Source organism: Ischnura elegans, chromosome 2 (assembly GCF_921293095.1).
Source record: "Ischnura elegans chromosome 2, ioIscEleg1.1, whole genome shotgun sequence".
In the NCBI taxonomy this organism is placed as follows: Eukaryota; Metazoa; Arthropoda; class Insecta; order Odonata; family Coenagrionidae; genus Ischnura; species Ischnura elegans.
In genome coordinates, this window is record NC_060247.1 from 137,420,656 (window position 1) to 137,709,013 (window position 288,358).

The window sequence follows — 288,358 nt, forward strand, 5'->3', positions numbered from 1 at the left end:
ATTTTCAGCTCACTGCGATACATGCTATGAAAATTCCAGCGAAGTTACTCTTAAAACCACCGATTCCGAGGTCATATTGTTAAAGTGGATGTTTTCATACTCGTTATTGATATGTTGTGGAATCCTGGCCGGTGATTTAATTTGCAAACAAGACCAATTCATTTTTATATATATTTATTCATGAACCGACCGGGTTTATTTTTCTTGGGATGGAAAGTCGAGCATCTCATCAATAGATACACGGTAGGAAGAAAACACAAAGGAAGCACTTTCTGTGCTACGGCTATGCTCTGCGATATCGAAATACGCCGGCATAACCGATGAATAGGATCAATCATATAATTATCCCAATCGTGTTTCTTATGTGGAACTCCCGATACCACGCATACCACCGGATCGTAGGTGTGTTTTCTATAACTTGGAGAGATTGTTTTTTATCGATGTAGTTTTGCCAAAGGCTTTAATTTGCTCCGAGGTGCAAGAGTAATGTGGTGGTATTATTTACGGGAAATACCAGCCAGTAATGAAACGTCAACCGACAATTTCCTTTGCAAAACAGCCTCCCTCTCTAGTCAATTTTATTTTTTGCTAGATTTTATCTTAACCGGGATTTTCCTAGAATTGATTGCGAAACAATGACCAGTACTTACTGTGATTCAAATTACCAGTAACACTTCTCTGATTAGCAATTGTACGTCCATTATGTAAAGCGATTGTTTTTAAGTGACGTTGTTTAGTTCAAGTAATGACGAGGTTCTTTTTGCATATTCTCTATTAAGAATAAGACCTATGATTTCAAACTCCAGTGTCCAGATCTTACTATCGGCATCAAACTGATGTGCCGCTGTGCTTTGCATATTTATATCTAGACTTCAGTGCATGCCATAATAGTGAAAGATATGTCATTTTAAAGAAAATTTCAAAAATCTATACACGCGAGTGCATTAAATGACTCCGCGTACCATAAAATTAGTCGTTTTGTCAACTTCATGAACTTTGCAATTCAACCCAGGGAGAACTACCTCGTCTACAACATTTATCTTCCACAATAAGTTTCAAATATTAATGTAAATTAATAAAATGGTTTTTACGTATTTTTAGGACGCACATTTTGTTGTAAAATACCTACAGTTTACCCTGAAAGAAAAAATAAAATTGATAGAAACACTTCTTAATTTATTTGGAATTTTTCTATGATCCAAAAATATTTATATTTGTGAATGTTAATAACTTCTATTAATGTAATGTTGCCAAACGGGGCTGCGCGGAGCTATTGTCGGTTACCAGGAAGCAAAGTTTCGCGCGAAAGACGTGGCAACGCAGCATTCGTTCGCTGCGGCGAATTTTTTCAATGCCCATACATAATCTACACTGCATAAAAATCATGTATTTTCGGATCATAAAAAAATTCCAAAAAAATTAAGAAGTGTCTCTATCCATTTAATTTTTTCTTTCGAGATAAACTGTAGGTATTTTACAACAAAATATGCGTCCTAAAATACGCAGAAACCATTTTATTAATTTACGTTAATGTTTGAAACTTATTGTGTAATATGAATGTTACAGACGTAGTAGTATTCCCTGGATTGAGTTACAAAGTTCATGAAGTTGAGGAGACGGCTAATTCAATGGTGCGCGGAGTCATTTATTGCACTCGCATGTCTTGAGTTTTGAATTTTTCATAAAACAAAAAATAAATCAGTGCTATATAAAATGCTAGATACATGCTACTTCCGGTTTGCACCGGAAGTGATTCTTAAATTACATATAACCTAAAAAAAAACAATAAAAACTTGAGGAGTTGACTGATAGTTTGTTTACTTAATACGGCTCCGCGATAAAGAAGATAGTGAACCGGAAGTCAAATTTTGATAAAATATGACCTATGTAACTATCGCTAATGTAATAATTGCTACAAAAATTTGTTCATTCAAATCGGCGGAACTCTTTGGTCGCTACAGAGGAAAAATCATACATACATCCCCAGGGCACAGAGTAGATATCTCTGTGCCCAGGGGCTGTAAACAATGCACTCTTGTTCCATTGGTCGGGCAGTCGCGTAAAAATGCAAATCACGAGGGTCAAACTTCCGAAAGATTGGTCCGGTAGAGACAAAAATTATTTTTAACCAGCCATCTTGACTAGTCGGCTGTTAGATTGCCAACTGTATCCATGACATAGTTTCATTGTTTCTGTTGGTTGTTGTAAACAAGTTTCATTTGATTATAAAAATGGATAAAAGTGAGTTTCAAGCGGCGATTAAACACTGGTATCAAAAAGGTTTAACGCCGAAAAAATTAAATTTGAGATGGATGAAGATCATTGCACATCTGTTTGTATGTGTTTGTACGCAATTGGGAGTTTGATTTGATACAGGGCCGTTCAGCAAGAAAAGATGAATATTTTCTGGACGCCCTGTCTGAGTGAAGAACCCTCGAAATGATTGGCTAAGTCTATGATTGGCTTATTTCAAGTGATCGACGAATAAATGTGTTTTTGCTTTGTATTCGGATATGAAAAACTTCATCAGTTTAACCCTCATTACTTCAATTGATACCAATGAAAAAATGACTTCATCGGTGTGAGAATGAAACTATGAAATAGGATTTGAATGAGACCGTGAAAGCCTTTTCTTCCATGCAACCCTAATCACCAAGTTGATACTAAATATTTACATGGAATTTCGTAGCCAATTGAAATAATACGCAGAAATTTAATGTTCAGTCACAGGAGAAAATTATTAATAGTATTAAATAAAATGGTGGTTCGGATCAGAGGCACAGCTAGGAATTAAAGAGGGGTGGGGGGAGTTTAGGTGCAACAGATACTGGGGAGTGTGGGGGTATGGAATACCCACCAGGATATAGACAGTTACTTATACCACTTATTTCACTTACTTAAAATAAGTGGTATAAGTAACTGTCTATATCCAGGAAATAATGGAATACCACATAGTTAACCAAGAGTTAGTGAATTTTGCCCACCAGGATAAGCGGTATGTGCGAGATTAATAAATTACGGAATTTTAAGATAGATAATTCAAAATTATGAGTTTTACGGCTTTCTGAGGGATATTATATTAATCCTTACACTATTCTACTTGTAATATCAATCCAATTAAGTAAAATGGATTAAACTTAAATATTTCTCTGAGCTCTGGGGGGGGGGGGTTTAACCCTCAAAACCCCCCTCGCTGCGCCACTGGTACGGATACCTACAAACAGTCGCATTATGACCATATACTCGTATTCGTATCATGATAAAATCACAAATTAGTAGCATAATGTACGAAGAGATCTCTGTGGGAAAATGTTGAGGGTTTTGTTCGCATTCGGAAAGAAACCATTGCAGGAAAAAAGCATTTGCATCCGCGAGGAATGACAATGAAAAGTTGTGAATGCGATAGTTAACGTCTTATCGAATGTATAATTTGGGAAGCAGACCCTACTTTAGTTTATAAACCCTCAAATAATCGCCCTGCCAGTCAGAGATGGGAGTGGCGACTCTTGAAAACCCATTTAGAAGCCCAGTGGATGACGTCACTTCCGGTGGTCGCCCGGAGAATCCTCCATTTCGCAATATTCGTAGCACCTACACTGTAGATCCTACAGGTCCCCGACTAACGACCGCTCGATGTTACTACCAAAATTATTACGAAAAACCAGCTTTGAAATATCTCTAAAATATCTTCTTTATGATGCCACGAAAACCGCACTCAGCGGCTGTTTTTTCGAAATTTTGTTCTAATGTATTAGTAATACGCTAAGCTACGCTGTTTTGGTAACTGTGTACAGTTATTTCTCGATGTTCAGCTTAAGCTGGTAATCGGTGTTTTGGTGTTTATGTTATTCGGCGTTAATGTGTTATGTGGTTAATTGTGTAAATTTTGTTTTAACGTATTGGGTGTGTGATGGCTCCTTTTGATCTGTTGTATTTAAAGTGTGCGTTATTGTCATAATTCCATAGTAGTGTCAGTAGCGTGTTTTGTGTTCTGTTCAGAGAGTGTTCAAAGGATTTGGCTATGTCGTGTAGGCATTGTGTGATTGTTTTAATTTTGAGATTTTCGTTTAAGTACTGATTGCGGACGAACCAGGGGGCGCCCGAGATGGTCCATGGAGCCTTGTTTTGTATAACTGTTAGTTTTTATTAGTAAAAATGCTCTGGAAATATTTATATTGAAGGATCGTGTTCAAAAAGTGCGATCAATTAGAAGAGCGAATTTACGTAATGCGGAACGTAAACGTTTTTGGCTCTACTTAGAAAAAAAAACCTGTGTTATCATTTCCAACTTACACCGATCCGAGCTGCTATGAAATTACCGGGTCGCATCGCGTTCGTAAGTGAGGGTTGCAGGGGCGCAGCTAGGAATTAAGGCTAGGGGGGTTTTGGGCGCAACAAATACTTATGGTTGTGGGGGTATTGCATAACCGGGCAAGCAGGAGTTGCGGGGGCCCTCCGCCAGAAAAAATTAAGATAAATGGTTCAAAATTGCGAGTTTAACGGCTTTCTGAGGGGTATTTGATTAATCCTAACACTATTATATAAGTAATACTGATCCAAATAAGTAAAATGGATGAAAATTAAAAATTTCACTGAGCGCTGGGGGGGGGGGGGGATTATCCCCCAAACCCCCCCTCGCTGCGCCACTGGATAAGTAGTTGTCCTGGGTCACGAGGCTTCACGTAGAGATCACGGCGTAGCGTCCGCCATCACGTTGCAATCGACCCTGGATGAGTGCGCGGTGCCGTTGGAGCGCCTTTGCTCCTCAAAGGGCATTTCTCCGTTCGGAATGACGTCATTCCCACGTCAACCTTCGTGTCGAGAATAGAGCGAATGTGCTATTCGGACGGACATTAGAAGTCTTTGAGGGGGAATTTGCCAGCGCGTCATGAAAGAATTACCCGTGCAGAAGAAAACACTCACTTCGCTGGAAAATCTCATTTTCATAAATGCAGCAGGGAGAGAAAGAACCGAGAACGTTCGACACTCGATATTTAAAAAACTTGGCCTCTCCTCCGGCAGTGCAAATACTTAGTTATTTCCATACTCAAACGTTTCCGAACAACGAAATAAAAAGCCAAGCATGTATTCTTGTTGTTAAACGAACTGGAAAGAATCTAAGAGGCTACCTTTTTATTGGAACTTAACCAAATATGCATTCGAACGAATTTGCACAACGTAGCAACAGTTAAAACAGAATTTTTTATTCCACATTAATTCCTAAGACATGCGCAAAAGGTACTAGTATTTTTTTCTCAATAACCTTTGAACTCAGTGCACAGTCAATGGGTCAGAAAGTTTACAATTTCTTTCTTTGTAAAGTATTTTTCATTATATTGGCTACTTATTGTGATGTACTTCTTCAGTTGTAGTCGTAAAAAACACATTCTTTCAAAACCGAAGTTACGAAAGTATATATCTAGGTAATTATATTAAATAAGTACATCCTTGTAGTTACTGAGGTCAAATTTCACACTTTTTCCATGATAATTGAGTTAAAGTTTCGAGCAATAACCGAGACATATTTTTGCAACAACTTGCAATGCTTTACACATATCGTTCCACCACTTAATTCAAAACAATGGAATACAGGTTGCTATGCACCGCAATGCATCATGGGAGCACTTGAGGCCATTTTGAAGCCCATCCAAGCATGGCCGACGACCATATTTGAAATGCGCGGAATTCGAATTTGAGTAGATTAGAGCATTTTGAGGCTGTCGCATGGAAACGGAATAATTTCTCTTCCAAGTGGCAATCTCATCCGAATCACATGATAAGAATAACGTAATAGTACTTAGCACTTTTCCACATACAACCCGAGTTCAAATCGGGGCGGCGGCATAGAATTTCCAGAACTGCCCAATCCCTACTTGAATATTGTGTGTAGTACACTAAAAGTGCAACACTCAGTCCGTCAGATGGGACGTTAAGCCATTGACCCCTTGGCGCCTTTCGATAAGAACATGCTAATGTCGACGCCGGGTTTCTCTCCAGCCTTTCTTCCTTCCCTATCCTGGTTACACGATACATTAACATGTACGAGTTAATATCTAAATGCATGAATGCGTGAATGAACACGGAAATGCACCGTGTAACCACCCAACTTGTGCGAACGCATGGACGGAAAATAGAACCTGTTCTAATTTGGTTCATGCGTTCCTACATTTTCTGTTCCGGTCCAAAAAAGTCATTCATGCAAACAGACATTGTCTCGTGCGTGTTAATGTGGGTACCGTGTGCCTTATTCCTTTCGTTGCAGATGTCCTCAGCTGTCGGTCGCCTCCCCCAAATACCACATCTTAACAGAAAATTTTCAAAGGTGCACCGAGCATTAAAATGGAGGGCAAATCTAGGGGTCACTGAGATGAAGGCCAAGTGCGCAATGTCTTACGTGGGGGCGTTCCTTTGTCAAAGCGATCCACCCGTGAGTGACAAAAGTGATCGAAATTCAGGCCCCACGGTGTGCAACTTCAATAGGGTGGTTTCCTTCATCAAAGAAAACGGAAGGCATTGATTGCGATTCGTTACCCAACATTAGTGTATATACAAATTATTTGGTTTTAGAAGTCCCAGTTTAGACGAATGGCAATGGTCAATTTTTACCGAATTTGAAAAAGGCCAGATTGGGGCCCATACGATGCCACTCCACGTGATGTCACAGGGAGTCTATACGAGTAGATAGGAGTTTTACATCGTCTGAGATTACCAATGAATGCATGAGGCACAGAGCTCAGGGAAACATGTCTTAGTAATTAATAAAAAAAACATGTCTTAATCACCTATTAAAACTGCCTGCGGTCAAAAAGTTTCCTTCGTTTGATAAGGTATTAATAATCCTTATTTAACCCAAGCGCTACCTGCTAGCATCCTGTATCGTATCAGCGCTCAAAGCCTCGCCCCAAGGTCACCTCACAAGGCGACAGCGGGAACGTGAATGACGTCACACGGTCTTAAGTATCCCATCATTCATACTTAGCCATCGCGTTTTTGCGCGCTTGAAATTTTTCACTTTTCATTTAATCGCTAAAAATAGATATCGTCATTAAAAAATCTGAAAGCGTGAAATACGTACTCCAGGAGTAATAATCTTTCGATTTAGGCAATAAAAATAATAATATGAAACCACCCTATTCCAATACTCGAGAATCACTCCACCAGCGCTTGGGAGAGAGGGCAGCTGCTGTGATTCTCTCAAACAATTCTCAATGATGCTTTTTTTTACCACCAACGTGAGGTCTAACCTTCGAAAGGATGCCTTTCTATTTATTAATGGTCATCTCATTCTTCTAACAGGATACGCAACGCTCCCATGCACTTCTTGGCTGCAAACTAAACGCAAGGACTTTTCATTTCCCACTTCTCTTTCTTGTTTTTGCGTGACGCGAATTCGATTCCCGAAGAGCAACACTTGCAGACCCAAACACTTCCACACCAAACACCACGCTCCTGAATGTGCTCGGACGATGGGAGAACGACTTAATCACTTGAATGGAGCACGGAAATCTAATTGCTACCACGAAACTAACACTTTCCAGTGGTATTACTCATTGACTAGTTTCAAAGGAGGCAATATTATGGTTCAAAGTTTGGACAAACGAGGAAATTTCAACGAACTCGTGTGCTATGGATCAGAGAGCCATTTTATAAAGCGGTTAATATGTTCCATTCAACTCTCCGGCAGAAAATTACCCTCATTCTCCCTCTTCCCACTGTTTTACCTCACATTTAGACGCTTGCCTTACACTCAATCAATTATAACGCATTTATACCTACGGAAACCATAGCGAATCGCACTCAACCCGGTCGAAAAGAGCGTACTCAAGTCTCCAAATCGTACGGTTAGAAAAGACGTAGACAAAAGTCATTTTTTTTAAATTATGACTTTCGTCGGACCTTATGACATATTTTTCATGACTTTTGTCGGACCTTAATTAAAATAATGAGTTCCTCAGATAATGCTCCTCTTAGACGATCTGCAAGATATCTGTTCTTAATAGCTCAAGTAATCTAAGCCCATCACGTAACTGAGGATTAAATTTATCAACCGATTAAGTTATGAGAAGGTCCCAAGAGGAGTAGGAGATAATAGGAGCCTCGTTAAAACCTTGATAACCAGACAAAACAACCTAATCGGTCGTATATTGAGACAACACGGCCTGATGAAGACTATCGTCGAGGGCCAATTGGATGGCAATAATGGGGAAAGGATGAAAGCGAGTAAAATATGTGGAACAGGTAATTTAAGGATGAGGAAGAGAAAATATACTTGGGTTTGGAAAGATAAGATGATAATGAGATTGGGTGGAGGGCCGCATCAAGCCAATTTTAGGATTGTTGGCCTTATTTAAGTATACCGGGACTGCCCACGGTGATAACTTTTACGGAGTCTCCCGCAATGCACAAATTAGCCAGTTAACGAGGCGTCATTCTCCTCTGTGGAAATTTGTGGACCATTTCCACAGAGGAGAATGACGCCTCGGTAGCTTAACTGGCTAAAGCACTCGGCCGGAAATCGAGGGATCCGGGTTCGAATCCCGGTGAAGGCGAATGATTTTTCCTCTGTGGATTTTTCGCACGATTGTTGGCCTGTTATGAACGCACGTATTGTCCGAGTCTCTAGCGGCTCCCAGCCCAATTCATGCAAGGGCTGTTCTCTGAGAGTAAACACAACGACGGCTCTTAAAAAGGCAAAAGGCAATACACCCACAACTAAAAAGCCCGCACTTAGCTTTACAAACAAAGAATATTTTATACACGGCCATGATCCGGCTGCTCCTAACATGCGGATACCCTGCATGGGACTCAATAAAAAACACTCACTTACGCAAACTCACAGTTATACCGAACAAGACGCTAAGGACAATCACGAGCGGCCCCTGGTTCGTCCGCATCACTTACATTCACGAAAACCAAAAAATTAAAGCACTAACACAATGCCAACACGACATCTCGAAATCCTTTGAAAACTCGCAAAACAGAACACACAGTACCCTATTACAACCACTTGGAACTACAAAGTAAACCCAAACTTCAAATACAATAGACCGAAAAAGGCAATTATTCATCAAACACAATAATACACGCAAAATAGTCAAATGACACAATAACGCCAGGTACACTTAACGACAAAAAGCCGATTACTAGCAGGAGCTCTATATCGAGAAAATAATTAACCGCTAGTCACAGTTAGCTTAAGAGCGAAGCTTAGCTCACTCACAGCAGACGAATCCGAATTTCTTCAGGGCTCTTCCAGAAATATTTCATATATGCTTAACTCACATATGCGATTTGAAGTTATCGTAACTCGTAGATATTGGACTTCATTTGAAGTGTTTATTTTGGCACTGTTAGCATCATATGGGAATGGGAATAGCTGGACTTCCTACGCAATAACTGTACTGCCGTGCATTTATTAGGATTTAGTTTCAATCGGCTCTCCTTGACGCCTCAGCAATCCGAATCGGGTTGAAATCCGAATACTGAGGTGATAAGTAAATAAAAACTCATTTAAAATTACTACCGAGCAATAAGAATCACATTTACTCCCTTTCCATTGACGTAGGTACACAGTTTGCAAGTTATGTATTAGTTGGCAATTAAATTATTTATTTGTCACGTGATTACAGAAAAGTCTCTCGCGGTCAACCGGTAGGGAGCCATCCATAGGTGGATCTATGGGGGGGGGGGGTACGGGGGCACGTGCCCCCCTCCTCCCCCCAGAACCTTAAAAAATATGGAAAATTTTAATAAAGTCCCATTATCATTGCGTTCGTTTTGTACTACGAGGTAACCTTGTGCCCCCCCCCCCCCCCCCCCACCAGAAAGAAATCCTGGATCCGCCCCTGGAGCCATCGAATCAGAGCAAAGAATGAATTATCTCTTTTCACTGGGCAAGTTCAAGGCGTTTAGTAAGTAAGAAATTGGCTGGAAGGGGGGTCAAAAAGTTATTCAATGTACAAAATAGATACAACATAGTTAACTAGAAAACAAAAGAAGACTCATACTAATCAACCACTAAATCTACATCAGCATACTAATCAACACAGCACCTACCAGATTTGTCTAAAGCATCGATTCTGAAACTGGGAGTCGCGACCCCCAGGGGGGGTCACAGGCCACTCGGAAAGGGGTCGCGAGATGTATACATAGTCATATGGTGAAATATGCACTTAAAGTTAGACAACTATTTTTAGGGGGTCGCGGCTAAAACGTGTGGTCTAAAATGGGTCGCAGAAAGGCAAAGATTGGGAACCGCTGCTCTAAAGAAAACCTTCCGCGCAGATCTCAAGTACGCAAGCAGTTAGGCTGGCGAAGTTTTTACTTCACTTTCCATTGACCAAACTCTGAGGTTCCAATAAAATAAACCAAAAGTACGAAAGAAAAAAATCACAAAAACACGCTCACACACAAATTTGCTCTGAGGAAAAAACTTTGACTAACGTTTCAAGCAGGAACCCAACGTGTGTTATTTTGTTTTCTATTCAAATGAAGTTGTCTTTCTCGCTCTGATCTTGTTCCTTGACCTGCCTTCCAGCCAATTCCCTTCCTACGCAATCCATCAACTCATCGAAGGAAAGAGAGGGGTATTCACTCCTTTCGAATTGTGCACGTCCGTAGAACGATCATTGACTGATTTACGAGACACCTTGGAATTAGCTGCACATCTAACCAACTGGAAATGTAAGAGAGAGATATGAGCCGAAAAATCATTATTCCACATTTCGATAAATGTTTTTCCAGATGCTGCTGGACCAAGACTGAGTTTGGTAAAACCAAACGCTAGTCCCCAAATTCATTTATCTGCAAACGCACGTCAATTTCTTTAAAGTTTTGACGTAATTCGAAGGTTAAGTGTCGGTCTATTTACTCTTCGTTTCCGGAAGAAAAACATTATGTGAGACACTGTGGCAGTGAAAGAGTGCGGTCTGGAAAAAACCCGAGACGTGTAATACGATTCGCGTGGCCGTGAAAAAATATGACGATCTCCGTGCGCAAGCGTCGATCGGTCGGATTTCCGGTGCGGATACAAGGATGCAGCAGCGGAGAAGATGGAGGGAGGAGAAACAAAGGAACGGACTGGATAAATCTTTCTTGGGTTTCCGCGCGGATGAGAAAATCTCAGAAAAGCAGAAGCCTTGAGAATGAGTGTCAAAACGTCGGCGCTCTTAGCTTCTGTTACCCGCGCAGAAACCCGAGAAAAGTTCATTCATTCTCATCGCCAGGAAAGTGTTACATCATACTCGACGATAGGACTGAAACTTCACACTTTCAATGCCTTGACGACCGCAACCTAGACAATAACTGGAACAAAATTGATTGGGGGAGTGTACACAGAGAGGACACGCATTTCAGGGATGCGCCTAAGTATCTGGATCGCTACGTAGGAATCGGAACTTGCATTACCAAGTGTAACTAGATAATTCAAAAGTTAAGAACGAGGGATATTCAGAAGAAAACCTTTTAGAAGCAAGCTCCACAGAACGGCGGGAAGTAGTACGATTTATTTAGTAGTTAGCAGTAGCGTTCCTTGAAGTTGAGCCGTAGAAGACAGCAATAGCCGTGACAAGATGGCTGTTCCGCTAACTACATGCTCCACGTTGTAGCACCTCTCTGCTAATGCGTTTTGTGAGTAATGAAGTAACGAGAGGAACATAAATAAATCGCAGAATTACAGTGCAGTACTGTGATTCGCGTAGTTGTGTAGCAAGTTCAAAAGCGGCCAACTAGAAACGAAAGGGTAGAGCACGGAATGGCGCTACAGCTCATCACCGCAACCATGGCCCTTATATACGGACCATGACCGCAACCAATGAAATCCCACCGTCAATATTCTGCCGGGAAAGTCAATGATCGCTCTTACTTTATGGGACGAAAAGGTGACAATCTCATAGCGACAGTAACTAGTCATGCTCAAAAATCGTCTTCGCCCTGCAATCAGGAGTAAAGGACGAGACCTCGTGGCTGCCGGTGCATTCCCACATCCCGACCTCATCCTTCCACACTTCAGACCATCCACGGTGTCACATTTTAATTTCTGACTCATCAACTTAATTCACTCTTTAACACACCAGGTGATCAGTAATGACCAATAGGTGATCAGTAACGGGACGAAAGCATTTGCGAAGTGATGCTGCGGTGGAAACAGTGGAGCAGGAGTTCTTCTACATCTACATCTACATAATACCCTGCGAGCCACCTCTAGGGTGTTTGGCAGGGGGTGATCAATCACCAGCATGCAGCATGCAATTGGACTCCCACATGCACATCACACGGTCCAAAACGTCACGCATACTAACAAATTATACCATCATATGCTGTTAGAAATTAAAATAAAATTAAGAAACATGCAATAAGTTTTACATAGGTTAGTTGGCTACACTACAAGTCATGCAATCTATTTATGAGTTATATCGCTGCCGTTATAATCTCTTATTGATCGTGGAAAAAATGACATTCTGTACCTGTCTGTTCTACAATCTATCTCTCTTATTTTATTTATATGAACTGATCTTCCGTAGTATGCTGGCGTCCGTAAGATATGGTTAACTTCGTTAGAAAGGACACTGCTCTTGAATTTGTCTAAAAGGTTTAGTCTATTTTTCAATCTACGGTCTGACAGAGATTCCCATCCGAGTTTATCTAAGAGGTCAGTAACACTAACAAGACTATCGTAACGACCTTTCACATACCTGGCAGCTCTTCTTTGCACGTGTTCTAACTCTGTTATTAAGCCTTTTTCAGGAGGGTCCCAAACACTGGCAGCGTATTCCAAATGTTGTCTAACGGGGGAAAAGTAGCTAATTTCTCTCACTTTGTCGTCACACTTTCCTAATATTCTTTTAACAAAACCCATTTTACGATTAGCTTGACCGGTTATTTCTCGGATATGTTAATTCCACGATAGATCATTATTGAGTCTAACCCCTAGATATTTCACGGATTCAACAGTCTCTAATTGGGTACCCCGAATTGTATAGCTACGTTGTAGGGAGTTGTTCTTCTTCCAGAAATTCATTACGACGCATTTTTTCAAATTTAATTCTAACTGCCAAGCATCTTTTTCGAGTTGCTGCGGACACGCCCAAAATAATTCTCCCAACGGGCTATATCTATGGGCTTCCAAAGCGTTGGAATCGAACGCACGAAGATCTCGCAGAAAAATCGTACGCAAAATTTGTTCTTAGTTGTCACAAAAACATTATTTCACTCTTAGCCTATGGGTACTCGCGCGGGATACAGTGGTATGCCAGACATTTAGTTAATTTTGGGTTTTCGCCACGTGTGGTCAGATTTGAGTGGGAGGGAGTCTCAATACGTGAAAAAAATGCGATGAGGTAAAAATATTGCATATGAGGTAATTTAAAAAATTACATTGGGCTAGAGCTATACCCCGCGCATGTATTCGTGATTCAGTATTCAGCGCGAGTCCCGCAGGATTGAGGTTTTAATTTCAGTCACCCTCGTACATATTGAGTACAAAGTTCTACCGCTAGGAGTCGAGAGTATAGTTAATCGTCAGGGGAAGCGGATAAGCCTATATAACAATCACGAGTAGTCGCTACTCAGTACTCGTTACTGAAATGCGCCGGTAATCAGTAATTGTTATCGACGCTGGAAAGTAATCCTTCTTCCCACCTTCAATACATTCCAGGGAAGTTTTGGCTGAACGCGAGAGACCGTATCTCTAAGCGTTTTGGGGCATCAAGGGGAGAACGTTTGGATTCGTAAATAATGACGGAATAATTCGGTCGTTTCAGAGATGCCAACCACCGTTCGTTCACCTTTCACTTTCGTGAGTCAGTTGACTCAATGACTCAGTCGAATGGTCCATCAACGGTCACCACCTTATGTCAATCACAACGTGCAAGGCCATCATCTACCTATAGTTGCTGGGCGGAACTTCTCTGGAACATTTCCTTTTAAAAATTCTAACGCCCCCCGCCACACGCCTATTGAGGTGGCTTGCGAAGTACTATGTAGTTGGGATGAAGAAACATTTTATGCGCCCTTTCTGAACTGGAAAGATACACAGATTATAAAAAGATACTAAACGCAGGTGAACAGTGAAATTACGAATTCGGTGCTCCTGCCTTCGGATACGGCATTTGTTAAAATGTATGCATGATTATATGCAATGGTATGATTCAAATGCACCGACCCAAGAGTAATAAATCACATCCCTAAGGCTTCTATTCTTTTCCAATCATCTTGACAGTATGATGAGGAAAGCATTTGCACTGGAAATTTGAGATAGAATGTTTCAATAAGTGATAATTGTTCCCATCGAGATAATACCATCATGGAATGGATGACATTCGATGAGTCTGCCTTGAAAAGTACGGGAAGCCGAGGATGTTGGACGGATTCATTCTTTGAATCCTCAAATTCGCGAAAGAGTAGGCCTTGACATAGATGTATGTATTAGGGCACCGCCTTTGCTAAACGGCGGATAATATGGATGGCCTAACGGTCATAAATTACCCAAAAATATTGCCAAAGACTGAAAACGTCTTCGCATGCGCTCAAGGTGAAGCGTAGGTGTCTTCGATGGAGGGGAGTGCGACTCTTGTTCTCAGACCGACCGATATCAAAGGCCAAGACAGCGATCACCCCACGACCCCTTTCCTTTCGATAGACCAATTTCATTTTCTCTCCGTCTTTAAATATTGAAATGAAATGTATTTTTTCCACGATTAATTATCGTGGAAAAGTGCAACTAGCTTTCATTTCAATGTGTCGAAATGCCACTGCATCACCCCTTAATCTGTTGTACTTTCTTTCCGTCCTTGGCCACACGTCGATTGTTAAATCTTCACGTCTATAAAGAACGCATTAGAATCAGTTGTGTGTCAAGGACCACACTTGGATACGTCCGGAGAAGAATGGGGAAGAAAAATGCATAAAACAATAAAAGTAAGAGAATTGGAGTACTTGGGACATATCATTAGAGTAAAAAGATACAATATTTAGTCCACAAGGGAAGGATGGAGAACGAGGAGAAGAAGACCCGTTCTGGTCGGACAGTGCAAAATTATGCCTCGGGTGCTCTAAGCTCTAGACCTGTGCTAGTCAGTCTCATCAAGGCAATAGAAGAGGCAACCTTCTAAGAGGCCGTGGATGAGAATACAGCACAGAGTATGGGAATCATCTCGCTCGCTCAGTCCTTCACTCGCTATTTATTAATAAAAGCATTCGGAATCGGGGGATAAGTCACAATGAAAATATACCTTCCACATTCAGCCACGATATGGAATTTGCATGAGACGCCCGACAGCTGAGGTCATTGGCGCCATGAGGGAAGGGAAGCACTGCCTGCTCTTAACAATAGGAGCCGAGGGGACAGCAGCTTAGCGACCAATCCGACGGAGTGTGTCCTCCACAATGAACTCAAGCAGGGATCGGACGCTCTATGAAAATTCTCCTCTACCACCGGGAATCAAACCCGCGCCCACGGTGTACGAAGCAACCACACAATCCCTAATTCAGCCATTCTGTTTAAAAAACGCGTAATTCACTGTCACTTTTCGCAAGCTGATTGCGTCTCCAGAGATCTGGTTGATAAACTCTTCTAGGGAGAACTGCTCAATGAGAGAAAAAATGTCTCCTAAGAGGGTGAGCATCTTCTAACCACGCGAGGACGAGGCGCAACCTCCAGGAGACGCGGCGGACGCGGAAACAATTGGAATTAGCTCGTTGCGTCATCAACTCGTCCGCAACAGGGTCAAGGTTGTCGATTTGTCACCGCGAAATGGTCGAAAAGTGGGCGGCGAATTGAAATATTTAAAAAATTAATCATTTTTTTAAGTCCATCGCATTCGACAACAAAAACATACGGTGAAAATAATTTAGCCCATTGACAGTGGATATCCTAACAAATGTGACCTTTGGAGCGTGAAGGGTGATAAGTGGCAAGGTGTTTCATAGGGTAAATCAGCCACCGTCTCCATTATAAGTCTGATCTCATAATTGTGATTATGAAAGCATTCAAACGTTTGATATAGGTTTCCATGGAGTATTTACGAAGTATTCTGGCACTTCATGGACTCCACTCTTCAATTCACAATGAAAATTCACTACTCCCTCTCTCATTCCATCAAAAAATCCTATTCTCTTCCTTCCCCTCCTTCGTTTACCCAACATTCCATTCTATTTAACACTGTTTTCAACATCCCCTCCCCGCTAAGTACTCGCTCTATCCATACATTTTGTCTCTTCCGTATCTCATCCAGAAGCTGCCTCTCCCCACCCACCATGTCCAGCACTTCGTCGTTCCTCCTCCTCTCCGTCCACTAAACCCTCTCCATTCACCCACATCTCGAACGCCTCCGGTTTTCTCTCGTCCTCCTTCCTAAGTGCCCATTATTCCGCATCGTGAAGCGCTTCGCTTCAGAACATTGCTAGCCCATGTGAATATCTCATTATAACCATCACAATTTCATCATATTTACCAAGTAAAAGAAATTCTTGAAGCTCGTAAAAAGGCTAGTTTAGGATATAATTTACACAAAATGATGAACATTTTTAATCGAAGCTATTATTTAACCACATCCAGTGATACCACACATGTTTAATCCCCAAACTTACGAAGGTGTGAGATCAACGCTTGCTGCACGAAACAGACAAGAGATTTTAGCGACAGAAAAATGTTTTTTTTCTTATCTTGCTCACGGTTCCTTTCTCCGTAGCCAAGGACAGAGTGAATATTAATGAGTAAACAAAAATTAGGGATGAGAAGTTTAGCGTCGCAATCGGAAGTTGACCAATTCCTCCCTTGACAACCGATGAAGCAATCTAAGCGCAAGGCGATATCAATGGCCACTTTCGTCCAGAGTGAATGAAATGTCTCAGACGACAGATTCAGGAAAGGATGCGTTGCATAACCTCCAGTTCCAGATTGGATGCGTCGCTTAGTGATGGCGAAATGTAAACATTGCTGCCTCCATTCGGCCAAAACAAAAACTTAAGGAAAATAATCCACGTGTTTTAATTCGAAAATCGCTGGATTCCAACCATTAATAAATATGTATACATTGATTACCCATTTTACTGCATTTAAAGTCCACATTTATATATATATGGGTAAGAAGAAGTTAAATTTATTCATGATGCTCTCGTGTAAGTCACCTTCAAACGTGTTTATATCCTCGAAATCGTCATAAAGTAAAAGTAATTAAGGATGATCATACCGCTGAGAATACAAGTGGAGACATGAGGAAACAAATCAGAAGGAAAAATTCATGATGGAAGAGATGCAGGCAAGCATTAAGAGAATGGCTGGGAATTGAGGTAGGAGCCTTGATTCAAGGGATTGGGATTTATGGGTAAATTAGGACACAGTCCTAATAGTTCCATAGCTATATCGATGCTTTCCTTTGGGTGCCTCGCCATGAGTCAACGCAATTGCCTTTTGTTACTTCTCTCCGGTCGCTGCATGCTACAGAGCCTATTTCTCCTGATCACTCGCTGAATTCCCAGAGATTTTTTCTCCAGGAAATCGAATTTCCCTGCATATTGCATGTTTTCCTGGTATTCCAATCTGAATAAATAAGAATGCATCGTCACGCCTTTCGCATTGTCTTTGTCACGCTGTCGCTAACAAACATAATATATTTTATGATATTTCTTGGAGTTTAGGTCAATGTAAAACAAATTATAGCCAACGTTTCGATTTATTTAAAATCATCCTCAGGGCTATGAAAGAGAAAACATGAACAATATAAAATACAAAATTCATGTTTTCTCTTTCATAGCCCTGAGGATGATTTTAAATAAATCGAAACGTTGGCTATAACTTGTTTTACAATGACCTAAGCTCCAAGAAATATCATAAAATGTATTGAACAAGGTCAAGAATAGAAGAGGAAAAATAATAACAAACATAATAATCCATGCAACGGCGCCGCGGTGACGTCTATGCACGTTTAAAACCAGGGATGGAGGGTGAAAGGAAACGAAAATGTTTCGTTTCGAGTCGGAGGGGAACGAAAATACGAGGCATGAGTTTAGTTCCGTTCCTGCACGAAATTAAAATCACCAAGGAGTTTAGTTTCGACCCGGGACGAAACTTTACTCCCAGGAACGAAACTAAACTAATCGAAACTCCACTTCTCGTAGTTAAGTTTCGATCCCAGAAGTTGAGTGGAGGGGGATGAGAGGGAATAGTTTCGACCCAATACGCTTGGCATACGTGTAGAGTGGTTAAAATATTGAGCTTAAAAATCGAATGGCCATTTTGCGTTCATCGTTCTCCTGTTAGTTGCAAAAATATGAGCGCCCCATGCATCTAATGGCGGTAGGCCATACCTCTACTTCATCCAACTTCATACTTGGCGCGTGGGTGGAAACTAAACTTTTCAAAGGTGAAGCACGTGGTCCTTCCGGTGCGAAACATTATCTACGTTTCGTTTCGTCCCAGAGTTTTACTTTTGTTTCGACCCGAAGTAGTTTTGACTCCGATTACGTTTCGACCATTTGAGTTTAGCTCCCCGAAGTTTAAATCCATTTCCTTTCGTTTCTACATTTCGCTCCTGAGAACGAAATTATTGAAATTTTACTAATTTTGGCTTTCGTATAGTTTCCCTTGCCATCTCTGGTTAAACACGCCTTCAAAACGATTCTAAAACATTGTATCTTAAATGATTCATGCAAAATTACAAAAATTGTATGAGCCATTTGCCCACATTTTAAATGCATACAATATTCCACAAAACTGTGCGCAGGCATCATTACTATTAAGATATTACGTTTAGTTGATAAATCGTTCACTATTTAACAGTGACCCTTGCAAGTACTTCGTCTACATGATACCCCGCAAGCCGCTTCAACAGACGCGTGGCAGGGGTCGCTAGGACACCAGACGTAAACAATTACAAAAGAAATGCGCGTCCGCCTCGCATTCTTTGAAGTTGGAAGGAAAATGAATTCTGATTCCTATCCGTTCAGCAAATTATCTGTCTAAATTTGTCGTGAGTCTCGGACCTGGGATAAATTGGATTGGATGGAAACCCAGCACCAGTGTCAGTGAAACTCTCATTGCTAGGACCCATTAGGTTAACGATAAGTACTGTCTCAATATTTGAGAAAGAGTACCTACTCACATGTAATCTCCTGGATGATGGGAGTATTATAGAATCATGGAATTTTCCCTGGAGTTTTCCCTGGAGAAAAGTTTTTCCACGGAAGTTTCTCTCCCGAAAAACAAATCCTTCAACGCAACCGCGAGGAAATCCAGTTCTTTGAGCATTGAGCCAATCCCATCGCGACTAATTAATGTATTTGATTATAAATGTGTACACAATCGCAAAATAGAGAAACTTATATGAAAATAATTCACCACTTCCCTTTGGCTCATCTTGGTCGTCTTTGAGTCCATAGCACTGAATAGAAATCTAGGAATCATTCACTGCAATTTTATTTTCCCAAACCATTTTAGCACTTATTGTGAGTGCCATTTCAAAGGGACAATATCATTAGGGTTGGTCCCTTGAGAATGGAACACGCAATCGCTGAAACCGTTTTGACAAATGAAATAACCGCGGAAAAGTACTAAGTCTATGTGTTCGGTGAACGACACCGTTAAAGAGCAAATAAGAGATAAATAATCAGTTCTCCACGAAATGATTTTTCGCCCAAAAGAAAGAAATTCTATCACTTTAGTCACGAATTTGGTGTTGCATTTAGTCGCTGGGTATTTATCAAGGAAATAATAAAAACGGACACTTCGCGGAGGCTCTTAAGTATGGTTTGACTCATTGAAGCAAAGTACTATATGCAGAACTGAATAGGCAGTTTCGGAGAAATGTTACCCTCGAATAGCATAAAAAATATTATCAGTCTTGTGCACTGCGTTACAAGAGGTGGATGAAAAATAAACGGACTAAACACCGGAGGGCGTTCTTCCCTCGGACTGTCGTGTGCTTACAATTTTCTAGACTCGGTATTTAAGAAATCCTGGCCTGAAAAGTGTGATGAAATCCCTCAGTAATTCAAGGCTTATTTGAACATAAACATATTTTATCACGGAAGAAATATATGCATTTTAATTGAAAATATTTCTCCTCCATCTTTTTTTCCAATTTAGGATGGGCACCTCACATTTTCCTTATTTAATGTACTTCTAATGAATACGCCTCAAAGAATTAAATTTTTCACACTTTTCGAACCATTTATACCACGAAAATTAACAAAAAAAGGATAAAAAGGCAATTTTAATTCATTGGCCTTTGTCTACTGGTTATGGAATTGCGTGCCTTGAAAAGCAAACACAAAACTTTTCAATCGATAAATAATTTACATTATTGTAAGTCCTGACAACAAAAGGTAACTAGGCGAGTGAGAAAGTCTCTGACGAAAGCCAATTCGTGGCATTTTTCATAAATGCTTTAAAGTATAGATCAATAAAATTAAATTAAAAAGCATATAAAAGGTTTCGCATTCGCGCCTTCTGCAAAAGTTCCTCGGAGTAAAAAAAAATACCTTCCATTGCTGATTAACCTCGGCCTTCGAGATGACTAGCGACCCAGAGTCACATATGACGCAAGCAACCTTTTTCAAGATCTTCTCGATGCGATGGTTGGCAGGATGACTGGCAATGTGGAAACACGCAGGATAGGTTTTTGGTCCCCAATAAGCACCGAGCCTGTCTGAGCCTTCGAAAGGTTATTGAATTCCCCCGGTGGGTCCATGCGTGACATTGTCTCTTACCCTCTCGATACACCAGGCACGACAACACCCATGAATTAGTACATTTCGAATTCACAGTGCAATTGCAGTAGCAAAAAACGGCATTACTACACTATTATTAGCGTTCATAGTAGTGTACCAGGGGCATTGCCAATTCACTTGAAGATAGCAGAGGCAAAAAAAAAGAAATGACGAATGCGAAAGAGAGAAATAATGATTCTGAAACTGTATTATAGTCACCGCCATTAAAGCAACGTCCATTTGCTCTTCGGAACCAGGTCTCAAAGACTGTTTTGGTCGGCATTTCTAATTTTCCAAGTTTCCGATGCATAGATTGCCACCACGCCCAAACAATTATTTTCTCATCGTGCCTCCGTGTTGGATGAGATGAGTGGCCTTCTATCCATGAATGCCATCTTAGCTGGAGCTGTGAGGCGCTATTAGTCAGCTGTGCTTCTTCCCTCACATGACGGTGGATCATTACTTCCAAATGCATAAGTCCCGATTTCAAGAGAAGCAGTCGCAATCACGATGCGTGAATATGATTTCGTGAGTGGCGCAAAAGACGGAGGACATGGCTGTGGATAGAAAAAACTACACGAGCGGAACGTCAATTCAGAAGGAAGCGAATCGTTGGGGATTGTGAATTTCAATTAAGCGAATTCGGCAGTGCTGAGTCACCGCCTACACGCGCGTCGCAGCTTCCGCAAAAACACACGCGCGACATTCCAGGCGCTAGCGAGAAACCAAATCTCCCGAGACAGTGCTGTTGTTCTTCTTCGTGGGTGCCCAAGGGCGAACGTAGGTGGGGCGGTCGAGGGAGGAAAAGGGGAATTCCGCTGCGACGGCCTTTGTCACTCTCCGCGGAATCTGCAGGAACGAAAGAAACACCCTCAGGATGGACTGGATGGACTGCGCCTAAACCACAAATATTCTATTACTATACAAGGTTTTCCATACGAGTGGTAGACAAAAGCCGCCACTCGGGTCGCTAATTGCATAGCAATCCGAATTTCACGGGAAATTTAATTGTAGTTTGGGTCGTTAACATAAATTTATATTACTGATGATATAATCTATCGAATCCATAACTTTTCAATGTTAATCGTGGTGACAAGCGTGCTCTTTGGAAAATATTGAGAATAAATTCACACTGCACTAATCGCCGTGCTGCGGAAGTTATTGAAAACGGATTCAAATGTGCGCAGAGTGGCAAACTCTGTGAATGAAGCCTCTCCTGCAAATGATACTGGCCCTACGAAATGTGGTGCTATTCGTCTATTTGGTCCTATTGACATGTCAGCAGCTATTGGAGTCGATGAAAAATCTAAAGCTTGCGTTGGGAGAGAGGTTCATTTGTAAAGCTACGTGACTGTAAAATATTGAGCCTGTTTACTTTTTTTAAATCTAAAATACAAGTGAGGGAAGCCGTACGCGCGGTGGTATTAGCACCATAAACAGTAGTTAAACGGCAAAAAAAATAAATAAAATGAATAATTGAAAGCATAACTTGTTGGAATTTGGTCTTAGACGTGAATGAAAAATTCATTCAGCATATTATACTCTATAAAAACTCAGCTCACGACCCAGGTTGTACAGCATTAATATTCAAGGTGGTGAGGTCAATCAAGTTGTTTGTGGAGTGGAACATGCTGACTGAATTTTTTGGCCATGTGTGCAGCTACGCATCACTGAACTCTACAATGTCGAAATTCGCCTGAAAAAAATCCAATTGCTTACATTTTAACTTCGTATCGAGTTGATCTCAAGACAATCATATTCAAGGCGGAAGATAGAAATTTGGGGACAAGAGGAAATAAAAATTCTTATTATTTTTTATAAAATATTTCTAAATTGAAACTTAAATTTGCATAAATAACTCAGTGAACACGAAAGGTTGAGTCAGAGTTTAATTAGAAGGAACTTTCATCTCATTTACAAATGAATAATCATAATCTATACCTAATACTTAAACACTGCATGCATCCGCTGTACTAATAATCTATCTTAGTTAATCTATACAATTGGAGGGAGAATCTGAATGATTGGCCTCTGTACTCAGCTGCAATCGTATCGTAGAAGCTGCCAAGCAGGATGAGGGCTGAATAAAGATGACCACTTACAACACCAATACTTCTAAAGATGTAGACGAAACAGAGCATTTCACACGGAAGATGGGGTGGAAGAGGGTGTGAGATCCCCTCTTGCTCGAGGACTTAGCAGCGGAACGCGTGGGCGGGACAATGCTATGAGCGGAATCCTGCGAAGTGTAGAAAGCGAGGTTTATAGGAAAAATAGCGCAAAATACATTCAACTCTTTAAGAAAAATAGTGCATTGACTATGGGTCGTTCGTAGCCAAAATAACCAGCACTAAACGAGATTTATCATCCGACTAACATCGGACAGCAAACTGACCACCAAGCAATGTTGTAACTGTTTATGATCTTCTTTTTGATTCTAAATATTTTTCCAGAGCTAATTTATTCAATATTCATTTTATTCTTCATCGCTAGATGTCTTTTTCGTAATATGCGGATTTTGTTTCGATAGAAGGTAAAAAATACGGAATAAAAGACCTGAGACAAATTACTACAAACATCCCACATTGATTCAAAATTGACCGAACTATAAGATGATTTTTGGGTCGCTTTACCCTTGTTTTGTGCTAATAGGGTAGTTTCCTTCATCAAAGAAAACGAAAGGCATTGATTGCGATTCGTTACCCACCATTAGTGTATTCATAATACACAAATTATTTGGTTTTTGAAATACCGGTTTAGACGAATGGCAAGGGTCAAATTTTATCCTCATTTGAAAAAGGCCAGATTGGCGCCCATGCGATTCCACTCCACATGACGTCACAGGGACCTAGTTTCTACACGAGAGGATAGGAGTTATACATCGTCTGAGGTTACCAATGCATGCATGAGGCACAGAGCTCAGGGAAACATGTCTTAATAAACACTTATTGAAACTGGCTAAGGTCGGAAAGTTTTCCTCGTTTGATAAGGTATTAATAAACCTTTTTTAAGCCAAGCGCTACCATCCAGCAAGGTACTCAGCTATCCGCTAGCATCCTGCGACGTATCAGCGCTAAGCCTCGCCTCAAGGTCACCTCACCGGGCGGGAGGGGGAACCAGAAATACGACGTACGGAGATATTTCCCGGCATTCATACTTAAGCGTCGCGTTTTCGCGCGCTTGAAAATTTTCACTTTTCATTTAATCGCGAAAAATAGATGTTGTCATTTAAAAATCTAAAAGCGTGAAATACGTACTCCAGGAGTAATAATCTTTCGATTAAAGCAATAAAAAAATAATAGGAAACCACCCTATTATTGCTATACAAACCACTCGGAGAACTCCCTGAGATTAAACCCGTAATTTTTTCGATAGACGACTCGTGTTTCCATGAGAAGGCGCCGCACCCACTCTATCGATCCCTAGTATATATCGCTTTAAGAAAAAAGCTCGAAGGTTAGAGTCAGAGGCTAGAGCATCGATGTTTCTCTCGATTGTTGGTGGTCAGTGGAGGGAGGGAGGTCGGAAGGTTATGGAGCGACGTGTAGTGGGGAGATCGTTCCACGGCCGCTTCCTCCTCCTTGCCCCCACTCCAATCCGCCTCCCGCCGCTGCCTATAAGGGCTGCAGCGCCACCAAGGTCTCCCCAGGACTCGATAGACGCTCACCGCCGCCGGAGGAAGTATCTCTGGGTATTAGTGAGGTTCGGCGTTTGTTACCGTCCCATACGAACAGTGGAAAAGGGAGTGTCGTCCATTGTGTGTCGCTTTGTCTGAAGGAGACCATGAGGTTATTTCCACTGTGGTCCTCGCCCGCGGACCCCTTGGGTTCCGTGTGGCGTTGGGCCTCTGCGCGGGTGCGGCATCCACAACCATCGCAGCCGGTCATCGTCCGTCGAACGTCGCTCGGGGGACGCAGGGTGTCGCTGGTGACGCGGGTGCCGGAGGACGAGAGGGAGCAGGAGAAGCGGCGCGCGGATCGGCGGCGCCGCAGCGAGCAGCTTGAGCGCGGCCCATTGGAGGCAGCCGCTCTGGGTGCGGAGACTAGACGGAAGCGAAGGCGCGGTGAGCATTCGGAGACTTCAACGCGTGTGTGGAGACTTTAACGCTCGTCGTAGAGGTAGGGAAGCGGTGTTGGGAGCGCGGTTAGTGGATTTGGTGCGGTGCGGTGGATCCCCTTGACACGGATTTGATAAAATATCGAGCAGCACTAGGCGAGGAGGTCAGAGGAGCGGCGATGTTGGGTGATGGTTCTCGGCGGGGTTTCCACACTGACGTGCGTCACCAAGAATCCTTCCGTCTCCTATAGCTACGCACTCGCGCCGTGGGCGTCCGAAACATGTTCCAACCGCAGTGACTGCGGAGAAAATAAAAACTTTGTGTGTTTCCACTGAACTCAGCGAGTGCCAGCCGTTGGTCGTTATCGAGGTGACAAGGTTTGGTTCGCGAGTGCCTTATTATAGTTTAGGAGTGACTTGATTATGCTTATGGGCTACCTGCGTCTTGATTTTAAATAGAGGACTCTTCATCTCCTTTACCGGGGATATCTTCAGGGCCTCAGAAATCTCCGGCAAGGGATAAGAGACGTAAGCTTCTTTATCGTCAATACGCGGGCCTACCTTGAAAGCATTATCAAGTTATGCTTGGACGGCGAAAGTTTTAACAATTTGACGTACGAAGTGGTTGAAAAATTTGTTTTGAGGTTGATGGATGTCTTGTAATGCAGGATTTGATCAATAATAGCTAATAATATTACGTCTAGTAAGCTGTACTTATTTCACCAATTAAGAATATTGCCTGAAAACTATTTTATCAATTCCACATCGCGAGTATCTACATGTATTCACGTCAAAAATTAAACAACTGATATATTTCCAAAAAGAATAATTCATCCGTAAAACGAACTAGGTTTCAGCTCCTCGTGTCATTATCTAAGAATTATAAGGGTGGAACAAGGAAGGCACCTAGATAATGACACTCGGTGCTATAAACATTGCACAGCGATAATTTATTCTGTGGAAATTTACCAGTGTTTTCTATTATATGTGTGGAAAAGTTTTGCTAAGTTATGCTCGATCAAGTTTCAAATACAAAGGTGTATATTTCTGCACCGCCTTTATAAAGCTCAAGTGATTCAAATTTTGTATCTCAGAAATTCTTCTCGGGTGGCCAACCGGGTGAATGGCTCAATCCGCAACCGTTTCGGCAGCTCACTTTGCCACCGTATTCGGGGGGAGAGGAATATTTATATTTTTATGATACATTATTCTAGTAAATTGCTTTTTGCATTAGCAAATATAATCATTGCGTAAAAACCTCACTCATAACTCCTGAAGAAGGTAGCAGAGTGAGTTGCCGAAATGTTGGAGATGGAGTTATTCACCCAGTTGACAACCGAGGAAAATCTCCGCAAACCATTCACCGAGAAACCCTCAAATCTTCCGCCAGCACTTGTCACTTCGGTAACGACTGCCGAGGATTAATAGCCAAGTGGGATGAATTTAGTTTGTGGGATCGGACAACGCTTTTATTTTCTCAGCGAAATGAATAGGTAACATTAATTTGATGCCAAGGGGGAAAATATCCCGACGTAGTTAACACCGCCACTGCCGGTCTGCAAGAGAATTGTTTGTTTTAGGATGGCGTACCTTTATTATTATAAGAAAAATTTCTTTTTAGAGAATTAGAAAGTATTAGAGAAATTAATCTTCTTCATTTCATCTTACTAGTCCGAGATTTGAATGGAGAGTTAATTGTAAAGCCTTGCCCAAGTGCTGGATATGTGAGTAAGTGTGAAGAAGAAAGATAAAAAAGTTAATATGCGAGGAATGTTTAGCAAGAGTGTTAAATCGAGAGTATCAAATAGGGATTGTCTCATGCGCCATAATTCACGTCGATTGATCGAAATGCACTCAGGTCAGGGAAGCTGCGGTCACCATTTCTTCAAAAGTAGAACACGACGCGGCATGTTTGAATGTCCGTCTGCCCACGCCATCGCAAAAGGGACGATTCTCTTGCAGACCGGAGAGTGACGGCACAAACTATGCTGGAATTCTCATTTCCCTGACATTAATACGGGTCACAAAATTTCCCAAACAAATACAGATACGCTAAGCTAGGATGGAGAGGATAGGCTCCGAAAATTAATTCAATCTTCAAGTGCACGGCATTAAGTAATACATAACACTATAGAAAGCCAAAATTTGTCCAAGAGAAATAAAAGGCGCGCCACAATTTGTGGTAATCCCCTTTTTCCCCAATAGGTCACTCACAGTGACTCAGGCCTCTTCCGTAAAATCCCGACAGGATTCCAACCGCGCCCTGAACCTCGCGACGTGATACGGGATTGTGGCCATGGAAACGTTAAGAGAAAAAGAGGAAAATGGGCTCGTCAAAGAAGTCTCCTTGGTGCGGGTGCTGGCCACACGCCCTTTCCTCCGAATTGCGCGTTACAAAATATTCATGAAACATTCTTTCCCAGGAGAGAGTGATATGAAGAATTTCGCGACACAGAACCGCCAAGTATGAGTCGCTCCCTCCGAGTGAAACGAAAACTTCGCCAATGGGAAAGTGAGCCAATGGTCGCTTACGGAGATAGTCTTTTTTACACTGTCACCTTGGAAACCTTGGAAATGTTTTACTGCATAGAAATCTTCCAACTGTGGTTCATTGAGACAAAAAATAATATTAAAGGGTGCAAACGTCTTTGACGAGACGGATTAACCAGTTCATCATTTAATTGCTCAGGCTAAAAATGAAAATCAGCCTTCCGATATTCAACGAATTAGCGATTGGAAATGTTGCAATATTAACTATTCCTTGGAGCGAAAATATTCTATTTAATATTAAATTCGAAATTCTCGATATAAAAAAGTACACTAAGCCGAAGTATTTGTCTTTCAAATTACTAACAATTTAGTTTTTCAAGATTTCTTGAATTGAATACTTAGTCCAGATTGCTGTAATATAAGGTACGACATATTTTTTCTATTTTATCAACACGATTCGATGCCATAAATATTTAAGCGAGAGAATATGGGCACATTTTATACAAGAATAGAATTACATAAGATTATTATACCGATTTATGGAGCATTTCAACGAAAAAATTGAATGCAAATAAACCTTTGGTTGAGATACGCGTTTTTCTAGAGGGAAACAGTGCAACCACTGCACTCCATAAATAACTCGTGGCGCTTTGCTCTCCTACACCATTTCACTCCTTAACTGGTATTGAAAACACCTCGACAGTTTGCCAGTGGCATGCCATAGTTTAGAAGCCCAAGCTGTCTCATGTTGACCGTTATCTGCAAATAAAACCAAAGGCTTAGGGCAAGGAAGGGAGGCAATCAATTCCGACGACTTTCAGATCGAACCACCTCCTGGTTTATTTTGAAAGGCCGTTTTTTTGTGTTCGAGACTACCCGATCGTTATGCAACGAAACAATGAGACACCAAAATTTTTATTCAACATATCTACCCTCGTGAGTTAGTTTACCATACTTTATTCCGACAAATCAACTCTCACGATCATATAGCAATTAAATTCTGACAATCACTTGAAATATATTCGCAAGTTTATTCTCTACTCTGACATAATACTTATAAATACGACCACGAACGTTTCATCTGATAAAATACCGTGGATTAGAGATAAATAATAATAGCTTCACAGGTCGATTTCAGAAACTCGATCAGCCCGTATCTACGATAGCATCACTCAATTTTGTAAGTATCCATTGGGAATTTAATATCAAAAATAATTTAATTGTAAAAAAATTAAAAAAACGTAATGAACTAAAATGAAAAATACATTAACTTTACACATGTCATCTCTGAGAGACATACGAGTTTTCCACCAGATCAATTGCTGCATTACTTTGGAAGTTTCGATGGTCAAGTCGCCCATCATCATCGAGGCTTCACGATCGTCTTCCTGGTTTATTGCCACAATTTCTTTCTTAATCTGGTCTTTTAAGCCCAAATGATGATGGATTACACGACCACCGGAACGTCGGTAGTAATTCAGCAGTTCAGCAGGAAAACTCGTACAGCACCCATAAAATTTTGCCATCGTGTATAATTGTCCTTACATCCCATTAATTTTCTGCAAGATAAACACAATTAAGCACCTTTCTATTGTTTTTGGCCATTGAAACAATGTCCTGCTACATAAATGATATAGTTTTAAAATATCTACATGCAACTGGTTAATAAGACTTAAACGCCATTAGTATCCAAATTTAAAACGGAGTTACAAAAGAAGTATATCAAAAATAATGAATATTGTGCTTTTATGTAAAAATCGTCCTAGACGGTGTTAATCGTACCGAATTCTTTAGCATAATCAATAAATTGACAACAGAACTACGGTGCGATGTAGGTTTAATAATTTAAATGTGATTGAAAGGCAATTTAAGAGTTGAATTGCTATAATATATATTTTCTTTAATTTTGTGTATTTAATTGAGCTGAAGCGCGTACGAGGTGACTTTATAGTGCGCAAACGTGTATGCATAGCCCTGTTCATTCTCAATGATTTAAACTTCGGAATCCATCGAAGGGAGGCATAAATTCATGATGATTCAACATCCTTAGCATTTTTAAAACCAGGAATTCCCGAACCATCAACAGATGAATGAAATTTTCTTACGGCGCAGTTACGCAACTGAATTATGTGTCCGTGCGTGCGTACGGGCCCCGCAAGCACGCACCACCTCAGTCACTCGAGGAGAGGATTCGTTTCCGCCTGAAACAAAACCGGTCGGTCGGAAGACGGAAAAGTGAAAGTTGAACACGGCGAAAACACAACAGGTCCTGACCATGAAAGCAAATTGATTTCTACACCTATCTTTCCATAGATCGTTCGTTGCTTAAGTGGCCACCAATTTGACGCCGAAAGTTCCTGATGTAATTTTTTATGGCGATGTTAATTGGATTCATTTTCGGAACTTAAGTACTATGGATCGCAAACGTTTCACAACAAATCGAGTGTCGCCACCTACTCCCTTTGACAAATTTCGACTTTCTCAATTGCTGCGTATCATTTTAGGTACAGACATATTAGAAAGCCACAAAGAGAGCATAATGTGAAAACCTCACTATGCTTATTAAGCCATATAGAAACGATAAATAAGAGAGACATTTTGCCAAACGGATATATATGGGAAGCCATTTTACTTCCAAAAATATTAATGCCTTCAATAAATGCTGCGTGGGACTCACTGGTCAAATATTTTCAAAACACTCCTTTTATTTTTTGGCGTCCGAACACCCCCTGCCATACGCCTATGAATGCGGATGACACGATAGTAAGACCACCAAGGGGGAGACAGAGAGGCGAAATAAGGGTAGTCTATGAATCACTGGCATTCCGATAATTTACTATTTCCCGATAAATATATATTCGCGTAATTGCTTTTGACGTATTTCAAGGCTTAACACGCAATTTTTAACGCAATTAGATATAATTCAATATTAGGTATGGCTTAAAAATCTTTAAATTGACTTTAATACGAATGATGCCACCAATGATCATACTCATTCAATTCCATGAGGGAAATTTTAAGGGACTCTGAGACAGAGAAAACAAATCGCCAATCTTCAAACCACTGCAAAGAGGAGTCCCCGGTTCCATCTGCGGAAGCTTGATCCATGTTGTCCCATTTTGATTGATTTTCAAAAAAGCCCGCGACGATGACACCGTTTTTTCTCAACATGTGCAATATAATATTTGCATCCGCACAAATAACATTGAAAATTTATCATTTTGATTGGTTATATCATTTATATGCCCTAATTATGCATTGTTTTAGTGTACAATTAGGAAAATCACTCAGCCGACAACGATGCGAGCGGTGGCTTTTAAAAACTTATTTAAATCCGCGGTGGGTTGAGATAATTTACAATTAGAGAATCCTCTTCCATTGTAATATTCAAACGTGATTGGAGTCCCGAAACAGAGTCGAAGGTGAACATACTATTTTCTGTTTGGCACGTACAATCCGTGGAGAAGCATCCGGATTACGAGCAACCCCTCAGCACACACCATAATAATAACACTCTCTCCTTCTCTCTCTCCTTGCAGTCAACGTGTACCTTCTGATCGCGGGAGTCGTCAGTTTGACTTTCGCCGCTCTCCTTTGGGGCCTGCAACCCTACGACATTATCTTCAAAATGGTAAGTGTACCCTCTCATTAATAACAATAATAATTTTGGTTTCGTCTCGATCTGAACCCATGCCCTTAAATTGGACTTGCCACTACGGTTCACGATAAGGCCTACTATTGCCGCAAAAAAAGATAGAACACTGAATTTTCAGCATTTGTATGAAATTCTTCCGAATTTCCATAGGGTCGTGTAATATGTATAGGTCTAATCATACTTCATAAAACTACTACAATGAATCTTTAAATAGCGTTTTAAACGTAAACTATTAGCTTCTAATGTCGAAAGAGTGAATAAAAACACGCGAAAAAATATGAAAACGGTGAAACGGTCGTCAAATTCACGAGAAAAATGCACAAACGCACCCCGCGGCGATGCACACCACCAAAATGGCGATTTTCGATTTTGTGGTTTATTTTAAGTGAGAGCAACAACATAAACATTTCCTTACTTGAAGAGGTAGGAAATATTTTTTCGCTTAGCATACTTAACGTCGATATTCATGTACTTTTCTACGGCTCTGAAATCGAAATCTACCTTTCGAGCATTTTAAAAATCAAATAATGGGTACATTTTTATTTTAAAAGTTATTTACGATTTGAAAATGTCGTTCTCTCTACAAAAAAAAACAAATGAAGTGAGCCAATCAAATATATTGCCCGTGGCGAGATGAAATAGACGACTGTTTCGCCGTCTTCATAGTTTTTCGCGTGTTAATGATGTTCACTCTTTCGATCGTAGAAGCTAAATGTTTCCGTTTAAACACTATTTAATCGTTCATGATTGTAGCTGCATGAAGTATGATTAAACCTATATCATACACGACCCCATGGACCTTCGGTAGAATTTCATACTAATGCTTAAAGCTCAACGTTCTGCGCCGATTAACTGAAAACAACTTAATTTGACCTTGGGAAGGCAATTGCGGTAATTGATTAATGCTATCATGTTTTTCGAGTATCCACCCCGTTTTTTGCTGTCTGATGACGACATTTTTTCGGTAATTCCCGCCAGTATCTAAAGGCCAGAAGTGAAATTGTTAATCAATCGTTACACCCGGTGAACTGAATATGCTGCTAGGATTTCCAGCGAAACTATAGTTATCAGGCAACAAACTACTCCCGGGAAACGTATAGCAATATAATATGACACAATTTGGCGTAACTATGGATTTGGAAGCTCAAACTGAATTTCTGCGATCCAAAAAATAATTAAACTATATCCAGAAACACTCAGGAGATAGCCACACGGCTACGAACTGTGGCTTGACAGAAGCAACACGCGATGAAACGTCTTAGGCTATGTCTGTGGGTTCGCAAAAATTTTTAAATGGCGTATCTTGAATGTAATTGTACAATAGTCAGCGGAGACGCGATCGCATCTCTCTTTAAATTGACCGAAAGTAGTATTTAATGTTTAGTAGTAACATAATTTTGCTATTCGAGAACAGCAAAAAATTGTCCTCCAATTTTGATTTCAGGATTAATGGGCAGTTTGCGCAGCAATTGAAGGAATATTTCGTAATCTGGTCTGGTTCTTGATGAGTTGAGTTGCTGTGGATGAGTTGAGTATATAGGGATATGTTATATATATGAGTTGAGTATATAGGGATATGAGTTATAAGGATAGCATCCTTAGAGATCCTCATCCATCCAAAGAGATCCTTACTCTCAATCGGTCATTTTTGGCCGCGTATTACTCGGATAAAGTTATCCATCATCTAGAAAATTTCAGAGCATGTAAAGTAGACCATAGTCACCATAAGCCTCATAAATCATAGATAATATACATCTCAATCTGAAGATTTTATCTCAGTAATACCTCTAATGCAAATACTTCATCTTCGAGAAACAGCCATATGTTGACCAAAGTCTAAAATGCATATTCGAAAATTTCATCGCGATAGCATTGATTTTAAGCCCATCACCTTTCAATATTCTCCCCCTCCCTTATAACCACCCCTTCACCATCATCCCTCCCCTCACCCACCATGTCCAACACTTCGTTGGGCCTTTTCCCTTCCGCCCATCTGACCTTGTCCGTCCTCCTCCTCGCCCAAATCTCAAACATTTTCTGTCTTCCCTAATCCTTTTTCCTCGTCGTAAGCGAACATTGCTCTTCGATAACCTTTTCTGCTGTGCACAAGAGTGTGACTGCAATGCCCGCGCGGTCGAATTCTTTGCCTCTTCAAATCATTCAAGCCCGCACACAACACATTTCAGCTCTTTTCAACTTACCGCTTCTAGATTCTGGAATTCCAGACCAAATAACGTCCAATCATAGCATACCCGTCAGTTCTTTCGTCCCTTTAAAGAAAGATTGTCACCCGGATTTAACTTTGTTTACCAATTTCATTTTTGGTGTCGTCAAAACATTACTTTCTTGTGTATGTCAGTCTTGTTTTCTTTTGAACATTAAAAATTATATTTTTTGTTTCATTGATTTTGCTTTTATGATATTTTTTGTGAGCAGAATATCATAATGCAAGCTCTTTTCTTTGCTTCTGTGGGTTACCTCAGGGCATAGATTAATTCATTCACGGAGCATTAGCCTCCTCACATCAGGCATAATTTAGAATGCAGCATTAACAGAGACGTATTTTTCTACTGTAACACTGATTAGTCGTTCAGATGAATCCATGAAAGAGAAAAGACGTTCCTTTCAAAATTACCTTGGTAAAAAGTTTAATTGCGATATATATGAACCAATGTGATGAAACGGCAAAAATAAGGTGAAATACTTACCTGCAATTTCCCATGTTTACTGTTGGCACACAAAGTACACTGGAGTGCGCGAAATTGCCAAGCATTAATACGTGTTTTCTATGTTTTTTTGCCTCATGTAAACCATCCGCAGATAAAAATAATTAAAAATCTTCAAGAATCTAAAGTATTACCCTGAATGAGTAAAGTTGAATGTATGATTTATACAAATAGGGTATGTATATTATGTATATGTTATGTTATGTATTTATGTATATAGGCTATAAACTCATTCTTCAGAGGATCCTGTGCTTAAATTACGCCGGCGCGGAGAAATTTGTTTCGGATCGAGGCATTAACAAATGCATGCTCTTATTGAAGTCGAATCACGTCATATTTTATGACATTAGCCCTGCTCTGCGCCATATCCAATGTAAACTGGCTGATTGTGGTGACTGCCACTGGACTCACCGCCATACATATAAAACATATGCAGCAAATACGTGCACTTATTCGGCGAGACCATTCAATTGTTACGTTCAAGTGATCGCCGCCTTGATAATGACGGTCACCTGTCTTCGCGCGGGTCGATGTCTCTCCGGTCAAAAATGCGGATCAACCGTTATTCTTTGTCCGTCGAGAGAGAAGTGAAATCTGAGTGCGAATCGTTGAATGGTCGTGTGGTAATGTGTGTTTGGTTCATTTTCAGAAAGCGACGCTGAGGGAGGGGGGAGAGACGTTTGGCATTTGGAAGAAGCCGCCCGTGGAACTCTACCTCAGGGTATTCTTGTTCAACGTCACGAACAAGGACGAATTCCTGAGGGGGGAGGAGAAACTGCACGTCCAGGAGGTTGGACCGTACGTGTACAGGTGAGATTGGAATTGAGATGTGACATAATTCTTACATTAACGTCCGCCCGATTGATGAAAAGATAGTAATTTAGTTTGTTTTCTTAGTGAGTCGACAGATTTCGACTCATTTATCACCACTTTCAGTCTATATAGGGTGGCGTGAAATTTCTACACGTTATAATTTTAAATTTATAAACTACTGTCTGCGTATTTTATAACTTAACCAAAGTGTTTATTTGTTATAAAATAGAACTTAATTGGGAAAGTACTTAGCGGGAAGTGGGCTAGCATTGCTTTTAAGGCTCGTTGACCTCGTATTTATCCCGAAACAAATGTAACAGAATATAATATTTCTCACAATCCGTCACTATGGGGAGTTGCAGTCCAAATACTTTTTCTCCTTTCAGAAATTAAAGGTTGAGCATTTTCCGGGGTTTTCTATCGCAAAATCGAGGGAATTCTCCCAGCCCAGAATACTAAAGGACCGTAATAATTAGAAGGCGGAACACTGCCGTCTGTTACTCTGGCGCCCTCTTTTTTTAAAGGCTGTTATCCGAATACCCCTGCCATACGCTTTATAAGCCGGCTTGAAGGGCAGAAGGTTGATAGATACCTACGGATTTCCTTAAAGGTTTCTCAGAAAGTTCTAAGCACCAACTTAAAGGCGGTGTCAACATAAGTATTTTTTGTCCAACAGTTCGAAGATTCTGAGGTAGCTTTTATAAAAGGTACCCCTTTAGCACTTAATTTTGACACTTGCTCTTAAGTTCTTTTCAATTGATATCATTGTTATCCAATAGTACAATGTGGCGACTGCGTTTGTTTGCTGTTTGTTTTGCTCCCCTCACTTTAACACTAAGTGATAGTCCATACCTACTAATATCTTTCGCCAAATATAACCGAGAAACTCGACTACATCAAAGGCTATCCAGTCAAATATGTCGAAGGACTAATATAAACGCAATTCCGCCCACAGGCCCCTCCTATTGGCGTCACACAACTCAAAGATCGCCCAAAGTGGGTGGAGACCGCCGCCTCAAAGTTACCGAGCCTGCCCCGGGGAGAAAAACATTATTTTCGAGGCCACGCAAAAATTGGGAAATGTATTAGACTTGTCGATGAGGGAAAGAGGCGTTAGAGGCTGAGAGAAGGCCTTGCGTTTCATTGAATTTTGCGCGGTCGTCAGAGGCCAATTCCGCAAAGAGGTCGGAGGGGCGTATTTTGGACGTGGAGTGGTTTTGACCGACATTTGAGACCTTCCGATTTGATTTTGCGGACAGATTGGTCATGAAGAGTCAGCAAACTGCATGCTCATCAGCTGTTGGAATCGCTGAAACCCTTGAAATGGAATGAATTAAGTAAGAAAGCATAATCTAAAATGCTTTTTTATTCACTTTTGGAAATCGTGTGCTGTAATTTATAAAATGGAGTGAAAAGCTATCAATTTCCTGTACCGGGGAAGTTTCGAAGAAAATAATGAACAGTTACGATTAGATTGAATCTTATTACGATTGGATTGTTTCGAAACTATGATCTTGAGTTAATTATTAATCAGAAGGTAGGAAAATAACCAATTGTAATTGACTTAGAAATCATTATAACAATCACGTAACTATTTGCGTTGAATATGAACAGAAGATCATTTCTGTTACAAAGAAAGCGTAAAAAGAATTGCTTTATGGTATTTTAAAATTTAATTTCCCTTAAAAATTAATATCGCTAATTTCATGCAGCATTCAACTTTTGTGACACTAAAATGTAAGCATGCATATACATATAGCCGTGGGTGTTTTACATTACTACGATAAAGGTGTCTCCCCTCGGGCAGTAGATGTGAGTCACCCGTCGCGCATTGAAAACGGGTTTACAAAAGTCACCACTCACGTCGCTCACTCCACAGCGATCCGGATTTCATCGGGGAAATAAGCTGAAATTTTAAGCGCCATTTATTTTCGTTATGATAGGACATATGAGATTCATAATTTTCAATAGTATTCCCGGCCAGTACAAATACTCCATTAAAAATCATATTTTATAAATGCGCTCATGTCCACGCTGCGGGCATTTTTGGAATAGATTAAAAACTAGAATCACAACTATGGCATAAGTGCCTGCTCGCTCCAGTCTCCATACATTCCGCACATCGCCCTACGCAGTTCGCGGGCGACAGGAAATCCCGCCTTCGTTCAGTGACGTCGTCTCCGAAAGCGAGAAGCGAATGAAGTCACTCCCCCTTCCATAACTCACTCGCCGACCTTGAACTGCTTCGCCATAAAAATCGCCGCAGTCGACGGTTTTCTCCGATCCAGCCGAATGTATCAATGGAGGAGAGAATGATCATCGTGAAAATAGTGGGGCCGGGGAAAGTCCGGCACGTGTACGCCAACCGCGTAACGTCGCGTCGTGGGCTTCCGGCAGAATGAACGCAATGGATCACACACAATCGGAGAAAGGTCTCGGCTCATCATGTCCATGTTACCTCGCACCTCCCGCCGATGGCGGACGCAGGAAAAACTTAAGGGGGAGCACAAAAGATATCTTGCGTTACCTTCACTTTTATCGTAATAAAAACATGATCAAGTCACGAGCAAAGTTGAGAGATTAAGCTGAAGATGAAGTGAATGAACTGAGATGGGAGAAGAAGGAGGAAAGGGAATTGTGGATCAAACAGATTTGAGGTTTAGATGGAAGAAAGAGATAGGAGGGATGCGAATTAAGGAAGTAGCGTGGGAATAAGAGGGCTGCAGTGTATCAAGCTTATGGTTGTCATGATAGGAATGAATGGATGAGCCGATTGACGCATCGTAGAACGCAGAGAAAAAATATTTTGGGGCCAAGACACGTCGTCCGTAATTTGAGCGTCACCCGCCAATGGCTGGCTGTGACTTCTGCAGCTCGATTCTGTAAATGTGATATGGCCGTCACAAGCGGACTTCGTCAATGTATTCACGGCTTTGACGCTGGAGCGATTCTGAAACTTTTTAATGACGTCACTCTCACTGCCGCGTCCGTGAAAGTATTCACGCCCAAGAGGGCCCGTGGCTTCGTCGCGGCAATGCGCTCTAATTATTCATTGTGAATTTACGCTGTGATTGATAATTAATAGCACATTATTCATTAATTACGATGGCGGCTATTTTATATTGGCACTTCCCATAAAAAATATGTATTAAAAACACATAAAAGAAATGCGTAAAGTTAAATTTACATCCGCGTACTATTTAAATTGATTGGTCTTTATTGCGATTGAAGTTAGTGAGAATTTAAAATTTGCGCTGAGGGTTTGGCAATTATCTTATATTTGTGCATCTGCTAGAATGTACAGGTCAAATACTCACAACTTAATGTTCATAATAATTTGGAGTAGAACCAATGGTAAAAGTATTGTGCGGTATTGAATGTTAACAGATTTGTTTAATATTTGTTTCGTAAGTTCAAGCCTTCGATTTGCTTTTATAAAGGAGAATGGAGGCTCTTTACATAGCTCCGCTACTGTTGCATGAGCATCAATGTCGACCGAGGCAATAGATGCACATACTTCGGCGGCAGATACGCGATATCAACAATCCCTTCGAGATGCGGGAAGAGGATTTAAGAGGCTTGTCCCGCGTATCTCGAGGATTGGCGATGGATACTGTCACTGAGCTCACACCACGATTAATTCGTAGACGTTTAGGTGGCTTGCCGGGCATGATTTAGTACGTTAAGGTAAACATTAATCATCCATTCCATCTCTTCCATGCATTATTGCTGCCGTTCAGTAACACGACCAACATGATTCTTTTTTCTGTTGACATAATAGAAATACTAAGACATGTAAACATCTCGTCCTCCAGCAGAAACTGTTAATAATCAACTCGTATTCGCGCCAGAAACATTTTCACCAGTATAAATCGTGAATAGTGGCATGTGCTTGCACAATCAGACATAAATATATGCACCATAGCCTATTTAAAATTATGTACTGAAATGATGAGAACAGCTCAAACGCATACGAGAATGAACCATTATTAAATAATAAAATAACACTTGTTCTCATTCCGCGTAAGCATTTGCTCCATATTATGAGAATTGAGTAAAGAAGTATTATTTGCTTTGGGAGTGAATATTTCGCGGCATTGTATATGTTTCTCTATGGTAACTGAAGTTGCAGTTGGCCACTGAAGTAAGTTTGTGTCGGAGATTCTGATTCGTTCCTCGCATCCGCACAGCTACCAACATAATATACTGAAGTGATCGTTCGCAATCCGTCAAATATCTCACGACACAGGCTTGCAGGATCGCTTGAACGTCTTTCACGGTGAGAGGCGTGAGAACTCCACTGTGGTTCGAAGCACGCGAAGCACAGATATCACATTTACAGAATCGAGCTGCTGGCGTAGGTGAATATAGGAAAGCGTCATCAAGTAGACAACAAATATAAAAAACATGAAATGTAAGAGAATTTTGCATTAAAGATTTCAATTTACTTAGGGTCCATTTATCGTTGCGGCTAAATCATATTTGACTCCCAATAATTCGGCTGAAGCCTCGAGGTAAATGGGTACACTGTAAATATTAAATTAAAATTCCATTTCAACGAAAGAAATTTGAAATCGCTCAAATTTTTATTAGCTTAATGGATGAAGCGCTTCTCAAAATTGAATGAAAATTGGAGTGAATAATTTAGTCTTCACTCGGGCCGGCTTTAAGGGGAAGAGCTGTGGATATCATCCACTCAACCTCGAGCGCAATTTATAACTCACGTTTTCACGCATGAATGCGATTTAGGATTCAGCGAGAAAGAAGCTACGCTGATGGTTTATCGAGGAAAATAATGAAACCGTCTGATGCACTATGTCATCAGGTCTACTGCCATGGCTTCGAGGATACACCTTCCTCCACGACTCAAAATAATAAGTAATTGGATCGTAAGTTGTGAAATCCATTAGTTGTGAAATCCATAAGTAGTGAAATGACAGTACCTACCATGTCTATTTTTTTATATGGCAAAGCCTGGCAGATTTTCTCCTGACAGTGTGAATATATTTACCTCATTGTATAAGAATAAAAAACTAATCGAGAGAACATTTATCATTCTTTAACAATGAAAGCTCCCGAAAAAGAGAAAGGATTAAGTCCATCGGATTGCGCGAGAAGTACGCGTCGATTCAAAAAAAGGTAAAATGCGGGTCTCAATGCAAACAATCTCTACCACAATCAGTTAATTATTAATTTTTTTAATAAGCCCATTGCATCCTTTCGTAATTTACATGACAAAAATTACCATTCTATCTCAATTTCTCGCTATTCACCTCCAGTTCTTTTATACTATTTGAAATTTAAAGCTTCAACAAGAAGCACTGTAATAACGCAACCAACAACATTATAATGCATTTTTACTTCAATTACAAGATAAATTTATCGAAAACAATTTAAATTGTGAAATGATAGTACCTAACAGGACTACTTTTTATCAAGTAAATCCTGGCAGATTTTTTCCTGCTTTCCTGAATATCTTTACCTCATTGTAAAAACACTGATCGAGAGAAGATTTATCATCCTTTAACTATAAAAGTTCCCTTTCTGCAATCCGACTGTAAATGGCATTACATTCAAACTCACGCCGAATTACTAATTTCTTTCATAATCGCTGTTAAATCTTTGTTATTAGTACAACTGTTCGTCAAAACTGTGTTGCTATAAGTTTCAGAGAAAAATGTGATAATTTTCATATAAAAATTTTATTTCAAAAAAACACGAATTGCAAAAGAAAATTATTCGAAGGAATTATAAACCTCCGTGAATGAAATCCCTGCGTCAAAACAGACGGCGCTCTCCGTTTTATTTGAATGGGCTTTAAAAAACGAAAAAATTAACCGCGACACTAAAAGCAATGATTACTTAATGTACTGCGAAATCGGGGTCCGGGGGACCAGTTGCGAAAAATTAGATTATTACATAAACCATTTCCTGGAAAAACATGCATACATTCGCTTCTTTGCTGATCTGTGAAACGTTTCTATTGATATCGGTCTGGCCAACATTCTCTTTTATATCTTTAAATAGATCGTTGATATTGTGACGCAGTATACTTCAGTTTCTTCTAATAATGGCAGCATTCATTTTTATTTAATTATGCATACATATTCCTTAGTATTGCAAGATATCACCTCGAGGTCCTGAATATCAATGCGAGTTATAACATGATATCCAAAGGAAATGTAGACTTTATGTCACATATTCACATTTTTACAACGACAATCGATGAAATACGACTGGAGACACACATTTTTGAACTCTAAATCAAAATGATAATTTTCACCGTGGAAGAGACACAATGCTAATTCTCCTCAGTCATTCAAATTCATTATACGGCTCAGCGCCATTTCAAATGGCTGTCGATGCCCGGCTCGCTTGATATTTGAATAATTTTGGAGTATTTCTATGTACCGTGTTTCTTAATTATTGCTAACAACTTCCTTAATGGCACACATGAAAAATGTCTCATAAAATTGCAATGAATTCTTTCTCCTGTGGTCTCACCTGAAATAAACGCACCGAACTTTCGTGATAATGCGACGATGGAGCGAAATTCACTAAAAATTCGCAAAATATATTTGTTTCGCAAAAATTCTCCTTTCCACTCTTCCACTCGCGAAATGTTAACCTGACCCTGAAAATAAAACAGCGGATTAGTGTGAATTAGGGTCTTTTCTTAAACACGATCGTCCACGATTCAAAATTTAAAAAACGTCACTGTTACAAGCACGCAATTAATGTTTTTTTCATGATCTACGGCATTATTTACGGCTGGCCGAGAAATAGCGGAGATCGTGCTAATTACGTACGAAAAACGGCAAATGACGAAAAGAGGGCGGAGAAGGTGAACTGACACACGCTGCCACGGTATTTGAACCTTTTAATAAGACAATATCCTTTCAGAATTGCTTTAAGAGTTAATTTTTTTAATCGATGAAAACGATATTATGGCAATGCGGTATAAATTGAATACCTATTTTGTTATACATACCAAATATACCGGAAATAATATGCCAAATATATTTTAAGCCAATTTTTAATAAGAGAATATTTTATTTTTATGACGAAATACAAATCATATAACGAAATTATAGACCGAAATTGACGGATTTAATTGACGAAATTTTAGGATTTCAATCACATTATATCTTTTCCTCTATCCAGATCATATCATATGAGTAATTTCACATTTACTGTTTTGAATATTTCACTCAAGGTTTCAAAAGCGCCAAAATACACATGGATGGACACACAGAATTCCCATGCCGACAGAGTCCACCCAGGCAGCTGAAAGAGTTTGTTTGCCCCCGGCTTAGACGATCGCAATCGAAACAAAACCGACAAGGCGCAAGGAAAGAAAGAGGTCAGTGCCACACGCGTCCATTCGTCAAAGCATCGAAGACAGTTGAACATCGCCTCTTCGACCGAAAAACGCAAAGACCTCGAGCGAAAAAAAAAACATTTCTATTGGATTAATTTTTTCACAGGCATATAAGGTATTGGCATCTTCTCCGCCTTCCGCACGGGCCGCGCTTAGTTCGCGATGTATTCTTTTGAGCGATTCCTCCTATCGATGAAAGGTTTCCCCGATCGAGTAATAGGATCTGACCTCTAATGGCGTCACCAACTCATGATAAGTGGGTACTTTCGCATTTTCTCATTTTAAAATCACGAAATAATGGCTGCACGATGATGATTCCTTTTTCGGCATAACTTATAAAAGTCTTACATTGACCCAAGTCTTAAATCCTTAGCGATTTCGTATCAGAGTGAACTACCCCAACAATGTCGCTGGGAAAGACAAATTTTTCATTGGCAGTCAATGACGTATGCACACCACTGCATTTACAAGAGTTAATTTTCTGGAGTGGATGAAAACCGAATTCATTGGGTTGGTCCTTCATGCCGATTCAAAATCTTAACGGTCAAAACAGAAGTTCGACTTTTAACAAGAATAGATAATTAATTTATGCTTATGTAACACGCATTGAGAATAAGACACACTTGGATCATAGCCCTTCGCCGTCTTTTCGACCGAAAAATCCCGAAGCCTCGAACGAAAATAAATGCCTCCACTGTTTAGTAATAGAATAGCATGGTATGTCCTTCCATGTAATGACTGAACGTAGCTGAGCTTGAAGAATATTCCTGAAGTGTCCGGACTGGCAAGATCCATTGTGGATACCGAGGTCGCGCTCTGCATTGGGACAATGTTTGCAACCGCTAATGGTACAATTGCTTACAATCGATTAAATAGTGACTGTGCAAGAGGAATAGCACCCCTCCACCTCCCCCGAACTGAGTTCACATATACCTACTTATTTATATATATGCCACTGCATCCGATATTAGTGACGATGGTGACTTTTCACTCCTAGGTTTCATCTATGAAACAACACTTTGAGGAGTTTTGTAGTTTTGACTGAATCTATTGGCGTGTGCACGGCAAAGAAAACTTATTATTTTGATAATTTGCCTATGATTTTGCAAAGAATACGTTTGTCACTGAGTCGATCGTCGTGATACGCTCCCAACTTTCTTCATGAAAGGTCACCAAGACGTACTGATCGAACAATGATAGATTTGATGGAAGGGAAGCACAGGTTTAAATGAAAATAAAATGTCCCCCATTTATCCGGTATCCAATAAAAAAGCCGAATTTCATTCATCGTCAATAGGGTTCTGGTTTACTCACTCCCGCAAGAAGAACCGTTCATTGAGGAGAAGGAAGTGCTCACGAGAGTGTACGTAATGATGAAAAACGCGAGGACCATACCCAAGCCCAATGATAAGCCGAGAAGCGATCAGCGACCCGCTAAGCATTAATTCGTACATCACCAACGTATCTGCGATAGTGTTATGGCCGTCTTTTTTTGACGCGATTAGCTCAAGAAGAAGTCGACGGAAGTAAAATAGAATGAAAGATATGCACCTTGGAATATTTATATGGAAAAGGTAATCAGAATCAAGGATTGAAGAACACTGAAGTACGAAGCGACGAAAAATACGTATTGCATTGGGCATTAATCAATCAGAGCTTGCTGAAAACGATTTGAACTTGAGTTCAACGATTGGCGGGCAAATAGAGGCGACGTGTGCGTGGCAGCAATGACCTACAGCTCGAGTGGTTACGAGCCGCCCGCCCTTGGATCACTTTCTCCTCGATCACAGAGCAGAAGGCGACCGCGTCCATTGAAGAGGATCAAATCGATCGGAATGAATGCACTCTCGTGTGAACACAATTAACGGCCTCACCTCGGCACCCAAAACATCAACTCATTTCAAGAATTCAGTTGATGGCCGGGAGAGATTAATTTATGACCGACAAAATGAAGCCATTCTCTGGTGCGTTTAAAATGTATAAAAAATGCTGAATTGGCGATATCATGACGCCATTAGAGATCCTATCTATTGATTCGATTAGGAAGGACCGCTGATTGAGGAAGACAGGTGTTGTGGTGCCACTACGAACCACCTGACGCTTATGCTCAATACGGAGGTGTAGCTGTGGAAAGAATCTCTAAGACGTCATCAACTTATCCGCATTAGGATCGAGGCCATTGATGTTTCCGCGGTCGGTTAAGGCCCTACGCAGTTGGCCGGAGAAGCGTACTGATCCAAATACCTACAGATACGGGGCTCTTTACTCTAATGCAATCAACGACAACTTCAAAAAAACGGCGAAAAAACCTGTTGTAATACTTGTTTTTGCAATGATGGCTTTACAATGGTCATAATTACGCTAGCTTATGTCCCCAAGGGACAGCCGCAAAATAACTTTGTTCTGAAATTAAATTTTGACACATAATTATTTTCAAATACACCAACGGATGAAGTTCGCCATGAAAACATATTTGACTTAGCCGGGATTCGAACCCGGATCTCCCGATTGTCGATCAGGTGCGTTAACCAGTCCCACCTGACCGGCAATCGGGAGATCTGGGTTCGAATCCCGGCTAAGTCAAATATGTTTTCATGGCGAACTTCATCCGTTGGTGTGATAAACTTTGCACCCGTGCGCGTGACTGCGTACGAAGCCACTTGTTCCTGCAGCGCTTTGCTAATTATTTTCTTTAGTTAGTAATATCGCACATTGGCTTTGAGTACACTACCCTTATGGCTGCCTCAATTTTAAAAATATTTCCTTATCTTATAAAATAGAATATGGGTATATTTTCAGCAGAATATCAAGTATTCAAGTTTGCCGCGTATAACAGCGAGAGATGGAATGGTTAGCTCATCATGACTGAAAATTCTTCAGAAAAGCGATGGAACAATCTCCTCCAAAATCAGCTCTAATACTGTCTTAGTAATAATCCATGCAAAATTTGTTCATGGAACTGGCTTCGACCATTAATGCTTCATCGTCAACGGAAGCTCCAAACTTTTCGGGCATACGAATGTATGTAAAAGTTTACAAGATGGGGCGAAATGCGATGGAGGCAGTGCAGCCAAACTGTTTGGGGGGAGTAGAGCCACGCCGAGCCATCGTGCAGCTTGGGAAATCGTTCAAAATAATCTAAAAAATTGAGTCGAACTTTCGGCTTTTAACTTTTTAATATTATTTTTTACTTAGCTGGACTTAGTTACCAAAGAAATTGAAGCGAAAATGTAAGGTACTTGCAAGATAGCTGAGTATTTTATTATACGGTTACTAAGGTGATTTCAAAAATTTCGCTTCGTTGTAATTTTGATGCACTCATCCCTGAATACGGTCGAAGGAAAGAGTGAAACTTAAGTGATAATAATTGACCAATGATTACAATGATAAGTTCAAACCTCGATTACTCATCCTCACCAGCTGTAAAGGCCGTTTTACACGGTACACGGAATTGCGCAATCTGACGAACGTACGAAGGTGCAATCAAAACTGCGTCGTGTAAAGCGGTCAATTGCTAGAACACATGCGAGAATTCGAGACGGCAAAATAGCCCCTGTTCTAATTTCGTTCATGCATACGCGCAATTCCACGCCATTTTATAAATTAATGCAGCTCCAACCTGCGCAATTCCGTGCCCCGTGTAAAACGGCCTTGAAGAAAAATGGGAGCAAAAACTGCTGCATAGTTTAAAGCCAAAGCATTAGGAAGAAGCCAAAGCCAAGAGAATTATTTCTATGATTATTATTACGAGCAGTGACTGGGAGAAAAACACACAATAAGATGTGCAACAAATGAAGGGGCCGACCCGTGATCAATTCCCTTCATCTGACTCCGGTTAGACCACCTGAGGTCATAAGATCGAAGGATTACGGAAATCAAAAGGAGGAATATCCCAAGGTCACGGCAATCGGCCATCCACTCAAAAGTCATTTATCCACTGACCACTGAGCCACTTATGTCAAGATGGGAAGACATGACGACCAGCACCTATTGTATGTTTGCTCAGTCGGAAGTGATTGCTCTAGGACAGTAGGTAGGAAATTGAAAGCCAACGGATCTCAAGGGTCATGCAGCAACTTGGCTAATTACGTCTCCGCGGAGACAGAAAAAGGGCGTAGGCCCATAGTAATCCTTGTTGAGGTGAGGTCCATCCTTCGCATTTCAACTCGCCGTGTGACGGGTCGAGCCAACCTGACAATGACCCCTTTTTCCGGAAGCAGAGGAAAGTGCATCCCGGCATGCACTTGCAACCGCCGCGTGGGATGAGATGCGAGGATGCTGAAACACACCTCCATCCTTTCAAGGCCTTCGGAAATTATATTCTATTGCCTTGCATATCATATGATAGAAAGTTCAAGACTCGAAGGCTATGTACTACCCGTAGATTGATTCCACCAGCGACCCATTTAACGATTCTATTACTCCAAAGTAGGGAACGATGGCGTTTAAATTTTGTACAGCGGCGTGGCTTATTAGCCCGAATATAACACTTACATTATTGAAATTAAAACAGCTGAAGACATTTCAAATATAAAAAATAAATTTCGGAGTATGTTATAAGCTGTATCGTCCAGGAAATATTAGTAATGCATCGCTATGGCAACTTGTTACTTTTTACGTTGTGATGAAGGCGCAATTGAAGTGATATTTATTATTATTATTTAAGGTGGGAATAAATCACCTCTCCATATCAGAAAGGCGATCCGAATTACAGGCGGGAATAAGCTTTATTTGGGGCTCTTAAAAGATTTCTACATCCGTGATTGTATGATATATCAACTTATTTACTTTTCAGTGGTATTTCTGGAGGGGCAAATACTCCATTGCTGATATTGGTAATGTGCGGCCGACTTTCCACTCATTACCTCGCCAATGATTTTTTTAACCGATTCATAAAGCCTGAATTACGCCATTTCGTCCTTTAGACTGTTTTAAGCGATCATTTAGCGCGACGGCTCCAAGGATGGAAATCACATCCTTTTTTTTTCATTTCTCGGCCCGCCCCTTTCTCCGTCGCTGAGACCAGGGACGCAGCGAGGAATTAGAGCTGGGGGGAGGGGGGTAGTTTAGGTGCAACGAATACCGGGGTGTGTGTGGGTGTGGAATACCCACATAGTGAGTTTTACGGCTTTCTGAGGGATATTTTATTAATCCTTACACTATTCTATTAGTAATATCAATGCAATTAAGTGAAATGGATTAAACTAAAAAATTTCTCTGAGCTCTCGGGGTGGGGGGGGGGGGGGTTTATCCCCCCCCTCGCTGCGCCACTGGCTGAGACTGTCTTTCATAAAATCATCCGAAGCACGGCCACGAAACAGCGATTGAAACGCCACGTTTGGCTTTTAATCGAACGACAGTTTTAAAAGGCGGGGAGTGACGGAATAGGCGATGGGAAAAGGGATAATTCAAGAAATGATGGGGCGATTACTCATTTTGTCCCTGATAATTAACCTATCCTTAGAGCTAAAGGCGATCGCGTGGTTAAGACGCGACATGGATATGGGATGGGCCGGGCCGTGAGCCTGCATGCATGCAGTCTGCCCGCAATATGTAGGTGCAAACGCGTCAATGATTTTCGTTGATTTTCAGAGAGGTCATCGAACACACGGCCATCCGGTTCAACGGCAACGGGACCATCACTTCCATTCCCCGCCACCCGCTGATTCTGGTGCCCGAGATGACCAATGGCAGTCCGTCGGACATCGTCCACGTGCCAAACATCGCCCTGCTCGTAAGTTGATAGAGGCCATCATCCATTTCAGGGGCGCAGCTAAGAATTAAGGCTAAGGGGGGTTTTAGGCGCAACTAATACTTTGGGGTGTGGGGGTATTGCACACCCGCAAGGGTAATAGTGTAATTCAAGATCCCAGTACTACATTATAATCCAAATTACAGATCAATCGGATCATGTGACCTGAGAAGAGATTCCTAAGTCTCGTGATTTCCCTCGCAATCTTCGAGGACTGTCCACAGATGCGCATCTACTTGAAAGGGGTAGTAGCATCATCCAATTGTTTTGAGTTGAATGCTTCAATATTTCTAGCTGGGAAAAAACATTGGCCCTATCATCAACAATTATTCAAAAGGAGTTTGATCTGTGCAACTGTCGTCACACGTCTCATGAGTCACGCTGCGCGCATTACGGGGTGCGCCGAAAAATCATTTTTTCTAGATTAAAGTTACAATATGCGCGTAAGACGCCTTTTTATGTCTCACCGCAAATTCAGCTTCCAAAAGGCAAAATGTGAACTCATTCCACTCGAAGCATTTGGGTAGGCTGCACTCGGCACTTGTTTATAATTCTCACCCCTCTCAAAGCCATGATAATTCTTTAAATAATCTTTCAACTTCGTGAAAATATTACTGAAAGTTCTACTCATCATTGGTTGTTGCCAAATAGGATTATTTGCAGTGATTTCTTCTCCATAGTTTTTTTTTCTCGAAATTAATCCTGAATTTCCAAACAATTATAAACTTTTTGAGATCAGACGACAGCGGTTCACATTATCTGAAAAAATTGAAAAATTTTCCGATCTGTCATAAGTTGAAAATTTTCCGGCACAAGGAAAATCTGATCCCGAAAAGAAGTCATTTTTCTGCCCACCATTGCGCGTAATGCGTGACAATCATGCCATGATCCTCCGTTGCTACCGTAAACAGCGTGACGTCAGTGTTTCGTGTTGACGTTTGGACCAGAGGTGCCGACTTACAAAAAATATTGGGGGGGCCCAAACCGGGGATCTTTCCCCGGGAAATTTTATAAGAAGCGAATTTTAAGTTTTTTAAGCATTTTAGAAGAGTCATATGATCAACATTAGAACCCTGATAACTCGAGTCTCGATATCTGGACACTAGGGGAAAATCGACAAGCCAGTCACATTTTTTCCTCACACCCACAACGAAGTTTTGAGGGGGCTCGGGCCCCCTCAGGCCCCTTGGAGTCGGCGCCACTGGTTTGGACCAACGGCCAAAGTGATGATGGGACCAAATGAGCATAAGTATCTGTTAATGTGCAGATGAATGAAGGTAAAGCGCACGCAGAATGTAACCGATATGCGTGTTATATTTGCAGAGCATGGCGAATGTGTTGGAGGGATCGTCGTACTTCACGCGCACCGGCTTCAACTTGATCGTCCGCCAGACGGGATCGGAGCCGATAGTGCAGATGACGGCCGAGGAATTCATGTTTGGATACCAGGACCCGCTCGTGGGACTCGGCAACACGCTGCTCCCATCCTGGATCCACTTCGACAAACTGGGACTCATCGACAGGGTAAGCAAGCATCTTATCACACCACTCTAACGATAGTTTCCCACGAGGCGCAAGCTAATGCGATCGTGCCAAAGTAGGTACCTTTCGAAATTCATCGTATAAAGCCGTGAGCTGCAATGGAGAATGTGCAAATGCAAGCACGCGATGAATTAGCCCTCTCCTGCAAATTATGAAACGATTCTACTCCTGATTGAGCGAGATAGGTAGCTTCAAAATGCAGTGTCGCGCAAAACAGACTTCGCTCAGTGAAACAAACTTAAAACATGCTATACCTCAGTGAAAAAAAATCAGAGGTCTGAATCTGGAAATACCCATCCACAAATTAAGGTAATGCTGTGGGCAAATATTGGGATTAATAAGCAAAGGGTTCATCTTTCTTGAGATATTCTGCCACTAAAGACGGATGGAGAATATTGCGAAGGCCTGCTCCCCCCTCACAAATCGGCCTTCACCGTTCAATTATAATGTTGATATAAGGGCCAATCCCATCCATTCATCCCATCCTCCTCCAACGCCTATTTCCTCTCTCTCTCTTCCTTACCTCACGGTCTAACACTGTTTTTTACATCCCTTCCCCGGTAAGTACTCGTTCCGTAAAAACAGTCTCTCTCTCTCTCTCTATTCCATTCGTACCTTAAACAATGCCTTGTTTTCAGTTCTTGAAAATGAATATTTGGCGAAGAGAGGGGTGTCCTCAGGTTGAGCCTAGGAATTGTATTCCGGCGTAATGAGATGAGAATTTGCCACCATGACAAAATATGCATCTAGAAAAAAATATTTATGCGAGCCCCGCCATAAATACTACGTGGACCACATACCGTTTTACGAGATGAGACATTTTAGGGCGAAATATTACTCCAGCAATCTCGCGTTTAGGCGTTATTTTATGAAAAACGGAACATCTACAGTGCCTACCTTCCGGAATGCAATATATTCCTACACGGGGTCTGTAAATCTCTACCACAGGAATATCCATTGTACCTTGGATATTTTTCTGTATCATGCAAAACTTGTTAATACACTTCAAATAAGGGCCATGCACCATCGAGAATATTCGCAATGTGCATATTTAATAATGGCAAATGACGAGAGGCATTGTGGATCGCCTCCAAAACAAACGATTGTCGTATATGTCGTTGGTCACTCCAGCTACCATGATTCGCAAATGACGCTCTCAAAGTGGACAACTGTAGCAAGAGGTACTTTCGTGGCTTGTAGGTCGTACTTTCCAAGCTTCCCCTGTCACCGAAGCTTCATAGACGGGCGAGACCCGTAATCATTGCGGCCGAGGACACAGTGAAATGAATCTGATGACATTTTAATATTCGATGAAAATCTCTTCAGGGCCAAAGAACCCCGCTATCCCATCGAAAGAGCTGAGTAACGACTGGCGCTAATTAATTATTGAGTTGTCTTTATTGTGATATTACAATATCATCCGACTCATTTGATAACTATTAATCGCACGTTCAGTTCAATTGCACATGCGTATTTTTTTAATCCATTAGGCCGACAAGGCTGAAACTATGATTTTGCACGCCCTAGAGAATGTGCTAGCCTTGCACGGGTTTAATAATATACGAATCATCATCGACAGTCAACGATAGGTTTGCCGTAGCTCTCTACTCAATTCTCTTATCCGCGTAGATTTTGACACTGGCACAATTCTTCTGTTTTACTTTACCTATACTTCTATAAATATAAATAAGATCATACAGTGTTATACCACCTTTTACTGACGATATTTATAGTCTGCTTGGGCAATTAAGAATGGATATGTTTATGATTGACACGGAGAGCATCGTAGTGCTCCTCTACATTTCCAAGACCGACAGAAGCGATAAATTAATAGACACATTTAGCCGAATGAATCACTGCGCGAATCCGTGTTTCCCCGCACGATAGAAGACTTTAATAAATGCTGGGAGTGATTTCGTTAGAGCAATTCTTTTATATGGGCCAACGGCTGGTGTCCCAACACACCCTGCCACACGCCTCTTGAGGCGGCTTGAGGTGCAGTTTGTAATTGACAATGTACCCCGTTTGCCAAGGTGCGTACATTAGGCCTCTTCCAGCCACCTTGGCGTTTGCTGTGTTTGCCGTGAGCGAGAGGTCCGCCATATTGTTTTACCTCGAATGTAGCCGAAATACACGGAGTCGATTACGATAAATATGGCTACGAAAACTCAGTACTTACTCTAACGATAGTGACACAATTCCTTTTCAACTCATGCAAAGAAACTTCGTTAATTATGAAAACATCCCATTATTCTGTATCCTAAGGCTGCCCAAACTCTCAAGAGGCACGTTACAATTATGTAGGCCATTAATATGATGGATATTTATTACATCTGGCATGCAATAATACAGTGGCGTAACCATTGGGGGGATGAGGGGATAGATCCCCCCCAAAGCTTCAGATAAATAAAAAAAAAATATTGCCTAGTTTTGAAATATAAGAACTGCATCTGCTTCAATTAAAATTTTTAGCGCCAACATTATTTAAAATGTAATTTTAGGCATGTCATTTTTCAAAAATTTTCCCGCCCCAGGCCATCTCATCCCTCCCCCCACCCCAGGGTAACTCTGCCCCCCCCCCCCCCCAAGCATATTCCTAGTTACGCCACTACGATAATAAATAAGTATATTTTTAGACTACTCATCCAAATAACTTTATTTGCATATGCGTTGAAAAGAAATTTTTGTACTGTTATGGGATAAAGTTATGAGTTTTCGCAGTCATATTTACCATTAGACTGTGTATTTCGGCTTTAACCGTGGTAGAACAACATGGCGGACCACTGGCTTCACCTGCCAACGGAACGGAGTGTATATAACGCCATCTACAGAAGCCTCATGTTCTTCCGTAGCCTACGTTTTTCATATTGTATATAACGTAGGCTACGGTTCATCACTTCTCTTCATTAGGCTGACTGTTGTCTCGTCTTGCTCCTTAGGTTTTTAAAATACTTCTTTCCGACTCATACCGTAATCGAGGGATCTTTTTTTTTATCTTTCAACCGGGTCGAAGTCAGTTATTTCTAAAAGTAAAACCATTCTATGTTTCACATTTTAGTCTCAAATTGCGTATTTTAAAAGTTTCCTTAAATTGCAGCAACAACGAGTTAACGAATACAAAGGTAATAGTTTCAGTTTTATTTTCATGAATGAATGGTCACGTGCATACGAAGCGTGTTCAGTGAGTATTCAGGGCTGATAGCAAATGTCTCGACGCCGATAAATGCAATCTTGCGCCATGCGCCACTGATTCTTGACCTCAAACAATTTATGGAACAGACGGAGATAAGAAGGATGAGCAAGAAACGTTAGCCACTAATCACACAAATATGTCTTATTTACATCCGTTTCCATTGACGACAGCTCGAAGCTCCTTCGTTATCATTCCTATTTTGGGTCCTCAGTCACCAATAATATCACACAATTTCGGTCGATTGCAATAGAAAGTGGAAAATGAAGAGGTGCGCATCCTTCCTTTTCTCGACTCGCCACTCGCCACTAAAATTCACCGCCCACAACGCAAAAGTTGATGATGTCATGAGTCCACGCTGAGCGGTTCACCACTTCTCGAACATATATACTTCGCGTGCTTCTTTCCTGAGTATACTCTTTTGCGTGATCCCCAACTTCCACGTGGGGTTCTCTTTGAACGAGTTTGATCGCTGAAACTCTGTTGACGTCACAAACTTTTTTCTTTACACTTAATGGAGAGGTTGAATTAAGAAGTTTATTTCCTCCTATATAATTTATATTTCTCTACCATCATTCTCAGAATTCAATGAATGAATTGCGGTTTCTGATCTGATCTTACGACGCAATCTCCAGAATACATCTATGACTACAAAATACCCCGCGAGCTACCTCTAGGGTGCTTGGCATGGGGTGATCTATCACCAGCATGCAGCATGCAATCGGACTCCCACATGCACACCACACGGTCCAAAGAACGTCACGCAAACTAACAATTTATAATACCATATGTTGTTGGAAATAATAATAAAATTAAGAAACATGCATTAAGTTTTACATAGGTTAGTAGGCTACACTACAGGTCATCTAATCTATTTGTGAGTTTTAACGCTGCCGTTATAATCTCTTATTGATCGTGGAAAAAATGACATTCTGAATCTGTCTGTTCCACAGTCTATCCCTCTAATTTTATTCCTATGATCCGATCTTCCGTAGTAAGTTGGCGTCCGTAAGATATGGTTAACTCCGTTCGAAAAGACACTGCTCTTGAGTTTGTCTAAAAGGTTTCGTCTATTTTCAATCTACGGTCTGACAGATATTCCCATTCGAGTTTATCTAAATGGTCAGTTACACTAACAAGACTATCGTAATGACCTTTCACGTACCTGGCAGCTCTTATTTGCACGCGTTCTAACTCTGTTATTAAACCTATTTCATGAGGGTTCCAAACACTGGCAGCATATTATAAATGGGGTCTAACGAGGGAGAAGTAGCTAATTTCTTTCATTTCGTCGTCGCACTTTCCTAATATTCTTTTAACAAAACCCATTTTACGATTAGCTTGAGATTACCGGTTATTTCCCGAATATGTATATTCCACGATAGATCATTATTGAGTCTAACTCCTAGATATTTCACGGATTCAAGTGTCTTCAATTAGGTACCCCGAATTACATATATATGTTGTAGGGAGTTATTTTTCTTCCAGAAATTCATTACGACGCATTTTTCCAAATTTAATTCTAACTGCCATGCATCGCACCACGCAATAGCGAATGATGGTCGCGTGGTACGTGTTTTTTCCAAGTTGCGCATGGTCTTTTTACGTCTAACCGACTTAAACGGATTCCTTAAACAACTTCATCGAATGGAGTTCCATACCTGATTTGCGTCCGTCACTCGTGCAATCGACGGCAGTTGAATCGTTTTCACGGAAAGAACGGATGTCATCAAAAATCATTACTCAATTCCATCCTTCAGAAAATTGAAGGGTTTGAAATTCAAAAAGTCAACGTATAAAATACTCAAAACTAATGGCAAAATAATTAAGCTCCTTCTTCATCTTTTATTATGCTCCCAAATGTGGAACGTATAGAGAACCGTATTATTCCGTTTTTCGCTCAGTCGCTACTAATCGTGTTATTCTCCGCTAAACCGCCCTTCCGCAGACAAGTTGATGAGATCACACGCTGCTTCCCCGAACGCATCACCGCTTTAAGGTTCGCACATCGGTCTCACGTTGCTTGATGACGTCACAAACTCATACCATGCGTTTTACCGATGGCTTCTAGCCTTCCCTTTCTCCTCCTTATGCATGTACTTCGTGCGATTCGTTGTCAGCACATGCTTTCCTGCTAGCGATTCTTTCCCTCAGTGAAATGCTCTTCCTGATAGAGTGAAAAATATAGCAGAACTCTAATGACGTCACCAACTCAAGAAAATATGGGGACATCTTTCGAGTTTCTTTTTATTTGAACCTATGACAAAAGAGCGTGGGCGAGGAGGATTTTTCCCAATTCTTGATCATCTCTCGATCAAATGAGTACTTTTGAAGAAATCGCGATTTGGGGTAATTTTCCACGTTTTAGTCCAGTGGTTATTTCATCGATGCTTTAAAACGACAGGGATGATATATCACTGGGTACTTGAGTCGTCCTTGACGTCAGCGCTCGTCCATTGCCGTGTTTACCGTGTTAGTTGCCATAAAGCTCAAGGGCGTCGCCACAATAAGTATACGTTTGTTCTCGTGCGCTGATTGGCTGCTCTGCTGCTGTGTACGTGTTCAGTGATTGCAAACGCAACGGCAATAAATGATGGGAATAGGGACGGTGATCCCTATAATTTCTTCCATCCCTGAAAATGATGACCTCATCACTTGAGCTATCATTTCCGCCATCCCTGAACTTGTACGTGAAGCGGTACTCAAACAACATAAACTACTTTTATAAAACAACTTTCTTCCCACGAAATAAAAGCACTAAAATAATTTAATGTGAGCCTGACAAGATCTCTGAATAAATTGCATCATATACAACGAAAAAATTTGGGCGCATGTAATTTCATTATGTTTTATACACAATTCTATACTCTCGAAATTCCTTTAAAAAGTTATCAGTTTTTACCGCAACACATTCTTCGTTGCCAATGAATCAATTTATTCAGAGCTCTTATCAGGCTCAGAGTTAAATTATTTTTTCTTTTTATTTCGCGAGAAAAACGTTGTTTTAAAATAATTTTCAATGCTTAAAATTTTCAGCTTGATGGCTAAACGGAGAGTGCATTTCAAGATTTGACCCGGCCATGACGACAAACAAACAAACACAATCGACTTTATAAAAACGTTGTTGTTCTGATGTATGTTGTGAATCAGGCTCACGTGAACCACGCCATTTATGGCGGTCAAGGAATAAGTTTAAAATAATTTCAAAATAGTGCTGTTGCGGATTCCCTCGTTTCCTTCGCGCGACGGGAGAAAGATGGATCGCTCACTGCTCGTGTTTAGTGGAGTGAGGGGCTCATGTCTCACGGTGAGCACGCAAGGTGAATGAGCCGCAAGGTTACCTGCCCTTCCAACGTCAACTTCCGTCTATCATATTGCCCAGGTGACCGTGCGAGCATTCGTATGGGCTTTTTATTGAAATGTGTTCAACATCTCGCTTTCTTTCTTTCTTCCTTCTGCCACACGCGACACATTTCCACTGTAGACGCTCACACCGCAGGCGCTATTGCTCTGCGATACGTCTACGCACTGACCCGCAAGCCGCCTCGAAAGGCGTGTGGCGGGGAGTGTTACAAATAAAAAGGAAATGCGCCCGCGAAGTTCCGCCAAGCATTTGCTTTCGCAAGTCGTTTCTTTTTTGTTGAGGGGAAAAACGAATTCCCATATTTAACCGTTTGGCTGGGGTGGAGAAAAATTGTGTCACGAAATTTTAACCCTGGATAGATGATGCCAGCGGCAACCAAAATTACCAATGATCGAAAACAGACCATTTTTAAAACTACAGAATCTTTTCGTAAAGCGCTCGTATTGGCAGCGAGTTCGCCCTGTTATCGGATGCTCTGGACAATAGGGAAGTTTCCTTAATCAAAGAAAACCAAAGTCATAGATTGCGAATCGTTACCCACCATTAGTGTATTCATAATATACAAATTATTTGGTTTTAGAAATCCCACTTTAGACAAATGGCAAGGCTCAATTTTATCCTCATTTGAATAAGGCCAGATTGGCGCCCATGCGATGACACTCCACGTGACGTCACAGGGACCTAGTTTCTATACGAGTAGATATGAGTTTTACATCGTCTGAGATTACCAATGCATTCATAAGGCACAGAGCTCAGGGAAACATGTATTAAAAATCACCTATTAAAACTGCATATGGTCGGAAAGTTTCCTTCGTTTGATAAGGTATTAATAATCCTTATTTAAGCCAAGTGCTACCAGCTAGCATGGTGCTCTGCTACCTGCCAGCATCCTGCGTCGTATCAGCGCTCAAAACCTTGCCCCAAGGTCACCTCACTTGCGGCAGCGGGAACCAGAACGACGTCACACGGAGTTTTCCCGGCATTCATACTTAGCCGTCGCGTTTTCACGTGATTGAAAACTTTCACTTTTTATTTAATCGCGAAAAATAGATATCGTCATTTAAAAATCTAAAAGCGTGAAATACGTACTCCAGGAGTACTAATCTTTCGATTTAGGTAATAAAAAAATAATAGGAAACCAACCTATTCATGATTTCGAATTCTTTGACTGCCGCAGATCGCGATGTATTCAATATCCGACAGTCAGAGGCGATGTTTGATCCTGGGAAAATTCCTCAAGGACGCGGAACTCAATAAAATGGTATGGTGGTCGCTATCTGTGCACCCAGTACGAGGTCTGTGGAATGAGAAGTCAGTGCAGGCCCTCAACACGTGGAAGACTTCCGTTTATTGTTCTAAGAAAAAGTTTATTGTAAGTGTAGTGCATTTTGGGGTGGAAAACCCACCGCATAGAACCTATAAAATAATTCATTTATCGATTCACAATCTCATACGAATCTCATAAGAGATGAGGAAAAATTCACCGTTGCGTGATTTCCTTGCAAGTTGAATGATTTACTTGAAAGGTGGGAAATTACAGGGGCCGTGGAGGCTAATTATTGGCTTGCTTTGAGGATTGGAGCTGGAGGTATTCATTCGTTTAGGGTTCCATAGCTAAGACGCGCAAGTCGAATGTCGCCATTGGTTCGATACCCGAAAGACCGCGTTGATGTTTAGAAAAAAGGCGATGAATATGCGTAAGCGAAGTTATAATAACAATTGATTACAGTTTTGATTGCTAATGATGAGAGTAATTGGCTTGCTCCATCCTGTTCATCAAAGGAACAGCGGCTTACACTCATATTTCTATTTTTCCTCTTCTTCAATGATTGCGACATTTAAATTTACATGACTGCGTTACTTGGTAATAAATGATAATGTCCCTTGATTCGCGTTCAATTAGCGTGACACACGATTATAAGAAAAGCCAAGATGACATTCATTGCCTGGAGCATCATCTGCAGCCGAGCGAAGTCTTTCTTTCTTCCATAAATTATTGCAATTAAAGCCAGCACGTCTCAAGGTGATAGTGGAGGGCATGGGATGGAAAGATATTCCTATATCCAGTGATTATGAGTGTGAAAAGAATGTATTTTCTAGAAAAATATTCAATTCGATCAAATGAAGCAATAAACCCTTTACCACAAAACTTTGGCTTGAATTGTACGACGAGGGATAAATGATTGAGGTGAAGGGGTATTTATCTGGAAAAAATATTCAATTTCGTCACTCGCGCACCTTAAGCAGACAAATCAAAAGAATCGCAGCGAACTCTGAAACTTCAACGCCTAATCTAAAATGGGTCGTGAGCCGTAAGAAATTGCTTAAGGCAGCTTGCTTTCGCGACTAGCGGAATCTCAGAATCAAGTTCAACCATTTGTGTTTTCATGATTGAGAGAAAGACTGTATGGAAATGTAGATAGTACTCTGCAGGCTCATTTTCTGCGTTTTACAACCATTATGTGTACGAAAACTGTTGAAATAAACTGTAATTAAAATTGTAATTAGCAAAAATTCAGTGCCTCCGTTTATCTCAAATGTGAAGCCGTGCGACAAAATGACGGCTTAGACAAAATCATGCGAATCCGGAGATCTTGTCCCGCAATAGTGTGACATTTCTTAGTGCACCACTCCCCCGAAATCTCTAACAAGACGCTCCTAAGATCCCAGTCGTACTTAAGACGCCTTCTGATTGGTTACACCAAAGCTGAATGGATGGACTTTTCTTTCTTACGGATTACGTCCCCCGTAGAAATGTGTGCTGTGATAATAAACGGAACAGATCACGGCATTTCGCGAAAGAATTATCCCTCGTGAATAGAATGAGATTCGAAAAGTCCATTGAGATGTCCAGAGAATTATCAGTTAGTATTTACAAGGACATTACAATGAGCATCATTCCCTCGTCAGTCCTGCTCCGATTCCTCGATGACAATGCTGAATTCCAATTTCACCCGAGTTATTTCTATGACGCTTGGGGATTACACTTAAACGTAGAAAACCGGTTATGCTGCTCATTTATATCATTCGTAGAGTGTGGAAAAGTACCAAGATTGTTGATTCCTGCGCGTAACTATAACGACATCCAAACCATCTATTGATGACGCTCAAATTTCTCTTCGATTTACCGCTGCCAATGGCATTGAGTCGAAGAAAACGTGACCGAGGTACGTAAAGCACAAAACAAGACTATCATTCCTTTGTCCCATAAGCAAAATGTCACTGCAAGAGTCGAGAGCAGCCTCCACAGCCCGTCAGTCGTGACATAACAAATGAAACCAGTTTCCCGTCTCAGGAAAAAGCGTCGTCATCCAACGTTGCGCAAAAGACAATAGATGCACTTGCGATGCACTGGATCGATTGGAAAATTAAATGGACATAAACCCATCTACATCTACATAATACCCTGCGAGCCACCACTAGGGTGTTTGAAAGGGGGTGATCAATCACCAGCATGCAATTGGACTCCAACATGCACACCACACAGTACAAAAAACGTCACGCATACTAACAAATTATACTAATATATGCTGTTAGAAATAATAATAAAATTAAGAAACATGCATTAAGTTTTACATAGGTTAGAAGGCTACCCTACAAGTCATGCAATCTATTTATGAGTTCTATCGCTGCCATTATAATCTCTTATCGATCGTGAAAAAAAATCTGAATCCGTCTGTTCTACAGTATATCTCTCTTATTTTACTTATATGATCTGATCTTCCGTAGTATATTGGCGTCCGTAAGATAAGGTTAACTTCGTCAGAAAAGTCACTTCTTTTGAATTTATCTAAAAGGTTTAGTCTATTTTTAAATCTACGGTCCGACAGAGATTCCCATCCGAGTTTATCTAAGTGGTCAGTTACACTAACAAGACTATCGTAACGACCTTTCACATACCTGGCAGCTCTTCTTTGCACGTGTTCTAACTCTGTTGTTAAGCCTTTTTCATGAGGGTCCCAAAGCCCATCAAAATTCAATTTAAATGTTCGCCTCCCAGTTTTAGTGAGTGATGGCATTCCATTTAACGAGTCAGATTGCGTCCATTTGACTGCGGTTTCGACTGTGTTTCACTGTCATCGACTACAAAGCTGTACGCAGTGTAACCCGAGCAATAGAAAATCAATTAAAACGGATATCCGATATGGTCTAACTTTTCTGCCTCCCCCAAATTGTACCACGGAGGAAAAATACACCCCGACAATTTTTTTCCGCCACAATTGGTCTACGGGAAAATAGTATGCCTCTCAGATAGCATGCTAGTCTTAGGCCAAATTCTACCCTAGTAAAATTGATTTCGTCTTTAGCGATTAATTGCTGCATGAGCGTATCTTTGTGCAAATCAGCATATCCAATGGGAAAAATGAATGCTACTTATTCAACGGCGTATTCTGGAGCATTATACCCAGGGTGAGTGTTTACTCTGGACACCACACCGTTCCTGTCCCTTATTTCTGCGTGAAATTCGGATCGCTAGAGCACCAGAGGCGCGAGTGGCGATTTCGTGAACCGATTTGAAATGCGCGGTGCGTGAAAATATAATCCTCTGTTGAAATATCCGCGCATAGCAGTATCTTTTGCGCTTCGAGCGAAGTTTTTCGATTCACTGACAACTAACCTTAGAAACCCAAGTACGACAAATGGAACAGTTATTAAATCAGCATGATATTATGTGCCAGCATCCTGGTAGGAACTACATATTCACTGCGGAAGACGCTTGCAACAGCAAAGCTGCCCGTTCATAGACTGCGACAGTACAACGATGAAAAGAAAGAGAAATGCGACGTCTCTGCATTTCCCTCCTCGTGAATCGATTTATTCATTGGAATTATTATTAATTATGTATATATTCTGCCGATTACGGTAGGTTCGCATGGAACATTTGCAAATTAATCTGGCCCTAACCCTCTAATTCACGATATTGTCTATTCCCTATCATTTCATTAATGAACCCCTATTCTCTCCCTCCCCCCCTCCCTCGTTTACCTGACATTCCACCCTCCAACACTGTTTTCAACACTCCCTGCCCGCTAACAATAAGTTCCCTCCCTTCCATCCATACCTTTTGTCTCCTCAGTATTTCATCTAGAAGTTTCCTCTCTTCACCCACCACGCCGAGCACTTCGTCGTTCCTCCTCCTCTCTGTCCATTTCGCCTTCTCCATTCTTCGCCACACCCACATCTCGAATGCCTCCATTCTTCTCTCGTCCTCCCTCCTAACTGTCCATGTTTCCACAACGTAAAGCGCTACACTCCAGACAAACCTCTTCACTAGCCTTTTATTTAAAATATTAAACAACGATCCTCACATTGGCTCCTTACTTATCATGTATTTTTTTTCATCGGCCAATCCTCTTGCCGATACTTCGAAAAATATATTTTTTGCATTTTGCATTTCACAGGTATTTTCAAGAGATATTCAGGATAATGTTCATGAAATACATTTCATAACATTAGGAAGAAACGGTAAATCAAACTATACAAAAATTTACGATGAAAACTTTAGCAAATAACTAAATACTTATGTGAGGTAATTTTTTTTCCATGTTGTTATGCGCAGCATTCCTTTAAAAAAATAAATAAACAAAACACACTCTTGGATGTAGGAATGAAGATGCAAAAATAAAAACGTTTGCAAGATTAGTTGGTTTGAATTAAGATCCGACCTATCTCCAAAAAAATCACAAGATCATTTTTTATTTTAACGGAAAAATTCCCAATAAAAAATAGCGAAGCCCAACCAAACGATATAGTTGGAATTAGCCGATGAGATTCATCAGGCACACCACGTGACTGATAACGTATATCTCTTCAATCTAACATAAGTCACATTCGCAGAAACTCGCGCGCTTGGTTTTGCGTTCACCCACTCCGGGCCTGTGCCTGTGTATTCGGGCGTATATTTCTAATGATCACTATTTCCTTTCTCTTGGGTTGCAGATGTATGACTATGGCGACGACACCGTGACGACGTTCACGGGCGAGATCGACCTGAGGACCACGGGTCTAATGGAGCGCTACAACGGGCTCACGACGATGCCGCAGTGGGAGTCTGCGCCGTGCAACACGGTCACTTACGCGCACGACGGCTCCAAATACCCCAACTTCATCTCCAGGAACGAGACGATGACGCTCTACAGGAAGCCATTCTGCCGCGGAGTGCACCAGGTGAGCGGACGACCATCACCGAATACGACACCATCTACATAATACCCTGCGAGCCACCTCTAAGGTGCTTGGCAGGGGGTGATCAATCACCAGCATGCAATGGACTCCCACATTCAAATCCACACAGTACAAAAGAACGTCACGCATACTAACAAATTATACTACCATATGTTGTTGGAAATAATAATAAAATTAAGACACATGTATTAAGTTTTACATAGGTTAGTAGGCTACACAACAAGTCATCTATTATCTTTATGAGTTTTATCGCTGGCGTTCTAATCTCTTATTAATCGTGGAAAAAAAGACATTCTGAATTTGTCTGTTCTACAGTCTATCCCTCTAATTTTATTCTTATGATCCGATCTTCCGTAGTATGTTGGCGTCCGCAAGATATGTTTAACTTCGTTCGAAAAGACACTGCTCTTGAGTTTGTCTAAAAGGTTTCGTCTATTTTCAATCTACGGTCTGACAGATATTCCCATTCGAGTTTATCTAAATGGTTGGTTACACTAACAAGACTATCGTAACGACCTTTCACGTACCTGGCAGCTCTTCTTTGCAAGCGTTCTAACTCTGTTATTAAGCCTTTTTCGTGAGGGTCCCAAACACTGGCAGCGTATTCCATGTGCACTCGACGAGATCATATGGGAGACGAACCTGAAATACATCAATAGGTGCACAGCCATTCCGCTCCATTAATGAAAGGTATCTGCAGGCCCCACTTAACATCTTTGATCACGACGCTACAGAACTAGACCATGTACCTACTACATGCGACACGTTTTGATACCAATTTTCAAGTGTGTCCTCAACACTCGAAAATTATGCCTAAGGATAAAGACGAGTCGTGCAGTTAGTATCGTGAATAGTTTTTACTCTACGTGGAAACTGCATTACCTCTTCAATTCATGATGGAACGGTTCCAACGCACCTCAACTAAAACAGTTAGTTTTATTAATTTCCTTGCTTGAGTTTGCATTTTTCGAAACGCTTTTAAAGAATAGGCATTCATCACGGCTGTAACTCACTTTGGAAACTGTCAGAGTTACTTAATATTCAAAATATAATCCCCATGGTTAGAAAATTTTATATTTCATTTTCCACAAAATACAGAAGTCATGTGATGTTCGTTCCACTCGTATCCACCATTTAGTGGATTCCTTAGAATATTCAGAGCTGCGCACGGCGCCATGGCACGGCGCCTCGGCAGGCTGGCTTTGCTTTCTTCGGTCTATCTAATGCTCCGTTCTCACTACGCTCTTTTTACCCTTGTCAAGCCCGACCATGGTTACAAAACGAGGTGTGAACGCAAGTTACCGTTAACTGTGGTTGGGATTCTGACCACCGTTTCCCGACCATGGTTGGCGGTAGTTTATGCGTGTGTGAATGCGAGTTAGTTAAAAGCTGGTTAGAAAAAGAAGAAGGCGAAGCAGCAACGAAGTGAGATAGGAGGAAAGAAAACAGAAAATAAAGCATTCGAAGAGAAGACGGCCGTTATTGTTGAACTATATTCGTCAGAATTGATTAAAGGAAAGTGCTCTAGATACACGCCACAATTTGTTGAATGTTAATAATTGATGTAATATATGCGATATGCTACAGTTCGTAGTGAATTAGCCATTTGCTCGTACTGTATTTTTACAGACGTATTGAATTATCTCTATAAATATTTTGCTATAAATAATATAAAATGTGAAAACTACCCTATTAAAAATCTGATGGTCACAATTATTTAAATATTTTGGTAAGCGTTCTTTGGCCCAGTTTATACAAGATTTCTTCTTTCCATCCTTGAACAAAGTTTCTATTTCATACCAATATAAAATATCAGGCTAGGTGCTAGTCACATAACACTAGGAAATAAAATTAGAAACGTCGGTTGATTGTTAAATAGTACAAAAAATTACCACGTTCTCTCTCTTATTTCACAGGACTAATTTCTACGATATTCAAGTCACATTCTTACAAGTTAATTCGTCAACCATTGAATTGAAGTAAAATAAATTTTTAATTTATGGTATGGCATCAGATTGTATCATGTCTTTTGTCAAAATCAGAAAACAATAAGTGCTTGGGCTGCACTGCAGTGACAAGTGTGTCTCAATCCCAAATCACTAGGGTGCCTAAATTGAGGCTTAGGGCTCAAGATTATTAGGTCCTCTTTTCATCTCCTCCATCAATGATGAGTCAACACTTCCATTTCTAGGGCAAATAGTAGTATATGTTGTTGATAGCAACCAAATTATTACTAATAGTTACTTTAATTCGGATGCAATAGAACAGTAGAAAAATGCGAACCACGCTATCGATGAAATGATTAGTTGGACGAACACATCTGAATTAACTTATACGCAGCAAGAATGGTGCAAGGAACAATGCTAAAAGACGCTGAAATGCAATTATTTCTTTCTTAATCAGCTCATAATATGCGTATACGTTGAAAATCTTTGTAATTAACACAGGAGCTTTTTCCTACACATCCTCTATTTCCTTCCAATGGGTTATTCGCTCTTGTCAATTCATTTTTCACTTGGACTTTTTTTATCATTCATCAGATTTCGCCAGTGTCTAACCATTATATGTGGGAATGCACGCTGGTTCTGACATTATCTTTACGCTGGTTAAGAATGATGATAGTGTGAACGGGACATAACGAATTAGAAAGTTTTTCAAGCGAATAGTTCAAACGGCAATCGCGTGGTGACAGACTGAAAGCCATTTCCCCGATGTTCATTGGCATTCCTTAATTTGATTTTATTCCTTCAATGCTCCCCAATTTCTCCCGCTGGTGGCGCCATCCTGATGAGAGAACAGGTACTTCACATACAAGAAACGGGAAGGAATTAATTGCCGCGAATAAATTGTCTCCCTTATGTAATAGCGTGGGAAGGCAAATTTGGCGATGTTTGGTGGATGTGAGTGAGGTATAACTCGTCCCATAATTCTTCTAATCCCGCGTGAGATACTTCGAAATGAGTAGTGTAAGAATAAATAGGTAGCGTAATCTGTGCGTGATAACAAAAACGCAATTCCCTTCATTATTATTTTGTAAATAAGACTGAAGAACATAACTTTGATAATTTTATTAGTATAATCTAATTACATAATTTTAAGAAAGTGGAGGATGAACACCATGCAGTCCCCTTGACTACCACCGTCAACAAAGGGTAATCCGTCCGAGAATATACGCCACAGTCACGTGAGCAACCCCCGCCCCCCCAATCGTAGCTCTTATTCCCAGTGACGTCACCCGTCCTCCACGCAACGGTCCTATCTTCCCAGTTCGAATCCTTATCGTCAAAAAATTGCAAGAAGGGAGGAGGATGAGGTGTTCGCTTGGAAATCTAGTTTTCGCTGAAAAAGGCAAGCGTGCGTGGCCGGTGGGAAAGTCGAGGCCGTGGCGGCGCATGCGTAAATGGCTCAAATGGCGCGCAGCACCACTTTCGATACCGCAATTGACGCTGGCGTAATCGAACACAGGAAGACATCGACCATCACACCTTTGCATTGGGAGAGAGAGAGAGAGAATGTGGGATGATGCTCCGAAATCAGATCTCCATATCGATGGCCAAGTTCTAACAACACGTATCTCAAAATTTGGCCGGTCTGAGACAGGTATCTTAAATAAAGTGAAATGACTTAGTAAAAATAAAATCCAAGCAAAAAACAACTCTTTACTTGAAAACATGTGCTTCTTTTTCAGTTTTATGAATTTATGATTTATAATTTCAGTGTACAATCAAAAATATAATTCGTTTCTTTTGCTGCCCTGAAAATATGCCATTTTCGAGATACGTGCTGTTAAAACTTAGCCATCGATGTATCCATCCTCTCCTCTCCGATCTCGTTGTAAATCCATTATCTACATCTACATAATACCCTGCGAGCTACCTCTTTTGGCAGGGGGTGAAAAATCACCAACATGCAGCTTGCAAGAGGACCACCACATGCACACCACACGGTCATAGAAATATTACGCACACTAGAAAAATATACATGCTTATTCATAAAAAAAATTGCCAATGGTTAGTAATTCCTAGAGCAAATACATGCAAGGTCAGAACTATGAAAAAACATGCAATGAGTGATCCTAGCGAGCGACGCCATTAATCCTATCAATTGAGACAACGTTGCTATCCTTAATAGTAGGAGGGAAGAATGACATTTTAAATCTCTCTGTTTTGCAGTCTATTTATTTTATTTTATTCTCATGATCACGTCCACTATAGTATGATGGTAAACGAAGGATATGCTTCACGTCGTCTGAGAAAATGTAATCTTCGAGTTCCCTAAGTAAGTTAAGCCTATACTTCGACCTACGCTCCTGTAAAGATTCCCATCCTAACTCGTGTAACATACTGGAAACGCTGCACTTTTTGTCATTACAACTCATCACAAATCTGGCTGCCCTGCGCTGTACTCGATTGATTTCAGGTATTAGTCCTGCATATGATGCCGTAGAGAAGCGGGCCTATCGTCCGTCGCGCCGAGGACTGGACTCAAAATTGCGACGTGGAAGGGAGAATTCGTCGAATTTCAAGGAACGGCCGATCGAACAAGAGCTCTCATCACATTTGTCCGACGCGCACCTACTCCTCTTTATTTTTCCAACCAACGGCTGGTGTCCTCACAACCCCCGCCACACGCCTATTTTGGCGGGCAGCGAGGGGGAGGTTTTTTTTGTTCACTCTTCCTCCATCCTTTCAGTGGCGCAGCGAGGGGGAGGGTTTTGGGGGATAACCCCCCCCACCCCCCCGAGCTCAGAGAAATTTTTAATTTTTATCCATTTTACTTAATTGGATCGGTATTACAAATATAATAGTGTAAGGATGAATAAAATATCGCTCAGAAAGCCGTAAAATACAGAATTTTGAACCATTTATCTTAAAATTCCGCAATTTATAAATCTCGCACCTACCGCTTATCCTGGTGGGTATTCCATACCCCCACACACCCCGGTATTAGTTGCACCTAAACCTCCCCCTGCCTTATTTCCTAGCTGCACCCCTGCATCCTTTGATGCTTTCCTCAATCATCCCTTTCCTTCACCATCATACCTCCACTTCCCACTTCACTCATTCTCCGCGCGCACATTCACTTCTCTTTACCTCCAAACGGCCATCACCTCATCAACTCTCCTTCTCTTTACCACTAAAGCAACTATGTATTTCCACGCAAACGCAATTCTTTCCCTCGTATTCTTGCTGCTAAAAGCGTTTTCTAACGACCTACGGCTCCATTAGTTAGGTTGTTCTTACACACACACGTACATGTACACGTATTCATAAAACACACCTACAACACGAATACATGTCTGTTTGTGCCTAATACCACGCTATATTTATTACTACACCTTTAATCCGATCACCAAGAAAGTTAACAGATTTATGTATTGCTGTAAGGAAAAGGTTTTGAAGCTTTATAATTCGATAATACCGGCTTCACGCTTATCGTTGGATGAGGTGCAGCGGTGTCATATTTTTCATTTCTTAAGAGTACACTCAAGGTGAGGAGTTGGTGATTTTTAATTTGATGGATAAATGAAGTTTCTGGTTCTTTCAATTAATTTCCATTTACTCGTCACTTTTACCTGAGAATCATTATCTTTCTTAGCTGAAAAATAACTCATATTTCTTTACAACCAGTGACAATAATAGTGAATTGAGAATATTTTCATGCAGGCTTCCGCAGACTGTAAGCGGTGATTTTTTTCCGGGTTTCCTTCCGCGTCGATCCATTTTCCTGGAGGTGGAAAATATGGTCCAGGGAAATGCATCAACGCGGATGAAAACCCAGAAGGACCACTGTCTACAATAAATGGTGAACTTGAATGCCAAAGTTAACGCCACTTTGATTCGAACAGTGTTGAGTAATGGAAGTTTGTGTGAATAACTGTTTCTCTTCCGATTACTTATTTTACACATATTGTGAGGACAATAAATATAAACTACGCCATCCGGGCTTCGCTAGTTTATTAGGAAAGCTAGGGAAAGTTGGGAAGGTTTCCAGCAGACCAGATAAAGACATAAAGTGTTATTAATCGACATTCCGTATTAGGCCACAGAACTCTCTGAATAGCATCAGATGACTGGAATGCTTTCTACATAAGGACTGCGTTATCTCCCATTTGATTTTAACCGCTTTGACATGCCCCTGGTCTTCTGGGGTCTAGCAATCCTTTAAGTTATGCGTGAGCGAATCAAGGAAAGCGTTGATTTCACCGGAAGACACGGACCTCAGCACTTAGGCAACATTCATACGAGGCAACACTGATGTCGCCTCTCAACGAGGCACATAACTGCCACAGGGAAATAATTTCTCAGTGGTAATCAGCAATTCCGGTTATAACCCTTCGATAGTCTCGTTCGAATTTGATAACGTATACTTTAGGAAGGCTAGAATAGTTTCTAGTTGATTATATACGTTAAACATTTATAACTATTGCATTCAAGATGCTAATAAATATATTAATGAAAATATTAATGTATGTATTATAAAATAATGAATATTTGTGACTGTTATGTTGAGATAGTTTGTTAGGAGCACCAGCAGTGATTTCAAAAAAATATTGTAGTTTTTACAACTCATCGCATTGGAGTGATTTTATCTGAATAGTAAAAAAAGATATTTCTGATTGCCCTTTATGCATTCCTACACCGATCACCCTATCACCATGGAAGTTCACGCAATAATGAAGGAACAAGTCTTTATACCATCCGTTCTGTTATAACTGGCCTCAGGGACCATGTAGGGCCCTCCCTTGAAGTCCTCACGCCAAGCATTGGGTTCGTCTACATAATAACCTGCGAGCCACCTCTTCGTATTTGGCGAGGAGTGGGCCCTGCAAAGGCAACACTCTTGCCAACGGATGCAAAAGTGAATCCATGCAAGGTTAGAACGAAGGGAAAAATATAAATAAAACATTCAATAAGTCCTCTTCCCTAGTGACGCATTTATTTTATGGATCGAGACAGCGTGGCTGGTCCTGATATTACAAAGAAAGAATGACATTTTAAATCTCTTTTTTCTGCAGTCTATTTCCTTCACTTCTTTTTCGTGATCGCGTCCAATGAAGTTCGACGGTTGGCAAAGGATATTTTTTTACGTCTTCTGCGAAAAACTATACTCTTTAGCCTATACTTTGATCTACGCTCCCGAAAAAAATGCCCATCCTAACTAGTTAAACATACTGGAAACGCTGCACTTTTTTATCATAACAACTCATCAGGAATCTGGCCGCCCTGCGCTATACTCTATTGATTTCAGCTATCAGTCCTACTTCATAAGGGTTCCACACGCTAGCAGCATATTTCGCCTCACCATTGTACAGTCAGGTAGCCTATCTCTTTCATCTTTCGATGGCATTAACCGAGAATTCCTATTTCATGATCCCGCATACTTCGCGTTAGTTAGTGTTTACCCACGAGAGATCCCGAGTGATGGTGACTCCTAAGTACGTACTTCACGAAGTCGGTATTCCATAGTTGAATCCTTTTAGCGGTATAACTCCTTGTTGAAGACATATACTTATCCCAAAAATTCATCACCATATAATTTTCAAGATTAAATTATAATACTCAAGTACTGCACCATTCATTTATGACAGCGAGGTCCTTTCTGATGTTTATCTATCGCAATGGGCATAACATTTCTATATAAACAACTACATCATCTGCGAAGCGGCTGATTTATCTCGTGACCACAATGGTATTGTCATTAATGCTCAGAAGGAACAAAAGAGGATACTTATTCATAACAATTCCTTGGGGTATGCTTGAGGTAACTGGAATAGTATCCTAGCCAACTCCAACCAGAACTCTGTTCGCGATCCTTCAGGAAATCCTTGATCCAGCCTATAAAGTACTTATCTATAACGTATGTTTCCAACTTTTGAATATTTTTCGTGATCGCGTCCAATGAAGTTCGACGGTTGGCAAAGGATATTTTTTTACGTCTTCTGCGAAAAACTATACTCTTTAGCCTATACTTTGATCTACGCTCCCGAAAAAAATGCCCATCCTAACTAGTTAAACATACTGGAAACGCTGCACTTTTTTATCATAACAACTCATCAGGAATCTGGCCGCCCTGCGCTATACTCTATTGATTTCAGCTATCAGTCCTACTTCATAAGGGTTCCATCCATCCATCAGTGTTGCCTAATGATTACTTTTGCTGATCTGGGAAAGTAAAGATAGCTTATTTCCGAGACTAATCGTGGGAATGTCCATTAGTGAATTTCGTATTGAATTTAACGCTATTCTCATTCCTGGCGGTCGAGACGAGACTGTCATTTCTCCACCGACAGCAGTGATGGCATGCGGATGGAAGTCATTGCAAACGAGACAAACTATCTGCGTACGAAGCATAGGGACGGTTGATTGACGGTTGGCCTAGAGAAGCTGCCGAATAACGATGATGATGATTCACGATGACTCTGGATGAGGTGTCCTTAAAACAAAATTGATAGCAAAGTATTATCTTCTCATGAATAGTCGTTCACATCGCGATGTTCTCAAATTACTGGGGAGGTCTGATTCCTCGAGAAAAAAGTCGATTCAAAAGAGCATTCTTCCTATCCTCATACGAAATGAAAACGGAGGCGAACTAATCTACTACAAGCAATATTGCCTCTTCCAAGACGATTAATATGGATAATGAGCGTCTATAAAGCAAGCGGAAAGGTCTTTGCACCAAGCAGTGATAGCTGACGGGCAGCCGTGACCGTGAAGGAGGCGAAAGATTTATAATATCGTGATAATGAGCAAAATTTTAAAAGGGGGTTCAAATGCATCTAAATATCAATCTTTCGGCAAAACGCTGGTAGAGATTTTACCTCAAAATTTTATCACTTTAAGTAATTATGCGAGATAAAAGACGACGCTGCAAAAAAAACAGGCGATTTGCCGGCTCTTAAATTTAGGTCCACAACCGGCACGCCGGTATCGGCGACATTCGGAACCTCCGATCTCGCGATTTCCGGCCGAGTACTTATGCCATTAAAGTTAAAGAACTCGGCCGCAAAGCGAGGGATCCGAGTTCGAAACCAGGTCGGGGCGAATGATTTTTCCTCTCAGGAATTCCGCAAACAGATTGTTTCGAGAGGGATTTGGCCCCTTTTACAATGGACTGCATGCTGCTGAAGTAATATTAACTGCCGCTAACAAATAATCCTGGAGTCGGCCTCGATGGTGGTGGGGATAAATCATCGCCTACCAAACTAAAGGTCTTGGCTTCGAATCCGCCCCTGGATCGGTTGTACCTACTATGCAGGACATTAGTTGATTTTTTGAACTCCCGATGCAAGGGCCTCATAATGCTGTTTTCGGGGGTAAGGGAAAAAAAAAATAATCATATGGAGGTAGAATGAATGGCTGATGAATAAACGCCGATGAGATGATCAGGTCATGAACTTTGTGATTAAATGGAATTTTATCTGCCAATTAAAGAAATTAAAGTCAAACGAAGTCCAGTTGTAATTATCCTTTTTACTCTAACAGCCTCAACAAAATTTAGCGACATTATGCTAAATATCCTCACTGACATTGGAAGATGTATAATGCAGGAAGAGGTTCATAGTTATTTCAGTTATCATTCGTCTTTCCGTCGAGGTGAGGGGCTCTGCGCTATTCGATATGCTATATTTTCTCCTTGCATGCAAACTATAAGCAGGACTGCAAGTACCGCTGGGCGTCACTTTAAAAATATGCGATTACAATACAAGATATTTTTGCCGTAGAAGTAAGCATTGAAAATTTCCACTTTAGAAAATAGTGCCATTTTTGCTGTATAAATTTTCCAGGGTTATTATCGCAGGAGCCAAGGAAAAGTAGTCAGTCATTAACACTCCTTTGCTAAAAACTATATCCTTGGCTATGCTAACTATTGCTTGGATCCAGAAGTTACGCTCATGCATTCATATATTGCTTTTTCGGCAAAAATTCTTTCTTGTAGCTAGATAATTGATTTATCGTTAAGTTATTATTGAATTATTTTTCAAATAAATACTTATCAAAAAAGTAGAATTTGCTTAATCTTAACAGAAGTACATATTTGTGGGGATAAAGCTACACTAAATACTAATTAAGGACGTGTATCTGTATTTCGAGACTTTCTAGAGTCTCGTGGAAGTGGTATCGCCTACACGAGACGAGACGAGATCGAGTATCGCGGCAACACTATTAACAAGTAACCATTCCTCTTCCAATTAGAGTTTTTCTTACATTCTGCGGGAAGTAAATATACTCTAACAGAAAACATCAGCTGGATTTTGCTAAGCAATAATAAAAATGGTGTCAGGAGTGACACGTGAGTAAATCTCTCCGCGAAGGGCCGCTTGTAGAAATTTCCATTGAGTGCACGTGAAACGCCCTCACCAACCACTTCATGGAAATGCGAGGAGAAAACGCAATTTACATATTTCAAGGCGGGAGAGAGACACAATTAGTGTCTCGAAATCAAACTGAAGAGAGAAAAAACTAGATAGGCAAGCTCCGCTTAGGACGGCAGCCTTAGGCAGGCAGTTAGATTACATAACTCTGCGTTTCCGCCTGTATTCTCCGCCGCGGAGCACACGATGCAAGTACGGCCCCTCCCCCGTATCAACAACAGATGAATATCATCAGCCGAAGGGAAAAACATGGGCAGACAAACTGCCCCGAGCGGACTCCACTCGCAAAGGCATCGTCCGAAGGCGCGTTGACCAGCAGCAGGTCGTAAAGCTGCCGTTTAATCGTGGTTGGCGCTACTGGTGCGGACGGAAAAAAAGGAAGCGTGAAGAGAAGAGGGACATAATCATTTCGATTGATCGAAAATGGATATGGGAAGCAGCTGCAGCGTTGCAAATGATTTTCAAGAACTATAAGTGAAGCTATTAGCAGTGTTAAGGCACATATTGCCACTGGTAATTTATGTTCAGACGAGTTATAAAACTTGGGCACACGAGGGCAGCACTCATTCACCTCGTTTGTGTGAATAGGGTGGTCTCCTTCACCAAAGAAAACGAAAGGCATTGATTGCGATTCCTTACCCACCATTAGTGTATTCATAATATACAAATTATTTGGTTTTAGAAATACCGGTTTAGACGAATGGCAATGGTCAATTTTAACCTAATTTGATAAAGGCTAGATTGGCGCCCATGCGATGCAACTTCACATGACGTCACAGGGACCTAGTTTCTATGCGAGTAGATACGAGTTTTACATCGTCTGAGATTACCAGTGCATGCATGAGACACAGAGATCAGGGAAATATCTCTTAATAATCACACATTAAAAATACCTAAGTTCGGAAAGTTTCCTTTGTTTGATAGGGGAATAATAATCCTTATCAAAGCCAAGCGCTGCCTGCTAGCAGGGCACTCAACTACCTGCTAGCATCCTGCGTCGTATCAGCGCTCAAGCCTCGCCCCAAGTTCACCTCACACGCCGACAGCTGGAACCAGAAATGCGTCACACGGACTTTTCCCATCATTCCTCCTTAGCCGTCGTGTTTCCGCGCGCCTGAATTTTTTCACTTTTCGTTTAATCGCGTAAAATAGATATCGTCATTCGAAAATACCAGAACGTGAAATTCGTACTCCAGGAGTAATAATCTTTCGATTTAGGCAATAAAAAAATAATAGGAAACCACCTTATTCACGCTGGAACCCTAGGTCGAATGAATAAGGTATTATCATCTTGCGCTATTCCCATTACAAGGTTCAAGGGTCCATGACATGGATGACGAACGGATGTCGACCAACAATTTTTTATGATTGCCGATTGTATGAAAGAGTTTAGAAGTAAAGAGTCCCGCGTATAGGGATGTTCCACTAGGGATTGATTCCTGCGTCAAGTGTTAAAAAGGCGACGTTTCGCCCACGATGCTAGAGACCTCCTCCTCAGCGGTTAATTATCTGCCTCTATTGCGCATTGGAGTGGGAGGGGGGGGGGCTTTCTGGAAGTTCCCTTCTTTTCTGGAGAGCACCCACTGGAAGTCAGAAATACTGGTAATCTTGCATTTCGTCTCTGTTGATGTAGTCGGCGTTCTCCCTTCCTTTTCATCAGCGCCTCCCTTAATAAGTATAATCGGCTTTTGAAATATTTCCTTTGGGATGTCGGATTTCTGCATTCCTCATGCGGACGTGGTGGTCCATGTCGCTGTGATCGACGACTGCTCATATCCTAAATTGGCCAACAAAGGCCCCTTCGCCCTCTTCCCCATAGTTCTCCCCGTTTCTCCCTCTTATGCCTATTTTCACAATGTGACATTGACAATGTCACAGATCCGGAAGTATACTAATATTTCATTCTGATACTTGGCGCGGCAACCCAAAAGAAACATCGCTGCAAATCCATGGACCGCGAACATTTTAACCAACTGACCAAAGAGATCCATATCTCTCCGCGTTACCGGCAGTCGCCTACATCTCGAACTATCAGTTGCGAAAAATAGACAGATACTTTGATGATGTCACCAACTCGTTCCGAGCGGGCCGCCGACCCTCTGCTTTAGTCCTCTGCCCTGAGCTTGGACCCTGCGTGGTTGTTATGAACACTCTTGTCAGCGATTTTATCTCCCTACGAAACGATCACATTCTACGAAAGAAAAATAAATACCTACGTTATGAAGAGGTGATGGCAACTTTCGCGTCTTCTCATTTAAATCTTTTAAAGAGAGAGAATGGCTGAATGCGGAATATTTGAGCAAGTATTTTGGAGCACCGGGTAAACAGTTTATGTAATCGCATATTGGATTGGCCTTCTGATATCCCGAGGGTTCGCCGTTTATAGAGGAATCATTTTTTTGAGTAAGCCTAAATAACGATTTGGTTCCCCCGATCGGTTTCAAACTTCATTTTAATTTGAACTTAAAATAGAGGAGCGTAGGATGAAGATCGTGATGCCATCGAGAGCGAGAAATCGTTTGGACGAGTTCCGAGATCGAGGCTATGCACGAATTGTCTTTCCTCACTTCGTTCCCTTTTCATCGCTGCAGCCATCTGCTCCGTGCTTCTGCATTCTCAAGTGTTGCTCCACCGATAGTTTTTCCTTTTACCTGTTTTCAGCAATGACATGCGGCTAAAAAAGTGCGCCTACTATATCCCTTTTTTTACTATATCCATCCATTTGAAACTACTCAATTATGAAAATTTTGCAACATCTGAACAAGTTCATCGAAACATCTGTTTTTATTTCCATTCATCACATAATTATTTTTTTAAATCAAGTCTCCCACAAAAAATATATGGAAATAAAATAACTAAGATTTATAAATTAAAAAAATGAAAGTGGGTGAGCGTCCACAATTTCCTGTGAAAGTGAAGAATTTCCCTGGGAAGCAAAAGTTTGAAGCACATATAGTTTGATTTTTTTGCGTGAAAAAATGCCTTCCAGTAGTGATCTGTAGACAGTCCAGCACTACGCACCCACCGTTAAAAATTCACGTAAAATGTGACATGATTCCCCACCGCCCCTGATAGCTAAATTATGTATCGAATAAATATTTTTAAATTCTTTTATGCTACATACGATATAAGGCACTGTGGCTGAAATATTTTGGGTAACACAAGCCAATTACTATGGTCAGCAACTGCGCTGCAATTTTTGCGATATTCATTCGGGGTAGTATGATTTTTGTCATCTTTGCGATGAAAGCAGCGTTTATTTCAATTTACAGTGTCAGGAATTACATTTTTTAATCATTTTATATTAAATTTAAATGCCTATTAACTATTCCACAAAATATGGTTTAAAGGCGCACCTGATGATACGACTCATGGTGAAATGTGCTGTGCTGAATTTAAAACACAAATTGCATAGCACCAAATACACATGTAAAATGATTATGATTTATTGTTTTGAAAGTAGAATAAATAACTGCTAATATTTTACTGTTCAGCCAAAATGCGCACTCACGCAAGTACAACTGGGTAAGCTTTAGGGGTTGAATGGCGGATGTAGCCTTGGTCACGTCTCATCTCGCATTTCGACATTCTGTATGTATTTGGGATTGGTTGGATGTGTGAGTGGGGGCGAGAGTCGGAGGAGAGGGAAGAGGCGAATCTGGTTTTGCACTGGAGGATAGAATCACGAATACTGGGGGGGGGGGGGGGGACTCGACGGGAGTCATGTGGCCACCGAAAAAATCTTCATTATAATGAAACAGCTGCTTATTATTCGATCGCCGGTATAATGGCAGTGCTCACAGATTAAATGGCTTAGGCGTTTTTTCTACTTATTTTTCGTCAACGACCGGAATAAAAGCGCACCCAAGGGCTTTTAGAAAGGGGGAATTACAAGGGGGACAACGGTGGGCAACTACAAACACTCACGCCCTTGATAGGGGTCGAACCCGTGACCTTCGTTTAAGCAGGCGGGGACTTTACCCCTCAACAACCGCGTCATATCCGATTTTCAAAAATATAACGAAAATATAGAAGTATTCCTGCCCCACGAAGGGGAACCTTTTTAATAATACACAATTAAGTCAATTTTTGCCGATCTATGCCATAGACGATGCTAAATACTTTGAAATAGCGTTTAACCGAGTTCTATGTCACTGAGGGAGACTTTTCGTATTTTTTAAATGAATTCTGTATTATTTCCAACTACGTGTGTAATTTCATATGGTAAATAAATACGACGCGTCATATATATGCTTAACGATCGTCAGTATCATCTTCGACCAGAAATTTTCCAACAATCATCGGATGAATTGCCTGTCTACGGAAATAATTCTCTTCTTTGTTTGGTTCTACCCGGTTTCAAATAACATATCCTCAATTTTTATGAGCACAAATTTCCCCCAGTCCTTTTTATACCTACATCTATTTTCTCTTCTATCATTCTATTTTCGGCATTCAATCATTAGCTTCCGCAACTATTTTATTATTATGAATTGGGATACCACCCCCGTAAGCCGTGGCGCGCAGAGGGTTGGAAGATTGTCGGCAGTCGTGTTGTGGATCGCCGTCGCTCGCCTCAGCAAATCGAGGGCTGAAACGTTTGGAAGGAATATCGGGGGGGGGGGGGGGGAGGCGGAATACGGGGGTATCCACACGCACGCGTTGTCAGAGCGCTTCGACGAAAGGAAAGGATTGGCGGGGCGTGTTTAAATGGGGCACGACGACGCTTTCCATCCAACATATTTCTCCTCGGAATGGAAACAATTTTTCGCAGCGGAAATGGGTCGTCGTCGATTGCATTCCATCACTCAAAATGGAGGAAAAACATGGAGAGGGTGGGTGGGGGGAGGGGGCGCTTTCTCTGTTGTGGTCGTTGCGTGTTTTGAGGGGGGTAGGAATATTCATTTCTCCTCAAAGAGGATTGACAGCGGAGACGAAACATCTGCCCCATGGGAATTGATTTTTTTATCGAACTGGAAGGCTTCTAAATCTGCATTCTACCCTTCAAGCCGATTCAATACGTGCAAGGATACCAACCTATTGCACAAAAATGATTCAAAAGGGTATGCGCATTGAAGTGATTCTACTATGATCTGAACCCTAACTGGAATTTACTGAAGTCCTTTATTGTTCGGGGGAAACAGGAAATCCTTCACCTATCCGTTCAGCAAAATATCGCTCTTAATTTATCGTTTCTGTCGCACAAGGAAATATAGTGATGTACTATAGAGATATTCTCCATGTGTCTATTGCAATAGAAATCTCAGCCGAGAACGTAGCCTTCGAATGTTGAGTATACATTCGCCTGGAGGTTTCTTATCTCTCTCCAGTGAGTTAACTGGAACTTCTCCGGTGCGCGGACATTTACCCCCGGCCATAAGTGGAGGAGGGGACCCATCTCCCCCCCCCCCCGACACGCTCAGATTTATGGTTCGAGAGAGCAGGAGCGGCGGCAGCCTGTGGTGGCATATTCCGCGTTCACATTCAACCCTCGCTCCAGACATGTTTCAAATAAAAGTGACGCTCGATTGTTATAACTGATGACCATATGGGGCAAATCGGTTGGAGAGCACATGATCCTCGTTGCATTGGACTTTTGAGTATTATCAGGCTTCAATTGCTTGAGCTATTAAGAAGATAGACCTGTGAGGGAGAAAACCATCATAGGATCACAAAACCTTGCTATGTCCGATAACACAAGTGGCACATTGACTGATAGTTATAGAATTTCGTTTTTCCGCTGAATAGTTGAGGCCTTTCATTGCTTTTAGTTGAATCATATTTATTTATTTATTGCCACATCACCGAAAAGAGCGCTATTTAGCCTTTACATCGGGGTTTTCATAACATTTAAAAATGAAATCTACACGTACATCTATGCCCAGGATCAGGGCAGCCTACTACGTGGGACTCGAACCCGTGAACTTCGGTTTAGCAGGCGAGGACTTTACCCCACCGCTTCCGAAACCAGCAAACTCAGAAGTCTAAGCACTACTAAGCACTCCTCCTTTTTTCTATTACTAAACGGCTGGTGTCCTGACTCCCCGTGCCACACGCCTATCGAAGCTGTTCACAGGGTAGAATGTAGATGTAATATTCGATGAATCCATTTTTCGTCTATAGAAGAGATACCTGACCTTGCGAGAAGTCCCCGAATAAGTTACCCGTCATGGCAGAGTCGCTAGAAAAATGTGTACAGAACCAAGGGCAGTACTTTGAAGAATTTAAAGCAGTGTTTCCCAAAATTTTTCGAGCCACTGCCCCCTTGGATCCATAAACCTATACTCAACGCCCCCCTAATCGGTATCTTTAAAATAATAATCAGAATCATATACTAATTAACCAAATAAGGAACATTGTAATAATTAAATTAAAAACAATGACTAATTAAATGACTAATAAATAATTAAGTTCTCTGTGTCGTGAAGTTGTACAAACGATAGACCAAATGAAACTAAACCCCTTCAAACGTTTCCCTTGTGCAAGAATGGCTTGGAAATATTTTTCAACTGTTCTTACTTTAAAATGTAAGAAAACACATGGTTTAAAATACTTCCATACGCGGGAAACAAAGTAAACTTTAGAAGCGAAGCTTGAAAACGAAGACAAAAGGAAGGCTACGGAACATTCGCATTTGTCACATTGTCAGGACCCTCCGGCGCCCCCCTGCCGCCCCCTTGGCACTTTTCACCCCCATAGACTACAGCAACGCCCCCCAGGGGGGCGGTAGCGCCCACTTTGGGAACCACTGATTTAAAGTGTATGTGCAAATCTGTACAATAATTACCTTTTAACAAAATAACTGCATTACTTTCGGAACGCACCCTGTCCTTGCCTCGGCTGGATTGACAGGATCGCACAATAGGTGGCAGGAGCATGTCAACGCCATTTCCACTGGAGAAATATTTCCACGAAAGATTTTCGGCCCCAGCACATTCAGCAATTTTCCCGTAACGCACTTGTTGCACCACTAGCGCCGAAAACGAGACCACCCGACGGACGGCAGAGGCTATTCGCGCGATATGATCCTCAGGCAGCCACGGCGATTAGCACACACACACACACACACAGTTGAGTTGAACGGACGTGTTTTTGACGCTCCCGCTTCTACTGCGTTTTTCTGTGTTTCTGCGTATTTTCTCTTATTTAGAGTGATACCATTTTGCGTGTGAGTTTTATTCCTATCCAGTGATACTTTCGAGTGCTCTCAAACTTTTGTAGTTTCTCAGTTATCAGTGATTCTCTTTTTACCGGCACCGGCCTCTTTCCTGGCCGGTGTTGGTTGCCGTTGTTCCCGAGGACTGCTCCCCCTTCGCCGGGGTGAGAGTCCGATTTTACGATGCAGTCCAGCCGTGAGCGCGTCCCCTGCTCACCATCGCGGGATTCCGCCGCACTCGTGCCTGCAGATCATTCTTCAGAAATGAACGTCTCCCAGGATCTATTTAGTCAAGCGTTCTCTCCAGAAGTGTCACTGATTACTGCCTCTCAAGTGCTCCCTAGTGCTACGCTCTCCACTATTGGTCAATGCGATCGTTCATTGCGACCCGAGGTTGCACCCGTGAAGCCCTTCCCTGATATAGCAGGAAGGCAACATCCACTTGTGCCTTACTCTCCCTCACCATTATCGTTAGCCATGTGTCCAGCATCACGTGCATTGACGAATGAACCTTTCACCCCAGAGTCAGCAAGTATTCTCAAACGAGAAAGAGGATCACTTAGGATTCGTTCCTTAACTGATATTTCTACCATGTCTCATAGTACTTCAAATATTCGGCAAAACAAGTCTTGGAATGACCTGTTTCGTTACAACTCCCTGCCTGAACGTGCTCTCTCGTTTTCGGAACTCGCAAGTTTCTCCTTTCCATCCTCCGCGTCCATTTCTTCACCAAGACCTACTCAATCACCCCAGTTGACTCCATATTCCTCAGCCTTTAGCACCTCCTCTTCTCCCACTCCGTCAACCTCTGATGCCGCGAATATTCGCGCTCGAGTAAACAGACACGCACCACTCCCTGAGGCCCACCCTCCTTCCTCTCCCCACCCACCCCTCTCCCCCACTCGCCCTCTGGTCGTCAACACGCCTGATATCCCTGTCCCAAGCTCCGCGGCCTTGCTTACCCGTCATCCCTCCCCCACTCTTCCTCCAAAGACCGCAGCTGTTAGTGGGCTCACCTTCGCCTCCGTTACGGCACGAACCACCCCGCTAGCGGCTCATTCCGCCGGACAATTAAACGCTGCTGCCCCTTTTGTTTTCAAAACGAAACGCGTGGCGTTCAAAACTGCAGGGCCTACGCGTAAAAGAGGCATCATCTTCCAAGCCCTTCCCAATACTCCGACGAAAGAATATGTTTACGCTCTCGCCGACCTGCTTGGTGGCGGTCATACTATCACCCATGCTACACGCCTCCCGTTTGAAAGGGTGTGCTTATACCTTCAATCCGACGAATTAGTGGAAGATTTTATGCGGAATCATGGTGGAGTCACTATTAGAGATATGTACTCTCCAGCCCGACGAATGACATCAAAAGTCGACAGATTGGTGATTTCCCACATTCCCCCAGAATTTCCAGACGGGGATCTTATTGAAATCCTAAGTCAGGCGATGCGTATTGTGAGCCCTATCCGTACGCTTTCTTTCGGCATCTCTCAAGATGGTTTTTCCCACATTGGAAGCTGGAGGAGGCAAGTGTATGTTGTCCTGAGGGAAGGAGTAACTCTCCCGGACTCGATCCTCATTGAAACGGGCAATAATACCGCACACCGCATCTATCTTGCTATAGATGACATGCGATGTTATCAATGCGGAAAAGAAGGCCACAAAGCGTCTACTTGTAGCACCAGATTACATCGAGCTGATCTCCTTGGTCAAGACAGCATAGCTCCTGACGTCACTCCCTCCTCCTCAGGATCAACTCACTCACATCCTCAGGAGACTGAAGTTATATCAGTGCCTTCATCCGCTGCTCTTCCTCAAACAGATTTCCCGTCTCCCTCTTCCCCTCCTCCCCTTCCTCCTCCGCTCCCTTCTTCACTCTCTTCCCCACTACCCCCACCTCCCACTGAAACTCAATTTTTGCCGCCGCCTCCACCTCCTCCTTTCGACTCTCCCTCCTTTCACTCTCCTGATCAACCTCCCACTGCTGACATTCTGAATGATTTTCCGCTAATATCCCAAAACACCCCTACGACTGATGGTGGATCCTCACCAACGCCAGGAACAGTTTCACCTCAAGATGACAAAATTATTACTGGTGCTAAACGGAAAACTTTCGCACGTGACACCTCCGCAAACACGTCCCCCCCTGCTTCCCCTACGAAAAAGAAAGGCTTTGCAGACATTCAGTCTTCGCAAAAGAATGTCATATCCCCATACTCCTCTCAGTTTCTAGCTAAAGTGAGTGAGATCCTTGAAGAGGAATCACCACCCGTCATCCCGGTTAATATTGTGAAGGACTTTTTGATTAAGGCTTACTGCCACAATGACCAACTATCTGTGGCTAAAAGCATGACGGACGATCTTCCGAATTTGGTTCTTGCCCTGAAAAGTATTCTTTCCGCCACCACCAAAAGAACCTACCGCGCACGCTTGCAACGACTTTTATCTGTGCTCACAGCTAAATAACTCCTAAGTGTGCCCTTTTTCGACTGTGATGTTATGCCACTACGTGTCTTACGTTTTTAAGCTTTTTTATTTACGTATGCGTATACGTATGAATGTGTATTTATATATTTATTTATTTAAACTATCTTTTCAACAAGTCATATTTACGGAATTAGAATGTCAGCACTTACATTCATGACCATAAATACACGGTCAATTCGTAGCCAGTACAAATGGGCCCAGCTCACACTCTATGTGCAACAGCATCACCCAGACTTTATTTTGCTGCAAGAAACCAACACCATCTCTCCTCCAATGGATTCCCTTGCGCAATATGCTTTTTATTTTTCTGAAATCACGACCATCAATACGGGAACTGCAATTGCATACAAAAAGAATCTAGCAGTACAAGTACTTGCGGCTGAGGTCATAGTTCCCGGGTATGCTAATGCCATCATCTTACGTGTTTCGCAGCCCAGCCCTTTAACTCTCCTTCTCGTATCGTTCTACGGGCCTCACGAGCAAGATCATGCCATTTTCGTGACTCTGGAGGTGCATAATTTCATCGGAGCGGCATCAACGCAATATGGAAACTCAGGTCTTACAGTGGTTGTGGGCGGTGATTTTAACACCACGTTATCACCGCTGTTTGATAGAAGTTTAGGCACTGAGCGTTGCTCTAGATATGCTGCCACTCTTCAGCGTCTAGTACTAGACAACGACCTAATTGACTCTTGGTCGAATCACCATGGCAATAAACCAGGTTTTACACATTTTAGCCGTAGAGGCGAAGGTTCTCGAATTGATCGTATATACTTATCCGATCATTGTGCTGCTGAAATTTCTAGCGTAGAGTGTATTGCTTCTTTCTCTGACCACCGTGCCTTGCTGGTTCGTCTGCGCACTGAAGTGCGACGAAATAGGGCGCCCTACTGGCGATTTGACAATTCACTTTTGTCTAGTCCCTCTTATTGTGAGAGAGTCAGGATTTTAATACGCGCTGTATTGGATGACGACGCAGAAAAAGACCCAATTCATCTATGGGAAACCATTAAAGAGGAAATTCGTGAGCATGGTATGGTTTATCAACGCTTACTGCGTCATTCCTTGCAAACATCCATTCTTGACGGACAGTTTGAGAGGGACGCCAGAGCCATGGTTGCCAAAGTTGGCTGGGAGACAATACTCTCAAACGATGCACCGGCTGCCGTTCACTTGTCTAAATGGGCTGATAAGGTTCGATCAAAACCCCTTCTTTCCTTAATTGTTGACGGAAGGGTCATTAAAGATCCTTGCACCCTAGCTACTCATGTGAAAAAGCATTTTTCGGAAATTTACGCTCCTTCTCGGAATAATAATTCCAACATTACTGATTTCGAAGATATCCTCTCCTCCTTAAATCAGTTGGACTCAGAAGATCGGGAGAATTTAGATCGTTCGATTACTGCTACTGAAATTTTCGACGCCTTGAAAAAAATTAATAAAAATAAAACACCCGGGATGGATGGGATTACGGCGGAATTTTACCTACACTTCTGGAATGACTTAAGAGGACCTTTTCGACGAATGTTAATAGCCAGCCTTGAGCGTGGTTACTTGCCACGCACGTCGTCCACGGTCATTATATCTCTTATGCCAAAGGGTAAAAACATTGACTCTCTCGACAACTGGAGACCTCTCTCGATTACCAATACAGATTACAAAATTGTAGCAAAAGTGCTTGCCACTCGCCTATCTAGAGTGATCAGCAGTGTGGTGTCTCCAGAGCAGAGCTATTGTGTTCCTGACAGGACAATTTTTGACTCGATATCTGTCATACGTGACATGGTTCACTTTCATAATGAGAGAAACCTACCCCTCGCAGTAGTCTCGCTCGATCAGAGCAAAGCATTCGACTTTGTCGATCACCATTTTCTCTTCAGTGTTTTACAAAAGATGGACTTTGGCGACATATTTTCTGGTATGGTGCGAACTTTGTACTCACATTCTGTGTGCCACGTGAGAGTGGCGAATGGATTGACTGCTCCTATTCCATTTCAGCGAGGAATACGGCAAGGCTGCCCACTTTCGGGACTACTTTACAGCATTGCTTTTGAGCCAATGCTTCGCCGTTTAAAAAATGTTATTGCTGGAGTAACTCTGCACAGTCACATTCAAATGGGCCTTACATTTAAAACAAGTGTTTACGCAGATGACATTAACATTTTCATTAATTCTGAGGAGGATTTCCCCCGTGTACTTCCAGCCTTTGAATCCTACTCGCGATGCACAGGAGCCAAACTCAATGTCAATAAAAGTAGTGGCCTTTGGGCGGGTTCGTGGAGAACACGTACTGACTCTCCACTACCTATACGGTGGACTAATTCCGGTAATAAGTATCTCGGTGTCTGGATTGGCAATGACTCCACTGAGGAAAAGGAAAAATTACACATTATGCTCATGGATAAAGTGACTAAGGCTCTTGATGCGTGGAAACCTCGTCTAACATCTATGTCTCTACGGGGAAGAGTCCTTACTGTGAATCAGTTTGTTGCCCCGAAAATTTGGCATCTATTACAAGTCCAAACACCGGCTCCCCATGTCATCAAGCGACTTCAATCTCTCTTGGTCCATTTCATATGGAACGGTAGGAAACACTGGGTGGATGCACTCACCATCAAGGCTCCCTTGAAAGAAGGAGGGCTCGGCCTAGTTGATGTCCAATGTAAAATATGGACATTCCGTATCATCTTTGCGCAAAGGTTCCTTTCAACGCCCCATGCTTCCCCCTGGCGGTCACTGGCCACACTTAGGCTAATGCATATATATAACTCAGATGATGTTTTAACCCTATTCACCAAGCCCCGGCGAGTCATCGCATCTGGAGAACTTTACTACCACTCTGTCTTTCAAGCATGGAAAAAGATGGGCGTTCGTTCTTTAACACTACCTGGTTTTCAACAGGACGCTGTGGGCCTTATTACAGCATTCGCCGTGACAAGCACTAGAAGTGGAGAACCTTCTCAACTTCCCTTGGCAAAGAGGAAAGTGTACCCTCAAATACTATACACCACAAAACGCAAGATTTGGCCATTAACAGGAAAGCAGGGTGAGGACGTGGAATGGCTCACCTTGCGTACTCCACCCACCCTAGGACATGATGCTGACATAGCCTGGAGGCTCGCTCATGGTGCCCTTGCGGATGGAATTTTCCTCCTTCATGCTCACTTCCAACTGACAGCTGACTGCCCATGGTGCCCACAAATAGAAGCTAGTATTTGGCATCTTATTTTTCTCTGTCCGAAAACTAATGCAATATGGCGTCGGGTAATCTCTGCGATTAAATTGTTGACAGGTATGCGTCAAATCTTAAGGGCGCATATTTTTGGTGGATTATCGACGAAGGGCGTCTTCAATAATCAGGGGCTTTTTCTCGCCAATTTCTTATTAACTCTTACCAAGGCCACTATATATAAAGAGCTCACCCTCCTCCATCGAGGAAAGAAAACTTCTGTGGACTACCTTCATTCCTTCCAGATGTCCTTGAAAAGGCGCATTGAGAAGGAAAGGGAATTTCATTGCGCCAATGATTCCATGGAATCATTTCTGAAATGTTGGGCATTTCAAGATTTTTTAGTTCTGCGAACTACAATGGAAGTAAGCAACACCTGCCCTCTACTTATGTAAAGACTTTCCTTAACCACGGTTAAAGTCGGAGTCGTCTTCCTCTGAACCTCGCAGTAATATACGGGGGGAATTACGGGACCAAGGTTGCGGTAACCAGCCCCTTCGGCGGTCCCCTCCAACCGTTGCTGCTTGGCTAGGTGAGAAGGCGACAAGTTCGACGGATAGAATGAAATGGGATGAAATGAATGATAAACATGACGATTAAATGATGAAATGATTTTTCAATAAATGAGGTGTTGAAGAGAGAATAAATATTCCCCTTACCGTGGTAATAATAATAATAATAATAATAATAATAATAATAATAATAAAACACACACAGGCCACCGAACAGCGGACGCGACGAACGCGGAATGACTGACTCCTAGAAACGCTCGCAGCGCCATATCATCAGCAGCCGAGGGGAAAGGATAATTTGGAAGTTAGAGAAACAAAGGCAATAAAAATCAAACGCAGAGCAGCCAATGTAGAGGAGAACGACCAACGCCTCCACACTGTCCAAATGCCCTTCGTCGCAACCCTAACTTATTGTTAGTGGAGCTCGCCATCCGACCCAGTGCAAAAAGGGAGGGAAGCAACCTCGCGCAGATCCTACTACTTGCAAAGCTTCGGATCAATATTTCGAGTTGCCTTGGTGGGCAGTGGTGGTGGGCAGAATGTTAAAAATAGTTTTCGTGTATCATCTTATTTTAATGCTTCGTAATACATAAATATTTAGAAGAGTGATAAGGATGAAATGGATCGACCGAGTAAGTGATGAGGAATTTGTTCCTCAAGAGCAGACTATCAAAGCTGAGAAGAGCAGGAGAGAAGAGGAGACTCGTGAAAACCGTGATAATAGGGCGGAACAATCTTTCCAGCCAGATCGTGAGACATGGTGGCCTGAAAGAGGCAATTTTCGATGTCAAGAGCTTAGAGGGAATACCTCAATTAAAATATATGGAACTGATAAAGGAGCTCGTGAAAGAGAACAAATACGTAGGCGTTAAAAGATCAGCTTACAGGAGTATTGAGTGGAGAGCTTCAGCATCTGGCAAATCTTAGGATTGTTGGCCAGAGACGGTGAATACTGATGTCCTTTTAGGGAAATTATGAAGTATAATAAAGCCACGCCCTCAATTCCAAGCAATACGTTGCATTCAAGTGAGTGGCATGTATGGATCCTAATTTAGGGTACTTACTCCCTCACCCCTCCGCCCCTGACTATCCACTCCATGTATTAGTTTCGTCCGATTGAAGATCGTTGGAGACCGCCACGACGCTTTAGGAATATCTACTCGTCAAATTCAGTCAGGCGACTTAGGCCCTTCGGCTTTTTCTATCCCTCATTCGGCCTAGTAGTCCTAAGCTATAGCCGAAGTTGATGGTTCGATGACGGTAAGAGGAAGCAACGATAAATAAAAGTCTAAGTTAACCCATTTTAAATAAGGAGAGCCCTCGATATTTCATAATATAATATACAACAGAGCAGTGTGGGTTTCTTGGTTAAACTTTTGCGGGTGATCGTCATTATAAATAAAAACTTTTGGGATGTGTCTGCGCATCACTGTTAGGGTGGTCTCAACGCTTCCCCACCGATGCTGGTCGCTTTTTCGTCGCTGATGAGGCACGGCTTGTTAATTCACATTCACATCTACGTCAGGTAGAGCAGAGAAAGGAGCACGCGGATCGAATGCTTTTTTCAGGATTAATAGTCGCCGCGCGAGGCTAATGCTGAGGCTGGTGTCCCTGCTAACATTTTTCTTGTCTTCCTTTGGCAAACACAGGATACTCTTAGGACGGCCAACCCCTTGGGTCCCCTGGACCCTATTGGATCGAAACTCAGACTACTAGTAGATAGTAAATGATATCGGAATAAAAAATACTTTGCACAAGTCGTTATTATATATGAGTCTCGGCTTTCGGGCGTTCCTCCGCGTTGAGTTGTCCAGAGGTGACGACAGTTTCTCCAGCCATCCTGCTGGCATCTTCAGGTCAGAAGTGGCTGGAGAAACAACAGGATAGCTGGAGAAACTGTCGTCACCTCTGGACAACTCAACGCGGAGGAACGCCCGAAAACCGAGACTCATATGGAGAAATGCCGCGGAAACCTCAGATCTAAGTCGTCATCATACTTTCTGAAAATTATTTTTGAGACTCAGGAAAATTCGACGACGGTCATCTCTACAGCAATTTGAAATTTCAGGATTACTAACGCCACGTTCTAAATGAGTGAAACGTCACGAAACAGAACGACGAGATGGGAGCGATGAGTTCTCTTCGTATTGCACGATAATTTTTCCCCCAGTTAATCGCGCCCCAATGGCTTCGCTACACATCCCGCGGGCGGAGCCATTTCGTGAGAATACCCTCGCATTTGCATCAGCAACGTAAAACACTTCCCGAACGATTTTCAACTCGTGCTCCGAAGCCATAAAATCACGCGGCATCCGTCGATCATCCCTCTATTTTTTCCATTTCGTGCGCAGAGGAGATTTCTTTTGTTTGTCGTCCGCCGCTTAGGAAATAGATTTATATTAATATGTAGAGTATTTGTGGCTTAGGCCATGCTAGTGTATACGGCCGAGAGCGGATTCCCTCGACCGAAGGTGATGGGCAGAGATGGGAGTTTCGGTTCACGTGATTTAATTCATCACGATGATTCAATTCTTCAAATCGTTCGTAATGAACAGATTCATAGAAATTCGCCATTATTTGGTAATCCAAGTCAAACGAATCTTTGACGCATTCGTAGTGGATCCAAGTGATTTTTGATTTCATCATAGATGGACGTTCAAGGAAATCAATGTCAATCATATTCGAATACACCGCACTTAGTAAAAGTCTGTCGACGGCGATAATATTTTACCTGCTTTGCCAAGATCACTTTCAAAGACGATAAACAAAGATAAACCTTCAGTCTCTCCATGTAATTACCTGTGCCCTCTAAATCCAAATCTGGTCCAATCGGATTCCGCAGAATATTAATTATCTACTGATTACGAACGAGTCATGTTCGTTGGATTCGGTCAACAGGACTCGATGATCACTCGATCCTTTAGCAACCCAACCAACCACAATTGGATGCGGATTCATCGTTCACTTTGAACGATGTTTTAAGAGAAGCGTGATTCAAATCATTCCGTTCATTCCAATGACTATTGAACGATTGAATGATTCATTCATGAACGACATAGGTCTAGAAGACGGCACCAAACCACACTACACTCACCCCCTCAATCTCAATTCCCCCCCCCCACTATTTCAAATAAAATGGATCATTTTATTTCGTAGAGGCACGCGATGAACGGGCCAATTTATTTTCTCTCTCTCTTTCTTTCTCTCTCGCGTTCCACCTTTTCATCCTCGGAGGCTAAATGTGACAGGGCGACCAGTCGATCGATGATACGCGGTGAAAGTAGGCTGAAGCAAAAATGATGTGAATTGCGCTGGGAAGGCAATGGCGATCCGAGATGGCGCACGTGCGGTACCACCGACCAATATGGATGAAGGCGGTAGAAGCACTCCGTCTGTCCATTAACAAAGGTATCTTTTTCATCTGTTGAAAAACACATGGCGTGAATCAATGAGGTCCGGGTTCGAATCCCGGTCAAGGCAAATGAATTTTCCTCCGTGGAATTTGCGCACGTTGGAGGTTGCCCTTGAGGTACACAACGGCAATCCCAAACCAATGAAAACGCTCAAATTTGCTCGTTCGCCAATTATTGTCTTTTTCGATGATGACAGAGTTTGGAAAATGAATATAGGCATATATTTCCGTTTTTAGATCCTTCGCCGACTTCTATAACTATTTGCGGCGAAAAATCGACGGATTCGACCGTTCCGCAAATGAGTCGATGGCGTCACGGACCCTTGCGAAGCGGGTGGCCGCCTCTGCGTTACTCCTCGGCCTCGCGTATCGGTCTCACGTGTTTGGTTGTTGATTAAGTTCCTGAAAACGATGCCGTCACTAAATGAGCGGCTCTCAGAGAACAAGTTAATAGCCAAACTAATAGAGTAACGACCCTAAGCTCCAACGAAATCACAGTCTCGTGAAAAGAGAGCAGCGACTTTCATATTTTTCATTTTACGATAATGTGAGAGTGACTGTTTGAAATAGTTTTCTTTTTATTCGCAAGTTATCTTCCCCAGCAGTCTACGAAATCCATTTGAATGAATAGATTATTTCGAGTGTGAATGAACAGCGATCTCTATCCCAGCCAAAATAATCGAAATCACACGTGTACAACAAACCCTCTCCAAATGGGCACTTAAATCATATAGGTAACAGCCCTCGCTAATCACTAACACTAAATAGCCTTCCGTTCGGCAATAAAAACTCGTTTGTCAGCTGCAACGGTAAATCGCTCCACATTTTCGGATCATTTCTAATAGCAGCGTAGAAATAAAAACGACAAATTACGGCGGGTTCAGATAAATAAATCCGCGTCGTCAGAAAGCCGTGGCACACATCCGAACAATAACCCTCCCTCGCGCGAACCTCCCACCCAGCCCCTCATCCATCCACATAGTGTCTCGTCAATTAGCCGAGCGTGACGAGGGTTGGCTAGTGATTGGAGGAAGGGAGCGGGGGGTGGGGGGTCGCAATAAGGGTACAAAGGAGCATGCCTCCGATTCAATTGGACACGAGCTCACTTCGTGGAATTTTCTAATGGTTACTTGGAATGAGTTGATCTATTCCACACACTATTTGGTACACCTCGACCGCCTTCAACACTCCAGCGTCATTTTCTAGTGGAAATACTTGAGTAAACCTACTTAAAGCGAGTATTTCCTCTTAAAAAAAATGACATGGGAGTGTTGGAAACGGTCGAAGTGTACCAAATGAAGTGTGAGAAATCGGCAAAGTTGTCGACTTATCTATTTAACCCAGAATAACCCAGACATTTAAAAAAAAACCGATTCAATTTAGCCCAAAGTGGATTCAGCACAAGTCACACTTCCACGGGGCAGACTGGGGCTTCGTGGATGCGATTACTAGCGTAGTGAGGCTCTAGTTTCTGCCGTTTGAACCCCTGTCGGTGCCAATGAGAACTGAATAATGACAAACATGCTTATATAGTAGGTATTCGCTATAGTAGATAGATATTGACTCCGCCAGTGTTTCCAGGGATACTAAATGAACTCGTGAGAAATAAGGCTCGAACATATTGGAAAGAGTTTTCTACGCCTTTGTCACGATGTTCGCTAAGTATTCGATGGAGGTCCTTAGTGATTGGAGCTACGTTAGAGCAGGAAGCCGCCGTGATGCAGCGTCGATGACGGCGTGGAAAGCGAAGGACCTCCACAGATGGCGGTCCCCAGATGCGCAGGGCACCTTTGTTTACGCGCCCATGTCGCCCTAATGCTCGACAAGCACGACTGGACAGCTTCCGCGAAGAGAGTCCGAGGCCTTCATTCGATCAAAGTGCTAGCGCTTCAACTTCGCTAGCGATGGCTATCGTATGTAGCACGCATCGCATGTTGATTTTACTACGCAAGCAATCAGTGTAGTGGCAGATTACTTTTTCCCATTTATTTCTTGTGAGGGTAAGCCAAACTTTCTTTTGAAGATAAGGAGATTGAATTAATCTCCTACGTCTTTTTTTTCTCCTGTATGCCTTATAAATATTGGAAACCGTGGGACACTTCTGTGTGGATGAAAGTGGTAAGATCTCATTTTGTAGCTGCAGTCAAAGCCTTTTCTCGCGTAAACTAGGCTTTAAAACAAACGCATACTTAGAAATCCCCGAGATTTCAAAGACTGGCCATAACAAATCCCTATTTACTGATGGTGATAGCTAAATTCTCGGGGCATGTTGTCGCCATTCACCGTATCAGCAATAGCCAGGGCCCAAGGATTACAATTGCCTTTTTTCCAAATTTCCCAGTTTAGAATACACACAGGGATAACGTGCCCTTTCTCACCCTTGCTGTATCCCTCTGCACTCAAATTACCTCCCCCTCCGCCCAACTGTCTCACCTTTCCCTATCGTTTCTCTTTGCTTTCGATTTCATTCTATACAATGTGGATGTAATCTTGATCAAGTACCATGATGATATGCCTCACTATGTTACGAAACCCGGCTTGCATACATTTAACATGAGTAGTGGCCCTTGTTTTGTAAAATACTTTCATTGACACAATATCAAGTCATCAGAGAATATATCCTGATGATATTTATTGCTCTCTAATGTAACAAACTTCCCCAAAGGAAAGCCTGAAGTGATTTCCCCTCTGGGTCCATGATTGCGGTCAGCGCTCGGCGTCTGTCTCCATCTCGATTCCCTCGCTTTGAACCTCGGAACCGTCGCAACGTCACGCACATTTTGACATTGAACGCGACGCCGCGCGCGCTTCACTAAAATATTCGCAATCGGCAGCTGTCGTCGGCGAATGCAGCGAATTGCAAGCCGATTCACTTCCCACATTCACTTTCCCTTTTACGACGCACGCGGAAAGGAACTTTTTTTACTCACTCGCATGCACCAACCTCCCTGCTCTTTGAGCACGTGAGATTTCTCTCTGTTAGGCACGCTTCGCGTCTTTTGGTATTGGGATGGATGGAGTTGCACACTACTTGGCCGTGTGCTCCAGTCGGAGCGAGACCTTCAAAGACGCACTTCGCCACCGCGACACCGTCATCAACCACAGACGCCGCGTTGTTTCTGTTTTTACCTTAAGAGCCCGTTCATGACACGGCTTTCAGCCACTCTTTGTTTGCATTGCGCATGCGCAGCAAGTATCACGGCAAGTTTCATACTGATGGTCCACGACAAGATTATCATGAAAAAAAGGTTTGAACCTCGGAGGAGATGTATATTTTTCTGGGGTTGAAACCCATATTTTGCCATGGCAACGCATCTACTGTCTACTGACCGATGGTTATCCGTAAAAACAAGAAATGAGTATCCAAGCCGTGGTTCCGTTTCGCTTCAATTTCCCCGATTTTACATTAAGTATTTGCTGGAAAATCTGAATTTCGAGGATGAGCATGATACTGGTCAATCGCTTTCTCAGAAACGAGTATTTCATTTTTTAATTTATCGACTGCAGCAAATTAAAATTAACTTAAAATGCTATCGTCATGAATAATTTGATAACTTCGTTGCATCGCATAAACTACCTTAATGGCATAATAGATCTGGGTTTATAACAGCTGGGCAGAATGTTTGAAACATTTAATACGCGTCCGCGAATATAACAATTATTCCACAAAAATGTATCAAATAAGGCATGTGTGATCGTTGAATACACGATATAGATAAAATTTCATGAAAAAAATAAGAGTCGATACCAACAAATAAATACATTTTTGATTTAGCACTAGTACTTGTCAACTCTGCAATGCGCAGCGTGTATATCTAGGGTGCAGTTTTGAATTCCCTGTGATTACTTAACTAAAGGAAGAAAGTCAAGTTTACTTTAACACCAATTTGTGGCACTTACACAATTTTGAAAAAGTTCTGCTCTCGGAAATGCTTTTACAATGGTCCGTTCTTCGATTGTATCGACTCACGCATCTATACTTGAGTTTTTTTAATAGCGTTCGAAAAGAAGCATCCGTTTTCCGAACGCAAAAAAGTTATGTTTCTCTTTCGAAACCGGATTAAAAAACTGATAATTCAATGGTAAGTAGCTGACGATAATGATGGAACGTAGAGATATATTTCCTTTTATTTCATAACAATCGATCAACTGCTTGTTAAGATACAGCGTTTGAGAAACTTGGATGCCTCGCCAAGGACATACATTTGGAGGGAGCAGCTGCCGTTTTCACGTGGTTGCAATCTTTCGCGGTCATTGCTATACGCATCACCAAGAGGATTTCACAGCGTCGGATTCCTGTGATGTGATGCGACCAGTAGTGGAGGCCACGAAAGCCCGAGTCACGAATACGCGAAAAGCACACCTGCACCCGAATACTAAAGCAACGCCCCAGTTGACTGCAACGGCATTCAACTGCAACGCTCGACTCGCACGAGTTATCAATGAATGCGAAGTTGAGAGTACAAATCGATTCGGGGCGTGGTCGATCTTCATTCGATTTATTTTCGAAGTTAAAGTACGTCAACGCAGGAGGGATCGATGATAATGCTCAATGTTATATTTCGATAGTTCCATCATCATTCTGGTGTAGACGGAATTGTGATCATTTCTAAAATTACATATTTGCACCATTTTGTAACTTGAACGTTGCTATGTAGTTTGAGAAAATATAGGAATATATACACATTGGCCGATGATAAGTGACGCTACGTAAAATTCCTGAAATGTAAAGAGAAATTCACGTGAAAACAAACGATATCGTCCGAATTAGCCAATCACAATGGAGTGAGCTCTACTCTCACCTATCCAAACCAACCTTCCGGTTGAACTGCTCATCAAGTGGCATTATGGAAAACTCCTTATACTCCTTCTTCGAAAGCATCGAGTATAACATTTATAAAATTCCTAATCACAACAAACAACATGGAAACAAATGCTTTCGTTTGCAATTAGATCCATTAGCGATTGCGATGTTTCTCAGGCTTCCCACCGGGTGAGGATTTCTAATATCGTCGACCTTTCGAGAAACGACGCGTCTTCCCCGTTCTATGAGGGTTCATACCCCCTCATTTATAGTTTTAAGTTACTCTGTTATATAATTTTAAGTTTCCCTGATTTCATAGTGACCGTTTGTCAAATCCCTGCTGCTTTTGTTCGCATTAACTCCACATTACGTGGTCGATCTTGTCTTCTTCCGAGCGCACCCGGGAAATTCACACACTGAGCTTCTTTGCTCCTCTCTCGGTAGGAATACGTGGAGGACGCGGTGGTGGACGGCATGCGGGCTTACCTCTTCCGCTTCAAAGAGGGCGCCTTGAACTACAGCCGCGAGGAGAACAAATGCTACTGCAAGAGCACGTGCCTGCCCTCCGGACTCATCGACGCGGAATCTTGCTACTACGGTGAGTTACACTTATGCATCTCTCTCCCACTTGCGCCCAAGTCTCCCCTGCATGCCCGAGGAAAGATTGCGATACTCCTTCCGAAACATATATACATAAATAAATAACGAGATACACAAAGACACAGGAAAAATTACACACAAAATATTTGTCAGACGTTTCGGTGGGATCACCCACCATTCTCAATGAGAGAGTCATAAGGGTGGGTCATCCTACCGAAACGTCTGACAGGCTTTACCCGGCAATGGCGCAGCGAGAGGGGGGGTTTTGGGGGTTAACCCCCCCCCCCCCCCCCAGAGCTCAGAATTTTTAAAAAGTTTAATCCATTTTACTTAAATGGATTAATATTAATTACAGAATAGTGTAAATATTGATAAAATATCCCTCCGAAAGCCGTAAAACTCACCACTTTGAACCCTATATCTTGAAAATTTTCTAAAGGAGTGCCATCGCACCTCCCGCTTACCCTGGCGGGTATTCCACACCCCCAGACACCCCAGTATTGGTTATGCCTAAAACCCACCCAGCCTTAATTCCTAGCTGCGACCCTGTTACCCGGTACATTTTAGCGTTCATACGTTTTTACATTGACTCGCAAGGGTTGATATACCTAATTTGTACGAATAATGGTGTAATTAAATTTTGGCAAGTATAATCAGGAGTTTCTTTAAAAAAAATAGTATCAGTTAATCCAAGACAAGCGCGTTGCAAATCATTCGTGGAATTGGGCAAGTTTACATATCACCCGGGAGAGGGACATTAGGTCGATCGCGAGATTAAAATGTATCTACTTCCAATATAAATTTCAGCATAAACAATGTGTTGTAATTTGATAATGCATATTTATACCTTTTTATTGCTAGCTTTTAACGTACCTGTGTGTTTTGGAATGATTATTTTTATTGTAGGTAAACTTGATTTCCCTTAGAACATTGGGAAAGCATTGAATAAGTAAATTGTGGTATGAAATAGTTAATTTTAATGACTTAATAATTTATAGATAGATTTGGGGTTAAATTCGCATCAAAACTAGATTGGAAAATGCATAATTATCAGGGGGGGGGTGATTTTAAACACTGCATCTATTCATGAGAAATTTTAAACAAAAGAAACGAGGGAAATGGGCGGCATGACTGTGGTTCATCTTGTGTTTGAATATGCCACTCCAGTGTGCTATCCTCGTAGTAAAACAGATGTTTCAGAGCTTGAAAAGTTCAAAGGAAGGCTGCCATGTACACTCTATGGAGGTATAAAAGGAGAGATAGCTATGCCAGGGTGTTTGGGATGAAAACCAGTGAAATTAAGGCGAATACGAGATCTATAAATTTATATATCCCGCATTTTATGAAATAGTGGGCTTGGGAGGAAATAGGTCAAAAGATGCCCTGGACTCACCCTGAGATACATGGGAAGGAACGATCACAAGTTCATAATTAAATTCAAGAAGCAGACATTGGAGATTTTGAAGGAAGCCTTCTTGCATAGAGGAATGACTTGACCTGAAGAAAATTTTAAGATCCTCCTCTCAATTGTTAAAATTTTTAAGGATAAGCGTTCCTCGATTATTGGTCGATGTCATTGTGGCTGTTTAGGGAGCATTGGCAAATTGCGAATTTAGTGCGACTTGGGTCAAATTTCATTTTTTTAATAGTGTGGTATACTTGTATGTTCTTTGTGTTGTGTATTTATGTTCCTTTTCTTTGCTCATATACTCATTATTCTTATTTTACCACCACGCGATAACCTATTTGTTATAATATGTATTAAGTAAATAAATGAAAATGTTTAAAGATCAGCTGATGGGAGAATCGAGTGGAGAGCTGCGTCGAATCAATCTTCCGACATTTCACTGTAGGTGACGATGTGCTTCTCTTCAATGCGAGCGTGGGTGTACGTTGCATTTCACTTTCCATGCATATTGATTTCCTTCGCGCTTTTTAATTCGTTTCTTTCCATCTCCATCAGGATTCCCGATAGCTCTCTCGTATCCGCACTTCTATCAAGGCGAGGAGAGCTTGGTCGAGGCAGTCCAAGGAATTAAGCCTATTGAGGAGGAGCATGCTTCTTACTTCTACGTCCAGCCGGTGAGTACCTTCTCAACACTTGCATCTTTATTATGCACGGGAAAGTCCATTGAGAGGCATAGTGGAGTGGCGAATCTCATCCAATCTCACGTGAGGGAGAGGGGACACAATATCATATAGTTTCTTCTGTCAGAAACTGTAAAATTTCGAGATTTATATAAGAATATTGCTGTTCAATTTTTTTTACAGTGATTCTATAAATACGCCCTAATTAGTCTAATAAAGAGAACTAAGCAAATTATGGTTTTCATAAATCTAACGCAATTTAGCACACAAGGGGAGACCATGTACCTTGCTCCGCCTTTTTCAATGCCGTATTCTTTATGGCCTTCGGAATGGTGAACACATCTCTGCATAAGAAGTGGTTCCGTTGAATGGGCCTTAGTTTGGCTGTAATTAATTAATTTTCATGCGGTATTTTTCACAAGGCGAATTTAATTCCAAAATTTCGCTCTCCTCAGCAGGCGGGATAGTGGTAGCGTATGTGATTCCCACTCGGGAGGCCAGGGTTCGGAGCTTCGTCATGGCAGTTTATTTTGTTGTCTTCTTTGTGATCATGCGGCGTCAAGTTTTTCATGGAAGTTTGTTTTCAATGAAGGAGTTCCCAGTGCGATTTACAAGATAAGTATGTGGCAGCATTCCTAGCCCTGCTCAGGAGCTACCCTGCAGTAGACATTGATGTGCCATCGTTGTGGAGAAACTTCTTTACAGCTGTCACAAATATTAAATACTAATAATATTACTACATCGGTTTTTTTTATGTGTAGCTTCTGGGCATTGAAAACATGAATTTTAAGGCCGTATCGTATAGAGGGAGGGTGTCAAAGCGTACCCCCTACGAAATGTTTGGGAGAGACCTGTTTTCCTCCCTCTAAAAATTGTTTCCTTTCATACATGGGTCGGTCACTCTGCACTGGAATCGCAATTCATGATTCAGTAAATAGAAGGAAAAGAAAAGTTAAGACGAATATATAATCCCCAATTAGCCATTCTCTCCAAAGTTAAACAAGAAAACGTGAAAGTTGCTCCGGCCCACTTTTCACGAGTTGATAACATGGACATGATTTGTCCTCTTACATCAATTCGTTCATGAAGAGCCTATCATTGAGAGGGGGAATCGCTTCAAGAGAGTAAACAAAAACGAATCACACGAGGCCGAGGAGAGGTTGATAAGCGACCCGTACCTACGGCAGGAATTCATTCTTTCGTCATTTTATTCGCATAAGAGTTACGGCAGTTGATGTTTCTTGCGCATAGCTAAGATGGGGACAGGTAATAACGAGAAAAAAGTCTCTTTATTTTTTTTATCTACCACAATCATGACAAAATAAAATTTGGGACAGAGTCCACATTACCCCCGGAAATGTGCCCTCTCTTCAAAAGAAACCTCTCCCTAGAATTTCTTTCTCGCTACCGCCTCGCCAGAAAATTCATTCCTCCCATAAAATCAATCAAGTTCCGAACCACAAGATGCCTCGCGTGTGTTTGTCATAGTGATAACATAGATAAACAACGCGCTCTTTTCTTTTCAGGACGTGGGGCTGCCGCTAAGAATGGCTGCCCGATCTCAAATCAACATGGCCGTCCGCGAAATGACTGGCATTCGTCGGGTGGAGAGATTCCGAAACATGGTCATACCTCTGCTCTGGACTGAGCTGGTAAGTCGATAAATATCTTCGATGGATTGCGAGCTAGACAGTGAGACAACGATTTCACCGCTAAATAATTACCTATATTAAATTCCACAGAAATATTTTAATCGGTAACCCCACAGATATAATATACTGAAGATACCCCCAATCTGTGGTAAACCCCAACAGACACAATTTTTTTGACCGAGTTGGGTCAATATTAAATTAACATAAGAATTAGCGAAAGTTTCGAACGCGCAGTGTTGTGATAAATTTTCTCATGCGCGTCGCAGTTTTTTTTAAACCGTGATTAGTGGAACAAGAAGCCTCGGAATTAGAAATAACTCGAAATTGAGAAGTAAACTCGGAAATAGAATCGATGTGGCTGAGAAAGAGCTCAATACAATTTCAATAGGTACCTGAAGTGCAGTCAGTAGCGGGTTGACTCAAGGGGGGTGCCAAAGATATCTTCAGCTCCCTTTACTTTTTTGGTAATAAAAAATAATCAAGTCACCAGTTTAATATAAACTGACAAGACAATGCTATCTTTCGATATAAAAAGACTACAATAGGGTAGTTTCATTCGTCAAAGAAAACGAAAGGCATTGATTACGATTCGTTACCCACCGTTAGTGTATTCATAATATGCAAATTATTTGGTTTTAGAAATACCGGTTTAGGCGAATGGCAATGGTCAATTTTATCCTCATTTGAAAAAGGCCAAATTGGCGCCCATGCCATGCCACTCCACGTGACGTCACAGGGACCTAATTTCTATACGAGTAGATAGGAGTTTTACATCGTCTGAGATTACCAATGCATGCATGAGGCACAGAGGTCAGGGAAACCTCTTAATAATCCTATTAAAACTGCCTATGGTCGGAAAGTTTCCTACGCTTGATAAATTATTAATAATCCTTATTTAAGCCAATCGCTACCAGCTAGCTGGGTACTCTGCTACCTACTAGCATCCTGCGTCGTATCAGCGCTCGAAGCCTCGCCCCAAGGTCACCTAACCTGCGGCAACGGGAACCAGAGTGACGTCACACGGAGTTTTCCCAGCATTCATACTTAGCCGTCGCGTTTTCGCGCGCTTGAAAATTTTTACTTTTCATTTAATCGCGAAAAATAGATATCATTTAAAAATCTTTTATGCGTGAAATAGTACTCCAGGAGTAATAATATTTCGATACAGGCAATAAAAAAATAATAGGAAACCACCCTATTGTGGTTCTGCAATGTGCGCGGCTCAGCAAGGGGAGGGGCCCCAATATGTATCCGCTATCCCTAATTGAATATTTATGAAATAAATAAATATATTATTGAGCATCAAAACTTATTCATTCTAAAAAAAAATGAACATGGTCATTACAGTAAGACAAGTCATCTATAAAATAAACGAATGCACCCATTGAAAGTTGTTGAAAGCTCCCCCTCTCACATAAAAGTTAAAATTCACAACTGCTGTCAGACAATAACTTAATACAATTAACAGGATGTTGACAAAGAACACATTAATAAAAATAAAGTGTATATTCATTGAAAAAAATTAATTCATCTACTGTGAATGCGTTTCTGAATGACGACTGTTAATTTATGCAAAGTATGCATGTTTCTCATGGGTATTTTTCATTTAAGGTTTCATATTTTTTACTTATATTTTACTTTACGACAAAACACCAAGTATGAAGCTATGCATGAAGCTATGCATGAAGCTATGCATGATGATATGAATTGTAAAATATAATGCGTTAATAAATTATTATAATGGCTGAGACTTTGCCATCAGTTCGACAACAAGATGTTTCTGAAATAAGTAAATTCAAATGGACCATATATTACTGTAGACTAAAGAGTAATCTCACTTTGTCTCCCAATAAGACTACTATTACCATTCTAATATTTTTCATGGCTTGCAAGACTCTTAACCACTTGCTCTCAATTCTTTGACAGCGCATGGACGGCCTCCCGGCTCCTTTGGCAGCAAGGTTCTACCTTCTCCTCCACGTCCTCCCGGTGGCACAAACAATAGCAATTGCTCTATTGCTCGTCTTCGGTGTGCTAGGAACTGGTTTTGCTGTCATCAGACGACCAATCCTGATGGACACGACAATGATCGCGGAAGAAAAGGAAGTAGATCTGGATGTGGATGAAGATGAAGACGGGAACGATGCAGTAGATGATGACGAAGAGAAATACAGCTCCCTCCTGATGGAGGACACAGTCAAGGCACGCAAAGGAAGCAACCAGTGGCCTCGAAGGCTTTCTTTAGGCCCCTCCGCATGATGTGGTGCCCAAGAACCATTACAATGGACTGCTTTTTCATGCCTCATCATATGTAAATAGTTCACAAACCATTTATATTTATCCCATCAGACTTTGGTGGAACTTAAGTTGAATATTTAAGATTCCACTTCCTGCATTATAAGGGGAGAATCTATATAAAAGACGTACCTGTTTTTGTTAGTGTTGCAAGATATCATGGACTTAAGACCACAATGACCTCCCCTAGCAGCATCATATCTAATATCTTATCTGAAAGATATCAATTGTATATCACCATTATTGCTTCTGGGTCAATCCATTTGAATTCACCCGGGCAAAACATTTTTTATTATCCTGATTTTTTTATCATTGGTTCCCTACAAGTAGACAATCGCTAAACACTATCACTAAAAATCTTTTCTTGCTGAATCAACGTTTTTATCATTCTGATATCTTTTCAAGTTTGATATTAAGCTTTATGCAAACTACGATTTTCATCAAAAGTTACTCAGATGCCCTTTTAAAAATGACTGCCAAAAAAAGTATGACTTGTATTTATTTTCAAATACATAGTGTTTTGAGATTGTCTACTAGTAGGGAACCAACGATAAAAAAATCAGGGTAGTTAAAAATGTCGAGCAAAAATTTTTTATTTATATTGGGTAATTTGAAATGGAATGACCATTCTACATCCTCAAGGAGATACACAAGTGATATAATTTGAAAATAAATGTATCTTTATAACATAAAATGATATCAAAAAGGTATCAGTATGCTGCTTGGGTCCTTTCAAATCCCCCAGAAATATTGTAATCATACAATATTATGACTTCAGAAGACATTAAAGTCAGTAGGCACAGGGACAAAAACAGCTAATTTGTCAAGCCACCTTCAGTTCCACATGACATTCTTTGTCTGATTACAGTCTTTTAAGAAGCATTCTGTTCATAACCTGTGAAAATGTCATAATAATCATAATTTGAATGTTGCAAGCACTGTGGCCTAATATGAAACAAAAGTTTCATGACTTGCTGAAGAAATTTGGAGTATATTGAGTTTTCCAAAATCGTTCCTCTTCCAACTGTGCATCTCCCATTCAGGTGTGTGCCTTTCACCTGTTTAAAAAGACTGAAAGAGAAGAGAGAAACCATATATGTACATATTTATTAGTGTAAGTTACTTATGACCTAGACTTAAGTTATTAAATGTTCAGTGTAAGTGTAAATGAAAGAATCGACGTCAATCCCATCTGCTCTAAAAAATTAACTATGATTTAGGCTGCATCATCTTCAAGTTATTAATTCCTACACTTGACTATAACTGCAAGCGATAGCAAAAATACTGCAATGGGTATAATTAAAAACTAGATTCACATACGTAGGTACTTTGTTTTTAATAAAAATTCCTCACGTGCTCATCAAGCCACAATAGCATTTGCTCCTCCAAGGCATATGCGTATAACCCCGCAGAGGTCTTTCACATGAACAAACCCTAACATTGCCTTGAAATGGGTTGCACCTCTTATTTAAAATGAAACAAGCCAAAGAATATGATGAAGTGGCCTGAATGAAAAATGGGAATATATCTTTTTGTGTCAGAATACAGACATTTGAAATGCCTGGTCCTCTTTATAAATTTGTACATAGTATCAAATAAATTTTTTTAACCAACTTGTATTGATTTGTTATTTCATCAAACCTTCTCAAAATTTGTATCCATACAATAATTCAGGCAGGGATTTGAATGAACCTCTCACTTGGTTCACAATCTTTCAAGCTTTACCTGAAGTAATTTAAACACTCCTTTAAACTACAAAATGCAAAAGTAAGGCAATTATACTTAAAATTAGACAACGAAGTATGTTTATGATGAACTTCATTCATGCTCATAAGCTAAAACATAGAAAATTATGAACCTTAGAAGAATGCTGGGTCAAACCTCAAGAAAAAATTAACAAACACTTGATAACCAATATTTATGGAACCAATGCACACAAGATGTGATTCTTCTATCAACCCTTATAGAGCCAGCGGGCCGATCCATCGGCCCACGGAGTACATCTGTGCAAAGAGGGCCAAGGGCCAACCTATTAGCCGAGTTTTTTTACACTCACGCCTTTTCTTTCTTTTTGTTTCATGTGGCTTTGGTAACTGTTTTTAGTATCTGTCATGCTTTAACATATCTGAAGTTTTGGGAGCAAATCAACACAAAAATAGTTTCTGAAAATGCCTATTGGGCTTTATGTAAATTTTTAAGCACAAACCTACAAATTTGCCACAAAAAGCCCTGGCATTCTTCAATATACCTAAAGGGCAAAATAGGCTGGCCAGCCTATTTATTTAGTGCACTATGTACATGCAAGTAATAGGAAGTGATAATATCAAAATGGGACTTATTTAAACAATAAAAATAAGCATTTCACAGCTGACATCAAAAAATAAGGCCATGCATTGCAATCCTCAAATTCACTAAGTAGCCTGTATACAGTTTGTGCAATCAATTAAAAAATAAAAGAGGTATTATTTTTATATTTTTGTCATGTTAATGTTGGGTATTTTTGACCCAAACTGTTCATCACATCTAAGTTGCCTATGATTGCAAAACTTAAATAATAAAGAAATACCTTACAAAATTTACAAAAGTGAGAAAGTATAGCTTACTAGAGGCATTGTTACATCCAGTAACCGAATGCATATACAAGAATCCAGACCAAAATTTTTGCTAACCATGGAGATGCCTCGAAGAAAGGGGCAGTCTGGCCAAGTCAGCTAGTCAGCGGTCGTCAAGGGGCCCCTCCCATAACACTCACATCTATCACGAAGCGTGCACATTTGGAAGGTGTAATAAAAAATGTGCACATTACTTAAACCGAAGTTTTTTTCCAATCACAAAATTCAGCATTTTCATTAGTTACTTGACTTACAGCAAAACGAAAAAAATATTATGCAAAAAAATAGAAAATAAAGGTACCAGAAGAATAAAGAGAACCTGACACATTTTAGAAAAGGTTATTTCATCGGTTTTTAGAATTTCGGTGCAGTTTCAAGGAACAAAGTCACTATATAGACAATAGGGCCATAATGCATTATTAAATTTTATCTCGGTGGCGGCGGGGTAAAGTCCTCGCCTGCCAAACCGAAGGTCACGGGTTCGAGTCCCGCCTGGGTAAGTTACCCTTATCCAGGGCATGGATGTTTGTGATTGTTAAATGTTATCAGCCCCGATGTAAAGGCCGAACAGAGCTGTTTTCGGTGGTGTATGAAATAAATAAATAAAGATGTGAAATTTTCACCTTTCACAGTATTTGTCTTACAAAATTGCTATTTTATTATCCACTGTTATCTAGTTTTTAAGAGCTAGAAATAGCATCAAAATCCATTTCCAGGCTGCAATTTCATAAAAATTTCCGGGGAGGACCCCTAAATGGATGGGCCCCTACATGAACCCCAGCTGAGGGCCCCCAATCACCCCACGCCTCTGCTTGCAGCCTCTAATGGTGGATAGCTGGTGAGCATCTGCCATGACCAGTTTTGAATCCTGATCACTGCAAATGATTTTCCCCAGGGAAATTTTCGGCATATTGTGTACACTTGTGGGTGACTATGGCACACTTCCAGCTAGTCTGCATTTATTTCCGTGAATAACCAACACGAGGAATTCCTACCCATTCGACAAAATATCTCTTATTTCACCTTTATGTAGGTTCACTACCCTCCAAGTTCTAAGATGATGTTTTTCGAGTCGCTCAGAAAGATGTCAGCTCTTCATTGCTCAAGCAATGTAAGCAAGGCCCCTAGCAGCAAGCCATTTCATGCAATCAGACAGGTTTCAGGGTCATCACATTCAGTTCAAGAGTGCAATGCAGAATATGATTCTAGACTCAAAGGTCTAAATTAAACATTTCAGATTAACAGTTCTAGGATTGTCATCACCAATGCCTGAGTGTTTTAAAGAGCCTTAAAAATGTTTTGACTTCTGTATTACATTCTCTAAAAATCTCATTTACAACATTTTTAAACTTAAGATTGAAAACTATTTCAGACCAATTAAGAGGAAATTGTTTTTTCACGAGTAACTATAATGCTTACTCCATATTGCTCCATGAGACTGAAGACCCCTACACCCTACACCATAGTCATTCACATATGTCACTACTGTAGGGTAAATCATTATTATTAAATTAAAATTACATGTTGTGTTATGTAAAACTCTACAAACCTGCAGCCTATTTAATGTAAATCTACTAGCAAATGTAATCCCTTAGTCTCCCTTAGCAACATGTTATATACTCATCTAATAAGCACTCATGTATGCAACCTCTAAACAAAGTTTACTGAATTATGTATCAATAATGGTGACTCCTCCTGGTCCATTGGGGAAGTGTGGTAGCCAAGTAAATTGAGTACTTGGCTCCCGAGCAAAGGGTCCCTCGCTCAAATCCTCCTGTTCCTTGCGTAGACTTTGGCGGTGTGGTGAAGATTCAGTGGAGAGGTTTTCGGGATTTCCACAGCGTGTGCCCATTTGTGACGAAGACAGTTTCCCCAGCATTGCAGCTCAATGAAGTCAAGTGACTTACTTCATCATTCATCAATTTAGCGTTCGAGTATGAATACAGTTGTATGAAAATATATCGTGTTTTCTTTTAAAAGTATCCCTCCCCCTTCGAAAGAGCCCGTGCCTATGCCTGACTTACTGCAATACAGAGTTTTTAATATTGACCCAGCAAGGAAAAATACTATAATTTTGTGAGAACCTAAGTGGGTGAAATGGGATTCAATGAAATAGGCACAAGGTTATATATATTAAAAATTGCCTCGATGCATCAAATCTGTAAATGGCACTCAAGTTGAAAACACATTTTATGACTAAGATGTACTAGTACCTGTTGAAGGATAGCCAACTGATTTTTTAAATAAACAATACATATGTCTGAAAGTTTATCAAGTGTCCTGTTGTAGCACCTTTAGGTCCATACGTTTATTTACATTTTGATGAGCCTTACACATTATCCATTATTAATGTATGAGATCCTCAGTAATATATATATATATATATATACTCTCATTATCGTTACTTGCAGTTTTGATCACACTTACCTTTAGTGGCGATGACAACAGGGGAGGAGGGTGGATTATGGGCATTTCACCAGTTGCGTCAAAAAGGCGGCCTCCTGCAAGTCACTTATTTTTGAAGTTTGAATATTTTGATAGTCGGGTAATTGTAGCATTATGATTTTAATATGCAAAATCAAAGTCCATGTTTTCCCATAGCCTCTGTTTCCTTAGGGAGTACCTATGTGTATACTATCCTCAGGACTTCCCTGTAACCCCCAATGGACAAGTTATAAGATCTGCCACTGCTTATCTCTCATTGGGAGCCACTCACTGAAGTGCACAATGTGCTCAGGATGACTACTAATCCACAAATTCAGAAGGAAATTTGAGATGAAAATTCTCAACCTAATACTGCTTGCAACTTCCCTTGACCCTTATACATTTCATCTTTTGTAGTTCATAATTTAATAATTGGCAATGAGCTTGCTTAATCAGATAGCAAATCTTGAAAATAATTCAGGAGAGATATGACACAATGATGGAAATAACATGCCTCATTCAGCTATTTTCTCATCAGTTTCTAAAACAAATTTGCTCATTCTTACTCCTGAGTGGCTATGCAAGAAGCGGGCAATGTATTAAGAAAGGGGTCACTCCATGTCAGTTCATCCAGGAATGACACCCACCGACACGGATTTGGGTAAAACTTGGCAATTTTCATCCTTCCATGGAGGAATGAGACCATGTAAAAATTTTCTTGGCTATCACAACTATAAAAATTATTTTATTACAAATATATTATGCCTCAGAAAATTAACAGCACAAGCATCAACCATCAAATGTCAGATTTGACAGGAAAAATTGAAGTGACAGTTTGTGGGAAAGAATTGCAGAACTAGCGTAAGTTGAAATATAAGCTTTCTCTTGGATGGACCTCAGCCAAGACCTCACATACATATTGTGGTATTTAACCTCAAAGACTAATGTACAGACAAGTAGAAATGGCTACATTGGGATTGTTGAATTTTAATCCAACATGAAACATATAATGAAGAATCTGAGCTTATCCCGGTGAATAGAGTGGATGAAAGCTTCTCGGGTTTCCAACCGGGTCAGGGTCTGCATGGTGTAGGCCGACGTTTCGTTGGGAGACTTTCCCAACATCCTCAGGGCTGGGTTGGGTTTCCCAACATTATCAGCCCTGAGGATGTTGGGAAAGTCTCCCAACGAAACGTCGGCCTACACCATGCAGACCCTGACCCGGTTGGAAACCCGAGAAGCTTTCATCCGTGAAACATATAATTCAAATTATCAATTTTTTAATCAATAAATAAATAGGTACTTTAACTAGCCAATTTCAATTTTATTAATAAATTCAATTTCAATGAATAAATAAATAGGTACTTTGACAGCCAATTTCAATGCATTGACAGTCTTCCTCAATTTTGATGTGTTCTGCTTAGCTACTATCAAGTTAACCCTGAAAATGATGGCAAATGCTCCAGTTTTTCAAAGGTATTTCACACATTTGTAACCCATGTTTTTGACGTTAAATTTTCTAAAATCTTATGAAACATACAACTTTGGAGAACTTTTAATACCTCTTAGGTCATTTTACAATTAATATTTGGAATCTTCATGCCTTCCTTGATACACCCACAAATTTTCATAACAATTGGATGAAAAATGAGACTGAAACAATTTACTTACTTCTGGAGGTAAAAGTGCCCTCGGAGGTCCCATTCAGTGAAGAACTGCTATTTCACCCAAAATTTGAATGGCCATTTTAAAAAAATAATTTTTATAGTTGTGATAGCGAAGACATTTTTTACATGGTCTCATTCCTTCATGGAAGGATGAAAATTGCCAAGTTTTACCCAAATCTGAGTCAGTGGGTGCCATTCCTGGATGAACTGACTTGGAATGACCCGAAGGGAAGCTCTTACAAGTCTAAGTTCAACAGATTCAGGCTTCAATTGGTGGAAGTTAGACATATTTAAGTAAATGAAAGATCGTAGCACTTTTCCACAAGAATTCTTGTGGAAAAGTGCTACGATCTTTCATTTACTTAAATCTTACAAGTCTCTTTTTTGTTCAACACCTATCATAATTGACAGTAAATCAAAACAATAATTAGCAAGCAAGTCCACTAAGAACTTAATGCTTCTCTACTCAGCAATTTACTGTACATAACTCTACTCTCTAAAACCTTGGAATTAATAAAAAGTAGCCAAAAGGGACAGAAACATATCATTAGATTACAGAAAGAGTATCTATCAATTAAATTGATTCCCCAAATTTTAAAATTAACACTCACACTTTCCATAAAAGAAAGACATAAATGGCATTAAGAAGAATCAAATCAATAGAAATATAAATGAAGATTTTTTTAAGTACACATTTCAACCGACAATCACAAGTAATTAAAACTGTACAACATCCTTAATCACCTCTAAAAGAGTTTGGAGAAAAAAGAATTCCAACAAAGTTTAAGCCACCACTATCAGTCAGCTAGAAAATTTGTTCCCTTTTGTTTTGATGAGATGTTGTTCTCAGTCCTCGTTCAAGATGATTTCAAACAAAAAAAAGAAGGGAGGGCTCCAAAGGTAAATCATTGGACCTCAGCCAAGTCCAAGGGAAAGAGTAATGGCATAATGAGGTACGAAGAAAAAATAAGTGGAGGAAATATGAAACTAAAATCCAGGCAGGCAGACTGCCACCTTTCCATACCCAACTAGCATGGTAATGAAAGGATGATGATGATGAGACTTTTTTGAATTTCTCTCACCACAAATTATGTCTGAGAATTTACCATGCCATTTGAGAGGGAACCGATTTTCTCACAGACATATGATGGTGGCATTAACTTTATCAGGATTGTTTTCCCCATAACACAGGTATATATTTCAATATATTTCAGCAATAAACCACTTTTCTTTCATAGGGCAGTCGTGCAAAAAAAAATGACCACGATCATTGTGAACCCATTTAAGAAGTAAACAGAAAGAATTGTTCCGGCACTTGAGCTGATTGATAGTATCACTTTAATTACTTCCAATCCGTACATAAGGATCACACTTGTATATAGGCTATGTACAAATGTTTGCAAAATTTGCTATCGATATACATTGGCAGCAACAGTCTGACTTAAAAAAAGTTGATATACTCATGTCATGAAAACCAGAATTTATGTGAAAAAATCATAAATAAAATAATTATAAACAATATGTAATGAACAAAATAATCATTGCAATCAAATGCAATCAAGACATGACCACTCCATATCGATGGTGAATAATAGTGACTAGGCAAGTCTTCAAGAGGAGAAATTAGATGAAGGGACAACCTTTCCTTTAAGTTTTACAAGCCCAGTTCACCATCAGTTTACAACCATCAAAGGCATTCCTAGTTGAAACAGTAATTGCATTCAGTAGGGTCCGATTATGGCACAACTTTCAATATAGGCTATGCTAAAATAAAAGTAACCAATGTTTTACCAATAGATTAGGTAAAATTCAGTCAACAAAACAATAAAAAGACTGTCAACATAGTTATATTCACTACACAGTAACAAGCATATAAATATTTACATCTAATATCTTGAATACCTAATGTGTTATTTTAATGGTTACATTCATCAGAGACAAATTTGGAAAAAATAAATGGGTGATATAATCTTAATTTAGACCATGAGAAAAACATATTACAAGTTAATTCACTCACACCAGGCTGGATTTTAGGTCAACATGATATGAAATCTTTCCAACAAATTGTGATTCAAGAACATAAATTAACATTTGCTTTGCTTTCTTCTACATAATGTATCACTGACACGCAAATAAAGGATTTCCCACAATTCAAACATCCATCATGAATATTAAATGATGTTGTTATAATAAAAAATATTCAACAAATTATCTGAATCACACACAATCATAACAGAGCCAGATCTACACGATGGATAGAAGATGTCACAAGATGATATCTATTTTCTCTTTCCCTTTCATTTAAAGGAGTGAGGCCACGGATGTAAAAAGAATCGCTTCCTTGTGAAAAGAGTAATCTCAGTAAGATGACATTTTTAACACTAATAAAAAGTAAATAAGATGAGTTCTAAAAAAAATCAATCAAAACATGATAGCTTGTCAATAAAATTGGCTCAATTAGGATGACTAACATTCAGCAAATCACTCGCACAATTCATAACAGTTCAACTCACACTGACTGAGAACCATCATCACGACAATACCTCAAGCCACTCAGTTGGCATCATTGATCTTCCAAATACGATGTTGAAAAAACACAAGCTTCCAATTCTTCCAGGGTAATCATTGATGGATAACCCAGCAAAAATACTGCAGGGTGAATAGTTATCTTGCCAACTGTGCATAGACGATGTACAGCTGGCTTTAAATAGCTGCTCCCATAACATCCACCACAGCAATGAAGCAAGAATGCATTGTCACATTCACCAAAATGCAGCACAAAGTAATAACGGAAAAAACATTGAACACAACACCATGGAGTGATATATCTACTTCCTGGTCAATAACCATGTTTCATTATGGTTCTAGATAGAAATCAGAGATGCCACGTGACATGACAGTAGGGGACACAACAAAACTGCTTGAAGCCATTACAAACACTCATCCGTCCAGTTCTTGCGCCCTACCTCCTGCGCTTGCGTCCGCCCCCAGCCTCCCCCGTCCACGCCTTCCCCCTCCTCCCCCCCTCACCCCCCGCCTCTCCCTCGTGGCTGCGCGCCCTGTTGCGCCTCCCATACCCCCCGCCCCTGGGTCGCCCTGACGCAGCTGCCGCCGCCGCTGCCGCTGCTGCTGCCCACTCGCGGTGCTGCGCCACCTGCTCATAGTATCGCTCCATCTCCAGCCACTCCTGGTACTTGGCCCACCACTCCTCCCACTTGGCGTACTCGTCCAGCCCCATGTCCCAGAAGTACCCGCGGTCGCGGTAGTACCGATATCGCACGTGCACGTCGTCCCAGTCGCCGATGCTGCCCTCGGGCACCCCTCCGGCCACGGCGCCGACCGCCCCTCCGTTGGGGGACTCGTCGCCGCGGCGGTACGACGCGCCGTACGCCTCCACCGGCGAGCGGTGCAGGGCGCCCGTGGCGCCGAACCCGCCCCTCGCCCCTCCGTACGCGTCTCCGCTGTTGCTGTTGTAGGGGGCGCCGCGCGCGTACGCGCCCTCTGCAGACGAGGGCGGCGGCGAGAGGCTGGCGCCGTCCTCGATCACCACCTTCTTGCCGGACGAGTGCGAGTCGCGCGTGATGCGCATGCGCACGCTGTCGAACTCGCGCCGGTCCACGCTCCACTGCGCCATGCGCCCGAATCGCTCCGAGAGCGTGAGCCGAGGGGGCGTGTCCTCCTCCTCTTCCGAAGACGCGCTCTCCGACTCGGACTCCGACTCCGAGCTGACGGACACGGCGCCGCGGCGCCCGGACGGCGACCGGCGGCGCCGCTTGCCCTCCACCACCACCGCTCCTCCCCCCTGCTGCTCCCCGCCGCCCTCCTCGCCGTGGTGGTGCAGAGCGCCATTGCTGTCGGGCGCGGGAGGGGGCCTGGCGGGCCGCGCCGCGCGCTTGTTCTCGCCCTTGATGCGCGCCTTGCCCACGGGCGCCTGGTGCGCCGCCGCCGCTGGAGCCCTGCGACCCGACGGCGCCGCCTTCTTGCGCTGCTTGGGAGGCGCGGGCTCCGGAGGGCGAGGCGGGGAGCGGGCCGAGCGCGGCACCGAGAAGGATCGCGAGCGGGAGCGCCGCGGGGCGGGAGAGTGGCGGTGCCGCGCGGGAGGGGCGGACCCGCGCCGCGGCGAGCACACGCTGCAAGACTCGTTGGAGCAGGACTCGACGGAGGAGGCCGTGGACGAGGAGGAGGAAGGCGAGGGCGGGCGCGCCTTGCTCGACGAGGACCGCCCCCGACGGCCGCCCCCGCCGCCGCTTCGCCGAGAGGAGGAGGCCGGGGGCGGTGGGCTGCGCGGGTGGCGGGCGGCGGGACGCGGCGAGGCGGGGCGGACGCGGGAGCGAGAGGCGTCGCGGCGGTCCCTGGGGCGCGGCGACCGGTCCCTGGGAGAGCGGCCCCTCGGCGGCGGCGGCGAGCGGCGGTCGGCCCTGGGGCTCCTGGAGCGGTCCCGGCCGGCCCTGCCGCCGCGAATCGACCTGGAGCGATCACGTGGGGATCTAGAACGGGGGGGCGGGGAGAGGAGAGGCGAGGGGCGGGAGGCGCCCCTCTTCGAAGACCTATTTCTCGATCGACTTCGAGATCTACTCCGCGAATCGCCGTTCGATCCGCCTAGCTCGCTTCGATAAAGCTCCTTGAAACCACTGTGACGCCACCTGGGAAGGAATGTCAGTCCGTTCCGATACTTACTACTATTGAGACTCACTCATCTAAATGAAAGGAGGGCAATTACAACAACATCATACACTCAGGGAGCTTGCTCGAGGATTCCAGCGGGAGAGGATTTTCATTGCTGTTGACACGTCAGAGTGCATTCGAGCTGGCGAGAGTTATCCCATATTATAGCTAGAAGGGTTGAAAGAGGGGTGGGGGCAAGGTGAGAAAAGAATGGGCCAGAGGTCAGAGATAAACTGGAGCTCTTGCAAAGAAAGATTTCAAAACACCCTCGAGAGAGATAGATAACAAAAAAATGTATTTTCAGTATTTCTGACTATTCACGTCCAAGTGAAAATGCTGTATGGGAAGGAGAGGGTGTGGGTTGAAAAGTGTATAGGGATTGGCTGAGCAACAGGTGCAGTTGCCCAGGTTCCCTGACCCCTTTCCTCTGTCATGGGATAACTCCGGCCAGCTCATTGTATGGTTGAATCCACACTCAAGGCGAATGATGAATTGATAATTTAAAATCAATAAAATTGAATCGTCAATAATTAAATCATTGACAAATAAGAAATTGTAATATGCCTATTTATCACACAGTAAAAAAAAAACTGCAGGCCTAATATTTTGAAAAAATAAATTTCTTCATCACTTAACTAAACCTAATGAAAAATAATAATAGGCCACCAATAAACACACAGGCTGGCACCATGTCTTGAGGCTGTATTATTCTCTCCACAAACCTTTACTGATGGTAGCCTTCAATTCGGAAATACATCATTCACCTTGAGCATGGCACCCAGAACCAAGGACTTTGTAAATGTCCACAGGAATAAATAGCCTATCCAAGCGGAATACCCACAATGACTTCCTGAATTTAATCTGCCGGGAAAAAAAACTAAATGTTACTTAACTATATATTCTGTTTAGACCCTGGATCAATAACTGCATGAAACTTTTACCAAAACTAATGCACTATGGGGGGTAAAGTACCCAGACAATGTTCATGTAGTCACTATTGGTCTGAGAGAAAATCAGTGCCAATGAGATTACTCTGAGGCCACATTCAGATGAGGGAAATTCAAATATGTCCCATTGTCGTCCTCTTTTTACCATGAAAGTGGGAGACTCCTAGTTTACAGTTTGACCTCAGCCAAGGGCAAGAGAAGGCGGTTAAGTACATATGAAGGAAAACGAGGGGGAAGAGAAAAACCCCACAAATTCCAGTGTATTTTAATGAGTGTTATAAAGAATGTTTGAAAGGCATTAGTTAATGATTACCTAATCCTCCACCAGCCAGATGATAACTGTGAGTAAATATCATGACAAGCAAGTTGGGTATATTAAGTCCCCAACTGGTGCAGTGAAGAACAGAGGAGGTTGATGAAACATGTTGGGATTTCACTTGTCTGTATTTGGCCTCAGAATAGCACACCAGCACAAAGGAAACAGATTTTCTTTCATAACGATAGTGGGGGCATTGACTTTGAAGGGATACTCTGGCCAAATTCCAATCCAAGCATACCACCCAAGTACATATGTACCATGTACTAACTCAAGTACATCATTAATGGGGCATACCATCAAATCTGAACGACCAGGGTTAGTACACGAATGCAGCTGGTCTACTTAAGATAAGCTAGGCAATTGCTCAGCATAGTCCTGAAGGACATGCATAGAAGTACTATTTGCATTAAATTGGCGGCACATATCAATATAATTAAGCACTGCTTACAAAAATACAGCATCCCTAAGAAGGTTGGAGGAATTTATGCAGCAGCAGGATGGAGAATGAAATGTGACAATGAGGATCTTCAATTTTAATTATTACATTATGCTGCATACGTAATTAATGCATTTAAAAAATAACAGAAATACTAAATGAGGCTATCTTCACTTTATTTTGAAACACTGTTTTAATATGTCCCGTGCTCATGACGGAACATCTAATTGGCAGTCTCTCCAAAGTAACTGAGGACATGACGACTAAGTCATGTTTCTTTCTAACCGTATGTTCTACGCCGACTGCCAACCGCCTGTGTCAGGGTAGGTGAGATGGTCAGTCACCTGTCTTCACCCATTTGCCATATGGAGAGCTCCAAAAAAAATGCATCAGATTTTTTGCATGATTCTTATTTACCAATTTTACTCTTCAAGGATGCCAATGGAAATGAATTTCAACATCTTTTTAATTATTACTTTCATTCTATTAAGTGATTTTATTATTTATTATTCCTTTCCCATGGGCTACAACCTTGTTGCGGTGGAAGGGCTTGCGAGTTCCTATAACCCCTAGATCTGCACCGGAAGGATTAATTCTAAATCATTCCCATTGGGACCACCCATGCCAGATAAGTCGAAGGGTAGGAGCCAGACGAAAGGTAGTCCACGTGATGGTGATAAATAATTGATTACAACATGAAACTAAGAGGGCAAGGGAGTCTTGGTGGAAAAGGCAGTGTGAGAAAATGGAAAAGTACCATAAGGATGGAGAAGGAGGCGATTTGTTTGCCAAAAGTCGCTATCGGGCAGCAAAAGAGAGAAAGCCACGTCTAAAATTAAGGCTAAAGATGGGAGGATGGTAACCGAGCGAGAAGAGATACAGAGTTGATGAAAAGTATACGTGTAGGATCTGTATGACGGAAGAAACAGGCCAGAGAGACTGACTTTAGAGGAGGAAAGAGCAATGGAGGAGGATAACCTTGGGCCGGGGATCTTAATTTCGGAAATCGAGAGAGCACTTTATGATATGAAGGCTAGGAAAGCAGTGGGCATGGACAATATCCCATGTAAGCTCATGGAGAATGTACGGAGGGATAGTAAGAAAAGGTTTTTCAAACTATGTACTACGCAGGATCTAAGAGGAGAGATGTTGGCCGGAGGATTTCATGAAGACTGTTTTAATTCCATAACCGAAAAAGAAGAAAGTTATGGAATGCGGAGATTATAGGACTTTTAGCCTATTATCGCACACAGGATAAGTGCTACCGAGGATACTGAACAGACAAATGGAGGCGAGGGTGAAGATCAGTTTGGTTTTAGACAAGGTAAGTCAACTGGTGATGGCTAGGCCAGATGCGGATGGATTGTGTCTTGAGTAGCTTTTCCAGGACTACCACAAGAATTTATCATGATAAAATTTTTTTACAGATCTGAAAACAATTGTTTTTATGTATTTACTTCTTTAATAAAAAATGATATTATAGAAGTAATTGATAGTTCGGAAATCTAAATAATGGAATGATCCAAACAACAATAATTTTCTCGAGTTATTCAAAATTTTTATTTTTAAAATTTGCATTGCCGAAAATACGGCTATCCAAGTGGTTTTATTGCCATTTCAGAACCAGGTTGTCTTCAAGCTAATTCCCCAAGAGCTAGCCATCTAATTTGCCATTTTATTCTGCAAAATATTTCATTAAGTGACTTGGAATGCCTAGATGCGTTGATTTCACACTACAGAATTCATGGCATCAATGTTCGATAACTATTCCTGAACTTTCCGGACTTAATTAGGTTAATATTGGAGGTGGGTTGAAGTCCACACTGTGCACTTCCCCATCGCACACCCAAAATTACTTAAAATACATCCGAGGAGATCTGCAGTCTTATGAAAATTAAGCGGTACGTGAATATTTATTGTCCTCCTAGAAAAACGATTGCCTACTTCTTCATTCTCTGATCTCCAACCATCATGAAGAGGAATTCTACCGACGTCTTCTATCTATATGCACTCATTTTACAGCAGTGAGAATCGACATTTGATTAAAAACATGTTTCTTCAAATGTCATTTTTCCAGGTCTACCCACTTGATTTTGATCAGAAGCTTATCTTTTTTTAAAACCACTGCTGAAATAACTAGTTGTTTCAAGCACGTGATCCTTGCAGTTGTTTACAAATTGGATATGTCAACCCCTTATCACAAATAGACGTTCACGAAACATTTTTAACCCTTCCTAAGCATTTGAAATCAGGGATTGCGATAAGCAGTTCCACGAGAGGAGTTAAAACCCACTCTGCATTACGTTCTTGAGTAGGTCGCTAGATCCCTGCCACAAAGGACCGTACGAGTCATGGGGATTAGTCTAATACTGCTTCCTAAGTAAATGACAACTAGTTTTACCAAAATACTGGCATTCTCTGCACTTACAAGATTAACTGTGACTATTAATATTCAATTTAACATTTCAAATTCACAACCCCTTATTGTATTTACGGTAATGTGCTCGAAATGTGATTACCTCCTATCAGAGGATTTGATATTTGCGAACATTTTGTGTTTGTAGTGGTGAATATGACATGGAATTTGAGACAGGTGCACATTAACAAATATTATGGGGCAAAAAATTGATTCACTTTTCAGACTGTAAAAACATTGTGCCATTTTCCTGCCATTTACAGGTGTTCTCATCAAGGTTACTAACACAACTTATAAACTTTTGCGATTTACTGACGAAGAACTTTATCAATTCTTTTGAATCCATTTAAATAACATCTTTAATAATTAATTTATTGAATTTGATTGGGCTTTTCTCATTATTTGACACTAAACTCAACAATGTATAATTTCTGCTGATGCCAATGCAAGTTACGAAAAAAATATTTTCCATTATGCAGAGTTGCCGACATCCAGGTAACTGATCTATTCACTGTAAATATTGTTAATCCGGAATGTGTCTGGTCCCAAGCATTCCGGATGATCATTCTTCAACTGCACTTGATGTAAATTTAAACAGAAAATGAAATAAATCTTTATGAGCTAGTTATTTTCAATTTTGTAAAATAAAATATTTCTTTAAATAATTATGTATTTGCTCAAGCAAATTTTCCTTTTTTTTATATACCTATGTACGTCAGTATAAAATCTCTTCCACAGAATATCATATCACTCAGTCATATCCATAGAATAGGAATTAACTTTTCCTGGAAATATTGGTAACACTCATAATATTTATTATTGTGAAATACAACGTTTAAAATTGTATCAATATGTATAATTTCTGGACTAACTAATTATTTGGGATGCATTATTAGTCTCCTAAATAGTAATTAGGTCTGCACCCTAATTAAGATTGTTAAGACACGTTTCCCTGAGCTCTGCGCCTCATGCATGCATTGGTAACCTCAGACGATGTATAACTCCTATCTTCTCCTATAGAAACTAGGTCCCTGTGACGTCACTTGGAGTGGCATCGCATGGGCGCCAATCTGGCCCTTTTCAAATGAGGATAAAAATGGACCACTGCCATTCGTCTAAACCGGTGTTTCTAAAACAAAATAATTTGTATATTATGAATACACTAATGGTGGGTAACGAATCGCAATCAATGCCTTTCGTTTTCTTTGATGAAGGAAACCACCCTATTGCCCTTAAAATAAGGTGAGCACGGAATATATCGAATTATCAGCTGGGCGTCAACATGAAATTGCAACAGACAAATGCATGAAATTCAACTAAAACGTCATATACCTAGTCAACAATTTTGGTGGTTCACATACACACGATATTAACATACAAGCCAAAAATAAAGTAATAAAGCCTGAATCACAAGATCATTTTTTTTCGTCGCTAAAGTGATCACTATCGCGATCACTGCGCAAAATAATCGTCGGCGGCAATTGTTTTTCGCGATCGCGATGAGGATTCCCATCGCTATTTTTCATCACTCATCTGGTCGCTTTTTCCGTCGCTAAAACCGTCACTAAAACCCCGTATCAGCCAATTGGAACGCATTCCCCTATGGTGTGATTGCAGCGCAACATTTGACAATTGTGGGAACGACATAAGTAAACAAACACGCTATATAATTTCGTGATGTGGGTCCTATGACAACGAGCTGTGATATTGGAAATGGTGCAAAAAGCGACGGCAGGAGTGACCGTGTGATTCAGAAAAATGATCACTAGAGCGATTGCTTTTCGCGACGGGAAAAGTGATCTCGATAGTGATCAATTTCGCGACGAAAAAAATGATCGTGTGATTCAGGCTTAAGCTACATAAATGAGGCAATCAAATAAAAGTGAATTATGGGTTTTTTAAACTCTTTCTGGAATTCCCACCTGGCAAAGTTCTCCAACTTTAGCCAGTGTTTTAAGCTCTGACATGGGTCTGAGGGCAGACCCGAGGATAAGCCCCATGTCGGAGCTCATCCTCAAAAATGTAGAATTTAACCCGGTGGAAGAGTTTACACACATTATTCATCGGGAAACCATTCAATCTTATGATTGCACCACGTTCAAAAATCATCTTTTGATAAATGAATGGCCCCAGCCCAGGAATGACATGGCCCCATCATCAAATCTCATTCGATCGCTTTAGCATAATAAAAATGTAAATTTTTTTTTACTTTAAAATATAAATTTCATAAATGCTTTTGATTGATAAAATAATATTTTCAGAACTAATAATATGGTCATACATTGGGCCAGTATCCAGCATGTTTCTTGAGACTGGAACATCTCCTTAGCAAGCCTTCATCTGTACAAGCCACACCACATCATGTGCTGATCTATTGAGTATGCCCCAAAGTGGATTGGAATTCAGCCTTACTTTCTTCCCCCCAAAGCACAAGTGCACATTTTGCCCATTGGGGCTTCCCATTGCTAAATTCAACATTTACCATCAAGTTGCATTGCAACATATAAAAAAATCCAGGTGTAGAGCACCAACTTTCATTTTATATTTCAACATATTCGCAGTGGTACCGAGAGAATTTAAACAACTATACAGGGAAACACATTAACCATCAATGTAAAGGCCAAATGGAAAGGAAATACAGGAAATAGTAAGCTATCTAGCACAGATATATCAACCATTATAATTTATCAATCATGATTCCTCATTCACAAAGTGTACATAGATAAATATATTGATTTAAAAACTCTACAGAATATTACTCCACTACTTTAATGCATGCATGTCAATACCAAAGGAAAATTCTAAAGTACCGTACAAGCACGTGTAAGAGGCGCACCTTTTTCCCAGAAATTGCAGCCGAAAATGAGGGTGAGCCTCTTACACAAACTTCTTATCTTCCCCCCTCCCCTTCACCGGTCGCAAGTCTAAGGGGAACTGAGTGGTCTTGGTTTTCAGTGTGTGTCAGTCATCTGTAATCCTAGGTCAAAAACAAGAGGCAGGCAGGGGAGTTTCTCCCTTAGTGACGTATTTTTAAAATGCTCCTGTTTGCTTTTCTTGTTAGCATCGCGCCGTCACGTCGGTACCCCAGAGGTGAACATGGAAAAGATCGCGCGGGGGTTTTTCGCTCCGGAGGGCGCGCTAAATTTACTGCCACGAGTGGGCATCCCGCGGCATTTATACTGCAAAGAGTAATCGATGATATCTCCATGTTTCTGGGTTTCACCGCATGGATTTTCTTTGTGACAACAGTTTCTCCGGTATTCCAACCGGCATCTTCAGGTCGACCTGAAGTTGAAGGTCGATCGATGCCGGTTGGAATACCTGAGAAACTGTTGTCACAAAGAAAATCCACGCAGTGAAACCCAGAAACATGAAGACATCATCTAGACAACGCCGCGGAAAACTGCGCATCAACTTCATATAGTAATCGGTTATCAAACGTAGAGAAACGCGTATTTTTGAAGTACATACCTGGTTAATAGTCATTATCTGTCTTGCCGAGTAATTTCCATTATGCTGAGGACCTGATTTTCCAAAAATCATCTTCAGACGCTAACATGACGATGAATGCAATTGAAAATTATATTGGGGTCAAAACCTGCGCTTTAAAAAATTCGAACGAGTGTGTTCATTGTTGGACTAAATTGTGGATGGAAGAAATCAGAAATACTTATAAGTGAAGATCAAGTGGCTGCAAGGAGCGTGCTCCCTCCCCTCCGTATTTCAAGCTACGAGGCTATGAGCGAAGGAGCACGGGAAGAACACATCCGATCTTGAATCGTTGCTGTCAAAGCGAAGGGGCGAAGGCGCAGCAATGTGATACACGCATTTTGCGTTGCGTAAAGTTTCCAGTCCGTCTCGTCTTGTTTGAATGCGCTTATGCTATGCTTGTTTCTTCCGAAATTGTCCTGTTTGGACTATTTTGAATATTAGTAGCCTTATAGTAACTATAAATCTTTGTGTCAAACAATTAGAGCTGAAAAAACTTAAATTCTGTCAGATATGCGTTGCGTTAGATCTCTTTCTTTTTTTGAACCTCGTGCGTGTCATACAATTATTGAAAGCTATCGAGATATCTTCGGGCTCAGTAGATGACTCACCGAGCATTTTGTCTCCATAAACTGGGAGATCGATCAAGGTCAGTTGGGGAGACCGGGTAGGGATGAAACACGTTTCCATTGTTACCCTGTAACTCGATGTTTTCCTATTTTCCTGTGGGGTCTCGGAAAGGAAAAAAAAACAGCATAGGCATTGGCTGATGGAGGGCCGAGTGTGGTTCCGTTAAATCTACGACGTGGTTATTATCCTACGGCACTGAGATTGCCCTGATTGTTGTTCAAGTTCTTGGGAAGGTTCATGCTATGTGCCTGTCGTGTTTTGCCTTAAAATTTTCCATGGCTGCAATTGTATTGCAATACTCCTGCGAGAGCATTTAAACAAAATTCTTCGTGAATAGGACAAGCATCTTAGAACAACGGCGTATGTGAAGAGAGGATCGGAACTCTTTCTACTCCCTCTTATGCCGCTATTACTGCCGCAGTTATCAAAATTTCCTCTTTCAATTAACATTGAAAGAGGAAAGTTCAATAACTGTCGAAATTCCAGATGTACGTCTGCAACACCGCGCGATAGTATTAAAAAAATGCCGCAAATTTTTTTTCTTCATAGCTCCCAAATAAGATGCTCAAAATAGGGATGCGCCTCTTACACACGCTTATACGGTACAATGCAATACTAATTCCAATTCGGTGAATGGCCCCAAATCATGTTCAATCTAGAAACACTTTGGATAAAAAAAGAAACACTTAAAAATGTGAGCAAATTAAACTCAGAAATCAAACTGGGGATCCCTTCTTCTGCTAGTTGCCTTCAGATTTGCAGATTCAGTGCCTAAGCATTATGGCAAACATTCATGGGAAGGATTCTGAATGCAATACTTTTTAAACTGTTCACAATCTAGTTACCATGCCAAAAGAAAGGAAAATGCAGAGGAGAGTGTGAAACTAAACCAGGATAACTCCATTGCTGTCTTCGCCACAGACAAATCAACCGATTTTGAAGTACATATTGTGCCTCGGTGACTAATTTATCGATGGCAATGAAATCAACCAAATATAAAAGGAAATTTATTTCTACGCTTCCTAAATATCATCTGCAATTCACCATTGCATTTGAAAATTTCAAGAAAAAAGGCAGTTGTATTGCTGCATTTTGGCAGTTGAAAAACAACAGCTCCGCTTACAATTTTGCAAGGACTTCTCAATGCAAGGATATGAAAGTTCATTAAATGTATGAAGAGACAATTTTAACTACATGTTACCACATCTACACAACAACCCCTTCAAGAAAATGGCTTTTAATTAAATTAACAAATAATAAAAATAAATACGAGTACAGTTTAGTACCATACAATACACCATTCACATTTGATCTGATGGATGACACTAAGGGAGAAAAGAAAAACTTAAGCCTCTCTCAAAGTAACAATGAATGCTTGTAAAAATGAAACAAACCTGTTTGGGTCTTTTTCCTCAACCTCCAACAATTTCTTTGTCCAATAACTGCTCTGCGGTCCACTTTCACTCCGAGCCTTCTTCATAACCCGGTCAATTTCCTTGTGTCTTGGACTGCGTCCTGTCAAGAGCAAGGCAATAATTATCTTTTCAGTACTTGAAAGGAGCAAAAGGAAGTAAGTCAGCGGTAATGGGAAAAACTTCGCTAAGCGCATGGGAGTACGATCATTCTGACATCAAAATCAATAGCTATGAAATACCACATCAGAAGAACACAATAATTATGGGTATCATCCATTCCACTGTACTTTCAAAGCACTCATTGTGAACACCAACTGCAGATGTTTTAAGGCCATGTCATACAAATTTATTTACAACTGTAAGTAGAGGATAACCTAACTATATAACTAAACTTGAATGCTCAGTGAAGACAGGAAAAGAATCCTTGTATCAATGATAATAAAGAATCTTACAATAATAATTATTAAATTAAAAAAGAAGAACTTTATGCTTTCACATTAATATTCATTCACGACCATGGTTTCTCGAGGTGATTGTTGACCTTAGTGACTTTAAGATCTAGGAAGTTGAGAGAGTTATTTTCTTCTATTTCGTAAGTGAAATTCAAATTGCGGTCCAAAGAATTCAAAAAAGATAGGAACACTTGTAGTTGTCTTATTGAGCCAGTCCAAATACAAAACACATCGTCTACATATCGATGCCAGGATAGCACATTTTTGGTCTGTGGATTATTCGGGGAAAACAGGTTCCTTTCGAAAAAGTCCATATACATGTCCGCCAGACATTTGTTAGATAACAATCATCAAAGTGATTTTGTTTTTGAAGTGCTTCATTATGAACCTAAAGGACCTAGATTAGACGCTTTGGAACAAATGGAAATTTTGCAGCACGTACGTTCCAATGACAACATTGTAAACGAATTTTTGTACGACTACCACTCCCCTCTTTTAAGCCTCCCACTCCTAAATTCCTGGGCTAATGACATGACGAACTCTTCGGCCTCTCTTTCACCTGAACCACCCCCCTCCACCTGCCATGCCCTCCCTGAGGGAGCCTCCTCTCCCTAACTTCTTTCATACCATATGACCAAGTTTTTTCCCCCTCCCTCTTCTCTGTTGACCAATCCGTTCAACCTAATTACCTTCCTCCCTACCCCTCCTAACCTGGTATAAAAGGATGTGATGGACCTCTGTAGAGTTCACCTGATGATGACGTCTAACGTTGAAACCATGGTCGTGAATAAATATTAATGTGAAAGCACAAAGTTCTTCTTTTTAAATTTAATTATGAATCGCTTTCACCAAGTTACGCCTCAAACAATCAATTTTAATAATAATTATAAAAAATCACTTATAAGACTTCAGTAAAGTTATGAATACATGCACCAGGCTTATGCACAATTAATGAAAATTTAAACAAATCATAGAATGTAAAAAACAAAAATACTACCATATCTTTTATCAAGTTCTTAATGTTGACTCTTACTTCAGCAAGCAACCAAAGCCAGAGTGAATTTCTGGCTGATTTGTGACTCCCAAGGAACATGAATAATTTCAGAGCTTGTTTCTTATGATGCCCCCTCCTCCCGGAGAAGGGAAGAGGGGAAGGGGGAGCCTGCCCCCCCCCCCCAACTCATATAGTACATGAATTTGTCCAAAACAATATCGAAACCTGTACATTTAAGCACAATGAAAATAAAAACATAAAAAGTTAAAATAAGTTAAAAACATCTTTGTGTTGTTTTTTCTTAGATAGTATGCTGATTTAAAATACTGATTTCAGAGGCTAATTAAAAAAAAATTTCCAGGCTATTCCAACGCTAGAATGCCGGGAAATTGGCATGCACCAAGAATGTCGGGAGGGTGTAATTTTGACACCCACGTTCTTATAACCGTGTTATGTTGCAGATAATTTTTTTCTTAGTCGCTAGTGTTAAAGCATCATCTTCATTTTAATATTCATTTTCGGTTACTTAATATTTTCAAAAAAATAATGTTTTTTAGGAGATTTCCACTGAAGTAAAAAATAATACTGCAAAAAAGTCTGCCCTCTTGGACTGCAGCATCTTTTATTTGCATCTCGTTTTAGTCTTCAAATGTGGAAATTTGCTTTTAAAGATGAAAATTTGAAAACGATAAAATCAATTATGACTATTCAACTGCAAAATTGTATAAAATAAAACACAAACACTGTAAAAAACACAAAAAAATCGAATACTTTTTTGTACAGACTTCCAAAAAGCTGTATCTAAATTGCAGATTCTTTACATTTCTGGCACTTTCGCACTATTTTGGCCATACATACAGACTTTTTACACAGCTAACAAAATCCAACCTTTCTGTTTTTATTGCATTTTATCTTTACTTGACAGTTTCTAGTCCATTCTGGTTCAGGTACGGGTCATTTATTGGTGTTGTCACTAGTGACAACATGAGGGCGAAGAGAGCTAAGACCAAGAACACATTTTGTCGGTTTGCCCTGATAAACGGTAAGTGTAACGTAACCATTTTTGTACAATTTATTTTGAATACAACTCTTCCTGAGAAGCTTTCATTCCAGCAGAGATATCCTTCTTTCTCTTATCTATGGTACCCAAAAGGCTTGTCCCCTTTCTTTCCAGCAAAACCAAGCAAAGTGATGTGAAATTGGCCAGTAGTGATATTTCTGCCTTTGGTCAAGTAGGGCCGCATAAGTTTCAATACAGCATGATCTGTAAAGCGATTGCCAGCTTGACAAGAGTCGTCCCTGCCAAGGTAATGAAATCCGATTATCAAATAATTACTATCCTTATCCACTACAAGCCAGTCAGACTTCCCACTCAATCTAAATTACTCAACTCAACTGCCAGCGATTACACAACGTATGTCAAGATGAAATTAAATATTCTATATTATACCAAATTTTTTATCAATATCACCAATATATAGGAAATATAAGCTGATTCAGCTTATAAGAAAAAATATAAGCAGCTCTCTCAGACTGCTTTTCAAACTTCATGTTATTTACCTGCCGTCCCACCAGCAAAATAAAGAATGGAATCAATGTTGTGAAAATTTTATCAAGGTTTTAACACGGTTCCCACTCAATCTAAATTATAAAATTCACGGTTTTTTCCAGGATTTCATGGTCTAAATGTCTTCAAATTCACGGTTTGAAGATAAACCATTTTAGGCAGAAATATTGATCACGTAACAATCATCGGCCGCACATTAACTAAAAATTTAACAAACACGAAAGACACCGTGAATGGAAACGTAGCAATCATAGTGCTATCTCTTCTAACGTCACATAACGTTTGCAAAATTCAGCTCCGGCGAAAGGTTGTGAGTGAGAAAATGGAGGGACCAGGGTGCCAGGGACATTGAGAAGAGTCATCAAATATCCAAGAGCCATCAGAAATATCATCAAAATATCCATTTTTCTTTTAATCTGTCAATCGTTGTCCTACGATCATAAAATCAAGAGTGAGACATTTTTAAGGTTTTATGACGAAATTCACGGCTATTTCCAGGTTTTTTTCACGGTTTAAAGGTTTTCAAGGTTGAGTGGGAACCCTGCTAGTATTTTTGCCCATAGTCATCAGGCTTTGATGCCATGAACTGCGTGAATGGGTATCTAGCTTTGTTTGGAAACAGCTGTTCATCAAAGGTTGTGTGTGGCACAGGCTATGGTTCCACAGCATTGCCATCTCCTTCTCAGGTAGGATCCTGAACGAGGAGGCGTCATCGCTTTGAAGGCTAGCCACCATGCCTTTTCCACATCGGCGTATAACCTCACGCCTACGATGTAATTTCTTCTGTCCAATAGCCAGTGCTGATCCAGGTTCGTCTAAAACACTATGAGGAACACATCGCTAATATCCTACATATCAGATACAAATACTCAATCGTGTGTACATGCTAAGATGTTTTTCTTTCGTGACTGAAGTACTACAATGCCCTAACCATAGCCTGGACCACACACAACGATTGATGAACAGGTGTTGCCAAACAAAGCTAGATGTGTGTGGACACTTGCAGCTTAAAGGAATTGAAACTTATTTCAGCAATTACGAATTCTGTAAATCACAGATACTGTGGACACCATAGTTGGGGTTTTACATGAAAATGGAAATTTACTGTGCAGGAAGGTTGATACCCTCTTTCCCTGAAATGGGGAATTTATGTACAACATATATTATACTTATGCTACGGCATCACAGCCAGTAGATGAGTTTCAACGCTGGTGTGCATTTTCCCCTCATAGCATATACAATCACTGCTGATAAGATCAACTAAAACCTAGGTGTACATAATTATGAAGGGAAAAAATGAATGCTTGTGAGGACTTTTCACGTACATACTAGCATCTGACAGAATGTCCTCTACATGTGTCTTTCCCAGTGAACAAAATTCATCTCGACGGGTTAGCAGCTCTTTTATTTTCCTCTGTATAAATATCTGAAAGGAGGTCTGATCGTTTCCACCTAACATTTAATCCAATTGAGTCATGATTAGTGAGTGCAGCACAGGAATATCATTGCAATTAACTATTCGCACGACAATATGTTATTCAATTCACAATAATTAACGTCAATAAATACAGAGGAGGATAGAGTTAGTGACTCTGCTAATTACTATTTGCAAATCAAGTAGAAAGAGATCCCTTTAAAGAAGAAATGGACGTGAAATTTAGCTTGCTAATAGAAACAAGGAGCCCTTAAGCATAAAGTGCTACCTAGGCAAGATGTATTCACCACAGCTCATCAGTGAGAGTAACTTGGCTTAAAATCACAACAAAAATTCCTAGTTCTCTTGGTTATTGCACCATTATAGGGAAGCTACTGATTGACAGGAGCCTATAAATTACGACAAAAAATAAAATACACATGATGTAAAGGTTGGGTATGTATGTATCTGCTGCTTAGGTGAGTAAAGGGTGTGTATTTATGTTTGTGTTTCAACTGAGTACCCTTGAGAATGACATAGTAAGAGCCAAATAAACATTGTATGGAAAGATTCTCCGACATAATCACTCCCATTATCATTTATTTGTTACATCAAAAGATCACACTTAAGTCGTTTATCACAATACCAGGCTTCTTTTCCTGCATTATTTAAAAAAATTGACAATGACTTCCTCATGCCTGCTGCCTAACATTGATTATGGAAAATTACCTGCAAAAATTATGCGCTCCACACCTAGCAAGAACAGATCAAACAGGTCAATGTGCTTCAGTATTAGAATTTGCCCATTTCCAAAACCACACAGCTTAATACGGAAAAGAAGAGGGTATGTAAACACATACAGTAGAACCTCACTAATGAAACATCTAGCAAACCTAAAAGTGAGCGGGTGTCATAATGGAGGTTTAATGTTGAGAACACATCGGACGCTTTTCAAGTGTCTGACTTAGTCTGAAATTTAGTTTAAACTTATTTCATCAAGTTTTCATTTGGCCAAGCAAATTTTGCAGTGATGCTCACTACAGCAGTGGATTAAGAGGGGGCAGTCACTGCCCAGGTAAATGAAAAGAAAATAGAAATATGGATCATGCTAGGTTTTCCAATGTAATTCTTCACCCATTATAACCAAATGTTGCTTCCAAGCAACATCGAAAATGCATACATTTTCAGTTCTATTAAGGAAAGATTAAAACTACCTAGGTGTTCTTTTGTGCCTTACAGTTCAATGGTGAAATATGCAACAATAATTATGATTGAGTAAAAAATTATCAATTTTTTAAATGAGAAGTCTTGAAATTTAATTTCTCCCACAAGAGGCTCTGGGTTAATTTCATCAGTTCCGAATGCAATGCTTAAGCATTTGCCTCGAGTGTTACTTGGCAATTAATTTACAAGAAGAGAACCCTTGAAGTTAGAGAAGTATACGAAATTGCATATCCCCTGGGTTTCCTAGAAAGTAGGTAACCACCCTGCCTCTTTAACAATGGACTGCCTCTAAACAATCCACTGCTGGTTTATTATCAGTTCACCTTCTTCAAAAAAGCACCAGCTTATGAAGTTGTATTGCTCGTGAAGAAGCTGAGTAACGCTCGTTTAAATAAACTACCGAGATTATAATGAAATATTTGCCTCTCACAATTAGTTTTCATAAGAAATAGAACTAAATTTGGTAACTGCAAAAATCTCACATTCAAGTTTGAACTGAAAATATCTTCGAGATTCCTTCAAATACCACTTAGCAATCTGTATTAAAAAATCAACAATTTTTGTAATTGAATGAAAACTGATGCAAACAACTGTCTTCCTTATTTTAGGATTTAGGAAACAATACAAACATGTAATCGGCTGATGTTAAAAATAGAAACTTTCACTGCAATTGTTACTAGTTATAACCTTGTGGACAGTTTTCCTTGAGTATGATGCTTATAATCTTTTACATTAAGTATTATAAATGGGAAACGAAATGAGGCTCCTGACAAAATTGCAAACGATTTTTGAAAATGCACCCGGTTTGCAAACAATTGAAATCCTCTGCACCAAGGGTGTTGCAAATGCTACAACTTTTTCTTTCGAGGGTACTCCATCAATCAGATTGTTGTCTGCTCCTGCTCGCTGGAACCCAGTTATAAGAGTTTTTTCTTAATCTCCCACTTTGTCTATGAGAATATTTCGAAGACCACAGCACTGTCCTGCTCTAAAGATCGCATATTTGTTCCTTAGCCCAGTTTTTAAAGTTGATTCAGGTAAGTATGGATAATTCTTTCATGATTCTAGCTTTCTTCTCGTGAGAATATTTTTCTGCGAAAAGCATTATCTACTTTAATTTTCAACAAAAGAAACTTTCTTTTCAGCCCTGGTACCATTTTTAAAAATTTACTTTACATACTCGTCACCAACATCAACACAGCAGTGTCAATGAGTCACAACCAGTTGCATGAAAACGTGGCCAGTGATGACGTTAGGGTGGTTAGCGCTGCAGCCAAGAAAAAAGTAGCAGCTGATGGTATTAAACAGTAGTGGCCATGAAAGTGTACAATTTTAAAAAATATTATACAAAATAAATTTAAAGAAGAAATGGAGGCATTTAGATACCCGTCTGCTAAAAAACTTTGTTCCACTTTTAAGTGGTACATAACTAGGGATGGATAAAATCCAAGATTATTCTCGGATCCGGATTGGATACTTGATTTCAGGTGTCAGATCTTCGCATATTTTTTAAATCCAAATGCATTTTTAATTACCTGCCATAAAGCGAAGTAATTAATTAAGTTTCTTCTGGGTAAATGCATTAAAGGAATGCTATATATATTTTAATGCTCATTTTAATATTTTAACCAATCAAAAAATTATTTTTATTAAGCTTTCAAGTTATTCTGCAGTATTCAAATTTTCCTCACACACATTTACCCCAATTTAGTCACTATCTCGTCCCACGCTGACTTGTACTTTGCCTGCAAATGCTTTAGTTGGGGTGAGGTGGATTGTACACTTCCTTACAATAGTTTCACGTCACAGTGATAGATGTTGAGCTCTCCTCATCTCAATTAAAATGTTTCCACACAATGAAATACATTTTTATCTATATACCATTAAATAGCGATTGTGCAATCTGCAACATAACTGACAATATATTTAAGACAACATTGAATTCACACGCGATGAGGTGCGGGAACAGAACAAGACGACCGCACAGTGATCTCGAGAGAAAGTGGTGGGTAGCAGAAGCACGTAAAGGAGAGTCGGAGGGGAAGGAACGCGATCCCACCGTCTTTCACGCAATAAGACCACGAATGAGGAAGTCAAGGATGAACATGCCAGATCTTCCTATTTTGTGAATTTGCACAGTGGGCTAGAATAAAAAAGAACTGGCCAAAACCTCAAAAAATATTTTTTTGAGCTTGGAAGTTGAAACATCACATACATATTCTCAAATAAATTATACCACCTCAATTAACACTTCTTCTTCTATTTCGAGGGTTTTAAAATATTTTGCTTCATCATTAACCTTAGATAAATAACAAGATGGCCTAGTCTGTTTTCAGGTAATATTTTTACATAAATATGTGAAAAAGTAGATACTTTCGCTAAGTGACTTATACCACGTCGCTCTATAAAGCTTCTAAATAGTGAATCTTAAGTAAAAACCTGCACCAACTTGCAACCCTGAATTTTATACCATTTAAATCGAAACTTGAAGCATTTAAGTGGTGGAAGGGCTCCATATTAATAATGAAATACTTTTGATGAAAGCTCCATTATAAATTTATACTGCTTATTCGAGCAAGCGGTCAACTCCGGTTCTGGCCGGTGGCAGCAGATAGTGCGGCGACGCGGCAAGCGTGTGGATGCTATGACGCCACATTCACTTTTACATCTGTATAACAGATATATTAATAGATATTGAGTAAAATTAATACACATTGCAACTAATGACTCTTATTATGCAATCGCTTGGCACTGCAAGAGGTACACTGAAACGCTTCTTTCTTTGAGTGCTTCCCATATACTACAACGGAGAATGGACTTACATTGTGTGCTTAATGTATCATCCATTGTATTCAGTTATTTAAGTGGTGCTCAGTTTGTCGTGCCCCAATGTTACATGGGCAAAACCCACTTTGAAACACGCGCCCCCAGTGATGTAGTTTCCCCCACTCTCACGCTGAACCTTCCCCTCACAGCCCACGCACCGCACTTTCCCCCACCCCGGCACCAAACCTTCCCCTCATACCATTTTCCTAGCGGAGCACCCTCATTGGCCGGAGGGCTATAAAAGGCAGTGCACGAGACCGCTGAAATGCAGTGCAGGCGGAAGCCTTGGGGAACAAAGCTGAGTGACACCCTCTCCAGTCATTCTTCCCTATTGGTTTTGACGTTTCGTCACCTGCCCCAGCTGGATGCCGTGGAGGTCTCATGGGGAACGGATTCGCTCTCGCGCCCTCCATTACATACTATTACTACACTAACTATTACCATACTAATACTACGTATTTTCTTCAATCTCTGCCGTGATTGTGGGGATCCACGCCACGACTCCATTGACAGCTCCAACAAAGCCTGCTTCAATAGAAATCAGCAGGAAGGTCGCTGTTTACGACCCGTTCAATGTACTAGTTATCCAAATACACTCTCACTTCTCGAGTCACGGAATCAGAATCTCCATTCCTCTTTGGCCCCTGTGCATTCTGCCCTCAACCAATTTTGATAAGGTGCTTTCAAAACTAGGCAGTGAACTATTCTTGAACCATCAAGAAAATTCATCTAAGGGTGCGTGTGAAAGGCAGCCCTAATTAATTTCAGTATTCTGTAACTCGAGTCATATTTTGGAGGGAGGGAGAGAATACTTTCTTTCCATTTTTTTATTGCTTCATGTATGCTTTTATTTCAGTTTGCTCATCTTCATCTGAATTTTCATTACCATACATTCATCGTCATCTTAATCACTAATAAAACTAATGACTACCCTTACGGAAACATCACCCACTGAGAAAAATGCACACAGATGGTGTAAAGTACCATTTCTCACCCCTTATCCTACCAAATTGCAGAATTTATTCCTTAGGAAAAATTACAATGTGTCATTCAACACAATTAATATACAAAGGACAACACAGGCACTTATTTGAAAAGTGGGGTGCACAATATGATGGGCCGAAAAAAGGTTTTTTTTCCTGATCAAATTTGCCCTGTGCGGGAAAGTTGCGAAATGATATAAGGATCTCGCACACAAAATTTTTTTCAAATCGGATAATATTAACCACTGCCGCCCGAGCTCTAAAGTTTAAAATTTTGCGAAAAATCAGGCTGATTTCAGAATCAAACGGCTATTAAGACGAATTTTATGAAAATATGGGATAATGGATAATATCAAAGAGTGGATACATGTTTATAGTTTATGAAAATGAAATTTGAAGTTTTTTGACAAAATCTATGGCTAAAAAAATGTCTATGAATTAACAACAAAATTTGAGTGTAGACCACCCGCACAACACAACTCATTTTTTGCCTACATTTCTAAAACTCCATTTTGGGGGCTAAATTGCAGGTAAAACAATATTTATTTCGATTGAATTTCATTTCTTATCAAATAAGTCATCATATGGTAGTAAATAATCCCACAAAAAGTATTAATATCGTAAATTATTTGAAATTAACATCAATCATAATGACGAATAACGTATCTGTGGAGCTATTTTCAACAAGAAATTCAGCCAAGGTTGAGAAAAAACAGAACCTGAACTGAACCAGAACCAAGCATTTCATTAAGTAGCTCTCTGCTAGTTTCGTAAAGAAACTACCCAGAACTCACCACGAGGAAGAGGCTACCATCGAGTTCCACCCGTGTCCCCCCAACCAACCTTCCAAAGGCTTACGGAAGGATTGACGCAATGGTTAAAATAGAGGAAAAGCGTGCCAGGTGCGGAGTGGAGTGCGTGATATTTGTTGCTCCCGAAAATTTCATGGGTAGTGATTTGCCCACTTATGAAAAGATGATGAAAATGTTTTTGTACTCTCGGTACATTGAAGAAGAAGAAGAATGAAGTAAAAATACCATTATTTCTCTGCCGGGAATCGCGGAGACAGTGGCTTATGCCATTGAAGGCATTTGGCATAGATCCTCTGTCCCAGTTGTTGGATATAGGCAAATTGTTTGACGAATTATTCAATATCATGGAAATAATCGCAATATTCTTCGATCTGTCAACAAGAATGCTTTCATTGATCTGAAACAAGACTTCCTTCATCACGCACGTCAGCTTTTTGATGTTGCGGCATGTAAATTGCTTTAGTGAGACTGATTCTGCCTGTGATATTCTTTCGAAAATGCCTTGTTTAGAATGGGAATTCCCTAAGGACATAGAAGTGGCAGGAAAATGAAGATAGGCGCCATGGATGTGCAGGAGACCAAAAATAGGAAGACGAGGCTTTGCAGGTTGGAAAGAAAAAGGGAACACCCGAATGTTCCACCCTATTTTGTCATAACACTTCAGTTCGGAAGACTCAGGTAATGAAATGACATTGAACAGAGAGTTATGCAATGCAAGTGAAGGAGAGGATTTCGTGGAAAAAGGTTAGTGAAAGTAATTTGAAATTGCCAAGATTTGCATCATCCTGTGAATAATTCTGCATATCAAACCATAGCTCTGCAGCACTTGCATCTGCGCACCTAATAGATATCGGGTTGGTTACTCAAGGAATCAATGTACTTTTTGTTGACAAGAACAAAGTTAGAAGGGAAAGAGAAAGATTGCGCACGTGTGTTCGGGGGAATGTGGGAACTGTTAAACTGCAAGCGCTTTCCTTCGACGAGAGGAAAGACTCTGCTTTCGTTTATAGTCAATCAAAGTGAAAAACAATAGGGTGGTTTCCTATTATTTTTTTATTGCTTTAATCGAAAGATTATTACTCCTTTAGTATGTATTTCACGCTATTAGATTTTTAAATGACAACATCTATTTTTCGCGATTAAATGAAAAGTGAAAATTTTCAAGCGCGCGAAAATGCGACGCTTAAGTATGAATGCCGGGAAATATCTCCGTACGTCGTATTTCTGGTTCCCTCTCCCGCCCGGTGAGGTGACCTTGAGGCGAGGCTTAGCGCTGATACGTCGCAGGATGCTAGCGGATAGCTGAGTACCTTGCTGGATGGTAGCGCTTGGCTTAAAAAAGGTTTATTAATACCTTATCAAATGAAGAAAACTTTCCGAACTTAGCCAGTTTTAATAGGTGATTATTAAGACATGTTTCCCTGAGCTCTGTGCCTCATGCATGCATTGGTAACCTCAGACGATGTATAACTCCTATCCTCTCGTGTAGAAACTAGGTCCCTGTGACGTCATGCGGAGTGGAATCGCATGGGCACCAATCTGTCCTTTTTCAAATGAGGATAAAATTTGACCCTTGCCATTCGTCTAAACCGGTATTTCAAAAACCAAATAATTGGTGTATTGTGAATACACTAATGGTGGGTAACGAATCGCAATCAATGCCTATCGTTTTCTTTGATGAAGGAAACTACCCTATTGGTGAGGAGCATGTAACTCTCGTTCAAGAGCCCGGTTAACGCTACTTATGGCATGTCACCCCATGTGTCGGCAAAGCTATTGGCCTCTAAGATTCCATTACGAATTTTCCAGGGGAGGAAATGATCATTACCGATGGACTCCAAACAATTGTGTGCGATGGAACTGAGGTTAACACCGGAAGCCATGCTGGAGTAATCAGGAGAATGGAAATGGCCCTAAGAAGACCTCTGCATCGGTTTGTTTGCCTGCTTCGTTGCAATGAACTGTCGTTCAGCACCGTCAAAAGAACTGATGACCCTGGCAAAATTTGTTATCGAAGTTTACGCTCCAATGCGATTTTCAATAAAATTGAGACATAATTGAACTGAAGGCCCGAAGCATAATATGAACATGATTCTTCTTATGAAATATATAGATAGAGACATCAAATTACGCCGCTACTCTATGATTCAGAGAAATGTAATTCTGCTTGCAATGTTAGCCGATGAACGCAGACGAATTCGTGCAATGGCCATCACAAATACATTGAAATCGAAAGAAACTCAGCAGGAGGAATCGAGGAAATTCGAATTTTCCAAAGCTAACCTTCGATGGAGTGAAGAGTTCTCGGGATCGCCACCGAGTCAGGAACTCCATATCTGCCGACGTTTCGATGTCCGACTCGGTCATCGTCCTCAATGCTGTGAATGAACACTTCACAACCCTGAGGACGATGACCGAGTCGGGCATCGAAGCGTCGGCAGATATGGAGTTCCTGACCCGGTAGCGATCCCGAGAACTCTTCACTCAGTCCATTCGCCGGGAAAGCACAAAATCTTTCTAAACTTCGATGCTCAAAATTAAATTGATTGACTGGGAATCAAATGGGGTGAATCAACCACCAATAGTAGCTCGGATGACAAACAAAACTTTGGAAGATCTTGTTACGGAAAGATCTGTTTTAGAAGTGCCTTTTCCCTGCCATACACAAGCAGTTGAAAGGATAGTACAAATGATAATGTTAGCATCAAAATCCGTGTGCAGTATAGAACGCAGGCATGGATGGGCAATATCGTGCATAAGAGACGGAGAAATTCAGCCGAAATATGAAAAAAATCACAAAATAATTTTGTCAGAGTAGTTGATGTGCTTTCACAATCGTGTCTTTTGGAAGGTTGGCTGGGGGGGACACGGGTGGAACTCGATGGTAGCCTCTTCCTCGTGGTGAGTTCTGGGTAGTTTCTTTACGAAACTAGCAGAGAGCTACTTAATGAAATGCTTGGTTCTGGTTCAGTTCAGGTTCTGTTTTTTCTCAACCTTGGCTGAATTTCTTGTTGAAAATAGCTCCACAGATACGTTATTCGTCATTATGATTGATGTTAATTTCAAATAATTTACGATATTAATACTTTTTGTGGGATTATTTACTACCATATGATGACTTATTTGATAAGAAATGAAATTCAATCGAAATAAATATTGTTTTACCTGCAATTTAGCCCCCAAAATGGAGTTTTAGAAATGTAGGCAAAAAATGAGTTGTGTTGTGCGGGTGGTCTACACTCAAATTTTGTTGTTAATTCATAGACATTTTTTTAGCCATAGATTTTGTCAAAAAACTTCAAATTTCATTTTCATAAACTATAAACATGTATCCACTCTTTGATATTATCCATTATCCCATATTTTCATAAAATTCGTCTTAATAGCCGTTTGATTCTGAAATCAGCCTGATTTTTCGCAAAATTTTAAACTTTAGAGCTCGGGCGGCAGTGGTTAATATTATCCGATTTGAAAAAAATTTTGTGTGCGAGATCCTTATATCATTTCGCAACTTTCCCGCACAGGGCAAATTTGATCAGGAAAAAAAACCTTTTTTCGGCCCATCCTATTGTGCACCCCACTTTTCAAATAAGTGCCTGTGTTGTCCTTTGTATATTAATTGTGTTGAATGACACATTGTAATTTTTCCTAAGGAATAAATTCTGCAATTTGGTAGGATAAGGGGTGAGAAATGGTACTTTACACCATCTGTGTGCATTTTTCTCAGTGGGTGATGTTTCCGTAAGGGTAGTCATTAGTTTTATTAGTGATTAAGATGACGATGAATGTATGGTAATGAAAATTCAGATGAAGATGAGCAAACTGAAATAAAAGCATACATGAAGCAATAAAAAAATGGAAAGAAAGTATTCTCTCCCTCCCTCCAAAATATGACTCAAGTTACAGAATACTGAAATTAATTAGGGCTGCCTTTCACACGCACCCTTATATCATTTCGCAACTTTCCCGCACAGGGCAAATTTGATCAGGAAAAAAAACCTTTTTTCGGCCCACCCTAGTGCACAAGGTCTCATGTGGTGCGAGTAGTGCAGCATATGTGGGACAAATGGGTCAAAGGTCATCATGGTCACAAAAGCTAACTAAAGGTTACGATTGGTCAATGGTGGCCAACAATCTCATGGAAACAGAGAATAATTGCAAGTTAGAAACAGAAATCCTTCACTTGGAAGCTAAAGGAAAAAAATTAAGACACTTGAAATTATGGAAACACAGAAACTCAAAAATCACAATATGCCCCTGATGAATGAAAATCTATTTCAATATCCCTCACCATTGCTCACAATAGAATTTCTAGGACTGAAACGCGCATAAAACAACATTTTTATCTATAAAAATAAGTGAAACACCATTCTCAGCTGTCTCTCTACCACATCTGAGCTTGGACCCTAGCTTTCCTATCTTCCCCTTGGTTCCTAAATAATCCTTGGAATCCAAAAATTTTTTTCTACCCCTACATCACAGAAGACCAATAGACAATGGACACAGAGTTAACTCCACGGAAAAGAAAATCATTTGGAATGAGGACTCCATCTTGTCGACCAAAACACTTAAGACAGTGAAGGTGAACGTATGTAGTACCTCCACCCTTGATCCTCTCTACCCCAATGCCCCAAAACACAACCCTTCATCCCACAACCTTCTATATCCCCACTTTGCCTCACCCAAACCCCATCCTTCCTCTAACCTTCTGGTGATATGAAGGGAAACCTGGCATTGGCATTAGCCTGAGCTTAACAAAAGGCACCAAGGGGACTACGGCTTAATGTCCCATCCGACTGTTGCACTTGAAATGTCCTCCACACAACATTCAAGCAGAGATTTTCAGCCACCACTGGGATTTGAACCTGTGCCCACAGGGTGGGAAGCCAATACTCAAGCCACCACAACAACCAACCCGATCCCCCCTCTCATCTCCTCTCTCTCCATGAGCAAATTATTTTTTACAATTATGAAGTACCACATGAACAAATTGTTGGGATAAGGATGCTCAAATATCAGAGGCTGAGGAATGTGAGTAAGAGAATAAATCAGGCTTGATAGTGCAAATAGATATTTTTAGACATTTTCCTTACATTTCATGACTTTCCAGGCACTTTACATTTCCAGAAGAGTGTGGCCACTATGTAAAAGACTTCTATTTCACTATTTCCAATATCATCCACAAAAAAGTTGAAGGCATCTGACACTTACAGATTCCTGCAGAGAATGTCGATGAATTTTTCTTAGATTATCTCAAAACGTTTTACTCTATACTTAGGCAATAAAATCTACTATGCATCATAATACAAAGGTATATTGCATATGGTTACATTTAGGGAGGGTTAACACTAGAACTCCAAAGGGTGTCATTTTGACATCCAACGGCTAATTTTTTTGGGGCTGGCCTTTAATCAGTGTTGTAGGAAAAAATCTTTCCTGACTTTTATTCATTTTTTCATTCATGCAATTCAGATAACGCTCTTTGCAAGTCTGCACAAAAAAACATTTAATTTCTTTTTGTGTTCTTAAAAATATTTTGTGTTGTCTCTTAAATAATTTTACATCTTATTACTCGTGATTGATTTTGTTGTTAGCAAATTTCAACATTTTAAGATGAATAACTGTTGGGAAATATCAATAATAATAATATTTAAAAAAGAAACAAAATTTTTGTCATATTAATTTTAGGTGTTTTTAGCACATAAAATGTAATTACTTATATGCAATCAATAAATACTTATAAAAAAGCATTCAATGATAACTTATGTGCGTCCTCCGACATTTCAGAGCAAATTTCAATGGATGCTGCTGTCTAAGAGAGTAGTTTTTTTGCATAAAATTATTTCCTTCAATGATTATCTCTTAAACTAATTTATTTTTGGAAATATTAATGAAACAAAAGCAAATATTGTAATGAAGTTGACACATTAACAGATAGCAACTATGAATAAAATAATCTGCAACGTAATTTGCCTATATTCACATGGTTTCAAAATGACACCATCCCGGCATTCTTGGGGAATACAAATTGCCCGGCATTCAAGTGCTAATAGGTTAAAAATGTATTAGATGCTTTCCATAAATAATCTTGATTGCATTGGTAGACAGCTGTACTGCCACTCAGGAACCAATTTTAATCCAAATTTCACCCACAAGAATAGGCAAATGCAATTATTAAACATGATAATTCCATCGGTGATTCTTAAAACAGGTTGCCTGACGTATGACTTACTCCAGAAGCAATATGTACAGATCACATTGGCATTAATAGAAAACTTAAGAACATCCTCACCAAAAACTGCGTACAACTTTAACAGTTTTATTTACCACACACAAAAAAATTATCTAACATAATTTTATGATGTGGCAGGTAATAAGTTGAGGAAATATGTAAATACAAATGAGATTTCTCAATTCTCTCTCAATCAGATCTCAATTGATAGAGAAAATTAGTAGGCTACAGATAGATGATAGGATTGAAGTATGGATTAGGGAATTTTTGAAAGGTAGATCTCAGAGGGTAGGAGTAGGTGAAGGATATTCTATGGAGATAGCGGTAACATCAGAGGTCCCGCAAGGAAGCCTATTAGGTTTGCTATTGTTTTTAATATACATTAATGACATCCATGTGGGAGTTGACTCCAAAATACGCCTTTCCGCATATGATTGCATAATCTACCGAAGGATCAAAAGCGGTGAAGACCGGTGTATCCTTCAAAATGACTTAAAGAAAATATCTTCATGAATAATCTCCAACAAAATGTATGTGAATAAGGGAAAATGCAAGAAAATTACATTCACGAGAAGAAGAAACAAGGACAATCGGTCATATAGCGTACTCGGGAAAAATATTTCCAACATTAGCGACTTAAAATACTTGGGGGTTAATTTCACATCTAATCTTGATTGGGGAATGCATATTGATCAGGTGGTAGGAAAATCATTCAAAACTCTGCATGGGGTCATGAGAAATATAAAAGAGAGTAAAAAAGAAACCAAAGAAATGGCCTACATGGTTCGACCTGTACTATGTACGCAACATTGGTGTGGGATCCCTAAAGTAAAAATGAATCTTTAAGGCTTGAAAAAGTGCAGCGAAAGGCAGCCAGGTATACTCTAGGGAAACATAGAAGGGGGGAAAGTGGTACAGCCATGTTAGGGAGCTTAGGATGGAAACCTCTAAAAGTGAGAAGAACCATAAAAAAGCTTTAAGGGGTGTACAAAGCCTTTTTACAAATGAGCGGGGGTGGAAAGAAATAGGTCTGAAGCTGGACTCACCCTGATACATAGGAAGGAAAGATCATAAATTCAAAATTAAGTTTAAAAAAACAGAAAGCAGACATTTTGAAAAAATCCTTCCTACATAGAGGAATAAAGGAGTGGTTACCTGAAGTTATTTTTCAGATCTTCCCTGCAAATGCAAAAATTTTTCGGAATAAGTGTTCATCACTTATTGGTTAATTGCATAGTGATTTAATAGAGAGTGTGAAATTGAGTTAATGATCATTTGTTAGTTGTTTTATATTGGAATTAATTTATTTTTATGGATTGTTTGAAATTGGTTTATTGGGACAATGTTAAATTTTTAGCAGTGTGGTATTAGAATTAATGTGTTATTTTTTATCATATGTGTGTTTTCTGTTTCTAAACTTTGCTTCAGATAGGTACATTTGTTATTCATGTGTATACATCTAATACTGCGACCAGGCAATAGCCTACTTGCAGCAATGTGTGATGATAATAATAATAATAATAATAAATGTAGTGTCTTTCAAATGTAAAAAGACATCGAAATTCCCGGACTTTTACCAGACCTAGGTTTCGACAGGATTAATGTCATTCTCAAGGAAAGAACTGTCACAAATCTCAAGGATAGAACGGTGATAATGGTTATTGACTTAGCAAACCAAGGATGAGTTAAGAAAGCAGGAGGGAATCTATTTTGTGCTATTATGGATTCTACATCGCTTAATTTTGAAGGACATAATGTCTTCACCAACATATTATGGGAGATAAAGATGGGGTATGCAACTGCGAATAGCTGCTTAGGGATTTTCTGGTATTACTGTACAACAGAGTAAACTGTTGGACAGCGGTGGCACATTATTCCAACTACCAAGTTCAACATCTCCAACAATTTAAGAGATTATTGTACCAGAATACTTCCATCTTTAATGTTACAGTGCTTATATTAACACCTGCAATACGAAATAAAACTAACCTCTTGAGTTCCCCCGAGGTCCCCCGTGGGTGTCCATCCGAAGTCTCGATGAGCTGATGGTCGACGCATGGAGGCCCCTCCGTCGGGAAGACGCAGTCCGCAGGTGCGACATGGCTCCGGCTCTGCAACCGAATCCAAGCTACGGCCGTCTGAGGGCCGTGGGAATATGGTCACGCTTCGGTATTGAATGAGGAATATTTGGGTGCGTCGGAGGGAAGAGGGGGAAAAGGGTGGGTGTTCGGCTTACCTGAATGGGGAAATCGAGGGCCCCCAAACGGTGGGAGACCCTGGCGACCATTCCCACAGGCGCCCGAAAAGCGAAATGTTTATCATTTCGCCTAATACCGATTAGCGGATTTTCGCCACAAACGCGATTCGCGGAGAGGAGAACGCGAAGGCCTCCCGGGAGACCTTTCGAGAGCTACCGAGCTCTAGCATTCGTCCGCGGAAATAAGCCGAGTGTCCTCGTTAAAGAGATACGGATCGCGGATAAGAGACACTTAATTGGCCGTTGCCAAACACAATTTCTATTCTTCCAGTTCTTAGTTCACAAGATATTCACTATTTTCCGTCTGTACCATTTCCAATGCAGCTGGGCAACCGAGGGTGCATCGCTGAATTTCACTTTGAATTTGTGGAAAACACTTTTCAGTTTAGGTTTCCATGTTACCGCGGTCCCGAGAACTTGGTCCACTTGCAGATTACGACGGCACCACACAGTAGTCATGGCTGCAGAACTGCTGAGTAGTGTGGATTCCTCGATGCCTATGGTCTGCATTCACAGCAGAATATGTTGGAAGGTCTGATATACTTATATTTACCGGAAACTTGGCACACCAAGAAACTCTTAAACCCCATGAGTGAGAAATTACTTTCTAAGTCGAAACAATCGATAATTCAAAAGACTCCCCATGGTTTGACAACTTAAGAAATTATGGCGAAGCATCAACTCCTCGAACCAAACATAGCACAGTTACAATAAACACTCCACTAGTAAACTACTACGATAAGTGTATACTTAACAACAACTAAAGGAATAAGCATGTAACTTGTCTAAAGATACAATTGACCCATGGCAATAAGTCAACAAATGCACACACAGGAAAGATATTTAAAGTTTAAAAATAATACATAAAATAGCGTCTTACATTTAATTTTTCCGTCCGTTTTGCTTGTGATCAATTTTTTGCACTTTTCTTCAGCAATTCCCACCGTGAAGGAAACGCCATGACGCCATGAAGTCAGTGACTCCCCGGTTGTCTGATTTGCTGCCTGGAAATACAGAATTTTACCAAGAGATGGCACCACAATCGCACTCTGGCGTTTTGGTTGTTGATGTTGTCGTTGTCAAGGTTATGCATAATTAACTGCATGTAATTTGAAAATTCATATTTTGGTATATGCATACTTCTAAACTTCATATCTCTCTCAAGGATATTAAAGGGGTATTAAACTCGAAGCCAGAATGACAAATCACCTCCAATGGTAACAATGGGTCTACTTGAGGCCGTCTCGTGCATTCAATTTATTTGGAGCAATTATCGAAAATCAAGTCCAGCGTATTATAATCAAGCTTCTATATATGATGATAGATACTTCTTACGCATGAAAATGAATGTGGATTTCATGATCAGGAAATGCGAAGGCTAAAAACTTGCAGCTTAAGCCCTCGAAGCAAATATGATACTTAGTAGTTACTCCGACGGATGCCGCGGTATACTCTGGTATTTTAATAAATAAAATCGGAGATGAAGTGTTTCATCTGGCCCCGAATATTTTGGAAATCCCACGAACTCTCATATGCCTGATAGATGCGATAGGAGTCAAAATTCACGTCGGCGAAATTGCGAAAATAAAGTGTTATTCAGATGTTTTGGTTTCTGGCAATTGTTGTTATAACAAAAAAGGTTGTTATTGGTTGGATTCTAAGGCAGTAGTACTTAAAATGCATTAATAAAATACTTCAATGGCCACCACCATTGAAAAATTAACAGTGTGGGATTTTATTACTATTCGAAACGAAATTTCAGTTCATCTTATTTTCTCAATTCAATTGTTCTTAGGAATGGGAAGAAAGAGGATCGGTCAAATGTTATCACGTTGGTGAGAGTGACTGCAAGAATCTCAAGTTAACTATTGCATTTATTTTCGTATTTTTATTATTATTACTGCTATTATTTCGTGCTGTGAAGAATATACGTTACAGCCTGCAATCTTGTGATCTCTGTGGTGGAACTAGTTGAAGTGACCTGTGCTTGCCATGCTGTGGTGTAATGTGTAGCCAACAAAACGTGCCGGACCTCGTTTAATAGTAACTTTTGTGGAATTAATTGGATATCGTTATCATTTAGCGCGAAATGGGTAACGTACTCGCCGCGAGCCAACCTCCAAGTGGTGGGAATGTGTACAATTTTCCCCCTCCTCCACCTTTAGTATGTCCTGACCCCAAGGTTGGAGCCAAAGGAGATGCAGTCAAACAAAACAACCTGGAGAACCCCGGTACAATGGAAGATATCAATAAGAAATGCAAAGGTAGGAACCCTCCAAATAGAGGTCGCCGGTAAAATGTTATGCTTCGATCTATATTGTCTAATTTCGCTTCATTTCAGATGTATTCCCCGTGAATTTTGAAGGAGCTAAGCTGATGGTGAATAAAGGCTTGAGCAATCACTTTCAAATATCTCATACTCTAAACATGAGTTCCATAACACCGTCTGGATATCGATTCGGTGCTACGTATGTTGGAACCAAACAGTTCTCTCCCACGGAAGCCTTTCCTGTTTTACTGGGTGATATTGATCCAAGTGGGAATCTCAACGCCAATATTATCCACCAGTTTTCCAATAATTTCAGAGCTAAGTTTGCTACACAAGTAAGCAACAGAAAATTACCGTTATGATTCTTAGGTTGCTAAGAATTAACGACCCTAATCAGTTTCATTTTTTTTGTTAGATACAAAACAGCAAAATACAGGCGGCTCAAATGTCAGCTGACTACAAAGGGAAAGATTACACTGCATCATTAACTCTCGGCAATCCGGACATCATCAACGAGTCTGGTATCTATTTTTGCGCCTGTTGAAGTACCTACTACCGAGTTCTTCGGAGTACGCACAATTCAATAATTTATGTATCTTTTCTTTTCCAGGTCTCGTTTTGGCCCATTACTTACAGGCTGTGACTGAGAGCGTTGCCCTGGGAGCGGAGCTTGCTTATCAGTATGGTCCTAATGTACCTGGAAAAGAAATTGCCCTTCTTGCAGCTGGTGCCCGTTATTCTGGTGATTTTAGTTGTTTCTTGCTATCAAACCGTGCCTTGGTTGGTCTCAAATTTCTGAATATATCATTTATTTTATCTTATTCATTTTTAGCCAATGATATGGTTTGGAGTGGAACTCTGGGTAGCGGTGGACTTCATGCATGCTATTACCAGAGAGCTAGTGAACAGCTCCAACTTGGAGTTGAATTGGAAACAAACTTCAAGCTCCTTGAATCCGTTGCTACAGTGGCATATCAGCTGGAGCTTCCTAAAGCTAATTTGTCATTCCGAGGTATGTAATGGGAAAGTTGTAGTGGCTTCAATGTGCTATTGAAGTTTTAAATTCACTCACTCAGTGATATATTTAGCCCTATAGCCCTAATATTGGTTTGAATAGCTTAAGATTAATCTCATCACAAACATGAGCATTCCACACATTCAGTGCGTTGGGGCTAGTTTCGTACCCTGAGCCATATTGCATAGTGAGGATTTTGCAGAATGTGCCCACAGGCTTTATTATTTGATGGGATACTGTCTAACAAATTTGGCATCCGTCAATGGATTTCTAGATTTCCCCATTGCTTTTATCCAAAAGCTTGTGCTAATGACATTTTTCTAGCTATACTGGTTGATGGTGGATTTTTAGTATACTCGCTCGCAAGTATTTCTCTATCGGGTGTGCCTTAAGAGTTCAGTATCAATTCCATAGACATTGGCTGCTATAATGAATAGGATTGGAACAACTATGTTTCTTAAAATAGTTGTAACAGTTGATTTTCAGGATGATTTTGGCACAGTCACAATTTGGCATTCTGACCCAAGTAATTCCATGTAAAACATCACCAGAAGTTGTAATTCCCTTAATTCCACTGCACAATGACCATTTTCTATTCTGAGTGGCTATCAGGCAATAAATTGCAACCCACTAGGTGAAAGTCAATCATTCAACATCATCATGATACCATGATGGTGTTGACTGTTTGATGCAACTATGGTCATGTAGTAAACAATCCTGTGGCAGTGTACAGAGTATTTTTTGTTGGTTCAAATGAATCATAAATTCCACAAAGTTACGTCCGATAACATCCCATTTTGTAGACAAGTTAAAGTTGCTCTTATTGCAGATATGAGATGATAGCATTTTTGGTTTTATAATTACCTATTTCTTGTCTTCAAATCTGTATGCATGCCCTATTTTTGTTATTATTGCATTAGGTAGATAGTGGTCTCACAATTGAATCATGAACGTATACAGTAATTATTAATAATGAAAAACACTTTGTTACTTCCACAAAATTCACAGAGTTTCTATTTTATTACCGGTTTCAGCTATGACACCATTTTGGGAGTGTCACTATTGATCCTGATGCTATACTATCTATCTATGCAGTATGTAAACTCTGCTCAGACAAAATGATTTTCCGCTGGCAGCCGTTCACGGCACAGCACATGGCGTTGCAGAGAGTTGTCTCGTCTGAAAGCTGCTGAATTTCATGTGGACAGCGGCAGGCAAAAAGTCAGTTCATTTGAAAGTGGCCGCAGCTGTGAAAGTGTTACAATGTTGGCGAGAGAGTTACAAACTAACAAACCCTTAAATGTGCATGTTAGCGAGCAACTCTCAAAATGAAAAAAAACATGGATGCCATGCAATCGAAAAGTAATATATGCGTTTCTCAATCTTTTTTCCACTTTTTGGCCTTGAATACGCTGCAGACTATTTTGACTTGGTGTGCAAAATTCAAATCCTCGCCACCGATCCAAGCCGATCCCTTAGAACCGACTTGATGTGATCAGTTCTCGATACCAGTTCCACAGGCCAAGAAGTGGCAGTCACGAGAACCGGGTAGCAGAATCAACCCAACTATAATATGCATAAATAATTCATAGAACAGTATTTATACAATAACATTAGTTTTTGTGATGCACTAATGTTAACAAGTAACATTGAGGGAGTAACTTTAATCAGTATTATAACTAGGCTCAGTTTTAGTGCCATGTTGCAAGTCCTAGATTAAGAAATCCTTAGCTAGAAGTCTTCTGTTGTGGTGCAATTAAAGTATGTCATAGCCTCATGATTTATTTACATGTCTGATTAATTTATCTGTAGGTATGTTGGACTCCAATTGGACGGTCGGAGCAGTCCTGGAGAAAAAACTCCATCCTCTTCCATTCACTTTTGCCATCAGTGGAATGCTGAATCACCCGAAAAGCCAATTCCGACTTGGGTGTGGCCTAATTATAGGCTGACATGTCATAGTTGTTATTAGTAGAAAATTGTGTTGGTCTTGTCAATAATTTAGTGTAAAGATGTAAAATTGTTTTAAGACTGTAAATGGAATCAGTTGAACCTGCAAAATATATTGAAGAGAATAGTAATTTTTTAATCCAGGCACAGTTTATCATCTCCATGGAGTACAACTCCGTAGCTGCTAGTTTCAATTGTTTTCCATCATTAGGGAGAGGAGGGATGAGAAAACAATGAGATTAGATGCTCACCTGTGTCATGAGAAGTGGACAATGGCATCATAGTGCAATTAATTTCAATGAAGCTCTTGCTAGTCTGCTTAGTTGCAAGAAGAAAGGGCCAGATCTTCACTTGACTGTACAAAGATGGCATTAATAACTGTAAATTATGATGTAAAACTGATATTTAAGGACACTGTATTTCATTTTTCATTCATGCCTTTACAACTACTGTTATTAAAATCTGTCAGTAACTTTCTTGGCTAACTAATTGTCCATGTAAAATCATAACCATGAAAGGTGACATCACACATACAAACTCGCACATATTGACCATTAAATTTTAAATGAAAATCCAGAGTAATTGCAATGCAAATATGAGAAATTATTTCGGCATTTTCCCCTTTTCTTTCATTTTTTTATCTTCACTCTTGCCACTATGCACTTTCTGTCTTCCCACAGCATTCTTTTTACTTCCAGGCTGCTGCTTGTCCTTTACCCGATTGCTCAACAATGGATGTATTTCTGTAAAAGAGGAGTACGTTGTAGTTAACAACTAAATAAAAACCTAGTACAGTGCAACCTCGATAAAACGACACCCCACGGTGCACCAATAAACACTCGCTATAGCGAATTGTCGCTTTACCGGAGGTGGTGCAAATAATAGCCAATATACCTCATATTACTCCTTTATTTTCTCGCTTAGACGTGTTTGGTGTTTTTTTGGCCATGGTCTGTTCCATCAAATTCTTTCTATTCATGCAACTCATGGACGTGCGGGTATGCTGACGACTGCTTTCTGCCGCCCGAGGAACAAGAGAAGATCAAGCATTTGCGAATGCTAATGCCACAATATTTTCACCAAAATTAACTACTTATTTATCGAACGACAGTTTACCACATAAATTTGAGACTGATTACTCCATTAACTTCATTTCTAACAGATCACAAGCAATTACAGAGATTAAGGAGTCTTGGTGTAAGTTTTTCTGCCTGTGAAACCCTCGCTATGGCGAAAGCCAACACCAAAAGGGCCTCGTAAAAACGAAATTTTTAACATGCTTTTTATAGGATCAATTGACGGTGCATCGGCTATCTCTCGTAATAGCGGGGGTCTCGCTATAGCCCGTACTCGCTTTAACGAGGTTCCACTGTACATGAAAAATTGAAGAAAATAAAATCCACTCAGTCATCACGAACTGGGGTTGACACAGCTGATTTAGGAGCAGGGTTTCTAAGCTCTTCAAGTTTCAAAATTTTATGATTTTTCAACGATGCATTCCCGAAGTTTAACTGACTTATATTATTATCTCTTGACACCAAGTACCCCTTATCTGAAAATAAAATTCCCTGAGGCTTGTCATTATTCTTAGCTGAAATTTTTTGCTCTAACCCATAGCGCTGATGAAGATATAGTACAATATCGAAACGTCAGGAAACATTTAGCACTTCATTTCACAGACCCACACTCCAAGAAATAATTAATTACTATATAAATTACAGTCATGATGAAGAAAGTCCCTTGGGCTGGGTTGTTTTTTGAGGTTTGTAAGAGGTTAGGTGATTCATAACTTACCATACCTATTTTGAGAAATTTCTACACCACCATTATTCTACAAACCTTTATGTGGCAATATGAAATGACTTGTGTAGCAAAATCAGTATTAAAATCAATTCTACTGACTAACTTTTCTGGCACTGATAATAGAAAGCCGGTGAAAATAGCAGTGGTGAGATTTGCACGCTCATTTTTAGAGTCTGCTGTATGTCGTAGTTAGAATATAGGCCCTTCAATTTATATACATAAATCGATTTTTTTCATCATGACCTCAATTTATGTACTAATTAACAATTTCTTTGAGAGTAGGCCAGTGAAATGAAATGCAAAATGTTTGCCAACATTGTATTGTATCTTCATCAGGGCTATGGGTTAGACTAAAAAATGTCAGCCACAAATAATGATGAAGAGAGGCTATTCCTGGGAACACAAAAACCAATGCTTATGTTTCACTTTGAAAATGTATCAAAATATGTATTGTATAGGAAATCTAGAAAAAAAGTTAACATCCTTTACAGCAATCTATATAATGGCATGGCCTAAACTATTTTGAAATGAATAAAATCAACTGATTTGGGCGTTACTTGGTGGAACGATGAAATTTTCAGGGTGAAACAAAACCCAGTAATAATCCACAAACTTTTTATTATTATCTGTACTAGTTTCGATGTTAATACCATCATTATCAAGGCTTGTCATTATTCGAAGGCGGCATTTTTTACTCTAACCCATAGCCCTGATGAAGATATAATACAATATCGAAACGCCATAGTCTTGATAATGACAGTATAAACGTCGAAACTAGTTGGCAGCTAATAATAAAAAGTTTGTGGAATGGTAACGGGTTTTGTTTCACCATAAATATTTTGAAATGAATGCTGTTGCATTGTACTCTCTCTTGAATAATTGGTCAGGTACTTCTAACATTAATTGCTGGTAAAGAAAGTTAAGGAATTCAAGTGATCACAAAACAGTGCTGCCTAAAGTGAATTTTGGCAAAAAGAAACAAAAAATACTACTATCGATAAAAAAGAGGTCAATGCAACAAGAGGAAGTGATAGTCCCCATATATATCTCCATAACAAATGTAAGTAACTATAAAACTGCAGTGAAAATGGACTTGCTGGGTGGTGCAAAGAATCGTATGCGTCCTAACACCCTCAACTAAATGAATATTGTATAGGCCCCATCTCAGTGCAATGTTTTTTCTCCCCTATCTATTTGAAAGTCACACAATATTTGAGTATTTGCAACATTAATAACATACGTCATTCATGAATTCACATTGTTTTGACTCATAATTACTTGTAATAATTACTGATTGCAACATAGTGATTCATTTGAGAATAATACTATGAAGCATTATTAAGGGTAAAATGGGCAATAATGCTTAAGCTATACTTCTGCAAATTCACTGGAGAAGATTGTGGTGGAAAATTAAATGAAGATAGCAGCAAAATTTTCAAACCTAGGTATGCATGTTGTCTAGTCAGGCTGGTCTTCACTCAGCTATTTTCTTTTATATTGTTTTACCTGAAATAACCACAGATATAAAAGTTTTTTTTCGATGTCAGACTTGAAAGTTGGGATGAGGCAATTATTAATCCCACAGAGGCTATCTAACAAAATTCATTTAACTAAGGCACAGGAAATTAAATAAATCTACCTTGAAAAGGGAGAATCAAAGACTTGGCCATTTCATTTGTTCAGCAATTAGCCCAATAACCAATTTAATACGTTTTGAGACATAAACATTTTGCACAGAGCTAACCATCGTCAAGACACTAAATCTGCTGCTCTTGTCCACTAACTACGTACTCCCTATGCTTCAGGACGTCAGCATCAAAGAATTGTGCCACTAGCCAACACTACGCTGTGTGGCTCACACTTCTCGTCTGTTGGTAAACAACAATGCTACTACAAAGCAGACGGACTCTGAAGGCAAAGCTCTCTCGAGCACCCAACTCTGAATTGTAAGATGAAGCTCCACCACAAGTAATCCATTGCAAAAACCACAAATAATGATCTCTGCATTTCTCCAGGGTTTCCTTCCGCGTCAGGTTGTTGGTTGATTGACAATCAACCAACAACCTGACGCGGAAGAAAACCCTGGAGAAATGCAGAGATCAGACCATCACCGCGGAAACCTACGCTCTAACAACCACAAATAATGTTTAGGGCAAGAATTCTTACTAATTATAGGCATGAAAACTTTTTACTGGCTCCAAATATTTACTGATGTTTCCAGGTTTTGAAGACTCGCACAAACCTTGCAGGTGTCACATGGTGGAATATATTTTAATCAAAGAACATTGGCAAATTTAAACTGAATTAACTTAAAGACAACTATTTTTATGACTATTCTACATCTTCAGCATTGACATCCACAAATGATAATGAATCAGAATATCATGCATACACAATTAAGGCTCTAGAGTGACTGTCTGCTCATAAGAAATACATATTTTGAGAAATAAAAGTTTTGCTAACACAGATAATATCAAGCCTCGACAACTAAATAAAATAATTTATTTTTTTCTCGAGGTTTGGTGAGTGCTGAAAATACTTTCCTTGCCAATGTTTCACAATTTTTATTCTACGCTGAGCCTATGCCCTGATGAAGGTTCAAAATTAATAACGTCAGCCACATAAGTTTTTTTTACCTAACCCTGAACAATTTAAAAAAGAAATACATAAGTGACCACAGAATATGGATATTTCAATGCTTATAATTTTTAAACACGCTAGTCCAAGCTTTATGATTGCATACAATGAGAAGAGCACATTTTTTCTTCACTCCATATTATTCTCATAAATATTATATTACCTTCATATTCATGTAGCCTGAAGTTTATTCTAAGGACATACTTGTGAGTGTTGAGTCGTATGAACAGATAGAAATTTCTGGACTAAGCAATATGATAGCGCTTGCAACAACATATTCTCATTTTTCCAATAGCCTTTGTTCATTTTCTCTTCTGAATTGGGAGATGAATAAAAATTAATGTCTCTTGAACAGTTCAAATTAAAATGTTTTTTAACTTTAGTACCTAATTTGCCGAGAGTGTAATATTATAGTATCCAAACTCCTAGGAAGAGCCAGAAGTAAAGGTATTTGCACAATCATTATAAAGATGAATCATGTTAAATTTGATACTTTCCATGGCCTTACCGCACTTTTCTTGTTAACTTTTTGAGAAAGTGCTGATAATTCAGGGTATGTTTGCTCATAATTTGGAGATGATGGTGCAAACTTTACTTAGAGCCAGTAGAGACCTTAAACGTATTTGAACAAAAATTGCACCAGCCAGTTGTTTAGTCAGCGCATGAGATAAAGAAGTCCCACATCAAAGAGGATAGCACCATTGGTGTGTTTAGAGGCAACACTTCCCTTCGCATTTGATGTATGTACTTCGGCTTGCATTAAATAGAGGTTTAGAACAACTGGCACTATTAATGGCTGGCCAATTTCAGGGTCCAGCAGCACATTGTTTATCAATAGAAATGCTTGGTGTGTCAATCCTGCGATCACATTCACCATCCAAAACATCGACCGCAGTTTGTTGTTCAGTTGGTTACCACTCTTTCAAAAACCGACACAATCTTTAAGAATAAGTTTAATTACGGTCTCAAGGAAATTATACATTCATTTTCTGGGTGGTCGAAAATATACTGATGTGTCATGGATTTTTTTTATTAAAATGGCCTAAATTTCTCCCTGAAACAATGTCCAGATATCATCCTTTATGAGATACGTACTTCATTTTTATTCAAATGCTCATGAGTCATGCATACCCTTGCTGAAGTATTTTAATGACTAAGTGATAACTGAATCTCATAGAGAACAATTTTAAAGAACAGCTCTTTCAGTGGTGTTCTTTGCCTGTTAAGCAGATAATTTGTTATTGTAGATAATACGTTGAGTCACATCAAATGAAAGAAAACATCATCTGAGGTAGTATCTCATTCCTCTGCTTCTTTCTGCATGCCAAAACAAATGTGATATGCTATTGCAAATGGATTCCTTGTTACATTATTGCCTCAATCATAACAAACGAAGGAAATGGTAAGGCAAGGAATAACCACTATAAAATTTTGATTACTCAGCCATGGTTGAATTTTATGTGATACTAATTAAAATGAGGGGACGGTCGAGTAAATACACGATAAATATATACAGTGGAAGATTGATAATCCATACAACAGATTGTTTTCGTTAGTTTTTCAAAATTTCTATTTTTTAATAGATACGTCACCAAAAAACCGGCTATGCGAGTGGTTTAATTGCCATCGAAGAAACTGGCTGTCTTCGCCCTAATACACTTCATAATATTTTATTACGTGACTAGATGTGGTGATTTAACACAACAGAATTCACAGTATCATCATATGATATCTTGGCACGAGGTCATCTTGGCATGGGCCACCTTGGCGCAGGACATCTACATTAATATTCCTGAAACAATGTCTAGATAACATCATTCAGCGCACAAGCATGCCCTACCAAATAAAAAGCCTCATTCTGATCACTTTCAGTGATGCTGGATTTTCCTCATTAAGTATGCATGTACATTGTTACTTTTTAGTTTATCTATTGTATCGAAGATTCTAGAATCCTGTTTACACTTCATTTCACAGCATAAATGACATTGCTAGGGTAAAAGTTTTTTGAAAGATAGATTTTATTTAATTTATAAATATTTCATTAAGTGACTTGGAATGCCTAGATGTGTTGATTTCGCACTACAGAATTCATGGCATCAATGTTCGATAACTATTCCTGAACTTTCCGGACTTAATTAGGTTAATATTGGAAGTGGGTTGAAGTCCACACTGTGCACTTCCCCATCGCACACCTAAAATTACTTAAAATACATCCGAGGAGATCTGCAGTCTTATGAAAATTAAGCGGTACATGAATATTTGTTGTACTCCTTGAAATACGATTGCCTACTTCTTCATTCACTGATCTCCAACCATCATGAAGAGGAATTCTACCGACGTCTTCTATCAACATGCACTCATTTTACAGCTGTGAGAATCGACATTTGATTAAAAACATGTTTCTTCAAATGTCATTTTTCCAGGTCTACCCACTTGATTTTGATCAGAAGCTCATCTTTTTTTGAATCCACTACTGAAATAACTAGTTGTTTAAAGCACGTGATCCTTGCAGTTGTTTTCAAATTGGATACGTCAACCCCTTATCACAAATAGACGTTCACGAAACATTTTTAACCCTTCCTAAGCATTTGAAATCAGGGATTGAGATAAGCAGTTCCACGAGAGGAGTTAAAACCCACTCTGCATTACTTTCTTGAGTAGGTCGCTAGATCCCTGCCACAAAGGACCGTACGAGTCATGGGGATTAGTCTAATACTGCTTCCTAAGTAAATGACAACTAGTTTTACCAAAATACTGGCATTCTCTGCACTTACAAGATTAACTGTGACTATTAATATTCAATTTAACATTTCAAATTCACAACCCCTTATTGTATTTACGGTAATGTGCTCGAAATGTGATTACCTCCTATCAGAGGATTTGATATTTGCGAACATTTAATGTTTGTAGTGGTGAAAATGACGTGGAATTTGTGACAGGTGCACATTGACAAATATTATGAGGCAAAAAATTGATTCACTTTTCAGACTGTAAAAACATTGTGCCATTTTCCTTCCATTTACAGGTGTTCTCATCAAGATTACGTACACAACTTATATACTTTTGCGATTTACTGACGAAGAACTTTATCATTTCTTTTGAATCCATTTAAATAACATCTTAAATAATAAATTTATTGAATTTGATTGGGCTTTTCTCATTATTTGACACTAAACTCAACAATGTATAATTTCTGCTGATGCCAATGCAAGTTACGAAAAAAATATTTTCCATTACGCAGAGTTGCCGACATCCAGGTAACTGATCTATTCACTGTAAATATTGTTCATCCGGAATGCATCTGGTCCCAAGCATTCCGGATGATCATTCTTCTACTGTTTACGATTGTGCCCTCTGTTGGTTGTGCATTGGGATAAAGACAGGCATTGCATTTTTTGGAGTCAGTGCATGGGTTAAACATTGAAGGTTGGTACGTAAATTTAGAAAGAATATGACATGCCGTAAAAACTATTCCCTTCTGTCAGCATTTATCCATAAGTTTTTAAGTGATAGCACTTCTGCCTGCAAACCAACCCAGCTCAGAAAAGGTGTTGAATAGGTATCATGGACATTATTTGCTCCACCGCCTGCAAGAAAATAACTTGCCCAAAAAGTTAAGATTTATTTGGTCACAATGGGCATAGTTTTATCGAATTTCCACTGTACAGGCGCTTCTTGACTTTCGTACAGTTCACACTTTTCTACGTTCAAAATTGAGACCTTTTACTTGACTTAAGTATGCTAAATCTGGACTTTCAAACATTTGCCAGTAAGTAATTTTTTGAAATTCCCACAGCGTGCACTGCGCATACCAACATTCAACTGTTTCATATGACAGTATATGCAGGCAATATGATGAAGGGCAGCATTGACTTTAATCAAGGTGATTTTTTTTAGAGAAACACTGCCCCCTATAGGCTCCTTTATCAAGAGAAAGCTGTCGTTTAGCTTTCAAGGGAGAGATTTTTCAATAAAGTTGACAGGATGCCATCAAACAGCTTTCAATAAAATTAATAAATAAAAGTGCTTCTTCCTAATTGTGTTTTTCCATTTGAGTGCTGTTAATTTCATGGAAGACATTAACAACTTCAGCTCCGATATAACATGAAATATCATCCACATCCCCTATGTTTTTTGTCTTTTTAGATTATCATGCAAAAGATATATGCTATGTATACGCGATCACGAGATGTCACCCACTGAGGAATTTTGACATAAACATTTAAAGCTATAAAGAGTGAAGGTTTAACAATTGCATTTTGTTATGCTTGATATGCCTTTGTATTTATAGTGGACATCATAAGTGGAATGTCACTTTCAATACCAAGAGAAAGTTTCATTCTGTACCCAACGGAATTCTTGTTTTTTTTTTAACTTTTATTTACATTTTCTGCGTATTTTCAAAAGAAATTACATAATGTGGGGAATTTTATTAATTAATTATTGAACATTAGTTAATAAGAATAAAATCTGTGTAAAAATAAGATTTTAGTATGTATACCTCACTCTTTTGGAACATAACCCCTAATTAGGATGGAATTCGATGGTTCGACTTTCATACACATTTTCAGGAACGCATTGTGTGTGAAAGTCGGGGACCACCCGTATGTTTAGTCTTTCTTGATATTTTCATTTTGTTTTTAAATACTGAGAATCATTCATTATGTTTTCTGTTAGCTTTAATTATGCATTAGTGTGGTATGCAAATCTTTTTAAAGTTAACATTTTCACTTATAAGTAGGTATATTTCCTGGAGTTCATCAGCTGTGCTTGAAATAAAAAATTTTTTCCTCGGTCAAAAATCCAAATCGACTCCACAGAATTGATTTGTCTTTTTACATTATTTCAATGCGGAATGAATGGCAAGTGCAAGAAGTCTACATTAAATTTAAACAGAAAGAAAATTAGTGGATGATAATTAGAGATTTGGTGTCATACCATCCAAAGGTGCACCCTGCAACTCCATGTCGAACGATCGGAACTTTTTCTTCTTGGGCACGTTCTCCTTGCTGCGCGGCGGAGGGGGCCTCTTGCCACCTGTGCTCCCCTCATCTCCCCCTCCACCTGCCCCCCACCCCTCCTCCGGGTCTTCCACCTCGGGAGCAATGGGCAAGTACTCGAGGGTGTCTTCCGACCCATCCCCTCCCCCCTCCTCCTCATCCGAGCTGCAAAACGCAGCCACCCTCTCTATCGTTGTCACGTCCACCTGTGCAAAACATAACAATTTCAAATTGCATATGTATCGTGCACCACTGGGTGAGGTATTTAACACCTTGAGTGCAGCATGACATGATACCACGTCATGGGCACCCCGAGGGTTCCGGCCCTCTGCAAAAGCTCGGTTCAATTCTATTACGACTTTGAATGCCCCTAAGTTACTTAGCAGGGATCTCAAAGCTCATTTGTGAAGACTGTTTCATGCTACCTCTCCTGAGAGGATCAGAAGAAATTTTTTTTCTTTTGCCTTAAGGTAAGCCATTTCCATTCATTTTTCCCTGTGTTTTACATGCTATTATTTTTATTTCTTTCCATCAATGCGTGAGTATGGCAAATTTTATTTTACATATCATATGTATTCATTATCTGGAGCTTAATTACATGTGTTTATTAATTATATATTCCGTTTTTATGATGCTTAGCGAGAATATAAATATTTTTTTTCCATTCTTCCTTTTTTCCTTTATGCGAGCCTAGTATTTTTCGAACCTTTGTTGTTTGATGTTATTAAGTTCTATCCAATTAGTAAATTAGGTACTGTAATTAGAAGCAACCCCTATTGATGAGTGATATCCTCGACTGAGGTCCAATTTAGGATGGTTACAATTGGGAACATTTTTTTGTCAATAACATCTGCCAAGGGCCCACCAAAATTTTTCCTAAAAAATGACTCTGGTAATGTTTCAACTCAATATGAAATAGCATTAACTCGTGCCTCCTATAGGGAAAGTTTGGAAAAAAAATTAAAGGAAAACTCTAAATCGGAAATTTTATTGTCCATAAGTTTGGCTCACAACAGATTTTTGAGGAAACTCAAAGATTTGTTATTGTTTACCATTTTTCATGTCATGGTTGTGATGCATTCCCTCCAGGACAACTTGACATAACCTAAATCATCTCAAAATTCATTTAAATTTAGTACTGAGTTCACGGATTAAGTCTTTCTGTGCCAAATCCCATAATTAGCTCACTGCATATTCAAGGTGAGGCCACATGAATGTTGATGAAAATATTACTCAGGAAAAGTATTTGTACATAGGTGGACTCAGTGGGTGCATTATGCTGCACTAATTTAATGAATCATCTTGAAATTCATTTAAGTCTTCCAAAATTGTCTTCTTTTTATGTCACTTAAAAATATATCACAAAGGATCAACCTTGAGGTGTTATAAAATATTTTGCCATTCATAATTTGTAAATAACAGGTATAATTTATAGGTTTTCAAGGCATTAAGAGCGGCATCGGCCGAAATCAATAGATAACTTCATAATTAGGAATGAAAAGTGACTACAAAAGTGACCACCACCTCAGCAAAATGCAAATGTCAAAAATGACTTTTTAAAAGGTATTTAAAGTAGTCAAATTGACATTAATTTTGTTGCCGATTCCAACCTTTGCACACTGAACTGTTGATGACACACACTGAGTATATATATTCACAATCTAAGTGGTAAACCCTAAATAAATATATTCATACACAAAAGATATGTAAGACACACGTAAAAGTGCAAATTCATCCCTCGGGAAAACTTCCCAATGCTGCTTTGCCTAATCAAATAACCATAACATTCTCTAGATAAAACGTGAACCTGCACTAATTATACACAAAATTAATCTCATTGTATGTATAATAATAGTATTTCTTGCCTCAAATCTTATTCTTTGTTTATATATTCATCGAAATCGATTATCGTGCAATGGCCAAAAACATTACTCATCATGCCGTCCGCATATCCGACCTAGGGAAGTAATTTATCTCATCTCCTTTACTGAATCATATTAGATAATTTAGATCATGAGTTAAGTTTGGAGTGGAAATGAGTCTTTTTAAACTATACGATTTGAGATGTATTTTTTGCCATCCTAGGTTATCGGGCAAATTGACTTCCACTTAAAGCTTCAAGGGTTAAGCCAGGTTAAAGTCTTCAAGGCCATCGGTATTAATGGGGGAGAAACGGAGCTGTGGCAGAGTTGCATATGAATAGTATCAACATGTAACAGGGTCCGAGAGAGATTCTAAAAACACATTGGCTTCTTTCCCTTCCAGTAGTTGTAAGCCCTCTGGCTCTCCGAAGTACTTTGCAGCGGTTGTTCAGCAGTAAAAGGTGACGGATAAAAACCAAGTGAACAATGGCAAAAAATAGGAATGCGGATATAAAAATAAAGGATGGAATTGCACCTGCACATAAGGAGGGAATTTCAAACAAGGGTTCGAATTTTTATTATATTCAAAGGATATATGATTGCAAAAATGTTGAAACCATAAAAAAATCTACCGTAAAAGTAATATGGTTACTGAGTCATCATTTCAAATGCGTACATTTTGACTTAAGGTCACTCACAAAGTGCACTCACCTCCAAATCATCCTCTTGTCTTTCTGTCTGTCCAGCCTCCACTGACTTATCCTCATCACTCAAATCAAATTCTGATTCCCGTTCATCATACTCAACATTTTCATCCAACTCCTTGAAGTCGGGGGCGAACGCAGACCAATTCTCCACTTGATTTTGAGCCCATACGGAAACAACCCCACTTGAAATCGAGGCTATGATAGGACGAACTGGATGCCACTAGAAAGAGGCATTTGCAAACATTAAGTTTGACTGTATCACTCAACTCAAATTTAGATCATAAAAGCAGCATCATGCTACTAGAGACAAGCAAAAAATAATGAAATCCAAAGAATAACTGAAGAACAAAAATTTTTACATTAGTATAATATTTAAAAAAGCATGCATGGGTGATAATTTATCCTATATTACAAGAACATTTGTAAATTTAGAGCTGCATAGTTCTCATGAAAATCCACGAAGATATACAGCAAGTTGAGCAAAATGTAATTATTCATACATACGCTATTCATACTTGCACCACATCTTAGATGCAAGGAAATGAACATGCAAAAGTTACAAAATCTCTCACACATGAAATCTCATTAAAGAAATAAGAAATATGTATGTATTAGAGATGGTTGGATTGGCTACATCAGATCCGATTATCTTCAGATACATAATGCATTTCAATGGATAATGAAATTGTATCCAAATGCACTAAAAATATTCAATCTGGTTCCAAAATTTCAAATTAATCCTTTAATAGATACTCTGCTTACTGACATAAATTATGTATTTTAATTCTGTATAATATTGGTTTTGAGCCATTAATACATGTGTTCTCCAAAATTTATCCAAAATGCTTTCATGTCATTGTGCCTGAGCACTCGAGCTGTCTCTGTGGGCCATGAGAGTAACCAGTGGTCCCTCACGAACTCCCTGAAATCCATACTTATCGGCCAGACACCTTGGGTCGTGCCCAGCATGAGCTTATGTCCAACATGCTTTTCCATTAGTTGCATCTGTCTATTGCAGAATATGGAAAAAAGGACACATCAACGAATTTGCTTCAATCTCAGCAAGAGTTGTATGAAGACGATTCAATGATACAGAAGGCCTATAAGGATGAAAGTATTGGCATAACGCAGTTGATGGAGTGGTTTAAAAACGGCCACACATCTGCTGACTTTGACGCTTGTTCTAGCCGCCCTGGCTAACAAAGACACCAGAAAATGTTGATTGTTGCAACTTGCTATTGAAGGTGATCACTGATTGACTGTTGGTGAACTATAAAATGACCTCGGAATACCAGAAACTAATGTTTGGGATATTTTAATAAAATTTTGTGGATGACTTACTTGTGAGTGAAATTCATTCCAAAATTGCTCAGAGCCGCGCAGAAAAACCTTTACCCTTAAATCGCACAGAACAACTTGAAAAATGTCAAAAATGATAAAATTGTCATTAAGAAGGTTATAACTGGAGATGAATCATGGCTTTAGGTTTTCAATCCCAAAACTAAACAACAATCTTCGCCAAAGAAGCATTCAAACGAGCCACAGCCATAAAGAGCACATCAAAGTCAGAGCCATGTAAGGACATTGCTGATTATTTCTTTGAGTTATGAGGGTGTTTTGGACTACAAATTTACTCCAAAAGGTCAGACAATCAACAAAGAATACAGTAGACCCTCGTTTTACGATATTAATCCGTTCCGGGGGACCATCGTAAAGTGAATTTCATCATAAAGCAAATTTGCATATTAACGGGTGAGGAATCTGTTAAGAAAGATCAGTGCCAGTCAATTCAGTGCACGTGGCCAAGTTTATATAGGAGGTTTATAAGATCCTTAGCTATAGGAAGTTTATAAGAATTTTTTTAAGGCCAAGTTTACATAGGAAATAACCTGGATTCAAATTACTTGAAATATTATTCAAGAAATCATTAAAATTAACATTAAATGCAGTAGATTTTCGCATTGAATTTACCTTTGTGAACATCAATGCAAGATGTGCATCCTCAGCCCCCGAATCACCCTTCAAATACGAGTCGCAATCTCTATGACTTCCCGTTTCACCCCATTTTCATGCGATGGGCAGAGAACATGAAGGAAGTAATATTTAACTCATTATATTTACTACTCTAGCATGAAGAATAACTTTCTTTTCCTCCAACGCAATAATCTGTGCATCGGGATAACTTCAATGACACACGGTGCATAAAAGTAATAATTACATTTAAATAGAAATCGGCTTACTACATTATGACAGATAGTTAGGCTAAAGCAACACATACATGGACGACAGATGAAAGAATGAATAACCAGTGATTCATAGTAGTCGGCAACATTTCCACAAATGATTTACTGCGCATCGCTTTCGTCACCCACCCGTCATCTGCTTCCTGTTGTCTCCCATCTCTGCATGTAAAGGAAGCAGCGTTAACATCGTCTCCTAGAAGAGGGTGTATTGTGGAGATTGAATTGGTCAATAATAATGGTCATATGCAGTATCTGAGGGGATAAACTCACACTTACAGCCCTTTTCTAAACCATGCAGACCCATCTTTGCCTTCTGTAGCATATTTTTCCCCTTACGAAGATCCTCCTCAATGCAAATCAGCAGGGACTGGTTATTGTTCTCCCGTTCAAGGTCATCCCATAAAGACTGAAACATCGAGTAGCTGAATAACGACAGAGCAGCTAGGGGAAGAACCTCCACTCGCAACACACTTCTTGGAGCAGTTGCATAGAGACATGCAAGGGGGCACAAAATACGGTCGGCACTTGTCCTACGAGGAGGGAGAGAGAAATCCGAATGCTCATTGCTGTGTCAGACGAATATTACCGAGGGGTCCCGAGATGCATAACCGTTTGTGTGTGTGCGTTAGGTATCTTCAAACAAAACTAGGTTCTCCTCGCCGCCTTGGCACACCGCCCAAACAAAAGTAGATAATCCCCGCCTCCGCCAGTGCAGGCCCTGGGAGGCGCCGAACATTCTGTTGAGGGTAGTCGTTAAAGTTATAGGTGTCTGGAAAGGCTCGAGCGTACTTAGCGGCTGCTTGCAGTCCTATGCAGCTGACTTGGCTCTTCGGGGCTGAGAGAGGACGTGGTTATTCACTTGCAGCTCCACAGTATCCATACATCGAGTGCGAATACACGAAACCCATAATAAAAGATTTTAATTATTTTAATAGAAGTATTACCAGTATTACAAAAAAAAATTGAACTTAATATGCCAAATATTGATAGCTCCTCCTCAAATTCAAATAAAATTATTGATGGATATAAAGGTAATTATACAAAGACAAAGTATAAAAGGAAACTGTAGATTTTACTTGAAAAATTGATGTAAGGTGGTCTGTTTAACCCTACTCAGATGAGGTCTTTTATAGTGTCCAATTACTTTATCTTCATATTCACAAAAGAAGGGCTCAGTCACACCTACTTCAGGATGTTTCTTTCCTATCCTTCTCACTGTACTCCAAGCGGTGAGTAAGTCTCTAATATCCTCTGAAGTCGCACTGTTTTCATTGTTTGTGGAGTCACCCTCGGTGCTGTCTTCTTCAACCACCATTTCCTCCAATTCTCGGAGTTCTTCTGTGCTCACCTCTCCGCCATGATCTTCTGTGAGCTCTGCTATGTCGTTCTCATCCACCTCCAGTCCTAATTTATGACCGAGGTCAATAATTTCCTCATTCAACTCTTTCTCTTCATCAAATCCTTGAAAATTGTGAGCTACTTGCGGCCAAATATTTTTCCATGACGAATTTTTGGCAGCTGATGGATACTTCATTCCACGACTCCACAATTTAACCTACACTGTCTAAAACGTTGAAGTACGACTTAAAGAAATCTTTTAGAGGAATGGCATTTGGACGGTCGGTTTCCTCAAAGCACCTAGCAAAAACCTTTTTTAAATAATTTTTTTTGAAATTGCCCATTACATTTTGATCCATCAGTTGCAGTAAAGAAGAGGTATTCGAGAATCAAATGACCGATCGCAGCGCTGCTGTCAGTGACGTCAATTTCCAATATGGCCGCCAGAGTGATGGTAAAATCAAAACAATCATAAAGCATTAGCGCACGGAGAGAACATAAACCATAATATCAAGAGCTAATAAGATAGAAATATTCTTTTAAAGCCTTCGTACGGTGTATTTCTCGGCTTCTTTCGTCCGTAAGAAGATCTAGAACTGAAGAAAACTGCTTGACGACGTAACTAAAGGTGTTTATATTGTACCTAATCATTACCAGTCAGGTTTGATTCTCGACTTGCATTCATCCGACTCGTATTGCGTCACTTCCCAGCCATTTCTATGGAATACACTACAAAAGAACTTAATAGTATTACATACACAATCTGCCGCTTCAATACATAGAACCATAATCCATTTCAGGCAGTTTTCGTGTTGTATTTGGGTGCCACAGCCGTCTGCTTCACTGATGTGGATTGCTGTGTTCACCTATATTATTATCATATTTCCGGATAAAAAATGAACTAAATATTTGTGTGATATGATTTACCATTGGGAAATGAATTTTTTTGGTATGATTTAGAAATTTAATGATGACTTAAGAATCTTTACTGTTGATTCACATCTTCATTGATTCGCTGTTCTTGGTAAAATCATGGAGATGATAGTTCTTCATTCTTTATCCTCCATGTTGAAGTTGTACATACTAGTTACTGTTCAGCAAGGTTTCAGATAAATAATGTCTACTATTACTAATTTAGCTATATTTAATAATTTCATTAATAATTCCTAAGATGAAAATATACAAGTTGGTGTAATTAATAGGTAATTTGCAAAAGGTCTGATATGGTAAATTTTGATTTGCTGCTTCACAAGTTGCACCTCATTGGCATATGGTCCAATATCACACTGGATACAAAGCTACCTGTTGTTTAAAAAAAAATAGGAAATGGATCTACAGTAAACTCTCGATTATACGAAGCAGGATTTTACGAAGTTTTCGATTATACGAAGTGATGTTGCGGTCCCGGTGAAAAGCCTATGGTAAATACATGGTGCTATTCGATTATACGAAGTTTCCATTTTACAAAATGTTTTAAAATTACAAACCTCGGATCGGTCCCCAGGAACGAATGGTATTCGTTTATACGAACTATGGCGAAATATTTGTCAATAAAACTACATAGTTACGCCGGCGTAAGTAGCTAAAAAAATCAGCGCTTCCGACTGTGGTTCATCAAAAGTGTGAAATCGTAAATGATAGTGCAACTTTGGAGAGAAAGGGTTCACCTAAAACCTCACGGTGGGAATTTAGGAGAAGTAGGAGTTAAGTAAAAATATCGTGACTGACATAATGCCCCTATTTGCGAGCCCATTCTTAAACATCGCATTGACAATACTTCGTAATTTAACATGTTAGGAAGGTCGTGCGGGGTATTTCGTACACTCCTACTTAACCCTTTGCACTGCTGTGAACGTACCTGGTATGTTCGCAAGGCAGGCTGCTGTGACGTACTTCGAAGACTACTTGACTACATTTTGCTGAAGCAATTTGAAGGGTCCCTAATCCGGGACCCTTAATTTCCTCGACGAGCTCACTCTCGCTGGCCCCTCTCTTCGACCCTCGGAGCCTCCCTCCCCAAAAGTGACCGCTCTTACTGCAGTATGAAAATCTATTAATCAATGTCATCATCAAAAAATAATTGTTTGCATTGCACTCCTGCCAATCAGGCAATCAAATATGTCTCTGAACCGTGTTTCTGCAATGAGAAATAACGATTTTGTTAACTTTGCTATAATGGCCAAATTAATAAAATTGTTATTTTTCATTGCAGAAACACGGTTCAAAGATGTACTTGATTTCCTCCACTACAATCACAAATTGCTGGAAATCGGCAGGATTCCCTTTGATAGAGCATCATGAGGATGTTCTCGAGGTTGGTAATTGATACAGCTACCCTACTAGTAATTCTACTGCTATAATATCACGGCTATGGTTGATTCGTTACGTCATACCATCAGGAAGCTGCAGCGGATGAAATCGCGGAGGAGATTAGAGGCTTAAAAGATGATTTTGAAAAACTCTTGGACAAAGCAGGAAGAGCACAGAGCGCAACATCAAACGATTATATTGCCCTAGACGATGATCCATGGGCTTGCGACAATGGGACGCTGGTACCTATGTCGGAAGAAGCAGCGGCCGGGACTAGTCAGAATAGCAGTGACGATGAAGAAGAAAGTGAGGAAGTAATTTCACCAAATAAAAAAGAAGTATACGCTGCCCTCCAAACATTAAGATATTTTGATCTGGCTAACGTGTTAGGTCCCCAATTTAACTCCCATTTATGTAAGTGAAAAACCATGGTGGAAGCGGCGATGGAGAAGGGCAAAAAGAAAAAAAGTAACAGATTTTTTTAGTAATATCTTTTCGTGTATATATTAGTCTTCCTGAATAAAAAACTTAAATATCTTAAGTATTGGGCTCTATTTACCACCAACTTATTTTTCAGGCTACTCATAAGGAAGACGCACTTCTAACTCTAACAATTAACTTTCTTCTCGCGCTTCTCCCCGTTCTCCAATGCCGAGAGATCTTTCTTTCCTAAGTCTTTGTTTACTCCCTCCTGCGGCCTTCTGCTGATCTTGCTGACACCCACCTCACGCATCCCAAACCCCTCCTTCCCCAGCATTTCCCATTCACTCCCTCCTTAAGGTGACTGAGCTTGAGTGCGTCGTAAAAAAATACGCCCCCCAAACATGGACTGAGGCAGAGCTGAACGCCCTTTCCCCACCCTTCTTTCTCCTGCCCCTTAATAACCCCTCGTTATGTTGACCACTTCTTTCATCAGGCAATCCCCATCCCACTCTTATTCACCCCACCCACTGGGAACGTTCTTCGACTGTGTAGAAGGGCATTGTTCATCTTTACCTGCAACGGGAATAAGTTATTAACTGGAGAGAGGCTGAAGAAATATCTTCCACTATAGGGAAAATGGTGCCGCGTTTATAATTGTCTCTCTTCTTCTCTGCTGACTTTTCAATTTAAATTATTTTCTTTGCTCTTTCCACACTATATTTATTTACCATTATGGCACGGCTATTTTTTAGTGCTAAAACTAAGAAAATCCTTTCTCTATGTCAATGATCCTTTGCATAACTTTCAATACGGCAGAAAAAGGAACACGAAAACTAAATGAGGTGAAGGTACAGGTTTTTGCGTGTCATTTTTGGGAATTCATGCAAGTGAACCAATACTTCACACACGTTGAGAAATGATGAAATGTCTCTTGTAGGAAAACAATCAATGCGGATAATAACGTTTCTCTCTTTATTTCTCCGATAATGGAAGATGTTTCTCCTGACGTTTTCCAGTTGGAACCTTGCTCCTGTCGGCATAAAAGAAGAGAGAAATACTATATGAACATATCACTTGTAACCCGGTATGAATAATACGGTCCTGATGAAGAATAAAGTCTTTTGTAGCAACGTCTGCAAAGATGATGGAGCACATGTATCCGGACGGAGAACTCAAACAGAATTTACTTCAAATATTCGCCAGAAGATATCCTACGTAATTTATGATCGTGACTGAATCTCAATGAAAACAACTACAGTAAAACTTTGATTTTACGCAGTTGGAGGGACCGAAATATGGGCACTGTGTAAAATCAAAGTGTGTAAAATCAAGAGTTGGTATTGAGGAGGAGTATAGTTTTCAGGATAACACTAGCTCATTATTGCTCGGAAAATGAAGCCTAATAATCTTATTTACTCAAAGGCAACACCACAGATGACGTGTTACCTTAAGAGAAACAACTTTGCATTCCTGAACAGTGTTTCCCATGGTTGAACAAAATGGTTGAAATGCCAGCATTTCTGGCACTAAGATTACTTCTGTTACCCAGGAGAAATTTCGGAATGGTGATACTTAATGGTCGCAGAGAAGCTATTTTTCGAAAATATTCTCATTAGAAGCAGTTTTTAGGATATCCGTTTAACCACCAGCAGACAAACTAAGATTGGAGATTGAAGAAATGAGATACCTGAGGATAGTCATCCAAATTAACCCCATTAACAGGGTGAAAAAGTTTGCTAATACATCACAAAGGCTTTACACCCTGTGGGCCTGTGTTCAAGTCCTGGCAGTAGCAGAGACTTATCAGAGATGGCCCTATCCCTACTTGAGTCTAATGTGGCAGGCACTTTCAGTGCACCACTCTGTCCATCAGATGGGAAGTTAAGTCCTGGTCCCTTTTGAGCTTATCATTACAACCTGGCTAATGCCAACATAGGGTACCTATCCCCCCAGCCCTTACTTCATGGCGCTAATGACCCCAGTTGTTGGTTACCTCCAAATAGCATACCATGGATAATAGGGAGCACACAGGACCCGGGATATTCGGAAATTCAGATTTTTCCGGTGCTTAGATCACTTTTTTTAAGTGAGTTATTTAACACTAGAAGGACGGCAGGGGTCATTTGACCCATTTTCAGAATTCGAATTTATTTTTCTCTTATTCACATATTTTTTTAAATTTTGAAACTTTTTGACTTTGTTCATTTTTGTCTATATTTTGATAAATTAGTGAAAATTCAGCAATAATGTTTTGTTTTAAATTTTTATGACGTGTTATACCTAGAAGGACGGCTAGGGGTCATTTGACCCACAACTGGTTTTCGTGCTATTTTCTTGCCCGTGGGCACTTTAGTGCCATGTATATCATATAATCAGCAAGAGGCTAGTGTGGTAGATGATTTGCTTCATTTTGAATCTGGAAGTACCCGGTTCAATGCCAGTTTCATCCCAAGGGCTCCTATCTGTATTCGAAAATCTAGGCATAGGGACTTGTTGTGCACAATCTTTCGATATTTTTTGAGCAACAAAGGGAAATAGAACCTTTTCAATCCTTGATTTGCATAAATTCATGTAATTATGATATTTTAATTTTGTTTTATTTATTGTTCAATGATTATTGTATTACCCACACCGGAAAATCGTCACGTATCCCAAGAATTGTTTTCCGTCGTCCAAGATTCAGAGCTCTTAGAGACATTATTTTCAATATCGACTCATCAGGTTTACGAATAACTTTCATTTTTCTGGCCTTACGGCACTGTCACTTGACCTAGCCCCTTTGCCGTGTGTCCAGCATTAGTGCCGCCTGACCCCGCCGGGGTTTGGGGCGGGTTGACTGCACGCTGCGTCCTGGGGAAAAATCCTATCTCTTTTTGAGAGAGCGGAGGAATTGGGTGGACTGTAAAATTCTACTGTAAATCCTACCCTTGGAATCTGCACGTAGGTCGTAGAAGCATTACTGCAAGTTCCTGGAAGATACGAATCAGGATAAGGTTGGCGGTTGAGTCCCTGCCTTTCGAACGGAAATTAGCATTACTTCTGAAAATTTTGTCCTTTTGTAAGTATTTCTAATGCTCTCCAGCTCTCTATACCTCCAATGCAACTAGAGAAGATTCTACCATAACACGCTTTCATTTGTAGATTTTTTTGCATGCATATCAGTAGTGAGTTGAGGAAGAAAGTAAGAAGTCGAGAAATATATCAAGAGAAGATAATCGTCGGGATTCAAATAGCTGTAGGGAATATTTAAGATCAGTCTGGAAGTGAATCGTAAACATCAGTTCAAGGACATTTCGACCAATCCATCAACATCTGCGTGTGATGGAAGCGACGAAGTCCAAGATAGTGAATCCGATGGCGACTTTGGCGTGATAGCAAATGCACAGCTCTATCCAACAACATGCAGCTGTCCTTTTATGAGGTAAATTCCAAATAAACCAGAAAATTTGGAATCGAGTACTGGGTTTTGACAGATGTGAAATGAAAATACAGCCAGAATGAATTTCCATATTGTGGCAAAGATAATGATTGGCCACCAAATCAAGCGTTGGGGAAATAAATAGTTACTAAAGTGACCGTAACATACAAGAATTCAGGAATAAATGTAACTTGTAACAATTATTTTCCATCCATCCATCTGGCAGGAAGTCATAAAAAAATGGAAAACTTCTCTTGCATGGACGATCTGAAAAAAAACAGGCGTGACGCACAAATATCCATGACCCCTAAAATAGCCATGTAATCCATTCTGCGCGAGTGTTCAAAAATACCTTAGGCCATACTCTTACGTAGAATCAGGCTAACTAGAGCAATAATGTACTTTCACTCAGCAGCATGATCTCAGACGACACTATTTCCGAAACGAATAAAAGAATACCAGAGACCATCCTATTTCATAATAAAAACAAAGCGGGAGTAGATATGATGGATAGCATTTATCAATTTATTTAGACGTATCCAAATCCAACAGCCATATCTCAACGGGCACAAAAAAGAAAAAGGTGCCAAATACCATCAAATTGAATCATTGCACCAATTTCCTTTCCATTTTCCAAATTCCTTTTCATGTGCAAATGGCTGGTGTCCTAACACACCCTGCCACACGCTTTTAAGCGGCTTGCGGGTTACTGTGTAGATTTAGATGTAGATGAATAAATCGTCCAATGAACGCATTCAGCGCAAAAAAATATTTTGTGGAAACAGCGCTGAAAAAATACTATCTGTCTGAGATTTGCAACAAAGTAATAAGTTTAAAAAAATTTAATGCAAATTTTGTAAACCCAGTACCCCTATTGTTTAAACATTTAACACAACTTTCGTATTGAGTGTATATATTTTCATTATTTGACTTGCAATCGACGACTACACATGGTTTAATTCATGATTCTTTAAAATAATTGTTATTAACTTTTGACAATGGAAATAATATTTAATAATGTTAAATAGTGTTTTTAATGAACTGATTCAACAATTAATACGAATAAACTAAATATTGGTTTAAAATTAGGCGTTTTATCCCAAAATACATTTTAGGGTTCAAATGACCCCTAGCCGTCCTTCTAGGTAGCGCGAAACTCCCGTCCTCCTAGTGTTAAATGACCACGCAACTGCCGTCATGCCGCCCGTGATGAATAAAAAATGACTAATAGTCCTGAAAAATTTTCCTTCTTTATAATTTATATGCATTAAAAAAGCATTTCCCCATGAAATTTTAGCATTAGTAGATTGACTCTTCCGGGAATAGCTTCTCTGTAGGCATTCTTCCACGAATTCAGCACCGGGACCTTCGACTCACAAGCCGTGTGACTCAGCTTCACGTAATATTTTGCTTCCCCATATCTGATAACAACACCGGACACTTTTTGTATTTCGATTTAATGGTACTAAGCCATTCCTGAGTTTAAAGGGACTGCCTTATCACTCACGTCTTGAATTTGACTTCAATGATTACATGACGATTGACGACGCGAGTTATTCTCCGAGGGCATTAACTCCCGTTCCGTTAAAACGCTCGCCACCTAGCGGAGTTAAGCTAATAGCTATTCAAGTTCCAACCATGTTTAACTTAAACCGTCTGACAATGAGATACAAGTTGAGTCGGTTCTGATAAGCGTGCAGCGCAAGCAATTTTCCCTCGCCTCCATTTGTCCCGCAGATGTGGGGTTAGCCTGGGAATGAGACAATGCAGGCTGCTTTTACCATCGTGTTGAAACACCATCGACTTACGTCCATACTAGAAGTACGACTATCTTCTTTGGATCACCTTGGAAGCCAAAATTTTGGCACGGGAGTATTTTTAACGACTCATTTCACGGTTATATTTCGCTGGGGCGACGGAAAACATAGCGTTGGCAAAATTCTAGAAAGCCTTGCGTTGGGGATAGATATTCCGTAGCTCATAATTGTGGATATAAACAGCGTCGATCAATAAGTCGAATAATAAAAGAAAGGTGATAATGTTAATATCTCCAGCGATCATGTCTTAATCAAAAGTAGCTACGCATACACGGTGATTGCCGTGTGTTTTAGGTTTCGATATCCTTGTACGGCGAATTTGAACTAAGAGCGACATTCGCGTTCGTAATGGAGCCTGAAATATTACTGAGAGGGCTCACGGGGAAGCAATAATTAGATTCGCAATGTATTTAGTTTCACGCTCAACAGCGCGATGTCATTTCAACGGTTCCCGTATTCATTTTTGCAACTCATTGAGACGAAATAATAACCTAACTGCATATTGCTCTAGTCGGATTTTCAAAACAAGCCGAAAGACAACTGCATAAAATCAAGATTAGCGACCTCTTAGGGGCTGGGGTTATGCTGCGCAAAATCGAATAACTGCGTAAAATCAAGAAAAGATGTAAAATCGAAGTTTCACCATTGCAATTCCCTATGCTTTCCGGCCGGACTTGAGTGCCGCTGCGTAAAAACGAGACTTGATGTAAAATCGAAGTGCGTAAAATCGAAGTTTTACTGTAATTGAAAAGATAGCTCATTCAGCTGAAAATACAGAGTAACTCGAAATATTAACTTACGAAGGTTATTATGGAAATGGGTTAAGGCCCTCGTTTTTCTTTTTTTTCCTCGTCACTGAGCGACAGAGGGCGACATAAATGGCTTAATGGCTTAATAGTTGCTATTCGCTCCTAACCACAAATTTATAACATTAAATTCTTATTATAAACTTTGCAATTCATCATTTGATTACGTTTTCTAAACTGGTCGGGAATTTCTTAAGCGATCGTTGATATTGAAGTATGAACAAGAAATGGGAATTTTATGGTGGTATAATTATTTTACGATCTTTTGTAGCATAAATCGATAACAAAAAGCCTTTTCTGAGAATTCTACCGTGAACAACCACCGAAAACACTTAAATAATGCCACCAAAGACAAAAAAGGGCGGAGGAAACAAAAACGAACATTTTTTCGTGACTTATGAAAAAGATATGAAATTACGAAACTCGATTTTACGAAGTGCCAGTTTTCCGGTCCCACTGACTTCGTATAATCGAGAGTTTACTGTATACACCATCTGTAACAACGAGGACTGTTTCATATTGAACATTTGTGTTTCCAGGATTGGTGAGTGGTGCACATCTAATCTCACGACTCTAAATTTGAACAGGTGTAGTGTGATTTCCTTCACTTAGAGGAAACTGCCATAATTAAAATATGTAATATATAATGAAATAATTCCAAGAGTTTCAACACTGAAAGACCTGGTTGTTTATTTTGACAAAGCTACGTCATTAAATGCTCACATTGAGAATATCGTTTCAAAGTCGATGCGTATGTTAGGTTTTATAAATCGTCTGCTTTGAGTTACAAAAACTCATTCATTTGCTCAAAGTATTGCACTCAGAATTGGTATGCCCTATTCTCGAATTTTACAGTTATATGGCATCCTTATTATAAAATGTAAAAGATTACAACTGAAAGGGTACAAAGCAAATTTTAAACTACTATGGTGGATTCAATACTAAACATTAGAGATGTGCGAATAGTATCCGCGAATACTCGAATACCTCGAATATTAGAAAGTATTCGATATTCGAGGTTTCGAATAGTTATGCGAGAAGTACCGCCTCGAATACTTTAAATTTCGCGTCATACACTGTCGCACGCACGTCGTTGGTAGTTGACTCGGAAAAATGTAGAGAACTTTAGTTATTTAGTGCTCGCAGCGCCGTTTTACGCAAGTTGACGAATTACATCAAATTTGTGGATTTTAGCGGTGAAAAGAGTTCGACGAGGGGAACCGAAAATGGTCGGGTGAAAAAATGCGAAAATACCTGATTCCCCCCACCAGGAGAACCTCAGTACCGTGGGATAGCAACCTCAGGGCATTTCCCACGATCCGCTATCCCCCTCCATTCAGCACTCGCCTCACCCACTCTGACGCTTTCCTTTTCTCCGAAATCAAACAAAAGGTCCCAGCTCGCGCAGGGATCGCATTACGGAGACCACTGCTTCGGAAAAAATATCGAGTTACGAGAACAATAAAAACGTGTTTCACGCCCTCCCCCCTTTTCTCGCCCACTGACCTTTTTCTGGCTACCTGCTTCGAAGTTCCCCACTTCTGGAGGTCAACTGCTGTGTGAGTACCGTGGGATACTTACATTAGCGCATTTCCCAAGATCCGGTATCCCTCTCCATTCAGCACTAGCCCACACACTGAGGCTTTCCTCTTCTTAGAAATAAAAAAAGGTCACAGCTCGCGCAGGGATCATATTACGAAGACCTTAGCTTCGAAAAAATACCAGGTTACACGAGAACAATAGAAACGTGTTTCCGGCCCTCCCTTTTCTCCCCCACTGACCTTTTTTTCCTACCAGCTTCGAAGTTCCCCATTTCTGTGGAGGTCAACCGCTGCATGAGTCATCTATTAGCACAAAAGGTGTCTAAGAATGACTTTCGTCAATTGATGTTACACCTCTATTGAATTGAAATATTAGTAATGTGCGCGTAATTTCAAAAAGAATGAGACCAAACACGACGTATTTCTGAGTTTATGTAAGCATTTTACGCAAAGAAATAAATGTCAAAATACGACGGAGACTTAGCATTCTGGCGAAACTCGATATGAGCAGCAGAGCTTCTCGGAAGTTGATGCGGTATTTTTTTCCGAACGCATATATCAAGTTACAATTAATGAGTGGTGCGATAAATCTTTATTGTTACAGTCCCAGACAAAGGGATATTTTATCAGAATATTGGGTTTCTCCCTGATAGCAATTCAAATTCATCTTCTTATCTCGTGAGAACTCCCAAAGATGGACTGAAAATAATTGAAGAAAATCCGGTGGAAAAGAGCTTGTATGTTGCAAAATGCCTCAGATTGTCAGCCAGCACTTGGCAGCAGAAGTGGGGGTAAAGCGATGTTAGTTGAATTAATTATATGCCCAATTGTTTCCATAAAATTAAAATATTCATTAATCAGCTAAATTCCTGTTCGAATCATTTAAAGGAAATCAAAATTACTCCCCAAAATCTTGTGTTGCCTGCTGCATAGGCAACCGAGTCAAACATTCCAGCATTCATCATTTAGTATTTGAGGTATTCGAAATTCGAGGTATTCGAATATTCGAGCAATGATTTAATATTCGAATTCGATATTCGAATTCGAGAAATCTGCTATTCGACCCATCTCTACTAAACATAACCCATACAGAGAAACAATGCATATTTTGGATATCAAATCGCTAATGGTTAGAAGGTAACTGAATGACCTGATATTATTACATGAATTATGTCATAGTATGGTACGTTGTACTTGCATTAATTATATTAGTTTTGATCATTCGGTTACCTCAGAAAGAAATTGCAATATTATCTTTGTAATATTCTGTAGAAACAATATTACATACAGCAATCTTATTAACACTAGGTAATGGTTATTCGACAGAGCATCACATGAAATTGGCTGAGTTTTGAATTTAAATTGGGCATCACAGTTAAATAATAATCCGTTGAATGAGTTATTGTAACTGTCTACGGGGAAAGGAATTTGGGGACTAAGTTTCTTTGCCCACTATTACATTTCAAAGTCAAAATGAAACTTGGCATTGCCTTAAATATGTGAAAGTCTTCCATTTCTTTTCTGAAAGCAGTATGTTCTGTGACTATGTCTGACTTCGAATTGACACCTGGAATCCATCAAAATAATCAAATAATGTTTACCATATTGCATATACAGTAGATTCCGGTTAATTGGGACATATCGGGACTTGTGCACTTTGCCCCAATTAAGCGGCTGCCCCAATTAGGCGAACTATCCTGTATATGGGCATAAACAAACGTTGAAGTGATAGAAAGAAGACTAAAGCATGTTTATAATGCAACATAAGTTTATTAATCTATTAATTTGATGATCTCTGCATTCAATTCGGACCTAAATCTGTCAATTTGTTTTATAAATCAGCGAGTTTAGTTAATTTAGTATCATTTTTAAGAATTATAACAATTTAGTTAAAAATATTTTTCACAGCCTCGGGCGACGCTGAATGTCTTTTACTAAGTCCTAATAAAGAAAAGTCCTATCCTCTTGCGGATAGTACAACAAAAAGAGCTTTCAAAATTGGGCACGAATAGGAGCATTAATGAAAAATAAGAGTAAATCAAAGGAGGAAAATATTAAAAAATAGTATTCTGAAAACAAAAAAAAAATTTAATTTCGTTGCGAGTCTATGTCGCCGACTCATGGCCCAATAAAGCGGCATGCTGTCCCATATAAGCGGAGAATACTCTGGGATATTCCTCTATTGGGTTCTGTTCTACAAGATCTGCCCCAATTAAGCGGCTGCCCCAAGTAAAAGGTGGACCCATTAAACGGAATCTACTGTATTACTAATTTACATCATGATATGCTGCTCAAAATCGTTCTTTAAATGGTACAGTATGTTCATCCTTCTTGCTATTGATACTTAACGTCAACCTTGAGTTACTATACTCAGCAACTTAAGGTAAATTGTTCATTAGCACATTGCGCACAGAAGAAAAAAAAAACATATATCAGAATAACATGGGGAAATACCATTCCGCTCCTAATAACGGCAATCTAAATATTGAGTATGTTATATTGAAAGCTCGAAAACCACAATCACGGATATCGGATACTTTGATGCATTAAAATTAAAATTGCATTGCATTTGCATTAAAATTGTCCTAAACAAGAGCTTTCTGCTCCTCCCTACGTGTGGGAACAACAGCCGTCACCATGCTTTAAAACAATTCCATTTGTGCTGCAGTTATTACATGGTCGTAGAATTAAAGAATATTCAACCTCCAGTAACAGTAATAATTGCTTTGAAACCAAAAAGTAGGTATCACCCCGTAACTAGTCAATAAACACTATTCCTCATAGCACTGCCGCATCATGACCATCGTTCCTCTGTTTCAAGCGTTCTCTGCCAGGTGGTGTCTCCCTTGGCTGGAATCGTGAATTGGGAGGAAGCAATAGCACTTGGACGAAGCTGAATTCCACCTCAATAGATGCAGCAAGATCTGCATCATGACCAGGGGCATTGTCTAGCACCAACAGCGCTTTAAGTGGCAGGTCTATTCGTAATAGTTAGCATTTTAATAAAGGACAGAACTCTGATAACACGCACTCTTTAAATATTTGGCGAGTCACCCAAGCTTTCTTGTTGCAGAGCCTAAACACACCCAAATTTTGCTTTTCTACTTTATTTTTTTTTAAGACCCTGGGGTTTTCTGAATGATAAACGGCCATGCGTAGCAGCTTAAAGTCTCCTGAAGCATTAGCTCCCAGTAAAAGTGTGAGCCTGTCTTTGATGGGCTGTCCAGGAAGAGAGGCCTCTTCCATCGTGATGTATGTTCTCTTTGGCATTTATTCCAAGGGGCCCATCTCATCTAACTTAAACGTTTAATGTTTATTCGACTGTTGGTAAACTTTCATGAGACTCTCCTTGTTGATGAGCAGAAATTCGAAGATTTGGCTAATCATTTGCATCTTGTGCGAGAAAAATTTTTACGACCATAAATGCGGAAAAACGCAAAATGCAGAAACACTAACTATGGATAATTTTTACATTGTCCTAATAGGGAATGAATCGGGAGCCCAAGAAATAAACGCTAAATGCAAAGATCTTAAATCCAGATCCGACTGTATACGTATTTGTTACTGATTACGTAATGAATGATACAAAATTTATATCGCAGGAGATGATTTGGGTTAGCATGACGCAAAATTCATTCCAGTCTTGCCGAAGGCCCTAAATTACCAGTACCATGGATATTTTTGACATAATATCGTTGAAAATGTGATTCGTCAACAAATGAAGTCTTAGGATACTGAAAGGAGGGCAAATTGTGTGGAAGCAAATGACATCGGAGACATTTGAAATTTTAAAAACACACGCCAAGTCAGGACAGTTCCTAAAACGAATCTATTGTGAAGCAAACCCATCGTAAAGTGAGGATCTACTGTATTATGTTGAAGGACTGAAAAGATGAAGAGGAGAAGAAAATGACCATGCTTCTGGTCCAGCTGTGATTGGCTAAGAAAAGGAAGCACCACAAGGAGCGTTTGGTCCAATCAAATGGAGACAACTTCAAAGGATGACATAGCCTGGAGGATGCTGAAGAATAGCAGGTCAAACACATTTCAGGCACACCTTGTATGTAGTAAAATAAAATAATTATTCTTCTTTCTCTGCAGCTTAATTACTGTTAGGGGTCAGTGTTCGTGACTAGTCACCTTCAAGTCAATCGATATCCTGAGATTCCATCCCCTTCCGTCAAACCCTTATCCCTCAAATCATTTTCAAAAAAAAATCATCATTCCAAACACAATAAATAGTTGACTTAGTGGGAAGCCTGAGAAAGCTTAAGAAAAAATACTTTTCAAGTTAAAATACACTTATGACTCCACTTGGTAATATGAATGCAATATTGATACAATTATAAATGTTCAAAAATCTCTCCAAGCAACCTCACCCCATACTGATATTCTATGAGCCATCATTTGCTATTGCAAATACAGTAAAACCTCTTTACATCGTAATGGAGGGGACCAAAATTTGGGCATTTTGATGTATGGAGGTTCACTATAGAGAGGTTTTAGTGATAGGCACCATTTTATTGATAAACCATAATATTAATATATTTAAACATACACGCATGCATTAGTGAACATATATTTACAATTTAATGATTACACAAAGGTAAAAGTAACTTGTTCAAAAGGGCTTTTTAGGAAAGAAATTAGTTATTGGGTTTGCTTCAACCTTTTTAAAACTCTTTCGATATAATGTTTTTAATTCTATTGAATACAATCATATTATGATCGCATTCCTCCATGCTTAATAAAAACAATTTAATTATGTTCAATAAATCCTCAACCTCTGTTTTGGTGGGAACTGTAACTGATTCCTCATTACTAACATCTTCCTCTAAATCCATCTCTTACTGTATCCTGCAAGATATATACATCTCCTTCACCACTATCTTCCAACTCATGTGAGGAACAAATGAAGAAATCATTATCAACATTTACAAAGTCTTCAAATGTTGAATTTGTGTCAACTATTTTGTTGATTTTATCGTACTCTGTAGGTTCATTCTCAAATATCTCACTTTCCTCCTGTTTGCTACCACCCGTAATCCCAGCCTTGATGAAGCATTTCTCAAAAATTGAGGAAAGGCACAGCCTGTGCATGGTCTGAAGGATGTTCCATGAGCACTTTTAATGTCGTTTTCACTATTCACTCTCCATAAAAAATAAATCACTAGCTGTTTTTGATAATGCCTTTTGACCAAAGAAATAATTCCCTGGTCTAAGGGTCGTAATTTACTAGTAGTGTTTGGAGGGAAGTACACAACTTTTATATTTCTTAACATAATTCCTTCATCCTCTTATTTCACTGCCCGGGTTTTTTATTTGTGCAGCCTAGATATATACAGTTTCTTCTGTTTTTCCTCGGTTGTTTAAAATAGATGGTATTCCAAAGGTCACTGCTACATCTTTCTTCTGCCTGCCCTCGTCGATGGCTTGGAAAAATCCTCGGAATGCGGTAATGCCAAGCAGCCGCCTTGTTTTATTTGTTGAATCCATCATCAACTTATAATTAATTAAGTAATTTTCGTATGTTTTCATATTTTATGGCAAATAATTGAAAATACTCCTTATAATATATTTTAGAAAATTGATTTATCATTCTTACAACGTATGACATGTTTAAGATTATAAAAAATAAATAAACACGTGACTATTGCAAAAAATAAACAAGAAATTGAGCGTAATTTTGAAAATTTTGTTGAATTCCCTCTCTCCAAAATAATATGCACGTAGCGTTCCGAATAAAAACTCTGTCGAGGGCACACAGAAACGCTAGGTCTGCGAAAGGACGTGATTTCCCGGGCGAAATGCTGGGCGAACTACTGCAGAATGCGGCGGCGACGGTAAAAAATTTCATTACTCTACCGTGTGTCAACTAATTAGCTGTATCCTTCACCTAACATTGTCGCGCATGGAGTGATGTTCGTCAGTATTGCTAGAAATTGATGTCCCAGACTCCTGATGGAAGAGTCAGATTTCGCGGCATACGCACGCAAGACAGATGACTGTCGCTAAGCGCAATAAATTGTAAACTACGATCGTTCACGAAAACATCGAAAAATTACCAAGGCGGCAGTGAGAAAGTGCTACACCGGGAAATATGGGAATAAAATAATTGCAAAATTGTATTTGATTTATTTCGAGTCGCAGTAAATTCATGAAATATTTTCATTTTAGAAACGGAAGTAGCAATGCGGTTGAGTAATTCTGTCTCCATAAATGGGAGTGAAGTTAGTTGAAATATTTCCGCCGGCAAGGAATTATAGGCTGCGCTGGTCGCCTCTTTTATTAACTGAACATAGTATGTAAGCACTTACAGGAAAATATAGCCATGAGTAATAGAAAGTGAGTGCTATCGCGCAATTTTTACCATGTTTCGAGAGAAAACGATGCGTTCTGTCTTCATTTACTGTCACTTAAAATGATTAGGATAGTTCGTTGCCTTTTTCTTATTTACCATTAGTATGCTCTCGTATGGGACAAAATGGCCCTAGGTAATGGTTAACATGAAAATTGCAGTAAAGGTGTAAAAGAGAAGAATAAGCGTGAAACATTTATCGCTGAAAATGTCATTACATGTTCGTTATCGCGGCTGCATTAATGGTCTCTAGTTGTCTCGGTACGAAATGCAGAGGTAGTTAGGCCGTCTCGGGGGTCTCTCGTTGCTATGATATATAGAGGTTTAACGATATAAAGAGGTTCACTATAGAGAGGTTTGCCTATAAATTTACATGTAAATCTGACGGGACCAGAGGGTTGGTACGATGTATAGAGGTTTACGATGTAAAGAGGTTCACTACATAGAGGTTTCACTGTACCTGATGGAACAACATTTCAGCAAAACGGGTGATATTTTGGGTGGTGTGTCAAAGTTACACTGAACTTTTTCCTTAGCATCCACCACTCGTTCAACACCTTGTGGCCACTGTGAACCCATAATTCCATTTCCAAAACATCACACTTACGGCCACATCGAGCAGCAACTCCCCCTTGGTCCCGTGCAGAATCTTCACCAGATTACCAATACTCTTCTCCCAAATGTAGAGGGCGTGCATGCGGGCAGATCCAGCACAAACGTATTCACCATCACCGGAAAAACAGCACTTCTTCCACATGGTCCTAAAAAGTACAGAGGGGTCCTTGCATTAAAACTTTTGTGAATGACATCAAAAGTAATCAATCTTGTCCCTAAACTAGTGTATGAAATTCCTCTTATTCCCATTTCAAATCCATTCTGAAAAACCCAGTGGGCTAATATTGAGCATTTGCAGTGAGGAGTGCTATGTGCTTAAGTAAACATCACCAGCGGCCAGTCAGGTGAATTGCCAGTTCCCATGCGCGTATTGATAAGAGTATCCTGTAGACCCATACTTTATTATGGGTTTGCCTTACCGTAGAGTCGACAAATAATCTGAGCTGATTTTGTGTGCTTTTCATAGCATCAAAATTTGCCGTTTTTGTTTCTGCTCACACAATATGGCATCAATAGTGCATTTCTACACCTTATTCGTGCACAAAACACACTTTTAACATTAACACAATTTTCAGACTCAGTCTCCGACTGATACTATGACGTGGTTAAGTTTGTTCTGAAAATGAACTACATTGAGTGAAAAATGCTACCATAATCATTAGTATTTCACCGGTGATTGTCATCGGATTTTTCCCGTCATTCGCGATACTTCTTTTGATGTATAAACTCTGTTGTGTCTGTAAGCCACTTTAGTGGTGGGGATATCCTTGAAAGCACACTTTTGTACTTTATTTGATGGATTTTCATGGGCTTTAATAAAATTAAATGTCAGTATACGTGCAGGGAAATTACATATTAGCTTGGAACCTTAAAATTTTATTTTCAGCTGAGCTGAGCTGGTTGTAGAACGTAACCATGGTGATTGATGAACAATAAGAGTTGTGGTACTTTTCCACACGATTTATTCATGACGACCGGTTTCGTCGCCGAGGCGACATCATCAGGTATAGAAATCGTTACATTAACAGTTATTTTGTTGTTGTTTATCTGGTTGCTACTAGATAAACAACAACAAAATAACTGTTAATATAACAATATCTGTACCTGATGATGTCGCCTCTGCGACGAAACCGGTCGTCTTGAATAAATCCTGTAAAAAAGTACCATTACTTTTTATTTTTTCAGAATGGATTTTCACGAAGTAGAGCCAGAAACGATCAAGTTTACCGTGATTGATGATAATTTTTTCCTGGGAAAAGATGCTTGAGACATAACTTCGCGAAGCCTACAAATTTAGCAAGAAAAAAAGGATTATAGTTCCAAAGTTTATGTTAATGCATTAACGAGTTATGACCAAAAATTTCACCACATAGTAAGCATTGACCCTTATAGGATTGTGAATGATTTGGTCGTCAAAGTAGGCGTGGCTTGTCCTACCCAAGCACCCCCATTCCTGCCACACTGCGCTCAACGCTCGAAACCAGTGGAGCCCCCTCCAGTACATTCACAACCTCCCTGCACAGATCATTAGACCATTTAAGTTTAAAAAATTCAACACGAGCAATATTTCACTGAAGAAATAAAAACTTTTTTGAGCAAATGTGTAATCCTGCACCCAACCGCAGGGGCATCCATCTGTCACTCTCTTTGACGCCATATCTCATGAAATATGGAATATAAAAATAATAACAAAAACTAGAAATGGGTCGGTTCCAATACACACTTCTCAGTACCGCCAGTTCTTGGCCTGTGGAACCGGTATCGAGACCCGATCGCATAAAGTCGGTACTTTGGAACCCGCTTGGAACAGTGACGAGGATTTGAATTTGGCGCCCAAAAGCCAAAATGGTCAGCAACGTATTCAAGGCAAAAAGTGAAAAAAAGATTTAAAAACACATATGTATATAACTTTCTGATCGCATGGCGTCCACATGATTGTCTTTTGAGAGTTGCTTGCTAACACATGCATTTAAGGGTTCATCAGTTTGTCGCTCTCGCCAACATTGTAACATTTCCACAGCCGCTTTCAAACGAGTTGACTTTTCTCCTCCTGCTGTTCACGGTACAGCGCCAATCTTTCAACTAACCATAGGTCTCTATGTCAAACGAGTCGAATCATACCGTTGACGGCACGGCACCCATTTCAATCTGGCCCGGTGATGCGCCGTCAACAGCGTGAAATACGGAAAATACTACATTGAGGCCACTTTCAGATGACTTTTCACTGGTCGCCGTTCACATGAAATTCAGGCGGCATTCGCCTCGTCTGAAAGCGGCCTATTACCACTTTCAGACGAGGCGGCTTTTCACGGCTCTCTGCATTTCACAGCACTGTGCCGTGAAATGCAGAGAGCTATCTTGTCTGAAAGCGGTCTCAATATCACGGCTTTAGATAGCATTGTGTGTATTTCACGTCGTAGATGGTGCAGTGCCGTGCCAGATTGAAAAGGGTGCCGTGGAAACCACGGCTGCTGTCCATGGCACCATGCTGCCAGCAGCGCGATTCGACTTATTTCAAGGCATCCATAAAGACCTACGGTTATTTGAAGGCCGTGCCGTGCACGGCAGGCGGCAAAAAGTCATCCTGTCTGAAAGTGGCCTAACGAATGAATCATGTACAACATATATAGTAATTCTTTGACATGTGAGCAAGATGTGTTCCAAGAGCTTGTTCTTAGAGCAAGTTTATAAACCTATGCAAGGCATTGAAAAGTGTGGTTATCCTTCAGAATACAACACTACATTACAATTTTGCTTTAGTTCATGGCTGCACAGTTTATTCATGGTGTCGCTGTACCGGCGTGTTGAGCAGTTTATTGTTAAGGTTATGAGAACTGTGGAAGAGAGGCATGTGAATAACTAGTCAATTAAAGTAACAATTTAAGCTACATCGCTGAATACAGAATATATTTTGAAATGACTCACACGTAACAACAAATTAACGGATGATGTCGGCAGAAGTTGGGGGAGTATCACTATTGATACTGATGCTATGCAGTATACAAACTGCGCTCCAAGCATATTTTGTGCAGGCCTTCAAAATCATCATCAACCACTACTGTTTTCAGTGAACGCCAGTTCAGTACTGGAGGCAATATTTCTACCAAAAAAAGAATAGGTATGGTAAAAATGTGAGCTTTTTACATCAAAACCTGGAGAAAAAAACAATGGCTGCCTCATTTATTGTGACATATTGGTCGATCATGCATTCTGTAACAACGTGGTATTTAAACTTTTTTACTTGGAAAATAAAATCATGGAGACGATCTTTAGTTTTTTTTTACAAAGCTTTCCTGCTAATTTACATCTCTAATGAAAATATTTTCATTCACTTTTTGTGGTTGTTCATTTAAATTTGCCATTAATTTAGATAATAAAAGTTCATCCTTGGAACCGAATATCGAGAACCGAACCGGTAGCGAGAACTGAATAAATTTAAGAACTGACTCATCCTTAATAAAAATGGCACATTTTAAATCTTGCCTTCCATCAAAACACATAATTTTTCTTAAGTTACAAAAGTTAAACAAATAACTGAAGTTTATAACAAACTCAAATGTTTAAAGTGATTTTTGATGATGTAACTACCCTATCAATTTACCATAGCATTTTGTTCATCTTACATGACATACACCTTTACATACATCATCATACATCTTTACTTGACATCATCTTCACCAGCTCCTGCTGTGTCTGACCCAAGCTGAACTTTCAGAAGTTGGTTGCCCACACCCACACACCAGAGCACTTCCTTTCCCATATCATCACAATGAAAATCAATAAAAGCTATTGAAAATTCAGTAATGGAAATGTAAAATTTGGTTGAGAACCAGAACAGAGAACCGGGATCTAGAGCCAAAAGAACAAACCTAGCCAAAATCAGACACAAAAAACACTTCATAACCTCATGTAAGAGACACACACATAATTTGAGCATCGTGTAACGCCATAATGTAACCCTCTTACAACTATGGCGTTACATATGGCGCCCAACGTGTGGAGCCTCAGGGGTCCTTAGGGGCCCGAGGGTCTCGAATTTGATTTTTTTTGTAGAGTGGAGCTTTGCTATTGTTTTGTCGTTTGGAGTTGTTATATTTCTACGTGCTACGAATTGTTGGCGTAATGTCGGAGGGTGGCGTTGAGGAGTTGATTGATTTAGAAGGGCGTGCGTCGGCCCAAGTAGGCCCAATTCCTCAAGTTAGTTGGGTATATCACCTGCGTAAAAGTGGGTTAGTAGCGGAATTGTTGGAGAGGAATTTAGTTGCAACCGGAAACGTGCCAGAATTGAGGGCTCGTCTTATTGCTCATGTGAGGGGAGAGTTGGGTGAGACTGAGGGTGAAGTAAGGTCGTATGGAGCAAATAGTCCCTCAAATGAAATCGTGAGTCAGAACCGACACGTTATGGATATTGTTAGGCGTTGGAATGTGAAGTTTTCTGGGGTAAAAGGGGATAGTGTTGGAAACTTTCTTATCAGAGTGCAAGAATTGCGGGAAGGTTATGGAGTATCGCAGGATCAGTTATTGAGGGGTTTACCAGAACTTTTGAAAGATAAGGCTCTTTATTGGTTTCGTTTGAATAGATCCAAATTCACTTCCTGGTCCGAGTTTGAGTTCGCGTTGAAAGATCGGTTTACCGATTATGATTTCCAAGAGCAGTTAGAACGCGAGATAAGGGAAAGGACTCAGGGGCCAAGTGAAGCGTTAGCAGATTATTTGACAGGGCTTTGTACACTCTTAAATAGGTTGGAGCACACGCCCGGCGAGGCGGAGCAGTTGAGGTGGGCGTATCGTAATATGAAACCCGAGTATAAGCTATTCATAAGGCGGGGTGACTTCAATACACTAGAGGAGCTATCTTGTTTGGGGAAGGAATATGAATACATTCAGAAGTTGAAAAGCACTTTTCGTTCCCCACCGAATGCTTCTCAGTCTGTGGTTCCGGAGGCCACTTATAAACCTCCCACTGTGAGGAAAAGTGCTTCGTCGGTGCGAGAGGTCGAGAAAACCTTTCAGAGTAAGCATGATAACCATGCTATTGAGGCAGTCGCTTTGAATAGGGCAGGTCCGGCCGTGAATCAGGATTTGACCAGGCAGCGATCGCTAGTGAGGGCTAACTCCACGGAGGGGTTGGGAGGCTCGACGTCTTCGGCCACATTAGAGTCTAACCGGCTGCTATGTTGGAACTGCGGTCGAGTTGGTCATAGATTTTCTCGGTGTTCTTTACCTCTCAATCGTTTCTGTTTTGGTTGCGGTCGTCGCGACGTGACGAAAGCTTCTTGTAGAGATTGCCAGTCGGGAAACGGGAAAGGAGTTTCGATAGGAAGGGAATTAGGAGCTCCAACCCGTGGTGTCCCTTCGCGTCATCACAAAGGAAAAAAAATAATTAATACCGACTTTCGCAAGGCTCGTCAATTTTCCAATTTGTCTGTTTCGAGTGATGGTAGATGGTATCTGGATTTAGTTATTGGATCCAATAGCTTAAGGGCCTTGGTAGATACGGGTTCCGGAAAAACGTATTTGGGTCTTGGAGGTTTGAGCCTAGTGAAAAATTTGGGGTTATCAATCAACTTGGTGCATGATACGAAGGTAACGGTAGCGAATGGCACTACAGCGCGTGTTCTAGGGTCAGTGGACTTGGCTATTAATTTAAAAGGAAAGACGAAGGTGATGAAAGTCTATATTTTGCCATGTTTATCGGTGCCGTGCATAGCTGGCAAGGATTTTCTTACGCGATTTGCTCTTCTGATAGATACGAGAGATAACGCGTGGAGTTTTAGTTCAGATCCTGGCGTGCGCTATAACTTTGAAAGGGAGAGTAAAATGACGGAGCGAATTCAGGGGGTATTTGCATTGAATGAATGGGAAAAGGAAATATTAAAACAATTTTTGGATAAGGAATTCAAGTTGTTTGATCCAATTTCGGGTTGCACTAATTTGGTATCACATCATATTGATGTTGGCACTAATATTCCGATAAAGCAAAGGTATTATCCCGTTAATCCCCGAATGCAGGAAGTAATAAATCAGGAGGTTGACCGATTGTTGAGGGAAGACATTATTGAGCCTTCGCAAAGTTCTTGGTCTAGTCCCGTAGTAGTAGTACGCAAGGGAGACGGGAAGTATCGTTTTTGCCTTGATTTTAGAAAAGTGAATGCGGTTTCAAAAAAAGATGCCTATCCCTTACCTTATATGTCAGCTATTCTAGATAAATTGCGAAGTGCGAAATATCTCACGAAAATTGATTTGCATCAGGCTTACTTTCAAATTCCCTTGGATGAGGCAAGTAAAGAGATTACAGCGTTTACCGTTCCGGGAAGAGGGTTGTTCCAATTTAAACGGATGCCTTTTGGTCTTACGGGTGCACCGGCAACCTTTCAAAGATTATTAGACAGACTAATAGGTCCGGAGATGGAACCCCATTGTTTTGCATATTTAGATGACATAATATTAGTCACGGAAACTTTCGAACATCACCTTAGGTTGTTAAGCGAAGTTTTTCAGAAATTGAGGAGCGCGGGATTGCAGATAAATAGGGACAAATGCGAATGGTGCTGTCCACAAATTACATATTTAGGCTTCATCATCAATGAACATGGTTTGTCCGTTGATCCGGAAAAGGTGGGTCCGGTGGTAAATTATCCCGTCCCGCGAAATATACAACAGTTGCGCAGATTTTTAGGAATGGCTTCATGGTATCGGCGCTTTGTGGGTAACTTTTCTTCGATAATCGCGCCATTGCGTCAATTACTGAAGTAGTTGTCCGTGGAAATTGTGTATTCCAAAAGAGAGAGTCGGAGGAGTATTGAAAGAAAATCACGATACAACGCAAGCAGGTCATCAAGGGGTAGAAAAGACTTGTTCACGGATTAAACAACTTTATTACTGGCCCGGGTTGGTGTTGGATGTTGCTCGTTATGTCCGTAGGTGTGACATATGTCAAAGATGCAAGGTGGAACAACGAAGACCCGCGGGTAAGATGGGAACCAGAGAGGTTCAGGAACCTTGGCTAGTGGTAGCTACAGATATTATGGGGCCTTTAGTTCGTTCGTCAAAGGGAAATCAGTATATTATCGTTTTTCAGGATTTATTTACTAAGTGGGTGGAGTTAAGGGCAGTTAGGCATGCTACGGCTGAAACAGTCAAGGCTGCGTTTCGAGAGTTAGTGATTTTGCGTTGGGGAGCACCCAAATTTTTAGTTTCGGACAATGGTCCGCAATATGTTAATCGTATTATGTCGCAGCTGGCGGAAGATCATGGCATTTTATTATCATTTACTCCCCCATATCACCCGCAAGCCAACCCCGTTGAGCGGGTTAATAGAGTTTTAAAAACGATGATATCGTCTTTTGTTAAAGAAAATCACAAGAAGTGGGATATACATTTGAATGATTTTTGTTATGCAATGAATTCGGCGGTTCATTCTTCCACAGGATATTCCCCCGCATTATTAAATTTTGGGCGAGAATTGCACATTTGCAGGTCGGAAAGGAGTACCGGAGAAGTAACGGATGCTGTTGTAGTACGTCCAGTTAAAGAATGGGTTGGGCGTTCAAGGAATTTAGAGGAGTTGCACGATTTGGTGCAGCGTAATCTAACGGAGGCCTACTGTCGGCAAGGTAAATATTATAATTTACGCCATAGAGATCGCGAATATTTCCCTGGTGATTTAGTACTGAAGCGAAACTTTGTTTTGTCTTCAGCCGCACAAAACTTTTCGTCTAAATTGTCGCCTAAGTTTGTGGGACCCTATCGCATTTTACGATCAATCTCTCGCAATGTGTATGAATTGGAGACAGATCAACGTCAAAGTATTGGAAAATGGCATGTAAAAGATTTGAAGCCATACCTGAGCCATAACACATAATTTTTTTTTTTTAGTTAAGTAAGGGGGGGATTTGTAATGTGTAAAGTGCGTCCGGGAAGGTTGGAGGTCGAAGAGCAGGTGGGAGAAGTTAATGTATAAAAAAAAATATGTATATATTATGTATGGAAATAATGTAAAGAGATTATTAATTGAAACTATGAATATGTATGTTCTTTTTGGGACTTCAATCCACTTTACTTTCATTATGTAATTAATCATTACACTTGTTTCTTTTGTTCTTCGGTATCGTCTCGCGTGTCCCAAAAGGGGGGAGCATTGAGGCCAGATAGCCACTTACGTTACGTGTGTGATGTGTGTTAATGTGTTTTCTTTGTTTTCTTTTATGTGTTTGTGGAGCATGAATGTTGAGAGGAGAGGGAGATAAATTGGAAGTTTACAGGCATGCCGCAGGACTGCAGCGAAGAGATTGGTCCTCTCTGAGGGCAGTTTTAAGGAAGATCGCCACTTTACTTCCGCGGCTGACCACGGCGGAGTAACTTGGGCGACGGGCGGCCAGCGGTCCAACTGCGATGCCAGTTTAAAGACCTGCGCGTAAGGAGAAGAGCGCGCGCGGGCCTAACAAACGACAAATTGTGTCGTCTGCTACGCGGTGTTGGGAAAAACGGCAACACTGTGGGTGCTAGGTAGTCAGCGTGGCGAAGGAAACCGTTCTCTCTCGCTCTGCAACCTTCCCGCTGGACGCACCTAACTTGAACTCTCCTGACTTGAGATAATTCTCAGTGATGAAGCATGGACTTCGGAGTATGTGGGTTGTATGATTGTGTGTGTGTTAGCGTAAGGTATGTGGCTGTTGGTTTCATTTTGGTTTAAGGGGAAAGATCAATTTATTGTTGTAATTTTGGGGGAACCCATATTTGGGACTATTCAGTGGACATTTGTCTCCAATTTATTTATACATGTGTGTGAGGTTCGTCGAGTGCAGGGGTAATTGTGATGTCAGTGGATTGGAGTCGTTAGTGTGGATCAGGGAAACTCTTATTTTGTTTAATGCAATTGTCATTTTGTAGAAAACCCAAAAGGTGCAATTGTCAAATAAATGCCCAAGTTGTGGTACGATTTGTTTTATAGAAGTGATTCTCTTTTCTTTTGGTTTATTGATCCCTTGCGTGAGGTGTCCCGGACGAATCCTCGTGGTTCTTTTAGTTTTAATTAAATGATTTCTCCACTGCTAGCTAGTCGCGAGCAAATTTATGTAACGCGGTACTACCCTCGTCTTTTGGGTTCTGAGATTTAGCATTGGTAGTTGTTAGAGGGGTACATTATGGCGTTACAATCGGACCTAAAGTAAAAAAAATTTTGCAGCATTTTTCTAACTCCCATCGTGAGGTGTTACACGTATATGAGAACTTTCGAGAATTACCAAATTTTCCACTTTCATTTCTAAAAATTTACATGGCATTTTTCAGCTAAATTTATAATACATTTACAGTCCTCGGAGATAAGTAGGTATTCAATTGTAGCCTTACCCTTACGATGCTTATAAGGGATGGTCGGATCAGATACATCAGATCTAAATATCCAAAGATATTTTCCCTTCACGGGATACATCTATTCCAACTTTGCTGAAGAAATCGTACCTAGATCCAAAATTTTAAATAAATACAGTAAAACCTCTTTACATCGTAATGGAGGGGACCAAAATTTGGGCAATTTGATGTATGGAGGTTCACTATAGAGAGGTTTTAGTGATATGCACCAATTTTTCATATCCTTTGGAAATGAAAGGCACTACTGTCTTTTAAACCATTATATTTATGCATTTAAATAAACATTCATGCATTAGTGAACATATATTTATTATTTAATGACAACACAAATTAAGTGAGCGCTATCGTGTGATTTTTACCATGATTTGAGAGAAAATGATGTGACCTCTCTTAATTCAACAGTCACTTTAAATGATTAGGATAGCTGGATATCTTTTTTTTATTCACTGTTAGGTATACTCTCATACGGAAATGGCCAAATACTCAAAATGGCCTTAACTAATGGTTAACCTGAAAATTACAGAATATGAAAGGTGTAAAAGAAAAAAAAATAAGCGTGAAACATTTATCACTGAAAATGTCATTCCATATACGTAATCGCGGCTGCATTAATGGTCTCTGGTTGTCTTGGTACAATTTGCAGAGGTAGTTAGGCAGTCTCGGGGGTGTCTCCTTGGTATGTTAAGTGGAGGTTTTACGATATAAAGAGGTTCACTATAAAGAGGTTTGCCAATAAATTTACATGTAAATCTGACGGAACCGTAGGGGTGGTATGAAGTATGGAGGTTTATGATGTAAAGAGGTTCACTACAGAGAGGTTTTACTGTACTTTGGTAAATGCAGCATCCCATAAGAGAGAGTAAAAAAAGTTCCGATCCTCTCTTTGCAATTCTTCTGCAATGCTTGTCCTACTGCTGAACATATTTGTTTAATAGTTCTCATAGTAGTTACGCAACAAAGTTTCAACCTCGGAAAATTTTAAGGCGAAATATGGCAGGCACAGAAGCTGAATCTTCCCTATAGATTGAATAATATCGAGGGAATCACAGAGCTGTAGGAAAATAACCACGTCAAAGATAACAACATTGCACAATTCACAAAACCTCCCTCGGTCCTCAGCCCATACCTCTGACGTTTTCTTACCTTTCCAAGACCACACAGACCATAAATCATTAGCTTCAAAGGAAAATATGAAGTTACATGGGAACAATGAAAATGTGTCTCATCCCTACCCCGTCTCTCCAAATGACCTTTTCTGGCCTACCAGATTCAATTCTCCTAGTTTCTGGAGGCCAAATGGTAGGTAAGTCACCTACTTGCACCCAAAGATGTCTCATTAGCTTTCAGCGATTGGATGACACGCACGAGGTTCAAAAAAGAATGAACACAAGTGAAGAATGAAGCATGAGCACCTTCAAACGAGATGAGATGGACTGCGAACTGCTGGAAACACAAACTGCACACATCACACGGCTCGCCCGCCTTCACTTTGAAGGCAAAGACGTCACATGCAAGATTGGACTTGTGCGCCCCTTGCTACTTCGTTGATTGAAAGATGGAGGGATTGTGCTCCTTCCCCTCTACCTCTCCTTTAAGGGATAATAATGATGATAATAATAATAATTTTATTGTTCCTAGAGATCACATATGTATCGGTGGCATTGGAAAAATGTTCACATTCAGAAATAGTAACGTAAGTGGGAGCATAGGGGAAATCTTTAGGTAGACTCGCCTACGGCAAATTGCTGCAAAGTTCTACTTCAGTGTGGTACGATTGGTGTTTAATTTAGCAGCTTAGACAATTTGAAAGCGCTCTTCTATTGTAATCATTTCTGATTTCTTCTATCCACCATCTAGTCCAAAAAGGCACACACACTCATGTGAATTTATTAAACTTTCAATTTTTATTAGACCCTGATAAACGAATATCTTTACCCATCTTTTTCCCCTATTCTCGTGTCCGTTTTTAAATTCATCTCTTCCTCTGTTAGGTAACTTGGTAACAATAATAAGATAAATAGATCATAATTTAAGCCTGAAGATGATGATAATTCATCGAAACCCAGGTCGCATTATGTAAAAACGCAGTGGTATAAGTAATAGTGTAATAACCAAGAAAACGTATTGTCCTTAATTGTAATAGTATTTGCGGTATGAATGTCACTGACAGCAAATTTAGCAAGCCCACAAGAGGGTTAGTGAAAAACCCTGGACGATGTTTTCCATGTTCACCGTTGAGGTATGAAAGCGAAAGCGATGCTTAAGAGTAAGAAATGCAAACAACAGCAATGTACAAATACGTTACTTCAGGAGGAACTCTGCTGCATCCAGCTCGTTTTTGACCAAGATTTTCAAATGAATGACACACGCTGAAAACAAAAGCCACTCATTTCTCCTACGGACTTGCGACCAGTTGACGAATAAGAAATTCCTGCAAGAGATGTCCCCCCATTTTCGGCTGCAATTTCTGGGAAAAAGGTGCGTCTCCTACACGAGTTTATACGGTAAGTGAAACCGACCCATCCCAAAAAAATAACACAGCACGCAACATAGGGCAAAAGCATGAAAGTGCACTTTACTTATTGACAAGATCCTGCAATTTCTGTATTGGCTCAGGTTCACCATCAGTCCCACAGGTTAATACTTCCTTGCTGTAATAGACCCGTATCACTCTGTCAGCAGTATTTATCAGGAAACAACTGGAATAAAAATAAGCATTATTCACTTTCACTAATATGTGACACAAAAATATCAAGCCTTCAAAAATAGCACTCAATTTTGTCTACATTTGAATAACAAACTGATAACAGAGAACATATTAATAAAAACATCAAGCTTTACTCTGTAAAACCTTACACTTGCACAAAATAAAGGTACATACATATTACACTTTATGCTATTCAGTTTAAGCTGAAATAATCACTAATGCAGGCTGAAACATAGCCATCTGCAATACCTAAGCATTAATACATCACAATGTTTCAGCAGCCTTAAAAAGGCAATGGAAGTATCCAAAGTTGCTCGTCATTACAAATATAAAACTGCAATATTTTGCTAATGTTTAAGTAAAGTAGACTCGTTAATGCAAACAACGTTCTTATGAAGTTTTCTTTAATATGTACAAACAACGATATTACAAAGTTATCGTTTCAATGAAGCAAAGTGTTGGTCGCAACAAAAAGACTAATTCAATCTAAAGTAAAAGAAACTCTAATACAAAATTTATATTATTACGAAATTACGAACCTCAGTTCCTCTCCCTGAAATTATAAAGAGAACTTTACCACAAAGTTCCACAGACATAAACTACATGGATATACACTACCCTACGTAAAGTTTTCCTCGTGCACTGTGCCCAAGAGTCAATTATTATTATTTTTTTTTTTAATTCTCAAACCGCTGGATACAGCTCTAATTGGCCATTTTATACCAGGGTATTTAACAAATGTAACATGTAAACGTATACGAACAACCATGCCCTGGACTGGGGAAACCTACCCAGGCGAGACTCGAACCCGCGACCTCTTGTTCAATAGGCAAAGACGTTACCCGCCGCCACCGAGGCCGGCAATTATAACTCTTTCATCTGTAAGATATACTTCAATATCCACGCAACATCATACAATAACCTTCATTACAGTGGAATCATGGTGACCCACTCATTACCAAGCGTAAATTACGATCAGTATGTCCTCTTCTTACAAATATTAATTTGCGAAGTTTCAGAAATACTAATATTCAAAAATTTCAAGCGTGACCGAAATTTTAAATTTCACACATTAGGCATTAGCTGTGTGAAACAATGTGGCATGAAGGAACTCGCACTTTGGGCAGTCTGAACAAACTGTGAATTAAATCTGCTGTGAAGTCAGGAACTGTTCAGCATTTCACCCATTCTTGCTTCCCGCGGACAGCAAATTTTATTTGGCTCTATTCGCATCGCACACACAGTTAATTCACCAATGATTCCAGCTGAGTAACCATTTCGCTCTGAGATGCTCTCTAGGTGCGTACCCAGCTATTGAATGAATGATGATAGTTTGGTCACTGACTGGATCATTAAAAATTATCATAATCAGACATTGAATTTTCAATACATCCCAGGCTTACTAAGTGCACTTGATGTTCATGAGAGAAATTTATTTTGCCTAGGTGAACCATGGGGTAATGGACCCACAGCATGTAATTGAAAACTCACTCTCCTCGGCGTGCAAACTCAATGCTCTTCACAGCCGTGGCACTTGTGGTTCCTTGAGTCACCTTGAAGGATGCCTTGACTTCTAAGGCTGGATTCGAGAGCACCAACACTCTTCCCTTGGCATTCCCAGTGTATATGTACTGGCCCCTTCGATCAAACGAGGCCACTATGTTCAAATCAGACTGCAAGGAGGGAAATAGAAGCCCAGGTTGAAACATTCGAACTTACACAGGATGGTAAAATGCTATAAAAATCAGGACTACATTAATATAATCATGCAATTAAATAATAAGGTGAAAGTGAGAGCAACAAAACTTACGTCATCATCAACAGGCACTGTCTGATGTTGTCCCTCAGTGCTCACTACAATGGCGGCATGTCTCATGGGACAAACAAGAAATAAAGAACTGTTTCGTGGATGAAACTGCACCTTTATTCATGAGGAGAGAAATATTAATCAGTAACTTTAAAAAATATCTAGTGAACTGCAACCCACACAGCACCTTGTTGCCAAAGGACGCTGCAAGTCCTCTCACTGTCGGCAGATTTTCAAGACAGTCAGAGGATGACCGGTTGCAGTCTGTGCCATCTGTCCGGACACTTTCCGATTTCGTACGTCCAACCAGTGTTCTATCTGTATGAAAGTTTTGAGCTCACTTGAAGTCACTCGGACCAAAATTGACGTGGACAGTTTCTTTGAAAGTTTCACTCAGGTCGCACACATTGGCGCTGAAGAATGAAAACCTGAGTAATCCATGTACAATTGCTATTTTATCCTTTTTTACATAAAGAATTTACATGGTGCTTGATTTATGATCATCAAATAAAGTATTATGTCATAAAGAGAGATACCTATTTAATACTAATATTCTGGATGTCTCGATAATTCACGCCAAAAGTCGTAAAAAAGTCATCGCACAAAAGTGCCCACGAGTTCACCACATTTTTGCACAGAGACAAAATTTTCATGTTGTTGTGTTGTCAAGACTCAAAATATAAATAGCAACCATCCTATCACGAAGCCCAACACCCACTGTTCTTGGAGGGTGAATAGAATTTTGAAAAAGACCTGATACTTTCCCAGCGAATGATGTGGGTTAACTTCTCTCGGGATTCCCACTGGGCTAGACGTTCCATTTCCGCTGATGCCTTGGCATGTCTTCTGCGTCATGCTGTTCCGTGCCCTGAGTCAGAGCTTTTAACGCCGGCAGAAATGAAGTTTCTAACCCGGTGGGAATCCTGAGGAAATTTAATCCACAATAAAATGTTACCTTATTCAGAATTCTTATAAATATCCACAGAGGCTGAGCTAAGAATCTTGGAGGAGCAGTTAAAAAATGAACCTTTTGCTGATAAGATGGAAGGACATGTAATTCCAAAATTCATACATTCAAACATTCATATTTCAATGTATCATATGTTATGTTGGCTATATAAACAATGTTCTAAGCTAACACTCATCGTAAACAGGTAGTCTACTTGAGGAAAATAGGATGAAATACTGCATCAGATGCCACCTGGTGAATTATGAGAAGGGCGATCAGTGATGGCCACAAAATAGAGTTTAGCTGGTGCTGGCAGTAAGTGATCCTTCAAGGGCCTTAGATTGGCTAGGATTGTTATCCGTAAGTACAGTCCTACAGTTGGCTTTTTATTATGGCTGTCTAGCTTCTTTATAGAAAAAGTATCTTCTCATCCATGGTTTCTAAATGCTTATTTTATAACATGGTCGATGAGTCAATAAGGGCAGTGAAACTGGTTGAAAAAATGAGTAAAATATAAAAGTGAATGCTAAGTGGTAACTCTTCATTCTCCGATGCATATTTCTATACAATTATACCTGATGGGTTACAGAGAGAGGATATATGTATGTATATGCACTGGTACTGGCGATCTTTCATAAAAATTTCCTTTCCTTTCACATGGCATAAATAATTATGTAATCACTTATTTCAGTGTAATTTCTTCACTGATTTATTTTTCTTCACTGAATTTTTTGTAAATTTGATCAGAAAGAGTAGAGAGTATGAAGTATTCTTCGTCATCATCATAATAATTAGTATTTCTACTCAAATTGGCAAATGTATACTAAGCACAAGGTTTACAGGAAAAATCTTTCATTACATTTCCTTGGAACTACATTCCTCTGGAGCCAGCAGAAAAGTATTTATTTTTTACATTTTGCCCATTACTCACCTAAATACAAAATTAATATCAACCGAAACATATTTAATATCATTTCTGACCACTCCCAATTGAAAGACCAATTAAATAACATGCTAAGTAAGTAGATCATTTCACAACCCAATCACACAACTTTTTACTTACAATAGCAAATAATAACTGAGTCATTGTGAATCCTCCTCTGAAACATGGTACTCAATCTTAAAAATAAAAATACTTACCTTAAGGATAGGAGATGGAAACTGGTATTTCCGCTCACATTCACCAGATAAGACATCCCAAATGCATACATTATTATCCGTTGAAGCACTAAGCAGTCTATGACCATTTCTCGACCAACTAAATTGGAAAACACAAGGAGAACACCAGCTTGGGTATTAATTACCTATTAAATACACAACAGTACGGCAGTGCTAAAAATAGGCAAGGAACCTTACAATGACATAGCTGAAAATATATTTCAGATATGCCTTCACTATAGGACGCATTAATTAAACCTACTAAAATAGGGGTGGCACACGCTTAAACAATGCACCGAGATCAATAAAACTATGAAAGTAAGAAGGCAGTTGCTGATGGAGGCAGGACCTCTCCAACTACCATTCCACATCCACAAGGGCTAAACATAACACCAACACAGTAAATTCGGAAGCGTACATGACCCTTTCAAAGTGGATTTCACTAAATGGCATTAAAGTCTTGTGACAGAACAACGAAATAAGGAACAATACAGTCGAACTGCAAAGGAATGTGAGGGATAAAATTCTATGCTAAAATCGTTAAACGGCAAATGCATTAGGAGAATTTATTAAGGATACTATGATTGGCAAGACAACTATCGCAAATAAATTCGACGAAATCTGTGTCAAACATAATAGGTAGTACCAACCTCAAGGAGCATACCGGGTGAACGTGAGCACTAATTATTTTCGCTATGCCTCGCGTCAGGAAATCCCAAATTACGATCCTTCCATCATTGCATCCCACGGCTAAAAGCGTACCTCTCCTATTAAATGCACATGTAACTGCGAGAGAGATACAGTCCAGAGTTCCATCAAATTCCTGAAAACACAAACGAAAGATAATACACCACAAATATAATTTCATTTTTACCGCTACAACCGTATTCAAAGTTACTTACCTCTGGATAATTTTGCCCGAAAGATTCTGCAAAAAAATAATACATTAATCAATGCTAAGGTTGAATGAAATATCGATTCACACAGTAATACTTACCAAGCAGTTCGAGATTCATGATCGTGAATATTATATGCCTCAAAAAGTTTCATTTAATTTCGTAATAGATAAGGTTTTGCAAACCATTCAATTAAATCACGGGAAATTGACCAAAAACTTGTTTATTCCCTGGCAGAGAAGTACGACTCTCAGACCTCACTTTAATCGATAGAAAAGAAAAATAAACTAACAAGTAGAAATTACTAAATTCATAACGTTACTACCACGTATTGAGAACGAGATGCTAAAAACAATAATTAAATATCAAAATTCAAATTGAGGGACACAACATGGACACCTATTCGTTTTGTTTACGTTTGATGCGCTGCTGTTAGGGAGAAAGTACCAATGAATTGTTTTTCGGTAAAGATGGCACGACCATCGAGCTCGTGCCCTATTTAAATATCGTTGGTTGTTAAAATTTATACAGCGGTAGGATAAAAATAAGTTAATTGAATTTTATTAACATATTAATTATTTTATACATCGCATGTATTTACTATAGTCGTTTTATCCTTGATGGAATATCCTTTCTTTGCGGGAGGTGTAAGGGAAAAGGCCTCCTCAAAGCAGTTCACAGTTTATCTTTTACACCTTCAAGAAACAGAGGATAATTATAATCTTATAAGATTATTTTATCACTTAATATGGATACTGGGGACCAAGATTTTATGGAAAAACTCTTAAAAGGTGAACTATATTTATTCCCTTTCGATATGAATTTCAATTGTCCCAATTTTTGCTCGCGCGCATTACTTTAAAGTAATTATTATTTAATATATGTATCTAAAAACTTCGTCACCGAGTTTTACGCAGAGAAACTAGAGAACGAAACTTTCATATTAATTCACTTGTAAAATGAATCGATCATTATGATTGTATTTCTTGGGGACATAATGAGGATAACAATTTATTATATGGCTATATTTTTCAACGTCAGATAATTTTAATGCATTCGTTTAATTGTCTTGGCGGATTCATAAAGGATTTTTTTAATCAGCGGGTACACTTTTTTGTGAATACGACAAGCTGCCGCCAAAATTGACTCTTCCGCGACAATAATAATGAAATAATATCAAGGGGGTCCAACTACGGTCGCGCCACATTTTTATTAGCTTGAATAAATATTCTTTCATGGTAACGTGTGTAATCGATAAATTGAGGAAGGAGGAAAGAAAAGTGCGGAAGAAAATGTTTCCTGGTGGAAGTTGCGCGCCGAGATAAGTGCCTCCATATTCAAGGATAGCGGATTTCACCGACCGCATTTTTGCGATTACGTTTTTAACCCTTATCTCCGGAGGAAGTCGACCGAAAGATACATTTAATTTTTAAGAATAAGTGCGAAATTTCGAATGGAAAAAAGAATACTCAGCAAAAAGTGGTCCTTCACATTTGGCGCGACATTCAATTCCGCCTTGCTTGGCATCGCTATCGAATTCCACTAATGCGTCGACAAACTCATTTGGTAAACTTCCTAGTCAACCGCATTCATAAAGAATTTTCCGTAGTATAGATGAATCAATTTAAGACATGATAAAACGCTGAGGGATAAGCTCATTTTTACCTCCTAGTATTTCATGCAACTGCTATCACAAAAAAAAGAGTGGATGACTAACGCATGTTAAAGTATATACTATGTTAGGGATTATTACGGAGATTTCTGCGGTGATTAAATTGATGAATGGTTTCCGGGTTTACTATGTCGACTCATTTTTGGCAGGCAATAGTTTCGGGCATGTTCCAGCTCCTGTCTTCGGGTCCAAATCATTCGGGTTGGGTTCATTTGGACCAGAAGACCTGGAATGCACCTCAAACTGTTGTCTGCAAAAAATGAGTCGACGCAGAATTAACCTGGCAACCAATTATCTATGTTAGGGATTGCGAATATAATTTATTACCTATATTAGCAATCCCTAACATAGATGATTGCGGTTTCCATGTGAACCTTATCCTGTGACGTATCGCAGCCTCCATTGCGCAAGCTCTCAACAATCTCTCACCCAATCACCACCATAGGAGCCCATCAATACGAATGCACTCAGCTGGAGGTAGCCGGGGCATAAAAGCCCACCTCCAATTCTCCAACCTTCAGAAGTGAGCGTTTGTGCTTCGGCTATTGCCACCTGAGCGTATGCGCATCGTTGAGCTACTAGATGAGCGGATTGGATTCCGTGGGTGATAGTTGAGCACTTGTGCAGAGAGGTATTGGTATGCAATGTATAGAATTTATGCAATCGTAGTATACGTCGCATATATTCGTGGTCTGCAACAAAGTTCCATCTGTTAAGTTACCCATATACTCAAATTAGACAGATTTTATTAGTCTACCTTGTGTCTTGTGCTCTCAGGGATGATGACAGCTGTCGTCATTTGCCAATTCACTAGCAATTATAACTTCTGTAAATCTACCAAATATCTTGCAAATCATTTTTCAGGAAACTCTAGAAGCAAAAAAAAATTATCTTCACAATTTTTTAAACTGGTTAGTAATGATTTTTGCCACAAAATTCACTTATCAAACTTTCCTCAAATTACATAATTACACCATGATAGCTGGTTAAGAGAGCTGAAGAAAAATGATGATCATTGAAATTCAACCCTTTTGCACCAAACATCGTGTGATTGTCTATAGGTGACACTGGGAAAGGGAAGTGACCATTCGGGCTTGGCCTGTGATCCAGCTTAGCGGGATCTTAGGGCGACTCCTGGACAATATGCACGACCCTACCACTCACTTATAATCATTCTCACTGCAGGAATCCGTTGCGAATTGGTTATATTGTCAATGGATTTTGCATGATACATTTCGTTCTATACTACAATTTTTCTATGCTTTGAAATGAATTCTTTGTTTTGTTCCGAGTATAAGTTTTATTTTTAAGTGAAATTTTAGCATTAAAAATAACAGACTTCTTGACTTATAAAGTCTTAGTACCTTGTGTTCACTTACTTTGTTGTTATAGGCTCTAGAAATCCATTTAAAATTACACAATGCATAAGACAATGTCAGTCATTGGAAGAGTAAATTATTGAAAATCAAATGCAATATTTGGTTTCAAAAAACTCTGGTAATGCAATAAGTTGATTGTGGACTCATACTAAGATTGTGTTAGGAGGTCCAGTCCAGTGACTGAGTAAGGGCTGGGCACCAAATTTATTGATTTTGATCCCAAAGCGGAGGGACGAGAATGCGAGGGTAACTCCACCCCAAAAAAGGGCTCCTCACAGAGAGGTCTCAAATACATATATTCTTATGATATGGAAAACATACTATCCTCTCATAGGCACCAGCAGGATATAGGGTTAACAAGTCAGCACTGGTAGGTGCACACCAAGTGACTCCCTCTTCTCTTAACCTATCTCTCTCTTCATGGTTCTATACAGCCTTTGGTGGGCCTTTTCCACAATTTGCATTCTTCCTTGTCCCTCCCCCTTGATATTCATTAGCCACAGGTTTGCAGTAAAGTCATTCTCATTCTAAGTCTGCCTTTCCTTCTGGAGTGGTACGTATAAACTTTTCCCCACTATTCTCATGGGCAATTCCTTGTAATAATTTTGTTCCTAAATAGCTGTTTTTCAGCTAAATATATACAAATTTCTGCCTGTATTTTGTCTCTCATTTCTCTGCTTATCTCGACACTATCACTATATTAGCCCTTAACTGTGCATTTTTTTCCCATGGCCACCATCAAAGCAACTAGAAAAAAGCCTTCACTGGGTTAGGATTAATTGCAGAAAGGGACGGAGAGGCATACATGAGTTGCCAATGTATTATGCTAATGTATTGCCAGGTGTATTATGGACCTGCTTAGATGACCATGGAAGGTGCCATTGGCATAACTATGTGGGAGGATGAAGGGACAGATCCCCAAAGCCTCAGAGAAATAAAAAAATTATTTGAATCTACCTATATGTCATTTTTCAAAAATTTGTCGTCGACCCCTCCTTCCCCGCCATCCCCCGTCCCCCCAGAGCATATATTCCTGGTTATACCAGTGGAAAGTGCGCGTTGAGTCTCTGACAGATGAAAAATCAGCATGTAACTGGAATACTGTTGCTGTACTGCCAATATTCAGAACAACTCAAGCATTAAATCCTGTTACCCTTAAAATTGTAAGGCAAGAAAAAATAATCACATATATTCACAGGTTTTTTTCAAAATTTTATGGAATAGGAAAAAATTCTGACAGTAAATATTAACCAATTTGGAAAAAAACTCATATTTATCTGTAATATTAATATTGGTGAACAACTCTTGCGTGGTATATCATAAAATCCACTTCAAGAACAAGAGGGATAAATTGATCAATGGGTTGGTTAACCAATTTAATATGTATTGTTTTTATTATGATAGAGAGTGAAACTTAAAGAGAAAGCTATTTTTCCATTCATAGACTAAATACACCCTACTTTTGAACTATTGAAAAATCGAGGGCCTCCCTAGTAGAAAAAATTGTGTTCTTTTGGTGTTCTTTATATGTTCATTCAGTGTTCAAGTGTTCTTTTGATGTTCTTTTGGTGTTCTTTTATGTTCACCAATTTCTTGGTGTGTTCTTTTGATGTTCAATTTATGTTCTTTTTATGTTCATCTCAGTGAACACAAAATGAACATTTTTCTTTATGTTCATTTTGTGTTCCCTTTGAGTTCATTTTATGTTCACCATGGTGAACACAATATGAACATTTTTTTATGCGTTCATTTTGTGTTCCCTTTGAGTTCATTTTATGTTCACCATGGTGAACACAATATGAACATTTTTTATGCATTCATTTTATGTTCACTTTGTGTTCATTTTATGTTCACTATGGTGAACACAAATTGAACATTTTTTTATATGTTCATTTTATGTTCACTATGTTGAACACAAAATGAACATTTTTCTTTGTTGCTCTTTAAAATAAACCAGTATAAAAATTCTCAGTCCTTGGAGGTGATTGTGGATAACTGCAGTTCATGTGTCATGACAAGTAGCTTTACATAAAACAAGTATTACAGATGATTTTGGAGACTTTGTCTACCAAAAATGAGTTTGAATTTCGCCATCTTGAAATCCACAAAACTGTATTTTTTAGCAGTTTTCCATAATATTTCTAGAAATTTAAAATAATGAATTTCCGGGAAAATTATCCCTAAATGAAGGCATATCATCAAAAAATGGACATTGAACGATCCGAGAATGCAATCAAGGAACACCTGAAAACACTCTCAATATGTACTTTATTGCATACTAAACAGGGATAAGGCCTGAGCATTTGGCAAATGTGAATAAGTTCGTTTCTAATAAAAAAAGCTGGAAATAAAATGATTTGAAACTTATCCAAACACTGACATCTGATTCACAAAGATGTGAAAGTGTTCATGGTAATGATGGGACTTCCGTGAAAGCTTTTTCTTTGTTGTTCAACAAAATGTTCTTTTTATGTTCATTTTGTGTTCTTTTGATGTTCAAAAAAGTGTTCATTTTGTGTTCAAATTATGTTCTTTTTATGTTCACAGACGAGTGTTCATTTTGTGTTCTTTTTATGTTCTTTCTGTCACAAAACACATAAAAAGAACATAAAGTGATCATTCGGTGAACATAGAAGGAACACAATTTGAACATTAAATGAACATAAAAAGAACACTGAATGAACACACTTTTTTCTACTAGGGCTCCGTCCCTTTTCAGATGAATTGATGAGGTCACAAACTCATGCTGAATGGTTCACCACTTCTCAGCCACTCTCCCCAGTGAGAAATGGGTGGTGGAATCCACGTGGAACCCACGTGGAGAATTAACGTGGATACCACGTGTTTTTGGTCGTGGAATCAACGTGGAACCCACGTGGAAATTTGGTGGAAAAATTAAAACAGCAGTTGGTGCTGTCCTAAAACCATTAAAACCTCAACCACTCTATATCTAAACCTTCTATATATGTGTCTACGATTTTTCATGTGCTCTCATGGCTGCCTTTCCACGAATTATATAAAAATAGAATGTGCGATACATTTTCACATAACTAGCGTGGTTTCAGGATGATAAATGACGCAATGTCACCAGAGGGTTAAGTTCCACAAATTAGAAATTCTGTTTAACATTTTATGATAATCACCACAAATCCACTCGAAATCAACGTGGATTCCACGTGGGTCCAACCACTCAATATCCACCACCACCAAATATCCACCACTCAACGTGGATTCCACGTGGGTTCCACGTGGATTCCACCACCCATTTCTCCCTGGGATCTGGTCCTATGTGATTTGCTCTTATGGAAAAAGTATTGAAAAAATGTAATTGGATTCATTTACAGTTACACAACTATATCAAGCTTTTAATGAATCATAATTACATATTTCTCTTTAAAAAAATAGTCAGTAGGATTACACTTATGATTACTTTCAATTTTGCGACAGTACATGATGAAATCACTTTCAATATTTTTTCAAACAGGGACTACCTACTAACCAGCATTTTAATTCTTGCATAATGTCATTGCATACTTTTATTACCTTGACGAGTGGCAAAGTGTCTGGTCATCTGTGGATTCCCTGATTACTTAACCCAAATTTGAAATATTATGAGGACTTAAGAAAAAGAGAGAAAACAATTCAAAGTAATGGTACAGCAGCAATTGTTCCATTTGTTGCCAAAGAAACAATGTGAAAACGTCAAAAAAAAAGCCATAGATTTGCTCATTTTGGAGAACACCTTATGGTGGCTCTCCATGCCCACCCTCGCCTGTCTCCTCAACTGAAGATGGCTATGATGTGACCCCATTGTTGTATCAACCAACCCAGTGACAAATACAGAACAAACTCAAGAGAGGGGGTGGTGTTAAAGATATCTTGAGCTACCTTCACTTTTATCGTATTTAAAAAATAATCAACTACTCATTCGCAAAGTACTTATGACAGTTTTCAGTTTTATTTCAACTGATTATACACATTTACCCAATGCTATGCCATCTTATGATATAAAAAAGTTACCATTGTGGTTCTGCAATGTTACGTATTGCAGGTGGCCCCACAAGGGAGGAGGGTACATATGGAGGGTGCGCTCCCCACGCACCTCCCATATGTATCCGTTACTCTCTCAACCACCGTTCCTAAAAAATATCCCACACTACATAACAGTTTTGTGCTTGATATTTCATTTACTAGACATGGAGACATTCTTGGAGTCTACGATTGGCGATGTGCAACTAAGTCAAGTCGCAGAAGAAAGCCGCAAAGACCTACTCAAGCAAATACAAGACTGCAGGCAATATGTTTTGAATCTTCCTCAAGAATATGTTGATATGACTCGTGGTGCAATTACAGGTAAATATTGCCCATTTTGAAAAATATTAAATTGCATGAGATTGATTTTGATTCAAATATTGATTTTGTTAGTGGATACCTACATCGTATGCACGCAACATTAATCAACTTTAATTCATAAATTTACCAATTCTTGAAATAATGGGGAAATTTGAAGTGTATGGCCTCTTAATGGGAAAATAAGAAATTTAACCTCTCATAGTAGTAAAATGCAAATGCAAGCATCAGCAGAAATGACTAACGCTGTCACACTGAGCCACTACATAGTGGTGGCGTTGAGGGGGGAATTCCACAGCTGCTGTAATAGCTCTGAAATGCACCCAATCACTGTGCTGGATAGTAGGGAAGGGGTGGATTTCATCAGTGAGCAGAATCTCAACTGGAATTGCCTCAGGCATACACAATACCTAGTCAGGATGGTGATGGTTGACAGCATACCACCACAGTCTAAACATATGTTTAGACTTTGATACCACCAAGGCTTCTAGAGTCATAACCTGAGATTCTTCACAAAGCTGAATGTTGTGATCAGATCTAGAGCAAAGTCAGATGTTGATCATCCTCCTCCCCCTCCTGGCAACATCACTCTTCTGGAGCTCTGCTCTCACTTGGAAATCCAGAGCCATCTGTGTATATGTCTGTCAGTAAAAGCATGAGTGATAGTGTGACAGAGTGCTTGTGCACATCAGCCGACGTAACCAGGCAACCGTGATAGGTTTTCATCAGTACTGTGATGAATCCCAGATTACATAGTCAGGAAGCCTTAAGGCAAAAGTTGATAATAATAATAATAAATTTATTAACCTTCAATTTTACAAGGCAAGTCAATAGTAATGATCAAGTACATAAAAGGTAATAGTCAAGTACATAAAGTCAGTGAAGGATATATACAAGTCAGTACACTATGGTGTACACCAAGGCACAATATACATTACAATCAAAATACAATATTACATTATAAAATTGACATCCTACAAATACATATTTGGATTCGAAATCCTGTGGTTTATAATTATACCTATAGTGTGAAGGCATTTTTGTACTTTATGAATTCATTTAGTTAATAAAAAGCCTTTTTACAAAGAATTTGTTTAATCAAAGAAGAGAATTTCTTATTGTCTTTCATTGTTTTCATTGTGTCTGGTACCTTATTGAAATACTGAATTCCTGTGTAAAGTACACTTTTTTCATAAAATGCTTTTTTGTGGAATATACTATTAAAATTATTAGGATGTCTGGTTTGGTATCACTGCCATATTCCAACTACTAAACTATATCCACAAGGCTCTAGATAATAGAAATTCCATTGTTGGCATATTTTATGATCTTAGCAAAGCCTTTGACTGTATTGATCATGAAATTTTGTACTTTAAACTCTCGAGGCTGGGTATCAATGTGGTAATGCCTTACTCTGGATAAAATCCTTCCTTACCAACCGGCAGCAGCAAGTCAAATTTAACTATCAAGCTGCGAAAGGTCCCAAAATTACCCTGTCAGAGCCACTAGAAGTTCATCAACGTGTGCCTCAAGGCTCAATACTTGGACCCCTGTTCTTCCTAATATTTGTAAATGACCTTCCCAATTCAATTACTCTTGGGAAACTCCTCCAATATGCTGATGATACGTCATGTCTGCTACAGTCAAAAAACTCCACTGAACTTGGATACCTCTGCAGAACCGTCTGTCTGAACCGTCTGTCTGTGCAGAGCTGTCTCTGATATGAACGAGTGGTGCAGATCCAATGGTCTCACCATAAATTCCCTGAAATCCTTTCATCTTCAGTTCCATCACAAAAGAAGTCCTCCCTCTTCCAGCCTCCTACTCCGAGTAAGTGATAACTCCATCCTTCGTTCCCAAGCCATTAAGTTTCTTGGGTTAACAATCAATGAAAACCTGGATTGGTCTCACCATGTAAATAATGTTACAAAAAAAATAACAGTTGGCATCTTCCTCATTAGAAGATTAGCTCCAATCATCACCTTAGACACCTTGAAATTACTTTTTCATGGTAAAATCCAATCCCACATCACTTATGGGATATTATTCTGGGGAAATGACTCTCTCTCCAGAAAGATCTTCTCTCTCCAAAAGCAAGCCCTAAAAGCTATGCTTCGCCTTCCTTCACGTACCCCTGGCAGACCCCTATTCAAAAAACTGTCAATTCTTACTGTTCCATCCCTCTACATTCTAAACTGTGCCCTATTTGTAAAGCAAAACCCAGAAGATTTCCCAGCTCACCACAAAGTACACTCCTACCACACTCGTAATCATAATAACATTCACCTGCCCCATTATTCCCTGTCCTCATCTCAGCACGGTCCACTTCACTCAGCTTCAGTCATCTACAATAGCTTACCACTGTACATAAAATCCATTACATCCATATCCAATTTTAAAAAATGTCTAAAGGAGCTCCTAATTAAGAAAGCATACTACACCTTAGCAGAATATTTTGATATTGACTGTGATTGTTGTAAAATGTGGCCCTCTATTTTATGCCTTGTATATATGTATTTATGAATGTATGTATACCTGACGATTTCTATGTTGCATAATGTAACCAACAGAAATAAAAAAATATATTTTATTATATTATTATATTTTTGACAACTCAAATGTGGTGTGTACAGATGAGGGTTATTTTTAACAAATATTATTATGTTAAGTATGTAAATACAGGGAAGAGTAAGAATTCTATCTTTGATGAAATAATTTTTGCAAGATTCACATGATTGCCCTGTTAGATGATTTTTGTAATTGGAGGGATGAGTACGATACTATCGACATGAAACCTTCGCTAATATATAACAGTCACTACATTTTTCCTGTCTACCTTATCTAAATTGACATAAAATGCAAATTGTAAATTTTACATGTTTTAATCAGTTGAATGTATTATTTATATAGCAAAAAAACAATCAAAGCAAAAGAATTCTAGCCAAGCTAATAGTACAATCCAACTTTTTAAACCAAGAAATATGCATGTGTAAAGTGATAAATGGAATAATAATATTGATAAAAACACAAACCATGGGAGGGTATCCCCAGCAGTGAGTTGGGGGAACTAGAATGACTCATACGCTCAGAGAGAAGTTTTGAAGTGGATAAAGGCCTTTAAGGAAGAAATTCACACCCAAAAAGGCAATACATAATGAGCAAATAAAAAGTAAAATCAAAGCTCATCGTCTTTTTAGACAGCAAAGGAGTGGTCTATATGGATTATTACCATAATGCTAGCAAGGCAGTTGAGGCTAAGTTATATTTTAAACTCTCCACCAAATATTGCATAGCCACTCTCAGCATATGTATTTCAATAACCATTGCCTAAAGTTAGGAGTTATTCCTAAACACAAAAATATTCCACATACCCCCACGTCCTGCCTTGGCTCTGGGTATAAATACATACTGATAGAGTGCCATAGTTGTATAGTGGTTTTTATCATGTATCAATAATGTAGTCATATTCATTCACAGCCCTGGTGAGGGTGCTAAAATACGTTGGCAAAAACTTGAATTAAAAATTCTTCATGACCTATACTGCAAGACTTTGAATCAACATTCATTTACAATGTTGCAGATTCCTTTGAGAAAGCTAAAAAGGAAATGGTAAGCTACTGTTGGCATTTCAAACTTGGAATCGGAGGAGGAAGCTCCATCCCAGCCAGCTCATTATAAGTCATTGAGATAAGGTGAAAGGAAGAAATAAGGAATGCGCTTATCAAGTAAGCTTGTTATGGCTTTTTTTACGGCCAGGCCGACAAACATCCAGAGTAATGACAATATGGATGCCAAACTTTCAGCACTTCCGTAGATGTTGTTTTTATTCCATCGCTTTAGAGCATTCACTAAGGGATTTATGTATAAGAATAATTTTTCCATTCTTGGCACTTCTATAACATGAGTAGAAGTAACATCATACGGCCAAAATTTGAAAATCATTCACATTTATGAACTGATGGCGAAACGACGGTCGTAAGAAAAACACATAATTTCACATGAATATCAACGTAGAATAATATAAAAATCCTGGAAGGAATGTCTAATATACATATTGTATTCATTGAGTTATCAGGCCATGAATTAGCAATCATAAATAGGTATTGTGTGGATCTTGAATACCTAATTTCAGTTTTTCATGCACCTACCAGCCAAGTTTGTCTACACAATTGGATTTTAAAAGTGGTAACTACGCCTCCAACTCTCCTCAGTTGCCGTGGCTTAGTAGTTAGCGTACAGAGCCGGGGATGCCTAGGTCTAACGATTGGTTCTCCCCATAGTTCATTTTTTTTTCTTTCCACCGCAAGGATAAAGTAATTGTATTATGATTTGTATCTTCACCAGCCGGTCGCTTGCAGTTGTTAATTTTTTTCTATTTACGGAAAAATCTGTTATCAGTCGTTCAGCTCTTATAAAGACTCGATGAATTTCACCGTTAGGCTATAAATTTATGTCGAGATGAGCAGCATAGCATGTGTAGTACGCTGTTCAGCCGCGTTTTGCGCTCCATCAGAAGTGACTTATGTTGTCTGAGGATATTTGATGGCATTCCTTACCTATTCTTCCCTAAATCTTACCCTTGCCTTACATAAGTCCCTTAGCCTACAATAAGCTGCTTATCAATTTTTTCTGTGAGAAAACCATAGGAAACGGATAGCTCTCTGTAGTATACTGGAGTCAAAATGAAAGACCATACTTAAATGCTTTGCATGCCAAGGCCAGGATTAGACTACTCACTCGGACTTAGGCGAACATGTGACTCGCTGAGGTCCAGTGACGTCATGACCCGGACTTCTTTTATTGACAAAAATTACATGATATCCATGACTCTCTTACTTTGTGCTATCTGGATTATAGAAAGAAGCAAAAGCCAGAGAAGTTCCAATGTTCAAGAATGAGTCCCTAGAAGACACCCTACCCTCACCTCCTCCTCCACCAAAAGGCCAATCAGTTGAAAAATAAACTCTTGTTATACCAAAACATACTATAATCGAGTGGTTTATCCTGAATTTTCCCAGTGGATCCAGCATGAATATGATGGCCTAGAAAATATCTGCTCAAGATATATTGCAGTTGAAGTAGTAGGAAAAGCGGGCATTCAGATATCTACAATATGTCCAGAAGATGTCTGCAAGTTATAACAAGATATTTTATAGATATTAGCTGAAGGCGTGCATACAAGATATTTTGTGCTATGTGATTTCTGTTGCCTCGGGTTAAGACAGTGCTGAAATGAACCAATTTGTCATTCATAGAAGAGAAAAATTCAATTGTGACACAATAATTGAAAATTCATTTAAAAAAATTATAATTTTAAATGGTAAAGCGATTAATACATGTGAAGAACTGACCAAAAGGGAGTATTTCATGCATCAGAAATTAACATGTCCTTTAAACTTGATGTCAATGAAACAAAATGGCACTTTTCCAAAAATTTATTGATCCATATGACAAGTTTCAGCCATTAGGCCATTATCAAGCACACTGATACAATAAAGTATGCATGTAATATTACTCATAATGTTTAGCAGCTCCTAATATACCATTGCATGGGGTGGAGTAGGATGTCAAAGGATAGCTGTTAGGGAAGAGGGGGGTTAGGAGGCACACTCGGGAAATGGAGTAGCAAGCCAGGTGACTCATGAGTGTTTGCTTAATGCTTATTGTTGAGCAGCCTCTTTCTTGGACAATTTCTATTTTTTTCAGAATGCCCTGCCTTAGCCTTTCCTCTCCATGTGAATTATCTCTGGGTCAAATTCACTTAATTATATTTTCTTCAAGGAAATGTTCTTCCATGAAAGAGGTGGAATCTCCTTCTGTCCAACATTTCTTGTATTTTGACACCCAGATAGTAATCTGGATTATCTGTCCTAAGTATAATTAATTGCAATCGTTACATTTTTTTTACACACACACAAAGATTTTATACACTCCTGATGGGAGGGAAGGGCAGTATTATATCTTTTGTGCAGCACAGTAACTTTTACAGGGTGTATGGATTACAAAAACTAGCTCTCAGGTTATGTTTAGAGAAGCTTGTAATGTTTTATTTTTTCCTCAATGCACATCTTTGAAAAGATGACTCATTCAGTGACTCCGGATCTTCAGTTGGTGAGAAAGAACATGAGACTTCCAGCATGATCGAACCAGTGGAATATGAGAATGGAGATGGCCTGTTTTTACCCGGAAACAAAGATTTGGGTGAAGATAACCTAAATCTTGCTGATATTAATCCACCCTCAGCATCTGAACTGAAGTAAGTAAAAATATACTCCATACAGTGGTGTACCAAGGCTACTTGACACCCTGGGCTAAATAGATGTCAACTGCCTCCCATTAACCTTTAAAGATTCAAGGTTAAATGATTTTGGCAAGTATATGGTGCATGTGGTGGCTGCCCTGTACATGTATGCTAATATATTTCAACTCACAAAAATAATGTAGTGGTAGGGAAGGAAAGGTGTTTCTCATGCAAAATATTTATCACAGTTCATCACTAGCTCTCAATGGGAATAAAATAATTCAAGATTGATGTCAGAAAATTAATCTTCACCACAAGAATCGATTAAGAAAACAGTTTTATTCTTAAAAACACAAGTCCCCTTCTCACTTGCAATGCCCTCTTTTTTATAGAATGTACTTTATAGTCTTCTACAGTAGGTACATTTACTGTCCCTGCAAGAAGTTGATATATTTGAGTCTTAAGTGCTGTATGTCAGATACTACTGGGTCAGTTGTAACAAAATATGTAAACTAAAAATGAAAGGCATTTATATCCATGTTTCCTCAGTATCGTCAGCAACTCATCCTTAGATGAAGGAGCTATTTTTTATCTGGCTCATAATTATCGTGAAAAATGGTATGGTTTTTGATGCTCAGGAAACAATAGTTCTTCTTGGCTTGCTATTTTTTCAAGAACATCCCCATGTATTGACGCGAGAATCCATGCAAAATTGCTACTGTGATATGTAATATGACAATATTGAATGGTTATTGAAGTGTTCCCAAGGAGAGGAGACCAACAACCACGTAGTCCATTTAGATACACGCTTTATTGCTCTCGTATCGTAGGTAACGCTCACAACCAACACAGTACGTACCATTACAACATGGCGCCCACTCCCTCACGCTAGAGAAGTTACATACATCTCAAATACTCGATCGACCAGTGATGACATCTACAAAACAATAGACACACACACACTTAAATACACTTCAGTTACAACAATATGCTCTCATATCAGAAAGCATTTTTTTGATTCAGTAGTTTGTGTTCATGGCGAAGCAGTTGAGTTTGTGCCCTTGGTTCCATTTCAGGTACATACACACATTTTCAGCCAGCTCATGGTTATTAACCCCTTGGTATGACTCATACATAACATGAAAAAAAGATCCGCAGCATTATATTTCATCATGCGGCGGCGTCATCATATTCGTCAAAACTAATCTAACAATTGTGTCAAACCAATTTTCTAGTCTGCAACTAAATGAAGAGCGAACTTTTGAGTGCTGTGTTACTTGTTTAGCTTTAAATAATCATAAGAAGCTGTATATATTAAGTGTGTACAGATCTCCACTTGGTAACTTAATAAATAACTAGATAAACTTGGCTATTTATTAGATGAACTTTAAAATGTTGGTAACAACGTCCACATCATTCTAACCGGTGATTTTAATTGCAATTTACTAGTTGATGATAATTCATCTAAAGATTTCTTGAGATTGCTTAAATCCTATAATTTATAAATTATAGGATATCTCAAGAATTATAATGCCTACGATTACAGCTACACCCACCAGAATTACACCAAATTCACAATCACTGTTGGATAATATTGTTTCTAATATACACTTAAATAAGGTAAATACTAAAGTTCTCAACTCCACCATATCTGATCACTTTCCCGTATTATCTTATTTAAACGTAGACCCACGTACACATTGTCAACATTCACATCTCACCAGAGTTTATTCGCAAGAAAACATTGACACATTTATATCCCTATTGGAATCCTCTGACTGCTCTGTTATATATAATAGTCATTAATTTGAAGCAAGTTTTCAATACTTTCATGACTGTCTTCAACACTCATTCGATGTTGCCTTCCCCCACCGTCCTATGAGAAGAGCTGCTTTATCGCATAAAAAACCTTGGGTTACTGACCAAATTTGCCACTTTTCTGTCATGCTCAAAAATCTTTCTGCCAGAGTTAAATGCTCAAATTGTCCTCTCCTTCATGATGAATACAGGGCCAAAAAAAAAGAATTATCGGAGATTATTGGAACTTTCCAAAAAATCCTATAACAATGAGAGGGTAATTTCATCTAGTAATAAGTCCAAAACATCTTGGGATATTATTCGAGAGTCAATGGGAAAGTTGCATCAGCACATTCTCCCTAGAATAGCTCAATCCAGTGATAATGCACACATTGATATCACAAATTTAGCAAATGAATTCAGTAACCTTTTTACAATTACACCACCGTTACCCACCTCTCTTACCTCTTCTGCAAACTTGCTCCATAGTCCAGAGTCTAGTGCTTTTTCAATTTTTATTCATCCTTGTACGGAATCGGATTTACAAGCTATAATTTCAACCCTAGCTAACAAAAACTTTTCGGGCCCTGATCACATCCCAGGGAGAATATTATATCTCTCTTATAGATGCATAAAGGAACCTCTTCTATTTCTGATTAATGAATCCCTTACTCAAGGGATTTTCCCATCTTCTCTCAAGCATTCCATTATTAACCCTTTATACAAAAATAAAGGCTGCCCCAATAATTTGGATAACTATAGGCCAATTGCTAAACAAAATGTCTGTATTTGAAAAAGTTTTCTACAACCAATTAATGTCTTTCCTGGATAAATATGCCTTAATCTCCTCAAATCAACACGGCTTCCGTAAAAATCGCTCTACTACATCTGCTCTATTCCAAGCCACTGACTTCTTGACAACAAGCAAAAAACTGTAGGAATCTTTTATGACTTCTCCAAGGCATTTGATTTTGTGGATCACTCTCGCCTACTTCGTAAACTTAATTATTTTGGAGTGAGAGGCATTGCCAATAAATGGCTTCAGTCATACCTCAGCAATCGGACACAGGCTGTCTCATGGTCTGTAAATGGCAGTATATATTCTTCCAAAAGTACTTCTACCACCGTAGGAGTTCCTCAGGGTTCAATCTTAGGCCCAATCTTATTTTTAATCTACATAAATGATTTAGCTCATTCCCTCAGTAATATTCCAGGTTCTAAAGTCATATATTATATGCTGATGATACGAATACATATTTTACTTTCTTCTCCAACTCAAAATGACATTATTATGAGCTCTAAAAATGCAAATGATAGTATTTTAAGCTGGTGTACAGCTAACAAATTGATTTTAAACACACAAAAGACACACACTGTTCAATTTTGTGGTAATAGCAATGTTCTCGAGAGCATCCTAATTAGATTGGATAAAAAGTCTGTTGAGAAAGTGTCCCACACAAAATTCCTTGGTGCATACTTATGTAGTAATATGTCCTATGAGATGAATATTGACTTCTTAGCCAACAAACTAAGTTCAATCTGCTATCTATTAAGACACCTTAGGAACTCTGTTGATTTAAATATTCTTCTTACATTGTATTACGGTATCTTTTATTCTCGAATGTCATACAATATAATTTTTTGGGGCTCATCCCCTCATGCCTCCAAGGTGTTCACATAACAAAAACGTGCAATTAGAATCATTGCAAAAAAACCTTTTGATGCTCCCTCCAAGCCTATTTTTAAAGCACTTAACATTCTTCCACTCCCGTGTGTATATTTATTATCAATTTTAATTTTTGTACGTTATAATCTTGATTTGTTTATGCTCAATTGTGATGTTCACAAATATGAAACTAGGAATTGTAATAACCTTCATTATCATTCCATTAGGACTAACAGATCAAAGCTGGGCCCACGCGAGCTGGGCCTCAGAATTTATAATAAACTTCCTGCGCATTTGAAATCAATTCAGTCAATGGAGTCATTCAAAAGGAAGTTATAATCTTTTCTTCACGAGAAGAATTATTATTCTGTTAATGAATACCTATTTGATTCCTCCAATTAAGCATTAATATCCTGTTATATATGCATTTTTTTTCCTTTCATGACGTGTCTTATATCTTTTGCTGTAAGGTCTCTAGACAAAATAAATTATTATTTTATATTTTTTTATGTTTTCACAGCATTTTTGCTGGTTTTAGGCGAGGTACGGGTATCACCAAGTACTCTCGTCTCTTTACTCTGTTTTGAAAAATTTTCTGACAATCCGGCAAGTATTTAAAATTGCTGCTTTTTGTATGGTAATAAACAAGTTTTTCGGCAGTCCAATAGTTTGAAGACCTTGATGGAGTGAATGAGGCACTACTCCTGTGGTGGAGATAATGATGGGTATTATGTGTACTTTATCTGATTTCCACAATCTCTTGATTTCATTTTTAAGTTCTTCATACTTTTCCATTTTGCTGGTGTAGGCTGTAGTGATATTATGCGAATTAGGTACGGTAATGTCTATCAAGTACGTTTCATTGTGAGTTTTATCTTGTACTACTAGATCAGGTCTATTGCTATGGACTGTTTTATCGGTAATAATTGAACGGTCATAATAAATCTTACAGTGGTCGTTTTCAAGGATGGTTTTAGGTGTGTACTTATAATAAGGAACTCCATTTTCTATGAGTTTATACTTCAGAGCTAATTTCTGGTGTATGATGTTGCATATTTGATTGTGACGGTGCAGGTAGTCTTTTTGAGATAAGTTAGTGCATCCACTTGTGATGTGCTGTATCGTCTCAGAGGCATTATCACATTTTCTGCATCTGTCATCCAATAAATTTGGGTTTTTAATTATATATTTTTCATAATTTTTTGTTTTCACCACCTGGTCTTGTATTGCGATCATAAATCCTTCTGTTTCTGGGAAGAGTTGCCCATGCCTGAGCCATTCGTGCGATGCATCTTTATCGATTTCAGGGGCCTCCAGGGCATGAGGGTGTCTTCCATGAAGGGATTTAGCTTTCCATATTGACATTTTATTGTCTATAGTAACAGTGGTTTCACTAACTTGCATACTTTCGTCAGATAGGTTTAACGGTGTGTATTTATTGTCTGCGTCACAGATAGTTCTCAGGAGATCCGAGGTAGATTTCTTGCTGAAAAAATATTTCCGTAACTGAGAAAGTTGTGAGTTGTGCTGATTCTTGATGTCTACGATACCCCTTCCACCAAATTTTCTGGGCAACGTGCTCCTCTCTATATTTGAGCTTTTATGGAGCATATTTTTCTCTGTCATTTGGGATCGAATTTTTCTTTGTAGGTCGTCTAGATCTGTTTGTGACCATTTGATTATACCAAAGGAGTATGTCAGGAGAGGGATGGCAAAGGTATTAATTGAATTAGTGAGGTTTCTGCTGTTCAATTCCGCGCGAACAAGTTTCTTGATTCTATTTTGGAATTCAGTCGAAAGTTTTTGCTTTATCGTAGAGTGGTCTAGTCGTCTTGCTTGTTGGAATCCTAGGTATTTATTATTATTATTATTAAATTATTATTATTATTATTATTATGTTTTTTCTTAAATTTTCTTCAGTTTTCACTGAGTAGCTTTAGTGTTAAGAGCACGGGTTTTCACCAAGGTAACTCTTCACTATTGAATTGCGTTGAGAAATTTTCTCGTGATATGACAGGTTGAAATTATTACAGCCTTTTGCAGTTTGATGTAAGTATTTGGATGAAGGTTGAGTATTTTGAAACTATTTTGTATGTGTTTTGGGATGATACCGGTAGCTGAGATGACAATTGGAGCTATATAAACCTGTTCCATATTCCATATTCTTTTTATTTCTATTGCCAGATCTTGGTACTTGTTAATTTTTCCTGTAATTGTCTTTTCGATGTTATGCGACAGTGGCACGGCAATATCAACTATGTAGCAAGTTCTATATTTCTTGTCAATCAACACTATATCTGGTCCATTATTAACTATAGTTTTATCTGTTTGAATAGGCAGATCGTAATAGATTTTAAATTCGCCGTTTTCAAGCACTGTTTCAGGGTGGTGCACATAATATGGGGTCTTAGTATCTATTAACTTGTGTTGGTAGGCCAGTTTTTGGTGGATAATTTTTGCAACTTGATTATGTCTACTTAAATATTCTGTATTAGCTAGCATCTTACAGCCAGATATAATGTGCTGGATTGTTTCAGGTACTTGAAAACACCTTCTACATTTGTCATCTGTTATGCTTTTATCACCAAGGATGTACTTTGCATAATTTTTAGTGCGGATGACCTGGTCTTGTATTGCAAGCATGAACCCTTCGGTTTCTCCATAAAGTTCACCCAATGACAACCATTTGTTTGATGAGATTTTATCAACATATGGTTGATTGAGGTCATTGATGTGTCGTCCATGTAATTCCTTCTGGGCCCATACTTCTACCTTTCTATTTAATAGAACAGCTCCTGTGTTGGTTGCTTCATCGGTCGTGCCATTTTTTAGATTTAATGGTGTTAATTTGTTGTCGGCATATACTATTGATTTGTGAAGCTCCGAACTGTTTGATTTATCGTAGAAGAAATGTTTTAGTCCATGAATTTGGTTTTTGAGGAGCTGTTGTAAATCTATTAACCCTCTACCTCCCATATAGCGGGGTAGCGTTAGTCTTTCTATTGCAGCCTTTGGGTGATGTAAATTAAATTTTGTGAATGTTGTACGTATTGATCTTTCTATGCCTGCTATTTCGGTTTTGGTCCAGTCAATCACTCCAAATGTATATGTCAACACAGGTACCGCAAACGTATTGATGGCTTTGATTACATTTCGTGCATTTAATTCTGTTTTAAGGATGGATGTTAGTCTTTTATGGAATTCAGTTGTTAATTCCTTCTTGATCTGTTTATGTTGTATTGATTTTGCTTGCAGGAATCCAAGGTATTTGTAGTTCTCATTTGCTTCCATAGATATTATTGACTCATCATCTGTAACATTGAAGTTACCATGCTTGATTTTCCCTTTTTCTATGTGAAGCAATCTGCATTTATCCAATCCGAATTGCATTTTTATATCCGCGGAGAACCTACTTGTGACATCCAAAAGGTACTTGAGCTGTATTTCATTTGAGGCATAGATTTTAATATCGTCCATATATAGAAGGTGAGACAAAGTAAAACTGGTGTTTGTACTATTTTTTATTTTGTATCCATATTTAGTGCTATTGAGGGCATTTGATAATGGGTTCAACGCCAGGCAAAACCAAAGTGGACTCAATGAGTCTCCTTGGAATAAACCCCGTTGTATATCAATGGTTGGTGTTATAAAGCCTTTACCCGATATATTGACCATTAGGGCTGTTTTCCACTTTGCCATAGTTGCTTCTAAAAACTTAATGATGGTGCCGTGGATTTTGTATGTAGTCAGAACTTTTAAGAGCCAATTATGTGGGACACTGTCAAACGCCTTACGGTAGTCAATATAAGCAACATGAAGGTTTCTGTTATTTTTGCGTGATTGTTGTAATACTACAGAATCAATTGTCAATTGCTCCTTGCATCCCATATGGAACTTTCGGCATCCTTTTTGCTCTTCTGCAAGTATATTATTCTGGTCAATATGGCTATATATTTTATTTGTAATACAAGACGTGAGTATTTTGTATATAGTAGGTAGACATGTTATGGGTCGATATTGTGTTGGATCTTCCGTATTCATTGTTTTGGGCTTCATGTATGTTATCCCTGTTGTGAAGAAATCAGGGAGGATTGTTGGGTTATTAATAATATCATTAAAACATTTGGCTATGGCTCCATGTAGAGACGTAAACTGTTTATACCAGAAGTTTTGAATTCCATCAGGACCTGGTGATTTCCAATTATGTGCCTTTCTTAAAACTATTTTGATGTCCTCGGTTGAGATTTTAGTAAACTGCATTTCAACTAAATTGAGGTGTAAGTTTTCTTCGTTTCCAATCCAGCTTGCACTCGAATTGCTTTCTGTTGGGGTCGACCATATTGAGGACCAGAAGTTGTACACTCCATCCTGATCTGGCAATTTACCTTCGATGTCAGTTGTTGCAGATGATCTCAGCTTCTTGTAAAATGATTTTTCGGAAGTTTTAAATTCCCGGTTTTGTTCCTTTCTATTGAAAGACTTATTGTATCTTTTAAGGCGCCCAACTTTGACTGCTAGTTTTTGTTTATTAAGTTCGAGCAACTCTTTGACATACCTGCTGTGGTTTTCATTAGCTACATCTATGTTGAAATTTTTGAAAACACATTTAAGTGATGATACTAACTTTCTTGATCTATTTCCATTTTGATATTGGGTCAATTTACCAATTTGCTGCCTTAGATGTTTTATATCGCTCTCTAAGCGTTTTCTCCATGGTGGAATTGTTTCTTTTCTTACTGGCACTGTTTCAGATCGGGAATTCCCCACACAGCACAAAGTGAATAATATGCACATAATATTCAAATATTATGCGAATATTATGCCACCACAATGGTATAAAACGCGCATATTATGTACATAATATGTGCATATAAATGGTATAATGTCCTCATAAATTGCGGTATTATGCGCATAATATGCGGAATATATGCAGTGATGGAATGGCATAATATGCACATAATATTCAAATATTATGCGAATATTATGCCACCACAATGGTATAAAACGCGCATATTATGTACATAATATGTGCATATAAATGGTATAATGTCCTCATAAATTGCGGTATTATGCGCATAATATGCGGAATATATGCAGTGATGGAATGGCATAATATTTGCATATATACGGAATATATGCACCTTTTATGTACATAAAAGGTGCATATAAATGGTATAATGTCCTCATATATTCCGTATGTATGCAAACATTATGCCATTCCATCAGTGCATATATTCCGCATATTATGCGCATAATATCGCAATTTATGAGGACATTATGCCATTTATATGCACATATTATGTACATAATATGCACAAGTTATACCATTGATGTGGCTATATATATGCACATATTATACTCATATATGCCATTTATATGCACCTTTTATGTACATATTATGCACAATTTATACCATGGATGTGGCCTAAAATATATGCGCATATTATGCCCATATATACCATTTATATGCTCCTTTTATGTACATATTATGCACGATTTATACCATTGATGTGGCTATATATATGCACATATTATACCCATATATATATGCACCTTTTATGTACATATTATGCACAATTTATACCATGGATGTGGCCTAAAAAATATATGCGCATATTATACCATTTATATGCTCCTTTTAGGCACGATTTATACCATTGATGTGGCTAAATATACGCACATATTATACCATTAGTATGCACCTTTAGGTACATGTTATGCACATTTTATACCATATCTACGAACCTTTTATGCATATTTTATACCGTTGATGCGTGATAACATGCAGTTGCATAATATTCGAAAATTACATGAATAAAAATTGATTTCTGGAAACGAGGAGAAATTTAATGAATCATTCATGTAGACACAGCATAGGTACATTGCACTAAAACAAGGCACAATCCTTCATCGTTGTATCACAAATATACAAATATTCAGTTAGGAGTCCTATATCATCGCAAATTTGGTTTAAATATCATGTGAATGACATCTAAAGACAAACATTCGCCCTTCCATAATCGTTACTCATGAAATTGCGATTAGAAAGTACAAAGTATGTCACACGAATTCACAATCACAACACTCGCGATGATTCCTTCCATGACATCCGCATGGTTGAACATCTACGGTCTTTTCTTAGCGAATGTATTAAAAATGGTCCAAAATGTGATTCCAAGCCACAAAGAGGTCTTCTAATCGCATAATTATCTCTGTGTTAGTCATAGAGTTGTGGCGAGCAATCACGCAAACGATGTAAGCAAGCCGTTCTTGAAAACGCACTCCGAAACAATAAAGATAATATTGTCATTAATAATCACAAACTAAAATAATTATATGCATATATGATCAAGTACGTGATATCTTCAGGGCGAAAGTGCAGCTCACAACCTGGTTCAGTACTTAAGTGCCAAAACTTCGTCTTTCCTTGGAATAGCCTCCCTTCACTTTTCAAGCTGGGACTCTGACTGAAAAAGTACCGTCATAAGATATACATTTAGGTAATTTAAAAAAATTAATTAAAGTACTGGGAATAACACTCAAAATTAGGAGCTGATAATTTCAGATTTGCTTTCTACCCTATGACAAACGACAACGACTCACGTACGTGTACTTACTTTGATTTTAAATAAAGTCCTGTTCTTCATACCATGAAGCTTATTATTCCTTATCGTATATGCGTTACCAGAATAGTACTGTGACATAAAATAGTTCCGTAAACCCATCTTTTCCTCTTTAATATTAGATTTTTCAATAGACGTTCAATTCTCCCAACTACGGCAATATGGCTACGGCAACAACTAACAACAATGAACAACAACACAACGGCCATGGACAACGGCAATATGGCTACCAAGCTGCGTACCTCGCCAGACCGGAATATGCCGGTGTGTAAAATAAAAAAATAATAATAATTGTGGAGTATTCTGCGAACGATACGAAATTGTTAGTGATATATTAAAACATAAGTTTTCACATTTTTTGATACAGAGGATGTATGATCATCGATTTTTACGGATACAATCACAGTTTACGGCGGCATAATATTTAAATATAATGTGCATATTATTCGCATATTATGTGCATAATCGACGGAATATTATTTGCATATTATGCCTATCCATTTATGCAACTTTTATACTGAATAGGATTTTTGAGTTTGCTGGGTGGCCGTTAATTAATGATTCTTATAAGAATCATAATTAATGATAAAATGTTACTAACAACGAAATAATATACATACAATGTCAATATTATTAATAGTTTACGGCGGCATAATATTTAAATATAATGTGCATATTATTCGCATATTATGTGCATAATCGACGGAATATTATTTGCATATTATGCCTATCCATTTATGCAACTTTTATACTGAATAGGATTTTTGAGTTTGCTGGGTGGCCGTTAATTAATGATTCTTATAAGAATCATAATTAATGATAAAATGTTACTAACAACGAAATAATATAGATACAATGTCAATATTATTAATAGTTTACGGCGGCATAATATTTAAATATAATGTGCATATTATTCGCATATTATGTGCATAATCGACGGAATATTATTTGCATATTATGCCTATCCATTTATGCAACTTTTATACTGAATAGGATTTTTGAGTTTGCTGGGTGGCCGTTAATTAATGATTCTTATAAGAATCATAATTAATGATAAAATGTTACTAACAACGAAATAATATACATACAATGTCAATATTATTAATAGTTTACGGCGGCATAATATTTAAATATAATGTGCATATTATTCGCATATTATGTGCATAATCGACGGAATATTATTTGCATATTATGCCTATCCATTTATGCAACTTTTATACTGAATAGGATTTTTGAGTTTGCTGGGTGGCTGTTGATTTATGATTCTTATATGAATCATAATTAACGATGGGATGTTACTAACAATGTAATAATATACATATTATGTCAATATTATAGTAATAGTTTACGGCGGCATAATATTTAAATATTATGTGCATATTATTCGCATAATATGTGCATAATCGACGGAATATTATTTGCATATTATACCTATCCATTTATGCAACTTTTATACGGTATAAATTTTGAGTGTGCTGTGTGGGTCGGTTTGATTTTGAAGCCTAAGTGTTTACTAATGGTGATAGTAGCAGCATAAATCAATGTATGGATGTCGGAAATATTGCTTAAATACTGGGTTAGCTGTGGCAGGATATTATTGACCATAGCGACGGTTTGCATAAACTTCGTTGATGTATTTATTTTTGGAATTTTCGGTCGCTGGCTGGGATCTGAACCGTAATATTCTATTACCGTTTTGGTTAGCAATTCTGATATTTCAGTCTCTTCAAGATTTGTCGTTTTGGACTGATTGGTGTCAATATTATTATTATTATTATTATTATTATTATATTTCAGGGCCATGGCACAAAAGTATGGACCTCTGCTGCGAAAAGATCGCTTCATGTTCATGGATCAGCTGAGAAATTTTTGGGCTGCCCTCCATGCCAATAAGCTGTATTTCTACAGCAATGAAAGAGAAGCTAAACCTCAGAATTGGATCTGCATAGATGGATACACAGCCAAATCCGCACCCAATGCTGTGAGGGATTCCAAGAAAAAGCCATTGTGCTTTGAAATCATTTGCCCAGCAAATAAAAAACTGCAGGTAAACCATTATCATTTTCTTGGATGAAAACTAAAAATGCTGCCATGTCTGTTTCCTACTCAAAATTTCAGACATCACGAAAAAATGTATTATGTATTAAGGAGTTAGAAATGGAAAAATTCAAAAGGAAAAAAAAGCATGACTGCCAATCATTCATCATTGTTAAAATTCTGTGTAATATATAGCATGTGAAGCAAAAGTGATGTACCTGTATTTCCCTTAATGCAATTCATGAGCGTGTGGTCCGCAGGTCCACATCCAGTCGAAACTGGAAAAAGCCTTTGGAAGCATTTTATTTTTTACTCTCGCATACACGTACAATGGACAACAATGATTTATTTACTAAATTTGGAGAATTTTCATAGTGTATATATGATTTCATATTTTTTTCAGAGTATAGCAAACTGAAAGTTGAAAAGATTTTTTCCATGTTTTTGTCCAATATTATCAAGAGATTTTAGCTCAAATTTTTGTTACAGCAGTTGCATTTTTCTTAATTCAATATTATTCAGTCTCTTTTTTTGCATCAAAAGTTGTGTCCTATTTTTGTCATTGTAGAAACACATTAGACCATTAGATTGTACCAAGTATATACTCCTGCGTGGAAAGTTGCTTCAAATGTCAAATGACATGGCATTATTAACAGAAATTAAATAAAATGCTCAATTTTAATTTTAAAATTATTAGTTAGCTCTTCATCTCAAAACCACAACATACATTGCGAATTAGTTACAGCAATGACAGCTTTGTTGAAAAATGGTCAACATCATTGTTAAATTTTTCTGGTCTAATTTGGAAGTGATACACTCGATACCCTTAGCCGATGAGGTCTATAAAATGTAAGGAGTAAAACAATACTTTTCTCACTTACAATGGTGCTGTGGTTAATGAATACTTGCTACTTCTGGTATAAACCGGAAGTGATTCTTTATTAACATACAGCCTAAAAATCTTACAGAAACATAAGGAGTAGAAAGATACATTGTTTGTTCACTTAAAATGGTTTAGTGGTTGAGGATATGTATGACACTCCTGGTCTGAACAAGAAATTAAATTTTGATAGGGCAGTTATGTAAAAAACTAACTCTCAACTAAAATTAATATTTGTTTATGCCTAAAATACATAGTTTATCACACTTATTGAAGGGAAGAATGGTTAGGAAAACAAAAGGAATGCTTCCTTTCCTTTGCAATACATACACCTATCCACCCAGATGATTGCACAATGCCCAACACCTGTTTGCTTGTAGAACTTGGCTGTAGCCTTTGTGGTGGTGCCTAATGTTTGAATCCTTGGTTGCTATGCTATGTAACTGCCATAGAAGCGATTTTAAAATGAATAGTATTTTAAATTTTTGCAATCACCGCCGTGAACTGGATTCTAGGGAACAGTTAGAAATTTTAAAAATTATTGAAAGTCATGACAGTACTCTTATAAATAAATATCTGTACCAATCCTTTTCCCCTATTCTGGCGTCTGTTTTAAAATTCATCAAGTAACTAGGTAACATTGAGATAAAAAAATCATAATTAGCGCCTGATGTTGATGATTATTCATTGAAACCCGGGTTGCGCTCTTATATAAATAAGAAAAAGTGGTATAAGTAATTGTGTATATTCAGGAAAAACTTGTAATGAAATACCACAAGGATAACGAAGAGTTAGTGAATTATGTGAAAGGCTTTTCTAAATTTCAGAGGCACATGAATTGCCAAAATATTTGTGAGGAAGCAAACCCATTATGTACTTTGTTTTTCTTTTTTTTGTGTTTGAAAGTTTTGAAGCATGCTATAACACAATGGAAAAGTGTAAAGGAATAATATGTATGTGTATGGATGAAAATATTAATCATCGAAAAATGGGTTGTACGTAATGCTATGAAGCCATTACTATTTATTCCACAACAGTTCATAGCAAGCTCACCAAATGATATGGAGCAGTGGGTAACAGCCATAAACAAAGGAAGTGGTTCATCAAGCAACATTAGAAGCTCAGAAGCAACAATCCCAGATGAGGACAACACAAGCACATATGAAGATGTGGATCTTATTTGTGCATCGCTCCAGGGAGAGTCAGGAAGTCTCCAAGGTGCACAGAATGAGAATCGAACAGTCCAAAGGAGAGCGGAAGATGATGCCATCTACAATGACATAGACTCAGCCTTCAATGCAAATATCACCATCCCTCAAGACATTTATGATGATACAGACTCTTCGAAAAAGTTTGACGAGGCAATATATGATGATGTGGATGCAATCAGAAGTTTGATTAGGAATAAGTTCTAATCAGCAATTTATGCCAGCATTAGATCAAATTAAAAGCACCGTACGTATTTATCTGAATATAGTCCCCCCCTTTTTTCCAAAAATGTCCATGGTAATTATAAAGGGGAGGGTAAAACATTCATATCTTCCAGTATTAATATTAAAAATAATGTTTCATTGTTTTAACCAATCTAACCAGGAATAAATCACAAGATCAAATGGGTCTCATTAAAAGAGGCACTTTGCACTCTATAGGTGTATCACCATATGTGTTGAAATAAACATGTCTTTCTGTAATGCCTTTAACACTAGAACCGCTGAACTTTCCAACCCCACCAAAACAGCGGACTTTTTTGTCCCATTGACAAAATACGTTTATCCTGTCACGTTTAAGTATAATTGACGGTTTTTTTGTGGTTTGTGTGAACAAAACATGTGTTTAGGTAATGTTTAATGTTTAAATGTGCTGCAAGGTAAAGCGTGTTGGTTGCAAGCTCAGACCTGCAGACGTGCCGGGCAGAGGTGACGCGGCCGGTGCTGCGTGAGTAGGTGGCCGGCGCAGTGCAAAGATTATTCCCTTCTACGGTTCTAACTGGCAGAATAATGATATCTGTGCATCGATCCCCTTCGTAATAAACTCTAAATTTTGGTAAATAAAAAATTAGTGTACAAAAAAAACTGAAATTGTATGTTTTCCCCATATGGGACAAAAAAGTCCCATCCGCGGTGCTAGTGTTAAGTAAGGATCAGAAATCACAGTTAAGCAGGGGTACACAACCCATATCATCAGGTGATTGGAGGAAGGGGAATGTAAGAACTACTACTTATATTTTTAGGGATTTCTGTTGTAAAATTTATTAAATAAATCACCAAGACTATGGGTGGAAATGGTTAAAGAGTGGTACATACCAGCTACAAAGAGTAGACAATTTGAGCTACAACACTATACAGATGTCACCAACTCATGAAAAGTAGGCTACAACTTCTGCTTTATTTATATATGCAAGTAGATGGAGATTGGTTGAACAAGGAAGATTCTTCTTTAATGTAGCTTCCCTTCCATTTCATTAACTGAATGATTTAAATGAATTTCGAATTTGGGTATGTGTCTGAATTGTCTGTAGTACTAGCCTTCACGGCATCTTGTAAAAATATAGATTGATGATGTAATAGAGAGCTTTAATGGAAAATGACCTCCTCGCGAGGCCACTAAAACCAAATCAGACTAAATCAATAAAGGAAGAAAAGGAAAAGTTATGCTTTATCTAGTATCCTAATTTTGTAATATTCAAATAAATGTGTGTATGGGGGAGTTCTCTGCATTTGGGATACACTCAGAGAGCTAAGGGGCAGTTTGGGTGCTATTCCTCCCCTCCAAGCCTAGCCTTAAAAAATGCCACCCAGTGAGCGTATATGTATTGCATTTTGAGCACTGAGAGGATCTAACCGGAATATCAGCAATATCTACTCCTTACTCAAAACATGATACATACTATCATAGCAAATCCACTTTCAGTTTTCCCATGCTAACAAAGTTTCCAAATGTATTTCATGCTTTATATTTGTTAAGGGAAAGTATTAAATTACCTAAGGATGTTATAATAATTATTATAATGATTTTAATTCTGCTGGTTAGCAAATAACATAGAAATTGTCAAAAGAAAAAACCACACACAATGATGACAAACAGCATTGGTTAAGATAGAAAAGAAATAAAAACATAACAGGACTCAGTAAAATAAAATAAGTTTAAGTATGACAGCATTCACACTTAGATGCCATGAAATCTGAAATGCAATAATAGGCTTTTTCAAGAGGTAAATTCTTTACATGGTTTTTGAACACTGGCAGATAAGAAATAGTAGATGTTATCTCCTCAAGATTGAGGGTTAAAATTTGGCTTGCATTTTCCATCATGGTCAATGTTTGCACACCCTTATCAGATCAAATAGGTATTTTTAAAACAAAATATCCTACGAGAGAGAGTTGAAACAATTATATTAAATGTTGGATTAAATTAAATATTACAGTTGGTTCATTACTGGATCATTCCTTCTACATGAGAAAGACTCCATACAATGGGTGTGCATCACTTGATAGTACTACTGGAGGATTTTTGATAGCTGACCAGCTGTGCTGGGTGAGTCAAGAATGTTTATTCACTCTAATCCCCCCTATGCACATTTGTTTCTCTTTCAATTCTTGAATGAGTAGCATTTTTCAATGAATTCTACATACAAATAACAATATAACAATTATATCTGGTCTACTGATGTGGAAGGCAGATGAAAAAACAGCATTACCTATGGTAGAGTTTAAATCCATGATTTTATCCACAGTGTCATTCAAAATCATTCCTGAGATACGAAAAATTGCATTTCTTAATATTAGACGATAATGTTAACATTTTGCACAATTAACTGTCAGAAAATAACGTGTAGATAGCACTATTCTTGCGTACCTAATATAAATACTTTGTTATTGTTGAGAGGTGAAATAATTCTGCCAATTTGATTGAGAAGTTTTTATACAGAGTGATGTGCAATGTAACTTATAATCAAATATTTATTGAATAAATGTATGTGCCTATATTGGGGTTATTTCACAAAAATATCTGAAAGGATTGTCTCAGTAAATCTCTGAGTTGAATTTTTTTTATGAGGAATGTGGCAGTTGACACTAAATAGAGCAATAGAATAAATTCATACTGTTCAGAGTTTTAGGGATTATCCTGGGATTTGCAAGTAAAGGTATGAAAAATCCAGATTAGCGACTCTGAAAGACTTGAGCTACCCCACTACCCTTGAGCTACTGGTATTGTTAGCTAAGTGGATTAGTAGCAATTTTTGTAAGAAAGTCAACGCAGAAGAGGATGTTTATTGCTGATACATACCGTAACAGAATGCGGAAATTTACTTCATCCTGCAGCACAGCACTGCGATTGTTAAGGTGGCAAGACTGTGGGAAACAGCATCCTAAATAGTAGGCAATCACTCACACAAATGATGACAAAACCACTGGCACACGTGAGTGAATGGTCGCATATACAACAGGATGTAAAAGAGCGTAACAACATTGCTTTCAGGGAATTCAGCACCACACTATCCTCTGCTTACCATACTACTCAAACCTCTCAATTTCTCCCGGTAGGTCCACCCATGTCAGATGGGCCGAATGGCAAGAGCCAGACGAATGGCATTCCTCATGATGGTGACACGTAAAAGACACAGTTGAAATGGAAGTACCTACCAATAATCTCTTCCCTGAAAACATATTCAACCAAACAGCCAAACCAAATGGGCCTCCGAAAATCATTGAACGGGACCTGTCAGCAAAGCATAGGTGTCGCTCATGGCGGCAGTGGCGGCTCGTGAGTCAAATGCAGAGGGGGCGCACTCCACCGAGGGGTTAAAAATTCTTAATATTTTGTGTATTTTAGTGAGTTTTTTAAGACCATATAGGTATTCAATTTTGTGATGCTATATGTTCCGTTGTTTTCAACAAAAATACCTAGTTTTCCTAATAAAGTTTGATTAATAAATACTAAATTCAGTAGACTCTCGGTCATACGGATCTTAGTCCGGACTCTCGATTGTGCTGATCAATGATCTTGAAGAATAAAAATATATTTGCTGCGAGATTTTTTACCAATACAAACGAAAATACGTAACTTTGCGTTTTAGCGCCTACATTTTAAGCGCTGATATGACCGCAATAGACTTCTTTTTCGTTTTTCAATCATAATGCGTTATTTGTCAAATCTATAGAATATTTGTAAATTAATTAGGTAGAAATGACACTTTTTTCACCTGAGGAGGGAGGGGAGTGTCAATGACCTCCATTAGGCAAGAAATACTTCCGGAATGCGCGCGCTTTGTTATTGCAGATGTAACCTTATTGCTGTGTTGTCGTTATTTCTTTCGTTTTTTACACACAGATCTCAACTTAATTCTCTCGTCAACTAATATTTTGACAACTAGGTATATATTATATTTCACGTCCTTCTTAATCTGTTCCACGTAGTCTATTCGTGGTCTTCCTTTTCCGTTCCTGTCATCCAGTTGTACCTCGACTCCATCAGGCATTGATGTCTCCTGACAGTGGCGTAAATATGGGGGGAGTGAGGGGATACATCCTCCTTCAAAGCCTCAGAGAAATATATACGAAATATTTAGAACTAATGGACATCAAATTAATATCGTCGGGATTGAAGGACGAAGGATTAATAAAGGCAAGACACAGACGAAAATATATTTTATTTGAGTATTTAATTTACATGGATCGATTTCAATTTTATTTGGGTTGAACAATTGTCGTGTTCCACCGTTTCTTCAGCGCATTCCATGCCGAGCCCAGGAGGCCGCGCTTTCGGCTCGTTATCCTGTTTAATGTGGGGATTCCCCTTCCGGTCCCCTTCGGTTCCGGTCAGGCCTATACCACGCACCCCCGAGGTCAGAGTAGGGCCGTGACCCTCCTCTGGCCCCGTTCATTCTCACTCACTCCACAGCTTGCTGACTGAGGTACGCATGGCCTCCTTTAATACTAGTATTAAAGAAGGTCATGCAGGAACCACTCGTGGAAGATGTCATCCATCGAGAAGTCACCTCCAGCCATCAGGCTGCGCTCGAAAGACCCATGGCCCCTCTCAACCAGCGGCTGAAAGTGGTGATAGGACTCCGAGCCCTCACCGCGGCCATCGTGGGGGACAGGTAGAAGCTCCGCCTCTCCTTCGTCTTCTATGTCCCCCAGGTAGCCCTCCTCCGAGATTTCGCTGGACGCATCCAGCGAAATCTCGGAGGGATCATCTCCCTCCACAACTCCCTCCATCACTGCTTCAGCCAGGACCGTCACCTCCTCCTCCGTCTCCTCCTCCTCCTGGCGTCCGCAGCAGCAAAGAATGCAGCCCATTTTTTCTCTTAGAAATGGCTTAAAGATAGCAAGTCCACAACTAAGCAGCTAAAAAGGGCAAATGAGGAACCCGAGAAGTGGTCTCCATGGAAGTCCCATTGTTGCTCAGCGCCAGAGCCATGAACATCTCATCCATGCTAAAGACCTGGTCACACGGTACACGAAAACGACACATTCATTTCATCTGGCTTGTATAGGCGACTTCTTTGTTTACGTACGGCCCCGATAGTTATTTGGATTTGATATGATCTTGCTTGACCCTGATATCTCACTGATTGGATATGGGTAGCGAAAGAATGGAACACAAGAAAAGGGGATGGGTAAAAGGAAGGATCAGATGGAAAGGCCATTAATGTATGAACCGCGAGAATTGTCCAAGAATGAGATCCAAATGATCGTTAAAAGGTCATAAAAAAGCATGTGATAGGCAAATAAATAAGTTTCATTTACTATTTACGCTGTATTTACTCGAGTTCCTGTTTTTGAATCCAGACCGACTGCAATACGAGTCGAAATTTTAGGTGTTGCGTTCACATGCAGCGAACGCTATGGGCATCGCAGTAATAAATGTTGAATTTACCTTGCCAAAAGCCTCATATTTCTAGTATATTCCTGTAGCGTGCGCCGATTCACAGGAGCAGGATGGAGGGAAATCACGACACACTCGCTTTCAAGACTAAAATTCAACTGCCTTTATTATGTCCTGTTTTTGATATCACAAGGCTTAAGGGCACGAGAAAATTTTAAAATGTGCTTTTATTATGGAACACTACTATCCAACAAAATTTGAACGATATCGGCGAAAGACACTTCGTGAATATTCCTTGTTAGGGGCTCCTTTGGACGAGAGGCCGGCCGCCCTTTACATTCCTTATTTTTCTCCGTGGTTTAATCCTAATCAGTATTTATTCTCGTAAACAACCACTTTCCTTATAATTTAATCCTACAATGGGTAGAATGATAGGTAAATTTATAGAGTTGTTTACAAAGGGAAATAAGTAACTTGATAAAATCCTGCGGTAACCATGATTTAAGAGTGTACTTACGTTGAGGATATCCCGTTCACAATATAGATAATGCATTTGACTCCATTCTGTGAAACACTAACCACTTATTCCTCTTATTTTTGTCCTTTCGAACACAAGCAAAAAACTTCTCCGGCGAGTAAATAGAGGTACTAGACGACGGAGCACTTCATATGGTTTTATATGGGATACACGATTTATATGGTTTTCACACGTTTTTCTATTGAAGGTCCACGCTGCAATACACTTACTACATTAAGCAATTGATGTAGGTGTGTAATGTAGATCACAATCTGCAATCAACTTATTTGGATTTATTTTTTCCAAAGCTCCCCAAACAATGGCCTTTATTTATTTCAACAACGCCTTGGCAACCCAAAATATTCACAATCCGAAGTTTGACGTTAAAACAGCAATTATATTCGCCAAATATGCGTTTGAGGCCCCACATGGACAGTTTTTCTATCCACTTCCTAGGTCTGTCATCAGTGGATACCGTGCCGTGATGTAACGTGCGCACGCTCCGTCACGTGTTTTCAAACAGTCGATGAAGATTATTTTTAATGACTCATATTTCAGCTATAAAACATTATTCAACCGCGAAATTTTCGGCAAGTACATTTGAGGTAAGTATCTTATTGTTCTAGTACTTTTAAAAAAGTGTGCATGTTCCCCATTGGTTTATATTCGGAGTTGAAATAATTTGTTGCTAAAAAAAACTATTATATTTCCAAATTATAGAATCACCCATGACCACATCACTGAATTAATTTTATTTTTAACTCATTTTTTTAAAGCAGAAGAGGTATATCAATTTAATGAAAAATGATCTCAAATTTTTTTTCCCATTTTTTCAAAAAATTGACTTATGTTTTTTGCTACTGTTGCGTTATGTTGCAATATGCCTGAATCAAAATCATTCTATAATAATAATGAACATTTTTACAATCATTTAAAGTGAAAGTTTTTATTCTAGCGATAATTTTTAAAACATTTATTTAAACAAATAAAATGTCCTATTTTTCGTGTATTTTTTACATAATGTAGAGAAAAACTCTATGTTTTTCACCTTGCTTCACGAAGTGTTTATAGCTCCACATTATAAAATAAAGTGTCAACTTTAGTTATCAATTGAAAAATCTTGCCCCAATTGGCCACCCCCGCCTCTCCTATCAAGTTATGTGCGTGAATGTCCAACCGCCCAACGCGGTGGTTATATGCGAACATTTGTTCAGTCTTAGCTGTAGTCGAGGATAATTCGCTAAAAGTGAGACGAAATGAAAGTAGTCTACACTTACGTACACTACATACATTTAGCATTCCATATTAGTCTTATTGTTTCAATTTTTCCAAGGGCACGTAACGATTTACTTCATAAGACATATGATGGACTCAACGATTTCTCAGGCAAGTCAGATTCTTGTCTCGGTTAGCGGGCGGCTGCAAAACATTACATATTAATTCTTCGAAAACCCAATTCTAACAACTATAAACTCACATATTCTGCTATCCCTACTCTCCAAGGCCTTATGTAGCTGCCATCAGCTCAAACGCTGAAAAGGGCACACGTGTGGCGGAGCGCTGCACAGTGGACTCAAATCGAAAAAAACTGGCCAAAAGTCATGTTTTCGACTTTTTAAGAGGAAGTTTTGAATTATATATTCGGATTCTACAAGATATGGCCTACAATATTTCTTACCTTATTGGTCTGTGTGATTATTGTGTTGACTTGTGTAACCCGTCAAACATGGGCATGTTCAGCCTAAAACGCCCGAGGCGTAGAAATAGTCGATTTTAGGGTAATTAAACTTAATAAATGACTATTTTAATTTCATGGGGTTCATCTGTCAATTTTAATTCCATAAGTTTGCATATTTTTTCACAATATCATAGTATTTTTTGTTCGTTTCAGAATTGCTTATATAAATATTTAATTATTTGTAATGTTAGCTATTTTTGGGCCTATTTTTAGTCAAATGTGTCGATATAGTTTTGTGCTCCTCCGTGCTCCTCAAAGATTCCTATGCTGAATCCTTGGGAAAAGTATGTACAACAAGAGGGAGAAAAAAATCTTGCCTATACTTGCCTATCCGACATGTAGAGGGTTTTAAGTTGACCGGTGCACCGCTCCGATGAAGGCGGCTGGCCGGCGGCCTGCGGAAGACCGAATGGCATTATCGCTAAAATACTTTTGTATCGGTGGTCGAACCCGCATGGTGTATACTCAGCATAATTCTACATCCTGTAAGATTACATACATCAAGTGCTTCACGCCTATCGTATGCACACTTCTCATTTGTGCACTCACTTTCAAATATTCATGAAACCAATGAGGGCCGGTTTCAATGCTCTTAATGAGAAAACGTATGTGTGATCAAAAGCAACTACTTCAGCCACTATGCGAGAACCTTACAGTAACCACAAGATGCTTTTCTCTGCAAAACTTTCTCCATATTTTTATGGAGAAGAGATCCTTTACATGCTGTACAGCGTTGTCAGCACGTTATTCCGAAATAAGGTCTTGGCGCGAAGAGTAATAAATGATCCATAATGCCATGGATTGTTCACAGGATCATTCAAACAACCCATAGACGTAGATAGGATGGAATTCGGAGGGAAAAATTCGTCTAAACCCACCAGGGAAGCGTGCATCTTGCAAGTGCATTTTTTCTCATATAATAACGGAATGAGGATGACCGCCTCCGTCACCAGATTCACTGCATGGATGTGGTGAATATTTCCCACTCAGTTTTATTTAATGAATTTCTTATTGAACAAGTGCTGTGCTCCGAACTTTGGTAAAACGGCTAACTCGAGAAACTTCTCCTGTCCAGATAATTAAAGCACTTGGTTTGCCAATGTTTGGCACGCAAATTTCAGGATACGCCGGAAACTCAGAGGCAAGTCTATATGAGCTTGTATGTCTTTTATTCAATGTCAACTCATAATTTCCGGTTTATTATTGGTTAAAAATAGACAACTTTTAGAAATCACATTCATCGTTTCAGCCGTAAGTACACCTGTTAAATTTGATTTATGGGTGCCGCAAATGTTTTCGTACCTTGCGGTGTACGATACAAATACAGAGAGAAAAGAATATTCATAAGCGAAGAAGAAGGAATATGTCGTGGAATATTTGAAAACAAGATTTCGACAGAATGAAATCAAACATACCAAAAATATTCTGACGCGTTTTACGCGAAGAATGTTTTCCCGAAATACCTGAGAAAATGGAATCAAAGCTCGAGGACAGATGTGCATTTCAAAGAGACGTTCAAAAGCTGGCTGCAGAGGGAAATGAAGTTCCCTTCAGAAGTATATCAATATCTCCCTCTCACATCTAGTGAGTGTAATTGACTACCGCGCATATATTGTCGGCGAATATATGCAGCGTGTAAAAATAATCGTTCTTAAATCTCAATCATCATATTTTTTAAAGTGGAGTTTTAATTCAGGATTTCATTTAAGATGAGATGAAATTTTTTAACTCATTTTTTTAAAGCAGAAGAGGTATATCAATTTAATGAAAAATGATCTCAAATTTTTTTTCCCATTTTTTCAAAAAATTGACTTATGTTTTTTGCTACTGTTGCGTTATGTTGCAATATGCCTGAATCAAAATCATTCTATAATAATAATGAACATTTTTACAATCATTTAAAGTGAAAGTTTTTATTCTAGCGATAATTTTTAAAACATTTATTTAAACAAATAAAATGTCCTATTTTTCGTGTATTTTTTACATAATGTAGAGAAAAACTCTATGTTTTTCACCTTGCTTCACGAAGTGTTTATAGCTCCACATTATAAAATAAAGTGTCAACTTTAGTTATCAATTGAAAAATCTTGCCCCAATTGGCCACCCCGCCTCTCCTATCAAGTTATGTGCGTGAATGTCCAACCGCCCAACGCGGTGGTTATATGCGAACATTTGTTCAGTCTTAGCTGTAGTCGAGGATAATTCGCTAAAAGTGAGACGAAATGAAAGTAGTCTACACTTACGTACACTACATACATTTAGCATTCCATATTAGTCTTATTGTTTCAATTTTTCCAAGGGCACGTAACGATTTACTTCATAAGACATATGATGGACTCAACGATTTCTCAGGCAAGTCAGATTCTTGTCTCGGTTAGCGGGCGGCTGCAAAACATTACATATTAATTCTTCGAAAACCCAATTCTAACAACTATAAACTCACATATTCTGCTATCCCTACTCTCCAAGGCCTTATGTAGCTGCCATCAGCTCAAACGCTGAAAAGGGCACACGTGTGGCGGAGCGCTGCACAGTGGACTCAAATCGAAAAAAACTGGCCAAAAGTCATGTTTTCGACTTTTTAAGAGGAAGTTTTGAATTATATATTCGGATTCTACAAGATATGGCCTACAATATTTCTTACCTTATTGGTCTGTGTGATTATTGTGTTGACTTGTGTAACCCGTCAAACATGGGCATGTTCAGCCTAAAACGCCCGAGGCGTAGAAATAGTCGATTTTAGGGTAATTAAACTTAATAAATGACTATTTTAATTTCATGGGGTTCATCTGTCAATTTTAATTCCATAAGTTTGCATATTTTTTCACAATATCATAGTATTTTTTGTTCGTTTCAGAATTGCTTATATAAATATTTAATTATTTGTAATGTTAGCTATTTTTGGGCCTATTTTTAGTCAAATGTGTCGATATAGTTTTGTGCTCCTCCGTGCTCCTCAAAGATTCCTATGCTGAATCCTTGGGAAAAGTATGTACAACAAGAGGGAGAAAAAAATCTTGCCTATACTTGCCTATCCGACATGTAGAGGGTTTTAAGTTGACCGGTGCACCGCTCCGATGAAGGCGGCTGGCCGGCGGCCTGCGGAAGACCGAATGGCATTATCGCTAAAATACTTTTGTATCGGTGGTCGAACCCGCATGGTGTATACTCAGCATAATTCTACATCCTGTAAGATTACATACATCAAGTGCTTCACGCCTATCGTATGCACACTTCTCATTTGTGCACTCACTTTCAAATATTCATGAAACCAATGAGGGCCGGTTTCAATGCTCTTAATGAGAAAACGTATGTGTGATCAAAAGCAACTACTTCAGCCACTATGCGAGAACCTTACAGTAACCACAAGATGCTTTTCTCTGCAAAACTTTCTCCATATTTTTATGGAGAAGAGATCCTTTACATGCTGTACAGCGTTGTCAGCACGTTATTCCGAAATAAGGTCTTGGCGCGAAGAGTAATAAATGATCCATAATGCCATGGATTGTTCACAGGATCATTCAAACAACCCATAGACGTAGATAGGATGGAATTCGGAGGGAAAAATTCGTCTAAACCCACCAGGGAAGCGTGCATCTTGCAAGTGCATTTTTTCTCATATAATAACGGAATGAGGATGACCGCCTCCGTCACCAGATTCACTGCATGGATGTGGTGAATATTTCCCACTCAGTTTTATTTAATGAATTTCTTATTGAACAAGTGCTGTGCTCCGAACTTTGGTAAAACGGCTAACTCGAGAAACTTCTCCTGTCCAGATAATTAAAGCACTTGGTTTGCCAATGTTTGGCACGCAAATTTCAGGATACGCCGGAAACTCAGAGGCAAGTCTATATGAGCTTGTATGTCTTTTATTCAATGTCAACTCATAATTTCCGGTTTATTATTGGTTAAAAATAGACAACTTTTAGAAATCACATTCATCGTTTCAGCCGTAAGTACACCTGTTAAATTTGATTTATGGGTGCCGCAAATGTTTTCGTACCTTGCGGTGTACGATACAAATACAGAGAGAAAAGAATATTCATAAGCGAAGAAGAAGGAATATGTCGTGGAATATTTGAAAACAAGATTTCGACAGAATGAAATCAAACATACCAAAAATATTCTGACGCGTTTTACGCGAAGAATGTTTTCCCGAAATACCTGAGAAAATGGAATCAAAGCTCGAGGACAGATGTGCATTTCAAAGAGACGTTCAAAAGCTGGCTGCAGAGGGAAATGAAGTTCCCTTCAGAAGTATATCAATATCTCCCTCTCACATCTAGTGAGTGTAATTGACTACCGCGCATATATTGTACGCGAATATATGCAGCGTGTAAAAATAATCGTTCTTAAATCTCAATCATCATATTTTTTAAAGTGGAGTTTTAATTCAGGATTTCATTTTAGATGAGATGAAATTACGTGTAAATATAAAATTATAGTCAATAAGTAAGAAATATTGGAACCGTTTCCATAAGTTTAAAAAATCTAAGAACAAATGCTTCATGTGTATGAAATGTAATTATTTATGTGATTTGCAATTTTAACGACAGGTATCGATGAAAGACTTATCCATAGACCTTCAGTGGTATTAAAATCTCTATCCTGCGCCAATGAGATAAATAATGAAGCCTTCAGCTAGTATTGCATGGGAATAGCTGAGCTGTACATCGATTATGGTTGGTATTATATGCTACTCATGGTGCATAAAGTGCTGATACAAGGAACAGCAATATCCAAAGAATCCTTTCTTACATTTGAAGTTTTAGCGGAGGAAGCATTGGAGGCCAGGAACATAGACTTGAGGAAATTCCGAGAGCAGCGTACAAGAAAATCCTCAACAATGTTAAATTATGAAGATATCTTTCGAAGACTCCTTTAAATATCTGAATCATACATTTTAATTACAACAGGAGTTACAAAACAACGAGGTCGGCCTATCAGGTGAGGTGAAAATTTGCTAATTATTTTAATTTCCTCAATTTTCTTAATATCAGTCATTTTATTTCATCTAATGTGACTTATCAAATACTTGGAAGACAAAACTGAGTGAGTGTGAGTATTTTATCCGATTTTGGTATCTCACTGACATTGCTGATGGTCGCGGGTTCGAATCTCACCAATTTGATGTCGTAAATTCTGTAATGGGTTGAAACTACAATTTATACATCTTTTACCTTAAATTTATACAGTTTTAAGCCTTCCATGAACACCAAGTTATCGCCAATGGCAATGACGTCTATATCGAGATTTTCTAAAAATTGTTTAAATAATAACAGCTCAAAAAATGTTAACATGAAGAGATATCGTAAAAATAATGCCAAAATAAGATTCAGACGATCAAAATCAGCAAGGGACTTCCACTTTTGTTGCTATTTTAGGTAAAATTACGACGTTATTAATTTTGGCCAGCTTTTTTCGATTTGTGACCACTGTCGGCGGGCACTACCCTGCCGACCGCGGTAATCCCTATTGCACCGGAAAACCCAACTACCGTGTTATGATGCTTATCTAGCGTTAATGAAGTTCTGTACTCGTTTCATAACTCTCCCTGTTTAGAAATGCCGCTTATTGCTTTATTGCCTCGATCTTTGGAAGGGTTCTTTGCACTGTTGAGTATCGCTTCCCTTCGACTTCCACACAAACGTTTTCTACGAAGTAGCTCGCACGGGGTATTCCACAAATGCTTCTTACCAATTGGTAACCAAACTCAAAAATTCGCCTTTAATTATTATCCGGACCTAGAACTGTTTTTATTTACCTACATATTTAATGATCTAAATTCAAATATCATGATAATAGAACTTATAGCACAGAGGAACTTCCAAAGGTCGCACCACTTCGAAAATTCCACTTATATTCCAAATTTTTTTTCCAGTTTTCTCTGCATTTAAAAAATGAATGGGATAAATTTCTGATAGTGGGTAGGGCCTATATTGAGCAGTGTCCCAAGCCTACAATGATGTCGGTGCGTCACTGGGGGAAATCCAATATCTATGCGGAAGGAGCTCTACTTGTTCCAATATGAAATAATCAGGTTGGGGAAGGACGTATGGACTACTGCACTTCAATGTCGAAGTAGGTATTACGACTTTTTGTTTTGCGAGGTAATGGCAATTTCCACCTCGCTATATTTAAATATATAATATGTGAGTAACCAAACCACTTCTTTATGGTTAATTTCCTCCGCTAGCAATAATAACTGATATACCTTCATTCAAAGTTAAATTGAACCAGCTTCTGATATCTCACATGAGAATAAATTTAAAAAATCAATAAAAACGAGGGATTTCAATTTGAAATCGAAATAATTTTCGATTCAAAGGATTAATTATTGTATCATACCATGTCTCTTTTCAACTTTATTAATCTTATGATTACTCTAAAATCTCAATCACGACGGAGGAAACAATTGATTTCAAGTACCCTTCATTCGTTAGCATGGATGAGATGTTCAAGGCTCTGGCGCTGAGCAACAATGGGACTTCCATGGAGACCACTTCTCGGGTTCCTCATTTGCCCTTTTTAGCTGCTTAGTTGTGGACTTGCTATCTTTAAGCCATTTCTAAGAGAAAAAATGGGCTGCATTCTTTGCTGCTGCGGACGCCAGGAGGAGGAGGAGACGGAGGAGGAGGTGACGGTCCTGGCTGAAGCAGTGATGGAGGGAGTTGTGGAGGGAGATGATCCCTCCGAGATTTCGCTGGATGCGTCCAGCGAAATCTCGGAGGAGGGCTACCTGGGGGACATAGAAGACGAAGGAGAGGCGGAGCTTCTACCTGTCCCCCACGATGGCCGCGGTGAGGGCTCGGAGTCCTATCACCACTTTCAGCCGCTGGTTGAGAGGGGCCATGGGTCTTTCGAGCGCAGCCTGATGGCTGGAGGTGACTTCTCGATGGATGACATCTTCCACGAGTGGTTCCTGCATGACCTTCTTTAATACTAGTATTAAAGGAGGCCATGCGTACCTCAGTCAGCAAGCTGTGGAGTGAGTGAGAATGAACGGGGCCAGAGGAGGGTCACGGCCCTACTCTGACCTCGGGGGTGCGTGGTATAGGCCTGACCGGAACCGAAGGGGACCGGAAGGGGAATCCCCACATTAAACAGGATAACGAGCCGAAAGCGCGGCCTCCTGGGCTCGGCATGGAATGCGCTGAAGAAACGGTGGAACACGACAATTGTTCAACCCAAATAAAATTGAAATCGATCCATGTAAATTAAATACTCAAATAAAATATATTTTCGTCTGTGTCTTGCCTTTATTAATCCTTCGTCCTTCAATCCCGACGATATTAATTTGATGTCCATTAGTTCTAAATATTTCGTATATATTTCTCTGAGGCTTTGGAGGAGAATCTATGGTGGATGGTCCCGAGTCAAATGATGGGAGGGCTCACTCCACACAGGAGTCATAAATTTTTAATATTTTGTGTATTTTATTGAGTTTTTTAAGGCAAATTATGTATTAAATTTTGTGATACCATATGTTCCGTTTTTTCAACAAAAATACTTAGTTTCCCTAATAAAGCTTGATTAATAAATACTAAATGCAGTAGACTCTCGGTCATACGGATCAGCTTAGTCCGGACTCTCGATTGACTTATGAATGATCTTGAAGAATAAAAATATATTTGCTGCGATATTTTACCAATACAAACGAAAAGACTTAACTTTTCGTTTTAGCGCCTACATTTTTCGCGCGGATATGACCGTAATAGACTTCTTTTTCGTTTTTGCAATCATAATGCGTTATTTGTCAAATCTATACAATATTTGCAATGATTTAGGAAGCAATGACACTTGTAACACCTGAGTAGGAAGGGAGTGTCAACGACCTCCACCAGGCAAGAAACACTTTCAGAATGCGCGCGATTTGACGTTATGGCAGGTGTAACCTTCGATTGCTGTGTTGTCGTTGTTTCTTGAATACTGTATGATTTCAAATCAATAATTAAACATTTCTCACACATTTTTCACCAAATCTGAAATACTCTACTTACCTGCCGTCAGTTATATTGCTGGTAGCATAAGTCCATCCTTGTTTTCCTTTGTACAGCAAAGTGATTAATTACACGTTCGTTGAAATCAGCTCCGGGCAACAATTTTTTTTCGATTGAACACTTGGCAAGGGCACTAAGTCTATCTTCTTTTAAGGTGCTTGTAGTAAATGTGTTTATTCGTTTCAATGTTGATCAGTGTCCGATACAGTAAAATTCAAGGGGGGGGGGGTCGCGAGGTACTAATACTTTTAGCCTTTAAAAAAGAAAAGGACTCTTATGATTGGGTTTACTTAATAAACAAGGGGAGACACAATGTAGGCCAACGAAAAATACGATCAAGGAGAACAAGGTGCCTCCACACAGAATTGGGACAATTTTTCCCTATTAAACTACACTTTCATTGAAAACAAAAAGGAGCACAGTTGATGAATTCTAAATTACCTTCTTGAATGTACACACAGCACTAAGAAACTTCTTAATCTGCAAGTACGCACAGTTAACTCCTCGAAAATGATGTCTGAACTCATTTCACTCCGTTCTTTCCGAGAGTCTTGCCGTTACTATTAGGACGACTCAAGAGATATAGAAGCCGTGGTCCACAAATCCTGATTCAGCTGAGGGACGAATTTAAGGTCAGTAAAGGCATTCAAGCAAACGATAGACGTAACTACCATCTCCTCGAGTCTAAGATTCACATGTGGTAAACACACGAAACGCCAACGGGTCGCACTTGGAATAACCGTGCCTTCGAAATCATTGCCATGATAAAATAGAAAATAAATTCTGGAACGTAAAAGAAGACGGCTCTAAGCCACAGATGGGAGCTGTAAGGATCTCCGCACTCATATAAACTCTTCGAAGCCCCTTAAATCAGACCCAAGTGGACATTTTCCGTCAGACAGCTACCGCCCTGCCGATGAGGAATTAGGTGAACATGAACTACGTAATAGGACAAGGGCGGCTAGAAAAATGATGAAACTGTACACAAAAGGTGCATTGCACGCGGCACTTCTTGACATTCATTGAATTCCTCTATTTTAAGTCACGTTTTACGGGTTAAATCCTGTTCAATCCTTCACACTATCACGCACGCACCTATTTCCTAAATTATTAATCAGTACTGGAAAATATTACCTGATTTTTTCCAATACTGCAGGTCTTTTGATAAATTTATCTGAAGAATAGGTACCGCATTTCTAATCATCGGGAAGTTAGGACTACATTGTGGAACTGTGGCAAATACTCGAGAATAGTTTTCCTGCGTCAAATACGGTCTTTAACTGGTCGGATTTTATGTGTTCCGGGATTCGAACGCCCGAAAATGCAAGCATAATGAAATAATTTATTTTCTTTAGCAATACTTAACAGTAATTTAAAATTAAAATCGTATGACTACACCCAGAACAGAGACCATTCTGTTTCCGTAGGAGCCTATTCTATGGCAACACCAAGCAGGTGCCAGATTATACGCCCGCCGCTCCGGCCGGCGCAGCGATGCCAAAACACTCGTCGCTCTGCGCATGTCCGGACGACGTCCCAAGACTCCCATAAGGCACAGCCTTAGACGCGTCATAGCACCAGCAGCCCCCACCACTACCACTCTCCATATAACTGCATTGGGATGGATTGGGACGTTCTGGCCAGCGCCCCGCGGCTACAAATACGAACTTTTCGCGCTATTTTTTTTCGTATTTTTCGTACACTCTCGATGCATGCGATTGAAAAAAAACTTCGATTACTTAGATGTATAATTATAAATTAATGGGTATTTATTTTTTTCCTTTTTCAAATCTTTGGGAGGGGCGGCGTCCGAGAGTCCTTATGGGCAAGACGCCACTGAAACTTGACTGGGGTAAAAAAGATTTAGGGGGTGAAAATTGAAAAAAAAAATTAAAAAACATGGAAATAACCATTTTTCTTCGCTTTTTATTGCATACGATATGGTAGCTAATGGAAAGTTTTTAAAGGGATGAATACACTGTTCAATCCCTCCCCATTTTGTGAAGGATTAATAAAGAATAAAATTTAAGAGGGTAAGGGGGGTGTACGAGTGGGTATAGGAGGTGGTTTAAAGAGCTGCCAAAAAAATCTGGACACAAATCATATTTGTCAAAATGTTATTGTAACAGCGTTTTGGGGGCTCATGATTTGACTTCGTTGTCCTCCTTAAAGGAAGAGCTGAGACCTTTCCATTAAATACATTCGAAAACGTTGGGAAATACATTGTAAATATATTGGTAAAAATTGGGGAATGCACTGTAAGAGTTACTAACCACACGTTTTGACACAATTCGACACGTTTTAAGGTGTCTTCATGAGTCTTGGCAGTCACACTTGCGGATGTTCATCTATTATATAAACTATAGGTCTATTCAGTATGTCACGCTCTTTCCTGGGTGTCGGGTTATAGTCTTCCAAGTTATTTCTAGCTTAACCCTCATATGGATTTACAAAATTAGTTACGTCGTGGGATTTTCGGTGCCGCAGCGGCGCCGCCTCATTTTTTGCTATTATCTTTCAAAGTTAGCCAGAATTTACAAGTTTTCCGATTGATAATGGTAAATACATCTATTATCTTTATTTCTCACCGTGTTTTGCTAGATTTAAACCCTTATTGTTGAAGTTATAACAAAAAATCTTGAACGCTGCATTCTTTTCCATTTCTTGCCGTAATGCTCTTTATTTCAGTTCCCTTTGTTTGTTATTTTTGAATGAAAGTTTTAATTTCATGTGTTATTGTTGTTTGAAATATTTTTCTGATATGCAGAGCTCGACAAACTCCGCTTTTTAATGTTTATATTGTTTATAATTTTATGTATCTAAATACTAAAAATGATGACCGAATAAAATTCGTTTATGCCCATATGACATAATTTTGCTTCACTACGTCCACCCATTTGTTATATCTTTGCAGTGTATATAGAAGGAAAAGTTATTAAACGTTAATAATGGAACAGCTGTAGGTTAAGTGAGAAGAGACGAGTGTTACTTTCGTGATTTTTACAAGATTCTGGCGATCAAGACAAATCTTACGAATATTCTGGGAGCTTATGTCCGGCATAAAAAAAATCAAGTCTTATGGGTTTTGAAATATAAATAATATGGGATGACAAGCGACGTGTCAAAGAACCCTACGCTTCTTTGGAGTTGAAGCTAGAAGAGTCGGTACTCTTTTCCTACCACGGAGCCCTATTCCCCCACTGGGGACGTGTAGCCCAAGGAAAAGGTTTCCTTAGATATGGACGGGTAAATGTTTTGCGTGGGAGTGCATCAGATTAGGTTTTACTCCTGGATTGGTGGGAAATCCAAAAAAAATAAATTCTTAGAAGTATGTGTTATTGGTGGTAGGGGAGAAGGAGCAGCTGCCTTTTTTTCGTCCAGCTCTGCGTGAGAAACCAATGAAAGAATGCTCTGGGGTGACAAAAATACCCTCACTTTGGAAGGACTTCCCTTACATTTTCTTTCCGTTTTCTTTCTTAGCGTTTCACTGACCCAAACATTGAGACTGTCCATACCTTCCCACTAAGCTCCCTTATTCGTCATTCACCACCTTCTTCCCCCCTCCCACAAAACTTGATTGAACTTCTCTCCACCCTGATGACCCACCCGAGCTACTGTCTGTAAAAAAAAGCAAGATACTCGAGTTTGAGGAGCTCTAGCGTCTAAACGAAGCAATCGATTTCAATGCAATAAAAAGCATACGAAAGAGAATTTAGTTAAACGTTATATCATGTACTTTTAAAATTCTTTAGCTAAGTAGTATTTCCTGTACTTAATTTTTTCTCGAAAAAGTACCCGTTTTTTGCGCGTAAAATCAAGGTGCCAAACTTTGAGCGCTTGGCATTCCCGTAGTTTTCGTTCCTATAACTTACAATTTTGATATAAAGAAGCCACATCTATTATTAGCAGTTTGCCGAAAACAAATTGTTTATACCACAAAAATTAACGGAGTTGTTGTAAACAACGCAAACCTCTGCTAACTTCGAAACCAGTGAGTCAATTGAAAATTGATTGGTACTGTTGTCTTCCGTAGAATGTTAGTTATGTATATACGTAGATCATACACGTTAAATGTCAGCAGTATATTCAATATCTTTTTATATTTATTTTTGTTTTTAGCTCTTGTTGTCGCCTTCTCCCTGCCTGACGGGGGTGGCCTAAACAAAGCAACAGAAAAGAGAAAGTCTCTCGAAGTCGTGCGCAGTTGCCACATAGCGCATCGTGACTCACAGTACCCTAGCAGTTAATGTATCATTCGCTGGTTGCTTTAAAACGTTTACCTTTAGGGATGATTCGACTATTGTTAGTGCAGATTCCCTCGGTGAATCAATCGTCCAAGAACGGGTTTTTCGGAGACGGAAGTCCAAACGGTATTGAGTGCAATTTGCTTTTTTCGCTGCGAAGCAGAAAAAAGTATGGACAAAAGATATCCTGTGTATCAAACTGTGTCTGATTGTCTTGGCATCAGCTTGATATCAGTGAAAAGAGTCGCGGCTAAACAGAAGGATTGTGAAAAGGAGAACACAAGTGGTGACCTTCCTACGGCACAGAAGAGGGTTCGTCTTTTGGGAAGGCCGAAGATCTTCATCGACGACTTCACGATTGGAGTAATAAGGAGGACAGTGCACAGTTTCTATTTGAGGAATATGTTTCCTACGTTACGCAGAATGATGGATCACCTGCTAGAGAATGTTCCCAATTGCCCACGTTTCTCTCTCCCAAAGTTAAGATCCATTCTGTTAGACATGGGATTTAGGTACAAAAAGTTTTTACCATCCGATAAAATTTACGCTATTATGGCTTAGAATTTACGTCGTAGAAAAGCATTTTGATGGAAGCTCAGCCCAACCTGACCCTAAGTTTACCTGAAGGGTGCAACAACGATACTTTCATTGTGCGAGTCGGTCATTTAAAGAAAGCGCGCCCTCTGCTGAGTCGGTGGCAACCACGCGCCTCTTTTCGCCACCTCCTCCCACGACGGAGCTGCCGGTACGCGCATAGAAACATCTAGATAAATAATAAGTGATATTGACGTTATTATTAATATTTAATATACATTTCATACGTGCTTGCATTACTAACATTCTACGAAAGACAACAGTATCAATCAATTTTCAATTGACTCACTGGTTTCGAAGTTAGCAGAGATTTGCGTTGTTTACAACAACTCCGTTAATTTTTGTGATATAAACAATTTGTTTTCAACAAACTGCTAGTAATAAATAAGGCTTCTTTATATAAAAATTTCAAGTAATGGGAACGAAAACTACGGGAATGCCAAGCGCTCAAAGTTTGGCACCTTGATTTTACGCGCAAAAAACGGGTACTTTTTCGAGAAAAAATTAAGTACAGGAAATACTACTTAGCTAAAGAATTTTAAAAGTACATGATATAACGTTTAACTAAATTCTCTTTCGTATGCTTTTTATTGCATTGAAATCGATTGCTTCGTTTAGACGCTAGAGCTCCTCAAACTCGAGTATCTTGCTTTTTTTTACAGACAGTAGACCTTCTCGGAATGAAGGGAGGGCCACCGCGGGGCGTTTTGACAAGGCTTTTGTTCCCTGTCCCTCGTGCAGCGATGGAAGGAAGAAGAAAAAGCATGCTTTTGTATCTAATTGCCTCCTTGCACTCCCAACCTTTTCCGCGATAAGGAATTTCTACTCCTACCTGTCCTAACGATCTGGGTATTCCCCGATCCTTGGCAGTCGACACACTACCACCACTTCACCTCAAAACAACCTCTTGGCATTCCTTCTCCTTTCTCCTCCTCACTCACCCCTTTACGTTAGTAACACCCCCAATGCATAAAACATCTGTGCATTTCATTACACAAAGAAACGAGAAATATGTTCACAAATGTTCACCTCACGGTAAATTGTCTTTTCACCTATTCATAATGAAACGATTTTTACCATGTAAAGTCTAAACTCATCGTCAGGAAAGAGATATTATTTTCTATCACACAATTAGTTGGGTAGTTATCTGGATTTCACCCCAATGGTAAACTGTCACGTCACCAGTAACTGTATAAACGCTTGCAATTTTGTATAGACTATCTTAGACGCAAAGGGATTTTTTTTCGAATGAAAGGTACAAGACATATAACAATAACTGTGCGATGTGTTCTTCACGGTAGTCGGTGAAATTTCTGAATCTCCTGGCAAGTTACAGTTACTCATTCAGCGAGAAATATTCACACAACTGTGAGGAAGCATTATTCTACGAATTCGGATAATGCATTGTGTTAAATTTTTCTTAGAATTGCGGCTTGGAGTAATTCTAAACAGAGTCACCCTAGGATGTACCCAAAGGTGACTATCACCACGGCAGGTACGTGGGCGCGGAGCGGAGAAGGTGCCCAAGCAAAACTAAGTCGGAAGCCACGGAAAAAAACAAGGAAAACTTGGCTAGCCATGAGTTTCTATGAATAATTCTTGCGAAAAGATGAAGTTTTGTCAATGAACATTACAACGAAGCAAACATAATGATTCTTAGCTAAAAGAGGAAGCACAATTGGTATTGTAATATTTTCCTTTTGTTAAACAATTTCACTTGGTTTATAAGTTAAAAAAATAAATAATAGGATTATAAATGTATTATTGCATTTCATATGAAACATAATTGCTTTGACATTAGCGTTGAGAGTGCAGACCCTGACGTAGCGACGAGGAAATTCTTGGCCCAAGCAAAACTAAGTCGGAGGCCCATGAAAAAACAACTTTGACTAGCCATGAGTTTTTATGAATGATTCTCGTAAAAAGATGAAGTTTTGTCAATGAACATCATAACGAGGCAAATAGATTGATTCTTAGCTAAAATAGAAAGCAAAATTGGTATGGTAATATTTTCCTTTTGTTTAACAATTTTATTTTGTTTATAACGTTTAGAAATATAAATAATATGATTATAAATATATTATAGCATTTCATACGAAATATAATTGCTTTGACATTAACATTGAGAGTGCAGTCAACGACGTAGCGACGAGGAAATACTGAGCGCCGCAGCGGCGCCGAAAATCCAACGACGTAACTTTTTCCATTAGAGGCCAATAAAATGTAAACTATAGACACTACGCTAATAAAATTTTATATTTAGACGCACAAAGCAGAAAAAATAGACTACTGAAAATTTCAAAATGATTCATTGGAATGGAAAATTTTTACACCACTTTTAAAACCACGAGCGCCGCTAAGGCGCAGCGAATCCATATGAGGGTTAAGTTCGATTTAGCTTGTTATTTTGCAAGCGATAAAGTGTTTTCTCGCGATCATTCCGCGATCTTGCATAAATCATCCCAATTCATTCCCTAATACCTCTAGTTATTTAGTGTTTAAAGACCAAAGGAAAGCTATGGCTGCAATTGTGCGGAAATCTTATGAACTTTATCTCGAGTGTAAAATTGGTGACCAAGACAAATCGTGGGCTGCACTAATTTTGTTGCAGTGGTTGTCATAGAAGATTTGTGAATGGCTAAACTGGGGAAATCGTTCCCTAAATTTCGGAGTGCCAATGATTTAGTTGAACCCACTTGCCGTTAAACGGATAGCTATTTTTGCCAAACCGATACTATGGGTTTAAAAAAAATAATCCTCAATTTATTTATTTATCCGAATTTACCACCAGCATTTCGGCCGGTGAAGCATAGTGATGCTATTCCCATCCCTAAAGATGAAGCTACTAGCACCTTCGATGATTCTGATGTCTTAGTGAACGTAACTACACCGTAAGTGGAAGCTGGTCCTAGCCACCAAGATGAAGATTACAGCCCTGATGTGGAAGAACCCCAGACAAGTCAAAAAGGGCACCTCATCCCATAACACAAGAGGTCCCGAGTGATCTAATACAAGAGTTAGACTCACCTAAGTGTAAACCACAACTTCTTGGCTCGCACTTGCAGCAGTGGAATCTTTTGGCCGATAGTGTGAATGTTTCTTATTACAGAGGCAGACAATCAAACATCACTCAATTTTTTTCAACTGATGATGAAAATGATATGATTTTCTGCAATGATACTGAAGGCTGATGAGGGCATTAGCGATTATTAATGATCCAGACCAATGGAGGCTGTTCAGCGACTTGTCGAAGACAACCCTGTAAACACAAATAGGTACTGAACCACTGCAACAGCGCTATACCGTAGCGCTGCAGGCGGTGCCCACGCGTTTAACTTAAGTTTAAGGATAGTTTTACTGAACTACGGCCACGAATTACCTTCGGTTGCTGTTAGATATGCCACTTTTTTAAAGGAAACCTATATTCCAGATATTTGTGGCAGCTCTTTATACCCCCTTACCCTCTTACATTTTATTTATTATATATTAATCCATTACAAAATGGGGCGGGGGATGAACAGTGTATTCATCCCTTAAAACATTATCCATTAGCTACCCTATCATATGCAATAAAGAGCGAAGTAAAATGGTTATTTTAATGTTTTTTTTATTTTATTTTTCAATTTTCACCCCCTAATTCTTTTCTACCCCAGTCTGGTTTGCCTCTCTCGGGACCCTGATTGCCTTAAAACGTCAGTTTTTTTCAATCAGAAGCAGATAACATTAGTAAAAGTCACTTGAAAAGCCATAAGTTTTGATACGGGGTAGTTTTCCCTAATGGGGGGGTTGCTCGTAAAAATGGAGGTCATTTTCGGAGTCAGCGACCCAAAATTAGTCAGAAACACCCTAATTTGTAGCCCGGCATTTTTTGAACTTTGTTTTGCAGAACAGTGTAACAGCAGCATGCTGTCTGCATAATTTATTGAAAGATGGTTAGGTATTACAGAAGCAACAGCGGCCATAATATGAGTTCGATACTAATGTAGACCCACCAGCAAACATCGCCCTTCGGGAAGAACTGGGGGCTTCGCTGGATCAAAAGGTTTTGAAATAAGAGACATTTTTATTGAAGTTTATCAATAAAGAAGGAGCTTCAAATGGGCGCAGGAACATGTACTTCGACTCATGAGCATTGACAGACCCATTGTATATGAGCAAAGGAAGTGAAATATATGTGTGTGCCAATGATGTAAACTTATTAATAAATATAAGAAGAAAACATTTTCTTGCTTTTTCCCTAATTTCTATGTAATCACGGGCGAGGAATTCTACTTTATCGCGTAATATTTAAAGTTAGAATTTCATGGTCGTAAAGAGGTGCATATTTCCTTCCTTCTTCTATCAGGAACATTTTTCTCCGGCAGAAAATTTGGTAGGCATCGCTCAGCTCACGATCAAGTGCACGACTGACTGCAGCGACGTCTGCGTCTCGACTGCTGTTCACGAGCAGCCGGGCCGCAGACGTCGGCGCGGCGGCCAGCCGTTGAACGTGACGGCCGAGCAGCCTCGAAGATACCACTACAAAGTGTAGAACATAGAATGAGTCAGTGACGGCCGGCCGTGGCAGTCGGACGCAGCCCAGGGACGCCCCAGCAAAACCAGACCTTTAGATGCATCATAGCACCAGCAGCCCCCACCACTACCACTCTACATATATATGCACCTCATATATATATACACCTCTATATTGCAACCTCCATTGTGCAAGCTCACAACAATCACCATGATAGGAGCCCAGCAATACGAATGCACTCAGCTGGCCATGGCTGGAGCATGAAAGCCCACCTCCAATTCTCCAACCTTCAGAAGTGAGCGTTTGTGCTTCGGCTATTGCCACCTGAGCGAATGCGTATCGTACGTTGTGCTCCTAGATGAGTGGATTTGATTCAGTGGGTGATAGTTGAGCATTTGTGCAGTGGAGGCATTTGTATGCAATGGTATAGAATTTATGCAATCGTAGTATACGTTGCATATATTCGTGGTCTACAACAAAGTTCCATCTGTTAAGTTACCCATATACTCAAATTAGACAGATTTTATTTGTCTACCTCGTGTCTTGTGCTCTCAGGGATGATGACAGCTGTCGTCATTTGCTAATTTGCTAGCAATTATAACTTCTGTAAATCTACCAAATATCTTGCAAATCTATCTACCAAATATCTTGCTGGCCTTAGGGCGGGGCGGTCGCCCCGCCCTAAGGCCAGCCCTGGACTCAACTGATCTCGCAGCACACCGCATTCAAGTCTAAGCGTGGTATCAAAAATTTGCTTGATCTTGTGGACAAAATTAAAGACATCATACCTCCGAAAAACTCAAGATTAGTATCTTTTGATATCGTCAACCTTTTCACTGGTGTGCCACCAGAGGGAGAAACTGGCCTAGCAATAGATCTCCTGGAGGCAGCCAAGATTGCAGAAAAAATGAAAGACGAATTATCCACCCTTCTCAAAATATGTGTGGCACAAAATTATTTCAAGTTCGATGGTAAATTTTACAAACAAAGTAGTGGCTATGGGCTCACTGTTGGGAGTGCAATAAGACGCAGGATGCCATAGGACTGCTAGAGTTTATTGCAGCACGACAAAATACATTGACACATATAAAAATGGTAACCGGAAGTAGTAGTGTGGTAAAAACAAAAAACACATTAAAACCAAGTAGTGAAGGGGATAATGGGAAGTGGACAAAAGAAGGTCACATGTTTAGCAACATATTTAAATTCCACAACACTCCCCCTTAAACATGAGACAGTCCCAGTAATTTAACACATTTGAAATGCTTAGGTTTTGGTGTACCTTGAGTTAGTATATCAGCCATCATATCATCAGTGCAGACATACTGTGAGTCAATCTTTTTACTGTTTACCATTTCACGTATAAAATGAAATCTAATATCAATGTGCTTAGTTCTGCTGTGATATAGATCATGGATGGCTAAGTTTTTAGCACTTTGATTGTCATTGTAGAGAGCAGGACAGTTTTGACAGTCAAAAATTTCAGAAAGAACAGAATTTAAATACAATGCTTCTGTGAGCCCTATGTATTCCGACTCCGTGCTTGACAATGCAACACTTCACACTGGCCCATGACACAGCAGTACCTCCATGACTAAATACATAACCGCAGTATAAGAATGTCTGTCCATTTCACACGCACCCCAATCAGCATCAACATAACCAGTCAGGGGCTGTTTGGCATTACCATACACAAGACCAAAGCCCTTTGTTCCTTTCAGATACCTGAGCAACCTCTTTAACACATTCCAGTGCTCAAGAGAGAAACATGTATTGAACTGACTTAACCTATTTACATTATTTGCAATATCTGGGCGAGTAGAAAGAGAAATACAAAAGAGCACCAATCAGTTGTTGATATGGAACATCAGGAGATGACTCCCCCTTAGATAATGGCTTCAACTTGCTCTTCGGTTCAATTGGGGTACCAACGGGATTTGATTCACTCATTTTGTACTTCATGAGTAGATCTTCAATATACTTTGTCTGATCTAACATCAAAAGACCATTGGGTCTATCGCGCCTGATGCGCATACCCAAACAATACTCAGCTTCACCCAAATCTTGCATTTCATATTGAGACATCAGAGATTCTTTGATTTGAACAGTTTCACCTTGATTATTGCTAATTATTAGCATGTCATCTACATACAATGCTACAATAAGGATACATTTATCATTCACCTTAAAATATATGCACGGTTCCCTTTTACATTGAGTCAACCCAAGATTGATCAATGAGCTATGAATGGTCTTATTCCAGGCTCTAGGTGCCTGGCGAAGGCCATAAATGGCCTTCTGAAGAAGACAGACCTTTCCTTCATTCCCTTTCTCAATAAAGCCATCTGGTTGGCACATGTAAATGGTTTCGTCTAGCTTTCCATTCAAAAAGGCAGTTTTCACATCTAAGTGCAAAATGTCCCAGTCATTAAGTGCAGCCAAGGATAAGAGCATTCTTATGTTTTCTCGTCTCACTACTGGAGCATACGTTTCCTCAAAGTCTACACCAGGTTGCTGAGAAAAACCTTTTGCTACTAGCCTAGCTTTATATTTCACCAGATTTCCATTAGACCCACTCTTAATTTTGAAAACCCATTTTCATTTTACAATACATGCATTAGTTGGTTTATCAATCAGAACCCAAGCTTCATTATCATGGAGTGATTTCAACTCATCATTCGTTGCTTCCTTCCACTCACAAGCATCTGGCCGAGAAAGTGCATCAGAAACAGAAGTAGGAATGTCCATTTCACACAATTCAGTATGGTACATATGAAAATCATGCATGACCTTGGGGTTTCGAATCCGTGTAGGATATCTACGCTCAGGCACTGTATTGTCATCAAGATTAGCTAAAGAATCAGAATTCAAGCTCTGACCAGGGGTTTCTTCAGCATTAGGAACACAATTATTGACTTTACTTCCATTATCTGACTGTTTAACACCTGTCACCATATCCTTGATACCAGAGAGACCTTTTTGGCCGATATGACCGAGTCTTCTGTGCCAAAGTTCGGGAGAATTCGCTGAAATCACCAACTCAGGTTGATACAGGGCAACATTAGTTTCAACTTTATTAGAATTAGAAGGAACCACAGATTGAAGAGCTTGTTCTCTGCATGCATTAACCACTACATTAGACAAATGAGGATTAACAAAGGTGATATTATCATTTGCAGGCACTTCATCAAGGATATACAATCCATTAACTAATGACCCTGAAATTCTTACTTCTCCTTTTTCTTTTTTATTTTAATTGTTGTTTACGGCATACACCATTTTACATTCATGATTTGTTATGGCTGAACAAAATTAATTAACAATCATCACATGTAACAAGTTTGCTGCTGCTATGGCTATTTGCCGAGACTAATAAATTAGCAGTTTGATAAGTTTAATTTTAATTTAATTTAGTCTCCCTCCCAGTGAGAAATGGGTGGTGGAATCCACGTGGAACCCACGTGGAGAATTAACGTGGATACCACGTGTTTTTGGTCGTGGAATCAACGTGGAACCCACGTGGAAATTTGGTGGAAAAATTAAAACAGCAGTTGGTGCTGTCCTAAAACCATTAAAACCTCAACCACTCTATATCTAAACCTTCTATATATGTGTCTACGATTTTTCATGTGCTCTCTTGGCTGCCTTTCCACGAATTATATAAAAATAGAATGTGCGATACATTTTCACATAACTAGCGTGGTTTCAGGATGATAAATGACGCAATGTCACCAGAGAGTTAAGTTCCACAAATTAGAAATTCTGTTTAACATTTTATGATAATCACCACAAATCCACTTGAAATCAACGTGGATTCCACGTGGGTCCAACCACTCAATATCCACCACCACCAAATATCCACCACTCAACGTGGATTCCTCGTGGGTTCCACGTGGATTCCACCACCCATTTCTCACTGGGCTTCAGGCCATTTTTTATGCTTTTTTAACTTTTTTCTTTTTCGCAAATTTATTTAAGGGCGGATAAAGGAGTTACAATTTCTAAAATACATTTGATAACTAAAAAGATGAATAATTTAATAATAACAATAATAATAAATAATTATAATTATGAGTAACAACAATAAATAACTTAATAACAAATAGTAATGATAATACCTAGCCATAATGATAAGTAACAATAACGAATATCGATACAAAAAACACTATGACAATTAGTAACCATAATAGGGTATAATAACAAGTGATAAATAGTTTTAATAATAAATAACTTAAATAATATAACATTATATTACATTTGCTAGAACACTAGGACTGAATCCAACACAGTGTATATTTCAATAGTAATACTGCAACAGACTAGAAACAAAGTTGTGAGCCTGCCTTTTGAAATTCTGGAGGGACGGTCCGAAGAACTCTAATTGGGAAGCATTACCCAAACGCATGAGTTGAGGTATGGTACAGTGGTAGGCGTAGGCAGTAAGTTGCAGTTTCTTGGCGAACAGCTGGGTTGATCTAGTCCGATGAGGGATATGGAAGTCGATCATCAACAAGAGCTCCGGGCAGTCTACTTGTCCATTGACAAGTTTAAAAAGGAAAACCAGGCCGATGACTGACCTCCTGGAAGACAGGGAAGAAATGCCATGCTGACGAGCGATCTCATTTGTATTCACGTTACGATAGTCCAAGCCGCTTCTGACTCCCATCAGTTGGAGAAATCTCTCCTGGACTGCGTTGAGCGAGTTTGAATGTCCAATTTGATATGGTGACCGTATTATAGACCCGTACTCCAAGATGGGACGAACAAGTGACTCATACAAGATTTTGATTGTTCCAGGAGTGAAAGCACCTCTTGAAGCACGGGTGACAAGGCCAAGAACTCTGTTAGCTTTCGCACAAGCCCTGGCAATATGTTCACCAGGATCCATATTGGGAGTGAAGTACAAACCCAGGTCCTTTATCACATGAACTCTCTTCAGCTGGGTTCCATTAAGATGGTAGTCGAAGGATTGCAGAAGTTTTGTTCTGCCAAAGGTCATCACCTGGCACTTGGCTGCGTTCAGATGAAGATCGTTCTCACGACACCACACATTAATCCTGTCCAAATCCATTTGGAGAGTGAGCTGATCATTTGCTGAAGACACTTCCAGAAAAATCTTTACATCATCAGCAAAGAGCAAAAACTTGCAGTTCAGGTACATAATGTACAGGTTCAGTACAATGTCTTTAACAAAGAGGCTAAACAGGAATGGTCCCAGGAGTGAGCCCTGAGGTACTCCTGATGTAACATAGACGACAAAATCAGAGACATGGGCAGCAAACCTCACACGAAGAGTTCGTCCTGTCAAGTAGCTCCGGAACCATTGAAGAAGAGGACCTGACACACCAAGTGCCTTTATTTTGGAGATGAGATGATCATGACTGACTCTATCAAACGCCTTTGCGAAGTCCAAGTAAATACAATCGACCTGGTGATACTGAGAAAAGGCAGAGTACACATAATTAGTGAAGACGATAAGATTGGTAACTGTAAGTCTTCCATCCATGCTGCTCAGGTATGACAACATTCTTGAATGCGAAGGACAGTACATCAAGAACCAAACTCTCGAAGACTTTAGCGACAGCAGATTGGATAACAATAGGTCTATAATTCTTCACGCCACACGCATTACCAGACTTGTGAACAGGCACCAGAAACCCTGGTTTGAGTACATCAGGGAATATTCCTTTTTTCATGAAATGATTAAAGTAGGTAGAGAGATGAGGGGCGATGACAGAGCTGCATGATTTCAGAATTGCAGGCGTTATATTATCTGGCCCAGCACCCTTATTACAGTCAAGACAGAGAAGCTTTTCTTCTACCTCAAGTGCAGACACGAGCAGAGTTGAGATATTAACATCAGTTTCATATTCATATTCAGTAGGGTTGGATGATGGAGGTGCATAAACAGTCGAGAAGTAGTCGGAGAACAGCTCACTCATCAGCTTTGGCTCATCCACCGAGACCCCATCGAAGTAGAGTCTGCCAGGAATCGGGTTGGTCTGACAAAGGGTCTTCGTATGACCCCAAAAGCTCTTAGGGTTGTCCTTCACTCCAAGGTCAATTCTTCTCAGGTAATTATTGAGGCATGCCCTAGTAAGATCTTTGCAGTGGCTTCTAGCAGTCTTGAAGGCATGATAATCAACATCTGACATGCTTTTTTTTAATTTCTTGTGTAGGATTTTCTTATGGATTATGAGAGACTTCAGATCACGTGAAAACCAATGAGGGAAGTTAGATCTAGATTTTCTCATCAGAGGGGAGTTAGTGCAGATACAGTTTCCAAGCTCCAAGCAGAATTGCAAAAACAACTCCTCAATTGTTTGACTCCCAGGATCAGGATACTGCAATGACTCAATCCACCACCGAACTTCAGCAACGTTACACTTTCTAAAGTCGTGGATAAATACATCTTGATTAGGTACTTGTGAGCTGACAAACGGTATAGTGAATTCAAGAGCAGGGTGAAAGGGTTCCTGAGCTAGAAGGGGATCAGATGCGGCAACAACACAAATACCAGCATCAGAGGCAAACACGAGATCGAGGAGGACTCCACAGGAGGAGTATTGAGAACAGAGTTGAGCTGGAACACATTTATGTAGTTAGCCAAATTCCAAATGTGTACAGCTGATGCACTATTAGGAGCGACACGGGATGAACCAGTCCAATCATTATCGGGTTGATTGAAGTCCCCGGCAATGACAATTTTGGTATTTGGTTCACAAGAAGCGTAGATCTCCTCCACAGAGTCACAGAAGCTGGCAACGATTTGACTAGAGGATTGCGGGGGAATGTAGACTCCTCCGATCAAGATGGGCTCGCCATAGATGCAGGCAGATACGAAGACTGATTCAACATTGGTGACTGAAGACGTGACCATTGAAGATAAGTGACTTTTATGGACAGCCACAAGAACACCACCCCCAGACATCTTGGCACTAGTTTCATTAGATCTGTCTTTGCGGAAAATATTATAGTTACTTAGACCAAGTTCGGAAGTAAGAATTTCAGAAGAAAAGTTTGTTTCAGTGAGTATAATGATTTCATAAATACTAGAGGTAATTGATTCTTTAAGCAAAGTGAGTTTGCTCCGTAGCCCATTCACGTTTTGATAGTAGGCACAAACTGACTTGTTACATGGGGTGTTTAACCGTTTTTTGGAAGTGAGACAATAGTAGGCACTCCGTTCTTGTACTTGATAGTGAGATCCTTCTCGCCGTCCTTTAGCCGCCTCTCAAGTTCATCTCTCAGAGAACTCAAGTGCTTGCGCTCCCGATCAGTTCTATCCCTGGAGGCACCAACCGTAGAAAATTTGCCTCCGTCTTCCTTTAACTTGGCATCAGCAAATTTATCGAGGAAGGCTTTGACCTCGGTTGGAGTTTTGAACACCAGCTTCAATGGGCGGATTTTATCTTTTTTAGGTCTTCCAATTCTGTACAGTTTTGTTACTTCAAAATCCAAAGTGTAGTTAATAGCATGTCCGAGCTCAAGCATCCAGCTCCTGTCGTAGTTAACCCTAGTTGCAAGATCTCTACTCTGGCTTTCTGGTACATTAAACACAAGAACATTGAGCACACGCCTATTTCGATCACTGACTTCACCAATCAAGTCTTCGACATTAAGACCAGAAGCACTTTGCTCATTTTCTAGGGACTTTATCTTAACTTCAAGAACATCAACACGAGATTCAAAATTCGCAAGACGCTGCTCTATGCTTTCCCTCAATTTCTCAATTCCACTGTGGATTGCACCAACTTCATCCTTAGTAGCCAGTTGAGAAACACTTTGAATTAGGGACGCCAATTGGTTTGATAGCTTGATCAGAGGATTTTCATCTTCAGGAGTACAATCGCGGCTCGACTGCAATACCATTTCTCATTTTTATTACAGAGTGACTTGTACTCACTGTCAGAGAGGCCAGCACACTTTGAATGCAACCAGCGATCACATTTATTATCACATCGGATACCTTTTTCACTGTCTAATACTTTTTTCATGCATATCGCACATACTGTTTTATCGAGAGCCATTAAAAAGATATTATAAGTTATCAGTCGAATGGTAGTGTAATGGACAAATAGAATAAGTGGCGGAAATAAGAAATAAGCTGAGAACAATAACCAACCAGGAGCTACTCCATCCACCCCCGATCGGAAATAGTTTCAGCAGCAAGAAAACTTTTTCAGCACCAGCACAACGTTTTCCTTCACATCTATAAAATCGTCACAATTCTCAGTAAAGCTCTTACATTTAACAACAGTTACCCCTTTAAAACAGAAAATAATAGTTATAGTGAGACGGAGAAGTTAACACAAGAGCGAAGTCTGCCATGTTGGATTCTGACATTGAAATCATCCTTATGATACACTGCACAACCTTTTGACGAAAAAATAGAAATCAATCCTTTTTCAGATAATTTGGAAATGGACATTAAATTAGCAGTTAAACTTGGAATGTGCATATTACATCACTAACAATTTTTGTACCATCAGCAACAATTACCTTACAAGAACCTGACCCTTTAGCATGAGAAAGAGTGTTGTTAGCGACAGCCACTGGTATTTCAGTAATACTTTCATGGTAATCAACAAACATCTTACCATCCTTCGCCATATGGTTAGTACACCCAGAGTCCATTATCCAACCTGAGTTCGGAATTCCAGCACTAAGTGCCGCAGAAAAAAGTCCGATGATTTCAGGTTTTTTCTTGTGACCGTGGGGTGTAAATTTGAATTCCCCATCTTGCTGATGTTTGTTCCTCTCATCCGCTCTCTTCTTAGCATAACAGCCCGCCTTTTTGTGTCCGACTTTATGACAAAAGCCGCACTTGTACGACGGTTTCTGATGTCTCGCGAATGCTGGCTCTCGTGGTCCTCTGTGAACCGCCAATGCTGCATCACCGGGAGTATGCATGGCCCGTCTGCTCTCCTCCGCTAGAAGTCTGGACTTGACGAAATCTACGGTTAGATCTTTGCCGGAGTGATCCAACGCCATAACCATAGGCTCATACGTCCGAGTTAGTTTCGTCAGCATCACCCTGACAAAAATAAACTCCACCATGGTGGGTACAGGAAGGGTACAGGAAGGGTGGCATCCTTCATGGTGGGTAGTTACCCTTGCAGAACCCACGCCCTACCCACCATTAAGGGTAAGGGAAGGAGAGAAAAATCCTTCGTGTACCCTTCCTTGGAACTCCTTCCCTTACCATCCGTGTACCCTTCCTCTACCCACCATTGAGGGTAAGGGAAGGAGAGAAAAATCCTTCGTGTACCCTTCCTTGGAACTCCTTCCCTTACCATCCGTGTACCCTTCCTCTACCCACCATTAAGGGTAAGGGAAGGAGAGAAAAATCCTTCGTGTACCCTTCCTTGGAACTCCTTCCCTTACCATCCGTGTACCCTTCCTCTACCCACCATTAAGGGTAAGGGAAGGAGAGAAAAATCCTTCGTGTACCCTTCCTTGGGACTTAGTGTTTATAACTGAAGAAAACATATCCTGTAAGACTCTCCTTAGCTACTTTCACCTGCTATAGAGTATTGACTTCCGTACAAGAACGTAAGCAGTCTTTGAAAGCAAATATAGACGGGCTACACAACTAATCTTTAAAATTTCCTTACGGAAAACAATAATATACATATTCAGTGGCGTATCCAGGGGTGGGGTCCGGAGGGTTCGGACCCTCCGCCCCTCCGAAGTATAAAAACACAATCATTTTCCTTTATAATAGAAATCAAAATATTAAAAAATAATGAATTTAAAAAATATTTATTTGACTATTGAAGTTTTTTCGATTATGAAAAGTGTTTGAATAAGTTGAATTCCAATAATTACTATCCTGTTTTTCAAAACTTTTCCCACCTGGTTTTGGACCCCCCCCCAAACGAAATTCCTGACTACGCCACTGTACACAATAGCTTCTGAAATTGTGTGAAAAAAGCTCATTTAGAAGTTCTTCCATTCACGTTTTAGGATGTAACCTATTTGTGTGGCTGACAATGAGGCATCTCTAGAGTGATGGGTACAGGAAGGGTACACTTATCCTTCCTGTACCCATCATCAAGGCTGGCCAAACCCTTCCCGTACCCTCCAGGAAGGAGAGAGGGTACCCACCAATGTTCTAAAATACCCTTCGTGTACCCTTGCTGAAGGGTACAGGAAGGGTACACCTATCCTTCCTGTACCCTCAATGGAGGGTAAACCTCTCCTTAATGGAGGAGTTTATTTTTATCAGGGCATTGCACCAACCAACTCATCCCGTGATTCTAAACCCAAGTCCTTCAACTTCTGGGAAGTGCTCACTAGGTCAGTAATATATTCTGACATGCCCATATAATTTGACAGTTTCATCTCTAAGCGTTTGTTTAGGTGACACAACCGTCCAGCAGAACCCTTACTCTCAAAGAGATCCTTGAGGTTATCCCAAGCCTCTTTCGAACTTTTCGCTTCCGAAACATGCACGTACAGAGAAGGATCAATTAGGAGGCAAATTTTCAAGAGAGCTATTTCACTCTTTTCCTGGCTAAAGTCCTTTCCATCAACGGCATTAATGACGTAGTCCCATAACCGCTCGTGTGTTAAGTACATTCGAGTAGCGAAGCACCATGTTTTATAATCTTCAGCACCAGTTAACTTTTTAATTTGAAACGACAAAGCTGTCGATTGACTCTGCATTTTGGAATGGAGAGGAAACACAACACTGGATTATTAAAGATTTAAACGGCTATCGCGGCCATGTGCTCGGCTAGTAATTATTCACTTTACGCCATACGCACGCACTCGAATTGAAAACTTATTTCACAGTCCTAAATTGGTTATTTTGCTGGGCCCATGACCTGTTGGGAGTGCAATAAGGCGCAGGATGCCATAGGACTGCTAGGGTTATTGCAGTACGACAAAATACATAGACGCATATTAAAATGGTAACCGGAAGTAATAGTGAGGTAAAAACAAAAAACAATTTAAAACCAAGTAGTGAAGGGGATAATGGGAAGTGGACAAAAGAAGGTCACATGTTTAGCATCATATTTAAATTCCACAACACTCACCACTTTCTCTGTTGCTTGCAGATTTTTTTGTTGATAAATTGGAAAGGAAAATTTTTAGCTCAGACATAGCATACTAAATTCTGTGGTATACTGGTACCGGTACGTTGACGATATTATTGTGCTTTGGAATGGAACTGATCGGCAACTGCATATGTTCTTGAGTTTTTTGAATGATATCCATCCTACAATTTCATTTACCTGTGAAAGAGACTGCAACCATTGCTTAAATTACCTGGATCTTACAACAAACTCGATAAATGCCGGCATTCCTTCTCCATTTTTCGGAAACCCTGTGATACCGATCATGTCATCCCAGACACCATTACTCACACAAACTTAATATGGCTTTTCATTCCATGATTCATCGCCTGTTAAGCATACCACTTTCAAAAGAAGACTTTAAGAAAGAAATCACCACCATTAAACAATTTGCTTCTGCCAACGGTTATTCTCAAAATTTAATAGATAAACTGATTTTTAAAAAACAGAGAAGATTGGCTATCGACCAAATGTTCTCAGCGGACGAGGATAAAAAGAAGCGGTGGTGCACAGTGACGTACCTCGATGCACTTTCTCTGAAAATAGCTCATCATTTACCCAAGGACAAATTCGGCATGACTTTCAAACCTTATGCCACTCCAAGGAGACTGATCGTAAAATGTAAGGATCAGATAGACCAATTGGATATATGTGGAGTATATTCATTGAAATGCAGCGATTGCAATGGTGCATACGTGGGACAGACAGGAAGAAGTTTTGAAATCTGCAAGAAAGAACATTTAAGTGCTTACAAACATAACAAAGATGAAAAAGTAATTTTGCTAAACACCTAATATGTAACTGCCATAGAAGCGATTTTAAAATGAATACTATTTTAAATTTTTGCAATGACCGCCGTGAACTGGATTCTAGGGAACAGTTAGAAATTTTAAAAATTATTGAAAGTCATGACAGTACTCTTATAAATGAATATCTGTACCCATCCTTTTCCCCTATTCTGGCGTCTGTTTTAAAATTCATCAAGTAACTAGGTAAGATAAACAAATCATAATTAGCGCCTGATGATGATGATTATTCATTGAAACCCGGGTTGCGCTCTTATATAAATAAGAAAAAGTGGTATAAGTAATTGTGTATATTCAGGAAAAACTTATAATGGAATACCACAAGGTTAACGAAGAGTTAGTGAATTATGTGAAAGGCTTTTCTAAATTTCAGAGGCACATGAATTGCCAAAATATTTGTGAGGAAGCAAACCCATTATGTACTTTGTTTTTCTTTTTTTGTGTTTGAAAGTTTTGAAGCATGCTATAACACAATGGGAAAGTGTAAAGGAATAATATGTATGTGTATGGATGAAAATATTAATCATCGAAAAATGGGTTGTACGTAATGCTATGAAGCCATTACTATTTATTCCACAACAGTTCATAGCAAGCTCACCAAATGATATGGAGCAGTGGGTAACAGCCATAAACAAAGGAAGTGGTTCATCAAGCAACATTAGAAGCTCAGAAGCAACAATCCCAGATGAGGACAACACAAGCACATATGAAGATGTGGATCTTATTTGTGCATCGCTCCAGGGAGAGTCAGGAAGTCTCCAAGGTGCACAGAATGAGAATCGAACAGTCCAAAGGAGAGCGGAAGATGATGCCATCTACAATGACATAGACTCAGCCTTCAATGCAAATATCACCATCCCTCAAGACATTTATGATGATACAGACTCTTCGAAAAAGTTTGACGAGGCAATATATGATGATGTGGATGCAATCAGAAGTTTGATTAGGAATAAGTTCTAATCAGCAATTTATGCCAGCATTAGATCAAATTAAAAGCACCGTACGTATTTATCTGAATATAGTCCCCCCCTTTTTTCCAAAAATGTCCATGGTAATTATAAAGGGGAGGGTAAAACATTCATATCTTCCAGTATTAATATTAAAAATAATGTTTCATTGTTTTAACCAATCTAACCAGGAATAAATCACAAGATCAAATGGGTCTCATTAAAAGAGGCACTTTGCACTCTATAGGTGTATCACCATATGTGTTGAAATAAACATGTCTTTCTGTAATGCCTTTAACACTAGAACCGCTGAACTTTCCAACCCCACCAAAACAGCGGACTTTTTTGTCCCATTGACAAAATACGTTTATCCTGTCACGTTTGAGTATAATTGACGGTTTTTTTGTGGTTTGTGTGAACAAAACATGTGTTTAGGTAATGTTTAATGTTTAAATGTGCTGCAAGGTAAAGCGTGTTGGTTGCAAGCTCAGACCTGCAGACGTGCCGGGCAGAGGTGACGCGGCCGGTGCTGCGTGAGTAGGTGGCCGGCGCAGTGCAAAGATTATTCCCTTCTACGGTTCTAACTGGCAGAATAATGATATCTGTGCATCGATCCCCTTCGTAATAAACTCTAAATTTTGGTAAATAAAAAATTAGTGTACAAAAAAAACTGAAATTGTATGTTTTCCCCATATGGGACAAAAAAGTCCCATCCGCGGTGCTAGTGTTAAGTAAGGATCAGAAATCACAGTTAAGCAGGGGTACACAACCCATATCATCAGGTGATTGGAGGAAGGGGAATGTAAGAACTACTACTTATATTTTTAGGGATTTCTGTTGTAAAATTTATTAAATAAATCACCAAGACTATGGGTGGAAATGGTTAAAGAGTGGTACATACCAGCTACAAAGAGTAGACAATTTGAGCTACAACACTATACAGATGTCACCAACTCATGAAAAGTAGGCTACAACTTCTGCTTTATTTATATATGCAAGTAGATGGAGATTGGTTGAACAAGGAAGATTCTTCTTTAATGTAGCTTCCCTTCCATTTCATTAACTGAATGATTTAAATGAATTTCGAATTTGGGTATGTGTCTGAATTGTCTGTAGTACTAGCCTTCACGGCATCTTGTAAAAATATAGATTGATGATGTAATAGAGAGCTTTAATGGAAAATGACCTCCTCGCGAGGCCACTAAAACCAAATCAGACTAAATCAATAAAGGAAGAAAAGGAAAAGTTATGCTTTATCTAGTATCCTAATTTTGTAATATTCAAATAAATGTGTGTATGGGGGAGTTCTCTGCATTTGGGATACACTCAGAGAGCTAAGGGGCAGTTTGGGTGCTATTCCTCCCCTCCAAGCCTAGCCTTAAAAAATGCCACCCAGTGAGCGTATATGTATTGCATTTTGAGCACTGAGAGGATCTAACCGGAATATCAGCAATATCTACTCCTTACTCAAAACATGATACATACTATCATAGCAAATCCACTTTCAGTTTTCCCATGCTAACAAAGTTTCCAAATGTATTTCATGCTTTATATTTGTTAAGGGAAAGTATTAAATTACCTAAGGATGTTATAATAATTATTATAATGATTTTAATTCTGCTGGTTAGCAAATAACATAGAAATTGTCAAAAGAAAAAACCACACACAATGATGACAAACAGCATTGGTTAAGATAGAAAAGAAATAAAAACATAACAGGACTCAGTAAAATAAAATAAGTTTAAGTATGACAGCATTCACACTTAGATGCCATGAAATCTGAAATGCAATAATAGGCTTTTTCAAGAGGTAAATTCTTTACATGGTTTTTGAACACTGGCAGATAAGAAATAGTAGATGTTATCTCCTCAAGATTGAGGGTTAAAATTTGGCTTGCATTTTCCATCATGGTCAATGTTTGCACACCCTTATCAGATCAAATAGGTATTTTTAAAACAAAATATCCTACGAGAGAGAGTTGAAACAATTATATTAAATGTTGGATTAAATTAAATATTACAGTTGGTTCATTACTGGATCATTCCTTCTACATGAGAAAGACTCCATACAATGGGTGTGCATCACTTGATAGTACTACTGGAGGATTTTTGATAGCTGACCAGCTGTGCTGGGTGAGTCAAGAATGTTTATTCACTCTAATCCCCCCTATGCACATTTGTTTCTCTTTCAATTCTTGAATGAGTAGCATTTTTCAATGAATTCTACATACAAATAACAATATAACAATTATATCTGGTCTACTGATGTGGAAGGCAGATGAAAAAACAGCATTACCTATGGTAGAGTTTAAATCCATGATTTTATCCACAGTGTCATTCAAAATCATTCCTGAGATACGAAAAATTGCATTTCTTAATATTAGACGATAATGTTAACATTTTGCACAATTAACTGTCAGAAAATAACGTGTAGATAGCACTATTCTTGCGTACCTAATATAAATACTTTGTTATTGTTGAGAGGTGAAATAATTCTGCCAATTTGATTGAGAAGTTTTTATACAGAGTGATGTGCAATGTAACTTATAATCAAATATTTATTGAATAAATGTATGTGCCTATATTGGGGTTATTTCACAAAAATATCTGAAAGGATTGTCTCAGTAAATCTCTGAGTTGAATTTTTTTTATGAGGAATGTGGCAGTTGACACTAAATAGAGCAATAGAATAAATTCATACTGTTCAGAGTTTTAGGGATTATCCTGGGATTTGCAAGTAAAGGTATGAAAAATCCAGATTAGCGACTCTGAAAGACTTGAGCTACCCCACTACCCTTGAGCTACTGGTATTGTTAGCTAAGTGGATTAGTAGCAATTTTTGCAAGAAAGTCAACGCAGAAGAGGATGTTTATTGCTGATACATACCGTAACAGAATGCGGAAATTTACTTCATCCTGCAGCACAGCACTGCGATTGTTAAGGTGGCAAGACTGTGGGAAACAGCATCCTAAATAGTAGGCAATCACTCACACAAATGATGACAAAACCACTGGCACACGTGAGTGAATGGTCGCATATACAACAGGATGTAAAAGAGCGTAACAACATTGCTTTCAGGGAATTCAGCACCACACTATCCTCTGCTTACCATACTACTCAAACCTCTCAATTTCTCCCGGTAGGTCCACCCATGTCTGATAGGCCGAATGGCAAGAGCCAGACGAATGGCATTCCTCATGATGGTGACACGTAAAAGACACAGTTGAAATGGAAGTACCTACCAATAATCTCTTCCCTGAAAACATATTCAACCAAACAGCCAAACCAAATGGGCCTCCGAAAATCATTGAACGGGACCTGTCAGCAAAGCATAGGTGTCGCTCATGGTGGCAGTGGCGGCTCGTGAGTCAAATGCAGAGGGGGCGCACTCCACCGAGGGGTCATAAATTCATAATATTTTGTGTATTTTAGTGAGTTTTTTAAGACTATATAGGTATTCATTTTTGTGATACTATATGTTCCGTTGTTTTCAACAAAAATACCTAGTTTTCCTAATAAAGTTTGATTAATAAATACTAAATTCAGTAGACTCTCGGTCATACGGATCTTAGTCCGGACTCTCGATTGTGCTGATCAATGATCTTGAAGAATAAAAATATATTTGCTGCGAGATTTTTTACCAATACAAACGAAAATACGTAACTTTGCGTTTTAGCGCCTACATTTTAAGCGCTGATATGACCGCAATAGACTTCTTTTTCGTTTTTCAATCATAATGCGTTATTTGTCAAATCTATAGAATATTTGCAAATTAATTAGGTAGAAATGACACTTTTTTCACCTGAGGAGGGAGGGGAGTGTCAATGACCTCCATTAGGCAAGAAATACTTCCGGAATGCGCGCGCTTTGTTATTGCAGATGTAACCTTATTGCTGTGTTGTCGTTATTTCTTTCGTTTTTTACACACAGATCTCAACTTAATTCTCTCGTCAACTAATATTTTGACAACTAGGTATATATTATATTTCACGTCCTTCTTAATCTGTTCCACGTAGTCTATTCGTGGTCTTCCTTTTCCGTTCCTGCCATCCAGTTGTACCTCGACTCCATCAGGCATTGATGTCTCCTGACAGTGGCGTAAATATGGGGGGAGTGAGGGGATACATCCTCCTTCAAAGCCTCAGAGAAATATAGAAAATATTTAAAACTCATGGACATCCAATTACTCTCGCCGGGATTGATGGACGAAGGATTAATAAAGGCAAGACGCAGACGAAAATATATTTTATTTGAGTATTTAATTTACATGGATCGATTTCAATTTTATTTGGGTTGAACAATTGTCGTGTTCCACCGTTTCTTCAGCGCATTCCATGCCGAGCCCAGGAGGCCGCGCTTTCGGCTCGTTATCCTGTTTAATGTGGGGATTCCCCTTCCGGTCCCCTTCGGTTCCGGTCAGGCCTATACCACGCACCCCCGAGGTCAGAGTAGGGCCGTGACCCTCCTCTGGCCCCGTTCATTCTCACTCACTCCACAGCTTGCTGACTGAGGTACGCATGGCCTCCTTTAATACTAGTATTAAAGAAGGTCATGCAGGAACCACTCGTGGAAGATGTCATCCATCGAGAAGTCACCTCCAGCCATCAGGCTGCGCTCGAAAGACCCATGGCCCCTCTCAACCAGCGGCTGAAAGTGGTGATAGGACTCCGAGCCCTCACCGCGGCCATCGTGGGGGACAGGTAGAAGCTCCGCCTCTCCTTCGTCTTCTATGTCCCCCAGGTAGCCCTCCTCCGAGATTTCGCTGGACGCATCCAGCGAAATCTCGGAGGGATCATCTCCCTCCACAACTCCCTCCATCACTGCTTCAGCCAGGACCGTCACCTCCTCCTCCGTCTCCTCCTCCTCCTGGCGTCCGCAGCAGCAAAGAATGCAGCCCATTTTTTCTCTTAGAAATGGCTTAAAGATAGCAAGTCCACAACTAAGCAGCTAAAAAGGGCAAATGAGGAACCCGAGAAGTGGTCTCCATGGAAGTCCCATTGTTGCTCAGCGCCAGAGCCATGAACATCTCATCCATGCTAAAGACCTGGTCACACGGTACACGAAAACGACACATTCATTTCATCTGGCTTGTATAGGCGACTTCTTTGTTTACGTACGGCCCCGATAGTTATTTGGATTTGATATGATCTTGCTTGACCCTGATATCTCACTGATTGGATATGGGTAGCGAAAGAATGGAACACAAGAAAAGGGGATGGGTAAAAGGAAGGATCAGATGGAAAGGCCATTAATGTATGAACCGCTAGAATTGTCCAAGAATGAGATCCAAATGATCGTTAAAAGGTCATAAAAAAGCATGTGATAGGCAAAGAAATAAGTTTCATTTACTATTTACGCTGTATTTACTCGAGTTCCTGTTTTTGAATCCAGACCGACTGCAATACGAGTCGAAAATTTAGGTGTTGCGTTCACATGCAGCGAACGCTATGGGCATCGCAGTAATAAATGTTGAATTTACCTTGCCAAAAGCCTCATATTTCTAGTATATTCCTGTAGCGCGCGCCGATTCACAGGAGAAGGATGGAGGGAAATCACGACACACTCGCTTTCAAGACTAAAATTCAACTGCCTTTATTATGTCCTGTTTTTGATATCACAAGGCTTAAGGGCACGAGAAAATTTTAAAATGTGCTTTTATTATGGAGCACTACTATCCAACAAAATTTGAACGATATCGGCGAAAGACACTTCGTGAATATTCCTTGTTAGGGGCTCCTTTGGACGAGAGGCCGGCCGCCCTTTACATTCCTTATTTTTCTCCGTGGTTTAATCGTAATCAGTATTTATTCTCGTAAACAACCACTTTCCTTATAATTTAATCCTACAATGGGTAGAATGATAGGTAAATTTATAGAGTTGTTTACAAAGGGAAATAAGTAACTTGATAAAATCCTGCGGTAACCATGATTTAAGAGTGTACTTACGTTGAGGATATCCCGTTCACAATATAGATAATGCATTTGACTCCATTCTGTGAAACACTAACCACTTATTCCTCTTATTTTTGTCCTTTCGAACACAAGCAAAAAACTTCTCCGGCGAGTAAATAGAGGTACTAGACGACGGAGCACTTCATATGGTTTTATATGGGATACACGATTTATATGGTTTTCACACGTTTTTCTATTGAAGGTCCACGCTGCAATACACTTACTACATTAAGCAATTGATGTAGGTGTGTAATGTAGATCACAATCTGCAATCAACTTATTTGGATTTATTTTTTCCAAAGCTCCCCAAACAATGGCCTTTATTTATTTCAACAACGCCTTGGCAACCCAAAATATTCACAATCCGAAGTTTGACGTTAAAACAGCAATTATATTCGCCAAATATGCGTTTGAGGCCCCACATGGACAGTTTTTCTATCCACTTCCTAGGTCTGTCATCAGTGGATACCGTGCCGTGATGTAACGTGCGCACGCTCCGTCACGTGTTTTCAAACAGTCGATGAAGATTATTTTTAATGACTCATATTTCAGCTATAAAACATTATTCAACCGCGAAATTTTCGGCAAGTACATTTGAGGTAAGTATCTTATTGTTCTAGTACTTTTAAAAAAGTGTGCATGTTCCCCATTGGTTTATATTCGGAGTTGAAATAATTTGTTGCTAAAAAAAACTATTATATTTACAAATTATAGAATCACCCATGACCACATCACTGAATTAATTTTATTTTTAACTCATTTTTTTAAAGCAGAAGAGGTATATCAATTTAATGAAAAATGATCTCAAATTTTTTTTCCCATTTTTTCAAAAAATTGACTTATGTTTTTTGCTACTGTTGCGTTATGTTTCAATATGCCTGAATCAAAATCATTCTATAATAATAATGAACATTTTTACAATCATTTAAAGTGAAATTTTTTATTCTAGCGATAATTTTTAAAACATTTATTTAAACAAATAAAATGTCCTATTTTTCGTGTATTTTTAACATAATGTAGAGAAAAACTCTATGATTTTCACCTTGCTTCACGAAGTGTTTATAGCTCCACATTATAAAATAAAGTGTCAACTTTAGTTATCAATTGAAAAATCTTGCCCCAAATGGCCACCCCGCCTCTCCTATCAAGTTATGTGCGTGAATGTCCAACCGCCCAACGCGGTGGTTAGATGCGAACATTTGTTCAGTCTTAGCTGTAGTCGAGGATAATTCGCTAAAAGTGAGACGAAATGAAAGTAGTCTACACTTACGTACACTACATACATTTAGCATTCCATATTAGTCTTATTGTTTCAATTTTTCCAAGGGCACGTAACGATTTACTTCATAAGACATATGATGGACTCAACGATTTCTCAGGCAAGTCAGATTCTTGTCTCGGTTAGCGGGCGGCTGCAAAACATTACATATTAATTCTTCGAAAACCCAATTCTAACAACTATAAACTCACATATTCTGCTATCCCTACTCTCCAAGGCCTTATGTAGCTGCCATCAGCTCAAACGCTGAAAAGGGCACACGTGTGGCGGAGCGCTGCACAGTGGTCTCAAATCGAAAAAAACTGGCCAAAAGTCATGTTTTCGACTTTTTAAGAGGAAGTTTTGAATTATATATTCGGATTCTACAGAATATGGCCTACAATATTTCTTACCTTATTGGTCTGTGTGATTATTGTGTTGACTTGTGTAACCCGTCAAACATGGGCATGTTCAGCCTAAAACGCCCGAGGCGTAGAAATAGTCGATTTTAGGGTAATTAAACTTAATAAATGACTATTTTAATTTCATGGGGTTCATCTGTCAATTTTAATTCCATAAGTTTGCATATTTTTTCACAATATCATAGTATTTTTTGTTCGTTTCAGAATTGCTTATATAAATATTTAATTATTTGTAATGTTAGCTATTTTTGGGCCTATTTTTAGTCAAATGTGTCGATATAGTTTTGTGCTCCTCCGTGCTCCTCAAAGATTCCTATGCTGAATCCTTGGGAAAAGTATGTACAACAAGAGGGAGAAAAAAATCTTGCCTATACTTGCCTATCCGACATGTAGAGGGTTTTAAGTTGACCGGTGCACCGCTCCGATGAAGGCGGCTGGCCGGCGGCCTGCGGAAGACCGAATGGCATTATCGCTAAAATACTTTTGTATCGGTGGTCGAACCCGCATGGTGTATACTCAGCATAATTCTACATCCTGTAAGATTACATACATCAAGTGCTTCACGCCTATCGTATGCACACTTCTCATTTGTGCACTCACTTTCAAATATTCATGAAACCAATGAGGGCCGGTTTCAATGCTCTTAATGAGAAAACGTATGTGTGATCAAAAGCAACTACTTCAGCCACTATGCGAGAACCTTACAGTAACCACAAGATGCTTTTCTCTGCAAAACTTTCTCCATATTTTTATGGAGAAGAGATCCTTTACATGCTGTACAGCGTTGTCAGCACGTTATTCCGAAATAAGGTCTTGGCGCGAAGAGTAATAAATGATCCATAATGCCATGGATTGTTCACAGGATCATTCAAACAACCCATAGACGTAGATAGGATGGAATTCGGAGGGAAAAATTCGTCTAAACCCACCAGGGAAGCGTGCATCTTGCAAGTGCATTTTTTCTCATATAATAACGGAATGAGGATGACCGCCTCCGTCACCAGATTCACTGCATGGATGTGGTGAATATTTCCCACTCAGTTTTATTTAATGAATTTCTTATTGAACAAGTGCTGTGCTCCGAACTTTGGTAAAACGGCTAACTCGAGAAACTTCTCCTGTCCAGATAATTAAAGCACTTGGTTTGCCAATGTTTGGCACGCAAATTTCAGGATACGCCGGAAACTCAGAGGCAAGTCTATATGAGCTTGTATGTCTTTTATTCAATGTCAACTCATAATTTCCGGTTTATTATTGGTTAAAAATAGACAACTTTTAGAAATCACATTCATCGTTTCAGCCGTAAGTACACCTGTTAAATTTGATTTATGGGTGCCGCAAATGTTTTCGTACCTTGCGGTGTACGATACAAATACAGAGAGAAAAGAATATTCATAAGCGAAGAAGAAGGAATATGTCGTGGAATATTTGAAAACAAGATTTCGACAGAATGAAATCAAACATACCAAAAATATTCTGACGCGTTTTACGCGAAGAATGTTTTCCCGAAATACCTGAGAAAATGGAATCAAAGCTCGAGGACAGATGTGCATTTCAAAGAGACGTTCAAAAGCTGGCTGCAGAGGGAAATGAAGTTCCCTTCAGAAGTATATCAATATCTCCCTCTCACATCTAGTGAGTGTAATTGACTACCGCGCATATATTGTCGGCGAATATATGCAGCGTGTAAAAATAATCGTTCTTAAATCTCAATCATCATATTTTTTAAAGTGGAGTTTTAATTCAGGATTTCATTTAAGATGAGATGAAATTACGTGTAAATATAAAATTATAGTCAATAAGTAAGAAATATTGGAACCGTTTCCATAAGTTTAAAAAATCTAAGAACAAATGCTTCATGTGTATGAAATGTAATTATTTATGTGATTTGCAATTTTAACGACAGGTATCGATGAAAGACTTATCCATAGACCTTCAGTGGTATTAAAATCTCTATCCTGCGCCAATGAGATAAATAATGAAGCCTTCAGCTAGTATTGCATGGGAATAGCTGAGCTGTACATCGATTATGGTTGGTATTATATGCTACTCATGGTGCATAAAGTGCTGATACAAGGAACAGCAATATCCAAAGAATCCTTTCTTACATTTGAAGTTTTAGCGGAGGAAGCATTGGAGGCCAGGAACATAGACTTGAGGAAATTCCGAGAGCAGCGTACAAGAAAATCCTCAACAATGTTAAATTATGAAGATATCTTTCGAAGACTCCTTTAAATATCTGAATCATACATTTTAATTACAACAGGAGTTACAAAACAACGAGGTCGGCCTATCAGGTGAGGTGAAAATTTGCTAATTATTTTAATTTCCTCAATTTTCTTAATATCAGTCATTTTATTTCATCTAATGTGACTTATCAAATACTTGGAAGACAAAACTGAGTGAGTGTGAGTATTTTATCCGATTTTGGTATCTCACTGACATTGCTGATGGTCGCGGGTTCGAATCTCACCAATTTGATGTCGTAAATTCTGTAATGGGTTGAAACTACAATTTATACATCTTTTACCTTAAATTTATACAGTTTTAAGCCTTCCATGAACACCAAGTTATCGCCAATGGCAATGACGTCTATATCGAGATTTTCTAAAAATTGTTTAAATAATAACAGCTCAAAAAATGTTAACATGAAGAGATATCGTAAAAATAATGCCAAAATAAGATTCAGACGATCAAAATCAGCAAGGGACTTCCACTTTTGTTGCTATTTTAGGTAAAATTACGACGTTATTAATTTTGGCCAGCTTTTTTCGATTTGTGACCACTGTCGGCGGGCACTACCCTGCCGACCGCGGTAATCCCTATTGCACCGGAAAACCCAACTACCGTGTTATGATGCTTATCTAGCGTTAATGAAGTTCTGTACTCGTTTCATAACTCTCCCTGTTTAGAAATGCCGCTTATTGCTTTATTGCCTCGATCTTTGGAAGGGTTCTTTGCACTGTTGAGTATCGCTTCCCTTCGACTTCCACACAAACGTTTTCTACGAAGTAGCTCGCACGGGGTATTCCACAAATGCTTCTTACCAATTGGTAACCAAACTCAAAAATTCGCCTTTAATTATTATCCGGACCTAGAACTGTTTTTATTTACCTACATATTTAATGATCTAAATTCAAATATCATGATAATAGAACTTATAGCACAGAGGAACTTCCAAAGGTCGCACCACTTCGAAAATTCCACTTATATTCCAAATTTTTTTTCCAGTTTTCTCTGCATTTAAAAAATGAATGGGATAAATTTCTGATAGTGGGTAGGGCCTATATTGAGCAGTGTCCCAAGCCTACAATGATGTCGGTGCGTCACTGGGGGAAATCCAATATCTATGCGGAAGGAGCTCTACTTGTTCCAATATGAAATAATCAGGTTGGGGAAGGACGTATGGACTACTGCACTTCAATGTCGAAGTAGGTATTACGACTTTTTGTTTTGCGAGGTAATGGCAATTTCCACCTCGCTATATTTAAATATATAATATGTGAGTAACCAAACCACTTCTTTATGGTTAATTTCCTCCGCTAGCAATAATAACTGATATACCTTCATTCAAAGTTAAATTGAACCAGCTTCTGATATCTCACATGAGAATAAATTTAAAAAATCAATAAAAACGAGGGATTTCAATTTGAAATCGAAATAATTTTCGATTCAAAGGATTAATTATTGTATCATACCATGTCTCTTTTCAACTTTATTAATCTTATGATTACTCTAAAATCTCAATCACGACGGAGGAAACAATTGATTTCAAGTACCCTTCATTCGTTAGCATGGATGAGATGTTCAAGGCTCTGGCGCTGAGCAACAATGGGACTTCCATGGAGACCACTTCTCGGGTTCCTCATTTGCCCTTTTTAGCTGCTTAGTTGTGGACTTGCTATCTTTAAGCCATTTCTAAGAGAAAAAATGGGCTGCATTCTTTGCTGCTGCGGACGCCAGGAGGAGGAGGAGACGGAGGAGGAGGTGACGGTCCTGGCTGAAGCAGTGATGGAGGGAGTTGTGGAGGGAGATGATCCCTCCGAGATTTCGCTGGATGCGTCCAGCGAAATCTCGGAGGAGGGCTACCTGGGGGACATAGAAGACGAAGGAGAGGCGGAGCTTCTACCTGTCCCCCACGATGGCCGCGGTGAGGGCTCGGAGTCCTATCACCACTTTCAGCCGCTGGTTGAGAGGGGCCATGGGTCTTTCGAGCGCAGCCTGATGGCTGGAGGTGACTTCTCGATGGATGACATCTTCCACGAGTGGTTCCTGCATGACCTTCTTTAATACTAGTATTAAAGGAGGCCATGCGTACCTCAGTCAGCAAGCTGTGGAGTGAGTGAGAATGAACGGGGCCAGAGGAGGGTCACGGCCCTACTCTGACCTCGGGGGTGCGTGGTATAGGCCTGACCGGAACCGAAGGGGACCGGAAGGGGAATCCCCACATTAAACAGGATAACGAGCCGAAAGCGCGGCCTCCTGGGCTCGGCATGGAATGCGCTGAAGAAACGGTGGAACACGACAATTGTTCAACCCAAATAAAATTGAAATCGATCCATGTAAATTAAATACTCAAATAAAATATATTTTCGTCTGTGTCTTGCCTTTATTAATCCTTCGTCCTTCAATCCCGACGATATTAATTTGATGTCCATTAGTTCTAAATATTTCGTATATATTTCTCTGAGGCTTTGGAGGAGAATCTATGGTGGATGGTCCCGAGTCAAATGATGGGAGGGCTCACTCCACACAGGAGTCATAAATTTTTAATATTTTGTGTATTTTATTGAGTTTTTTAAGGCAAATTATGTATTAAATTTTGTGATACCATATGTTCCGTTTTTTCAACAAAAATACTTAGTTTCCCTAATAAAGCTTGATTAATAAATACTAAATGCAGTAGACTCTCGGTCATACGGATCAGCTTAGTCCGGACTCTCGATTGACTTATGAATGATCTTGAAGAATAAAAATATATTTGCTGCGATATTTTACCAATACAAACGAAAATACTTAACTTTTCGTTTTAGCGCCTACATTTTTCGCGCGGATATGACCGTAATAGACTTCTTTTTCGTTTTTGCAATCATAATGCGTTATTTGTCAAATCTATACAATATTTGCAATGATTTAGGAAGCAATGACACTTGTAACACCTGAGTAGGAAGGGAGTGTCAACGACCTCCACCAGGCAAGAAACACTTTCAGAATGCGCGCGATTTGACGTTATGGCAGGTGTAACCTTCGATTGCTGTGTTGTCGTTGTTTCTTGAATACTGTATGATTTCAAATCAATAATTAAACATTTCTCACACATTTTTCACCAAATCTGAAATACTCTACTTACCTGCCGTCAGTTATATTGCTGGTAGCATAAGTCCATCCTTGTTTTCCTTTGTACAGCAAAGTGATTAATTACACGTTCGTTGAAATCAGCTCCGGGCAACAATTTTTTTTCGATTGAACACTTGGCAAGGGCACTAAGTCTATCTTCTTTTAAGGTGCTTGTAGTAAATGTGTTTATTCGTTTCAATGTTGATCAGTGTCCGATACAGTAAAATTCAAGGGGGGGGGGGGTCGCGAGGTACTAATACTTTTAGCCTTTAAAAAAGAAAAGGACTCTTATGATTGGGTTTACTTAATAAACAAGGGGAGACACAATGTAGGCCAACGAAAAATACGATCAAGGAGAACAAGGTGCCTCCACACAGAATTGGGACAATTTTTCCCTATTAAACTACACTTTCATTGAAAACAAAAAGGAGCACAGTTGATGAATTCTAAATTACCTTCTTGAATGTACACACAGCACTAAGAAACTTCTTAATCTGCAAGTACGCACAGTTAACTCCTCGAAAATGATGTCTGAACTCATTTCACTCCGTTCTTTCCGAGAGTCTTGCCGTTACTATTAGGACGACTCAAGAGATATAGAAGCCGTGGTCCACAAATCCTGATTCAGCTGAGGGACGAATTTAAGGTCAGTAAAGGCATTCAAGCAAACGATAGACGTAACTACCATCTCCTCGAGTCTAAGATTCACATGTGGTAAACACACGAAACGCCAACGGGTCGCACTTGGAATAACCGTGCCTTCGAAATCATTGCCATGATAAAATAGAAAATAAATTCTGGAACGTAAAAGAAGACGGCTCTAAGCCACAGATGGGAGCTGTAAGGATCTCCGCACTCATATAAACTCTTCGAAGCCCCTTAAATCAGACCCAAGTGGACATTTTCCGTCAGACAGCTACCGCCCTGCCGATGAGGAATTAGGTGAACATGAACTACGTAATAGGACAAGGGCGGCTAGAAAAATGATGAAACTGTACACAAAAGGTGCATTGCACGCGGCACTTCTTGACATTCATTGAATTCCTCTATTTTAAGTCACGTTTTACGGGTTAAATCCTGTTCAATCCTTCACACTATCACGCACGCACCTATTTCCTAAATTATTAATCAGTACTGGAAAATATTACCTGATTTTTTCCAATACTGCAGGTCTTTTGATAAATTTATCTGAAGAATAGGTACCGCATTTCTAATCATCGGGAAGTTAGGACTACATTGTGGAACTGTGGCAAATACTCGAGAATAGTTTTCCTGCGTCAAATACGGTCTTTAACTGGTCGGATTTTATGTGTTCCGGGATTCGAACGCCCGAAAATGCAAGCATAATGAAATAATTTATTTTCTTTAGCAATACTTAACAGTAATTTAAAATTAAAATCGTATGACTACACCCAGAACAGAGACCATTCTGTTTCCGTAGGAGCCTATTCTATGGCAACACCAAGCAGGTGCCAGATTATACGCCCGCCGCTCCGGCCGGCGCAGCGATGCCAAAACACTCGTCGCTCTGCGCATGTCCGGACGACGTCCCAAGACTCCCATAAGGCACAGCCTTAGACGCGTCATAGCACCATCAGCCCCCACCACTACCACTCTCCATATAACTGCATTGGGATGGATTGGGACGTTCTGGCCAGCGCCCCGCGGCTACAAATACGAACTTTTCGCGCTATTTTTTTTCGTATTTTTCGTACACTCTCGATGCATGCGATTGAAAAAAAACTTCGATTACTTAGATGTATAATTATAAATTAATGGGTATTTATTTTTTTCCTTTTTCAAATCTTTGGGAGGGGCGGCGTCCGAGAGTCCTTATGGGCAAGACGCCACTGAAACTTGACTGGGGTAAAAAAGATTTAGGGGGTGAAAATTGAAAAAAAAAATTAAAAAACATGGAAATAACCATTTTTCTTCGCTTTTTATTGCATACGATATGGTAGCTAATGGAAAGTTTTTAAAGGGATGAATACACTGTTCAATCCCTCCCCATTTTGTGAAGGATTAATAAAGAATAAAATTTAAGAGGGTAAGGGGGGTGTACGAGTGGGTATAGGAGGTGGTTTAAAGAGCTGCCAAAAAAATCTGGACACAAATCATATTTGTCAAAATGTTATTGTAACAGCGTTTTGGGGGCTCATGATTTGACTTCGTTGTCCTCCTTAAAGGAAGAGCTGAGACCTTTCCATTAAATACATTCGAAAACGTTGGGAAATACATTGTAAATATATTGGTAAAAATTGGGGAATGCACTGTAAGAGTTACTAACCACACGTTTTGACACAATTCGACACGTTTTAAGGTGTCTTCATGAGTCTTGGCAGTCACACTTGCGGATGTTCATCTATTATATAAACTATAGGTCTATTCAGTATGTCACGCTCTTTCCTGGGTGTCGGGTTATAGTCTTCCAAGTTATTTCTAGCTTAACCCTCATATGGATTTACAAAATTAGTTACGTCGTGGGATTTTCGGTGCCGCAGCGGCGCCGCCTCATTTTTTGCTATTATCTTTCAAAGTTAGCCAGAATTTACAAGTTTTCCGATTGATAATGGTAAATACATCTATTATCTTTATTTCTCACCGTGTTTTGCTAGATTTAAACCCTTATTGTTGAAGTTATAACAAAAAATCTTGAACGCTGCATTCTTTTCCATTTCTTGCCGTAATGCTCTTTATTTCAGTTCCCTTTGTTTGTTATTTTTGAATGAAAGTTTTAATTTCATGTGTTATTGTTGTTTGAAATATTTTTCTGATATGCAGAGCTCGACAAACTCCGCTTTTTAATGTTTATATTGTTTATAATTTTATGTATCTAAATACTAAAAATGATGACCGAATAAAATTCGTTTATGCCCATATGACATAATTTTGCTTCACTACGTCCACCCATTTGTTATATCTTTGCAGTGTATATAGAAGGAAAAGTTATTAAACGTTAATAATGGAACAGCTGTAGGTTAAGTGAGAAGAGACGAGTGTTACTTTCGTGATTTTTACAAGATTCTGGCGATCAAGACAAATCTTACGAATATTCTGGGAGCTTATGTCCGGCATAAAAAAAATCAAGTCTTATGGGTTTTGAAATATAAATAATATGGGATGACAAGCGACGTGTCAAAGAACCCTACGCTTCTTTGGAGTTGAAGCTAGAAGAGTCGGTACTCTTTTCCTACCACGGAGCCCTATTCCCCCACTGGGGACGTGTAGCCCAAGGAAAAGGTTTCCTTAGATATGGACGGGTAAATGTTTTGCGTGGGAGTGCATCAGATTAGGTTTTACTCCTGGATTGGTGGGAAATCCAAAAAAAATAAATTCTTAGAAGTATGTGTTATTGGTGGTAGGGGAGAAGGAGCAGCTGCCTTTTTTTCGTCCAGCTCTGCGTGAGAAACCAATGAAAGAATGCTCTGGGGTGACAAAAATACCCTCACTTTGGAAGGACTTCCCTTACATTTTCTTTCCGTTTTCTTTCTTAGCGTTTCACTGACCCAAACATTGAGACTGTCCATACCTTCCCACTAAGCTCCCTTATTCGTCATTCACCACCTTCTTCCCCCCTCCCACAAAACTTGATTGAACTTCTCTCCACCCTGATGACCCACCCGAGCTACTGTCTGTAAAAAAAAGCAAGATACTCGAGTTTGAGGAGCTCTAGCGTCTAAACGAAGCAATCGATTTCAATGCAATAAAAAGCATACGAAAGAGAATTTAGTTAAACGTTATATCATGTACTTTTAAAATTCTTTAGCTAAGTAGTATTTCCTGTACTTAATTTTTTCTCGAAAAAGTACCCGTTTTTTGCGCGTAAAATCAAGGTGCCAAACTTTGAGCGCTTGGCATTCCCGTAGTTTTCGTTCCTATAACTTACAATTTTGATATAAAGAAGCCACATCTATTATTAGCAGTTTGCCGAAAACAAATTGTTTATACCACAAAAATTAACGGAGTTGTTGTAAACAACGCAAACCTCTGCTAACTTCGAAACCAGTGAGTCAATTGAAAATTGATTGGTACTGTTGTCTTCCGTAGAATGTTAGTTATGTATATACGTAGATCATACACGTTAAATGTCAGCAGTATATTCAATATCTTTTTATATTTATTTTTGTTTTTAGCTCTTGTTGTCGCCTTCTCCCTGCCTGACGGGGGTGGCCTAAACAAAGCAACAGAAAAGAGAAAGTCTCTCGAAGTCGTGCGCAGTTGCCACATAGCGCATCGTGACTCACAGTACCCTAGCAGTTAATGTATCATTCGCTGGTTGCTTTAAAACGTTTACCTTTAGGGATGATTCGACTATTGTTAGTGCAGATTCCCTCGGTGAATCAATCGTCCAAGAACGGGTTTTTCGGAGACGGAAGTCCAAACGGTATTGAGTGCAATTTGCTTTTTTCGCTGCGAAGCAGAAAAAAGTATGGACAAAAGATATCCTGTGTATCAAACTGTGTCTGATTGTCTTGGCATCAGCTTGATATCAGTGAAAAGAGTCGCGGCTAAACAGAAGGATTGTGAAAAGGAGAACACAAGTGGTGACCTTCCTACGGCACAGAAGAGGGTTCGTCTTTTGGGAAGGCCGAAGATCTTCATCGACGACTTCACGATTGGAGTAATAAGGAGGACAGTGCACAGTTTCTATTTGAGGAATATGTTTCCTACGTTACGCAGAATGATGGATCACCTGCTAGAGAATGTTCCCAATTGCCCACGTTTCTCTCTCCCAAAGTTAAGATCCATTCTGTTAGACATGGGATTTAGGTACAAAAAGTTTTTACCATCCGATAAAATTTACGCTATTATGGCTTAGAATTTACGTCGTAGAAAAGCATTTTGATGGAAGCTCAGCCCAACCTGACCCTAAGTTTACCTGAAGGGTGCAACAACGATACTTTCATTGTGCGAGTCGGTCATTTAAAGAAAGCGCGCCCTCTGCTGAGTCGGTGGCAACCACGCGCCTCTTTTCGCCACCTCCTCCCACGACGGAGCTGCCGGTACGCGCATAGAAACATCTAGATAAATAATAAGTGATATTGACGTTATTATTAATATTTAATATACATTTCATACGTGCTTGCATTACTAACATTCTACGAAAGACAACAGTATCAATCAATTTTCAATTGACTCACTGGTTTCGAAGTTAGCAGAGATTTGCGTTGTTTACAACAACTCCGTTAATTTTTGTGATATAAACAATTTGTTTTCAACAAACTGCTAGTAATAAATAAGGCTTCTTTATATAAAAATTTCAAGTAATGGGAACGAAAACTACGGGAATGCCAAGCGCTCAAAGTTTGGCACCTTGATTTTACGCGCAAAAAACGGGTACTTTTTCGAGAAAAAATTAAGTACAGGAAATACTACTTAGCTAAAGAATTTTAAAAGTACATGATATAACGTTTAACTAAATTCTCTTTCGTATGCTTTTTATTGCATTGAAATCGATTGCTTCGTTTAGACGCTAGAGCTCCTCAAACTCGAGTATCTTGCTTTTTTTTACAGACAGTAGACCTTCTCGGAATGAAGGGAGGGCCACCGCGGGGCGTTTTGACAAGGCTTTTGTTCCCTGTCCCTCGTGCAGCGATGGAAGGAAGAAGAAAAAGCATGCTTTTGTATCTAATTGCCTCCTTGCACTCCCAACCTTTTCCGCGATAAGGAATTTCTACTCCTACCTGTCCTAACGATCTGGGTATTCCCCGATCCTTGGCAGTCGACACACTACCACCACTTCACCTCAAAACAACCTCTTGGCATTCCTTCTCCTTTCTCCTCCTCACTCACCCCTTTACGTTAGTAACACCCCCAATGCATAAAACATCTGTGCATTTCATTACACAAAGAAACGAGAAATATGTTCACAAATGTTCACCTCACGGTAAATTGTCTTTTCACCTATTCATAATGAAACGATTTTTACCATGTAAAGTCTAAACTCATCGTCAGGAAAGAGATATTATTTTCTATCACACAATTAGTTGGGTAGTTATCTGGATTTCACCCCAATGGTAAACTGTCACGTCACCAGTAACTGTATAAACGCTTGCAATTTTGTATAGACTATCTTAGACGCAAAGGGATTTTTTTTCGAATGAAAGGTACAAGACATATAACAATAACTGTGCGATGTGTTCTTCACGGTAGTCGGTGAAATTTCTGAATCTCCTGGCAAGTTACAGTTACTCATTCAGCGAGAAATATTCACACAACTGTGAGGAAGCATTATTCTACGAATTCGGATAATGCATTGTGTTAAATTTTTCTTAGAATTGCGGCTTGGAGTAATTCTAAACAGAGTCACCCTAGGATGTACCCAAAGGTGACTATCACCACGGCAGGTACGTGGGCGCGGAGCGGAGAAGGTGCCCAAGCAAAACTAAGTCGGAAGCCACGGAAAAAAACAAGGAAAACTTGGCTAGCCATGAGTTTCTATGAATAATTCTTGCGAAAAGATGAAGTTTTGTCAATGAACATTACAACGAAGCAAACATAATGATTCTTAGCTAAAAGAGGAAGCACAATTGGTATTGTAATATTTTCCTTTTGTTAAACAATTTCACTTGGTTTATAAGTTAAAAAAATAAATAATAGGATTATAAATGTATTATTGCATTTCATATGAAACATAATTGCTTTGACATTAGCGTTGAGAGTGCAGACCCTGACGTAGCGACGAGGAAATTCTTGGCCCAAGCAAAACTAAGTCGGAGGCCCATGAAAAAACAACTTTGACTAGCCATGAGTTTTTATGAATGATTCTCGTAAAAAGATGAAGTTTTGTCAATGAACATCATAACGAGGCAAATAGATTGATTCTTAGCTAAAATAGAAAGCAAAATTGGTATGGTAATATTTTCCTTTTGTTTAACAATTTTATTTTGTTTATAACGTTTAGAAATATAAATAATATGATTATAAATATATTATAGCATTTCATACGAAATATAATTGCTTTGACATTAACATTGAGAGTGCAGTCAACGACGTAGCGACGAGGAAATACTGAGCGCCGCAGCGGCGCCGAAAATCCAACGACGTAACTTTTTCCATTAGAGGCCAATAAAATGTAAACTATAGACACTACGCTAATAAAATTTTATATTTAGACGCACAAAGCAGAAAAAATAGACTACTGAAAATTTCAAAATGATTCATTGGAATGGAAAATTTTTACACCACTTTTAAAACCACGAGCGCCGCTAAGGCGCAGCGAATCCATATGAGGGTTAAGTTCGATTTAGCTTGTTATTTTGCAAGCGATAAAGTGTTTTCTCGCGATCATTCCGCGATCTTGCATAAATCATCCCAATTCATTCCCTAATACCTCTAGTTATTTAGTGTTTAAAGACCAAAGGAAAGCTATGGCTGCAATTGTGCGGAAATCTTATGAACTTTATCTCGAGTGTAAAATTGGTGACCAAGACAAATCGTGGGCTGCACTAATTTTGTTGCAGTGGTTGTCATAGAAGATTTGTGAATGGCTAAACTGGGGAAATCGTTCCCTAAATTTCGGAGTGCCAATGATTTAGTTGAACCCACTTGCCGTTAAACGGATAGCTATTTTTGCCAAACCGATACTATGGGTTTAAAAAAAATAATCCTCAATTTATTTATTTATCCGAATTTACCACCAGCATTTCGGCCGGTGAAGCATAGTGATGCTATTCCCATCCCTAAAGATGAAGCTACTAGCACCTTCGATGATTCTGATGTCTTAGTGAACGTAACTACACCGTAAGTGGAAGCTGGTCCTAGCCACCAAGATGAAGATTACAGCCCTGATGTGGAAGAACCCCAGACAAGTCAAAAAGGGCACCTCATCCCATAACACAAGAGGTCCCGAGTGATCTAATACAAGAGTTAGACTCACCTAAGTGTAAACCACAACTTCTTGGCTCGCACTTGCAGCAGTGGAATCTTTTGGCCGATAGTGTGAATGTTTCTTATTACAGAGGCAGACAATCAAACATCACTCAATTTTTTTCAACTGATGATGAAAATGATATGATTTTCTGCAATGATACTGAAGGCTGATGAGGGCATTAGCGATTATTAATGATCCAGACCAATGGAGGCTGTTCAGCGACTTGTCGAAGACAACCCTGTAAACACAAATAGGTACTGAACCACTGCAACAGCGCTATACCGTAGCGCTGCAGGCGGTGCCCACGCGTTTAACTTAAGTTTAAGGATAGTTTTACTGAACTACGGCCACGAATTACCTTCGGTTGCTGTTAGATATGCCACTTTTTTAAAGGAAACCTATATTCCAGATATTTGTGGCAGCTCTTTATACCCCCTTACCCTCTTACATTTTATTTATTATATATTAATCCATTACAAAATGGGGCGGGGGATGAACAGTGTATTCATCCCTTAAAACATTATCCATTAGCTACCCTATCATATGCAATAAAGAGCGAAGTAAAATGGTTATTTTAATGTTTTTTTTATTTTTTTTTCAATTTTCACCCCCTAATTCTTTTCTACCCCAGTCTGGTTTGCCTCTCTCGGGACCCTGATTGCCTTAAAACGTCAGTTTTTTTCAATAAGAAGCAGATAACATTAGTAAAAGTCACTTGAAAAGCCATAAGTTTTGATACGGGGTAGTTTTCCCTAATGGGGGGGTTGCTCGTAAAAATGGAGGTCATTTTCGGAGTCAGCGACCCAAAATTAGTCAGAAACACCCTAATTTGTAGCCCGGCATTTTTTGAACTTTGTTTTGCAGAACAGTGTAACAGCAGCATGCTGTCTGCATAATTTATTGAAAGATGGTTAGGTATTACAGAAGCAACAGCGGCCATAATATGAGTTCGATACTAATGTAGACCCACCAGCAAACATCGCCCTTCGGGAAGAACTGGGGGCTTCGCTGGATCAAAAGGTTTTGAAATAAGAGACATTTTTATTGAAGTTTATCAATAAAGAAGGAGCTTCAAATGGGCGCAGGAACATGTACTTCGACTCATGAGCATTGACAGACCCATTGTATATGAGCAAAGGAAGTGAAATATATGTGTGTGCCAATGATGTAAACTTATTAATAAATATAAGAAGAAAACATTTTCTCGCTTTTTCCCTAATTTCTATGTAATCACGGGCGAGGAATTCTACTTTATCGCGTAATATTTAAAGTTAGAATTTCATGGTCGTAAAGAGGTGCATATTTCCTTCCTTCTTCTATCAGGAACATTTTTCTCCGGCAGAAAATTTGGTAGGCATCGCTCAGCTCACGATCAAGTGCACGACTGACTGCAGCGACGTCTGCGTCTCGACTGCTGTTCACGAGCAGCCGGGCCGCAGACGTCGGCGCGGCGGCCAGCCGTTGAACGTGACGGCCGAGCAGCCTCGAAGATACCACTACAAAGTGTAGAACATAGAATGAGTCAGTGACGGCCGGCCGTGGCAGTCGGACGCAGCCCAGGGACGCCCCAGCAAAACCAGACCTTTAGATGCATCATAGCACCAGCAGCCCCCACCACTACCACTCTACATATATATGCACCTCATATATATATACACCTCTATATTGCAACCTCCATTGTGCAAGCTCACAACAATCACCATGATAGGAGCCCAGCAATACGAATGCACTCAGCTGGCCATGGCTGGAGCATGAAAGCCCACCTCCAATTCTCCAACCTTCAGAAGTGAGCGTTTGTGCTTCGGCTATTGCCACCTGAGCGAATGCGTATCGTACGTTGTGCTCCTAGATGAGTGGATTTGATTCAGTGGGTGATAGTTGAGCATTTGTGCAGTGGAGGCATTTGTATGCAATGGTATAGAATTTATGCAATCGTAGTATACGTTGCATATATTCGTGGTCTACAACAAAGTTCCATCTGTTAAGTTACCCATATACTCAAATTAGACAGATTTTATTTGTCTACCTCGTGTCTTGTGCTCTCAGGGATGATGACAGCTGTCGTCATTTGCTAATTTGCTAGCAATTATAACTTCTGTAAATCTACCAAATATCTTGCAAATCTATCTACCAAATATCTTGCTGGCCTTAGGGCGGGGCGGTCGCCCCGCCCTAAGGCCAGCCCTGGACTCAACTGATCTCGCAGCACACCGCATTCAAGTCTAAGCGTGGTATCAAAAATTTGCTTGATCTTGTGGACAAAATTAAAGACATCATACCTCCGAAAAACTCAAGATTAGTATCTTTTGATATCGTCAACCTTTTCACTGGTGTGCCACCAGAGGGAGAAACTGGCCTAGCAATAGATCTCCTGGAGGCAGCCAAGATTGCAGAAAAAATGAAAGACGAATTATCCACCCTTCTCAAAATATGTGTGGCACAAAATTATTTCAAGTTCGATGGTAAATTTTACAAACAAAGTAGTGGCTATGGGCTCACTGTTGGGAGTGCAATAAGACGCAGGATGCCATAGGACTGCTAGAGTTTATTGCAGCACGACAAAATACATTGACACATATAAAAATGGTAACCGGAAGTAGTAGTGTGGTAAAAACAAAAAACACATTAAAACCAAGTAGTGAAGGGGATAATGGGAAGTGGACAAAAGAAGGTCACATGTTTAGCAACATATTTAAATTCCACAACACTCCCCCTTAAACATGAGACAGTCCCAGTAATTTAACACATTTGAAATGCTTAGGTTTTGGTGTACCTTGAGTTAGTATATCAGCCATCATATCATCAGTGCAGACATACTGTGAGTCAATCTTTTTACTGTTTACCATTTCACGTATAAAATGAAATCTAATATCAATGTGCTTAGTTCTGCTGTGATATAGATCATGGATGGCTAAGTTTTTAGCACTTTGATTGTCATTGTAGAGAGCAGGACAGTTTTGACAGTCAAAAATTTCAGAAAGAACAGAATTTAAATACAATGCTTCTGTGAGCCCTATGTATTCCGACTCCGTGCTTGACAATGCAACACTTCACACTGGCCCATGACACAGCAGTACCTCCATGACTAAATACATAACCGCAGTATAAGAATGTCTGTCCATTTCACACGCACCCCAATCAGCATCAACATAACCAGTCAGGGGCTGTTTGGCATTACCATACACAAGACCAAAGCCCTTTGTTCCTTTCAGATACCTGAGCAACCTCTTTAACACATTCCAGTGCTCAAGAGAGAAACATGTATTGAACTGACTTAACCTATTTACATTATTTGCAATATCTGGGCGAGTAGAAAGAGAAATACAAAAGAGCACCAATCAGTTGTTGATATGGAACATCAGGAGATGACTCCCCCTTAGATAATGGCTTCAACTTGCTCTTCGGTTCAATTGGGGTACCAACGGGATTTGATTCACTCATTTTGTACTTCATGAGTAGATCTTCAATATACTTTGTCTGATCTAACATCAAAAGACCATTGGGTCTATCGCGCCTGATGCGCATACCCAAACAATACTCAGCTTCACCCAAATCTTGCATTTCATATTGAGACATCAGAGATTCTTTGATTTGAACAGTTTCACCTTGATTATTGCTAATTATTAGCATGTCATCTACATACAATGCTACAATAAGGATACATTTATCATTCACCTTAAAATATATGCACGGTTCCCTTTTACATTGAGTCAACCCAAGATTGATCAATGAGCTATGAATGGTCTTATTCCAGGCTCTAGGTGCCTGGCGAAGGCCATAAATGGCCTTCTGAAGAAGACAGACCTTTCCTTCATTCCCTTTCTCAATAAAGCCATCTGGTTGGCACATGTAAATGGTTTCGTCTAGCTTTCCATTCAAAAAGGCAGTTTTCACATCTAAGTGCAAAATGTCCCAGTCATTAAGTGCAGCCAAGGATAAGAGCATTCTTATGTTTTCTCGTCTCACTACTGGAGCATACGTTTCCTCAAAGTCTACACCAGGTTGCTGAGAAAAACCTTTTGCTACTAGCCTAGCTTTATATTTCACCAGATTTCCATTAGACCCACTCTTAATTTTGAAAACCCATTTTCATTTTACAATACATGCATTAGTTGGTTTATCAATCAGAACCCAAGCTTCATTATCATGGAGTGATTTCAACTCATCATTCGTTGCTTCCTTCCACTCACAAGCATCTGGCCGAGAAAGTGCATCAGAAACAGAAGTAGGAATGTCCATTTCACACAATTCAGTATGGTACATATGAAAATCATGCATGACCTTGGGGTTTCGAATCCGTGTAGGATATCTACGCTCAGGCACTGTATTGTCATCAAGATTAGCTAAAGAATCAGAATTCAAGCTCTGACCAGGGGTTTCTTCAGCATTAGGAACACAATTATTGACTTTACTTCCATTATCTGACTGTTTAACACCTGTCACCATATCCTTGATACCAGAGAGACCTTTTTGGCCGATATGACCGAGTCTTCTGTGCCAAAGTTCGGGAGAATTCGCTGAAATCACCAACTCAGGTTGATACAGGGCAACATTAGTTTCAACTTTATTAGAATTAGAAGGAACCACAGATTGAAGAGCTTGTTCTCTGCATGCATTAACCACTACATTAGACAAATGAGGATTAACAAAGGTGATATTATCATTTGCAGGCACTTCATCAAGGATATACAATCCATTAACTAATGACCCTGAAATTCTTACTTCTCCTTTTTCTTTTTTATTTTAATTGTTGTTTACGGCATACACCATTTTACATTCATGATTTGTTATGGCTGAACAAAATTAATTAACAATCATCACATGTAACAAGTTTGCTGCTGCTATGGCTATTTGCCGAGACTAATAAATTAGCAGTTTGATAAGTTTAATTTTAATTTAATTTAGTCTCCCTCCCAGTGAGAAATGGGTGGTGGAATCCACGTGGAACCCACGTGGAGAATTAACGTGGATACCACGTGTTTTTGGTCGTGGAATCAACGTGGAACCCACGTGGAAATTTGGTGGAAAAATTAAAACAGCAGTTGGTGCTGTCCTAAAACCATTAAAACCTCAACCACTCTATATCTAAACCTTCTATATATGTGTCTACGATTTTTCATGTGCTCTCTTGGCTGCCTTTCCACGAATTATATAAAAATAGAATGTGCGATACATTTTCACATAACTAGCGTGGTTTCAGGATGATAAATGACGCAATGTCACCAGAGAGTTAAGTTCCACAAATTAGAAATTCTGTTTAACATTTTATGATAATCACCACAAATCCACTTGAAATCAACGTGGATTCCACGTGGGTCCAACCACTCAATATCCACCACCACCAAATATCCACCACTCAACGTGGATTCCTCGTGGGTTCCACGTGGATTCCACCACCCATTTCTCACTGGGCTTCAGGCCATTTTTTATGCTTTTTTAACTTTTTTCTTTTTCGCAAATTTATTTAAGGGCGGATAAAGGAGTTACAATTTCTAAAATACATTTGATAACTAAAAAGATGAATAATTTAATAATAACAATAATAATAAATAATTATAATTATGAGTAACAACAATAAATAACTTAATAACAAATAGTAATGATAATACCTAGCCATAATGATAAGTAACAATAACGAATATCGATACAAAAAACACTATGACAATTAGTAACCATAATAGGGTATAATAACAAGTGATAAATAGTTTTAATAATAAATAACTTAAATAATATAACATTATATTACATTTGCTAGAACACTAGGACTGAATCCAACACAGTGTATATTTCAATAGTAATACTGCAACAGACTAGAAACAAAGTTGTGAGCCTGCCTTTTGAAATTCTGGAGGGACGGTCCGAAGAACTCTAATTGGGAAGCATTACCCAAACGCATGAGTTGAGGTATGGTACAGTGGTAGGCGTAGGCAGTAAGTTGCAGTTTCTTGGCGAACAGCTGGGTTGATCTAGTCCGATGAGGGATATGGAAGTCGATCATCAACAAGAGCTCCGGGCAGTCTACTTGTCCATTGACAAGTTTAAAAAGGAAAACCAGGCCGATGACTGACCTCCTGGAAGACAGGGAAGAAATGCCATGCTGACGAGCGATCTCATTTGTATTCACGTTACGATAGTCCAAGCCGCTTCTGACTCCCATCAGTTGGAGAAATCTCTCCTGGACTGCGTTGAGCGAGTTTGAATGTCCAATTTGATATGGTGACCGTATTATAGACCCGTACTCCAAGATGGGACGAACAAGTGACTCATACAAGATTTTGATTGTTCCAGGAGTGAAAGCACCTCTTGAAGCACGGGTGACAAGGCCAAGAACTCTGTTAGCTTT

The 288,358-nt window shown here is 39.5% G+C and overlaps 5 protein-coding genes across 5 annotated transcripts; 3 read left to right on the forward strand and 2 right to left on the reverse strand.

The window, feature by feature from the left end:
• The first annotated feature begins 24,359 nt into the window (after nucleotides 1-24,359).
• Nucleotides 24,360-102,084, forward strand: LOC124154680 (scavenger receptor class B member 1-like). Its single transcript, XM_046528557.1, has 10 exons — nucleotides 24,360-24,769; nucleotides 30,792-30,883; nucleotides 34,283-34,443; nucleotides 47,420-47,561; nucleotides 48,903-49,103; nucleotides 61,616-61,843; nucleotides 94,281-94,434; nucleotides 96,400-96,518; nucleotides 98,051-98,176; nucleotides 100,103-102,084. Exons 1-10 carry the CDS (start codon nucleotides 24,490-24,492, stop codon nucleotides 100,433-100,435), a joined length of 1,836 nt encoding a protein of 611 aa, XP_046384513.1. The 5' UTR covers nucleotides 24,360-24,489; the 3' UTR covers nucleotides 100,436-102,084.
• An 8,052-nt stretch (nucleotides 102,085-110,136) lies between these two features.
• Nucleotides 110,137-141,804, reverse strand: LOC124153269 (serine/arginine repetitive matrix protein 1-like). Its single transcript, XM_046526366.1, has 5 exons — nucleotides 141,393-141,804; nucleotides 141,133-141,256; nucleotides 139,985-140,133; nucleotides 121,471-121,591; nucleotides 110,137-111,817 (listed from the first exon to the last, which is right to left on the reverse strand). The coding sequence occupies exons 3-5, from the start codon at nucleotides 140,094-140,096 to the stop codon at nucleotides 110,137-110,139; spliced, it is 1,914 nt and encodes a 637-aa protein (XP_046382322.1). The 5' UTR covers nucleotides 140,097-140,133; nucleotides 141,133-141,256; nucleotides 141,393-141,804.
• A 92-nt stretch (nucleotides 141,805-141,896) lies between these two features.
• LOC124154683 (mitochondrial import receptor subunit TOM40 homolog 1) lies at nucleotides 141,897-145,962 on the forward strand. Its single transcript, XM_046528560.1, has 6 exons — nucleotides 141,897-142,516; nucleotides 142,594-142,856; nucleotides 142,937-143,042; nucleotides 143,132-143,263; nucleotides 143,354-143,533; nucleotides 145,349-145,962. The coding sequence occupies exons 1-6, from the start codon at nucleotides 142,342-142,344 to the stop codon at nucleotides 145,486-145,488; spliced, it is 996 nt and encodes a 331-aa protein (XP_046384516.1). The 5' UTR covers nucleotides 141,897-142,341; the 3' UTR covers nucleotides 145,489-145,962.
• On the reverse strand, nucleotides 145,886-195,652 carry LOC124154681 (retinoblastoma-binding protein 5 homolog). The gene is made up of 11 exons (XM_046528558.1): nucleotides 195,355-195,652; nucleotides 195,260-195,285; nucleotides 195,008-195,180; nucleotides 194,340-194,457; nucleotides 192,254-192,364; nucleotides 191,935-192,116; nucleotides 190,316-190,435; nucleotides 178,357-178,510; nucleotides 157,500-157,715; nucleotides 154,865-155,132; nucleotides 145,886-146,229 (listed from the first exon to the last, which is right to left on the reverse strand). The coding sequence occupies exons 1-11, from the start codon at nucleotides 195,371-195,373 to the stop codon at nucleotides 146,090-146,092; spliced, it is 1,527 nt and encodes a 508-aa protein (XP_046384514.1). The 5' UTR covers nucleotides 195,374-195,652; the 3' UTR covers nucleotides 145,886-146,089.
• Nucleotides 195,653-195,786: 134 nt separating this feature from the next.
• On the forward strand, nucleotides 195,787-223,335 carry LOC124154682 (src kinase-associated phosphoprotein 2-A-like). Its single transcript, XM_046528559.1, has 5 exons — nucleotides 195,787-196,044; nucleotides 202,499-202,657; nucleotides 208,733-208,910; nucleotides 220,779-221,028; nucleotides 222,936-223,335. The coding sequence occupies exons 1-5, from the start codon at nucleotides 196,002-196,004 to the stop codon at nucleotides 223,311-223,313; spliced, it is 1,008 nt and encodes a 335-aa protein (XP_046384515.1). The 5' UTR covers nucleotides 195,787-196,001; the 3' UTR covers nucleotides 223,314-223,335.
• Nucleotides 223,336-288,358: the final 65,023 nt, after the last annotated feature.

Coding starts and splice junctions, on each gene's coding strand:
- LOC124153269 (XM_046526366.1), bottom strand. CDS start 140,096: ATGTCGCACCTGCGGACTGCGTCTTCCCGACGGAGGGGCCTCCATGCG. Junction 121,592..139,984: donor ACCTCGGGGGAACTCAAGAG/GTTAGTTTTATT, acceptor TGCTCTTGACAG/GACGCAGTCCAAGACACAAG. Junction 111,818..121,470: donor GAGGAAAAAGACCCAAACAG/GTTTGTTTCATT, acceptor ATTCCTTCCCAG/GTGGCGTCACAGTGGTTTCA.
- LOC124154683 (XM_046528560.1), top strand. CDS start 142,342: ATGGGTAACGTACTCGCCGCGAGCCAACCTCCAAGTGGTGGGAATGTG. Junction 142,857..142,936: donor GAGCTAAGTTTGCTACACAA/GTAAGCAACAGA, acceptor TTTTTTTGTTAG/ATACAAAACAGCAAAATACA. Junction 143,534..145,348: donor AGCTAATTTGTCATTCCGAG/GTATGTAATGGG, acceptor ATTTATCTGTAG/GTATGTTGGACTCCAATTGG.
- LOC124154682 (XM_046528559.1), top strand. CDS start 196,002: ATGGATACTGGGGACCAAGATTTTATGGAAAAACTCTTAAAAG. Junction 202,658..208,732: donor GACTCGTGGTGCAATTACAG/GTAAATATTGCC, acceptor ATCTTTGAAAAG/ATGACTCATTCAGTGACTCC. Junction 221,029..222,935: donor CAGCAAATAAAAAACTGCAG/GTAAACCATTAT, acceptor ATTCCACAACAG/TTCATAGCAAGCTCACCAAA.
- LOC124154681 (XM_046528558.1), bottom strand. Junction 194,458..195,007: donor CACCCGGTATGCTCCTTGAG/GTTGGTACTACC, acceptor TTTCCAATTTAG/TTGGTCGAGAAATGGTCATA. Junction 146,230..154,864: donor GCAGGGTGCACCTTTGGATG/GTATGACACCAA, acceptor CCTCTTTTACAG/AAATACATCCATTGTTGAGC.
- LOC124154680 (XM_046528557.1), top strand. CDS start 24,490: ATGAGGTTATTTCCACTGTGGTCCTCGCCCGCGGACCCCTTGGGTTCC. Junction 24,770..30,791: donor TAGACGGAAGCGAAGGCGCG/GTGAGCATTCGG, acceptor CTCTCCTTGCAG/TCAACGTGTACCTTCTGATC. Junction 61,844..94,280: donor TCTGCCGCGGAGTGCACCAG/GTGAGCGGACGA, acceptor CTCTCTCGGTAG/GAATACGTGGAGGACGCGGT.